Source organism: Mesoplodon mirus (genome assembly GCF_964341445.2).
Source record: "Mesoplodon mirus genome assembly, chromosome: 2".
NCBI lineage: Eukaryota > Metazoa > Chordata > Mammalia > Artiodactyla > Ziphiidae > Mesoplodon > Mesoplodon mirus.
In genome coordinates, this window is record NC_138977.1 from 223,269,934 (window position 1) to 223,557,142 (window position 287,209).

At 49.4% G+C, this 287,209-nt stretch overlaps 5 protein-coding genes, 2 long non-coding RNA genes and 3 pseudogenes across 15 annotated transcripts in view; 4 read left to right on the forward strand and 6 right to left on the reverse strand.

Annotated features, from left to right (window-relative positions):
* Positions 1 to 34,999: 34,999 nt before the first annotated feature.
* LOC309809416 lies at positions 35,000 to 38,231 on the reverse strand. The gene is made up of 4 exons (XR_014294852.1): positions 37,961 to 38,231; positions 37,220 to 37,270; positions 35,553 to 35,867; positions 35,000 to 35,202 (listed from the first exon to the last, which is right to left on the reverse strand). It is a non-coding gene; the product is annotated as an uncharacterized lncRNA (long non-coding RNA).
* An 8,897-nt stretch (positions 38,232 to 47,128) lies between these two features.
* On the reverse strand, positions 47,129 to 133,075 carry LOC309809411. Its single transcript, XR_014294851.1, has 7 exons — positions 132,771 to 133,075; positions 120,537 to 120,691; positions 114,068 to 114,191; positions 73,680 to 73,821; positions 66,783 to 66,892; positions 66,594 to 66,688; positions 47,129 to 48,333 (listed from the first exon to the last, which is right to left on the reverse strand). It is a non-coding gene; the product is annotated as an uncharacterized lncRNA (long non-coding RNA).
* LOC309798694 (NADH dehydrogenase [ubiquinone] 1 alpha subcomplex subunit 9, mitochondrial-like) lies at positions 58,619 to 59,630 on the forward strand (annotated as a pseudogene). Its single transcript has one exon. The product of its transcript is annotated as an NADH dehydrogenase [ubiquinone] 1 alpha subcomplex subunit 9, mitochondrial-like (transcript).
* Positions 70,039 to 70,423, forward strand: LOC309798695 (peroxiredoxin-1-like; annotated as a pseudogene). Its single transcript has one exon. The product of its transcript is annotated as a peroxiredoxin-1-like (transcript).
* Positions 133,076 to 140,231: 7,156 nt separating the features above from the next.
* OAT (ornithine aminotransferase) lies at positions 140,232 to 160,951 on the reverse strand. 2 transcript variants are annotated; one of them, XM_082636127.1, is made up of 10 exons: positions 160,861 to 160,951; positions 153,354 to 153,578; positions 149,855 to 150,079; positions 149,652 to 149,747; positions 146,806 to 146,933; positions 145,554 to 145,676; positions 144,772 to 144,900; positions 143,837 to 143,950; positions 142,903 to 143,047; positions 140,232 to 141,268 (listed from the first exon to the last, which is right to left on the reverse strand). In XM_082636127.1, the coding sequence occupies exons 2-10, from the start codon at positions 153,547 to 153,549 to the stop codon at positions 141,108 to 141,110; spliced, it is 1,317 nt and encodes a 438-aa protein (XP_082492253.1). In that variant the 5' UTR covers positions 153,550 to 153,578; positions 160,861 to 160,951; the 3' UTR covers positions 140,232 to 141,107. The 2 variants fall into 2 exon arrangements, with proteins under 2 accessions (XP_082492253.1, XP_082492254.1); XM_082636128.1 differs by having other exon boundaries at positions 160,827 to 160,916.
* A 1,816-nt stretch (positions 160,952 to 162,767) lies between these two features.
* LOC309816398 (2'-5'-oligoadenylate synthase-like protein) lies at positions 162,768 to 186,620 on the reverse strand (annotated as a pseudogene). Its single transcript has 5 exons — positions 186,501 to 186,620; positions 180,143 to 180,451; positions 175,014 to 175,296; positions 173,423 to 173,598; positions 162,768 to 162,890 (listed from the first exon to the last, which is right to left on the reverse strand). The product of its transcript is annotated as a 2'-5'-oligoadenylate synthase-like protein (transcript).
* A 5,203-nt stretch (positions 186,621 to 191,823) lies between these two features.
* On the forward strand, positions 191,824 to 194,002 carry LOC309816405 (NUT family member 2G-like; the record flags this gene model as incomplete). The annotated part of the gene is given in 3 exon segments (XM_082643855.1): positions 191,824 to 192,411; positions 192,415 to 193,535; positions 193,537 to 194,002. Coding segments are annotated over 3 exon segments (2,175 nt in total).
* A 24,801-nt stretch (positions 194,003 to 218,803) lies between these two features.
* LOC309816412 (NUT family member 2G-like) lies at positions 218,804 to 220,840 on the reverse strand (the record flags this gene model as incomplete). The annotated part of the gene is given in 3 exon segments (XM_082643876.1): positions 218,804 to 219,268; positions 219,450 to 220,391; positions 220,395 to 220,840. Coding segments are annotated over 3 exon segments (1,851 nt in total). The 5' UTR covers positions 220,839 to 220,840.
* Positions 220,841 to 237,983: 17,143 nt separating this feature from the next.
* On the reverse strand, positions 237,984 to 240,669 carry NKX1-2 (NK1 homeobox 2; the record flags this gene model as incomplete). The annotated part of the gene is made up of 2 exons (XM_082604485.1): positions 237,984 to 238,717; positions 240,459 to 240,669. 2 exons carry the CDS (start codon positions 240,667 to 240,669, stop codon positions 237,984 to 237,986), a joined length of 945 nt encoding a protein of 314 aa, XP_082460611.1.
* Positions 240,670 to 255,011: 14,342 nt separating this feature from the next.
* Positions 255,012 to 287,209, forward strand: part of LHPP (phospholysine phosphohistidine inorganic pyrophosphate phosphatase) — a 141,015-nt gene continuing 108,817 nt past the window's right edge. For 4 of the 5 annotated variants that reach the window (XR_014295122.1, XM_082633821.1, XM_082633823.1 and 1 more), the window contains exons 1-5: positions 255,113 to 255,275; positions 272,416 to 272,603; positions 276,010 to 276,163; positions 284,823 to 284,886; positions 285,857 to 285,949. Coding sequence is in view for 4 of the 5 variants with exons in the window: in XM_082633821.1 (XP_082489947.1) it covers positions 255,151 to 255,275; positions 272,416 to 272,603; positions 276,010 to 276,163; positions 284,823 to 284,886; positions 285,857 to 285,949 (624 nt within the window). In the remaining variant the exon portion in view is untranslated. Of the gene's footprint in view, positions 255,276 to 257,808; positions 258,514 to 272,415; positions 272,604 to 276,009; positions 276,164 to 284,822; positions 284,887 to 285,856; positions 285,950 to 287,209 lie in introns of those variants that run through there. The other variant, XM_082633822.1, reaches the window with a different exon arrangement.

The following is a 287,209-nucleotide window of genomic DNA, read 5'->3' on the forward strand; positions in this document are numbered from 1 at the left end:
GGGTTAGACTTCAACACATGAGCTTTCGGGGGGCGGGGGTAGCATATAACGTACACGTTCAGCCTATCCACCCCTCCAAGGCTGGGCAGGGTCCTGAGGCTCCAATCCCGGCTGCTAGACATCCTTTAGGCTTTTCACAGCACAGCTGTCATGAGTTGAATGGTGACCCCAAAAAGACAGTTCATATTCCAGAACCTCTGATGCGACCTTATTTGGAAAAAGGGTCATTGCAGATGTAATTTAAGGATCTCAAGGTGTGATTATCCTCAATTAGGGCAGGACCTAAATCCAATGACAAGAGTCCTTACAAGAGACAGAAAAGGAAACCCATAAGCAAGGCCTTGTGAAGACACAGGCAGAGATGGATGTGATGTGGCCACAAGCCAAGGAACGCCAACTGCCACCAGAAGCTGAAAGAGGGGAGGGAGGCTCTGCCCCTTAGGGTCTCCAGAGGGAGCCCAGTCCGGCTGACATGTAGATTTTGGACATCTGGCCTCCAGAACTGAGAGGGAATAAACTTCTGTTTTTGTGGGGGGTTTTAAGTTCGTGGTAATTTGTTGCAGCAGCCCTAGGACATTAATAGAACAGCCTATGTAGAAAAGGATGCTATTCCTGCAACTTGGATTCAGAGGCACTGGGTCAGCAGTAACCCAGTGATCCTGTGGTTTCGGGGACCATGTTGCTAGCAGGTTGTCTCACATTATTAATGGTTGGTTTTCCCCATTTAAAGTGATGGTTTGGAGGAAATGGCGACCGGGCCACACGCCCGACCCCAGTCAGAGGGAAGAGCTGGATCACAGGCTCTGAGGCTCTGCAGAACTTGGCCAGCAGTGTGTGTGAACGGGTGATGCAGGTGCAGAGACCGTGGGCCCCCTGGGATCCCCGGGACAGAGCTCCCCGACCAGGGCCCCCTCCAGCCGCCCACAGCCTCGGCCATTTCCTGGGGTGTACGAGACCTGCAAAGCTGGGAAGCTAGCAGGAACCTCTGCCCAGGCCGAGGGTGGGTTAGAGGCTGTCAAAAGTCTGAACGGAGGGTGGCCTGCAGAGATCTAGGGGCTAGGGCCTGATGGGCAGGGAGCAGTTGGAGGGCAGAGACAGAAGGCAGGAGGACCAGGGTTGTTCCGGACAGTAAGCGTGGTGGGCACAAGGCTGAGAGCAAGAATGACCAGGAAAGGAACCTTCTGGATGTGGGAAGAAGGAAAGCGCTCCCCAGCCTGGCACCTGGCAGAGACTTGGAAGTCAGCAGAAGGAACGGTCCCCAGTAACCTCACACGGATGGATGATTTCCACGTGTCATTGACTTTGCCCTCATGTGTCAACAACTGGAGCGATCTTAGGAGCCCCAGCTTCCTGAGAACTTGAAAACTTCTGAAATTGAGCCCTATGAAATTGCTTCATTCAGCTTCCCACACGCTTTGAAGGGATGACTGGAGGCTTGCTTTGCCTTGTTTTTTGTTTTGTTTTGTTTTGTTTTTTTACAGCTGGCCTAGCATTGTTCTCTTCCATTTTAAGAGAAGAGGAACAGAAATGTCTTGATGTGACATGTTTATGAATCTGGACTTGGTGTACCTTGGGGTAAGCCAAGGTGGTCCCCACACGGCAGCAATGTCACCAGGTTGCAATCAGTTCTGTGGAGAAGTGTCTCCAGCAGCTTTTGAGTTGCAAAGCGAGCCTGGACGCTGGTGTCTTGTCAGAGCCTTCCAACCTCTGTGACAGCTGAGCAAAGATTCTTACGGCTCCCCAGAGGCAAAGATGGAAACACAGCTCCAGGGATACTGGGAACCCACCAACCATGGGCTAACTTACTGGTATCATTGTTAACTTACTGGTATCATTGTCATGACTTCCCAGTTTCGGAATGATCACCATCTCAGGTCTCCAAAGTTTGGATGTGTTTATTCCCATTGGCTTTGCTCTTTGGTGCTCTCCCACTTACTCTATTGCATTTGGTCATCATGGCCTTCCTCTAAGGTAAGTCGTGGCATCGCTGTCATCCTCATCGTCCTCACTCTGCAGGCCTGGGAGCCTGAGGCTGGGAGAGGCTGTAACCTCCACCAGGACACACAGCAGGAGGTGGGGAGCCAGGACATGAATGCACTTTGGCCAGGTCCCAGCTCTGACTGGACATACCATATTTCAAGCCCAGGGCGAAAGTCGGTAGGTCGTGAAGCCCCCAGATGACCGTCATTCAAGTCCTGATGTGTGAGTTTCCTCTGGCTGAGTAGGTACTGTGTATCCAGCAGAGAAGAGTCCCTGATGGATGATGGAACTCACCTGCACAGAAACACAGGGTCAGATCTGTCGGTCTGTCTGGTTTTTTCTATCAGTAGTGAGTGACACTTGGAGAAAGGTTGGAATTCTGTCAACTTAAACCAACAGTGATTGTTCCAGGATGGTAGAGTTTGGGGTGACGTTTTGTTTTCTTTCTTGTGTTTTCTATATGATTTGAGCTCTTTAAAATTAGAATGTGTCCTTTACAAAAGCAACAAAATCTTTTTTTTAAATCACTTGGCACAGTTTTGAAAAATAGTTTTCCCAAGCCCCAGTCTGTGTGATTCTGATTCTTGGGGCCTGGGGTTGGGCCAGGGCCGGGACCCAGTTAACTCATGTGGGCCGCCACCTGAGGAACCCCTGGTGTTTCCCAAAACCTCCCTGCTGAAAGTCGCCTGGGTGCACAGACAAAGCCCCCAGGCCTCACCCCATCACCCTGGCGAGGCTCATCATCAGGGCAGGCTGGTCTAGACTCAGAATTCACCTCCCCCCGAGTCTTTGGGGAGCTGGTGTCCAGCTCTGCATCCTGGAGGAAGATGCAGCCATGAGTCACCCACCAGATTCAAACCAAACCTGAGCTGGAAATAAGGATTGGGTCAGCCTGGTGGCAGCTGCGGCCAGCAGAAGGCCTGCCATCCATCCCTCCTGGAAGCTCGACTTCCTGCTCCGTCGCCTGTGAGGGTTTGTCCCAACCATATCGTCTCAGGGGCCCTTTGGGGACATTTTCTCTGAAGAACAAATGATATGGGGACATATGTATACGTATAGCTGATTCACTTTGTTATACAGCAGAAACTAACACACCATTGTAAAGCAATTATACTCCAGTAAAGATATTAAAAAATAATCATAATAAAAATTTTAAAAAATAATAAAATAGGCTTCCCTGGTGGCGCAGTGGTTGAGAGTCCGCCTGCCGATGCAGGGGACACGGGTTCGTGCCCTGGTCCAGGAAGATCCCACATGCCACGGAGCGGCTGGGCCCATGAGCCATGGCTGCTGAGCCTGTGCGTCCGGAGCCTGTGCTCCGCAACGGGAGAGGCCACAACAGTGAGAGGCCCGCGTACCGTAAATTAATTAATTAATTAATTAATTAATTAATTAATGAAATTAAATAAAAATAATAAAATAAAATAAGAACAAATGAGAACACTTAGGAGACATAAGGACAGAAGGGGCTTAACCAGGGAAAAGATGCTGGGATCCTATTTACAATTAACCTTCTCCACATAATCCACAGTCACCAGGTACTGACTGAGACTACATTGTCATGATTTAAACGACACAGATGAGGCACGTGGCCAGCCGAGCTTCCCAGCACAAGAGCCAAGGCCAAGGTCGCTTCAGGCTGAGAAAATAAAACATGCAGGCCACAGCTCCCCTTAAAGAAGCAAAAGATGGTGAGGTGGTGGGGTGTCTGGGTCCCCTGCCATGGGAATTGGGGCTGCAGTTTCGGTGGAAGGAGCCGAAGTGAGGAAACCACTGTCAGTCAGGCCCTGATTCCTCACCTGGCTTGGCTGCTGGAAACTGGTTTACCCCAGAACTGCAGACACTGGTCAAAGCGGATGGTGGGGATGGCTAAAGAGCAATCCTGAAACGGCAGTGGCCACAACTCAACAGTGGAAACAAAACCCTCCCTTCTGAAGTGGAGGATTGAAGATCGCTGTGGACTGAACTGTGCTCCCCTAAATCCGGGTGTTGAAGCCCTAACTCCCAATATGGGATGGCAATTGGAATGGGGCCTCTGGAAGGTAATCAGGTTCAGGTGAGGTCATGAGGGTGGGCCCCCCACGGTGGGATTGGTGCCCTTATAAGAAGAGACATCAGGGATCTCTCTCTTCCTTGTGAGGGGAGAGCGAGAAGGTGGGGCTGTCTGAAACCTGGGGAGAGGGCCCTCACCAACATCCCAACCCCGCTGGCACCCTGATCTTGGACTTCCAGCCCTTAGAATGCTAAGAATGTCTATTGTTTAAGCTCCCCGGTCTGTGTTACTTTGTTATGGCGGCCAGAGCTAAGGCAAAGGGGACCAGAGAAATATTATTGGGATGTCTGACACTTCTCTTTTTAAAAAGCACTGTTGGGACTTCCCCGGCGGTCCAGTGGTTAAGACTCCACGCTTCCACTGTGGGGGGCACGGGTCCCATCCCTGCTCGGGGAACTAAGATCTCACATGCCAGGCAGTGCAGCAAAAAAATAAATAATAAATAAATTTTAAACATAGAAAGCACTGCTGTCCAGGAGGTCACCTTATGATCAGGCCTACAAGGAACCACATCAGGTAGAAAATCATCAGTGGCTGATCGCCCCTCCCCACTCCTGAGAGAACTTTCCAGAACCTCCATCTGTGTTGTGGGAGGCACCCCTTCTTCGTGTGTGAACACCCGCAGGTGTCTCTCCCACAAAGCCGGTCATAACAGGAGAATGTGAAGGGAAGGGGTAAGGATGGTTAGGGTGGGTGAGTTAATACGATATTTCATCCTTGGCATCCCCACCTGATTTCTCAGTAAAACCCAGACAGTTTTCACAGTTTTATGAACTACTGGGGGCTTCTCAGAACATGAGCCCATGGCAGGGTGTAGGGGACACTAATATTCAGCCAGAGCCTCTTCATTACCTGACTCCCTCTCCTAACTGCCTGGGCCTGTCCCACACCCCTAACAACGTGCCCCCTTCATCCCAGTAAACAGCTCTTCATGAGCCTCTGAAAGTCTTTCTGGGTTTGTTTTGGCTACCAAGCCTCCCCGCCGGCACTGAGGCCTCTCATTGGGTGACCCTGGAGCCCCTGGGTTCCAGCCAGGGCACAGGCCTGGGGTGCAGGACTTAGGGGCACCAGACACTTTGTAATCGAGAAAAGTATTTTAATGCAATATGCTAAAAAATCAAAATGAATGCCAAAAAATGATGAACAAAGTATCAAAAGTTTAAATAAAACCAGGATCCTCCAGGTACAACAAAAGGACATAAGTGGTCCACATCCCAGGCCTGGTGAGTGGGCTCAGGGTCAAGCTTCAGAGCCAGGCTCCGGGCCCAGCCAGTCAGTCCGTCCTTCTTCTCACGGAGCTCGTTCCCAGGAATCAGAGGCTCAGGGTCGCTGCAGGCCACAGCACCAGCCCCTTGAAGCGACCTGAAATGTCAACCCTGGGAGCATTGCAGGGAGCCCTGCTCTTAGCACTTAAAACATATACGGGGGCTTCCCTGGTGGCACAGTGGTTGAGAGTCCGCCTGCCGATGCAGGGGACACGGGTTCGTGCCCCGGTCCGGGAAGATCCCACATGCCGCGGAGCGGCTAGTCCCGTGAGCCATGGCCGCTGGGCCTGCGCGTCCGGAGCCTGTACTCCGTGACAAGAGAGGCCGCGATAGTGAGAGGCCCGCGCACCGCGATGAAGAGTGGCCCCCGCTCGCCGCAACTAGAGAAAGCCCTCGCACAGAAACGAAGACCCAGCACGCAAAAATAAATAAATAAATATTTTAAAAAAAATCTTATACGGTGCCGAGCCACTGTGTTTTTGGTTTTTGATTTCCAGCCCATTACCAATTGATACTTTGCACAATACAATAAAAAATAAATTTCTAGAAAAATGACATATAAAGTGTAAGCCAACTTCTTAATTATATTTTATTATATATTATATTATTGCATTCAGCGGATAATTCCTCATTCAAATGCCTGTCATGTTCCTAAATGCCTCCTCTCAATCTCTCAGCTTACCTGGTCATTAGCAGCCCATGCCCCAGCTGGTCCTCAGGCCATGTACTGACGACCACAGATCTGGTTCAGGCCCTGCCTGGCCCAGCTTCCCTTCCAGAAGGCAGGGGGTTCGAGGTTGGCGGGCGGAGGCGGGGGGGTGTCCTGGGGCTCAGTGGGGGCCAAACGTGTTCCCATCTCTATTCACATGCAAGTCAGAAATCACTGGGTTTTGGTCCCTCGAAAGGCCCATCAGCAGTTTGTCCCCAGTGATGGAAGCTGCATCCCGTGTGCCTCACAAGATCAAGGACATGGAGACTGAGGGCTACAGGGAGTCACCTCTTCCACCCCATCACCTGCACCATCACCTTCCTCTTTCCCAATCCAGATCCTATTGGCTAACTCCGGAAGCCCTTCCAGGCCAGAGCCCAGATCAGGGGACTCTCTGCCCGCAACCTCGGAGGCTTGGTGTCTCCGCCTTGTCACCCCGCAGTTGGAACAGCTGGGCAGCTTCCCCTGGGCTCAGCCTGCTGGGCCAGGGAGACCCTGAACCTCTCCTTACCTGAGCAGATGCAAGATGCTCAGCAGCAAAGGTGCCTGGGGCTCCTTTCTAGGAGATCAGAGGCCAAGAAGGGGTCAGAGATGAATGGGCATAAGAACACTACCACTGATAGAACAGCCGTCTTTCACTGAGGACTTTTGTCAACAGGCAATGAGCCAAATGCCTTTAACGATGATCCAATCTCATCCTTACGACTGTGAGATGGGCATTATTATCAGGCCCATTTTACAGATGAGGAAATAGAGATGTAGGTGACTTGCCCAAAGGCTCAGAGAATGAGTGACAGAGCTGGAATCCTCCCATGTGACCCCCATATGGGTCTCTTCTCAGGGCAAAGCCGAGTGGAGCCGGCCAGAGGACACCCAGGTGGGAAAGACAATGTGTGCCTCACCAGGGACACTCTTCTGGTGGCAGCCCCTGTGGTCAGCCCTGGCCTTCCGGTGGCTTCTCTGTCACCGAGGCACCAGCCACCTCAATCCTGCTCCCCTGGGCACCAAAGACGAAGACTTTCCCTTCAGTGGGACTCTCCCAGACATGAGGGAAAGCTGTGCAAGACAAGATGGGAAAGGCACCGTGGCCGAGCGCGAGCCTGGGACGCAGGCAGAGGAACTCGGACTCTGCCCTGTTTCCTGGGCAAGGGAGGGAGGTGTCATTAGGGCTGTGCCTGCCACAGCGGGGAGAGATGTAGCAGGAGATGGCACAGCGCGGGTCCAGTTGCGGAGACACAGCCTGAACGGGGGAGAGCAGGTGGGGATGGGAGGAGAGGATGGAGGCCCGGCCATCGCAGGGGAGGGGCAGGTCCTGAGGCTGAGGGACAGACAAGTGACCGTCCCCTCTCCGAGGGCCTCACACAGACCTCTCTCCCCCTTCAGCCCTTCCCAGGTTGGTTTCCTAAACACCGTGGATATGAACTCACTTTCCAAAACCACTCCACCCAGTTCAAATTGCCTGCTGAGGTGGCCACATTCCACCAGGGCATCCTCCGTCAGGGCGACCGGCTACCCACGCACAGAAGTAGCACGAAGGCCCGGCATCAATAACACGCTGGAGTCCAGAATCGGCCCCGAAGTGCGAGGGCTCAGGGGCGAGGACCGCAGCGAGGAACCCGCTCCAGGGGACCCAGCCAGGAGCAGGAGAGGGCCTGTCCTGTGAGCTGCAGGCGCTGGGGCAGGGCGGCAGCAATGGCCCAGCGTCCCCTCAGGGCACACACATGGCTTCGCTTGGTAAAACGTGGCTTATATCTTGAGAAAATTACCCAAGTCATCATCTAATACGCGGGCTGGGACAGTAAAAATTCGGTCTCCATTCTGGGACTCAGACTGCCAGACTCAAGCCCCTCCAGGTTTCAGAGCAAGTCTCTTAGGTAAGAATGTGCCAGGTGGAGCCTTACTGGGAAATGATCCGGGTGTCCAAAGGCCTCACACATTCTCAGCCATGTGTGGGAGAAACAGAAAAGCCACGGCCAGGACTCGGCAGAGGGGCCGGGCCCAGCACATTCATGCGGAGCGTTTCCAGATGCTTCATGTGATTCTCACTAAAGGTGGGCTGATTAGCCCATTTTATTTATTTATTTATTTATTTTAATAGAAAAGACTCTGATTTTTTTTCTTTTAATTTATTTATTTTTGGCTGCATTGTGTCTTCGTTGCTGCACGCAGGCTTTCTCTAGTTGCAGCAAGCGGGGGTTACTCTTCGTTGCAATGCGTGGGCTTCTCATTGCGGTGGCTTCTCTTGTTGCGGAGCACGGGCTCTAGGTGCACGGGTTTCAGTAGTTGTGGCACATGGACTCAGTAGTAGTGGCTCGTGGGCTCTAGAGCACAGGCTCAGTAGTTGTGGTACATGGGCTTAGTTGCTCCGCGGCATGTGGGATCTTCCCAGACCAGGGCTCAAACCCGTGTCCCCTGCATTGGCAGGTGGATTCTTAACCACTGCGTCACCAGGGAGGCCCTCGGCCCATTTTAAAGATTAGGAAACTGAGGTCCACAGAGATCAGCAATGGGTGACGCAGAGGTAAGAATCAGAGCCAAGACTGAGTTCCAGTTCTTTAAAGGCCTAGATAATTATTCTCTTCTTTGGAATTGTGTTGTCCACTGCAGACAAAGCACGTTGGCTTTCTCAGAGACCACCTTCTCCTGGGAAGTGTCTCCTTTCAGTTAAAATTGAAATATGAAAGCCTACACAAGCTCTCACATGGCCCAGGTAGAGGGGAGGTTGGTGTTCTGAGAAGCACCTCTCAGAATCCACAGCAGAGCAGACACCAGCCAAGTGTCTTCATTTGACTGGGCTCTTCCAAGAGGCTCCTCCTGTTGGCACCATGGAAGGCTTGGGACAGCCTGGCTGCTCCCTCCCCACTGGGACCAGCTCCAATGTCCCCTGTGTTTTCTCTGCTGATGAACCAACGGGAGGCCCTGCTCCACCCCCAGCCCGTTCAGGGCTAAACAGAAAGACAAGAGGGAACGAGCAAACGTCACCTCTGAGAGCAGGTGCCGACCTGAGGCCCTGGGGAATCTTGGGAGATGTCTACCCAGACCTGAAGAGGGAGGGGTCGCGCCTGGCACGTGGTAGACAAAAACGTGTTATTGATGAGAAAAATGCCAGACAGTGGGAAAGAAAGCCATTCTCAGGTTCCACATGAGGTGAGTGCCAAGAAGTTTGAAGGAGTGATTCTGAGTGCAGCAAACAACTAAGATTAATTCATAAGATAACTCCTAAAACAGAACTGTGCCTTCTAGGACAACAAGGACTTCATGGTAAACTCAGAGACGACCGGGACTTGGAGAGACCTGGATGACCACCTGACCGCCTTCCCCATCCCCAGCTTTTGTGGAGAGGCTGTTAGGAGCCTCTGATCACTCCACAGGTGGGTCCAAACTTCCAGATGAGGACGGGAAGGGCTGGCTAAGCCGCAGCTTTGGGTGGGAGAGTGCAGCCGAGATGGGGCTGCTTAAATGCTCCTGCAGAGGAAGGAAAGCAACAGCATGAATGAAATAAGACTGTCCCAGAAGGTAGCAGAGATATGCTTCAAGTGCACACCCAGCCTATTATAACCTTCTGATACCAGGTGCAGAGGCTACAGTGATAGTTTCAAAAACAATAATTTCCCAGACTGATCACTGTATTCACAAAACCCAGCCAGCTGTCCAGGGCACTGTTCCAATGGAGGAAGGAAAAGTCCTACAGGATGTAGGACAATTTTACCCTCCAAGAAACATGCAGGAAATGAAAGAGTCTGAACATTGGCTCTGGCCAAGGTGGGACGGGACCCTAGGGACCTGCAAATGAGAGCATGGCCTCGGGGGCAGAAGACCTGGGGCTGACGTGGGCTGCCAGTCACTAAGCCTCTATTTCTTCACCTACAGGACTGGGGCAACAGTGCTGCCTTAAACATCGCTTGACTGTGAAGATTAAATTAGATGAGGTATATAAAAGTGTGCTTTGCAAATTGTAAAGTACCTACGAATAAATATATAAGACCTTTAAATAAGAAATGTATCTCTACCCACTCTTAAGGCACCAACTCTCTCAGAGATAACAATGAAAACTGAAACAAAATACAACACACCAGAAGCAGGGCAAAAACACAGACTTTATGTCCTACCAGAATCCAAGGACCTGAATTTAGTTCACAGACTCAGCTTGCCACCTGTGTGACCTTGGGCAAGTCATTTCCCTCATTTATAAAACAAGGAAGTAGGAATTGGAAAACCTCCAGGGTCCCTTCTAAGCCAAAAGTTTTATGAATCTGTACTCTGTGCTACCCGCATAAGCTTCTGGGGAAAATGCCTTAAGTAGTATTTCCTATGAAATCACCATGAGCTAGCTAAAATTGCTTTACACATTTGCTTTGCAATTTCTTTTCTCTTTCTATCCCATCTCTATCTGCTGGAGTATTGTCTATCATACACCTAGAGGAGCAAAACGATATAATTAATAAGGTTAAATTAATAGATAGATGCTGACTTTTGTGCCTCACAGGAGAGAATATACCTTTTTCTCAAAGGTGTATTGATGGAGCATTTGCAAAAACTTATACTTACTTGTCCAAAAAGATAACTCCTCTAAATTACAAAGAGCAGAAATTGTACAAGCCGTTCTCCAAACCACAAAATCCAACAAAAGCTAGACTGGAATTCTGAAAGCCTAAAAACCAAAAGTAGGTAGATAGATAGATAGATAGATAGATAGACAGACAACCCATCTGAAAACTAAAATAGTCTTCCTTTTGGGTTCAGAAAATGAATTATAAATACAACAGAAAACTAGAACATGACTTGTCAAAACTTAGACCATCAAAGCTGTGTTTGGAGGTAAATTCATAATATAAAGATGCCTTCATTATTAAAATAAAACAACACAGTTTCCACTTCTGGGATGACTGAGAGAGGAACTCCATGGAACCAGCAAAGCTGGCAAAAACTATTAAAAAAAAAAAAAAAGAACAACCATTTAAAGTCTCTGGGAACTGTCCTAAGGGCATATGACAAACAAAGAAACATCTACTCAACAAAATCTACTAAAACTCAGTAAGAACAGCAAGAATCTGTGGCATTTCAGACACAACCTGCTCTCTCCCTCCACATGGGTGTGGCCAAGAAGTCAGAGCTCCCTCACCCTTCAAATCCTAACAAAGGCTGACATATCTCACCGGGAGGGACAGGCCACCAGCATTTCTCATTCCCCACAACTCCAAGTTGAGAAGGCTAAATTACTGGTGAGTGTGACTGAGAGGTCAGGACAGCCTCCCTCCTGGCCACTGTCATGGCACAGAGGCTCTACCCCAGGCCGGGCAGGCCCAGAGGACTGGGCTCCCAACCGCCTGACCACAGCTTGCTCATGGGGCACAGTTTCCAAGAAGAGGCAAGCGGAGGAGGCCAGAGGCACCCAGAACTAGAGCTCAGAGAGTTTGCACAGGGGAGATTCAATCCACGAGAAAAGAAAGCTCTCTGAGGTGCTCCCAAAGGAAACGACTTTATTTAAAACAGGATGTAAGGAAGTTCATGTCTAAGGGCATTCTTGAAAACAACAGCCTCTCTTAATTAAGAACAATAAGCTACCCAAGGTAGATAGTTCACCAGAGAGAACCAGGCAAAGAGACAGCCAGGAGCCCATGCTGCTCTCTCACCTTGTCCCAGCTTCCCCGTCCCCACCCTCCCTTTCCTCAATTCCATTCTCTATGTCTGCGTCTTTATTCCCGTCCTGCCCCTAGGTTCATCAGAACCTTTGTGTGTGTGTGTGTGTGTGTGTGTGTGTGTGTGTGTGTGTGTGTTAGCATACGGCATTTGTTTTTCTCTTTCTGACTTACTTCACTCTGTATGACAGACTCTAGGTCCATCCACCTCACTACAAATAACTCAATTTCGTTTCTTTTTACGACTGAGTAATATGCCATTGTATATATGTAAGGCTCTAAAATCGATTGTGGTGGTGAATGCACAATTCGGGGAATATACTAAAAACCATTGAGCTGTGCACTTTATTTTTTTATTTTTAAAAACATTTTATTGGCCTATAGTCGACTTACAATGTTGTGTTGGTTTCAGATGTGCAGCAAAGTGATTCAATTATACATATACATATATTCGTTCTTCTTCAGATTCTTTTCCCATATAGGCTAATACAGAACACTGAGTAGAGTTCCCTGTGTTAGAGCTGTGCACTTTAAATGGATGAACTATATGATAGGTGAATTGCATCTCAACAAAATTGTTAATAAAAAAGGAATACAAAAAGTGAATGACCTCCATATTCATCGCAGTATTATTTCAAAGAATCCAGTCTCAAGAAAGAAAATAATGCAATAAAAACAAAACTAAATAACTTGGACAACTGAAAAGATGATGGAATTAATTTTAAAAATTAATTTTTGGACATCTTGCCACTCCTGTTTCTCTTTAAAATAGTCCGGATTTCTACGAAATGGTTTCAAGTGCTCCCTGAAAAACCCTCATTTCTAAAGACCTTCTCTTATTTGACTCTTTGAATGGAAAAGAATTTCCACTGGATGCTCCTAGGAGAGCATCTGTTCCCTCAGAGCCCTGCTGTGTCTTCTTCCTCTGAGTAATTCCCTATCAAGTGCCCCACAGGTGGGGCTGCCCATCCTGGGTTTTGCAGTTCCACCATCAATATGGGCCACATCCAGATGTGATACAAGTGCAGCTTCCCAGACAGCCTGGGAGAAGCCAGTACTCAGCTCCAAAGGCTTCTGGTCAGATCCCAGCCCTGGGAAAGAACCCCATTTTCCCAAAGATCCTTTGGACTAGGTCACCACCCATCACAGTGTGATCAGAGGGATGTGAAACTACCTGCCTGAAGAAGAAATTCTCCCCTTCAGGAACCTCAGGCCCATTAGATTCTGTCACTTACTAGGCAGGTCATTTGGTCTCTCTGATCCTCAGTCTCCTCATCTGTGCAATGGGTGTACTATTGTAAGGATTAAGTAAAATACTGTATGTGAGAGTGCTTGGGACCTACTTCCTTTCTTCCTCAACTGTGGGCCAGGGGCTCACACCACTCTCCTGTCCATTCCTTCAGCTGCCTTTGCTCCTGTTGGGGAGGAAGAAAGTTTTCTCTACCCTTCTAGGTTCTTCTGGCAGGTCTAAAAAATGAGAAAGATTAATAGGAGAAAATCAAACAAAAGTTTAACAACATATATACATATATACATGGGAGAGACCCAGGAAAACTGAATAACTCACCAAAATGGCCAAAGTCCTCACTTTAAATGTCACCTTCAGCTAAAGACAACAGAGGATGTTGGGAGTAGTGGTTTGGGACTTCGAAAGGGAGAAAGGCAATTCCCCTGGAGATGGAAAAGCACATGTTTAGTAAATAAATATTTGCTGGGCCCTGCAGAGACAATGGGACACAGAGTAGACTCTGATCTCTAAGTGTTCCCCTACCACACCTAGTTTGTATTCTCTGCAGACGTCTGGTGATAGCTCTATTCCTGTAATAGGCCCTCTATCTAAATTTTTCAGGTGATTATGGGGGTAGTTCAAAATTTCTTCCTGAGTCTTTTGGGCCTTGATAATTTTCAGCTTGAAATAATCTACATGCCAGAGACATTTTGGGGTGACAAATTTTGTTCCCTACACTCCAAACAGACTCGATCCCATGCTTAGAGGTGGCCTGGGTTCCAAGGAACCCCAGGGTCTCCAATTAAAGACTTAAAGACTGCTTAGTCTGACAAACTTAAATTCAACCAAAGGTGAGGGACCCAGAAAGTAACAACCACATCCAATGAAATGGATAGGGACCCTCGGGCCCCTGCCTCTTTTGTCTGCTGTCTGGGTTATGGAACCAAACTTAGTAGCCACAGCAGGGCTGGTGAGAGGTGATGGATGCCAGGCGCTGGATACCCTTGACTAAATCCGATACCCACTGGTGTTTATAAACCCAGCTTCTGGAGAGCTTCTCTGAAAGCCAAAACTCTTGGTCGGGTTGGAGGAAACTAATCCAATGTCCAACCCAAGACACAGCAACTGTCCCATCATCACTCCCCACATGAACCTGCTTTATCCAGCAGGGCACTGGCACAGTGGACTGTTTAGCTACCACCGCCAGTTCTCTCTGGATTGAGCAACAGAGCATAGAGATCTTCCGAGAGCCCACCCAGAAACGTTGCCCTGGCAAAACCCCCGCTGCCTGGGGAGAATGTGGGGAGCGGGGAGGACTTGGGAGTCAAGGTGAAATCTTAGAGCAGGGGGACACTCAGGCCACATCTCCTGCTGCTGATGGCAGGTGGCCATGGTGCCCTCAGACCAGGCCACTGGACAAGGTCTAAGACAGCCGCTCTCCCAGGGAGGTCCAGGTCCCATTAGAAGTGCAGCAGTCCTGCAGTTAGCCTGATTTTTCTCTCTACACAGCTGTGAAAGGACAGTTTTCCAGGCCCACAGCAGAGCCTGGCACCTCTGCAGAGCCAGGGGCAGAGAAGGGGAATCTGGTGCAAGAGTATTGCTGGGGAAGGTGAGGTCCAACAGGATGGGAGATCTTCAGCCTTCTGATGCTTCTGATGCTCTGCTCTGGGGCCTGGTCACTGGGGGCTCCTCCCTCCTCTGACTCTGTCATGGATTGAATCATGTCCCCCCAGAAGATATGGTGAAGTCCCAACCCTTGGTACCTGTGAAGGTGACCTTATTTGGAAATAGGGTCTTTTATTTTTTTATTTTTTATTTTTTTGCGGTATGCGGGCCTCTCACTGTTGTGGCCTCTCCCGTTGCAGAGCACAGGCTCCAGACGTGCAAGCTCAGTGGCCATGGCTCACGGGCCCAGCTGCTCTGCGGCATGTGGGATCTTCCCGGACCGGGGCACGAACCCGTGTCCCCTGCATCGGCAGGCGGACTCTCAACCACTGTGCCACCAGGGAAGCCTGGAAATAGGGTCTTTGCATATGGTTCTAGTGAAGTTAAGATGAGCACCGGGGTAGGTCCTTCATCCAATATGATTGGTGTCCTTATGAGAGGAGCAGATTGAACACAGAGACACACAGGGAGAATGCCATGTGACGATGGAGACTGAAGCTGCAGGGAGAAGGCAAGGAAGGATCCTACCCAGAGTCTCGAGGGAGCAAAGCCCCACTGAATCCTGGCCTCTAGGACCCAACACAACTCTCTCACTGGGCTCCAGCATGAACCTCCAAATCAAGAGACTTCTAGTTATTTCTACTTTTTCAACAGCAGGAAGAAAACAACTTGGATCTGAAAAGCAGAGGGAGAATTAAGAAACTAAGAGACTGGATTTCTTAATTGTTGTCTTAAGCCACCCAGCACACAGGGCTTTGCTGCAGCTAACACGGGCCCCAAATTCTGAAGCCTAATCCCACCCGCCACCTCTATCCACATCCCATGGGGACACAGAGACGGGGGTGGGGGGGAGGCGCCTGAGAATCCGCGCTGGAGAAGGAAGTCAGCTGGGGGTGAGGGAGGTGGTCCAGGGGTACGCAGGACAGGAGAGGGTGGGCACGACGGAGAAAGACAAGGGGGTGCTGTCTTCTGGCAGAGTGGGGCCCCAGAGAGTGGAATCAGGTAAACAGAGGAAGCCTCAGATCCTTTCCAGCTGTGGACTCCGAAATGGCTGGGCCTGGGATCGAATCGTCTCCCCTCTGCTTTTTTGAAACCCTGGAGTTCCTGCCAACAGAACAAAAAGAAAGCCCCAAACACACCTATTTCCTATCTCAACATATATTTGATAACCCCAGCGTCCTGCCTTTCCCCAGACTCTAAATGACTGCCTCCCCCCAGCCCCCAGCCAAGCTCACTCCGGGTTCAACACGACTCTCTCACTGCATCCAGCCTGAACCTCCAAGCCAGGAGAATTCCAGTTACTTCTACTTTTCCAGCAATGGGAAGGAAAAAAACAACTTGGATCTGAAGAGCAGAGGGAGAATTAAGAAAGTGCCTCAGCTCCAGGCATCTTTTTTTTAACCGCTAACTGGGCAATGAATAATTTATAGCCAAGAATGTTTGTAGGGGGATAAAACTGTTGACAAGTCAAGAAAAACCTCTTAGCAGCCTAACGGAGCAATCCATCTTCAAGAAGCAAGTTTCAAATGCATAGTTTGTGAAGACGCTGGTTGAGGTTGTTTCCTTTCTCCTTTTCTTTTTTTCCTTTTTTTTTATCTATATGGAAATTGGTGGGTGCTGAAATATATTTCACTTCAGCATGAACTGGGGCTGAATGATATCTCAGGCAAGAATTAAATCATCGCTTCATACTGCAAGAAATAAACACCAAGCCAGGCAGGGACCCTCGGCGCCCGCAGGGAAGGAGAGCAGGGACTTCTGGGGAGCTGAACAGAGGCGTCGGTATTCCATGCAGGACAGCATGCAAAGCCCAGGCTCAGACTCACCGGAGCAAGGGGGTGATGGATCCGGGAGAATGTTCCTCGGGGAGGGCCCCAAGCTAAGTGGTGGTGATTACACAGCTGAGACCTCCTTGTCTTTGAAGAGCCGGCATCCTCCCCAAGTCCTCCTAGATCTGGGCATCAGGAGGGCACTGTGAGGACTTTGTGACATCGGTGGTTGGACCGAAGACAGTACGCCAAGAATCCTGACAGCTACAGGGTCAGTCTTGTATCAAGCACCTACCGTGTTCCAGGGCCAAGCTCCTTCTGGATATCCTGTTGCTCAGTCCTCATGCTGGCTCTCTGGTTGGTACTAACTGGGCAGTTGGATCACTGCATGCCCCGCCCCACCCTGCTCCAGCAGGGCAACTTGGGAGCCAGAGCTCCCAGAGGACTTGTAACATTGCCAAACATCACACAGGTACAGGATGATAGAACCTGGCCTTGAAACTATGTCTCACACACATGCTTATTCATCTCCTATGGTCTTACGGAGGTTGACTTGGTTTTCCAGAAATCGGCAGGTATTAGGATGCCCCCCCCATGTTCTCATCCCCTCAGTGCTCCCCCTACCTGCTTTGGGCCCCTGACTGACCAAGGTTCCAGTGGTTCCGTAGGCTGAGACCCAAGTCTAGACCACAGCCAAGCAGCTCCCCTGGGGACAGGACAGGTGAGGTTGGCACCATTCCTCGTAATTGTATTAATAATCTATTGCTGTGTAACAAATGACCCCACACCCAGCAGCTCTAAAACAACAAGCATTTTCTACCTCACGGTTTCTGTGCACTTGGATCCCAGGGGCAGCTTGTCTGAGTCCTCTTGTTCAGGGCCTCTCATAGGGCTGGAACCGAGGCATCTGCTGGGGCTGCAGTCATTTCAAGGTTCAACTCTCAGCTCACCGACATGGCTGCTGCCAAGGTTCCATTTATCACAAGGTGTTGGATTCATGGCCTCGGTTCCTCACTGGCTGTTGGCTGGAGACATCTCTCAGTTCTTGGCTATGTGGACCCCTCCACAGGGCAGCTCACAACATGGCAGTTGGCTTCCCTCAGAACCAGCAAGAGAGCAAGAGTCACTCATAACGGAAGCCAGAGACTTTTGTAACGTAATCTCCAAGTGACACCCCATCAGGTGTGCCTTATTCTTTCATTAGAAGCAAGTCACCATGTCCAGTCCACACTAAAGCAGAGGGCATTATTACATAATGGCATGAATGACCGGGAGGCTGGGATCATTGGCAGCCATCTTGGAAGCTGCCTACCACAATAACCAGCTGTATTTGTTATCTAGTGCTGCATAACAAATTAGCCCGAAGTTTCATGGCTTAAAACAGCAATAATCGTGGGCTTCCCTGGTGGCGCAGTGGTTGGGAGTCTGCCTGCTGATGTAGGGGACGCAGGTTCGTGCCCCGGTCCGGGAGGATCCCACATGCCGCGGAGCGGCTGGGCCCATGAGCCATGGCCGCTGAGCCTGCGCATCCGGAGTCTGTGCTCTGCAGCGGGAGAGACCACAACAGTGAGAGGTCCACGTACAGCAAAAAAAAACCAAAAACACAAAAAAAAACAGCAATAATTGTTTATCACCTCTCACAGGCTCTGTGGTCATTAACTGAGGAGCAGCTTGGCTGGACAGTCCTGTCTAGAGGTCTCTCATAGGACTGCAGTCAGATGTCAGCCAGGACTACAGTCTTCTAAAGGCATGGCTGGGGCTGGAAGGTCCACTTCCAAGTGGCCCACTCACATGGCTGGCAAGTTGATGCTGCCTGCTGGTGGGAGTCCTCAGTTCCTTAGCCCATGGGCCTCCCCACAGGGCTGCCTGAATGTCCTCACAGCATGGTGGCTGCCTTCCCAGGGCGTGCAATCCAAGAGATCAAGGCAGAAGCTACAGTGCTTTTATGACCCAGCCTCAGTGTTCAGCCACATACAATCACTTCAGCGGTGTTCTAGTGGTCACACAGGTCAGCCCTGTTCAATGACAAAGTGGACCACGCAAAGGCTTGAATACCTGGAGACAAGGATCACTGGCGGCCATCTCATAAGTCAACTACCACGTCAACAGGGCAAGCCCACCACAGGGTGGAATCATAGTGCTGCAGCCAGGCTGAAAAGGGTACTGAACCCAAAGCCCAGGCACATCATACTCTCTGTGGTTTTCCTGAATGTGACTGGCTCACCTGGGCCCACATCTTTGTGATCTTCCCTCTCCTTGTCATGCTTTCTCCCACAGTGAACTCCTACTTAACCTACAAAGCCCAATTCAAATGTTACCTCCTCCATGAAGTCTTCTCTATTCCTCACACTACTCCCCTGACCTACCCCACCCACAGCATGGCTGTCTCCCCCTCTGTGGGTCTCTATGCAGCTTTTTAAATGCCTTTATTGTCAGCCCATATCTCAGCATCTGTCTGCTTACCCCATGTTCCTGGGATTCCAGGGACCACATACCTTCACCTGTGGATCCTGAGCATCTGGCCAGCCCACCCATAGTGGGCATTCAGTCACTGTAAGATGGAGCCAATTAAATGACTTGCCACAGCTGCAGCTGGTCAGCTCCAGAGCTGTGCTGAGGCCAGAGGCAGGTCTCCTGCCTCCTCGGCCCTTTCCCACAGATAGTGATGGGGCACTTTAAACACAGGTCCTGGGGTGAGCACCTCCCTGGAGCCCTCCCTCAAGCCCTGCCCTCACCCAGGGCCCCTGGTGGGGACCACCCTGGGCTGCCATCCCAGCTCCAGGAAGTGGATACTCCACCCTGCTCTTCATCCAGAGCCAATACACGTCACCTGATCCCCACCTGCCTCACTCCCTGCTGTGGGGTCCATGGTAAACCTTGCCCCCAGTGCTCCACCAAAGCTTAGCACAGGCTCTGACCCAGTGGAAGGTCCTCACGGGGTTGGGGGCAGAGGGCAGGCGAGGAGCCCAAGACGGGGCTGAATGTGATCGATGAGCAGGTTTCAAACCAGAGGCCTTCCCGCTGCCCTGTGGGAAGAACTGCCTTCCTGCTTCCGGGAGGATCCGACCTATTAAATGCACAGATGCTCAGAGAGGTGCACTGCACCTAGAGACGCGTTGGTCACCTGAGCAGCTTTGTAACCAGGACAGGGCGGGAGGCTTGGTCCCCTCAGTCCTCCTTTCCTCCCCTTCCTCACCTGATGGAGAGGAAGACTTTCAGCTCAACAACGTAGCACGGTTAGCCTGGAGGACCCATCCATGTGGGCTCGTCTGGAGGGTGCTCCCCCCAAAAAACAAGGGTGTCCCAGCCTGGGACACAGAGTTGCCCAAGGGGGAGGCAAGACAGAGCCAGAACAGGGTGGGAGAGGAGCTGGGGGGCAGAAAGGAAAAGAGGGCTGGGCTGGACCAAAAGGATCCCCAAAGGCAGCCCCCTCTAGCGTCAGCAAGCAACCCTTGGGCTCAAGTGTTTTTCCATCCCTGGCCCCTTCACGGAGTCTTTCTGCCCCTGCTCCAGCTCTCCACAGGACACCTGGCAGGGTGATGTGATTTGGGGCCCCCAGAGATGTGGGATTCTGTAGATCTGGGGGAATGGCATTTTGTTTTCATATCTCACTACTCATTTTGATATACACCAGGTTTAAAAGCCCCTACTCTGAAGGCAAAGCCACTAACCCCCATTTTCTGATACAATCCCCATTTCATAGAACTTAGCAATGAAGGTAATTTATACAAAAATGGAAATCATTCTGTTTTTCTACCTATTAGGTCCTTGATGCAAATTAATTTACATATTTAAAAATCTGTTGACGAATCTGGTGATCCAGTTTGAGGTCTTGCAATGTTCCACCACTCTACGCCAAGGGGTTCTTGGTTGTTAAAAAAGAAGATGGAGAAGGTCAGCCTCAGAAGGATTTCCAGAATGAGCCCTTAGAATGGCTTCTTCCAAATGGATTTACACTGATCCTGATCATTCATTCCCTATCATTCCACTTCATGTATAATGGCTTCAGAGTCTACAGAACAAGCTAGAGAATTAGGCCTCAATATTTGATCTCCCTGGACTGAAGGACCACGTCTGCAGTCCGCGCTGGTCTTAGTCATGTTTCCAGATCTATTACAGTCCTCTCTTCTAGACCAGCCTCTCTGTGACAGCAATGGTGGGTCTAGGCTTCCTTATCATTATGCATCTCTCGTTTGGCCCAGTGCCTAGCACACAGGAGGCGCCCAAGAGTATGTCCCGTCGTGACCCCTGTCAGGGCTCCCTGGACGCCAGCTGCCCATCTACTGTGTGACAGGGCAATGCCTCACCCCTGACAATACGTGAAGCCCTCAGAGGAAGGGGCCAGTCACAGCCCTCCCCAGACAGTGAGCCCTGGAAGCTGGCTTGTGTCCCCTCTGTGCAGCAGCCCCTGCCCCTGAGGCCCACCTCAGGGGGCTTCAGAGGTGGCTCAGAGCACAAACACCCCACACCATCTTTCCCTCCAAATCCCCTCAGGTGACAGATACCGCCCAGATGGCAAACGCTGTGCACCCAAAGACGTCATGACCAGCTATGTATCGTTTCTCAAGGTGGCCCCTGGGAGGAGCGCTCCATCCCTGCCAAGGGCCTCTGGACCACAGCCCTCTCCGATGGGTCAGGGGCCATCAGATTCTGCAGGGGGCTCATCTTCACAGTCATGGCCTAGGGCTGTCCATGAAAGGTCCAGAAAGGAAAGGACAACCTTGGCGAGAGGGAAAGGCAGGGCAGATCCTCACTGAAGGCATGTCCTTGACCTTCATCTGACCTTCATCCAAGCAGCCGACCTCACCGCACAGTCCAAGAGAAACCAGGACCTCAGTCGGTCCTGCTGGCCTTGCAGACCTTGACCGCGGACCACCCAGCCACACATCTCCGTCCCATCCCAGGACGGGCCCAGCCTGTTTGCCTGCCTGTGTCTGTGCCAGAAGTCTCCAGGCCCCTCCAGCTGGACCCTTTGTTTCTTAAGATACACTCCATGTAAGAAGCTTCTACTTTACTGAAGAACACTTGCCATGGTCAGGGTGCCATTCACAGAGAACGCGTGGCACAGACCCAAGGATGGGCTCCGTCGTCTTACCTCCAGCAGCCACCGGGGGCTGCACATCTCCCCGGCCCCCCCAGCGCCTGCCCCGTTTAATGTTCTCCCGGGAGTTCATCAAACGAAAACCCTGGTTCTGAGGTGGAAAAGCCTCTTAGGAGGCTAATAGCGAGTGGATAGAGCAATAAATGTAATGATTTAATTCTTCAAGGATGGCTAAACAGGCTGCTGTTTACCAAAGTCTTAGTGGATAATTACTAATGGATAATTATGAAAAGCTGCCGGATTACAGCTGCCCCAGAAAGGGCCACAGCCCCAAGCCACTCAAGTCACTTTCTGGGAAGGACCCAGGCAAGAATCTCTTCTCGCTCCTTCCCTGGCTCTGCCATCACTGGAAAGCTCCCCTGGGTGATTATCTCCCCAGAAATACACACGATGCTTTTAACCCGGCTCCTCAAGCAGCCTGTTTTCCCTGTCCCACTCCGGTTAGAAGACAGAGGACAGCGGTACATTTGCTATAGGAGCACAGCTCTGGGACAAGCTTTGATGGAGGGTCTCAGGGGGTCCCCTGCGGCTCGAGCCCTCCCTGGCTGTCTGGGAAGGTGGAGGGCACACTGAGGTTGGCCCTTAGGGACCACTGGTCACCTGACCCAGAAGTTGGTCCCAGAGCCCAAGAAAAGAAAGGAAGAAAGTGTGTAACCCATATACAGAGTGGGCCTCCTGGGGCCTCCCCTGCTCTCACCCCCAGAGGTCACTACATCTCCCATCCTGTGCTCCTTCCCCAACTCCAAGCACACCTCCACCACCCCTCCAAATCCCCTCAGCCACAGGTGCCCCCAGCCCCAGCAGGACAACAGCCCACAAATTATGTCATGACCAGCGATGTTTCCTCAAGCTTGTCCCTGGGAGGAGCTCCCCAGCCTTACCAAGGGTGTTCGGACCAGAGGCCTCACCTGCCTGTCCCTCAGATCACAGGGCCCATCAGATTCTGCAACACGCTCATGTTCACGGTCATTCTTGGGGCTGTCCAGGGAAAGAAGATGTTCTCTATCGTCATGATCATTGGTCATGGTCACCTTCAAGGTCATGGTTTGGGGTTTTTCCTGCCCTGGGACTAGGTCCTACCTGCAAGTAAAGATATTCTCTGTGGTCATGACCATTGGTCATGGTCACCTTCAAGGTCATGGCTAGAGGCTGTTCTTGTCCTGGGTGAAGATGTTCTTTATGGTTATCCAGTCCAGGCCAACAGCTCCATTCTTGCATGTCCTGTAATACCCATTCAAGCGGTCCTTCAGCTGCAGGAACAGGGAGCTCCCTATACCCAAGTCCACCCATCCTGTGGCAGGCAGTCTCAGGAGGAGGTTTCCCCTACACCAGGCCAAAAGTGGACCCTTGACCTTCGGAGCTAATCCAACAGCCTTAGGGAGCTCAGAACAGTCTTTGCTTTTCCTCTAACAAGACTTCAAACGTCAGAGATGCTTCTTCTGTCCCACACAAAGTCTCCTTCATTCCAGGCAGAAGGTATGACACTTTGGCCATTTCTCCAATGCCAGGGGTCCAGGCGCCCTTGCCACCAGGGTCACGCTCCATGAACAGACACCATCTTGCTCTGTCCTTCTGTGGCGTGGTGCCCAAGATGAGCCGATGGGATCCAACTTGGCCCAGCCACGCACAGAGCTGCAGGAGCACCCCTCCCCTGCCCAGGCCCTGCCCAGCTGGTTCCTCCTCCCACGGGCTTCCGTCCTGCTGATGACAATGAGGATGCTGGCTCTCCCAGGGAGCGTTTCAGATGCCAGTGACTGAAGCCTACTCAAATCAGCTCACAAAAAGTGGACTTTAGCCAGAAGTCTGAAAATATGTCAAGGAACCGAGGGGCAGAAAGTGCAGGTATGGAAAATGGTGACCCGATGCTGGCTGGGACAACTCAGTGGCCTTCTCCAGCCCTGCCCCAGCCCAGCCCGGGGCTGCACGGCTTCTCCCCGCTCCTATCTGATCATCAGACTTCATTCTTCCCTCTCCTCCAGAACCCTTTTCTCTGCACCTGCTCAAACGCTCAAACATGGCCACTCTAGCTCCAGGGCCACCATCCAGCTGATGAATGTCTCCGATCCCAGTCCAAAATTCTGGGGGGGAACGAAGCTGATGAGCTCATCCTGCCAAAAGATTGGATCTCCTTGGATCAAGTCTCCTCTCTGGTCCAATCAGCTGTGGCCCAGGAGGGGTGAGTGCCAGTGTTCAAACATGGGGCTTACCCAGGGGGTGCCCTAGGGGAGGGTGTGGCTGAGCAGAGCTGCCCCTCCCCCAGGAATGTGCTATCTATGCTGCTGTACCAGTCCTTCCACGTCTCCAGCCCCCACCCTGTACTCACAACGGGACCTGATACAGGGCTCGTCCCCTTGTTCCTGAATCTTTTCCTTTTCTAAGATTGTCCCTCTCGTCAGCCAGTGGGGTCATTTTCTAATCCTAATTCTGGCTTCTAATATAGATGCTCTCCATCCTCATTCCGTTCAAAATCTGATGCCTGTGTCTCGTGGGTCCCCATCTAAGCTGCTAACCACCGGCCTAACCCAAGCTGGATGGGCATTGGTGGGGCAACCTTGGGTTCTGGCCTAGGACTGTGGTGGCTGGAATCCAACCAACTGGATTGTGGGCAAAGTTCCCGTCTCTCCTGTCCCCACCCTGGCCTCATCCTTCCTGCCATAACCCTGCCCTCTGATAATCACACTGCCCCACATCCCTGACTGAGTCCCAACCCCAGCACGTCAGGGGTCCCCGGGGGGCAGCTCCGATCCCAGCCCATAGCTGGAGGCCCCAGCTCCACCCATTCCGAAGACCTGGAGGCCTCAGAGCCTCTCTGTGGGATCTTACTGGATGGCAGATTGAACACACATTTCCACTTGAAGTATTTTGACACAGAACTCTGCTGAGCAGGCAGCCTGGGCTCCTCCATCCAGAAGGCAGCCCTGCGTGACAGGCTGAAAATGAGGACTTCTTCAACGTTAGGGACCCCTCATCAGGGGTGCTGAGCAGTCACAGGGAGATGCAGAGAATTCACCAGCTTTTGAGGACACACTTCTCTGCAACTCACCTCCCCAAAGGTGGGGAGCATCTCACAAATGCACATCCCGGATACTCCAAACAGGCAGAAAAATCTTCCCACTAACCTGGGAAGCCCCCAGATTTTAAGAGCCATCTCAGCAGGCTTGGTGGGGCTCGTTTTCAGGATGTCCATTAACATTTTCATGACCACGTGAAAAAAAAATTGCATTACTAATTCAGTTTCTACGGAAAAAAAATTCCAACTTGCTTTTCTAACTTATGGCTTTTCAGGAAGCCAGATAAGACTCCCTGAATCTGGAGGCAGTGGGTAAATCATTACTCAGACCATGCTTAGGAATGTTCTGGTGGTACAGCCGGCTTCCTGCTCCGGAAGAGGGACAGTGGGGATCCAGGCCCCTCTGACCACATTTTCCAACAGTGGCCCTTTTACAGCTCTTCCTTCCAAGGTAGTATGCTGTGATGATGGCCATTAGATGGCAGTAAATGGCCAGCAGGGGAAGTGGGAGGTGAGCAAGACCGCAGGACGGGAGGGTCAGGCTCACTCCGTTCTCCTCTCCCCCAGCCCGAAACTATCTACCTCACCACGCCCTGGAGACAGGTGGCACGTGGCAGGCACCCCTGGGTCCACCTCTGACCCTGCTGCGCCTTGGGGACAGGTGTCACTCCCACTGCCCTGGCCCCGACAGTGCCCGCCCCAAGCCTGCGTCGTGCATGGCCGAGCACACAGCCAGGAGGATGGGGTTACCCCCAGGGGCAAACCTCAGGCAGCAGGCGGGGAGCCAGCAGGGGGCTTGGCCCTGCATCATCTTTCCTGTGGACAGTCCGCCCCCAGCCTGCAGGTCCCCATGGAATCGGGCGTCATGGCCCCAGCCATGCCCTCCACGACCCAGGGTTAGCTTTTCCCCTTTTCTGTTCTACTCCCCACACACCCCTGCCCCATCCTGCTCCCGGGAATCAGCTCCCAGCAAGCTTATCGGCACCCAAATCCTCATCTCAGTCTCTCATGCCGGGAACACAAACTAAGACACGGTCCCTCTCCCCGCCCCCAGGGGTCCCACACGAGGTCTGGTGTGGAATCGACCCCTCACCCCCCGTAAATATCCGCAGGATGAACTAAGGAAGTACCTGTTTTGTGCTTGGCGACATGAAGTTCCCTCCAGGACAGTCACACCAGGAAACTGTTACATAAACTGGGTTTCCTGATGCCCTGGCCCCACCCTGCCCATCCTCAGCTGCATCCCAGCCAAGCACAGTCGCCCTCAACGGCCACCGTGGTGCTGTCCGCGGGCCCAGCGGGGAGGCTCAAGGCCAAAGCCGGCCCTTGTCTCTGGGCCCACAGAGGTCTCGTTAACAGGGCCGCCGCCCAGACAGGCATATTCCCGCCTCACCGGCCCACAAATGGCTCCATGGGGAATGTCGGGGCCATAATTGCTTTCTGCCCAGTGTCTGTGTCGGGTTCAATCACAACTCTCTCGGGGGGTGGCGAAGGACACGTTCACACAGGTCCACATCAGAGGCCTGGACACAGACAGGGGCAACCCCCAACCCCCAGTCACCCTCCCAAATGCCTTCCAGAAGAGTCCATTGAAATGAAAGAGCAGGCCCCTCTGGGGACCTGGCCAATTGGAACACAGGAAGCAGAAACACTGCACAGGAGAAGGGATCCTGCCAGGGGTCCTAAGCCCAGAGTCCGCCTGCTGGCTCTGCTGGACAAGTCCCTTCCTTCTCCAGGCCTCAGTCTCTCTGAGAAAGAAATGAGGGGCTTGACCTCACCTCCACCCAGAGGCCAGCCCAGCTCTGACCATTGTCCCCTGAACCGTGACCCCAGAGCACCAGGTCTGGGAGATGGAGGTGGATGCTCCATGGAAAACTTGTTCATTGGTCCAGTATCCTTGGGGGGCCCTGCACGCAGGAGCCCCCTCTTAGAGACTCTCATGGCACCACTAAAGGTCCTGAGAAGGCCTGCAGCACAGAGTCCATTAACATGTGGATCCCAGAGTTTTCCTAATTCATGTGACCACACAAAGGCTTTTCTCCAAAGACTCCTACTACTTCTAACACACATATTGAGAGCTGATGACCCAGGCATTTGGCACTGTTACCAAGGCTCTTCTGAGGATTCTGTCTCCTTAGGATGTAGGGTCAGATGAATCCGCTCTGATAACAAAGGCCCTGGCGTAGAAAGACAGGTGTCTCCAGATGCGTGTCCAGAACAATAGTCTAAGGAACAAAGAAAGGAAACACCTGAAACCTTGAAGGGCTTCTTGTTCCCGTTTGTGATTGAGGGTGTCCAGAGGCGGGAGCAATGGGCATCTCCACCTGGCTGGCCCTCAGCCAGCAGTTCCCTTCTCCCGCCAGCCTCCATGTGTCCAAAGGTGGAATCGGGGGCTTGGGAAGACTGCCCCAGGGGCCAGCCCAGCTCTGACAATTGCTTCCCCAACCATGACCTCTGGGGGAGAGAGACAGACGTGCTGAACCCACACATCCAGCGGGAATCTTAGCTTTCTGGCCCCAAACCTGCTCCTCCTTGGGGGCCCCATCTCGCCGCCATCTCCCCAGTTGCCACAGACAGCAATAAAATGTCACCCTCCTCCCCAACCCGCCCACCACATTGCCACGCCCAGTCTCCAACGCCTAGTAATGCCACCTGGTAAACAGCCCTCAAACCCTTCCTCTCGTCTCCATCCCCTCCGTCATTCAACAGCAAATATTTACAGAGCGCCCCCCATGTGTGAGGCCACCACCTTAATTCTGCCCCACATCCCCTGTACAGAGCGTCCCAAGAGCCTCCACAGGTCCTCCTTCCGTGCTGCCCCCAGAGCCTCTTTCCAAATGCAGACCTCAGCGGTCCCATGGCCCTCTGGGTCCCATCCAAACTCCTCAGCCTCACGTGGTCTGACCACGGCTGCCTGCCTTTCCTGCTTCTCCAACACTCACCTTTTCCTTGATGCTAATATGCTGAAGACCACGTCCATTGCAAGGCGCTCCGGTGAGGACTAGCCAAGGTAATGCTCGCAAAACACAGAACCGGTATCATAGGGTGAAAGGAAGCATGCAGGATATCACACTTCTGTTTGCAGAAAGAGAGTCTGGCACTCAATCCCCCTACCAGCAAGGTAACACCTCCCCAAGCTCATCCTTTCCAACGCAGACCCCGCCTACCTGATGGGAGAAATTAAGCCACTGAAGCTGTTCACTGAAGGAAGGTGGAAAGTTTGCACCCTGAATTCCACCACTGCCAGCTCTGTCCAGGTCTCTCCTCAAGCAAGGCCCAGGATGCCCTCCCTGGTGAGACACAGAGCCACCCCCAGGGCTGGGGTCTTCTCCACAGAGGACAATACTCCCCCGCGCCCACCCCACAGGGATGGGCTCCGGGACAGGCTGTCACTATGGCATGTCACAGTGTCAGCCTGGAGAGGTTCCCGGGCACTGAGGGTTGTAAACACCCCCTAATCACAGATCTCAGCAGGAACACCTGCTCCCAGGGGCACACTCCGCAGGCAGCCTCACCCAGGGCAGCCCCCCGCACCACGAGAGGCTGCTCCGATGCATCATGGATGGGGCTGCAGTGAGGCTGGGCAGGGCCTGAGCCCCTCTGACCTCCAGGGCCTTTCCAAGGCCAACCCTCGGTCACCCCTGAACAGTGCAGCGGAGTCTGATATTTCTAGGAAACAATGGTGCACACTTGTCCTCCTGGGACCCAGCCTGCTCTGAGCTGCGAGGGGAATGCCACAAACCCTGGATGGGCTCGGACTACATCTCCATGGTCGTGCAGACCTCCCACCTCTGACACCCCCAGTCTGCCTCCTCTTCCTTGCTGGGTGGCTCCCTTGTGGTCCACGAGATCCTCCTATATGTTTCTGGAACCACAGACTGTACCCACGGGTGACAGTGAACAAATACAGCTCCAACCCTTCCTGCCTTGTCCTTGAGCGGCTGGCTGCCTAACCTGCCCCTGCCAGGTCACTCTTTGGGGACTTGGGTCTCACAGGGAGAGGCCCGGGGGTCCTAGGTGGGTGTGAGAAGGGGCTGACACGGTGACTGAGCGGAGTGTCCCCCACGGCCTAGAGGAACAAGTGCATCTCACCCTGGGGAAGGAGTCCTCTAGGGATGGGTAGTTAAGACACATCTGAAAGGCGGCATAACTTAAAGCTGCAAGTAACAGAAAGTCTGACTCATAGTGGCTTAAAGAAACAGGGGTTTATCATCTCACATGAACAAGAAATCTGAAGAGAGGTAGCCCGACACCGGTTCAGTGACTTGGCCATCGTGATTGCTTAGCCTCTTGCTCACAGTTACACAATAGCTCTTGTGGGTCCAGGAACAATGGGCACAGCCACAGCAAGAGGGGGAGGGAGCAACACGCCAGCCCAGGCTGCGCGTCATGTCTAAGAAGTCTTTACCCAGACCAAGATTGCAAAAATTTCCTCTTGGGTTTCCATCTTGAGGTTTAAAAAATTGTAGCTTTTACACTTAGGATCACTTTTAATATTCTATATGGTATATGGAATGGATTGTGTTTCTTTTCTTTTCTTTTACATATGGATATTTGATTATACCATCAGCATTTGTTGAAAAGACTATCTTTTCTACACTGAGTTGCCTTTTCCCCTGTGTTGAAAATCAATTGACAATATAGGTATGGGCCTATTTCTGGATTCTCTATTCTTTTCCATTGAACTTTATGTCTGTTTTTATGCCAATATCACACTGTTCAGATTATTAGAGCTCTCTAATAAATCTTTAAATCTACTAGCCTAAGTTCTCCACATCTGTTCTTCTTTTTTTAAGTTGTTTTGGCTATTCTATATAAATTGCATTTCTATATAAATTCTAAATAAGAGTCAACTTATTCATTCCTATGGAACTCCTGCTGAGATTCTTATTGAGTTGACTCTATAGATCAATTTGGGAAGAACTGACATTTCAACAATATTGAGTTTTCCCATCTACAAACATGGTATTGCTTTCTATTTATTTGGGTCACTTAAAATTCCTCTGAACAGTGATTGACAGTTTTCAACGTACAGGTCTTTCACATCTTTTGTCAGATTTACCCCATGATAGGCAGAATAATGCCAGTGCCCCAAGATGCCTACATCCTAATCTTCAGAACCTGTGAATATGTTACATTACACGATAAAGGATTTTGCAGATGTGATTAAGTTAAGAATCTTGCAGCGAGGAGGTTATCCTGAATTACTTGTGTGGGCCCAATATCACATATAAGAGGGAGGCAGGAGAGTCAGGGTCAGAAAGATGAAGAAGATGTGACATTGGAAGCAAAGACAGAGATGTAGGGCCGTGGGCCACAAGGAAAGAAGGCAGCCTCTAAAAGCCAGAAAGGCAAAAGGAGCTTTCTTTCCTAGAGCATCCAGAAGGACCAGCCCTGATGACACCTTGATTCTAGCCTACTGAGACTCATTTGGGACTTCTGACCTGTAGAACTATACGATAATAAATCTGTGTTACTTTAAGCCACTAAGTTTGTAGTAATTTGTTACAGCAGCAATAGGAAACAAATATGGATTTTGGTGACAGAAGTGGATCACTGCTGTCAACAATACTTAAAATTTTTGGAAGTGGCTTTGGAATTGGGCAGTGGAAAAGCAGTGGAAGACTTTTGAGGAGCATTATAGAAAAAGCCTAGCAACATGGATGTTAAAGACCCTACTGGTGAGGACTCAGAAGGAGCTGAGGGGTATGGTAGAGAAACCCTATATTGTCTCAGAGAAGCCCTAAACATCACAAACCCCTAAACATCACAAACATGGATATCTGAAACATGGATGTTAAAAGTGCAGCTGATGGGGGTTCAGAAGAAAATGAGGGATATGCTAATGGAAGCTAGAGAAAGGGGATCGTTTCTGCCTATACAGTGGCAGAAAGCTTAGTTAAATTGTGTCCTGTGGTTATGCAGGAAGCAAAGCTTATAAACAAGAAATCTGGCTATTTATTTGAGTAGATTTCTAAGCAAAGTATTTGAAAGGGCAGCCTTGTTTCTCCTCGCTGCTGATATTAAAATGCAAGAGGAGAGAGTGATTGAGGGAAGAAATGTTAAGCAAAAGGGAGCCAAAACTTGAAGAGCTGGAAAATGATCAGTCTATTCAGATTGCAAAAGACACTAAAATTGGCAGGACTTCCCTGGTGGTCCAGTGGTTAAGAATCGGTCTTGCAAGGCTGGGGACACCGGTTCAATCCCTGGTCAGGGAACTAAGATCCCACATGCTGTGGGGCAACTAAGCCCACACACCACAACTACTGAGCCCTCGCACCACAACTAGAGAGCCCGCAAGCCACAACTAGAGAGCCCATGTGCCACAACTACAGAGCCTGTGTGCTCTGGAGCCCTCGTGCCACAACTACTGAGCCCACGCACCACAACTAATGAGCCTGCACACCACAACTAGAGAGAAGCCTGCACAAAATAAAATAAATATGTTTTTTTAAAAAAGACACTAAAATTGGGAAAGTTGCTGTAAGGAAAAAACATGCTCCAGAGAAAAAGGAGGGTATAACTGGACAACCTTTTGCTAGGGCCTTGAAAGGAGGAAAAAGTCACAGTATTCTGTCACACAGAGAGTTCTTTAAAGAGACTCTGTTTGTGACTCATGTATTCTCACAGTCATCTCAGCAGAAGCCAAAAATAGAGATGATATTATCTAGGAAAGACATGTGGAGGAGCCAGGTCTAGCGGAGTGAGTCCCTGTGATGTGCATAGGAGAACCACTAGGTTGTTAAGAATTTTATACCAACAGAAAGAGCCATCTTGGACTGAAAGGGACAGATAAAGGACAAAAGGAAAGAAGGATGTCAGGCTCCCCAAATTCTGCAGGCAGGAAGCAGACTGATAAAACTTCCCAGCTTCAAACACATGCTACCCTTCATGATAAAGGAAGGATAACTCTGAAGACAGAGCCTTGAGCCCAGACGTTGGAGCCACAAGACCAAAGGGCAGAACTGAGAGCTACAGAAAATTATTCCCAGGTCTTGAAACCTGATGAAGTTTGCCCGGTTGGCTTTTGACATTGCTTGGAACTAGCGATTTCTTCTTTTCCTTTTATTTTCTCCCTTTTGAACAGAAATGTCTTTAATTGGTATCCTATGCTTTTCTCCCTCCTCCCCATTGTATTTAGGGAGCAGTTACCATGTTTTCTTGTTTCACAGGTCCACAGATGGAGAGAGATATTTTTCCCCCAGGATGGATCACACCCAGAGTCTCACCCACACTTAATTTAGATGACTTAGATCATGAGATCTGGAACTTCTGAACTGATGAGATTTACATGAGATTTGGTGCTATATAGTGTTTGGAACTTTGGTGATGTTGAGATGGGGTAAACACATTTTGCGTGTGAGATGAGCGTGAATCTTTGGGGGTCAAAGAGCAGATGTGGTAGGCAAAATGCTGGCCCCCAAAGATGTCCATGTCCCAATCTCTGAAACCTGCAAATATGTCACCTTATATGGTAAATGGGATTTTGCAGATGTGATTAAGTAAAGGCTCTTGTGATAGGGAGATCATCCTGGGTTATCCACATGGGCTCAATGTAACCACAAGGATCCTTATAAAAGGGAAGCAGGAAGGTCAGAGCCAGAGATGGGGATGTGATGAAGGAGTCAGAGATCAATGTCATGGGAGGCCATGAGCCAAGGAATTGGGCAGCCTCTAAAAGCTGTAAAGGCAAGGAAATGGACTCTCCTCTGGAGCCTCCTGAAATAATGCAGCCCTGCTGATACCTTGGTTTTATCCCACTGAGACAAATTTTGAACTTCTAACCTCTGTAACTGGAAAACGAAAAACGTGTCTTGTTTGTTTTAAGGCACTACGTTTGTAGTAATTTATTACAACAGCAATAGGAAACTAATACAATCCCTAAACATTTCATATTTTATCCTATTGTAAATGGAAATTTTTATAGTTCAGTTTCCATTTGTTCATTTCTAGTATGTAGGAAAAATGATTTTTATATATTGTTCTTGCATCCTGTAACCTAACTAAACTCAACTACTAGTTCTAGTAACTCTTTTTTAGACTCCATAAGACTTTCTACAGACACAAGGATGTTGTTTAAGAATAAACACAGCTTAACTTTTTCCTTTCCAATCAGGATGCCATTTATTTTTTTCTTGCCTTATTGCACTGGCTAGAACTGACTACTTAACTGCCTACAATGTTGAATGGAAGTGGTGAGAGTGAACATCTTGACTTGTTCTTGAACTCAGGAAGGAAAATGTTCTGTCTTTACCACTGAGTATAATGCCACCTATAGGTTTTCCACAGATGACTTCATCAGGTGAGGAAATTCTTGTCCTAGGTTTCTGAGAGTTTTAATCAAGAACAGATATAGGGGCATTTCCCTGGTGGCACAGTGGTTAAGAATCCGCCTGCCAATGCAGGGGACATGGGTTCAAGCCCTGGTCCAGGAAGATCCACATGCCACGGAGCAACTAAGTCCATGCACCACAACTACTGAGCCTGCGCTCTAGAGCCCGTGAGCCACAACTACTGAGCCCACCTGCCACAACTACTGAAGCCCACACGCCTAGAGCCCGTACTCCGCAACAAGAGAAGCCACCGCAATGAAGAGTAGCCCCTGCTCTCTGCAACAAGAGAAGCCACTGCAATGAAGAGTAGCCCCTGCTCACCGCAACTAGAGAAAGCCTGCACGCAGCAAAGAAGACCCAACGCAGCCATAAATTAATTAATTTTTTTAAAAAAGAACAGATGCAGGATCTTGAATTCTGCTTTTTCTTAATCCATTGATATGATCATGTCTTATTTAACCTATTGGTAGAATGAATTACAATTATAGATTTTCAACTTTTAAAAACCTTGCATTCCTGGGATAAACCACTTTAGGTCATGATGTGTTATCTTTTTAATATATTGTTGAAATCAGTCTGATAGAATATTGTTCATTTTTGCATGTATGAGGAATATTGGTCTACAGTTTTTTCCCCCTCAGTTTTGCTCAAGTTCTGCATTGAGATTCCACATCTTGAGATTCCACAAGGTGATGGTAGGCAGCCTCCTAAGACATGACAGATTGAGCTTTTACAAGAGGTTCATAGCAGTCAGGACTCTTCATTCTGAAAAACTTGAAACTGGAAGAATTGTCACAAGGACTCGTCTTTTGATCCTTCAGTCCAAGTGGAGAAACCAGGAGACCCTTTCCACCAGGGCAGCATCAGGAGCGATTCTAACATTCTTGTAGGCTGGTGGATTTGGACACTTAGAATTTAGATTGAGATAAGTATATCTTGCTTCACAGTAGAAGGAAGTTATTTAAAATACCCTGTGACATCTCCATGTCACACCCTGTCAGTGGCTCTTTCATACAGCCAAACGCATAACAGTTTGAAAGGACGAAAATGTTCACTCATATCTTCCCCCATTCTTCACTCCCTGGCTTTACCTAGAGAGGAAGAGAAAACAAATGCCTGAGTAAGTACAGTTATAGTTACTATTTCCTAAAAAAAATTTACTCTCACTTTAGGGCTGTCTCAAACCTTTGCAAAAGAAAGATAATCTCCTTGGCACATAGTAGAAACTCAATAAATATTTGTCAAGTAAATTAGAGAATAGATACATGAGTAAGTGAACAAAAGAATCACCTTGAAGATGTCCCACTTGGGAGGAGCAGGTGTCAGTTCATGAACTTTCCAAGGGAGCCCTGAGCAGGCTCAGGGAATCTGCAACACCCACACCCGACGCCTGATAAAACAGAGTGCAAGTGGGGCTGTAGGCATACGTGCAGTTTTTTAATTCTCATTGCGGTCTCTGACCCAGAAAAGATTAAGAATCATTTCCTTGAGGCCTTTAAATATGCTGATGAATGAAACATAAGCAATATTAATTTGCTTCCCATGGCCAAGTTTCTGGCTTCTAAGGATGGTCGGACTCTCAGGACAGCCTTGGTGGCTGTACAAGAGATCTCCCAATCTCTGAGCCCCGCAGCAGAGCTTCATTTATCGCCACTCCAAGTGCACAGTTAACTTCCCAGGCAGCAGACCCTAATGAAGCAAACCAATTAGGGATCCATTAGAGCCTTGCAGAGGGCCATTAATCCTCCCCACAGCAGGCCAGTGAGAGCACGGGAGGTTTTCCCAAGGAAGGGACTGAGCCTGGAGACAGTCATTTGTTCCCTTCAGAGCAATCCAGCCCCCAGTGGGGTGGGGACAGGGGAGGCTGCATGTGTCCCTGTAGGATGTCACAGCAGAAGAAGGGGCATGAGGAAGGAAACGAGGCACACTGCTAGGCCTCCCATCGGCTCTGTTCATCTCCCGAGGGGACCCGAGCTTGTTTCTGGAGGTCCATGGAGTTTTCTTAGTTTCCATTAAATCCCTGAATTGTTGAGACTGCAAGAAATACACTGGGCTCTGAAAGGAGTTAAAAATGTGGACACGTGAATGCAAGAACCAAATTGTGTTCTCTTGCAATTAAAAATAAAAGATATGGACCATGGAGATGGGTAAATGGCTTACTGGGATGTGTTCAGGTGCCCTGGAAGTCCATTAGCATGAAAAGGCTCCCTCCTTGACCGCCTTACCTTTAACGACCCTCTCAGAATCTCTGCTGAGATATCAGGACACACACCCCGAGATAATTCCCTGGAAATAGTCTGCGTATCAGAGAGCTGTCCACACTCCCTGGACGGGCTTCTCTAGACACAGAGGCTGATCAGAAGGAGGGGTACAGTCAGTGTCCCCTGCTGAAAATTAATCTGTGAGCAACTCCCCTCTGCTGGGGTGGTGGGTGGAATTGGGGTAAACTTCTGGAAAGCACAAAGGAAATACACATCAAAAGGGATGTGCGGGCCTCCCTGGTGGCGCAGTGGTTGAGAGTCCGCCTGCCGATGCAGGGGATGCGGGTTCGTGCCCCGGTCTGGGAGGATCCCATGTGCCGCGGAGCGGCTGGGCCCGTGAGCCATGGCCGCTGAGCCTGTGCGTCCGGAGCCTGTGCTCCGCAACGGGAGAGGCCACAACAGTGAGAGGCCCGCGTACAGCAAAAAAAAAAAAAAAAAAAAAAAAAAAGGGACGTGCATACTGTTTGTACCAGTTATTTATTGCCACATAATAAATCATCTCCAACCTTAGTGGCTTAAAACAGCAAACATTAACTCACAGCTCCGGTGGGTCAAGAGTCCAGTCATGGCTTGGATGGGTGCTTCTGTCTCAAGGTCCCGCACAAGGCTGCAATCGAGGTGTCGGCCAAGGCCCCAGTCTCATCGGAAGGCTCAAGTGTGGGGGAATCCTCTTCTAAGCTCACTTACATTGTTGTTGGAAGGATTCATTTCCTCACCAGACATTGGGTCAAAGGTCTCAGCTCCTCACTTGCCATTGGCTAGAAGCCTCCTTCAGGTCCTTGCCGTGTGGGCCTCACCATGGTGCAGCTCACAACATGGCAGGCTGCTTTGCTCAACGCAAACAAGCAAGAAGCCTGCGCAAGATGGAAGTCAGTATTTTGGTACCCTAATCTTGAAAGTCACATCCTATCACTTTCACTGTATTCTGTTCATTAGAAGCAAGTCACTAGGTTTCAGCTCCCTCTCAAGGGGAGGAGGTTACACAGCACAGGGATATCTGGAGGTGGGAATTACTGAGGGCCAATTTACAGCCTGCCTACACACCCTTGAGCCCTATAACTCCACTTATTGGAAGTTACCCTAAAAGAAATAATCAGACAAGTACAAAGATGTACAGTCAACACCGCTGTTTAAAATAGTGTACAACTAGAATCCGTCTGGGCTGGCTGATTCTGTTACAACATGTTCAAATGACAGAATACTGTGCAGTCACTAAAACACAACACAGAAGGACATTTATGTACATGAAAAAACATTTGAGATATAATATAAAGTTTAAAACAGCAGAACACGGGACTTCCCTGGTGGTCCAGTGACTAAGACTCCACACTCACAATGCAGGGGGCCTGGGTCCGATCCCTGGTCAGGGAACTAGATCCTGCATGCTGCAACTAAGAGCCCACATGCCACAACTCAAAGATCCTGAACGTGGAGACGAAGATCCCGTGTGCCACAACTAAGACCCCGTGTAGCCAAATAAATACATAAGTGAATAAATATTTTTTAAAAAGCAGAACACAAAATCCTATGCAATATGATTCCCATATTCAAATATATAGAGGGAAAATAATAAAAGAAACCTCTACTTTTTAACACTTTGAAGTATCTCTGGGTAACAGGACTATGCATGATTTTCATCTCCTTCTTTATACTTCCTTGTGTTTTTATAATTTTCTACAATAAACAGGTATTACTTTTATCACAAGAAAAGAGAATGCTTTTTTTTTTTTTAAATAAATGGGGATGATAATCACACTGATCTGTATGGCTGTTGTGAGGCTGCAGTGAGATAAATGCATCTCAAGTACTTATCCCAGGGCCTTCAAATAAACTTGATGATATTGTAGCTGATAGTTTCTAAGCATTTTTTCTTTTTTTTAGATGCTGGGGATAGGAGTTTATTAATTAATTTATTTATTTTTGCTGTGTTGGGTCTTCGTTTCTGTGCAAGGGCTTTCTCTAGTTGTGGCAAGCGGGGTCCACTCTTCATCACGGTGCGCGGGCCTCTCACCATCGCGGCCTCTCCCGTTGCGGAGCACAGGCTCCAGACGCACAGGCTCAGTAGTTGTGGCTCACCGGCCCAGTTGCTCCGCGGCATGTGGGATCTTCCCAGACCAGGGCTTGAACCCGTGTCCCCTGCATTAGCAGGCAGACTCCCAACCACTGCGCCACCAGGGAAGCCCAAGAATGCTTTTTTAAGATTTACCTTCACTGGGTGGTAACAACGTCACACTTTCCACATTTGTTCTCTACAAACCTGAATGACAGGGGAAGAAAAGAAAGATGTAGCAGACGCAGCCCCAGTACTTGAACTGGGCCCTGAGGCTGAGGGAGAGGAGACCAGGCCTCGGGCCACTGACATCTATGCCATGCCACTGTGCACATCTGAAAAAGCACCCCTCTGGGAGCTTGGTGAGCCTGGGGGTAATTTAGAAAAAGGTGGCCCCCCTCTCTGAACAGACACAGCCCCGACCCAGGGTACACAGCGTGGCCAGCAGAGCGTGGGCTGGACTTCAGCCCCACTCGCCTCCCCAGCCTGGCACCCTTGTTCTTGTCCTGTGGCCTTGCCTACCTGAAGGTGAGAGGCAAGTGGGCAAAACCCCAGCTTCTGGGTGTCGCAGGCTGGCTCACTTCTCACAGTTCACCTCGCCCCACTCCTGCCCTCTGGGCAGCTGTTCGTAGGCCAGACGCCACCACTTCCTAGACCTGGCCACACCGGTTAAGTGGCTGCCCCGAGGCCAAAGGGCCAGGAAGGAGAGCAGGGAGCTCTCAGAGACTCGTCCCTCACCTCCAGCTCCATCGCCCTCTCCACTCCGAGCTGCACTCATCTTCTAGACAATCCTGACGCCCCAGGCCCTGTCTCAGGCCTCACGGGCTCAGCTGCATGCTTCTCCGCCGGGCTTCCCCGACTCCGCCCCTGGCCCAAGCTTCCTCTCCTGCTTCCCACCTCCTCCATCCAGTCGACAAATCACAAACGAGCCATCAGAGAGGGGGCCTCGCCGGTCCTGAGTATTTGCTCTGTGCCACTGCAGCTGGGGCTTCACGCGTGCTACGTCATCCTCAGCAGGCGTTGTCATCCCGACTTGCCATGAGAAACCTGAGCCTCGGGAAAGGCAGTGAACTGTCGCAGGCCACACAGCCAGGAAGGGAGGGACGGGGCTGCGACTCAGAGCTCATCTTACTAGTCCACGCACGATGCCTCTTTTTTTTTTTTTTTTTTTTTTTTTTTGCGGTACGCGGGCCTCTCACTGTTGTGGCCTCTCCCGTTGCGGAGCACAGGCTCCGGACGTGCAGGCCCAGCGGCCACGGCTCACAGGCCCAGCCGCTCCGCGGCATGTGGGATCTTCCCGCACCGGGGCACGAACCCGTGTCCCCTGCATCGGCAGGCGGACTCTTAACCACTGCGCCGCCAGGGAAGCCCGCGATGCCTCTTGATATTTGTTCCATAGGGAGAAGAGGGAGGAGAGAAACACGGCTATGTGTTAGAAACCCAAGCATTTCATCTGTTAATGACATGTAATAATTCAAAAGCAAGCCTGAGGGCAGAAAATCCCCACCGACCGTGTTTCCAGGGACTGGGAGAATCAAAAGGCTAACCTGACCAGCAGGGCACAGACCCCGTGTGGTCTCCAGGCCCGCTGACCTGCATTCTTAGGGATCAGAGACAGGAAAGGTCACCTCCACAAAGCGGGTGGCTCTCGGGACCCAGAGTATCCTGGGAATGGACACTCACCGGGCTTCTCCAGCCTTGACCTGGTCATGGGAAAAGCTTCCAAACCTCCTGGGGCACAGCCCCGGGTGGCTGAGGGGCCCACGGCCCGGCTGAAGCAGAGGCCCCATCCCACCGGCAGGCAGCCCGCAGGTGGGTGGGTGCTGCAGGGGTCCCGCTCAGAACAGAGAGCCCCCGTTTCAGGACAACGAAAAGAGTCTGACGGTCCAGCATGGAGGGAGGAGGGTCAGCCGCCACTTTGCACCAGCCTTAGAGATTATTACTTCCCAGATGGGGCCTCCATCCTGGCTTCCCAGCATGCACTGGGCTCAGGAAAAGCATCCCAGCTTATCGGGAGGATGAAGGCGGTGGGAGGGAAGGAGAAAGAAGCAGATTTTTCAGTACATGCCATGTGAGGTGTTTGGTTTACATTATCCCATTTACCTGCCCACAACTCTGGGAAGTGGGCATTCATTCATGTTCTTCCTATTTTCTAGAAGAGGAGGCTGTGAGTCTGAGACAGGAAGAAGCTTGCTGGCGGTCACACGGCCAGTGAGCGCTGCGTTTAGGCCCAGGCCTCTGAGGGGAGCTCCTCTGAGGGGAGCTCCGAGCCAGCACACCCTGGCTCAGAGCCTAAGGTGGCGATCAGCAAGGGAAAGGTCCTGTCATCACTGGCTTCGCTGCAGGGGAGCAGGGGACGTGCCAAGCTGCCTGGATCCCCCCTCATTCTGTCTCCACTTCACCCGAGTGGGAGCTGGATCCCAGAGCATCCAATTTCACACAGCCAGTTAGGACGTGGCCGTCTCTGTCCTCTAGGTAGGTGACTGAGGCAGGGGGCTGGGATGGTCTGGCTCCCCGGCCCCAGTCCCTGCTCAACCAGTAAATGGCAGTGGACTCAGGGCAGCCCCTCCCTCTCTCCGCTTCCATTTCCCCACCTGGAAAACGGTGCAGGCTAAAGGAGACGTTGCTGCAGCCTATAGCCTCGGCCTGCCATGATCCTCCTTCAGTCTAAAAGGTTGTTGGCTCTGAACCCGATTAGGATAAATCCATTTCAGACAATGTTCGTCCCCCGTGGGCTCTGTTCTCCCCCATACGCCTCCCATTTGCCTGTCGTCACCCGAAGGAACCGCTTACTGAATTACCAAGGAGAAGGCCAGCTGGTCAAGAGAGGGGAAATGGCAAAAACCAATCTTAACAAAAAGTATTTGAACTCCCAATAAAATGTCATCCCTTCCCATTGGCAGATTTTATCATTCTTTTATTTAAGCCCCGTGCAGCCAAGCATGTGGACAGCAGCTCGCTTGGCCCCAGATAGAGAATAACAGGGGCCCTGACCTGGGGAGCCCCCAGGAGGGTGGAGCGCCCTCCACAGGCCGTGATGGAGGGCACACTACAGAGCTGGTTCCTGCCAGCCCTCCAGGATGCCTGAACCCCCATCACTGGAAGGAGAAATTACATTTGACAATAGCAACAGCGACAGCGGCTCTCATTTCTTGAGCGCTCGTCACGTGCCAGGTGCAGAGCTCGGCCCTTACACACCTTGTCTCCCTTAGTACCCTGCGAGGTGGACACTCTGACTATCTCCATTGTATAGATGAACAAACCAAGGCCCAGCAAGGATAAGTAACTTGCCAAGACCTCATAGGCAGTCGAGAGCAGAGAGGGCTTTAAACCTGGTGTGTCTTGACTCTGGTGCGTGTGCTCCTAACCCATTGTCACTGGCCTTTCAGGGGAGGCGTGTGGTTAAGAGTCTCTGGGCTCAGGGGTCCTGTGAAAAATGAACCCGTGTATTCATTCAACAATCAGGAAGCTTTGATCACGGACTGGGTAGTAGGTGATACCAAGGAAAAGTTTAGGATGATGGTGACACAGTTATGTAAGGAGAGATCCAGGGTTTTAGAAATGTCCACTGGATTATGTAGTGATGTCGAGACACGGTGTCTGGCATTTGCTATGAAATCCTCCGGGAAACAAGGAAAACAAACTGGGCAAAAATCCTACTAATTGTTGAATCTGAGTAACGGCTGCATGGGGCTCATTGTATTATTATTTCTACTTCCAAGTATGTTTGAAAACATTCATAAGTATGTATTTTAAAATACATACAGGAGTTCCCTGATGGTCTAGTGGTTAGAATCCAGTGCTTTCACTGCCGTAGCCCAGGTTCAATCCCTGGTCAGGGAACTGAGATCCCGCAAGCTGCACAGTGTGGCCAAAAAAAACCACACAGAACATCATTCGTCATTAGGGATGTGCAAATCAAAACTACAATGAGAAACCAGCTCACGTTCATCAAGATGGCTACTATCCCCAAAAACCAAAGAAACAAACAAAAAGCAGAAACTAACAAGTGTTAAAGAGGATGTGGAAAAATCCATACCCTTGAACATTGTTGGTGGGAACGTAAAATGTTACAGCGGCTGTGAAAAACAGTGCAGCAGTTCCTCAAAAAATTTAAAACAGAATTACCACATGATCCAGCAAGCCCACTTCTGGATATGTATCCAAAAGATGTGAAAGCAAGTTCTCAAAGAGATATTTGTACACCCATGTTCATAGCAGCATTATTCACTGTAGCTAAAGGTGGAAGCAACACATATGTCCATCTATGAATGAATCGATAAACAAAATGTGATATATCTATACAGTGGGCTATCATTCAGCCTTTAAAAAGAAGGAAGTTCTGATACAGGCTACAATGTGGAAGAAGCTGGAGGACAGCATGCTAAATGAAATGAGCCAGTCAAGAAATGAAAAATATTGCTTGATTCCACTGATACAACGTATACCTAGAGGAGTCAAATTCACAGAGCTCCGGTTTGGGAGGAAGAAAAAGTTCTGGAGTTGAATAATGGTGATGGTTGCCCAGCAATGTGAATGTACTTGATAATACTGAATGGTACACTTAAATATGGTCCAGATGGTAACTTTTATGTTTTTGTGTAATTTACCACAATTTAAAAAAAGTTTTTAAAACACGCACATACACAAAATGAACCATTTTGCTATGTGCCCATGTGAACGTTCTCCAGAAGCTGTTTGAAGTAGAAAAACAGGCAAATGCAGTACCATGTAGTTAACTAGAGGCATAGGAAAAAATTCTGTAAAGACACGGAATTATCTTTCTGTGGTTTTCTCTGGGGAGTGAGACGGAGGCGGCTGGGAAGTAGGAAACCTGGACTTTCTATTTTGTAAGTTTTTATGCTATTTGAACTGTTGAAACAAAAACTATTCTATGCATTATTTTGGTAATAAGTTTGATTTTTTTTTTTTTTTTTTTTTTTTTTTTTAGTGCAACTACGGTCCCTGGGACAGGAAGTTATCATCAGCCCCAACACGTTAGCAATGACTGTGGGATAGATTTGGCCCTGACCTCTGGCCCTGGAGGAAAGACGGGGATGGCTCTCTCTGTGTTTCTGGGTGAAGGAGAGGGAGGGGGGGTTGTGAGGGGACTGGGTCTGAGCAGGGAGCCACATGAGGCCTCGTTGGATCCTGCGACTGTTTGTGCAAGGAAAGGGCTCTGGATCATGAAACAGGAGTGTTAACAGAGGGGAAGAGGAGCCCCTGGGGCAGCCCCACCTGAGCATTGGGGCAGGTGGGGTGAGACGCAGCCCTGAACCCAGCCCAAGGCCTGTGTGTCAGTCCAAGCCCTGCAGTCTCCAAACCCGGGACCCAGGAAGCCCTCAGGCATTTCATTTATAAAATATAAAGGGTCATATCTGCTCTCAGACCACCAGGATAATTTTTTAAAAGAGAATGGATAACAACAGTTAATATTTATCATGCTCAGAATATGCACCAAGCCCTATACTACGAGCTTTATTTGTATCAGTTCATTTAATCCTTATTAAACAGCCCTATGAGGAGAGAGTACCGTCATAATCCCTATTTCACAGATGAGAAAACTGAGGCACAAAGAGACTGAATGACTTGCCCAAAGTCATTACACAGCTAGTAAGTAGCAAAGTTGACTATGTGTCTGGAATCTGGCCTAACAACCATGTGCCAATGGTGCCTCTCAGTGGAGACTCTATGACTCAGGACTCCACTGGAAGGAAGTGACAGAAACCCAAACAAGCAAGCTCAAACATAAAAAAAATATATATAAAAAATATCTTGGATGGGCTTCCCTGGTGGCACAGTGGTTGAGAGTCCGCCTGCTGATGCAGGGGACACGGGTTCGTGCCTTGGTCCGGGAAGATCCCACGTGCTGCGGAGCGGCTGGGCCCGTGAGCCACAGCCACTTAGCCTGCACGTCCAGAGCCTGTGCTCCACAACGGGAGAGGCCACAACAGTGAGAGGCCCGCATACTGCAAATATACATATATCTTGGATAAAGAAAAGGAAAACTCTAAGGTCCTGCTTCAGGCACAGCTGGATCCAGGTGCTCAAGTGATGTGTGGAATTCGCCTCCCTCCATCTCCCACTCTGCTTTCACCCAGGCAGGCTCTATTCTCAAGTAGACTCCCACGTGGGTGGCAAAGAAGTTCCCATAACTTTAGGCTTTGGTTCCACCAGTCTGGCAACCCCCACAGAGCAAGGGATTCCTTCCAATTAAACTCCCAGGTTTGGGTCTCACTGGTTGGGCTCGGGCCACATCCTCATTCCTGAACCAAGCCCTGTGATTCGAGGAAGGCCTGGGTCTGAGTAGAAGAGGGGGGTTCCCCAAAGGAAAATTCAGGCCATTCCTGAAGAATGGATGATGGCCACTGGGCAGGTAGAAATGTCAGCAGTCCCTTCGATGTGGAAGTGCTTAGAATTCTGCCAGGCAGGGTCAGACATGGGAATTATTACTATAGGAGACCACTGTATGCATGGCATCTGCCACAAACCCAGGCTGAGACCCCTGAGTCCAAAGAGGGGTTGGCAGGACATTACTGTTGGTCTGGCATCACCACACACATTGGCTGGTCTCAGAAGGATCCAGAGAGCAGCACGGGTCTGCGGCCCTGGGGTCTGCATTCCCTCCCTGGTTCTGCAATCCCTGGCCGTGTGGCCTTGGGAAAGTGGTCTAAACTGTGTTCAGCCTCAGTTTCCTCATCTGAAAAATGGGAACTACAAAACGTCATGTACAGGATCGCAGTAAGGATTGCAAGAGAAAAGGATCTGGGTGCCTGGAACCATCCCAGCAAACCTCAGGGGCTCAATGAATGATTTTTTTTTAATATAGGAAATCATTTAATATAAATCTCAGTAATTACTGTAATACGTTGAATTTTTAAGTAAAATTTTATTCTGGAATACATTGAGATTTGCTGAAAGGCTGTTGGTCAATACCAAAAAACCAACACTGGTACATTATTATGAGCTAAACTACAGACTCTACTCATATTTCACCATTTCTTTGTTTTAGTTTAATTTTTTATTTTATATTAGGGTAGAGTTGATTTACAATTTTGTGTTAGTTTCAGGTGTACAGCAAACTGATTCAGTTATGCAGATACATATATCCATTCTTTTTCAGATTCTTTTCCCGTACGGGTTATTACAGAGTATTGAGTAGCGTTCCCTGTGCTGTACAGCAGGTCCTGTTGATCACCTCTTTTGTATATGGTAGTGTGTATATGTTAATCCCAAACTCCTAATTTATCCCTCCCCCCACATCCTTCCCCTCTGGTAATCATAAGTTTGTTTTTGAAGTCTGTGAGTCTGTTTCTGGTTTGTAAATAAGTTCCTTTGTTTCATGTTTTTTAGATTCTGCATATAAGTGATATCATATCAGTCAATGACTTTTAAGAGGTCGCCTGCCAGCTGCTGCCCCCGCCCCTGGAAGGCCCTTTGGGCATCTGAACTGAGGGCCAGAGGACTTCAGGAAAGCAATTCCTCTTTGCTTTAGCGGTTGGCAGACTTTAACGAAAGGAGATTAAATAAAAGCCAATACTGGGACTTTCTTACATCTTTTCCAAGGCACTTGACCCAGCAGTGGTGCAAACGCAAAGAGCCAGTCCTGCCAAGGCAATGGATGGATGGCAAAGATTAGCTCGAGGGTCCCAGAGGCCCGGGGCCTAGGACGCACCTCTGCTCTGGGGTCCCCCTGAGGCTGTTCTGAGAGGGGGTGAGGGAGACTCAGCGGCGACTGTAGAAGTACTGTGTCACCTGTAATGCCTCCAAAGAGGATGCCACAGGACCCGCAGCCCTTGGGGAGCAAACAGGCACGCGGTGCCTTCTGGGTGACTTGAAAAGGTTAAGAAAGCCTCCCTTTGTGCAAAATGTGAAATAATGTAAATGTCCCCTTTCAAAGGTTTAAAATGTGTCATGAATTCCGTAACTGCGAGTCTGCTGGCTAAATGCGTCATAAACTGGGCTTTCTGTACTGCCTGCATCCGCGCCAACAGAGCTTCTGCATAATAACGCCCTGCCCTCCATCCACGCTGCGGGAAATCGGTCTTGAATTATTCATGCTGTGGGTGTCACAGTAGCTTAAAGAGTGGACGGTCTTGCTGAAACATAATCACCCTGACTTGGGAACAAGCAGCTGTGCTCACGCCTGCTCTCGGCACGTGCCAGGCACCCCGTAAATCACTGTGGGGAGGGGCAGAGGAAGAGGATGGTTGAAATCAGGGATCCCAGGCCACCTCCAGCCCAATTCCTATCTGGAAATAAAGCTTTATTGGGTCACTGATTTAGGTACTGGCTACGGCTTCTTCCACGCGACAGCAGCTGAGTGGAGTCGCTGAGACAGAAAGGAACAGCCTGCAGAGCCTCAAATATTTACTACCTGGTCCTTTCCAGAAAAAATGGCTGACTCCCGGTTTAAATAAAGTCAAGCACGCTTATTTCTCGCAGGACTTCTCAGGGGCCTTTAAAGTGAACTGCCACACAAGGGATTTCCCAAACCTATTAGATGGAGAACCTTCTCTTCCCTGGGGCATCTCGCAGGCCTGGGGTCCACGAGCCACACTGGCCACACAGGCCCCACTGTGGCCTGAACACGGCATCCCGGGCCTGAGGTTACAGGAGCAGGAGGATGTCGTGATGAGTCCCCCCCGCCCCCAGCATCTGAGTGACCAAGAGGAGATTTCTTTTCTTTTTTTTTTTTTTTTTTTTGCGGTACGCGGGCCTCTCACTGCTGTGGCCTCTCCCGTTGCGGAGCACAGGCTCCGGATGCACAGGCTCAGCGGCCATGGCTCATGGGCCCAGCCGCTCTGCAGCATGTGGGATCTTCCCGGACCGGGGCACGAACCCGTGTCCCCTGCAACGGCAGGTGGACTCTCAACCACTGCGCCACCAGGGAAGCCCCCAAGAGGAGATTTCTGAGATTCCTGAACTTGCCTCTCAATCCCTCCTGCCTCCCCCGACCATGAACTCTAGGACACCTCTGTCTGTGCGCCCCCACATGTCAGCTCCACGCACTGTAGCCAGGAGGAAAGTGCAGCCCAAGGCAGGAGAGCGAAGGTCGCCCGCTTGGAATGCCCACAAGCAATGTCCTATGGGAGGAAGTCCAGCTCTCGGGTCAGCCATCCTGCCCAGCGGTGTTTGCAAAACTGGAACCATTCACGGAGAGCAGCCTGCAAACCTGAGTCACTGGTCCCTCAAATAAACAAGGCCGCAGACCCAGACACCAGCTCTCTCCCTGGAGCATTGCCTGCCCCCTCCAAGGGCCTCAGCCCTGCCTCTCCCAGCCCCAGGGCACTGAGCCGGCAAAGTCGGGCAAGTGGAAGCAGCCGCTCCTTCCTCCAGCCTCAGACCTCAGGCACGTCCGGCCATGCACGCCACACCCTGTGCAACCACTGTCCACATCCCCGATGTAGGCCCGGGCAGCGTGGCAGAAGTGCCCACACGCATCGGGCAAAGGATCAGGAAAACCCAACCTCTGCCCCGGGGGGCTCATCAGCCAAGGTGAAAGGAATCATGGAGGAACAGGCAAAGTGCTGTGAAAGAGGGGAAATCCAGGGAGGCTTCCTGGATGGTGATGGCTCCTAAGATGTGCCTGCATAGAGGGTACTGACCAGGGAGACTCCAAGGGCAGAAAGACATACCAGAGAGCAGGACAAACTGCCCAGGACAGGGAGCAGCGAGCACAGAGCATTCTGAGGAGCAGTTTGTTCCACGTCTGCTTGAGGGCAGCCTCATGCACTCTGAAAAACCCTCGGCTGGACAGCCTGGTTGGGGACGGGGGTGGCAAAGGTCCTGATGGCAGGAGGAGAACTGCTGGCAGCAGAGAGGGCTGTTAGGACCTCTGAGTTGCGCATCAGCATGATCAGAACTGGCTGCTCACGTGAAAGTTCACTATTCAACCCGCAGAGGGTGTCCATAACCCTAACGACAGTGAGGCGTCCGCTGCCGTTTGTGTGCCAGCGAGTGAGGCACACTGTGTGTGCTGCTTCCTTGTATCCTCATGATGCCTTCAGGGGGTGGGTGTGACCCTTATCCCTGCTTTCCTAAAGAAGAGGTTCAGGGGGGCTTCCCTGGTGGCGCAGTGGCTGAGAATCCGCCTGCCGATGCAGGGGACACGGGTTCGAGCCCTGGTCCGGGAGGATCCCACATGCCGCGGAGCAACCGGGCCCGTGAGCCACAACTACTGAGCCTGCGCGTCTGGAGCCTGTGCTCCGCAACAAGAGAGGCCGCGATAGTGAGAGGCCCGCGCACCGCGATGAGGAGTGGCTCCCGCTTGCCGCAACTGGAGAAAGCCCTCGCACGGAAACGGAGACGCAACACAGCCAAAATAAATAAATTAATTAATTAATAAAGTCCTACCCCCAACATCATCTTTAAAAAAAAAAAGAAGAGATCCAGGGAGGTTAACTTGCCCATGGCCACCCAGCCAGGAAGCGTCAGGGACAGATGTTTGAAGCCAGACTCTTGACCGCTCTTCTTAGCCTCTTCCTTGGGGGGAGAAAGAAGACCCAACATGCTGGGCTGTGAGCTGTGCTCCAGGGCTGCTGCTGAATCATTTCCTCCAGACGGTCCCACTGAACGCTGCATGCGAGCATCAGGAAGGAGGACCCAGCCAGCCCTGACTGTGGTGGTCTTCCTGGAGCTGCTCCTTGGCCAGGCTGGGGGCCTCCAGGAAGCCACTAATGTCAGCCAGTCTCAATCCCCATGGCCTGGCACAGAGCCCGGCACAGAGTAGGCATTCAGCAAATAATTGTTGAATGAACAAATGGTTGAACAGCTGTTTGTAAATGACTAAAACACACACCATGGCAACAAGCTTTCCTCTTTAATCCATGTTAAAAGAAAAAATGAAGCTCTCCAAATATTTGCATGATCATAATCCATCTTGAAGTTCAAATATGTTCCCCCAAATTACCCACCATGTCTGATTTCAAAGAACTTATATTCTTGTAGACTTCGGCTTCAAGATGGAGCATGTCAAATCCTGACAGTCAGGACAAGAGGAGATGTTCAAAAGGACAGCAGCCAGCCCCTGACAGCTCTCCGGGCCCCAGGGAAGACACGGGACGGGAGAAGCCGAGTCTCTCCTCCGGGCTGGCGGGGCTTACGCGGTGGCACCAGCTTCTTGGGTTTCCCCGTGAGCTGAACATTCTTTCCACTAACCCAGGAATCTGATGCAATAAATCTCAGGATTACTGATGGTTCCTCTACACCAGGTGTGGGCTTATTGGCCAAGGATTCAACATCTTATTCAAGGTGATCTAACTACGTTTCTGGAGAGAGAGAGAAACAGAGGAAGAAGAATGGAGGGCACACAGCCTGTCCCTGGAGGATAGGCTCATGGGAGATTTGGGTTTCAGAAAACAAAAGATCACGTGTTGCCAGAGACCTGCAGCTGCAGGACCCTCGATGGGACCATTCGGTCCAGCTGTGCTAGCATGGGTGGGGCAGGAAGGGGTTGGGAAACACAGATGAGCCAGTCGGGTGAGGCCCCTGCAGAGCAAGATGGCCTGGGTTCAGGTTCTAATTCTGCCACTTGCTGGCTCTGTGACCTTGAGAAAGTCACTTAACCTCATGTGTAAAGTGGGAATAACAATAAAACCCAACTTGCAATGTTGCTGTGAGGATTATAAGTAATTATACATAAATGGCCTTTTTTTTTTTTTTTTTTTTGCGTTACGCGGACCTCTCACTGCTGTGGCCTCTCACGTTGCGGAGCACAGGCTCCGGACGCGCAGGCTCAGTGGCCATGGCTCACGGGCCCAGCCGCTCCATGGCATGTGGGATCCTCCCGGACCGGGGCACGAACCCGCGTCCCCTGCATCGGCAGGCGGACTCCCAACCACTGCGCCACCAGGGAAGCCCTAAATGGCCATTTTTGTGCCTAGTTTATCATAAAGGCTACTGCCCCACCTCTCCTTCCATCATCTCTGCTGAAGTTTCCTCTTATTAAAGAAGAAAAAAATACATGTACATGTCCAATAATACCTGGGCCAGGGACTTCATGTAATGTCTCAGGCTGTCAAGGAGACTTAAGTGGAGCTGGCAGGAACTCCCCACGGAGGACACTCACCTCCACACTCCAGGGACGTGCTTTGCACTGGAGTTTATTCTAAGCCACGCAGATTCTACTCAGACCACCCATTTTGCCCCCCATTCTGTCAATAAATGTTGGGGGGTTCACACAATGGCCAGGCTCAGTGCTGGGACACAGGGACACTCTGACCTGCTCTCCACCCCCAGGGGCTCACAGCCACGTGGGTTCTGGACGATGGGACCATCCTGGGGCTGGAACGATGTCCAGGGTCTCAGAGGGCTTTAAGCCCATTCCTAGCAATGGCAACGCTTCCTCCACAAAGAGATTGCCATCCAGTCCTAATAAAACCCCTCCAAGCCCAGTATTTTAATAAGCAGATAAACAGGTGGTACCGTGTTTCTTTTAAAATACATATAAATAACGTTCCCTGAGCAAAGATGCTATGCATCCCCAATAATCCGGCATCATCCCTCCCCTCCCCCTGAGCCAGCTGGGGCTCTGGGTTCAATGCTCTGGGGGTGTATCTGACGCCATGCCAAGAGCATCTCAAAATATTGACACATTGCTCCCCATAACAGCCTGGGAGAGCGGGGGCCGTGAGCACCCTCCTTTTGCAGATGAGGAAACTGAGACATGGAAAAGTGAAGAGACTTGCCCAAGGCCAAGCCAGGCCCTACCCTGACTTCTCTCTCCAAAGGGGCCAGGTTACTGACGCTGGCAAAGAAGAGGTCCACCATGCCATGGCCAGAAGGGCCAAGTCCACATCCATCTGCAGAGTCCCACAGAAAAGGGCGCTGGCTCTCACACCTCCCCTCTGTGATCCTGAGTCTATCCTGCTTGACAGTGCAGGGTCCTTGCCCCTCAAGAGCTGACCGGGAAAATAGGGCCCGGTGTTCTGGACAGTGAGAGGGTCCGGGCTTGAAAGGGAACAAGGAACAGGCCTCCTCCTCTCAGGATACAGGAGTTAGCAAACACCAATCCGGGATGCCTAGTGAAATTTGCGTTTCAGATAACAAATTTTTAACATAAGTAGTCACATGCAGTATCGGGGATATACTAAGAAAGTATCCGTAGTTGATCTGAAATGCAAAGGTAACCACGTGTCCTCTATTTTTTCTGGCAGCCCTACCCCTTATCTCCCACTACTCCCAATAGCGCTGGTGCAAGCTCAGGATGGGGTTTGGGGCCCCAAATCACACCTCTTCCTACTCTAGGTTATGGTGACCGAATAGAGTCACATAGGGTGATCGGCAGGGATGAAAGTCGTGGCTTTATGAATATTATCATCAGATTGGAGAACGTGCCCTGGATTTGAAGCAGAGTGACCCGGGTCGATGGCAGCGCCCATCCCCGGCGGTGTGACCCAGCCATATCCCTTAATGTCCGAGCCTTGGTTTCCTTTCCTGCAACTTGGGGCTAATAATGGAACTGTCCTACCTGCTCCCAGAACCGCTGGGTGGATGGACCCTCCGTTACATGCACAAGTGCTCCAGTGAAGCTGAAGTCCTAGTGAGTCCTACCGGGTTATAATTTATTTGTGTCACTTTAATAACAATAAATGAACAGGTTGATTCATTTCCTGACTCCGCGGTGCTTCCCTAGCTTTCTCTACCAGCCTAGTTTTCTTCCTGTACACAGAGTTCATGGAAACACTATATTCTGGAGGTGGTTAAAAAGGAAGCGAAGCCATAGCAAATTCGATTTATGTTTCTAATTCCGTTTGAAACGACTTTGGCAATAAATAAACCACGCTCTCTGATTCTCTTAAATCAGCATATTTCGGCAGCAAAGTGACATGTTGGAATCAGCAGTGTGCTCCATCTCACTCTGTTGGCCCACGTGTGTCCACAGTGAAGGGACACTGAGGTCTGGCCCAGTGCCAGGCTGCCGGCCTCTGCAAGCATCAAGACACTGCCAACCGCTTTGGTCCCTGGCTCCGAGGGGCAGTAACTCTCCCCAGCACGAGGCCTGGTGACCTGCTGGGGTCGGCCTCTCTCGGCTCCTCTATGGTTGCAGGGTGCCCAAGGAGGTTTCACTGTGTTGAGTCTGTGAATTGATGCAGGGTGTTCAAGAGGGATGGGGGGGTTTGGGCGGAGATGCCAGCCGAGGCAGGATTCCAGGACTGGCATGTGAACCAAGGGCCCTGCCCTTTAGCCTGAAGCAATTACCCGGGGATTCTTGCCGGGTCAGGGATACTGTGAGTTCATGAGCACAGCTAAGCACTGGGCCCTGGAGTCATCCCGGATCAGCCCCCTACTAATCAGAGAGGCTGGGGAGCGCCTGAGCCCAGGATCCCCATTCACTCGCCTGGGTAATGGGGATGATTCTCTTGTCCGCCGCTAAGCTGCCATGAAAATGACCTCACAGCATCTGTCATCCATCACCGACTAAAGCACTTAGCACAGGGCCTGGCAGCTGTCAGCTCAACACAACAGATAGAGAGGGCTTCCTACCAGTGGGCAGACACCCTGGGAGCTCAGAGAAGCTATGCACATGTGCACACATACCGTGACGCCTAGACACACACACACACACACACACACACACACTGACACTCAGAGGGTTTGAGGTAAGGCCCTGGCACGTGGATGTTTAACAAGCAGCCCAGGTGACTCCAATCACAAGTGAGGCACCACACTAAGGGAAACCAGGGCTCCCCAGCCCTTGGCAGTGTCAGAAACACCTGGAGAGCTTGTTACACTGCAGCTGGGGCCCCAGGTCTGCATCTCTAACAAGGCCCCGGGCCTGCATCTCTAACAAGGCCCCCGGGTCTGCATCTCTAACAAGGCCCCGGGTCTGCATCTCTAACAAACAAGGCCCCAGGTCTGCATCTCTAACAAGGCCCCAGGTCTGCATCTCTAACAAGGCCCCAGGTCTGCATCTCTAACAAGGCCCCAGGCGATACTGAGGCTGCTGGGCAGGGATCCCCCCTTTAGTTGGGGAACTACTGCAACTGTGCAGGGACATGCAGAGCTCTTTGAAGAAAGGCCAGAGGCTGTGATGTTTTGGGGAGGGAGGCAGACATCGGCCACCAGGAGCTCCTCCACCTGCAGCCAGCGTCCACAGGTCCCTCCGATCCAGCAAGTACAAAACGATCCAGAAGCAGGCGGGCGTGCCTCACGCCTCCATCCTCCTCAGCCCTGCACCTGACTGCTCCCCAAGTGGGTCTATTCCAGCAACTATTGCTGTGTGGCCTAAAGCAATCATTTTATTGTATTCATGGATTGGATTCTACAGGCCGGGAGTTCAGGCAGGGCATCCGGACAGCTTGTCTCTGCTCCACAGTGTCTGGAGCCTTAGCTGGGAAGACTCAGGACTGGAGTCTGGAATCATCCTGCGGCATCTTCACTCACATATCTGGCAGTTGATGCTAATAGCAGCTGGGGCCTCAGCTGCGTCTGCTGGACAGAACCCAACATGTACACGTGGCCTCTTCACGTGGCCTGGGCTTCCTCCCAGCATGGCAGCCTCAGGGCAGTCAGATTTTTCTAGAGATGTCAGGGCTCCCCGGAGAACCTCGCTGTTACTTCCACCGCATTCTGGCACCTAGAAGATCAGCCCAATTCAAGGGCAGGGATATCAATGCCAGCTCTCCACGGGAAGAGTGCCATAGAACTCACAGACATGTTTCAAACCCACCCACCAAGTGTCTCCAGGGACTTCCCTGACGGTCCAGTGGTTAGGACTCTGCACTTCCACTGCAGGGGGCACAGTTTCGATCCCTGGTCGGGAAACAAAGATCCCGCAAGCAAGCCGTGCAGCACGGCCAAAAATAATAAAATAGAATAGAATAAAATAAAATGTGTCTCCGGAAGGCACTCTCTCCTTCACCCCCCAGCCTCCACCTTGGTCTAGGGTCTCCCTGTCTCCCATCAGGGCTTTTGAAACACCTTCGTTGTTGGTCTCCCCACCTCGAGCCTTGCCCTCCAGGCCAGCCATCACCAGCAGGGATGTCCATAACAAAAACAGATCCAGTTGCTTCCTACCTGGTCTCCTCTGGCAGAGCCAGTGGTCTGACTCGCAGCATTCCTTTCTCACAGCCGCATGGCCTCCCAGTCTCTGCTCTAGTCACGTTGCATTCCAAACCTTCCACTCTCCTTCCTGCTCTGCCACCTTCACACAAGCTGGCTTCTCTACAGGGAAATGCCCCTTCTTCCCCTATGCGGATCCTAGAAAACTCCTATTCATCCTTCAAAGCCCAGCTCCAAACTCACATCCTCTGTGATGCCGTCTCCAACCCATTTATGATTATAATTGGGTGCAGATCAAAGGTTCCCAGTCTTAGCTGCACACTGGAGTCACCCGGGGAGCTTTGACATATATTGATAGCTGGCTGCCACCGCCAGACATGCTGATTTAGTGGACTGGGTGCAGCCTGAGCATGGGGACTTTTAAAACTCCACAGAAGATTCTAGGGTGCAGCTAAGGTTAAGAACTGCTTGTATAGACCAATGGCTCACAATATGGCTGCACATGAAAATCATCTGGGGATTTTTAAAAGCATGCCTTTTCCCCAGGGCCCTACCTCAAAGCTATCAAATCAGAATCTATAGGGGTGGGGCCCAGACAACGCAATGGGTCCTTTATGAAACCTGCCCAGATGATTATGTAGCCAGGGTGGAGACACACGGGGGGCAGGTTCTAGCTCTCATTCAAAACATGACATCATGGGGCATGCTCAAAACCTCAATCTAATTTTCAATTTATAAGATGATCTTTATCCTAGAAGTGCACAAGGTCACAAGTCTGTTGAGTTTTTATAGAACACATCACGAGGCATTTTCCAATTTTAAAACCAATAAATGAATGCAAAATATGAATAATTTAAATATTAATTTCATGCACATAATAGAACCTCAATAAATATTCATTGAATGAAATAATCAGTCAATCAATCAATACAGTCCTAGTTTTAGACCTGTCCAAAACACTTCTACACCCCCCCTAGACTGTGAGCTCCCTGAGGGCAGGCCTGGGACCCCAGCCCTCAAGCAAGGACATTTGATGAATGAAGCAATGACTCTGCACACAAAGCAAAAGGGCCCTGAATGTTCATGGCTGTCTCTCTATTTTCTAGGTGTGCCATGAATTACTAGATGAACAGGGGAAATGCAAATATGTCATTTTTGTTGAAAGGATGACTATATTACAATTTAATTATGGAAAAAGTATTGGGTTATTGTGCTTTTTTAGAGGCCTGGGGAGAAGCCCAGACATGGCTTTTCAACTTGACAAGAAGCCAAAGGCTCAAAGCCCAGACATGCATGGAGTCAGGTCAGGTGCCCAGCACTGCTCTGTGCACTGTCCCCCACAGTGCGGTGGCTCAGCCTTTCCTAAGGAGCCCTCACTGGGGCCGTGGCCTCTGCCCGTGGCTGGTGGACGGTGGATGGTGGAACCATGGCCTGTGCAGCTCCCCTGTCCTGTGACCTCAGCTGATTTGACCCCTTAATGGTAAGAATATTCTTCCCCAAAGCCCCCCACCAGCTTGGAGCTGCAGCCCAGTGGTAAAGAGGAAGGGATCTCAATCAGACATCCAGGGTTCCAGTGCCTGGTCCACCACCTATTAGCTGTGTGACTAGGGCAAATCACTGAGCCTCTCTGAGCCCCAGTTTCCCTGCCTATACAACAACATCGATGTAGTACCCGCCCCAAAGGTCACTATGAGATGAAGATGGAGTGATGTCTACAGAGCCTGAACACCAGGCCTGGTGTGGAAAAGGGGATCGGGATTTGACAGGTGACAGCACAGAGGTTGAGCCTTCAGATTCCAGGCTGCCTCTTAGTCACTGTGCCACTTGGAGCAACTTGCTTACCTCTGGGCCCCCAGCCTCCCTGGCTGTGACGCTGGTACCCAGGCCTGCATTTCTACCCTCCAGCTAGAAAGTGGCCTCCAGCCACGCCTCACCTCAGCCTCCACACATCCGGGAGGCATTCTCCCCCCTGCCCTGTCCAGCCCTCCCCCCAGCGCACACACACACACACACACACACACACACACACACACACACGTCTCTGTTTCTATGTTGGCCCCTCTGACAACTTGATGCCTCCTTCTCCCTCCGGCCCACAAGCTTTGCCCATCCTTCGGTCCCAGGCCCTCTCAGGCCTCATGTCCTTCTCTCTCATGATGCCGTTGTCTGGGCTTCAGAATCACAAGCGTCCTAATTCCAGCTCAGGCTTTACACCCCCAGCTCTGAGCCCCAGCTCCCTGTCTGATGATGGTGCATCCTTCCTAATCAGAGGGTGGTAGGGTATGTGCGTAAGTGCTTGGCCTGTTGGGGCCCCAGCGGCCTGACTACTCTGAACCTATTCACACCGATGTAAAACCAACCAGTCAACAAGCTGGACCTCTCAGGAGCCCTCCCACACTGGGGAGAAGACTCTGGGGGAAATGTCAGGATTTACTAGGAATTCTGGAAAAAAAATAATAAAATGGAGAAAATGTATATATTATATGAGTATTAGAATAACATTCCCCAGTGCTAAAGAAATATATAAATCTTCAGGTTGATGGGGCCCACTGTCCAAGCAGAATGACTCTGCACTAGAGGCAAAGAAACCCTCACGACCTGCAGACATTCACCACCCCAGTTCTCCCTTCACAGAGAACACCCAGAGCACAGAAGGCAAGAACCAGGGTGAGCAAACAGATTCAGAGAACGGAAGGAACTTCTACAAGATGAATGTCCTTAGAGAAATTCAAGAAGATAATGTGGCCCTAAAAAGAGAACAGGTTGTGCTTAAAATGGAGCAATTAGAGATCAAGAAAGAGTTCCCAGACTTATGGTTACCAGGGGGGAAAGCTGGGGGAAGGGATAGTTAGGGAGTTTAGGATTGACATGTACACTCTGCTGTATTTAAAATGGATAACCAACAAGGACCTACTGTATAGCACAGGGGGAGGACCACAATATTACTCAATATTATATATATATATATACACACACACACACACACACTCAATATTATATAACAACCTAAATGGGAAAAGAATTTGAAAAAGAACAGATACATGTATATGTAGAACTGAATCACTCTGTTGTACACCTGAAACTAACACAACACTGTAAATCAACTATACTCCAATATAAAATAAAAAGTTAGAAAAAAAGTTCTTAGAAATGCCATTGCTAGAACAAAAAAACCTGAAGTTCAGGAAATCTCTCAGAATGTGTATCAAGAAGACAGGATAATATGAGAGAAAATATATGAGATGCATAAGATCAACCTAAAAAGATCAACCTATTAAGAATTCTAGGAAAAAAATAAAAGGAAGAAAATATATAAATTATACAAATGATAGAATAACATCCCCAAGCACTGAAGGAACATGCACATCCTCAGGTCAGTAGAACACACCAGGTACCAAGAAGAATGAATGAAAAAGACCCACTCCCGGACACATTCTCCTGAAAACTGGAACTCCAGGAGGAACAAGAAGATTCTAAAAGCTTCCAGACAAGAAAAACAGATTATCCACAAAGGAATTATAATCACCTTTGACATGTGACTTCTCATCAGCAACACTGGAAACTAGAAGACAAAGAGTGATACCCCAGAATGCTTATTAAAGAAATCAAATTCTAAACGTATAATGCTAACTTTTCTTTTAAAAACTAATAAGTGTAGGGCCAACATAAATCTTTTGAGACATAAAAATACTTAGAAAATTTCCATACCAAATATTCTTTTCTGAAAAACGTTCTCTCAGGATATTCTCCAGCAAGTAAAAAAGTAATCCACGGAATTTTTTAAAATGGGAATTCTAAAACAGAATAGACTTAGCTTTGCATTTGGGGCTCTTCAAAATTCCATTCACGCATGCCAAACTACATAGTAATCAAAAGTTTAGCTTACTGTATTTTATTCCAGCAAAATAGCTTTATCTATGGCAAACTCACTTCTCTACCCACCCATATACTGTCTAGATAATATTTCCCAGGTATAAAATCAGCCACCAATTCTTTGCTCAGTGAGAAAGGACTGGCTCTCTCCCTGGAATATAGACTTCCCTGCACCCCCAGGTCTTCAATAGCTTTTTAAAAATAGGTACTTTTTTATTCGGTCATTTCTTAGTATTTCCTCAAGAGAGATAGGCTATTACCATTTTCTACATCCTAATAAATGTGAGACTCAAATCTTATTCATTTTCAATTCCAAATTGTCACATTCATGTACAAAAAATGGCGCTATCATTGTTCACATGTTGACTTCATTAGGAAAACTATACAAATAGTTAAAATAATGCAAGTTTTATTTCAGTGTCATAAGATTCCTCAAATAGAAAAATCAATTAATTCCAATAATGTTTCCTTTTTTTTTTCATCCAAGTCATGGACTCAGAAGAAAGCTTTTGGAAGTTTTCTTTATTAATTGAGCATCATCTGAGACTATTATGAATACTACTGTGCAATTGACATTAAGCTAAATAGTACTTGCTTTTGCAATGATAATACAAATATAGTTTTTGGTGGAGCACAGTGTCATGGTAAAAAAAAAAAAATCCTTACTAAATTAAGAAACCTGGGCTTCCCTGGTGGCGCAGTAGTTGAGAGTCCACCTGCCGATGCAGGGGACACGGGTTCATGCCCCAGTCTGGGAAGATCCCACATGCCGCGGAGCGGCTGGGCCCGTGAGCCATGGCCGCTGAGCCTGCGCGTCCGGAGCCTGCGCTCTGCAACAGGAGAGGCCACAACAGTGAGAGGCCTTGCGTACGGAAAAAAAAAAAAAAAAAGAAAGAAACCTATGAAGCAGAAATTTACTTGTAATTGTTGATGGTACACATATAATTCATACTGGATCCAAAATAAGCTGGTATTCTACCAATATAAGTAAAAGCTGTAGTTGCCAACATTTTGTGACAACACTGATGAAGTTTAAAAAACAAAAAGAAAAAGAAAAAACATGCTTCAGCATGGCTTAATGTGCTTTGTCTCTGCTACCTGCCATCTATCAGATTTTAGAATAGTTGGAACTTTTGAAGTCAGTCTCAGTACCCTACAACAATATTGAACTTTTCTGTAAATGAATTCTGTAAATTTTGGATGCACGTTGTTCAAAAAAATTAGAAAACCTTGATTATTTAACACTTGGATTTTTAGTTTCTGAAGCTCTGAAAGAATTACATTAATTGAAAACAAAGCTTGCAAATAAAAAGACATTGGAATTTATCCCTAAAAAGTACAGGGGAAAGGGAACACATTAATTAATAAGAGCTCAATATTGAAATTCTATAAGGGTACTTCAGAATATCTTGACTTGTGAGAAGAATCTTTTGATGGAGCTTCTATTTTTAATTAGAAGAAATTACATTCTGTCCCAGAAGGGCAGGAGATTGAAAAAGCCTACCATCTTGCAGCATCTAAATTTAAGGAAGCATTCAAAAGAATCATAAAGACAATTTGATGAGTTTTGTCTTGTAAAAATATTTGCTGAAGAAAAGTATTCTGGAAAGAGGCAAAAAGACAGTCCCTGGGAGCCGAAGTCGGCCAAGTGCCGGCGGCAGGGGATTGTGGGAAAAGATGGCAGCCGCCATTTACCCCCGAGTTGTCCGGGCCCTGCCAATGTCACGTCGCATGGGGTCACAAGTGATCGTCCCCTACCGGGGTGAGCCATATGACACCATGCACCTTCTCCCAACGGGTGACCTGGGCCAGATTATCTTTCTGGAATGGAAAGGGAGAGAGACAAGGACTCCATCCTAAGAGCTGTGGAGCACAGCAGCATGGTCATCAATCTCACTGGGCGAGAATGGGAAACCAAAAACTTTGACTTTGAGGATGTTTTTGTAAAGATTCCCCAAGCAATCGCTCAAGAGTCCAAGCAAGTTAGAGTTGAAAATTTTATTCACGTTTCACATCTGAATGCCGATATTAAAAGCCCTTCTAAATATATGAGAAATAAGGCTGCTGGAGAGAAAGAAGTGAGAGACACATTTCCAGAAGCTACCATCATAAAGCCATCGGAAATCTTTGGAAGAGAGGATAGATTCCTCAATCATTTTGCAAGTATTCAGTGGTTTAGTGTTGTCCCTCTTATTTCCTTGGGCAAGAAGACAGTGAAACAACCAATATATATTGTGGATGTCACCAAAGGAATTGTTAATGCAGTTAAGGACCCAGATGCCAGAGGGAAAACTTTTGCCTTTGTTGGGCCCAGTTGGTAGGCCCTCTTTGACCTGGTGCAGTACGTCTTTGCCACGGCTCACAGACCCTTCCTGGCATACCCTTTGCCACATTTTGCATATCGATGGTTAGGTCGACTCTTTGAAATGAGTCCGTTTGAGCCCTGGACCACGAGGGATAAAGTGGAGCAAGTTCACATCACAGACATGACCCTCCCTCACCGGCCCGGCTTGGAAGACCTGGGTATTCAGGCCACGCCCCTGGAGCTCAAGGCCATCGAGGTGCTGCGGCGTCACCGCACGCACCGCTGGCCGTCTTCTGAGATTGAAGATGTGAAGCCAGCCAAGACAGTCACTATTTAGTGGTCCCTGAGCTGCCCTTGGTTTTTGGTGTCACTCAGGTCACTAGCGACCAGGCCACATTTGGCAGAGAATCCTGTACATAGTGCATAAGAGCCCCTATTAAAACATCTGAGATCAAAAAAAAAAAAAAAAAAAAGACAGTACCTGGTAAAGTATTTAGGCGGAAAGATTTTCACATTTTAATGCCAAAAAGTAGCATTGAGAACATCCTTCATTTTTCCCAAGCCCACTAGGTACCCTAACACCTATAGAGAGAATATTTTCCCAATTAAGAATATTATAGTCTACAATAAAGAGTAGATTAAAGGTGTCAATAATTTCAAATTTACTAACCACAAAATATTTCTTTGAAGAACATTTATGGGAAATTTTGTGAAAAAAAAATTAAAGTGATGAGGCCATATCAGGAAAAAAATTGAATACCATTGACATTATGTTAGAGACAGACATGCCTTAAGAAACTGATTAAAGTACACTATTCTGCTTTTTTTGTTATTTATATTCAGATAATCAATATAAAGAACTGTTTGGGGTTTTAATTTTATTTATTTAGTTATTTATTTTTGGCTGCGTTGGGTCTTTGTTGCTGCACGCGGGCTTTTCTCTAGTTGCGACGAGCGGGGGCTACTCTTCGTTGCGGTGCGCAGGCTTCTCATTGCGGTGGCTTCTCCTGTTGTGGAGCAAGGGCTCTAGGCGTGTGGGCTTCAGTAGTTGCAGCACGCAGGCTCAGTAGTTGTGGCTCGCGGGCTCTAGAGCACAGGCTCAGTAGTTGTGGCACACAGGCTTAGTTGCTCCGTGGCATGTGGGATCTTCCCAGACCAGGGCTCGAACCCGTGTCCCTTGCATTGGCAAGCAATTCTTAACCACTGCACCACCAGGGAAGCCCTAAAGACCTGTTTTTTAATTTTACTCTATTGTAAATAAATATGTTACTTTCGTTTTAGAAAAAACTTTATTATTGAAAATAGTTTTTAATAGAACTATTTATAGTACCAACATAATAAAAACAATCTGTCAGTCAAGAAATAAATATTTTCAAGACCTAAAAAATTTTATTTTATTTATTTATTTTTTTTGACTGCGTTGGGTCTTCATTGTGTGTGTGGGCTTTCTCTAGTTGCAGCGAGTGGAGGTCTACTCCTTGTTGCGGTGCGCAGGCTTCTCATTGCAGTGGTTTCTCTTATTGCTGAGCACGGGCTCTAGGCATGCAGGCTTCAGTAGCTGCAGCACGCGGGCTCAATAGTTGGGGCACACAGGCCCTAGAGCACACGGGCTTCAACAGTTGCGGCGTGTAGGCTCAGTAATTGCAGCGCACAGGCTCTAGGGCACGTGTGCTTCAGTAGTTGTGGCTCGCGGGCTCCGTAGTTGTGGCACATGGGCTTAGCTGCTCCACGGCATGTGGGATCTTCCCCGACCAGGGATCGAACCCGTGTCCCCTGCATTGGCAGGCAGATTCTTAACCCTTGTGTCACCAGGGAAGTCCCTTTAATTATTTTAGAATCTCCTTTTCCCCTCAAAAGCCTTGACTTGGTGTCATCCATAAAATATATGGTCACTCTAGCCAAGAAGGATGAGGAGGCATACTAGTTCTCTGTTGCTGTGTAACACATTACCCCAAAGCTTAACCGCATGAAACAGCCAAAGGTTATTGTCTCACAGTGGAGAGAGGACACTGTGTGGCTCAAGAATCTAGATGTGGTTCCACTGGACGCTCCTGGCTCAGGGTCCCTGGTGCCGCAGCAGTAAAGCTGTCAGCCAGGCCTACAGTTAGATCTCAAAGCTTGACCCAGGCTGGGAAATCCGCTGCCAAGCCCACTTGTGTGGCCGTCAGCAGGCTTCAGAAGATGTGCTTGCAGGCTTGCAGTGCAGTTGTGGGCCTGTATTAGTCAGCACGGGCTGCTATAACAAGTCCCACAGACTGGCAGCTTATAGAACGGTCCTGGAGGCAGGACGTCTGGGATTGAGGTGCCCGCAGGATTGTTTTTCCTCAGGCCTCTCTCCTTGACTTGTAGTCGGCCGTCTTCTCCCTGGGCCCTCACACAGTCCTCCCTCTGTGTTTTTAGGTCTGCATCCTAATCTCTTCTTATAAGGATACTGGATCAGTCATATTGGATCAGGGCCCACCCTAAAGGCTTCCTTTTAACCTAATCACCTCTTTAAAGACTCTATCTCCAAATACAGTCATGTTCTGAGGTCCTAAGGGTTAGGACGTCAACACATAAATTTTGAAGGAATAGAATTCAGCCCATGGCAGGGCCTCTCCACCTAAGGGTCCCCACAGCATGGAAGCTTGTGATTCAAGATTGAGAAGAAAGAGAGAGAAGAGAGACTTAAGACAGCAAGACAGGGCTTCCCTGGTGGCGCAGTGGTTGAGAGTCCGCCTGCCGATGCAGGGGACACGGGTTCGTGCCCTGGTCCGGGAGGATCCCACATGCCGTGGAGCGGCTGGGCCCTTGAGCCAAGGCCGCTGAGCCTGCGTGTCCGGAGCCTGTGCTCTGCAACGGGAGAGGCCACAACAGTGAGAGGCCTACATACCACCAAAAAAAAAAAAAAAAGACAGCAAGACAGAAGCTGCCGTCTTTTATAATTTCATCTCAGAAGTCACATCCCATCTTGTCTGCAATATTCTATTGTTAGAAGAGAATCAGTGAGTCCAGAGGGGGACGGGCTCACAAGGGCAGGGTCTCAGGAGGCAGCCGTCTTGGAGGCGGCCTTCCACAATCTGTAAGCTTCTCTCTCCCAATCCACTGAAGGGCCCTAGACTGAGAGCGGAAACACTGGCTTTGGAAAGGCAGTGTATCCTCCCTCATCTCTAGGGAGACAGTAAGAAGGCTAGAAACCACGTCAGCCTCTCTGGCTGCCCAGCATGACTACAAGATGGAGGCCTGCCGACAACAGGCGTGTCTGCACAGCCCTCTGGGTGGCTCCTCAGCAAATTCTGAGCTGGAAGCCGTGCGGGAGGCTGGTTCAGCTCCAGGCGGTGAGCTCAAGGCTGTTCTCCCTCGATGGCACGTAGTCTTGCGTGTGAAGTCATAACCCGGAGCCTCACCAAGGCCTCCAGCTGTGCAAACCACCTCCACGTGGGGGGTTCCCCCTCTCCGTGGGGTTTCCCCACGCATCTTTCTGTACTCTGGACCCTGACTCAGCCAATGGTCTTCATTTGTTCTCTAGATGAGTCCTCCCTCCACTAGCTCAGCCTCTGGTGTTTGCTTAACCATTTCAGGACACACACGTCACCCTCATCTCAGACGATGACGGACAACCTGCTTCTCCTTCGTGATGTTCACACAGCAGCCCAGGCTCACAGCAATCCCGCTGCCTCCCAGGTGGAACCGTTTCAAAGTCGCTGTAAAGCGACAGGGTAGGAAACACAGGGCCTGAGATGACTGAGGACTGTCCCCTCACAGACAGGTGGGCTGACAGGTAGGAAACCAAGAGTAAGGTGCTCCGGGCAAAGACGTCACGGATGGGGGTGTGGGAACCCCAAGCAACCCAGGGTGGCCGGGTTTAGGGCCGTAGAGGAGGGGAAGGTGGGGAGGGAGGTTGGGGGGTGCTTTGGATAACAAGGAACAGGGTGCTGAGCGCAGGTCTCCTAGTCTCTCCTGGCAAAGCTCCTGGGAGCAGGACTCAGCGTCCTCTTCATCTCTGCATGCCCCCCTCTCCCATCACACGCACACACACACACACACACAGACACCCTACATACACACACACCACACACATGTACACACACATGCCAAGCACAGTCACATAGACACAACCCCCACACACATGCATACATACACACTCATATACAGTTACAATCTCGAACACATACACACGTGTTCACACACATACACCATCGCTCACAAGCATGGACACACAATACACAAGTCACATATACTTGCACACACATCCACAATGCACACTCACACATCACTACTCATGCATCCACATGTGCTCTCTCTCTCTGACACACACACACACACACACACACACACCCCATGCAGCCCCACCAGCGCCCTCCCAGCCCTAGCATGTGGCTGGTGCTCAGTCAGCGTTGACTGCATTGATGAAACATTAAATCAGGGGAAATTGTGTTTGGGGATCCTTTTTTCCAATTAATCTTTCCAGTTGTTTAACATCAGCTCCTAAGGAATTCGCTGTGTGTGTTCAGAGCCCTAAACTCGTGCTTCTCAAAATTAGAGAAAGATCGGACTTCCCTGGTGGTGCAGTGGTTAAGAATCCACCTGCCAATGCAGGGGACACAGGTTCGAGCCCTGGTCTAGGAAGATCCCACATGCCGTGGAGCAACTAAACCCGTGCGCCACAACTACCGAGCCTGAGCTCTAGAGCCGGTGAGCCACAACTACTGAGGCTGTGTGCCGCAACTACTGAAGCCCACGTGCCTAGAAGCCCGTGCTCCGCAAAAAGAGAAGCCACCAACCGCAATGAGAAGCTCCCACATCACAACGAAGAGTAGCCCCCGCTCGCCGCAACTAGAGAAAGCCCGTGTGCAGCAACTAAGACCCAACGCAACCAAAAAATTAATTAATTTTTTAAAAAAATTAGAGAAAGATCATTTCTCTTTCCCGCAATTGCATCTGAACTGACCATGCTTTAGGAGATTTTTTTCATGAAATATAACTCTTTAAATCAGGCCATGTCTAAGTCTTATACTTTACTTAAGCACTTGGGTGAGGGGGAAATATAAAAGATTCTCTCCAAGCAAAGCACTTCTCCACGTTTGGGGGGGATCCTTTTAAGGAAAGGGGAAAGTATTGGGAAAACAGTCCATGGTTCAACATCCACCACTTTACAGACTGCAGCTTCCAACCACCACCCCAAACGGAGCCCTGGGAATGGCACACCCCAGGGGTGAAAGCATGGCTGAATTTGTTCAACTATGTTTTCTAAAGAATAACCCCCAAACATGCATTATTTTGTAATAAGTCGAAGGTTATTTTTTCAAGGAGGAAAGAGACAATCCTGTTGACACAATAGATGCAAAGAGCTTAGCACCATGCCTGGCAAGAAGAAAGGGCTCCGTAAATGGTTGTTGTTTTGTTTTGTTTTGTTTTCTGGGAGGGAGCCTGCTTTCTAAGTAATCGACATCCTTGATAATTTGATGCCCCTCCCTGGACCCCCTCAGAACACTGCTCTGAGACCAGCTCTGTAGGCAGAAGGCTCCAGTCTCAAGAGCGCCCAACGAACCCCACTGAAGAGGGAGGCTTTCCACTTACCCCATTCTTAAACCACCACTTCGGGACACTATGAATCCCCAGGAAAATGGGCCACTTCAGAAATACACAATTCTGGCTTAATATCCGCCTCAATTGCCTGGTGTGTCCCCATTACGACAAGATCCCTCCAAGCCTGCTATCTCCTATTAGAGTGTTACTCTTTATTTGATTTCCAAATTATTCTTCATGTGTCGCCTTTTACCTTGAGCCACTTTCTCCCCGCAGTGAAATCTTGGCACCCAAAGCAGTTCTCAGAACTAAATTAATTATAAAAGCCTATTAATATCATCTGTATAGCAATGAAATTAATTTATTCAATAGAGCCAAGAGGAAGTCATCACTTATGCCCGGTGACTGTAGCATTTTGTGTGACAGCATTTACAATTCGTACAAATTTTAATATTTCCTCCAGCCAGAGTTGCCATAAATATCATGTGCTGTGCAGCCTTGATTTATGAATTAAGTGGACCCTTTAGATGCCACTAGTGTTCAAATACTACACATTTTATTCTTATCAAGTGTGTGTTCTTTGTGGGGGGAGCGTTTTATCCTTCTATGAAAAATAAGGATCTCCATTGTCTTAGGGATGACCTCTCCCCTCAATAGCGTCTACCCTGGGACATATACATATTTCTTAGACATGCTTCTAACCATCCAGGTTAAATTTCCCAAGACATGTTATAAACTCAATACAATGGAACTTTAGCTGCACCCTCATGTCAAGATCTGAATATACCTAAGGGTTACTCAGTCTCAGAATGAGTAAGGATTCAAAGAAGCACAGTGTGGTCTTCACATGCGCTTCTCAAAGCCCTTTTGAGGAGATCCAGCTCGCTATCCAGAGCAATTCTTATCCAACTCCTCCTTCCACCGCATTCTTCTAAGTCACCCACAAGACCCACAGCCAGCCAGAAATCCTCTCTCACTGTTCCCTAAAAGTCCCCAAGAAAAGATAGTTGACATATATCTGACAAATAAATTGTATCCCAGCGATATAAGAAATGCCCACAGGGGGAATTCCCTGGCAGTCCAGTGGTTAGGACTCCGAGCTTTCACTGCCTAGGGCCTGGGTTCAATCCCTGGTCGGGGAACTAAGATCCCATAAGCCATGCAGTGTGGCCAAAAAAATAAAATAATAAAAATAAATAAATGCCCACAAAGGAGGAGGCCCAAATGGCCACTAGGCAGGCGAGAAGGGGCCCAGCTTTAGGAGTCCTCAGGGATGTGCACCTTAAAACCAGCGAAATTAAAACCAAACACACCCACTAGACTGACTACCGTGAAAAAGACAGAAAATGCCAAGTATTGGCGAGGATGCAGAGCAACTGGAACGTTCACACGCTGCTGGCTGGAGTGTAAATTGGTACCGTTTGGAACGCCTCTTGGCAGTATACACCAAGCTGAGCATATGCATTCCCTATGACCCAGAAATTCCACTCCTAGGTAAATACCCAAAGGAAATCAGTCCATATGTTCACCGAAAGTCAGGTACTAGAATATTCGTAGCAGCTCTATTCATAAGAGCCCCAAACGGAAAACTACAAAATGTCCATTAACGGGAGAATGGAATAAGGTTGCCCAATAAAATACAGGACACCCAGTAAAATTTGAACTTCAGATAAATGACAAATAATATCTTAGCAGAAGTATGTCCTACACAGTAATATTACCCAAAATGCTCTACTGCTGTACCTGGATGACGTCACAGACATAATGATGAACAAAAGCCTAAGAGAATCCAAACTGGGTATTTCTATTTATATGGTATCCAACAACAGGCAAACTCACCCCTGCTATTAGAAGTCAGGATCGTGGGGGGATCGGTAGCTCCTGGATGAGGACACAAGAGACATTTGGGGAGCCTGAATGTTCTGTTTCTTGATCTGAAACACAAGAAACAGATGTGTCCACTCTGTGATGATTCATCAAACTGTACACTGTGAGACATGTTCATATCACATTGTATAGTCAACATACTTTATAAGTACGTTTCTTATCCACTTCTTATTCAGGCAGAGATTATAAAAGTTTGTTGCAAGTATCCAGATCAAGATTTGTGTTTCAGAAATGATCGGTGTTCACAATACCTGCAGGGGAAAAAAAACCAAACTCAAATATGAGCACTCTTTACAATTAAAAGAATATTTTTATCATTTTAAAATTTGTTTTGGCTCTGTCACAAATTAAAGTGCTTGGAATGCTGTAAAAAAAAAAAAAAAAGCTCACAGCAAAAAGTATTTGTTGTTTATCCAAGGTTCAAATTTAACAGAGTATTCTGTCTTTTATCTGACAGCCTTATTCCATCCTCCTGCTAATGGACAGTGTGGTCATCAACACATATCATACATGTATTTTATATGTCAATAAAAGTTATTTTAAAAACTTCACAGAACACTGTGATCAGTATGGATCCTCCCATTTTTTTTCCCTAAGAATGGAGGAGGGAAATGTCAGTGGGCAAAGTTGGAATTTTTAGTGGGCTGGGAGGGGGTCAGAGTAGAAAACAGGACTGCAAATACTCACATGGTAATAATTTTTGTAACACAGAACATTAATCTTTTAAAGACCAGAGATACGACCCCTATTTCCACCCTGTTAGGATTTAAATTCAAGTTGCCTACTAGGTACCTTCAAACTTCATCTGTTTTTGTAGAAGGAGGACGGGTGGTGATCAGTCAAGCACATTATTTGTGTCCCTACCCACCTCCCCCAACAATAACAGACCGCTGGCCTCTAAACAGTCATTAAGGAAATGGTGAGGACCCCCAACAAGGTTGAGAGGGACACTGAGAAGCGCAACTCCTTGTTAGATGTACCCATTCAAGTGGAGACAAAACACAAAGCTGAGAGAGAGGAGTGAAAAGTCGACTGAGACACTAGATCCAGTCCCAAAAGACAGCCCAGGAAAGGCAGTGGAGGGCAGTGGTTAGACTCAGCTCCAACGTTCCTGACCACGGGCCCTTGAGCACATCACCAACCATCTGAGCCTTGGTTTTTTTCAACTGAAAAAGGGGGATAATGATAGTATCTACCTCACTGGGTTGTCTTAAGAATTGGGTGAGAGGATGGGTGGCAGATTATATTATCCTAAAGTGACCACAATGCGTTTCCTCCTCCATATGCTCCTCTAAAACTTGCCACTCCCCCATCAAGGTGGAGTCTAATTCCCTTCTCTTGAATCTGGGGGAAGCAGAGAGCTTGTGACTGGCCTGTGACCAATAGAAGGTAGCAGAAGTGATGCTGAGTAAATTCTGAGGCAAGGTCATACAGAGCAGTTCCCTTCCCCTTTGTTAGCTGGTATACTCCCCCTTGGAGCCCTGGGCCTCCATTAAAGCCCAGCTACCTGGAAGCCACCATGCTGTGGGGAAGCTCAGGCCATGTGGGGAGGCCACACGTGGCTGCTCCAATGGACAGCCCCTGCTGAGATGCCAGCTAACAGATGATATCAACTACCAGAAGTGAGTGAAGACACCTCCAGATGATTCCAGCCCCCATCTTTTAATACTCCAGATCATTAGCCCTTGAGTCTTCCCAGTTGAGGCCCCAGATATCAGAGAGCAGAGACCTGTCATTCCTGCCATGCCCTGTCCAAATCCCTAACTCACATCCATAAGCAAGATAAAATGATTGTTTTAAGCACTTAAGTTTGAGGCGGTTTGTCATAAGCAATAGCAACTAAAACATAATGTCTTGTATCGGTTAGCTCTTGCTGCATAACAAAACACTCCAAATTCAGTGGTTTAAAACAACACACATGGGGCTTCCCTGGTGGCACAGTGGTTAAGAATCCGCCTGCCAATGCAGGGGACACGGGTTCAAGCCCTGGTCCAGGAAGATCCCACATGCCGCGGAGCAACAAAGCCCGTGTGCCACAGCTACCAAGCCTGCACTCTAGAGCCCACGAGCCACAACTACTGAAGCCTGCATGCCTAGAGCCCGTGCTCTGCAACAAGTCACCGCAATGAGAAGCCCACACACCGCAACGAAGAGTAGCCCCCGCTCACCGCAACTAGAGAAAGCCCGCACGCAGCAATGAAGACCCAATGCAGCCAAAAATAAATAAAATAAATAAACTTTTTTTAAATTAAAAAATACACCCACATTTATTTAGCTCACAATTCTGTGGGTCAGTGGGCAGTTCTGGTGCTTTGGGCAGTATCAGCCAACCTCTCCTGGGCTCACTCATGTGTCTGTGCTCAGATTGTGGTCGGCTGGTGGCTGATGATCTAAAATGCCTCACCTACATGTCTGGCAGTTGGCTGAATGTCAACCAGGCAACAGATGTAACTGAGCCATAGGACTCTCATCATCCAGGAGGCTGGCCTATGCTTCTTCACAAGGAGGCAGGGTTCCAGGAGCAGCAAGAGAGGACCAGCCCACTGTGTAGGCTCCTCAAGTTTCTACCTGCAGCACGTTTGCAGATGTTACATTGGCCGAAGCAAGTTCATGGCCAAGTCTAGAGTAAGAATGAAAGGCTCCCCACTAAAATCTGGAACAAGACAAGGATGCCCACTCTCACCACTTCTCTTCAACACAGTACTGGAAGTCCTAGCCTCAGCAATCAGACAAGAAAAAGAAATAAAAGGTATCCAAACTGGAAGGGAAGAGGTAAAATTGTCACTATATGCAGATGACAGGATACTACGTATAGAAAACCCTAAGGACTCCACACAAAAGCTACTAGATCTAATAAGTGAATTCAGCAAAGTAGTAGGATACAAGATTAACATTCAGAAATCAGTTGCATCCTTTACACTAACAATGAAATATCAGAAAGGGAATGTAAAAACAATGCCTTTTAAAATCACACCAAAAAAAAAATTTTTTTTAAATACCTAGGAATAAACCTGACCAAGGAAGTGAAAGACTTATACACTGAGAATTATAAAATGTTAATAAAGGAAATAAAAGAGGATTCAAAGAAATGGAAAGATATCCCATGCTCTTGGACTGGAAGAATTAATATTGTTAAAATGGCAACACTACCCAATCAATCTACAGATTTAATGCAATCCCTATCAAATTACTCATGACATTTTTCACAGAACTAGAACAAATAATTCAAAAATTTACATGGAACCATAAAAGACCCAGAAGGGCTAGAGCAAGCCTGAGAAAAAACAAACAAAGCAGGAGGCATAAATCTCCCAGACTTCAGACAATACCACAAAGCTACAGAAATAAAAACAGTGGTGTGTCTCCTTCCTGACTGTCCTCTGTGGTTTGTCTGTGAGAAATGCTGATAGCAATATGTCTTCAGGAAATGCCAAAATTGGGCACCGTGCCCCCCAGTTCAAAGCAACTGCTGTAATGCCAGATGGTCAGTTCAAAGATATCAGCCTATCTGACTACAAAGGAAAATGTGTTGTGTTCTTCTTTTACCCTCTTGACTTCACCTTTGTGTGCCCCACAGAGATCACTGCTTTCAGTGATAGGGCGAAGAATTTAAGAAACTCAACTTCCAAGTGATTGGTGCTTCTGTGGATTCTCACTTCTGTCACCTGGCATGGATCAACACACCCAAGAAACAAGGAGGACTGGGACCCATGAAAATTCCCTTGATATCTGACCCCAAGCGCACCATTGCTCCAAACTATAGGGTCTTTTTTTTTAAATAAATTTATTTATTTATTTGTGTATGGCTGTGTTGAGTCTTCATTGCTGTGCGCGGGCTTTCTCTAGTTGCAGTGAGTGGGGGCTACTCTTCGTTGTGGTACACAGCTTCTCATTGTGGTGGCTTCTCTTGTTGCAGAGCACGGGCTCTAGGCGTGCAGGCTTCAGCAGTTGTGGCACATGGGCTCAGTAGTTGTGGCTTGTGGGCTCTAGAGCTCAGGCTCAGTAGTTGTGGCACACGGGCTTAGTTGCTCTGCGGCATGTGGGATCTTCCCGGGCCAGGGCTCGAACCCGTGTCCCTTGCTTTGGCAGGCAGATTCTTAACCACTGCACCACCAGGGAAGCCTAGACTATGGGGTCTTAAAGGCTGATGAAGGCATCTCATTTAGGGGCCTTTTTATTATTGATGATAAACGTGTCCTTCGACAGATCACCATAAATGACCTTCCTGTTGGCCGTTCTGTGGATGAGACCCTGAGACTAGTCCAGGCCTTCCAGTTTACTGACAAACGTGGGGAAGTGTGCCCAGCTGGCTGGAAGCCTGGCAGTGATACCATCAAGCCTCATGTCCAGAAGAGCCAAGACTATTTCTCTAAGCAGAAGTGAGCACTGGGCCATTTTAGGGCCAGGCTGCAGTAGGTGGCCATGAGAGCAAAACCTCTTTTGTACTATTGTCATGCTTAAGACACAAGACCTTGCACTCAGCCAAGATGTGGTGTGGGACTGGACAGGCCTTTCCTGCAGGGGTTGGGGAAGCCAGCCTTTCTTCCTCTGGAGGGAATGGCCTGAGCTGTATTATGGGGCAAGCAAACTGATGTGTATAGTAGTAGGGTATCACTTTTGGTCTTTTGTAGTTCTATTAAACTTGAGCTGAGACCTTAAAAAGAAAAATCAAAACATTGTGGTATTGGTACAAAAATAGGCATACGGATCAATGGAACAGAACAGAGAGCCCAGAAATAAACCCACACACCTACAGTCAATTAATCTTCAACAAAGGAGGCAAGAATATTAAATGGAAAAAAGTCTCTTTACAGGTGGTGCTGGGAAAGTTGGACAGCTGCACGTAAATCAATGAAGTTAGAACATACCCTCACACCATGCACAAAAATAAACTCAAAATGGCCTAAAGACTTAAACAGAAGACATAAAACTCCTAGAAGAGAGCATAGGCAAAACATTCTCTGACATAAATCGTACCAATGTTTTCTTCTGTCAGTCTCCCAAGGCAATAGAAATAAAAACAAAAATAAACAAATGGGACCTAATCAAACTTACAAGCTTTTTCACAGCAAAGGAAACCATTTTTAAAAAAACGAAAAGACAACCTACGGAATGGGAGAAAATATTTGCGAATGACGTGACAGACAAGGGCTTAATCTCCAAAATATACAAATAGCTCATACAACTCAACAACAAAAACACAAAAAACCCAGTCGAAAAATGGGCAGGAGACCTAAACAGACACTTCTCCAAAGAAGACATACAGATGCCAGTAGGCACAGGAAAAGATGCTCAGCATCACTAATCATGAGAGAAATGCAAATCAAAACTATGAGGTACCACGTCCCACCAGTCAGAACGGCCATCATTAAAAAGTCTACAAATAACAAATGCTGGAGAGGGTGTAGAGAAAAGGGAACACTGTTGGTGGGAATGTTAAGTTGGTACAGCCACTATGGAAAACAGTATGGAGGTTCCCCAGAAAACTAAAAATAGAACTACCATATGATCCAGCAATCTCACTCCTGGGAATATACCCAGACAAAATTGTAATTCCAAAAGATACATGCACCCTTATGTTCATAGCAGCACTGTTCACAATAGCCAAAACATAGAAACAACCTAAATGTCCATCGACAGATAAATGGATAAAGAAGATGTGATACATATACACAATGGAATACTACTCAGCCATAAAAAAGTATGAAATAATGCCACTTGCAGCAACATGGATGAAACTACAGATTATCATACTAAGTGAAGTAAGTCAGAAAGAGAAAGACAAATACCATGTGATATCACTTACATGTGGCATCTAAAATAGGACACAAATGAACTTATCTACAAAACAGAAACAGACTCATAGATGTAGAGAACAGACTTGTGGTTGCCAAGGGGGAGGGGAGGAGGGAGAGGGATGGACTGGGAGTTTGGGGTTGGTCGATGCAAACTAGTATATACAGGATGGATAAACAACACGGTCCTAATGTAGAGCACAGGGAACTATACTCAATATCCTGTGATAAACCATAATGGAAAAGAATACAAAAAAGAATGTCTGTATGTGTATAACTGAGTCACTTTGCTGTACAGCAGAGAGTGGCGCAACTTTGTAAATCAACTATACATCAATAAAAAAAACAAAAATAAAATAATGCAGTAACTTAAAAAAAAAAAAAGGTGGGGGGGGTCCCTGGTGGCAAACTGGTTGAGAGTCCGCCTGCCGATGCAGGGGACGCAGGTTCATGCCCCGGTCCGGGAAGATCCCACATGCTGCGGAGCAGCTGGGCCCGTGAGCCATGGCCGCTGAGCCTACGTGTCCGGAACCTGTGCTCCGCAATGGGAGAGGCCACAGCAGTAAGAGGCCCACGTACTGCAAAAAAAAAATGAGAGAGCTCCCAAAGTAACATGGCAAGGAGGTGTGAATCTGGGGAGGGAGAGAACCACGGCCATGTTTGCAGTCTGCCACGTTCTGACACAGAGACAGCCTCTAGCACGCGTTGGCTGTCCATGTGACATAAAAGACACAGAGTTTGTGCTGCTCTGCACTCCCCGGACGTAAGCTCAACGCACCTAGAACACAGGGTGTCTGAGAGCGGTGGCTGGGGATGAGGTGGGAGAGACAGGCAAGGAGCTAGGTTCAAAAGGCATTCACGGGCTTCCCTGGTGGCGCAGTGGTTGAGAGTCTGCCTGCCGATGCAGGGGACACGGGTTCGTGCCCCGGTCCGGGAAGATCCCACATGCCGCAGAGCAGCTGGGCCCGTGGGCCATGGCCGCTGAGCCTGCGCGTCCGGAGCCTGTGCTCCACAACGGGAGAGGCCACAGCAGTGAGAGGCCCGCGTACCACAAAAAAAAAAAAAAAAAAAAAAAAAAAAAGGCATTCACCCCTGACTCCTCAGGGACAGACACAGCGGCAGAAGGGCAAGAGTTTGGGAGTCAGACACGCCCAGGTTTAATTCCAGCTCTGCCACGAGCCCCTGGGAGGCCCCTTGCTAACCACTAAGGTCCCCATCTTTCATAAGGGATAAAAGCATCTACCTCTTAGTGCTGCAGGGAGGATGAGATGAGGCCAGGTGCCTGGCATGGAGCATCATGGTGCCGCCGGAAGAGTTGCAGCTTGGCTGTCATCAGGCCCCAGGAAGCTGGCTGAGGTCTCTTCGTGCCCACTGCGTGACAGCGGCTGGAAAGACAGAGCCAGCTGAAAAAGCTCCCCAGCCAAAGCCTTCTCAGAGGCTTGTTCCCCAAACTCCCCGTGATTATGCTACAAAAGACTGGTACAGCTGCTCACCAAGAAATAATTGGTGCCATGCTTGTCTGAGGGTCAACCTGTGCAAATCGCAATCATTCAGATTCCCGCACCTGCCAGCCCAGCAGGTCCATAAAGTTGTGCTTACGTATGCATTTCTCAAAGGCTCGTGCTGGGCGGTGCTGCTCGTGTGACTAGACGTTCCGCAGGGAGCCAGAGCCCGGGCGTAGGCCCAGCTTGCAGGTTAGACATCCAAGGAGGAATGATGCACTTTCCAGGGGCCGCAGCCCAGACTGGGCGCAGGAGGAAGATGGTCCTGCCGCAGAACGCTCCCAGAAGCCAGGCTGGGCATGCCAAGGGGTACACATCACACACAAAAAAGCACTCACCTATCAAACCCCTTACCCAATGGCATGCCACCGTGTCACTCACGCAAAGGTGCCATCTACCCTGGCATTGCTGCCCTAACCGTTGCCAGGCCAGTTGATTCACCCTCCCAGACAAAGAGAGTGGGAGAGGTGAAGGCATTCCTGGCAGAAAGAGTGCCATGTGAAGACACATGGAGTTGCACATGGGCCTGGGACACCATGAATAAAGTGGGAACGTTAAAATTCGTCTTGTAGACATTAAGGGGTCAAGGGAACTTTTTAAGCATCAGTGTGATGACCAGGCAGGCAGATGGGTTTCAGGACCATCCTCCTGGAGATGGTGGAGGAAGGAGAGGCTGGACACAGGTGACCAGTTCAGAGATTTCCATAGCCCAGGGGAGAGCTGCTGGGGGGAAGGAGAGGATGGAACAGACTCAGGGGGGGTTTCCGGGGTGGCATCAGCAGGCCACGTGACCGAGTGGACGTGGGCGTGGGGAGGATGGAGGGTTGGGTTGACTTCATGTTCGGGCAGATGGGGGCCGTTGCCCCAGCCAGAGGGCACAGGGGGAGGAAGGGGTCTGGGAAGAAGCCGGTCTCAGTCTGAAACGGTTCTTCCAGTCCGAGAGGCTTGTCCATCACCTCTCCTGTGCTTGCTGGGAGGGCAGGCAGACTCCACTTCCCATCTCCACAGCTGAGGCTGTGGGGAATGGCCGGTGTTCCCACGGGAATGCTGGAAAGGAAGTCCCCATGGTTACTGAAGAACAAGGAGGCCCTGGCAACAGGGTCAGGGGACCACGACGGAGCCCTGCGGGGGCACATCTGACGCTGAGGGTTCGCTGTGCCAGAGGAGCCCCTCCACCCACTAAAGATGCCTGTCTCCCCTGGCTTTTGACCCTCCAGGCCTAAGCCCCTGGCACAGCAGACACCTCCAAGTCCTGCCATGTCCCTCCCGCTGTGACCCAAGCCAGTCTCAGGCCCAGACCTCCAGGCCACACACACACTTCCACACCCCATCCCCACAGGTGAGCATGACACAGAGCTGTGAGAGAGGTTATTTTTGAAACCCATTTGCAAGGTAGATTTCTCATAAATGCCACAAAGCAAAGCAAATCCTATAGATTTATTTTCAAGGCAACGCAAGAACCATATAAGTTCTCTGAGTACATGTGTTCACGGCATCACTTTGCTTTACCTCACGGTCCTGCACATTCAGACTGCAGTCACCCCGACCCAAACCATCATCAGCTCCAGGAAGCATCCGCCGGGTACCCATGGGACAGGAGACATGGGGGTGGGGCTGTCACAGGCATTGTGGGGGCCCTCCGGTACCCCTGGCAGTGACAGGCTCCAGACCCTTCAAACAGAAGGTCAGAGTCTGGGGGGCTGATTCTCAGCACTTGGACTCAGACCACGGGAAAGGCCATTGTCCACCTTGGGGTCAACAAACTGGGACTATCTCACCCAACAGCCCGCTGTTCCTTCCCTGGGCTCCCCATCTCCACAAAAGGTGCCTCCCCCCACATCCAGGGCGCAGCCTGCCAGAAGGGAGGGAGGCTTCCCCGCACCACTGTTCCCCTCCACCACTGCCCCTCTTTGTCTCAGGTTCTGGGATTCCACCCTCCTGAACTTCTCCCCTCCATCCCCCACCTTCCTCCTCGTCTCTCACACCTAACATCTGCTCCAGGCATCCGTGCATGGTGACCGGAGGGGCCTGCCTGAAGCACAGTGTATCTGTCATGCTCTCCCTCATTAGCCTTCTGTGGCTCCCACTGCCTACAAAGCCAAGCCCACACTCTTCAGTCTTGACCGGCCTGGCCCCGCCACTCAGGCCCCCAGGTCCTCGGACACCTGGCATGGACTTCGGCTCTCAGGTCTTTGCTCAGAGTGGGGTCCCTTCCCAAATGGCCTGTCTTCTCCTTTACCACCTCTGAGATGTCCTCGTCCTGGACACGTCCTCCCTGAATTCGTCTCTGATCCCGAGGAGTCCTCCCTGCCTCTGGCTCCCCCATGTCCTTGCCTGTGCTCTGAAGGTGCTCACCCACCTTGTGTTACAGCCTTTATGTTTGCCACCTCCTCCTATCCTGTGAACTCCAGAGGGAAGGGAGGCCTTTGGTCTTTATCTCTGAAGCCCCCTTGATTAGTTGAGGCAATGCTAGCTGCTATCACAGATAAGCCCAGAATCTTGGTGACCTAACAGAGGAACAATTAACGTCTCACTCACTCACATCCAATGTCGATGTTCCTGGCCCGGTGGCCTTCCACAGGCTCCTTCAGGGACCTGGGCTCCATCCATCCTTAGAGTCCTCTCTCTAGAGATAGCACATCCAGTTTGAGGGGTTTGTTCTTACTGTGGTGAAAATACACAGAATAAAATGTACCCTCTTAAGCATTTTCAAGTGCACAGTCCAGTGCGGGCAACTGCATGCACACTGTTGCACCGTAGTTCTCTAGAACCTCTTCATCATTCAGCGCTAACAGCACCCATCAAATGACTCCCTTCCCCGCCCCCAGCACACCCACTTGTTAACCCCGTCAGCTACTGACATGTGTCACTTCCACTCACATTCTGTTAGCACGAGCTCACTACGTGGCCACACCCTGGGGGGCTGCAGCCAGGGGGTGGGGAGCAGCTTCCCACAAAGGGGCTGCCCTGCGGGAAGGGAGCCCAGCCTTGCACACAGGTGAGGCCGAGATGGGTGTGTGCTGTACTGAGCGTACACAGAGGGTGGAGGAAAGAGAGGCTTCGGGGAGGGAAGGAGGGCAATGGTTCCTGCTAACATCTCTGGGCACCTACTGCATGTAAAGTGCAGAGCTGGGTGTGGTCACACACATGAGAGCCACACGGTGCCAGGCAAAGAGCCAGACAGACTCGGTCCAGATTCCTGGTCTCTGGGCTCGGGGAGCTAATGAACTCGATGATGGCATGAGGTGAGATGTGATGGGCCTGGCACACAGGAGGCACTGTTATTGTTTACCTTACACAATCCTGCAATGGGGAAACCCAGTCTCAAGTCACCTGGGCCACGTGTCCAGTTAATAAGCGGAGGGGCCAGATCTGCACTCACAACAAGACTGCATCCAGCTCCCCAGGGCGACCCTGAGATGCCCTCTGACCTCCCAGCTCCGGCCTAAAGAAGATCAGAGAGCGGTGCCCCGCTCACACCTCATGACCTCCCTCCCCTGACCTCTTGCTGGTAAAGCCCTGTGGTATCTGCCAGATGATGCCAACTCCCTCTACATCCTTTTAAAGGAGCTCCGCCTAACAGTTCTCAATACAAATACTGCAGAGCCTGGGCTGAGATCTGCTCCTTGTGTCCTTGCCCAGCCTCCTTTCACCCAGCCCTGCCTGCCAAGCGAGTCCACGGCTGACTCCATCCAACATTTATTGCCAGTGGCCCCTCCATGTGTACAGTCTCCCAGCGCCCAACGTGCAGCGGCAGCCCTGTCACCTCCCCTGTCAAATCCTCCCTCCTCGGGCTGGTGCAGCAGACAGGCTCACGGAGGAGCATTCAGAGGCGCCACAGCAAAAGAAAGCAAATCTGAGCTCATGTTGCCAAAGGCCAGCCACACGCCTGGCCACGGAGGTGCCCTGGGGAGATGCATGGGCTGCACGGCTGACGGGAACAGGACCCTCTGAGCTGACCCAGCATGAAGCCCAGCATCAGCAGGCATCACCAAGTCCCCGTCCTTCCTGCTGGCAGCTCCCTAAATGCTGTAGATGGTCAAACAGACATTGACACCTCCTCCCCCTGCCTGGCATGCTGCAGGCCTTAAGCTTCAGAGAGATGCGGAAGAGGGCAAAAATGTAAAAACCGCTCCTTCCTGCTTGGAAAAGGACCTGCGTTCATGAGAACCTTCTTACCTCCCAGGCACAAGGCCGCTCATCACGGAGAAATGTTCATTTGTAGTCAGTTTCTGATACTCCCGGAGCTCGCTTTCAGGTGTTGGGGGGCCGCGTGCGTTCGAGAAGGCACCTGCCCACCACTCTGCTTCCCGGGCCACATCTGCACTGTTTGATCCTCAGCCAGCGAGGCTGCGAGGCTGGCAGGAGCCGTGGGCAGGACGCCTGCCACCCTCGTACCCCCTTCCGGGCCGTGCAGCTTGTGACTGTTTGATGCATCGCCCTCTTTCATCTACACCGAGGTGCTCAGCCGAGTGAGGGGCAGGTGGAATCACTGGCGCCCCAGCCGAGTGTCAGGAGGGAAATAAACCCCGTTGCTCTTCTTCTGCAGCCAAGTCGCTGGCAGGTGGGGCCAGCCACTGAGAGGCCCCTGCCCCAGCCGGCACCCACGTGCATGCCCGGCTGGAATCTCCCCTCTCCCTCTGCCATCCTGGAATTAAGGCAGGACAGCTGTCATGTCTGGGTTCTCAAATGTATAATCCCAGAAACCTGCCTTCATCCTTCCAGCTGCCTTCATCCTTCTAAACATGCCGTGTTTGTTCCAGGCTCTCCAAGACTGGGCCCTGTCCAGAGGCTGCTGATGCTCAGGCTGAGGCGGCCTCCAGGACACACCAGGGATTTCAGTCCCAGAGTCAGGGCCCCCTTGGTTCCGTGCTTCTGATGCCCCAAGCCCCACAGCAGAGCCTCCCCCAGGCCCGAGGCCATGGGCACCAGGAGAGAGACTGTCAGCAGCGAGGACCATGGAGAGAGGAGGGACAGAATTCCATCACCTAGGCTGGGGAGGAGGGCCAGGACCCAAAGCACAGCAAGACACCGGGCTCCTCGCTGCTCCCCGAGATCCTCGCCTACTCTCTCCTGCCTCTAGGCCTGGCAGAAGCCGCCCCCGCTACCTCAGACACCCCTCCCCTCCTGCTTCACATTGCTCTTTGCCATAGGCCTTTCAGGTCTCAGCCTGGGTATCACCTCTTCCAGGCAGCCCTCTCTGACCACCGCCAGACAGGGACAGGTGCCCCTCCCTTCTCTCTCTCAGCTCCTTGCATTTTGCGCCCCCCATGCTGCCCCTGTCACTCTGGGAGGGAAGAGCCTGTTGGTTTTTCTGTTTCCCTCTCCAGGCTACGAACTCCACAGGGCCAGTCAGGGATGTGGTTGGCCTGTCACAGCCCCTGACATGCCACCTTCATGGATATCTGCTGCCTGGGAGAAAAGATAAAAAGCATATAGTGAGTGAATGAATGTCGGGCTCTTCCATCCTTCCTAAGAACCGGTGTCACCCAAAACCCCAGATCATGTTGCTCCAGAGGTGAGCCCTAAACACCCGAGTGGCCCAAGCTTCTCTCCTGTCCCAGCTGCCCTGGCAGTGGGTGGGGCCCGGCCTCAGCCTGACTCCTGGGCTTCCAGACCTTCCAGACCAGTGCCCCACAGAACTGGAGCCTCCCATGACCGCGGGCCCCGCTGAAGCTGGCCCTTGCTCAGGCCCGGCCTCTCCTCCGACGGGAGTTGGCTATGTTCCTGGTGCCCGGATGCTGCCCCCCAGGCCTTATTCATTTATTCCTTCATTCACTCACTCACACATCATTTAAACCAGTTTGAGCTGGCTTTTTTGGTTCTTGAAATGAAAAGTCTTAACTGACTCTGCCTGAATCAGCCTTCAATGGAGTCAGCCTTCACTCTTCATGTGGACCCCCAGCTCTGGACATTGGTTTGGATCCCAAACAGAAGCCCTGGCAGGTACCAGGTCTCTGCTTGCAGATGAGGCTTAGATGATGCAGGGGTCACGCACTGGTGTGGAGTGGGTCTGCAGCCTGCAAGGCCTCGGCTGGACCAGGCACAGTCCTTCCCTTCCCATCACTCACGGCTGGACTCCCCTCTCAGAGTGCAGTTGAGGCCCTCTCCCCCCACCGTCATGAGTCCTCTCACCACTGACCCCTCCTCTCTACCACGGAGGGCTCGTTCCCACTCACGGATACAGGCTCATCACTTTTCCGCACTCACCACACCCGAAGACAGCGGCCCAGGCCGGCCAGCAAGGCTGACTCCATAGAGCCCAGGGCCCCTTGTGGGCTCTCTGACTTTGCCCAGATGGAATCCACAGATTCCAAAACTACTAAGTCAAGTCCGCTGAAAGACTATTGGAAATGGTTCAATTTGAGATGCAACAGTAGCCAACCTTCAGGGGTTACCATGGGCACTGCGTTCCTCTCTCCTTATACATCGAGCCAGGCTGAGCAGCTAGAGGAACACAGGCAGAGCCTTGCCAGTGAGGAAATGGCCCCTCACTCACGGTCAGGCACAGGAAGGCAGGATGCTGCTTCTGCCCAGGATTCAGGCTGGAAACCCTTGAGCAGGACTGCGTTGCAGTGTCAGATGTCCAGGCCCCCCGGAAGGGCACAGTGACAACCCTAGAAGGATGAGTTCCTGCAAACCAGTGAGCCTATGTGAGGAGTGGTGGGCAGGAGCGCCTCACCAGTTGGAGAGCCCAAAGGGACAGACTCTTCCCATCTGCGGCCATCCAGAGCAAGCTGTTAGAGTCTCGTGCGGCCAAGAATTTGCCAGAACACTTCACTCCGCGCTCCCAGTCTGGAATTCATGTTGGCAAACGTTGCCTGTGGTTAATTAAATGTACTGATAAGTTGTGACAGAAGGAGTGCCACTTTCCTCCCATGGTTTAGATATTCCCTCAGGAGCGGAGAGAGGGGAGTTCTGCCAACCCACAGCAACGTTCCATAAAACTAATCACTCTGATGACTCATAAAATAAGGATCTGACACAAGGGTTGAATATCTGAGCTCCTCAAGGACAGGGACCAAGTCCCACTCGTCTGGTGTTCCCAGTGCCTTCCAGTTCCAGGCTCACAGTCGGGCACACAGAACCCAAGTGAGTGTGGGATCCCTCTGCTATGCCCTGGATTGTTTGGAAGGAAGGATCATACCCACAGAAGGCTTCTTGTTAGACTATTCAGCACACACAGCCGCATATATATAACAGAGCATGGATAGAATCTGTGTGCTAGAAACTATAAAAGCTGATGTAAGAAGCCAAAGAAGCCCTAAATAAATCAAGAGACAGCATGGTCGTGAATTGGAAAACTCACAAAGATGTCAAAAATTCTCCCTACATAGACCTACAGATTTAACACAATTCCAATCAAAACCCCAGCATGATTTTTTGGTAGTTATAGACACACTGATTCTAAATTTTTAATAGAAAGGCCAAGAAACTAGCAAAGCCAATATTTTGAAAAAGAAAATAAAATCGGAGGAGTCACACTACCCTGACTTTTAGATTTTCTAAAAAGCTACATTAATCAAGACAGCATGATATTGGTGAAGGGATAGACACATATATCAATAGAACAGAATAGAGCATCTAGAAATAGACTCTCACGAGTATGGCCAATAGACTTTTGACATAGTGCAAAGGCAATTCAATGGATAAAGTATAGTCCTTTCAGCAAATGGTGTTGGAACAACTGGACATCATGGGCAAAAAATATTTTTTAAGTTGATCTAAACATACTCCTTATTAAAAACAAAACAAAACAAAATGGAGTATAAATGTAATGGAGATCTAAACGTAAAACACAAAACTTTTTAAAGAAAACATGGAAGAAAATCTTCATCACCTGAATTAGATAAGGAGTTTTTAGACATGACACAAAATGCAAAATACATAAAAGAAAATAATGACAACTTGGACTTCATCAAAATTAAAAACTTCTGCTCTTTAACATACACAGGTAAAAGAATAAAAAGACAAGCTGCAGACTAGGAGTAATATGCAAATCTCATATCCAATAAAGAACTTCTATCCAAAATATACCAAAAACTCAAAATCCAACAGTAAGAAAAACAAAATAAAAAATGGGCAAAACCTCGACCAGTCACTTCACCAAAGAAGATATACAGAAGGCAAATATTCAGATGAAAAGGTGTTTAGCATCATTAGCTGTTAAGGAGATGCAAATTAAAACCATGATGAGATACTACTACATACCTATCAAAATGGCAAAAATAAAAAATATTGACAATACCAAATGCCAGTGAGAGTACAGCAACAAGAAGTCTCGTATGTTTCTGATAGGAATACAAAATGGTACAGACACTTGAAAACAGTTTTGTTTAAAGTTAAACATACACTACCCATCCCAGCAATCTCACTCTTAGATATATATACCCTAGAAAAATGGAAACATGCGTTCACACAAAAACCTGTACATGAATGTTCATAGCGTCTTTATCTGTAACAGCCAAACACTGGAAACAACCCAAATGTTCTTCAACAGGTGAATAGATAAACTCTAGTGTATCCATATAATGGAATAGTACTCAATGATATTTTTTTAAATTACTGATACATGCAATAATTTGGACGAATTATAAAGGTATTACACTGTGAAAGAAGTCAATATTAAAAGGTTACATTCTCTATGATTCTACTTGTACGACATTCTCAAAAAGACAAAATTCTAACAAAGACTTTGTTACAAAATTAGTGACAGAGTACAGATAAGTGGTCTCCGGGGGGCTTAAGGTAGCAGTGGGGAATCATTACAAAGGGGTAGCATGAAGAAGTATTTTTGGGGTGATAGAACTGTTTTGTATTCTGATTGCAGTGAGGGTTACACAAATCTATATGTGCGTCAAATTCATATAAATATATCAAAAGTTTGTTTTATTGTGTACTAATTTTTAAATAAGATTCTAAAAAACTATTATAAATATACTCCAAATACTCAAAAGGAAAATAAGAACATGATAAAAAGAAAAATGGAAGATACAAAAAAGAAACAAACTTCCAGAGACAAAAAAAATGCAAGTGAAAAATAAATTGAACAAGAGTAACACAGATTAAACACTGCAGAAAAAATGGCCAGTAACCTTAAAGACATAACAACAGAAATTATCTAAAGCGAAGCACAGAGAGATAAAACATTGTAAAATAACATCGAGTGGCCCAACGTGTATGTAATTGGAGCCCCAGACAGAGGGAAGAAAAAATATTTCAAGAAATAATGGCTGAAAAATTTCCAAATTTGATGAAAAATAAACTCACAGATCCAAGCTCAATAAACAGAATAAATATAAAGAAAACCACAGCAAGACAAAAACATAATCAAACTGTTGAGAAGAGGTGAGTAAAGTGTTAAAAGCCATTAGAGAAGAAGACACATAATGTACAGAGGAACAAAAATTAAAATAACAGCAGACAATGGAATTATATATTTAAATACTGGGGTGGGGGGGAGGAGGGGGTGTTGTCAACCTAGAATTCTATGTCCAGTGAAATATCTTTCAAAAATGAAGGCAGGGGGGCTTCCCTGGTGGCGCAGTGGTTGAGAGTCCGCCTGCCAATGCAGGGGACACGGGTTCGTGCCCCGGTCCAGGAAGACCCCACATGCCACGGAGCGGCTAGGCCCGTAAGCCACGGCCACTGAGCCTGTGCGTCCAGAGCCTGTGCTCCGCAACGGGAGAGGCCACAACAGTGAGAGGCCCGCGTACCACAAAAAAGAAAAAAAAAAAAAAATGAAGGCAGGGACTTCCCTGGCAGTCCAGTGGTTAAGACTTGGACTTCCCTGGCAGGCCAGTGGTTAAGACTTCACCTTCCAGTGCAGGGGGTGTGGGTTTGATCCCTGGTCAGGAAGCTAAGATCCCACATGCCTCGTGGCCACAAAACCAAAAACATAAAAACAGAAGCAATATTGTAACAAGTTTAATAAAGACCTTAAAAATGGTCCACATCAAAAATCTTTAAAAAAAAAAAAGGGGCTTCCCTGGTGGCACAGTGGTTGAGAGTCCGCCTGCCGACGCAGAGTACATGGGTTTGTGCCCCGGTTCGGGAAGATCCCACATGCTGCGGAGCGGCTAGGCCCGTGAGCCATGGCCACTGAGCCTGCGCGTCTGGAGCCTGTTCTCCGCAACAGGAGAGGCCACAGCAGTGAGAGACCCACATACTGCCAAAAAAAAAAAAAAAATCTTAAAAAAAAAATGAAGGTAAAATAAACACATGCAAATTTCAGACATGCAAAACCTGAGGTAATTCATTATGCATTACCAGCAGATCTGCACAAGAAATGTTAAAGGAAATTCTTCATACAGAAACAAAAATGAGAGGGTAACATCAGTGAAAATGAGAGAATAAGGATGTCTGAAAGCCCCTCCTCCATAAAGGCAATGAGGACCCTGGCAGAAATTGTCAGAATTAAACTGTTTAGAACTCTGGAAATCAACCAAAGGCTACCAGCAATCTAGGGAGCATTTATCCCAAAAAATGGATGAACATTGGTAACGACAGTGTACATTGTCATATTTTAACTCATCCTATTCCCCTATTCCTCTCCCCAGCTCTTTTTCATGTCTAAGTATCTCATAGTAAAATAATAATTTAAAAAACAAATTATTTGCATATTCTTTGTTATTTCTCCAAGTCTAAACTCCCTGTTTAACTGACAGGAAGGCAGCTTTCTCCCAGATCCATACTTCCCACCATGTGTCCAGGGGTCTTTCTCAATTGGCCCTATCCAGGTACTCCTCCCTCCCCCGCTGTACCCCTCCCCCCACTCCCAGGCCACACTTTCCTTCCTGATGCTGCCCCCCATCCAGCAACTCAGACTTCCTGCAGCCTTTGTCCTAGTTGTCACAACCATCATGGTACTCCTCTGCCACGGTCCAGGGCGCCCCTCACCAAGTTCTCTGCCCTGCCTGGCCCTGACTGAGGACTTCCTGCTGTGGACACAATCACCAAGAGCCCCTTACAGACTAGTCGGACACCTGCCAGGAAGGACAGGCCAGCGTCTGTTGGAGGGCACTGCCCTCTGTCCCTCTGAGAGGTGAGGAAGACGATGTCTCAGATTCCACAGTCAAAGCAACTCTACCAGCCCCCAGCACCAGAGCAGAAACCATTCCCATTCTCTCCTGGAGGGTCACTATCTTAGTCATCTCAGGCTGCTGAACAAAATACCAGAGACTGGGTGGCTTAAACAACAGAAATTTATCCCTTACGGTACTGGAGGCTGGAAGTCCAGGATCCAGGTTCCAGTGTGGTCAGTGTCTGGTGAGAGCCCTCTTCCTGGCTTGCACATGGCCACCTTCACACTGTGTCCTCACATGACAGAGAGAGAGGTCATCTCTCTTGTGTCTTTTCTTACAAGGGCACTAATCCCATTCCTGAGGGCTCCACCCTCATGCCCTGCAAGATATCCAAAGATATCTCCAAATACCATCACACTGGGGGTTAGGGAAGCAACATATGAATTTGGGGGGAACACAATGCAGTCCAAAGCAGTCACTGTGACTGTGTCACCCCCGTCCAGGAGCCATTGTGCCTCTCCTTCCCCATACCAAGCAGCTCCAACCGTTGGGGATAGTTGAGTTCTTCCACCCAGCTGGGCTGGCTTGTGCAGACAACCTCCTTATTTTAACTCAGACAGGCCCACACACCCCTTCTTTGTTAAAGGGGTTCAGTGCCCCCCCCGAGTCTCATAGCATGTGAGGTGTGCAGAAAGTGGGAAGCTGGCAAAGCTGTGTGCCAATAGCTTCCCTACTGAGCAAGCCTGCTGGAGTCATGGGAGCAGGCTGAAGATGAGAGGCGATGACATCCCAGGGCAGTGAAAAGGCTCGATTGACACACGTGGGTTTGCTGGGCATCTGTCACCGCATTTGTTCATTTCTCCAGCACACAGATATTTTCATTTTTTTATTTTTTGGCCATGTGGCATGAGGGATCTTAGTTCCCCGACCAGGTATAGAACCTGCGCCCCTGCAGTGGCAGTGCGGAGTCTTGACCACTGGACCGCCAGGGAAGTCCCTCTCCAGCACTCAGTTCTTGAGCACTTACTCCGGTACTGGGCAGGCTTCTGTGGGCAACAAGAGAGACAGAAGGGCCCCTTCCTGCCTCCAAGACCTTCTGGTCCTCCATCGGATACCATCCTGTGTTTTGGCTACCCTGGCATGCACCAAGACTTGCCGGCACAAGGCTTGGGGTGGCTTCTCAGTGGAATGATGGGCCCAGGGTCCCCCTGCCTCACACACCACCTCTGCATGCCAAATGGCAATGATGTCATGACTCGTGGAAGCAATGACAGTGACAGCAACGTCCAGGGGCCCTCGGGGCCGGCACTGTGCACACACTTCACATGCAACTTCACCTCTAGCCTTGGGCCAACCCTATAAGGTACAGTTATCACTCCATTCTTCAGATCAGGAAACTGAGCCTCAGAGACGGGCTGTAACTTGTCCTATGGTGGCTAGGCTGAGACCTGACCTTGGCCTCTGAAGCTGTCCCAATCCCAGGGCCTGGGGACCGCATGAAACACACATGCTTTGCCCGTGTCATTTCCCATTTTCCCATCAGGAATCTTTGTTTCCCTGTGACCGCAGACCGGATAATTTTCATGGGAATTCAGGGTCAAAGGTGCGTCTGCAGAGCTGTGTTTGCATCTTGCCCTGTCCTTGTACAGCTTACAAACAAGACATTTTTGTGCTGTGACCTGCCACTTTCCCACGTCCTGACCAAGTGTGCTTTCCACATCAAGTTGTTTACTTTCAAAACATTTCTGTTTCTCTAGGCTCGCTAGTGTAAATGCCCTCCCAAGGCTGCCAGGTTTCCAGGGGGACGCAGGCTGCAGGCCACAGCTGCTCTCCTAAGCCTCCCACTCCTCGGGTCACACCTGGTGGAGGCTGAGGCCACAGCAGCCAGCCCAGAGCAGTGATGCCGTCAGGGCCGCCAGGATGCCCAAAACTCTCATGAGGGTGTCTATGAAGGTCCCATCATGACCATGCTGGATGTGGTCTGAGGCCACCCCAGAATGACCCCCTGACCCCTACCACCTTCCCCAGTGCGGATGGTCCAGTCCCCCACTGAGGCCACTGTGGCCAAGTGGCCCACAGTGAATGGATTCAGAGCAACAGGAAGGAAAACCCACACCTGCCCCCTGCAGGCTTTGAGACGGAGCCGAGTCCAGGGGAGGGGCTGTCCGGGTCTCCAAACTCCACGCCCAGATGACAAGCCCCCCCAGGAGGCAGCCTGGAAAGGCTGCAGGGAGCACATGCTAGGAGACCTCAGCAAGCCATGCGGTCTCTGAAGCTCCATGTCCTCACCTGAGAACTTAGGCCAGTACTAACCCGACACCGTTCACAGCACTGACGAAATGATCAATGCCTGTTAAATGCTAGCCCTGGTCACCACTAAGGTTAGAAACGTGCATGTTGTACAGGGCTCACCAACCCCTGCACCAACCGCTGCATTAATGTAGCTAAGTAGTATTTGAGGGCTTCCCTGGTGGCGCAGTGGTTGAGAATCTGCCTGCTAATGCAGGGGACACGGGTTCAAGCCCTGGTCTGGGAAGATCCCACATGCCGCGGAGCAACTAGGCCCGTGAGCCACAACTACTGAGCCTGCGCGTCTGGAGCCTGTGCTCCGCAACAAGAGAGGCCACGATAGTGAGAGGCCCACGCACTGCGAGGAAGAGTGGCCCCCGCTTGCCACACCTAGAGAAAGCCCTCGCACAGAAACGAAGACCCAACACAGCCATAAATAAATAAATTAATTAAATTAAAAACAAAAATAGTACTTGAGGTTCATTTAGAGTGTTCGAATCCAGCTGGAATGATGCAGGAATACCCCACGCTCTGTGTGGCAGGTGTGCCCAGAGACAGTGCTCACCAAGCCACGGGGGATGCCCACACCCCTCCCGATCTGGGCCTCCATGGCGCAGACACATCATTAAAGGGCATCAGTGTGAGCTTGGAGTGAGGACATGGTGCCCGGTGGCTGCCGGGATCAGAGCTTCCCCCGCCCTGAATGTTCTTTATCACATTTCACCTCCCAAGGGCACTGAGGGTGGGCACTACTGTAAAGTCCAACAGGCGGATGGGGAAACTGAGGCAGCCTCTATGGAATCCCTTGAGGTAGTCAGAGACCCCACAGGATGTGGCCCAAGGCAGGTGAGGAAGCTCACCCTGGACGTAGATGCCAAAATGCTCGCCAGCTTCAAAGCCTGGACTCAGAAGTCCGGAGCTCGGAGCAGAGGCCGCACCTGTGGGAGCGCTGGGGGTGCCTCGCCCAGGGCGCTGGGGTCGGCACCAAGGGGCTCCACAATCTCCTCCCCTACACCCTCCTTCCTCCACCGCAGCCCCCAGCCAGCCTCACCCCAACAGGTAAGTCAGAGAGCAAAGGCACAGGGATTTCATAAAGGCAACACGTCCGCATGCCAATGAGAGGTGGCCATCGTCGGCAGAACAGTCTGCTTCCTACATGGTCACCTGGAAAAATTAGGAGGAAGAAGCCAAGGCAGACCCAAACACTGCCCCCAACCAGGACCCTGGTGGTCCAAGGCATTAGGAGGGTGGCCCTGAGGACAAGGGAGGGCCAGGTGCCCACCGAGGTGAGCTGTCCTTGGGCAGGTTGGCAACGGATGGGGAACAAGACAAAAAGTGAGACTGGCCAGGAGCCAGGGTTTCCTTCTGGCTCGAGCCCACAGGCCTGCCCGACCTTGCGGGTCTGACTCAGGGGAGTCACAACCTCCAGAGTCACAGTGTCGCCGCATCACAGCATTACTAAGTCACAACCTTACCACTGGTGCCTCTTGAGAGTTTTCTGGATCCAGACAATGGCAGCTGAGAAAATATTTTCAGCAAAGCCATGCATGCCCAGTGACCCTCCAGAATCCCCACCGCCCACGTAAACATCTCCAGACCCGTGAGGCCGGCGTGTGCTTTAGCAGCTGCAGATCCCCTGCATGCTGTCAGCATGAAAGCTTTATGTGACTCCCCTGGGGCTTCAACTCTAAACAGTGCCCAGAAATTTTTATAGATCTATTTTTAGAGTCAACTCTGGAAGGAGTTCCTTCCAACAGCTTAGTAAGCACAGCCAGGTCCAGGAGCACAATGACCTAGAAAGCCTCCAGTCCCTCTGCCTTCCCCCACCGTCCCACTGGCCAGGACATGTGTTGCCCCACTCACGGACCTCTGCTCCCAGGGATCATTTCCTCTCAAGCAAGACAGCCAACAAGACCTGGCCTTTGCCCCCAAGGAGGCCTTTGGAGCCAACTCCTTTGCATAAACCCCGAATACTCTCACCCACCAGCAGGCTTCCAGCAGAAGCACAGGCCTGAGAGTGAGTGCTGTGTACTTTATAATGCCAACACCACCTACTCCATGGTCCTCAAGGCCCGAGGAAACAGGTTCTCTGTCTGAGTTTCCAGGTGCCCTGGGGGTCAGGGAGCACAGGAGGATGGCTCTTGGTGTCAGGCCTGTGTTACAATTTTGCCTCCTCATCTGCCTCTGTGACCATGGGCAAGTTACTTACCCTCTCTGAGCCTCAGCACCCTCCTCAGAATGGGAGGATAACACCCACCCCTCCAGCAAGCTCAGCCCAGCCTCCAGAAGCTTAGAGACATGGCTTGGCCACACCCTGTCCTGGGCCAGGCTCAGCAGGCCTACAGTAAAGGTTGGTTCCTCACTCCTCAGCACCTTGCCTCAGCACCAGAAAAATGGTGGAGAAAACGGTGCTCATCTTAACAGCCTCGGGAACCCCCGTTCGCTAACACTCATGCCCTGCGAGGCCAGAATCTGCCAGAATGGAGGCTCCGGACGGGGGAAATCAAAGTGCCTGGGAAAACTCTGTCCTCCGGGACCCCTCCCCAGATCATGTAGAACAAGCAGAGGCCCCGAGTGTGGACTTGGGTCTGTAGGAGCTGGGCCTCACGGGGCAGCAATCTTCCCGGAAAATCCACAAGGCCCCCGGGCCCCTCCCTGCTCTGAGTCCAGAGCACAGCAGCCCCTGGGACATTCAGGGGAAGATGAGTCCTGGGGTCAAAATGCTCGCTGCTGGGAGCCAAAGGAATGAGATGGACTTTTCTGGAAGAAAAGGACAATCCTAACGGCAGCATTTTCCCAGGACATCCAGGCAGCTTGCAGACCTGGGCCCAGGGCAGGGCCTCCCCAGGCTCTTGCCAGGCTCACTCACTCCACAAAGGTTGATTTTGTCCCAACACCGGGGACTCAGCTGTGAAAGACACCAATGAGACCCCTACCCTCTGGAGCTTAGAGACAGACGCAAGTCAAACAGACCACCAAATGAGATACTTACCAGCTGTGATAAGTGTCCCGAAGGAAACAGAGAGGATGTGCTGAGGAAGAAAATAACAGAACAGCCTCTCTCGCGGAAGACCTCCCTGAAAAGATGCGGAGCCAGGACCCGCCTGGCTGAGGGCAGGGCCAGAGCCGTTCCAACCACAGAAGCGTGGGTGTGCCAAGACTCAAGGTGGGATCACAGCTAAGACTGAGTGAGCTCTTACCTACACCAGGCACCGGTCCCAGGCTTCACAGGTGGTGTATTTCTCTCCAAAACCCTAAGCTACTACATTTACACTTCACAGATGGGGAAACTGAGGCACAGACCAGTTAAGAGACTTGCCCAAGATCATGCAACTGGAAGTGGTAGAACATGGATTTGAACCTGAGTGATCTGGCTCCACGGGCGGTGCCCATGTCTGGTCCCTGTCCAGGGGCACCCTCGGCCCAGGAATGGCTCTGCCGGCCCTTTAGCTCAGCACTGAGGCCCACCGGGCAGCTCAGAGCAGAGCCTGAGCTCTGGAGTCTGAAGACAGAGTTCAACTACTCCTGAAAATTGCTCCTGAGCTCAGGGCACCAAGTGGGGACAAGATCGGACCTTGTACATTGGCTGCAGAGCTGAGCGGCCGTGTGGCTGGGATGGGGCTGAATCTCTCTTGGGCAGGCAGGACGGTTCCCAACCGCTCAGGTTGACTCCCAGCTCAAACTCTTTCTGGGTGTGTGTCCCAGGGCAGGGTACTTAACCTCTCTTTGTCTCAGTTCCCTCATCTGTAAAATGGGGATGATCAATGAAGATCAATTGAGAAATAGCTATAGAATTGCTCTATAAAAGAATATTTTCCCCCAAATGTCACCAATGTGTGCTAAGAAATGTTTATGCATGCCCTTTGTCACTGGCAGGGAAAGGTAAACCATGGCCTTTTCTAGGGCCCAGAGGACATTCGTGCCACCTGGGTCCCCCTTGGGCACGCACTGCTACCTGTCAGTGGCTGGGACACACGTGGCACATTCATAACAGTCCACGCCAGAGACACGGAGAAGAGCTGGATGCTAGCCAGGCACGGGGCTTCGTGGGGTGACCTGAGGACCTGACCAAGACCTGCTTCTGCAGGGGAGCCGCCTCCCCACCCCAGAGCCAGGCTGCGTCTACCTCTGTCCCCCCAACACGCACACACAGGCGGGCGCACGCACGCACGCACGCGCACACAGCCTCAGGGGTTGGCTAGAGCAGCGCCAGGGCCACAAGGCAACCACCCAGAACCAGGCCTTGGTAGGCTGCCCTGGACTTCAAAGCTCCTGAGAGCCAGGGTGAGAAGGAGGTCCCAGTCCCAGATAATGACAGGGATCACCCGCGCGGAAACCACCAGCCTCAGCCAGGGAAGAGGCCGGGCCCAGGGCACAGCTGGCTCTGGGTTCCTGGGCCTGTCAGCCTGCAGCCAGCATGGTGCTAAAACAGCTGTCAGCAGCAGCGGCCAGGACGGGCTGCATCCTGACAGCTCCCTCCCCCCAGTTCCTCCTGCTCTGGAATTCCCTGCCTCCAGGTGGGCGAGGTCCTCACCCCCAGCCTGGCTTTGCCTGCCTCTGGGCCTTGAGGATGGCCCCTCTCCTACCCTCGTCCTGACCTTGAGCATCCCCCAGAGATGCCTAGACAGCCAATCCGGGCTCCCTACTGGTCATGCACTGCTCATAGGCGCTCAGGACAGAAGAAAGGGGAACGGAATGTCCCTGCCGCTGCTGCTTCAAGCCAAGAAAATACTTGCTTGTGTCTCTCTGGGCAGGTCCTGCAGAGCCCAGGAATGAGAAGCATGCTAGCTGGTCCCCAGCACCCCTGCAAAGCGATGGGAGGAAATTCAATCCACAGTTTGTGGGACGCTTACTGCCCCCGTTCTGGAAATTCCTCCTCCTGGGTTTGCAGGGCTTTGCGTCCCCCATCTCCCTCCGCTCCAGCTGCTCCTTCCCAGCCTCTTTTGCAGCCTCTCCAGCACCTGCCCCTTAAATGTTGCGGTTTCCTCATGGTCCATCCTCGACCCTCTACAGAGTGCGCCCTCTCCCTGGGCCGTCTTCAGCACCCAGCTTCAGGAACCCCTATCTGTGTCTCCAGCCCCCTCTGGGCTGCGGGCCCCATTCACCCCTCAGCTGCCGGCTCCACTCTGTACTTGCTCTGGCAATGGCTGGCAGGACCTCCTCTGAAAGACTCGGGAACCACGGACCTACAGACGCCCACTCCCAACGCCCACAGAGATTTCTCCGTCTGAGTCCTTGACCTCCACCCCCAAAAGCAGGCCAGAAAGGGAGGCCTGAGCCTCAAGGAAGGCTGAGAGCCCCACCCCCGAGGTCCTCACCCTCGCCAGGCCACCCACGGTCCCCCTGTTGGTGCCACGGTGGCTTTGGAACCTTCTATTGGTCCTCACCGGGAGCTGTCATCATGCGGCGGTAAATTCCCAGATCGACAGACTCTTGTCCAAGTACCCAACCACACACACCCAGGCCTGAGCCACAGACTGCATAAGCCACGAGGGATTTCTGACTCCCTGCTACCCATTGTGGCGAGGCCTGAAACTCTAGGTGAGGGTCCAGTCTGGGTCCCGCTGGTGCCCCCCCAGCCCCGGGGACAGATGGGACAATCTCCTCTATCCTAACATCTCTCCCTCTCCACCATCGTGGCTGCCAGATTCACCTTCTAAGGACCCCACACTGTAAGCACCAGATCATGGCTTCTACATTTACCTTCCTCAACTTCTTTCTGGAATCAACTGATGCCTAAACAACTAAATTTTAAAATGTATTAAGATTACATTTGTCATGTGAATAAGGTTACTCAGGCCGCTGACCCAGCCATTTACAGGCAAAGATTCTGTTTTCACACATCTATCTATCCACATATTTTTATGTAGGAATATTTGCAGCTGTCTAGGTAGCTTGCTGGATGGATGGATAGATGGGTCAATAGGTAGACAGATCGAACTTAACCCACGAGATGTGTTCTGAGAAAGTCATCAGTCAAATGTTTTTCAAAATTGAACCACATTTTAAATTCATCTAGAAAGAAAGACTCTTGTAAAGCAAGCACACACACTTTAATTTAATGGCTATTTACACTGAGGTTTTCTGATACTGGACACATCCAGGAATGGATTTCAGTTCCCCCGTCTCCACCCTGTGCGCCTTCATCTATCAGACTGGCCTTCTTTAACACTGTCCCCTTTGCTGCTCCAACTGAGGTTAAGACAAAATTCAAACACAATCTCTTTGGATGAAATTAGTTTTCCACCAGACTCACAGCTCCATCAGCTGCTTTGACCTCCCCTCCCCACCCCACCCTCTCAGGAACCTCACACCTTCCTCCACCCCAGGGACTAAAGGCACCGACCTGGCAGCTCAGAGCCTGTCTTCCCCAGGTGGGCAGAACCACCCCAAAGTTTATACTTTCCACGAGATGGTCATAAGGTCTAACTTTATAATGGTGACAACACCTTCCTGCATGCAGGTCTCCTATACAGCAAATACTGTCATATTTGTTACCTCAGGGACTCCTTGCACCTCCCTCCCAGAGATGAGTCTCCATTTTACAGGTGAGAAAACAGACTGAACAAGGGGAAGACATCTACCCTCCGTCAGGTGACAGGTAATCGTTGAACTGGGCTGCGGTCTGGATCTGGCCCTAAGGCCAATGCACGGTTGGACACCCATCCCCTCACATTTCCTGGACAGCCCAAATCTTCGTACTTTGTGGCTAGAGACAGTCCCTTAGCAGGGTCCAGCCCAAGTGGGTCTCCAGGTCAGGGAACAGGGACTTCAGTGCCCTTATCTGGCAGCCATATTCTCAGTGCCACCTCGACCAGGATGTGTCCAGGGGAGCTGGGGTCTCAGAGGATCCAGAGTGGACTGGAGCAGTGAGCTGCAATGGTCTCACAAACACACACACACGCACGCACGCGCACACGCACACACACGCACACACACTTCAAGGAGAGGCACAAACACGCCAACGAGGAAGAACCAGCTCTGCCATTTTCATGCTCTGTGACCTTGAGCAAATTACTCAACCTCTCTGGGTCTCAGTTTCTACATTTATAAAAACAGAGAAAAGAATACCAACTTCTTAAGGTTTTATGAGGATTAAATGAGAATTCATGAGAAAGAATTCTGCAAACGATTAAAGTTCATGTAAATAAAAGGGAGTTGTCATTATTACCATTATTACATATTTATTGTTTCAGAATTGTTAATATGATTGTCATTACCATTAGGACACCAGAGCATCTTCCTCAACCAGGTCAGGAAGACCAGGAGGTTGTTAAGATGCAGCTGAACAGCCGAGATGGATCGTAGGTAGGCGTGACCAGGAGCAGGTCACCGGACCTAAGAGAAGACCACACTGCCTTCCCGATTTGGCCTGAGGCCCGGGGCGCCTGTCCTGGGCAAGGGTCACTGACACCTGAGGCTCTCCTCCCTGGGACCCAGTCATGCCAGGGATGTTGCTTCTCCTCCCACAAGGCCGCCCTGGGGGCTAGAAGTCCATCCTGGTAGCAGTCTTAGTCCCAGGCCGGGTGTCCTCAGCTCCCCTGCCAACTCACTCCTTCTAGGCCCATGGCTGCCCACCCTCATCCAGTTCCCTTTCTGGGTCAGGCAGCTGCTGGACCTGGGGTCGGGGCTGCCAGGAGCTCAAGACTCCCAGCACCACACCCATCATTCAGACAGCTGCGGTTAGTCCTCTAAGCCCAAGCCCTGGGCTTTGGACAGTGCTGGCCAGCTGAGGCCACATCCAGTCTCAGCTGACCCTCAGAGGTAGGTAAAGCGTTGCCCCCCCAAAGCCCCACGCCCTCAGTGCAGCCTCCTGTAGGCTTCCCTGCGTGGGCACCCTCCGACCACGCAGGTGTGTTTAGAGGTACAAGAGAGAGGCCCTCCCAGCACCCTGGACCACAGGGTACACTTCCTCTGGGCTTCAAACCATATGCCAGCCCCTAAAGCTCCTTGGGACAGCCAGAGACCAGCTGAGGCAAAGGAGGCTCCAGGCCTCACCCAGGGTGAGACTAGGAGTCACGGATGTCCCCCCAGGGCAGGAGTCCCCATTTCCCCCACTGCGTCTCCAGCAAGTGGTCTCAGGTTCCCTGCAGGCTGGAGAAACCAGGTCAGCCGCAGGCCCACCCAACTCTCCCCACCGCTGCCAACACTCCAGCCCCAGGAAGGAAAATCCTTTTCCCTATGCTCCTGAGCTCTGCTGAGACAGGCCAATTATCAAAGAATTGCTGAGAACAGTGGAAGGAAACCTAATCCCAGGGCTTAGTAAGAGAGCAGGCCTCGAATTCTGTGAGTCTCCTCCCACCCAGCTCCTGGGGTCCCTGCCATTGTTCCAGGTCTTTCTTAACTCTTTCTTCCCTTTCTTTGCTAAACCAAGCAAAGATGCAAAGATTGGAGCCCTCCCTGAGCCAGTAGAGGGACTAACCTCCACAACATGGCAGTGCAGGCCACTGGGCATGCCTGGGGCCATGGCCACAAGCACTACAAGCCCAGAGAACCGTGGGAATTGGGAGTCCCTGGGGGCAGTGCTCGGTGACTGACAGGGGTGGGCACGTAAAGCCCCGGCAGCCTCGCTCTTCGGGTGGGATATCTCAGGCTGAGTCTCCCAGAGACTCCCCAGCAGCAACTTCCTTCCCAGCCCAAGTCTCCACTCCTGTTGGTTTGGTCTGGGATGGTCTCCCAGATATGCAACCTTCCTCCAGTCCTGGTCTCAGGATCTGCTTCTCAGAGGCAGGGGAGAAGGGAGAATGGGGGAGGACAAACCAGGACAGAGGGCGGAGGCTCAGAGGTTAGAAAAGGAAGGACTCACTCAACGAAGTGTTGTTCTGCAGGAGAGAGAGAAGGGTGGTGGGAAGGAATAAGGATCTCAGGGCACCTGCATGTCATTTAATTCTCACTCTGGTCCTTTGGGGTAGCTGTTATTATGCCCATTTCTCAGATGCAGAGACATGCCCCAACCAGGAATAGGTGGAGCTGGGATTCAAACCTGGGCTCCTGGGATTAAGGCCAGGTCCCTGGCCCTGGACCATGGTGTTTCCAGGAAGGGGATGCCGAGTTAGAAGAAATAGTGTGCCCCCAGAAGTGGAGCACGAAGGCAATACGGTCCCATCAGGTCCATGACATTGATGAGAAGGTGGTCAACGGGCAGGACGGTCAGTGTTCTTTCCTGGCCCCTCCCGGGGACAGGCCCCCATGTGGCTCGTCGGCCCAGGAACACAAACAGCCCAGCCCCTTCCCTACACCGAACAGCGCCTTATCTCAAAGTGCCCAGCGCTCAGCTTGCGCTTTAAAGCCCAGCTAATCAGAAGTGTATTTTATTTTCTCAGGGGAGGCAGCTATGGGATAAAAGTCGGAAGTGTAAACTCTGTGGTGGATGAATCATCGCATTGCTTTTTATTAACATTTTTACAGTGAAGTTTTTATGGCTTTCCAAAAACACACAGAGGAATAAGGCTCATTGCTCTCATCATTGGTGATGACTGGGGTAGAGTTCAAAAGGCTAAGGCATTGCTGAACCAACCTCCAGTGGGGCGGGGCTGGGGGGGGGAAGGCGGATGCTGATCACCAAGCACCACGTCCACTGCAGGGCCAGAGAAAGCATCTGTCCAAGAAAGGACCAGGGGAGGGAGAGAGGTCGGCACCTGGGACCTTCAAGTTCTTCCATGTGCAAGAATGAATGAACTGATTCCACAAAAACCTTCTGTTTGGCCAAGGAAATTAAAATAATTGAATTGAATCAAATTAAATTAAAAATAATTAAGTTATTTAATTTAAAATAATTAAATTAAAATAATGTGGCCCATTAATAAGGCAGAATACGATAGAGACATAAACTTAATGTTTGGGAGAATATTTAACAATAATGGGAAAGTATCCCCTTCTATTATTAAATGAAAAGCAAATGATAAAGCAGCGTGTAGATGGGACTTCCCTGGAAGTCCAGTGGTTAAGACTCCGCGCTTCCACTGCAGGGGGCATGGGTTCGATCTCTGGTTGGGGAACTAAGATCCCACATGCTTCATGGTGCGGCAAAAAAAAAAAAAAAAAAAAAGTGTGGAGTGTAGGATCCAAGCTTTATCTTCAAGATACAGCATGTACGTATATAAAATATTTGGAAATGCAATGTAAGGACATGCAAAATGGCAGGGTAATACACAGTTTGTAATTTCTTCTTTATCTTTCTCTGTATTTTCTAGTTTTCAATATGACTACGTGTTACTTCAGAAATCAGGGAGAGAAAAGGGTCTAGTAACAATAAGACCAAATATCATAAAGTAATTGACAGCTTGACTTCTTTGCGTGAAACGCAGACCAGATTTATGGGAGCCCATCTGGGCACAGGGGCTGGGGGGTGGCTCCTGAGATCCTCATGGACCCCGAGGAGGGAAAGGAAGAGGAGACCTCGGCGGACAGGGCATCATAATCACATCCTGCTTCTACCAGCCAGCCCTGCTTTACTGGGCTCAGCATGGATTTTACTCCGCTGATCAACGTGCCAAGAAATGGCACTTTGTATTTTTTAAAAGCAAATTAAACCTGACCTTATATTCCCGCCCTATGCTCCCACCCTTGGGGTGATGGCAAATTCACTCCGTCATTATATTAGGGCCCCTTCTCAGACTAGGTTGCTAGATTTAGCAAATAAAAATACAGGATGCCCAGATTAAATAAACAAACAAACAAAAAATTAGCATAAGTATATCCCATGAAATATTTGAGATATAATTATCTTAAAATATTATTCATTTTTTATCTGAAATGCAAATTTAACTGGGTGTCCTTTGTTTTTTCTGACAACCCTATCCTAAGGGCTCTGCGAAGGCCCAAGGAGGGTATGTACAGCAGAATAGGTGGGGAGGCCCCAGGCCTCTGAGTTGCGGGTTCACCAGGGGCAGGGAGCTTTCCTGTCCCCATACTAAATGGGGCAGGGCAGGGGGGGACATCTTTGCCAAGTCTAAGCACCTGGTGACCAGGGGTAGTAGTTGGTCACCCCCCGCAAAGACTTGCCACCTCTCAGGACACTACGGGCATGGGGCCTAGGTGCCCACTGCTGTCAGGACCCCATAAGCCACCCCTGTATGAGTCAGGGGTCTGGCAGGAGACCACTGGCCCATCCAAGTGACCATTTACAAAGCCATGGACCATGTGTAGAGAAACCAGTGCAGACCAAGGGCTACCGATGGTATGAGGGGAGGCAGTCCCTTCCAGAAGCTGGGCACAGAGACTCGGAAAGGGGCTGCTGAACAGACACTGAGACCCTCAGAGACCCCTGAGGGAGAGATCCGGGAATAACCACCCAGCCTCTCCTCCCTCCCACATCTCCTGCTGGTGCTCCCCACTGGCCAAACCAACTGGAAGCCAGTGAGCCTACTGAGGCAGTCCCCGAGGGTCCCCCTCCAGGGGCCCAGAGCGGATGGGAAGGGCACAGAGAGCAAATGGAGGGCACGCAGCACAGTGCCCCTCAGTGGAAAGGACTCTCCCAGCCCCTCCTCTCACGGTCGCCACACCCTTCATCCCGGGCCTCCCTCTGGGAGAACCCCTCCCAGTCCCTTCAATGAGCTAAACAAGAGGCCAGGGACAGGCATGGTCCTCAGGCAACAAGTGGCCCTGAAGCAAGAGGACACAGCAGCCTGAGGCCCTTTAGAACAGGGGAGGGAAAATCCAAGAGCACGAAACACTGATTAATATCTCATCTGTCTTGATCACACCTGCTTTGTGTTGGACTCCCATCTAAATCCAGCTTCAAAATGGTTTTGCAGCTGAAAGAATAAAGAAGCAAAAACCAGGGCTATAAGCAAACCAGACAAACAAATGCACCAACTCAGAACAAAAACTCCAACCCCAGAAACATACATGTAAACTAAAGCACACTGACAACGTGGCTTTAGTATGGACATTAATTAGCCAGGCTGAGACAGACCCCACTCCACAGAGGGTTACTCCCTGGTCTTCTGAACCAGGGGTTTATTTTCACAAGGCGATCAGCAAATTCCACTTTCCCTGGCCTCAATAATTGGTTCAGGAATGGGTAGCCAAGCCAATCAAAATCAACGAGGCCTCTTCTTCCATAAGAAAGCAATTAGAAGAGTCTCAACCTTTCCCTCTAGACACGAATAAGGAAGGATGTAGCCCCAGGAGCTTTGGCACCCATTCTGTGCCTAGGAGGAAAGAAGCTGCCTGAAAATATGCTAACATCGAGGAACCAGAGCCAAGAAAGGAAGAGAGAGAGGCTAGGTCTTGGTTACATCATTTGAAACCTGGATCAAACCATTCCTGACACAGTTGAGTTACAGGCAGCAATAAAATCCCATGTTTTTCTGAAGGCAGTCTGGGTTAGGCTTTCTGATACAAGCTGAATTCCTAAACAGCATGCAGCATATTAAGAACCAGGAGCACTGGGCTTCTCTGGTGGCGCAGTGGTTGAGAGTCCACCTGCCGATGCAGGGGACGCAGGTTCGTGCCCCGGTCCTGGAAGATCCCACATGCCGCGGAGCGGCTGGGCCCGTGAGCCATGGCCGCTGAGCCTGTGCGTCCGGAGGCTGTGCTCTGCAACGGGAGAGGCCACAGCAGTGAGAGGCCCGCGTACCGCCAAAAAAAAGAACCAGGAGCACCATTCCTGCTTCTTTCAGGGCCATGTAAGGAGAAAACAGCCAGCTTCCTCCATCCAGTTGGGAATCAAAGTGTCAGCCTCTGCTAAAGGGAAAGGAATAGACACCCGGGAACCTGGACTCATCACAGGCGCAGCAGGGGAGCCCGCTCCTTTGCCAAAGGTGTCAAGTCTGCTCAGCCCCTTTTGGGACAGCACAGTGGTTACCAGCAGGGACCCAGGGCCAACTGGATCTGCCTCCTGGGCTTGATGCCAGCTCTATCCCTAGCCAGCTGACCACCTCGGGCAACTTTCTTAACTGCTCTGGGCCTCAGCCTCTGCACCTGAGGATAAAGACAGTGCCAACAACATGGGCCGTCGTGAAGACTATGAGGTAATATCTGAAAAGTCCTTAGGACAGTGCTTGGCACAGAACTGGCCTCACTGAGAGATTATAGCTGCTACTGTTATTGTGGTTATTGATACATAAGCCCGCCCTGGATGAGTTTCACTCTGGGGGTTGGTCATCCTCCAGACTCCTCCTCACATGTGGAAGAATCCTGTGGCCTGTGCTGCACGCTCCCCCCTCCCTTCTCCCATCCCTGCAGACTTCACCCTGCCTGACCCTGAACCTGACCTGGTAGGCCACCCTGGGCCCCACTTGATGGTCCAGGCTCATGCAGACTCAGTGTCTGCAGCCCTTCCCCAAGCCCAGGCTGTGCAGATTTTCTGTTGCAAGTGACAGAAAATCCTCCACAAACTGGGTAATGTGGGAGGTGACTTCACTGTCAGGATTCAGGGCTTCTGAAAGACCATCAGCACACCCGCTCACACCTCCTCTCCCGGCCTTGCTTACCTCTACGTTGGTTATATCTTCTGGTACGTCATTTTCAAATTAAAGACAATTTTTTTTAAAGTCCAGAAGGTCTCTTTAATCACTATAAAAATTAGAGTTAACATGGATAGAGGAAATAATAATCATTCAGAATACTGAATAGCTGAAATTACTCCCCAACAAGTGAATAATAATGACACATGGAAAAATTCATGGATTGTGGCTAATGTCATTCTTAGAGGAAAATTCAAACCCTTTTTTTTCTATTTTTTGGCTGCACTGCGCAGCATGGGGGATCTCACTTCCCCAACCAGGGATCGAACCCACGCCCCCTGCAGTGGAAGTGCGGTGTCTTAACCACTGGACCACCAGGGAAGTCCTTTTTTTTTTTTTTTCCTATTTTTCAAAACATTTACTATATTAATTAGAAAATAAGAAAAAAGGAAAACAAATGAGTGTACCTCACAGGACTAGAAAAAGAACAACAGTCAATTCAAAGTAACAAGAAGGACCTAAGAAAATAAATAACAGGCAGAATTCAAAAATAATTCAAAAATCGAGAACAAAACAGAAATGATGAGCACAATCAAAATACCAATATATAAAATACAAAATGAAAACAGGGAACAACTCAGATATAACAAATATTGTATTTGATATTAAATATTTAAGGGATATTATTCACAACCACAAGCCAATACTTTAAAACAGATTAAATGGAAATATTTCTGGAAAAAAAAGTAAGTGCCAAAACGGGCTCAAGAGGAAATAGAAAAGTTGACTAGATCAATAGCCATGAAAGAAAGTAAAAACCCAAGAGAACCAACAGACAGACTATTAGAAAAAATGGGAGAGGGCCACAGAAAGAGAGACAGAGGTATCTGCGAGGAGGCATAATGGTAAACTGGGAAGCAGACTCTTGAGTTCAGAGCTGGCCTGTGGTTTTTGCATCTCATCAAGGAGCTCCTCCTCGTACAGCTGGCATTTTTCTGAAGTTGTTCACTGAGACTTCCCAGCATTCCTGCAGATATAATAGCCGTGTGGCTGACAGGGTTTTCATGCTCCGGCCAGGTGTCAGGCCTGTGCCTCTGAATTGAGAGAGCCAAGTCCAAGACATTGGTCCACCAGAGACCTCCCGGCTCCATGTAACATCAAATGGCGAAAGCTCTCCCAGAGATCTCCATCTCAACACTAAGACATTGAGCTCCACTCAATGACCAGCAAGCTACAGTGCTGGACACCCTATGCCAAACAACTAACAGGACAGGAACACAACCCCACCCATTAGCAGAGAGGCTGCCTAAAATCATAATAAGGTCACACACACCCCAAAACACAACTGGACGTGGTCTTGCCCACCAGAAACACAAGATCCAGCCTCATCCACCAGAACACAGGCACCAGTCCCCTCCACCAGGAAGCCTACACAACCCACTAAACCAACCTTAGCCACTGGAAGCAGACACCAAAAACAACGGGAAATATGAACCTGCAGCCTGCGAATAGGAGACCCCCAAAACAGTAAGTTAAACACAATAAGAAGACAGAGAAACACACAGCAGATGAAGGAGCAAGGTAAAAGCCCACCAGACCAAACAAATGAAGAGATAGTAAAGATGATCCAAAATCTTGTTAGTACAATGAAGAAAATACAAGAAACGTTTAACAAGGACCTAGAAGAACTAAAGAGCAAACAATGATGAACAACACAATAAATGAAATTAAAAATTCTCTAGAGGGAATCAATAGCAGAATACCAGAGGCAGAAGAATGGATAAGTGACCTGGAAGATAAAACAGTGGAAATAACTACCACAGAGCAGAATAAAGAGAAAAGAATGAAAAGAATTGAGGACAGTCTCAGACCTCTGGGACAATATTAAACACACCAACATTCGAATTCCCAGAAGAAGAGAAAAAGAAAGGGTCTGAGAAAATATTTGAAGAGATTATAGTTGACAACTTCCCTAACATGGGAAAGGAAATAGTCAATCAAGTCCAGGAAGTGCAGAGAGTCCCATACAGGATAAATCCAAGGAGAAACACGCCAAGACACATATTAATCAAACTGTCAAAACTTAAATGCAAAGAAAAAATATTAAAAGCAGCAAGGGAAAAGCAACAAATAACATACAAGGGAATCCCCATAAGGTTAACAGCTGGTCTTTCAGCACAAACTCTGCAAGCCAGAAGGGAGTGGCAGGACATATTTAAAGTGATGAAAAGGAAAAAGCTACACCCAAGATTACTCTACCCAGCAAGGATCTCATTCAGATTTGATGAAGAAATTAAAACCTTTACAGACAAGCAAAAGTTAAGACAATTCAGCACCACCAAACCAACTTTACAACAAATGCTAAAGGAACTTCTTTAGGCAGAAAACACAAGAGAAGAAAAAGATCTACAATAACAAACCCAAAACAACTAAGAAAATGGTAATTTGAACATACATATCGATAACTACCTTAAATATAAATGGATTAAATGTTCCAACCAAAAGACATAGACTGGCTGAATGGATACGAAAACAAGACCCGTATATATGCTGTACACAAGAGACCCACTTCAGATCTAGGGACACATACAGACTGAAAGTGAGGGGATGGAAAATGATATTCCATGCAAATGGAAATCAAAAGAAAGCTGGAGTAGCAATTCTCATATCAGACAAAATAGACTTTAAAATAAAGACTATAACAAGAGAAAAAGAAGGACACTACATAATGATCAAGGGATCAATCCAAGAAGAAGATATAACAATTGTAAATATTTATGCATCCAACATAGGAGCAACTTAATACATAAGGCAAATGCTAACAACCATAAAAGGGAAAATCAACAGTAACACAACCATAGTAGGGGACTTCAACACCCCACTTTCACCAATGGATAGATCATCCAGAATGAAAATAAATAAGGAAACACAAGCTTTAAATGACACATTAAACAAGATGGACTCAATTGATATTTATAGGACATTCCATCCAAAAACAACAGAATACACTTTCTTCTCAAGTCCTCATGGAACATTCTCCAGGATAGATCATATCTTGGGTCACAAATCAAGCCTTGGTAAATTTAAGAAAATTGAAATCATATCAAGTATCTTTTCCAACCACAACGCTATGAGACTAGATATCAATTACAGGAAAAAATATGTAAAAAATACACATACATGGAGGCTAAACAATACACTACTAAATAACCAAAAGATCAGTGAAGAAATCAAAGAGGAAATCGAAACATATTTAGAAACAAATGACAATGAAAACACGACGACCCAAAACCCATGGGATGCAGTAAAAGCAGTTCTAAGAAAGAAGTTTACAGCAATACAATCCTACCTCAAGAAACAAGAAACATCTCAAATAAACAACCTAACCTTACACCTAAAGCAATTAGACAAAGAAGAACAAAAAAACCCCAAAGTTAGCAGAAGGAAAGAAATCATAAAGATCAGATCAGAAATAAATGAAAAAGAAATGAAGGAAATGATAGCAAAGATCAATAAAACTTAAAGCTGGTTCTTTGAGAAGATAAACAAAATTGATCAACCATTAGCCAGACTCATCAAGAAAAAGAGGGAGAGGACTCAAATCAATAAAATTAGGAATGAAAAAGGAGAAGTTACAACAGACACCACAGAAATACAAAGCATCCTAAGAGACTACTAAAAGCAACTCTATGCCAATAAAATGGACAACCTGGAAGAAATGGACAAATTCTTAGAAAAGTACAACCTTCTGAGACTGAACCAGGAAGAAATAGAAAATATGAACAGACCAATCACAAGCACTGAAATTGAGACTGTGATTAAAAATCTTCCAACAAACAAAAGCCCAGGACCAGATAGCTTCACAGGCGAATTCTATCAAACATTTAGAGAAAAGCTAACACCTATCCTTCTCAATCTCTTCCAAAATATAGCAGAGGGAGGAACACTCCCCAACTCATTCTACAAGGCCACCATCACCCGGATACCAAAACCAGACAAAGATGTCACAAAGAAAGAAAACTACAGGACAATATCACTGATGAACATAGATGCAAAAATCCTCAACAAAATACTAGCAAACAGAATCCAACAGCACATTAAAAGGATCATACACCATGATCAAGTGGGGTTTATCCCAGAAATACAAGGATTCTTCAATATATGCAAATCAATCAATGTGATAAACCATATTAACAAACTGAAGGAGAAAAACTACATGATCATCTCAATAGATCCAGAAAAAGCTTTTCACAAAATTCAACACCCATTAATGACAAAAACCCTCCAGAAAGTAGACACAGAGGGAATTTACCTCAACATAATAAAGGCCATATATGACAAACCCACAGCCAACATCCTTCTCAATGGTGAAAAACTGAAACCATTTCATCTAAGATCAGGAAAAAGACAAGGTTGTCCACTCTCACCATTATTATTCAACATAGTTTTGGAAGTTTCAGCCACAGCAATCAGAGAAGAAAAAGAAATAAAAGGAATCCAAATCAGAAAAGAAGAAGTAAAGCTGTCACTGTATGCAGATACATAGTGAGAATCCTAAAGATGCTACCAGAAAACTACTAGAGCTAATCAATGAATTTGGTAAAGTAGCAGGGTTTAACAAAATTAATTAATTTTTGTTAAATTTTGTGCATTAACAAAATTAATGCTCAGAAATCTCTTGCATTCCTGTACACTAATGATGAAAAATCTGAAAGAGAAATTAAGAAAACACTCTCATTTTACCATTGCAACAAAAAGAATAAAATACCTAGGAATAAGCCTACCTAAGGAGACAAAAGACCTGTATGCAGGAAACTATAAGACACTGATGAAAGAAATTAAAGATGATACAAACAGATGGAGAGATATACCATGTTCTTGGGTTGGAAGAATCAACATTGTGAAAATGACTCTACTACCCAAAGCAATCTACAGATTCAATACAATCCCTATCAAACTACCAATGGCATTTTTCACAGAACTAGAACAAAAAATTTCACAATTTGTGTGGAAACACAAAAGACCCCGAATAGCCAAAGCAATCTTGAGAAAAAAAAACGGAGCTGGAGGAATCAGGCTCCCGGACTTCAGACTATACTACAAAGCTACATACAGTAATCAAGACAGTATGGTACTGGCACAAAAACAGAAAGATAGATCAATGGAACAGGATAGAAAGCCCAGAGATAAACCCACGCACATATGGTCACCTTATTTTTGATAAAGGAGGCAAGAATATACAATGGAGAAAAAGACAGCCTCTTCAATAAGTGGTGCTGGGAAAACTGGACAGCTACATGTAAAAGAATGAAATTAGAACACTCCCGAACACTATACACAAAAATAAACTCCAAATGGATTAAAGACCTAAATGTAAGGCTAGACACTATAAAACTCTTAGAGAAAAACATAGGCAGAATACTCTATGACATAAATCACAGCAAGATCCTTTCTGACCCACTTCCTAGAGAAATGGAAATAAAAACAAAAATAAACAAATGGGACCTAATGAAACAAAATCTTTTGCACAGCAAAGGAAACCATAAACAAGACGAAAAGACAACCTTCAGAATGGGAGAAAATATTTGCAAATGAAACAACTGACAAAGGATTAATCTCCAAAATTTACAAGCAGCTCATGCAGCTCAATATAAAAAAAAACAAACAACCCAATCCAAAAATGGGCAGAAGACCTAAACAGACATTCTCCAAAGAAGATATACAGATTGCCAACAAACACATGAAAGGATGCTCAACATCACTAATCATTAGAGAAACGCAAATCAAAACTACAATGAGGTATCACCTCACACCAGTCAGAATGGCCATCACCAAAAAATCTACAAACAATAAATGCTGGAGAGGGTGTGGAGAAAAGGGAACCCCCTCTTGCACTGTCGGTGGGAATGTAAATTTTTACAGCCACTATGGAGAACAGTATGGAGGCTCCTTAAAAAACTAAAAACAGAGCTACCATATGACCCAGTAATCCCATTACTGGGCATATATCCTGAGAAAACCACAATTCAAAACGAGTTATGTACCACAGTGTTCATTGCAGCTCTATTTACAATCGTCAGGACCTAGAAACAACCTCAGTGTCCATTGACAGACGAATGGATAAAGATGTGGCACGTATATACAACAGAATATTAGCCACAAAAAGAAACGAAATTGAGTTATTTGTAGTGAGGTGGATGGACATAGAGACTGTCATACAGAGTGAAGTAAGTCAGAAAGAGAAAAAGAAATACCATATGCTAACACATATATATGGAATCTAAAAAAAAAAAAATTGTTCTGAAGAACCTAGGGGCAGGACTGGAATAAAGACGTAGACATAGAGAATGGACTTGAGGACACAAGAAGGGGGAAGGCTAAGCTGAGACGAAGTGAGAGTGGCATGGACATATATACACTACCAAATGTAAAACAGATAGCTACTGGGAAGCAGCCGCATAGCACAGGGAAATCAGCTCGGTGCTTTGTGACCACCTAGAGGGGTGGGATAGGGAGGGTGGGAGGGAGACGCAGGAGGGAGGAGATATGGGGATATATGTATACGTATAGTTGATTCACTTCGTTATAAAGCAGAAACTAACACACCATTGTAAAGCAATTATACTCCAATAAAGATGTTTTTTAAAAAAAAAAAAAAGAAGAAATGGGAGAGGTCAGTACAGCTGCCAGATACATAATCAACATACAGAAAGCAACAGTGTTTCTCTGTTCCAGCCAAAACTAGCTGGAAAAATGTAGCCAAAATATATTAGCATTTATCATAGCAATAAAAAATAGAAAGCATCTATGAATTAGCCTATTAGAGAATGCACAAAATCTCTATGGAGAAAATTTTGAATCTAGTAAAGGCACAAAAGAATATGTGAGGAAATAGGGAACTGTGTCCCATTCACAGATGGCACAACTTCACATCACCAAGGTTGATTCTCCTCAAGCTCATCTGAAAATTAAAGATAATCCAATCAAAGTCTCAGCAACACATTTTCAGGAACTTTATGGGTTGACTCGAAAATTCATATGAAAAATAAAGATTCATGAATGGCTAAAGATCAAAGATGTGGTGTAGGCAAGGGAACAGATGAGACAATCAAAGAAACAGAAATTCCAGAATCATAACAGAATCATGTCAATGGCATCAAAACTCAGAGAGGAAAAGACGAATTATTTAGGAAATGATGCTGGAGATATTAACCTGCCATGTGAGGAAGATGTGGGCTCCTACCACATACAGACTGTACTCCACATGGAGAGCCCTGGGTCCAACATTCCTTCAGCACTTTGACTCACTGGCCACATTTATCACCTAAATATCATGTTGTCTATTTGACAGTGATTAGTATGGGAATCACAGTGCATCTTATAATTTCAACATACATTTGCGATTTTTAATTTTTTGGGGGGCCACGCAGCATGTGGGACCTTAGTTCCCCGACCAGAGATTGAACCCACGCCCCCTGCACTGAAAGCGCGGAGTTTTAACCCCTGGACCACCAGGGAAGTCGCCATTTGTGGTATTTTTTAACGTTTAATGCATATTAAGCTGTTATGCAATCCAAACTTTTCCTGCAAGGAACAGTGGTTGAACGAAGCAAGTTCTAAATGAAAAGCAGATTCTTGAAATCCTCACACTGAATTAAGGAAGCAAATAATCAGGCTGCTTCAAAGGGAAGATAAGCTAGTGGAGCATTCTGCTGCTCAAACTGCAGAGGTAGACAACCCAAGACGAACAAGTGCCGCTGGTGCCAACACATTAGAATCCAGGAAGGAAGAAACAAAGGACGTATAAGAAAAGCATTTGCCCTGGATCTTTACTTCCTCTAGAACTAGCGATAGTTTAGATTCTCAGTACAGGTTATGAAGAAAGAAAATAAACACTAAAGCTCTTTAGATGCAACCATCAATGGTATTTGGAACGTCTTCATATTGTACATAAAGACAAGACTGTAAAAATGAAAAATGTTGTATATATAATGTAATATCACATGATAATATAATACAATATAATATAATATGGACACACATACATATTCCAAATAGTTTACGGACTGAAATATTAGCTTTAAATTCTAAAGCTAATTTTTTAAAAGAGAGAAAAAGCTTCATGGTCTCAATGTCAGGAACAGTTTCTTAAACAAGATGCCAAAAGAATGAACTATGTGAAAAAACTGACAGATTCAACTTCATCACAATTAAAGATTTCTGTTCAATAAAGAATACCACCAACAAACTGAACATATGAGTGACAGACTGGGGGAACTTTTTCTTCAAAGTCTGAAACTGATAAAAATTATTATGTAAATTATACAAGTAACTCCTACAAATCAGCGAAGTGAGAGAGAGTCAGCCCCTCAGGAAAATGAGCGAAGTATAAGCTGGTTAACAGGGGGAAGACAGCGTCTGCTGAGGAAATGAGGAGACCTCTGCCAGAGACTCGTGAACAAGGAGTCATCACCTCCAGCCATCTGATTCTCCAAAAACAGAAGTTCAAGTGACAGCAAGGGCAGCTGTGAGCTTGCAGAAATGGGGCCCCGTCCAGTTGGGAGGCCAGGCTGCTGCAGGACTGTGGACAGCCAGGCAGTGTGTACCCACCCACCATGCAGCAGCCCAGGACAGGTGTGGGGCTCCTGCAGATGCATCCCAGAGACATGTCGCAGGGCCACCAGGAGACATGGAGAAAGGCTTTCAGCACAGCATTATTTTCATCACAAAGAGGGGTAGAGCCCATTGCTCAGGAATGGGAAAGGGGTGTGTGTGTGTGTGAGACAGAGACAGAGAGAGACAGAGACAGACAGACAGAGTTGGCTCAGGCTGCTATAACAGAACACCAAACACTGGGCAGCTCATAAAATAACAGGCATTTACCTCTCACAGTCCTGGAGGCTGGGAAGTCCAAGATCAAGGTGCCAGCAGATTCACTGTCGAGTGAAAGCCCAGTTCCTGCTCTTTTCTGGGTGTGACCTCACATGGCAGAAGGCATGATGGAGCTCTCTGGGGCCCCTTTTACAAGGGCACTAATCCCATTCATGAGGGCTCCACCCTCATGACCTAGTCACCTCCCAAAGACCCACCTCCACATACCATCATCTTGGGCGTTAGAATTTTAAGATGTGAGGGTTTTTCTTTGCCAGGGGTGGGGGGGCCCACAAACATTCAGCCTATAGCACAAGTGTACTCACATAATGAAAATTCCATACAGCCATCTAATGTACTGAACCAGACTTACGTATAGCAACAAGGACCGATCTCAAATACTTAATGTCTGGCAAAAAAATAAAGTAAGAAAGACAATGAGATTTACGGGCCAATAGTATTTATGGAGATTTTAAAACACATGCAGGGCTTCCCTGGTGGCGCAGTGGTTGAGAGTCCGCCTGCCGATGCAGGGGACGCGGGATCGTGCCCTGGTCCGGGAAGATCCCACGTGCCGTGGAGCGGCTGGGCCTGTGAGCCATGGCGGCTGAGCCTGTGCATCCGGAGCCTGTGTTCCGCAACGGGAAAGGCCACAACAGTGAGAGGCCCGCGTACCGCAAAAAAAAAAAAAAAAAGACATGCAAAATGGCACTCTATCTATTTCAAAGAGTCACTTATATTTAAATAAATGTATAATGTGTTGAAGGTGGATTGGGAGGATGTACATTAAATGCACTGAAGTGGGTAGTATTGGGAGGAGGGAAATAGGAGTGAGGAGGGAAGATGAAAGGGGGAAATAATAAAGGAAATGAAACCAAGCACAGCCTGGCACAGGCCACCGGCAAAGTGAGCCAAGACCTCAGCTGGGTTCTGGGACACATCAGTACTGGACATGTGTATGAGGACAGTGCTGGGGGCCTTTCTCCACCACAGGAATGGGGTCTGCAGAGGGACAGACGAAGTCTGGATCTTACTTGAAGTCAGGTACAAGTTGCAGGACCTTCCTAGACACCCCCTTCCATACTTCTCCCCTCCACCAGCCCCAGGCCAGCACCCTCAGCCTTTCCTCAACAATCCCAGCTCAGACCCCAGGGCCCCTGCTTCAGCCAAGAGCACCTGCATTCTCCAACCGCCTCTGAGGCCTCTGCCCTCTGGCCCAGCCACCCAACCCTCTACCCCTCAGCCAGAGATGCCAACCCAAGTGAGGTGACAGAGGCCGGAAGGTGAGCTAACTTCCAAGACCACGACGGTGGTCCCTGAACTGGGGGACAGGGGTTCTGGGCTCTGCTCATGTTGCCTCATAGCAAAGCCCCCAAAGAGTCCAGCGCACACTGAGGGTGGGTCCTGGACACCTCTGGGGCCACAGAGTCCAAGAAAGATGGCCCAGGTAACACCCTGGTGACAGCCAGTCTCAGCTGCTGTCTGAACACTGCTGAGTGTGATTTCTTGGTAATTAGATGTCAGCCTTGATAAATGTAGAGAATAGCAATGACTGTCCTCTATTTCACAGATTCCCAGGGGCGCTTGGACGGGGAGGGATGGACATAGACCCCCCGCAGCAGTAGCAGCAGCAACACAACGCCAGAACCTCGTGGAAGGGGACACTGTCAGGGGGTGGCACTGGTTTACCGTCCCTGCGATTATTAACTTTCTGAGGATGACAGTCTAAACAGTGAGGGTCTCCGGACAGGGGTGAAGAACCTCCCAGGGCACACCTGCTGAGGGAGCGCCCGTGAATCCATGGCAGAAAGATGGGAATGATGGATGGAAGGGAGGAAGGAGGAGCGATCACACAGGAGTACAAACAAACCCGGCCTCGAAGGCACACCCCCTGAGCAAGGCCCTCTGACAACACAGTATGTTTCATGCACGTGTCTGATTATGAAATAAACCCATTTCATCAAAATAGGGAGTGAGCTGAGCACAAGCCCTAGCCTGTCGGGGTAGGATGAGTGAGGTTGCTGACTAGGACCTCAGCTCAGAGGAGACAGGAGCAAGGGGAGTAACATCAGAAAGACCATCACCAGGAAAAAGTGAGAGAGTGGGAGGGAGGGCTGGGTGCCCGGAGCTGGTCGCTTGGCGTGGAGAGGCCAGCTCATGGGTGTCTGGTGGCCTCCCCATCACTTCCCTTTGCTGGCCCCTCCCCATCTCCCTGACCACTTAACGATCCAAGTGTCAGGGGACTGAGTCCTTGGTCCTCTTCTCTTCTCCCTCCACACTCAATCTTGTCAATTTCATCCAGTTTCAAGACTTTAATGACATCTGTATATCGAAAATTCCCAGCCTGGATCTCTTTCCTGAACTCATGTATCCAGCTGCCTACTCAACACATTGCTGCTTGGATGTCTAAGAGATATCTACGGCAGTTAGAGACTGATGCATAACAAGCAGCCCAAAAGAACAATGTCTTGTTTCCCATGATTCTTTTGGTCAGGAACTTGGGCAGGGCTCATCTGGGTGGTTCTTCCGTCCCACGTGATGTCAGCTGGAGTCACTTCCACGGCCACATTAATATGGGAACTCATTTGGGGCTGGGACGTGGAAGAAGGTCCTTGTCACAGGTCTGGAAGCTGGTGCCGCTCGTCGGCCAGCTGTCCACGGGCTTCTCCTCCAGGAGTCCCTCCCAGCCTCCTTACAGCACAGCAACTGGGTTCCCGGAGAGCAAAAGTGGAAGCTGCTGGGCCTCTTCAACGTGAGGCCAGGAACGGACACAGCATCATTTCCCCACACTCCACTGATCAAAGCAAGTTACAAAACCAGCCCTAATTCCAGGACAGGGAGCGGGGAGAGAAGTAACGGCCAAGTGGCATGGCGGCCAGACGGGAAAGTCTCTTTGGAGACTTTCTACCAGGACAAGCAAGACCCCCTGGATGACATCTCCTCCTTCACAAAACCTGATGGCTTCATCCTAGGAATACATCCAGAATCACCGCTTCCTCCAGCACCACTGCTCCCAGCCTCACCTGAGTCACCAGCATCTTTATCCTATTTCCTCGCCAGCCTCCTGAGTGGTCTCCCTGTTTCTACCCTTGGACTGTCTTCCCATCAGCAGCCAAGTTGGTCTTTCTGTACTTTAGGTCGGATAATGTCACTCTCCTGTCCAAACCTTCCTGTGCCTCCCTATTTCTCTCAGAGGGGAGCCAAAGCTCTCACAATGGGGCCCAGGGCCCTACACTCTCCGCAGGCCCCATACACACTCTGGCATCACTGCTCAAACTTGGTCTCTGACAACTGTGCCCCTCACTCACTCCCCTCCAGCCAGCCCGGCCTCTCGTCTGGAGAGCACCCTGCAGTCCACAAAGCATCCTCTTAGCCAGGAGCAGCTACATAATTTGCAGGGCTCAGTGCAAAATAAAAATACAGGCCCTTGTTCCAAATGACTAAGAATTTTAAGACAGCAACAGGAGAGCATTAAGCCAAGGGCAAGGAAAAGGGGTAAAAGGTATTAAACAGTGTAAATCAGAGCCCTTGGCCCTGGGAGCCCGAAAGTCCTGCCAGGACTCAGGGCAGAGCCCAGTAAGACTGGAGAGGGGCGGCGGCACAGAGGCCCTCATTAGGGGCTTTTACACAAAACCTGTGAGTCAGGCCACTGCAAGCCCCAGCCCCACGTCAGGACAGACTTAATAGCCTGGGCTGGAGTCGCCACCAACATAAAGTATCTTGTTCCCAGCAACTTTTACAAGGTATTTACGGCCCCAGGACAACATCAGGCTAATATTCGGCTTATGGGGCAGCTGCCCAGACAATGAGGGCAAAGAGGCGGGTCAGCACAGGGCCCGGGGATGACGGGCAACAGGGCCAGGGGAAATGAGGCCCATTCACCCCCTCTGCAGGACTGGGGCCCCCACTCTGTTATCTTGCAGCCTCCCTCCCACTGCTCAGCCCTGCGAGGGACCTTCACCTCTACACACTGTGGGTGAGGCACACAACATCATAACCAGATCCCTGGGGTCTGGGAAGCCCACCATCACCAGTGTTTAAATGTAGCCCCAGTAAACACAAAAACCACTGGGGGAAGGGCCTCTAAGTCACTGCCCCCCAACAGCATCAAGGTCCCTGGGAATATCTTGGGTTCCCACAGCCCACCCCATTGCTTCAATCAGCCAACATGCTTCACAGCAATTAATCTGATATTCTATTTTTGCTAATCAAAGACGGCCATAACCAGCCTGGATGGGAGGGGACTTTAGGAGAGAATGGATACATGGATATATATATGGCTGAGTCGCTTTGCTGTGCACCTGAAACTAGCACAACATTGTTAATCGGCTATACTTCAATATAAAATAAAAAGTTTAAAAAAGTAAATAAAAGACAGCCATAACAAGGGTCCAGTGTGCAGGAGCTAAGCCCTCACACTGATGTGATTCCAGCCAAAAGCAGAGGGAATCTGTACCTGGGTTCCTCTGTCTCAAGTAACTGTGGGATTTCCATGCTTTCCTTGTATGTAGCTACCATTTACTGAGAACTTACCGTGTGCAAGACTCGAGGGAAGGGCTTCACATGAATGGTCTCATTCAGGCCTCACAACATCTTGGGAAGTAAGCTTGTCATCCTCCATCCCATGTCACGGGTAAGGAATCAGGTTCAGAATAGCCTGAAAACATATACTGGTAAGTGACAGGCCTGGAATTCCAACCCGGATCTGCAGAGGGTAACACTGGAATCCTTCCACCTCCCTGTCCAGGTTCACCCCTCCTGAGAGGCAACCATGGTTCCAACACTGGGAAGGAGCAGCCAACTCCACCTGGCACAGCCAAAGAGAGCTTCCTGGAGGAGGTGGTATCCAGGGCTTAGAATGATGCGTAGGGTTTGGCTAACAGAGAGGAACAAAGAGAAGAGGGAGCATGTGTAGGGCCCCGAGCACAGCAGGCAGGAACCAGAGGCATCCTGGCACCGTGGTGCACGTCCTTGGAGGGTCTAAGCTTTGGGGTTCTGCCCTGTTGTTATTAGTACCAGCTACCACATAGCCAACACTTATTATGTGCTTTATAGAAAAATGACTACTTTCCCCAGAAGACTGAGACCCAGGGGCATTAAGAAACTCACGGACTGTGTGATCTCAGGTGAACCATGGAGCCAGGTCCACAGCGCAGGTTCCATGTGCAGACAGAATCCACACACTCAGCCTCCACGCAGAGAGCCTGTTTTGACAGGGGCTCACGGGAGCTGAGAGGAACAGTGTTGGCATTGCAATGGGGAGACCCTGGTTCCACTCTCAGCTCTGGCACTCACTTCTCAATCCTGGGCAATGACTTCACCTCTGGGCATCTCCATGAAAGGGGGCCCACAACCCCCTCTCCCTCTGCCTCCCAGGGCAGTGGAAGGGTTGGAGCAGCCAGGCCATGGAAATGACTTGCTGGCTATGATAGGCCAAACTACAGCCCCAAGGTTCTTCAATCCTATTCCCCAGAGTGGTGCATTTGTCCCTTTCCATGGTAAAAGGGACTTTACAGATGCAATTAATTAATAGTCTAGAGATGGGAGATTATCCTGGATTATCCGATGGGCTAAATGAAATCACAAAGGTCCGTATCAGAGGGAGGCAGGAGGGTCGGAGTCAGAGAAGGAATGACAGGAGCAGAGGTCAGAGTGACAGGCTTTGAAAACAGGGGAAAAAGAGCCACCATCCAAGGGATGCAGGCAGCCTCAAGAAGCTGGAAAGGGCAAGGTAATAGATGCCTCCCTAGAACCTCCAGTAAGGAATCAGCCTGCCGGCACCTAGTTTTTAACACACGGAGGTCCCCTTTGGTCTTCTGAACTACAAAATTGTAACTTAATAAATTTGTGTTAAGTCACTGAGTTTGTGGTAATTTGTTACAGCAGCAAGAAGAAACTGATACACTGGATCTCATACCCCACTCACTCGGGAGTGATTCCAGCTTGGACTCCACACCCAGAAAATTTTACACAAGTGTCTCCTTTGGTCAGAAAAAAATGATTCCAACTGCTGTTCCTTAAGTTAGAAAACAGGCTTCAGATAATTCTATTCTACTTCCCGTGGAGAGTTAAAATTTAAAAATTTTTAAAGGAGCTGAAAGATATGTAATTACACTAAACAGCACCAGTGTCTTCCCACTGCCCCCAAATGAAATACATTTTCTTCTCCAAGGGTGATTCTAAGGTGTTTTCTGACAAAACCAGACCTGTTTGGATGGTGTCTGCTGCCTGTCACCAAGTAAGCTCCTCTGCCTGTGGATACCACAGCCCATCAGAGCCAGGCTGAAATAACAGTGCTGAGAAAAGACAACACATCTCTGACCAAGCAGAGGCCCTGGCAGAGTTGGAGGGGTGGAGGCTTTAGGCAGGGAGATTTCCAAGAGCTATGAATATAACAAGTCAACTTTGTGGGCAGGGGGATATGGCCATAATTTATTAATAAGCCTAATGAAAATGCATGGGAGTGGTGGGAAGGCAGAGCCACAGAGACGCTGTCCCAACTCCCACACAATACAAAACAGAGTCAGTGGATGGTCCTGGACCAGGGTGGGCATCGGTCCTTCACTGTGGAGTCTGCCCTCCTCCACCCTGGCCCAAGCAGAGATGGATTGCATCAGCAGAGCCCAGACAGTTCTGACTGCATCCTGCTGCCCACCAACCCTGCCATGGAAGAGAGGCCAAAACAGGAGGACCAGAGACAGACCAGAGGACCAGAGCTTCTAGTCTCTGCCGGGAGCCAAGGAGAGTGGCTGCCCATCTCTGGGCCTCAGATTTCCCAGCCAGAGCCAGAGCTGGCTGGACTAGAGGACCCAGTCTGAGGGTCCTGGCTTCCTCATCCAGGTCCTCAAGCTCAAGTCTGGCTCCATCTTCAGCTTCACTCTCCCACTGCCTTCCCAGATGTGGCCCAGCTCCAGCCAGAGCATCTGCCAAATTCTAAAAGAAGAAGCTCCTTTCCCGTTGCTCCCCCATCTCCCAGAGGTCTCCTTGAACTTGACCTCATTTCTTGATATTAGGGCCAATGGATCATTTATTCTTAACTCTCTCCTTCCCTGAGCTTAGCTCCCCTTTCTCTTTTCTTTTCAGATCTCTACCCTCCATCTTGGTTTAGGATCTCTACCCTCCATCTTGGTTTAGGATCTCTACCCTCCATCTTGGTTTAGGACCCCAAAGACAGCCCAGAGAGAAGGCCTTGGATGCCGGAGGTTTATTTTGGAGGTGATCCCAGGAAGCACAGGGAAGATATGGGGAAAGCCAGAGTGCTATGGGTTGAATTATGTCCCCCAAAACAATATGTTCAAGTCCTAAGCCCTGGTATCTATAAATGTGACCTTATTTGGAAATGGGGTATTTGTAATGAAGGGAAAAGGTCTTTCCATGTAATTTAGTTGTAAGTTAAGAGAAGGACACACTGCAGTAAGATGCGCCCTTAATGCCGTATGACTGGAGTCCTTAGAAGGAGAAGAGATGCAGAGACAGACACACACAGAAAGAATACCGTGTGAAGGCACAGACACACAGAGGGAAGACAGCCACGTGAAGACAGAGGCAGAGAGTACAATGATGCAGCTACAAGCCAAGGAACACCAAGCATTACCAGCAGCCGCCAGAAACCAGAAGAGAAAGCTTGCCTGACACCTTGAACTTGGACTTCGGCCCACCAGAACTGTAAGAAAATAAGTTTCTGTTGTCCTAAGCCACCCAGTTTGTGATAGCTTGTTACAGTACCCATAGGAGACCAAATATATATATAGCATATATATGTAATACATACATATTTATATAACTCTTTTTGGCCACTCAGCATCTCTGTATGCCCCTTCCTGGCTTCATGTAGTTGGAGGGAGGCAGGGACCCCGTCCCATTATAGAGGCTGAAATGCCAGAGACCTGCCTTCCCAGCCTCCCTTGCAGCCAGGGGAACAGGCGTTTGATAAGGGTTCTGCCAGTTAGGTACACATGGGAGCCAGTGACAGAAAGAGTCTGAGGCTGTGTGGACGCCATGCTGGGGAGGTTGGGGGCAGCAGAGATACCCACACGTTCTAGAGGCTTCCAGGGTTCTGTTCAAGCAGCGATGGCCAGCTCATTCGCTCTGGGACCACCAGCATGCGTGGAGGTGTCAGTTCCCACTGGAGGTCTCACGTGTCTCCCTGGGGCAGCTCTGTCCAGTGATTTTGAACATTTTTTCTGGCTGCACAGCCTCCAAACCTAGTCGTCTGACCCGTACAGAGCTGCTGTGCGCCGCTCTATACCCTTCAATACATTTGTTTTGCCTTAATGAGCAGAATTAGCTTCAGCTGCTTGCAGCTGAGCTCCATGGTTGATGCAATTTCATGCACACAGTTCTTTTGACTTTTGCTTGCAGCCCTTCTGGCTCTAGGATTCTGGCGGGAGGCTTTGGGAGTGGGCAGGGACTGATCCCTGCAGGCTAAGTGCTGTCATAAGCATTCTATATGCTTTCTTGTTTATGACAACTCTGTTTCATGGACAAGTTTATTGCTCGGTTTTAGAAATGAGGTAACTGATGCTCAGAGAAGGTTTGCAACTTGCCAAAGGCAGCACAGCTCGAAAGGATGGAGGCAGGATGTGCTCGGGGTTTGTCTTACTCTAAATCCTCGGCTGTTCTGCCATGAAACCCCCTTGGGAGTGAGGGGTAACTTCTGGCTGGGAGTCCTACCTAAAAAGAATTTCCCCTGCTGGTGCCTGGATACTTCCTGTGTATCCAGTGAGATGTCACACCAGAAGCACATTCTAAATTATTTTGGGCCCTGCATCATGAGGGTTACATTTTAAGATCATCGGGTTGGCTGCATTGAGGACACTTTCTAAGCAAAGAAGAGTTGAACATACCTATGAGGAAAGGTCCTGTGTGAGAAAAGATGTCCCATGAATGGAGCATCTCCTAGTCTGGGGACTTGGAGAAGCAAATCACCCCCTTGCTCAACAAAGCAGCAGCCTGAGCACTGACAGACACTCGGATGGCACTGCTGGGTCCCTTCCTGGGGCAAGGTCAGGGTGACAAAGGGAAGACTGGTGCAAATAGGCTGAGTTCACCGAGCTCCTGTCAGGACTGAGATGGGTTTTCAGCAACTATGTCAGAAGCGGGTGGGGTTGGGGGGTGGGTGCAGGAAGCTCAGGCCAAGGCAGTGGCTCCAAGGACTCAGCACGGTTCTGGAACTTTCGTTTGGGAGCTGGACTTGCTACTCCTGTTCGTGGAGTGTCCAGCGTGAAACTCTTCAGTGAAAGGCCTGTGGGAACGTGGAGGCCTGTGCCCCGTGCTACAGCTGGTCTGGCAGAAGAGGGACCCTGAAGGGAGAAGGCCGGCATCCTGAGATGCTGAAGGCACTGGTGAAGAAGGGGGGCCTGGGTGGGTAGAGGTAGGGGGTACACTGGGGCCTGAAGAGTTGGGTGCTGTGGGGCTCAGCAGCCTGAAGACCTGTGTATTCCCCTAGGGGGCTGCCCATTTCCTGGGCCAGTGGAAGGCGGGCAGTTCTGAGATCGGAGAGCTCTGGGTAGAGCGGAGGCAGCTGGCCTCTGCTCACGCTCTGTCACCCACTAGCGGTGAGACCAGGAACAAGTCAGCTCCCACTGGCTGGTTCCCCCCCTCCTCTAACCTGGAAGACGGAGAAGACTGACCCCAGGCAACACCCTGAGTTTCTTTTTTTTTTTTTTTTTTTTTTTTTTGCAGTACGTGGGCCTCTCACTGCTGTGGCCTCTCCCGTTGTGGAGCAGTTTTCTGGACGCGCAGGCTCAGCGGCCATGGCTCACGGGCCCAGCCGCTCCACGGCATGTGGGATCCTCCCGGACCGGGGCATGAACCCATGTCCCCCGCATCGGCAGGCGGACTCTCAACCACTGCGCCACCAGGGAAGCCCAACCCTGAGTTTCTTAATTTGGGGCAAACATCCTATTATCTCCTGTGTTCACACTGTTATTAGTTCCTCGTCCTCCCTAGGGCTCACCTTCCTCAAACAGTCCAGTTTCTTCCTCCTGAAAGGGAAATTGAGAGGCCACTTCCTATAACAAGACGGATCGCATGTGATCCGAGCTCATGTGACCTAACAGGTAGAAAATGGAAAGTGAGACCCCAGCCTTTCTCCCCCTACCGGTTATCCCATGTGATGTTACAGACTTGTGAACCTGGGTATAAAGGTTTGTTTGTTTGTTTGTTTGTGGTACGTGGGCCTCTCACTGTTGTGGCCTCTCCCGCTGCGGAGCACAGGCTCCGGACGTGCAGGCTCGGCAGCCATGGCTCACGGGCCCAGCCGCTCCGCGGCAGGTGGGATCCTCCCAGATCGGGGCACGAACCCGTGTCCCCTGCATCGGCAGGCGGACTCCCAACCACTGCGCCACCAGGGAAGCGCTGTTTGTTTGTTTGTATTCCCTGTGCTCCAGCCCCCACCCACTCTTGAGGGTTTGGAGGTGGGTGTCTTTCCCAGCCCCCCAAACCCCTGCAGGCATTCTTCACAGAGGCTACACGTGAGTTTTCTCTCAAGCACAAAGCCCCTAGAGACCGACCCTGGGAGCCTGTGGCTCTGCCTGCCTCTCTGGGAAGACTGTGGCTCCGCCCCCCATGGCTGTGGCTCCACCCCCCGTGGCTGTGGCTCCGCCCCCTCTCTGGGAAGACTGTGTCTCTGTCCCTCTCTCTGGGGTGGCTCTGGCTCTCCTGGGACAGAGAAGGGGCTCCCTGCCAGGCTGTGTGCTTATCTCAGAGGGCCTGGCAGCTGGCACCAAGTAGCACCCCAATGCTGTGCCCTCTCTTGAGGTGAAGACCACACGTGGTGGGGGGCCCTCTAGTCTTTGGGACCTCCCCTCCCGACTGCCTTTCCTTTCTGAGCTCTTTTCTCCCTGTTCTTCCTCCTCAGCACCACCCTCCTCCCTTTTCCTGAGTCTGATGAGTGTTCATGGCGATTGGCCCAAGGCCCAGCTCTGGCTCTGGGAGCTGACAGTTCTGAGGAAATGGAGAAGGGGGGTGGGTAAGAAGATAGTGCTGAGGAGCACCCTACCTCTCCGGCTTCTTTCCTGAAGAGGCTGGAGACTCCCAGCCAGAGAAGGAGAACATCCTCGCCGGCAGACTGTGGGCCTCTCGTGGCCAGTGCTGAGTGGGCATCGGGCAGGCGTGATGTTGGCCTGGTAGTTTCCCAGGCCTCTGCTGCTACATCTTTAAAGTGAACACAAGAATTATATGATAAATACAAATATATGATGTATGATCATAAAATTACATGATTATCATATAAGTACATATGATATACGTATATATTATACATATATGGTAGGGATTTGTCGTTGCCCAGTTGTGGGAGCTGATGAAACCGTCTCTGGGAGGCTGTCCCTCCTACATCTGGTGCCACAGCCTGAAGTCGGCCATCAAGAAGGGAAGGTGGATGTGAGGTGGGGAAGGTCAAGGAAAACAGAATGAGCGGAGCCCACAGGATGGACTAGAACAAGCTTGGATGATGGGGGTGTCCTGCACTCTGGTGCCATTCATCACAGAGCTAAACACACCCCAGGCCCAGAAGCTGCAGAGGCTGAAGGAGGAGCGCTGGCAGCCCCTGCCAGCCAGGGGAGCCTAGAGGTGAGCAACGAAGTTTGCGAGCTGCCAGGGTGCCTTGTGCTCCAGTCTCCCAGATGGAAAGGAATACGGCTGCTACTTCATTCCCGCCTTCAAAATCTCATGCAAAGCCTCGCTTGCGGCCCACACTAACCTGGAACTATGTAGGGAAGGCAATTCTAGCTAACACATCCACCCCACACAGATGTCCACTACCCTTGGAGACCTCAGGTCTCCTGGGACACTGTGGCACTGCCCTAATGGACAAGAGTGACCAGAAGTGGGCCACAGGGACACTCTGCCCCAGGTGGAGGCTAGCTCTCCAGGCTACATACCCCCCTTCCTCAAGATAGGTTTTCTTTAGAGACATAATGAACCTACCCCAAGCCTAGAACCATATTAGGGCTACATTGAGACCCCCAACAGTTCTCCCCAACTTGTAATCTGGGATTGGGAACTTGGTGTCCAGCCTCCTCCCAGAGGTCCCTGTCTCCCTATATGCCTCCTCTCCAGGAGGCTCAAGATTCATGCCCCAATGAACATTTTGGTACATGACTCTTTTTTTTTTTTTTTTTTTGCGGTACGCGGGCCTCTCACTGTTGTGGCCTCTTCCGTTGCGGAGCACAGGCTCCGGACGCACAGGCTCAGCGGCCATGGCTCACGGACCCAGCCGCTCCGCGGCATGTGGGATCTTCCCAGACTGGGGCACGAACCCGTGTCCCCTGCATCGGCAGGCAGACTCTCAACCACTGCGCCACCAGGGAAGCCCCATGACTCTTTTTGAATTATGGTTTTCTCAGGGTATATGCCCAGTAATGGGATTGCTGGGTCGTATGGTAGTTCTATTTTTAGTTTTATAAGTAACCTCCATACTGTTCTCCATAGTGGCTGTATCAATCTACATTCCCACCAACAGTGCAAGAGGGTTCCCTTTTCTCCACACCCTCTCCAGCATTTATTGTTTCTAGATTTCTTGATGATGGCCATTCTGACTGGTGTGAGATGATATCTCATTGTAGTTTTGATTTGCATTTCTCTAATGTTCATTGCAGCTCTATTTACAATAGCCAGGACATGGAAGCAACTTAAGTGTCCATCATCCGATGAATGGATAAAGAAGACGTGGCACATATATACAATGGAATATTACTCAGCCATAAAAAGAAATGAAATTGAGATATGTGTAGTGAGGTGGATGGACCTAGAGTCTGTCATACAGAGTGAAGTAAGTCAGAAAGAGAAAAACAAATACCGTATGCTAACACATATATATGGAATCTAAGAAAAAAAAAAAAAGGTCATGAAGAACCTAGGGGTAAGACGGGAATAAAGACACAGACCTACTAGAGAATGGACTTGAGGATATGGAGAGCGGGAAGGGTAAGCTGTGGCAAAGTGAGAGAGCGGCATGGACATATATACACTACCAAACGTAAAATAGATAGCGAGTGGGAAGCAGCCGCATAGCACAGGGAGATCAGCTCGGTGCTTTGTGACCACCTAGAGGGGTGGGATAGGGAGGGTGGGAGGGAGGGAGACGCAAGAGGGAAGAGATATGGGCACATATGTATATGTAAAACTGATTCACTTTGTTATAAAGCAGAAACTAACACACCATTGTAAAGCAATTATACTCCAATAAAGATGTTAAAAAAAAAAAAAAGATTCATGTCCCAGCTGGGTGTCAGCCTGCTCTACATCTGCATAACTAATGGAGACCACGGATGGGACTCTTCAGGTAAACACAGAAAATGAACTTCTGCCTTCCCAGATGCTGTGTTACCTACAGTGTTGCAATTTTGGAAGGAAGAGTTATGTGAGTGTACAGACAGAAAACCTATAAGGAAAGGCGCTAACACATCATCAGGAGTTCTCTCTGAGAGGTGGGAGTATGGATGATTCTTTCGCCCTCCTGGGGTGTTTTTTCTTTTTTCCTATATTGTTTTTCAGTGAGCGTATATGACCTTTATAATAAAAAAGAACAAATATAACGTAGTCAGGTTTTCCCTCCCTCGTCCACTCAGAGGAGATCCACTTACTTAACAGGTGAAACCGCCAGGGAGAGCTCGGGGCAGAGCTGAGCCGCACGCATGCATGCCGCCTGCCTGGCATCACAGAAACATTCCATGGCCGAGCAAGGCCACTTAGCCTTTCAGACACCGAGGGCATAACTGAAGCATGAAACTAACCAGGTTTAGTCATCCACGTCTGGTCTCCTCGACAGTTTGCCAACTGTCAGCAGAAATCACAGGGTAGGAAGCTGGCGGCGGACCCGTATCCTAACGCAGGCGAGATGTGCCAAGGGGCAAGGAGAGAGGGACTTGCCCCCTTTAAGTATCAAACATCCCAGGTGCTGTGCATGTAATCAGCTCCCTGGCCACTCCAAGGGTGGTAGGAGTCCTAGCCCAACACAAAGACTGTCTCAAAGGAAAGAAAGCTGATGAGAAGGTCTTGCAGAAAGCTACGGGCTCTCCCAAGGAGCCAGATACTCAGTCAAAACCATCACTGGTTCGATGCAGCTTCTCTCCCTGTCCCTTCAATTCCAAATCACCACCTGGGAGAGTAGTGCTGGACCACCTCACTTCACGGATACGGAGCCACATGTGAACGTGCACCCGACGGTCGGGGACCAAACTTGGTTTCCTATAGCTCAGAGCACGTGCTCAACTCTAAGGGCCAGAGAAGCAGCAGGTACCCAGGAAGGCTGATGGTTTAGTATCTTCTGATTGGCATTCTTGATCTATGTGTTCATATCTATTTGTTGAGTGCAGGGAAAGAACCAACACTTCGTACACTGTGTGCAAAATACAGACGTCATTGCATGTGACTTTCCAACCCAGACACTGCCTTGGAGGCAGCTGAAAGGCTGCTCACTTCTAACTCCCAAACCCAAGTTTACATTTTGCCAGTTAGGTTTATTTTCTGGGGCACCGCTGTGCCCTCAAGATGCGTGGCCTGGGCAGTTGTCAGCTGGTGTGCCCTTTAATCAGCTCTGTCTGCTCTGTGGCCAAGAGGAAGCACTCACATCCCACCTGCAAGCCTATGGGCCTGACCCCCTTTCCTTCACCAAGCACAGTCCTGCCCAGGCTACAGGGCCCCATTTAAATGCCACCTTCTCCATGCACCTGCCCCGGTGCCCCAGCTGCTCCAGTCTCCTCTCCTGACATCACAGCTCCTCTATGTTCCTTCCCTCCATGTTCCTTCCCTCCATGTTCCTTCCCTCTATGCTCCTTCCACTATGTTCCCTCCCTCTATGCTCCTCTATGCCCCAGCTGCTCCAGTCTCCTCTGATGCCCCAGATCCTCTTCCGTCCTGACTTGCATGAGATTTTTTTTTTTTTTGGCCACGCCATGTAGCATGCGGGATCCTAGTTCCCCGACCAGGGATTGAACCTGCGCCCCCCTGCACTGGAAGCACGGAGTCCCAACCACTGGACCACCAGGGAAGTCCCCTGACTTGCGTGAATTTTATTGTTTTGGGCTCTCCCTCCCCATGACCGTGAGATGCCATCTGTCTTCTCTTAGTCCTTGCCCGCTAGCCCCTGGCACTGTTCCTGGCACTGTAAGCACCCTACAAACTCTGGTTGAAAGTGAAATTGTTGATCAATTTCTTAAATTAGTCCAACTCAAGCTTTTCTTGGCAGTTGTCCGTAAATTGATTCAAGGTGCCCGGCTGGGGCGGCGGCAGGTGTGCAGAGGAAATCAAGGGATCCAGCCTCTCCCCTTCCTCTAAAAACCTTCCAGGGCTTCCCTGGTGGCACAGTGGTTGAGAGTCCGCCTGCCGATGCAGGGGACGCGGGTTCGTGCCCCGGTCCGGGAAGATCCCACATGCCGCGGAGCGGCTGGGCCCTTGAGCCATGGCCGCTGAGCCTGCGCGTCCGGAGCCTGTGCTCCGCAACGGGAGAGGCCCCAACAGTGAGAGGCCCACATACCGCAAAAAATAAAATAAAATAAATAATAAAAACCTTCCAGACTCTGATTCTTCTGTTTTTCCTTCACACGTGTACATGCTCGGGGGAGCAGATTTCCGAGCCTGGATAAACATGCATTTGCTTGTGAACATCCACGTTGTAAGCACAATAAATCACTATAAACAAGAGACGCCCCTCGCGGTGGAGGGTGGGAACTGCTTTCTCAAGCACTATCGGAAAGTCAGCGACACCCATAACGCCACCTGTCAGAGCCCACAGGGAAATCAAAGCTCTTTCTACTGAGGATCCTGTTTAATTGATGCACTGCATTCATTAGGGATTACGGCTGTGATGAATGCAGATTGGAGAGACCTAAAAATACTGTGGGTCACACAGCCAGCGGTGTCAGAGCAGGACAGGCACCCAAGGGTGAAGATCAGCCCCACCTGAGATCAGAACTGCAGGCGGCAACACATGTCCCACCCTCCCAGCAACCCCCAAGCCTGTCACTCTGTGTCCTTCAAAGAACCCGAAGCCTAATCCGCTGTCTACCCCTGCTGGGCACCTCTAAGCAGAACAGATAAACGGTGCAAAGCTAAGGGGAGCGTCCTGGCCTCTGGGGGATGCTTTCCGTGGTACCCGGCTCAGCATCCCCTTCCGCGCTCACAGTAGGTACTCAATAAAGTCTCCCGAATTATGGATTCTAAACTCCCAGTGCTGGCAGTGGGTCAGCAACAGAACACATAATCAACTGCATGGTCTGATTCAGTCCCAGGAAAAGAAATGTGTCAGCAGCTGTCGGGCATGAAATCATTCATTATTCAATGGGTGGACGATGCTTCTCTGCATCTCATCACAGACCAAAACTTCTAGGTCTGATCATTGAAACTTTGTTCCAAGGGATCTCAACCCAGCTGCGGCATCAGAGGCACCTGGAAGTCGGTTACAAAGACACATGCGGTGGACCCACCCAGACTGGGTACGGGTGCTGTAAAGGCTCCTCCCATGTGTCTCGAGAAGCCTCCAAAGACAGAGGACCACTGGGCTCGCAGAAGAGCTGTAGGGTGGGGGTGAGGGGACGCTCCCCCAGCTGCCACTGGAATCTTCTGGAGTTGATGCTGGGCGTTTCATAGAATCTCTTTTCAGAATCTCAGTTTCCTCATCTGTAAAACAGATGTAATAAAACCCTGTGCCCCTCTAACCACATAGGCCCACCAAGGTACAGGGACCCACTCTGCTGACCTTATAAAGCAGCTATCTGGCTAGAATATTATTTATGTTAACAAGCATGGCTTTGCTCCATGACACTCAGATTCGAGAAACATCTCATTTGATAATTTTTCGACATAAAATTAAACCTAGATGGGGCCCGTGACAAACCCAGACCTGGCCACCTAGCCTGCCCAGCCCAGGGCAGACCTGGCTGAGTGCCACAGTCCCGACTCAGGTACGTCCCATGAACAGCTGAGTTAGCTGGACGCTGTAATCCCAGCCCACACCTCGCGCACACAGCAAGCCCCCTCTAGCCAGCCCATGGTATCGCTGGCCATCACCCTGCGACCCTGCAATCCTGATAAGGGACAGACACAGTTCAAGGTGTTTGGGCTTTGGAAAACCTACCTTACTTTTCCTCTCCCAAACCTCAGCCCCCAGCACCTGGTCTCTGGGCTAGATTGCTCCCCACTTGACAGTAAAACATTACCACTCAGCATTCAAACTCAGGAGGGCTGGGGTTTTTTCCAACACCTCACTCACCAGGGTTGAACAGACCCCCCAAATTAGTAGCACTGGGCCCTCCTTCTGCTCCCCAAAGACTCAGCTCTGCATGAACCCAGGGCCACAGCAGAGAGGCCCTGTCCTTGGTCCGCTGTGGACCACTCACCCCCACTGTACCTTTGCTACATTGACCATGAGCTTGGCCACGGGGTCTATAGCTGCTGCTCCTGGTATCCAGCCCCCTGCCCACTGCCAACATCCATGCAGCCACTCTCCCATCCAGGGGGGCATCAGGGCACCAGTGTCTGTCAGTCCCAGAAACCAAACCCCAGCGCTTCCCCCAGAGCACACAAGGCCTCCCTCCCCAATGCCCACAAAGCCTCCCCCTCTGTAGACCCAAAGAAAGGCTGAGGGGGCCCGTCTTTAGGGCGGCCCTGGAAATACAAAGAAACTGTTCATCTGCCTCCTGGCCCAAGGAAGCCAACTCGGAACACAGAGCCGAAAAGAGGGGCCGACAGAGCGGAAATCAACCTTTTCATTATTTACAGTCTCCCGTAGCAGTAAGATCAAGTCCAGCTTTATATCTCAGCAAAGCCTCTGGCCATATCAGCACCCATGTCAGCCAGATAAAGCACAGCTCACATTTTAAGCTTGGGCCGGCAGGAGTGGGGGTGGGGAGAGGATGCCTTGGGTTGATGCACCGCTTGAAAACTTCACTCTCGCTTTTTCTTGTGTGTTTACTTTGTCCAGACTTCCACTTCTATGATGAACACCCAGCCATGGGTCACACCCTTGTCTAAATCCCCGAGTACAGAGAGAACCTGTAATTTGCTTCTGGTCAGTAGAATAGCCACAGGTATGGGCTAGTCACTCAGCTGATTCACCTGATTACATCACGTTGTATGAGATGCCATATTAGCAGACTGGAGAGGGAGACCCTCCTCTGGCCTTGAGGAAGTGAGCTGCCAGACTGTGTGAGGGGCCGTGTGGGTGCTGCGTGGCAAGGTACTGCAGGCCTCCAGGAGCCAAGAGCAGCCCCCGGCCCACTGTCGGCAAGAAAGCAAGACCTCAGTCCTACAACCGGCAGGAGCTGAATTCTGCCAACAACGGCATTTTCTTGGAGGAGGCCCCCCCACTCCCAGGTCTTCAAAGGAACACAGCTCAGGTGACACCTGATCTACAGCCTGGGATACCCTGAGCAGAGGACCCAGCTAAGCCCTCCCAGACTCCAGACCCACAGAAATTGTGAGATAATCAATGCATGTGTTTTTTGTTTTGTTTTGTTTTGTTTTGTTTTGTTGCGGTATGCTGGCCTCTCACTGCTGTGGCCTCTCCCGTTGCGGAGCACAGGCTCCGGACACGCAGGCTCAGTGGCCATGGCTCACGGGTCCAGCCGCTGCGCGGCATGTGGGATCTTCCCGGACCGGGGCACGAACCCGTGTCCCCTGCATCGGCAGGCGGACTCTCAACCACTGCGCCAACAGGGAAGCCCAATGCATGTGTTTTAATCTGCTAATTTTGTGGTAATTTGTTACTTGGCAATAGAAAACAAATTCAATTCTTTCTTATTTCATCATGTTGAGTGGAATATGTCAGGTAGCACATGAGGGTCTGGGTGTAAAAGGGAGCAGACACAAACCAGGACCCTTTGCTGTGATTCCCAACTCCAGAAAGTTGAAAATTCAAAGATCTGGGTTCAAGTTCAGCTCCTGCTGCTAACCTGTTGTGTGTCCTTGAGCAAGTGTCAGCTGCCTGATGCTCTTTCGTGTCTTCTAGCTCTGAAATCCGGAGTCTCTAGTTTCAAGAGTAAGATCTTAGGGTTAAGGAGGTCACAGTTACTTCCAGATTCTCTCATCTTCAATTCCATCCGCCCACAGAGCCTTCATTCAAAACCAGAGCACAGGGACTTCCCTGGTGGTCCAGTGGGTAAGATTCCACGGTCCCAATGCAGGAGGCCGGGGTTCGATCCCTGATCAGGGAACTAGATCCTGCATGCCACAACTAAGAAGCCCACATGCCGCAACTAAAGATCCTGAGTGCCACAACTAAGACCCGGTGCAGCCAAAATAAATAAATAAATATTTTTAAAAAGAAAGAAAGAAACCAGAGCAGAGGGTGGGGGGACCAATGCAGAAGTCAGCTTCCCCAGAGACTCGGACACCTGGGGGGCTTTCCTGGGCTCCATCCAGCCTCCCAGCCCCCACTCAAGTTCCCTCTCCTGCCTCAAGCTGGAATGGAAAACCTATCAGGGCTCAAGAGATGGCCTAATAAACAGCAACCCGTTTTTCAATCCAAACTGTGAAATGCTCTGGGAACAATCTGCTAGCTAAGCAAACCTTTCCCATTTTTTCCTGTCTGAGCACATTGTCCTGAGCCTGGAGAGAGGACAATGGAAATCGCAGCTCTCCTTCCCTCCCATCAAGGAATAATTCACACAGGAATTCACTGAGCCCGCGGCTTCTGGGCAGGGGTCTGCCCAGGAGGATGAGAAGCCTATGGCAGGGACGTCCCCAAGACTCCCTGGCTGACCCCATCAGCAACACGGCAGGGAGGGGTGGAGGCCTGGGGTGCAGCTGTGCAGTCAGGGAGCACCAAAGACCAAGTGCTGCCAGGGCCACCCCAGCTATCTGAGCCAGGAGCCCCATTCACGGCCCATCCATCGCTGCCCCACACCCGGCCACTGAGCCACCCATGCCACGGACCCGAGTCCAGGGAGTCACCCAGGACTCCTCGGCCCTGTTTGATCCACTCACATTCTACCTCTGGTGGGACTACCATGCCCCTGCTCATACCCCACTCAGTCCCGCCCTTGGGATCCATTAACTGCACTCCTAACAAGCCCTGAACGAGTGCCCTTGGCATAGAGGGTGGGCACAAAGCCAGGTGACCCCGAATGACCCACCAGAGGCCCACCAAGAGTCATTCAGGCCATTTTTAAGCAAACAGGTTGGTGCTGTGACAGGAACAGCAGCATCTCCAGAAGGGTCGAGAGATGACTCTCGGCTGCCACCACTGCCACCTGGGACAACAGAAGTGGGCATGGGTGCGTGGGTGGGCATCCCCCAAGAGAGGTGGGCCCCTTTCCCAGGAAGCCCAGGACCCTCCCTGGGCCTGTCTTCATGCTGTCCATCAGCACTTGCGGGGGATTCTCCCTTACCTCCCCTATCCAGAGTCCTGGGTGGCCCTGAAGTGCGTCCCACGTGCAGTGAGGCCACATGGAGCGGTAACCAAGAGGTTATCGGGACTGTGGCTCCCGACCAGGCTGCACCCTGAAATCAACATCACGTGCCCAGGCTCCATCCACCCCCAGAAGGCGGAATCATAGGGAAAGGCCCAGCCCCAGCACAGTGTGACCTTGGGCAAGTCGTTATGCTCCTGGAACCTCAGTTTTCTCATCTGCGGAGTGGGGATAATACAGCACCATTCTGCTATGAGATGAAATGACAGAATCTGGTGCTTCCCAACCTCTCTCGACAGAGCACACGGAGAATGTGGAAATACTCACACAGCCCACTGAGTAAAGGAACAAGGTTGCTTGCAGGATTCCTCCTGACCCTGAGCCTCACCAGCCACCCCAGAGCTGAAAGAGCCCCCACCCCACAGACAGCAGGATGCTGAGAGGCAGCGTGCCGAAGGCCTGATCCCCGACAAGCACCAGACAGGGGTCTGCTGTGTGTAAGCCCCCCACCCAGTGCAGGATTTTCTTGTCTCACCAGGGCGGTCTGGGACAGGGCTGGCACATCACCATTTTTTAACCAGCGCCTTGCATGGTTCTGCAGCAGCGGGTGTCCAGGGCCAGGTTTGGACTTTCAGTTCTAGCTGATCAGAGCCAGCAGACTCTTCCCAATGGGGTCACTCACTCCCCCACCCATCCCACCCTTTCCTGCAGCCCACCCACTGCTAGGGTCCTCCCCACCTAATTAGCAGGCAAATCCCGTTCTGGGAGAACTGAATGGGTCCCTTCTGCTCCCCGGGCATCCCTCACAGTGTCCCTTTGTGGCCGGCCATCCTCCTGACCAGGCCAAACTGGGTCCTCAGTTGTTCACTCTCCATGCAATTTTGACTCCGCCTCCTGGCTCCCACCGTCAAAGCCGTGACGGGGCAGTGTGTGGCCTCCCGCGGGGCCGTGGTGTCCTCTGGGAAAGCAGCTGCCCACGGAGGACGCCTGGTGCCACATGCGGACCCTGGGTTGGCTGTCTGCAGGGCCGTCGGGAGCCACGACTCCACACTCTGGAGGCGAGAAGCGCAAACAGCCCAGGCCTGGGAGACGGAGTTCCCACCAGCGGGGCCGGGCACACCTCCTGCCGCCGAGCTCCCCGCGCCCCCCTCTGCAACCCAGGGATGCAGAGCCCCCCTCCTCGAGGCAGCCCAAAGAAGGCTCCACTGAGGCGTACATCCCTCCAGACGGGACACAGTCCCTCCCCACCTCAGCAGAGAGCCCTGGCTATAGTAAAGGGCAAGCTGGGGGAGCCCCTCCAGAGACGGCCAGGCTGCGGCGGGGTGGGGCCGGGCTAGGCCCCAAGCAGCAGGAACAGGCAGGGGCATGGGAGCCAGGGGAGGGAGCTACCACCCCCCAGCCCTGGCCTCTAGAACTGGCTGAACCCAGACCCACTCGAGCTCCGCTTACCAAACCAGCCCCAGTCTCTCAGGCTGGAGAACTCAGGGCCACTGTGGTCATGAGGGCGGGGTCTGGAGTTTCAGTTCCTTCCACAGCACGGATGGGGCTGTCTGGGCACCAGGCTCCATGGGAGTGAAGCCTCACCTCCCACCTGAAGACTCTACAAGCTGTCTGGCATCCCTCGGACTCGGCCTGTGAACTACCAACTTTGCAGGGTTGCTATGGGGATTAATGAACTAAAGCATGAACTGGTCCTCAACTGGGAAGGAAGGATATGATGGCTATCACTATTCACTCATCAAGTTAAGACCCATGGGAAGAGGCAGGCACCAGGCAAGCGAACCCAGGTCAGACCCCAGGCCTTGCGCAAGTGAACTCAGGGTTAGGACCCGACCCCCAGGGCTGTCCAAGTCCAGGGGTGTCCTCACCTCCTGGGAGCAATGACACCTCCTAAGTGAAACATCAACTCAGGGTCCTGCCCAATGTTCCCCACGGAAACCACTAAAATCCCTCACTCTCCACAGAGCCTTGCAGGTTAATGAGTCTGGGGTGGGTACCACCCACAGCCCACTACCCTGGCACCTCCCTTCCCAGTGCTGGGGGCCGATGGGGTCCACAACCAGACCCCAAGAGAAGTGTTCCCAGGGGGGTTCCTTGCGCTACCCAGACCTACAGCAACCACCTGTCAGAGCAGAGCCCTGCTCACCTGGACGTTTATGAGGTCTCAGGTAACGCCAGCACCCTCTGGAGTTTGCGAACTCCCAGAGGACAAGGTCAGGGGGCAGAGGAGGAGACAGGCAGGACCACGGACCCAACACTGACCCAACAGCACCCTGCTCCCGATTCCTAAATGAGGACACCGAGACTGCAGAGGTTGCAGAACTGGACGAAGGATGCAGGACCAAGGAGGGGCAGTCGGGGTGGGCCACTCCCTCCCACCTCCCTCCCACCTCCCACCTCCCACCCCCCACCTCCCGCCAAGGAAGACTTCAGTTGAGTCCAGCTCTGGGCCCAGGCACTGGCCTTGCCCCTGGCACTCACACAACCCAGGGCTGCCAGACCTCGCTGGCGGGCAGAACTGTCAGTATCTCAGTGCCCAGGTGCCAGTGTCATCCAGCCACAGTCAGATGAGCACCGGGCCCCACATCCTCACACTCGTTGCACAACTCCCCTCCCCCAACCAGGGCGACTACCACTAACCCCACCTCCTCTCCCCCCTCTCCCCCGCTTCCACTCCCCTCCCCGCCCTCCAGTCCAAAGCCCCTGTCCTTGCAGGACCTCAAGCTGCAAATCCCTCGGAGGCCACGGCAGCCGTCCAAGGAGCCTCCAGGAGGTCCCGGGAGGCCCTTCCCACGGGGTCAGAGCGCCCCCTGCCCCCTGCCGGGTGAACTCACAGGCGACCATCACTTGTCATGTTGGCCACGAGACTCTTTAAAACTCACCATCCCGGAGCGGTGGTTGATTCTCCCGCTGCCCTGCACAGTGAACTGAAAGGGGCTCCAGAGGGGGGCAGCGGACGGCGCCTGGGCTCTCAGAGGGTACAAGCGATACACAGACCCCCGTGTAGGCGACAGAGGTCGAACCGGGGCCCCACGCAGCAGCGCCCGTCTCTGCGGGGAATGGCCGTGGGACATCTGTGTCTACAGTTCCGATTTTCCTACCAGGAGCCCATTAAATAATGAAACAACTTTTGCAAAAGTACACTGCATTCGGCGCGCGGTTGCGAGGCTCGGGACCCCGCCGCGGCCCCTGGAACCCCTGCACCGCCCGCCCCCGCGACCGGCTCTGCAGCGAGAGAGCCCGGGACCGTCAGCCTCTCGGGGCGCAGGCCCCGCCCCGCCTCGGCCCCTGCGCACGCGCGGCGCCTCGCTCTCCGTTCGGACCCCAGGCCCAAAGCTTTGCGGACAGCGCCCCCTGCCGTCCAGAGGCTCCCTGCGCCTGCAAGCGGCTGCAGCCAAACCCGACTCCTAGTTACTCCTGGTTATGCTGAGTTGCCCTGGAGGAGCTCGATCTTGGAGGCGAGGGGCCGCCCTTTCCTCCACCCAGAGCCTGAAGCCCCTTGTCCGCGACCGAGGAACTGACTTTGGGGGAAGCTAAGTCACTAGAGGGTATAGGGAATGCACAAAACGCGGTGGCTGTCTTGGGCCGTCCCCGTTTGAAATCTAATTCCTGGGGTCAGAGACCCCGGCTCCACTGTGGGTTCACGAGGCGCGCTGAGGGACCACCTGACCGTGTGCTCAATGGCTGGGGGTCCAGGCCAGCCGGATCAGTCCCAGGGCCCACCTCCAGACACCAGCTCAGCCAGGACCACTCTTTAAGAAATATTGCCTTAATTTGAGCCCCTCATTTCATAAAGGACAGACAGGCAGTGACTTGCCTAAGATCACACAGCTCCTCAGAGGGAAGTGCAAAACGGAAGCTCTGGCAGCATGTCTACCACCCCACCTCCATCCCACAGTTAGAGAAACCAGGAGGCTGTCACCAGGTTCAGTCCCAGCTCTGCCACCACTGCTGTGTGCACTGTAGCAAGTCCCTTCCCCTCTCCAAGTCTCCCAGGTCTGTGTTCTAGCATGAAACGATGGGCAATGGCCGTCCCCTCCATGATTCTAGAATTCCTGGAGCAGAGGCAGACCCTCACCCAGGTTTGAGCTCCTAGGTCACCATGTGAGGTCCTGCAGCTTTGTGTGCTCTTTGCGTATGTATTTTTAAATTACTCCCAGGAGTAATTACTTCCAGATCATTAATAGGTACATGGCTCCGCCCTCGGGAACCACTAAATGTAAGTTCTTCGTGATAAAAAGGAAGGCAGAAGAAATTGAGGACTGGCAGAACTTAGTAGCTTCCTCCACTTTCTATCTCAGAGAGGAATATGCACCCCAATGGCTTGGGGGGAAGGCCACCAAGATCAGAAGGAACCCAGGCCCTCCACGGCCCATGTATGCAGGAGCCAGAGTCATAAACAGTCCAGTGGAACAGGATGCTTTGAGCCAGGTTCTGCCTTACTCCCATTTATCTTTAGCTACCATCTGCTCTGCACTTAAGTATTGTGATACAAATTATAAAAACTGTATTAGCTCAGATATTTCATTAATGACTTGAGAGACTGGACCAATGCATTGAGGGAGAAATCTCATTTCCAAGGCAATCAAAATAAAGGCTGGGGAGCTAATAAACTCCTCTAAGCTATTATACATGCAGGGAACAGTAGAGTAAGTCCTGAAGTAGATTTTAAAGAGTTTTTCCTAAAAGGACTAAGCTTCTTTTGTGTATCTATTATTCATCTGCACGGCTCCTGCTTGTATTTTTCAGAATCCATCCCCCAAGTTAGAAACTAATTGAAATGCTTTTACACACACCTAGGGCCCCTCAGCCATGCTCCTGAGCCAAGTGGAGGAGCTGTCCCCTGTGCCCCCAGCCGCTGGAGCACCTGGACTACCTCTTGCCTCCCTGCAGAAGCCTGGTCCAGCCCACCCAGGGCTCCAGGGCTCTACCGCTTACTATTCCAATGACCCAAGACAAGTTTGCTCTCTAAGCCTTTGTTTCCTCGTCTGTAAAATAATGGGGATGTTAGTACCTGTGATGAAACCTAACACATTTGGAATAGCACCTAGCACATACTGTTTAATGCTATTTCTTGGAACCACTGCCTCTCCTCTGGGGCTAGCCATGTAGTACATAATATTTTTCAAATAAATGTACTCGTAATAGGGAAGAACAAATCTGACCCCATGCTGGATCTGTTTCTTTAAACTTTGCATTCTGTTGCTTTTGCTACAAGTGAAGAATGTTGCCTATATCCTGAGATAGACAGGATAGCTCACTGTCAAGGCTCTGACCTTTAAAAGTATATAACGCTTTCATTCACATAGAGATAAAAAGTTGCAGAATGGAGAATAACATTTTTCTTGTTAGAGGTTTACAGGAACATCGTGACCTGACCTACGTGGACAGCTGCGAGAACAAAGGATTCCAAGAAGTTTGCAGCAACCAGCCATGCCCCCTCCCCTTCTAGTATAAAAGAAGCCTGAACTCTAGCTTCTTTTATACTAAAAGGGAAGGGGGTGTGGTGAGATGCTTCTTTGGAACACTAGTCCACAATCTTCTCTGTCTGCTGGCTTTCCAAATAAAGTTGCTATTCCTTGCCCCATCAATTCCTCTCTCCATTTATTGGCCTGTTGTGTAGCAAGCAACACGAGCTTGGACTCGGTAACATACTGACTAAAAAGCCCCATGAGGTCAAAGACCATGTCTGTCTCTTTCACCAGTAGATCCTAGTGCAAGCCCAGTGCATGGAATGGTAGGTTTAGTGAATGACACCCTGCTTTACAGTCAATATCCACTCATGCGTCCACATTCAATATCCACTTTGCAAAGGCTGCACACTAGACTCCCCTAGGGAGCATTTAATATACTGAGATTCTGATGGAATTTATTTGAGGTGAGGCCTGGACATTGATATTAATTTTTAAGCACTCCAGGTGACCCTGATAGGCAGCCAGTGTTGAGAAACAGATCTAAACCTACAAGTGGTTCCCACGTGGTGTGTCCCCTTCCTGTCAGGAGGAAGCCGGGATCTTTCAATTCCTAGTGCCTGAAACACACTGTCATTTCACCTTTGTAATTCCTCCTCATGTATTATCCTGGGTAAATCAGACATCTTGTCCCAACCTCAGTTGGGACACTGAAACACACTGTCATTTCACCTTTGTAATTCCTCCTCATGTATTATCCTGGGTAAATCAGACATCTTGTCCCAACCTCAGTTTTCTTAGGTGTGCAATGATTCATTTAGATGAGGTGTCCGAGATGGTCAGAATCCAAAGAACAAGTCATCATTGGAGTTTGTTATGGGCTGAATTATGTCGCCCTCCCACACTCTTACGGTGAAGAACTAACCCCCAGAACCTCAGGATGTGACTGCATCTGGAGATCAGGCCCTTAAATTGATAATGAAGCTAAAATGAGATCGTTAGGGTGGGCCCTAATCCAATATGACTCGTGTCCTTATAAGAGGTTAGGACACAGACACACAGATCATGTGAGAGGTCTCAGAAGAAACCAACTCTGCAGTCACCTTGATCTCAGAATTCTAGCCTCCAGAATTGTGAGAAAATAAACTTCTCTCATTAAAGACACCCAGTCTGTGGTGCTTTGTTATGGCAGCCCTAGCAAATTAACACAGGGTTTGTGTGTATATACAAAATAGCTCCTGGATTATCTTCCTTTGGGTGACTCTAACCCAGGGCCTGTACCTGGGCATCCCGTTCTCACTGTGGGTCCTCTACTTTGGGCCACTCTTCTCCTTCAGGGCCCAGCCAGTCCCCTCTCCCCTCCTCTGGCTGTCACTCTTCCAGAGGTCCTCCCCCGACCTGAATTTGTGTGCTGGGGCCTCCTGCTAATGATCATATGCCATAAGGTACATCTGTACCACAAAGGTGAGCATCTCATTCACTGATCTAGAGCTCTGCCAGGTGCTGTGCCAGGGCTTTGCCTACACCATCTTAGTCCTCAGACCTCTCCTGAAAGGTGGGTATTATCCCACCTCCTCAACTGAGGAGTGAGGCTCTAAGATGTGGCGATAGCTCTGACATTCCACACCAGGTCCAATTCCAAAGCCTCCTCCCTGCCTCCCCACCACCCAGGCTCCCCTGCTTCATCCCCGGGGGGACTCAGAAGAGTGAGGGCCTTCCTGCCTTGTTCGCTGTCCACACACCCACAGCCGCAAACATGGCTGGCAAACCAGTAAGCATGGGCTTCCCTGGTGGCGCAGTGGTTAAGAATCCGCCTGCCAACGTAGGCGACACGGGTTCGAGCCCTGGTCCAGGAAGATCCCACATGCCACGGAACAACTAAGCCCCGGCGCCACAACTACTGAGCCTGTGTTCTAGAGCCCGCGTGCCACAACTACTGAAGCCCGCGCACCTAGAGCCTGTGCTCCGCAACAAGAGAAGCCACCGCAATGAGAAGCCCGCACACCACAAGGAAGTGTAGCCCCCGCTCGCCGCAACTAGAGAAAGACCCCACTCAGCCACGAAGACCCAACACAGCCAAAAATAAATAAAATAAATAAATTTAAAAAAAAACAGTAAGCACACACTGGTTGAGCAGCTGTGCAGCTGGTGGGCTTTCCTCACTCATTTGGAATCATCCTACTTCCCCACTTCACTCCCTCCCCTCAGGGATCCCACTGCTGACCATTTAAAGCCCCAGCTGCTTGCCGAGGATTCCAGACTCGCCAACACCCTCGGCCACCTTATTGTACCCCAGGTTCTAACTATGCTTTCCTACAGGGCCTTCCTCAAACCATTAAGGCGCTCAAAGAATTTAGCAGGAAGCTTGTTAATTTGTTAAATTCACCTCGCCTTTAGGCCTTCTCTGATGGGTGAGAATTGCTGAATGCAAATTAAACTTACCCTGATAATGATCTTGTGCCTTAAGGCAGCATCAGCACCTGCACCTACTGGGAGCTTACAGGAGAGGCGGAATCTCCGGTCACCCACACACACAGAATCAGAATCTGCATTTAGGTGAGATTCTTAAGACAGGTTCTCAGCCTTGAGTGCACACCAGAATCACCTGGGGAGCTTAGTTACTGATGCCTGGTGACACCCCAGAGATTCCGGTCTGGAGTAAGGCCTGAGAAAGCCCTGGTGATTCTAATGTGCACAAGGTGATGTGATTGGGAGCAGCATCAACCATGATAACCCGTCCTGCAGTCCCAACCAGGGACGAGCACTGGCAGCCTCTGATGTTTCTGGGGGTTTTTTTGCGGTGCGCGGGCCTCTCACTGCTGGGGCCTCTCCTGTTGCGGAGCACAGGCTCCGGACACACAGGCTCCGCGGCCATGGCTCGCGGGCCCAGCCACTCCGCGCCATGTGGGATCTTCCCGGACCGGGGCACGAACCCGCGTCCCCTGCATCGGCAGGCGGACTCTCAACCACTGCACCACCAGGGAAGCCCAGCAGCCTCTGATGTTTGATGAGGGACCTCACATTCAGGGGCCGGGCAGGCCTAAGCCAGAACCTCCCACCCAGACCAATACGTGTTGCCAGTGGTATAAGCAGACCCTCCTGTAACCTGTGGCTCACAAATTTGGTCACTAACTCCCATGCTGCTACGAGGTGACTCGTTAGAACCTGGTGGAGGCAGGGTACAATGCGGCACTACTAATTCAGTTGTCCCCTTGGACACAGCGATCCACCTCTAGGAATCCACTCCACAGAGACACTCACACGTAAGATACGAAGTGGTCACGTCCAGCTATTTAAAGAGTGAAAAAGTGTTCATAACATACGGAAATCGCACCATCACGCTGTACACCTTAGACTTATACAGTGATGTATGTCTAATGTATTATTTCTTAATAAAACTGGAAAAAATGCTATTAAAATTCGTTCCACTTCTAAAAGAAGAAACAAGTGAAAAACTGGAGACAACTCAAATGTTTCCTGATATGAAATTATAATATACCCACTTAAGATAGAATACTATAGTCATTAGAATATGAATAAAATTCATATTTTATGGCAAGACAAGAAAAATTTAAACATAAATTCACTCTGGGGGCTTCCCTGGTGGCACAGTGGTTGAGAATCTGCCTGCTAATGCAGGGACACGGGTTCGAGCCCTGGTCTGGGAGGATCCCACATGCCGCGGAGCAACTAGGCCCGTGAGCCACAACTACTGAGCCTGCGCGTCTGGAGCCTGTGCTCCGCAACAAGAGAGGCCGCGATAGTGAGTGGCCCCCGCTTGCCACAACTAGAGAACGCCCTCGCACCGAACCGAAGACCCAACACAGCATAAATAAATAAATAAATAAACTCCTACCCCCAACATCTTCAAAAAAAAAAAAAAATTCTCTCTGCCCTTTGGCCTCCTCTCTCCCCTCTACTGTGCATTGTGTATCTGCATCCAGTAGCAACCAAACCTCCCCATCAGCAGAAATAACTGCTCAACCATAACGAGCAATATTTTCTAGCACCACCAAGACAACTCCTTAAAGATAACATTCGCTTTTTTTGTTGGGGGGGGGGGTTGCGGGGCGGGGAGTGGCACACCACTCAGCACGCAGTATCTTAGTTCCCGACCAGGGATGGAACCCACGCCCCATGCAGTGGAAGGGCAGTGTCTTAATCACTGGACCGCCAGGGAAGTCCTGCATTCCTTCTTAATCTTGTAAGGGGCCAAAATGACCCATGACCCACTACTTGGCCAGATTGTGTAAGCTGTCAATAATACATCATCTAGTGTACAGCCCTCTCAAAAAACTTATGTAAAACTGTTTTGACTTCTTTTTTTTTTTTTGGCTGTGTTTTGGTCTTCGTTGCTGCACGCCGGCTTTCTCTAGTTGCAGCGAGCAGGGGATACTCTTCGTTGCGGTGTGTGGGCTTCTCATTGAGGTGGCTTCTCTTGTTGCAGAGCACGGGCTCTAGGTGCTCAGGCTTCAGTAGTTGTGGCACAGGGGCTCAGCAGTTGTGGCTCGCGGGCTCTTGAGCGCAGGCTCAGTAGTCGTGGAGCACAGGCTTAGTTGCTCCGCGGCATGTGGGATCTTCCTGGACCAGTGCTCAAACCCGTGTCCCCTGCATTGGCAGGCGGATTCTTAACCACTGCGCCACCAGGGAAGTCCCTGTTTTGACTTCTAACAGGCGGCAAAACAGTTCTCAGAGCTTTCTGAGCTGTTTCCGCGTTATAATCCTCAATTTGGCTCGAATGAAATTTGCCGTTTCTTTCTTAGATAGACTGATTAATTTTTTCATCAAAAAGAGAATGACATAAACTTGTGACTACTGACATAGAAAAGCATCCAAAATACTCTGTTCAGGTAAAAACAAACAAACAAAGCAACAGAAACAATACCATGCATAACAAGGATACTTTAATAAAAATGGTAAATACTAGTATACACATGGGGAAAAAGCAGTTATTTTGAAAGCGGAAAAGGTAGTACTAAAAGAGACTTTTTATAAATTTGTTTTTCTAGAGATTACCAAAGAAACCAAAATGTTCTTAGAAAACACATGAAATAAATCAGGTAAGAACATTCTTAGAGGGCTTTAAAATGTGAGATAATTGATAACACTGCAGTAATCACACACTGGTCCCAACGTAGACATTTTAAATATGAGCTTTATTTTAAATTTAAAGAAACACTGAAAATAAACACTTTTTACAAATTATATCAAACACTTAAAACATAAACCATAATCTAGGAATGTTAAACAATAATTCTTAATTCAAAGTAATGACATCCATAGAATACATCTTGGTGCTAGCCAATATGGAGTTTGCTTAAATCTAGTATTTTATATAAGCTTAACCACTCATCCTTCCTAAGATTCAATGACTATGACTCAACTTTATGAGGTTAAGCTAATCTCCTATGCAATACTCTCCTATAACTTTTTCAAATACAATTTATACCAGCAAGGAAATTATTAAAACATATATAAATTATGCTGAGGGGCTTGATTAAAAGGCTGTCTATATAGAGAGATGCATCTCACCTTAGAAAGCGCACACACACACACACACACACACACACACACACACACACACACTTAATCGAAAATAAGATGCCAGGACATTCTCTTAGTTATGTTACACAGCAAACTGCATGTTTATAAATGTCATTCTATTATGTATGAACTGAAAAACATATATTTTTTAAGAAGCCCTTAACATGGGGGAGTGGAATATGCCTGCATTAAGTGCAGAAACTCAGAGCTTTATGAACTGCCTGTCTCCAGCTGGCTCCCAGGCACCACTGAAAACTGTCACCCTCAGAAAGACAAGATGGTCTTGTTAATGATTTCCACGGCCTCCAGAACCTCATCCTCTTTGATCACAAGTGGAGGTGCAAACCTGATGATATCACCGTGGGTTGGCTTGGCCAGAAGTCCATTATCTCGAAGTCGCAGGCACACCTTCCAGGCATCATAATCTAAAGAAAAACCGTCAGACTTGTATGCTGATCCAAGATAAACGTTTAAACATTCCCTTGCAGAGTGCACAGGCAAGGGCAGCCTGGCAAAACAGAATTTCCAGTACCTAACTCAAGAAACGTAGCTCTGAGTCGCAAGCTTGCTTTGTTTTTACTCTTAAAAATGAAGTTATTTTTCAGCAGTGGTTTGAATGGTATGATGAGACATGGTTTTTGTTAGTTTTTCATAAGTGAAAAAGACCTAGCAAAACACTTACATGCTAAGGCAGATGTAATGAATTACACAAGGAACCAATACAGAAAGAATTGGGGTATATGATACGGATAAGTCACTGGCATAGAATAAGCAACACTCAAAACGCAGTGAGCACTACACATCCCTAACCTGGATCTGCCTCCTGCGCTGGCAGAACTAGACTCGCATCATTTTGACTCTCACGACACTCAACCCTGGCTGCATCGGAATCACAGAAAGAGTCGCAGCCAATGTCTGGGCCCCACTCCAGACCCATCAAATCCATATCTCTGCAGCGAGGCTAGGCTTGGATTAATTTGTTAAAAAGCTCCCCAGGTGATTCTAAAATGCAGTCAAGGTTGAAATCACTGCTTTAAAAGGAAGGGTTAGGGCAAGAAAATCCAGCAAGGATCGCTTAAGGATTAGAAATGATGTGTTAGATACTAAACACGCTGTTAAGTGGCAGCTGGGGTTGTTTTCATTATCAACGTCATCATCATCATTCCTGTTATCACTACTGCTCCTACCACCTCTACTGATACGCAAAGTATGGAAGTGAGTGAGGAAAGGAGAGTGAAGAGGAAATGGGACTGCAAAGCGCTCTGCGCAGACTTCCTAACAGAAAATAAACTGAAATCTCCAAGTACTGCATAAATAACCTCAGGCAGAATAACAAATGACTTAAAGAAATGAAAATAGGTGAAATTAGTTATATGTGCCTTCATGTAGGAAAGAGCTATATATATATATATATATATATATATATATATATATTTTTTTTTTTTTTTTTTTTTTTTTTTGCGGTACGCTGGCCTCTCACTGTTGTGGCCTCTCCCGTTGCGGAGCACAGGCTCCGGATGCACAGGCTCAGTGGCCATGGCTCACGGGCCCAGCCACTCTGCGGCATGTGTGATCTTCCCAGACCGGGGCACGAACCCGTGTCCCCTGCATCGGCAGGCGGACCCCCAACCACTGCACCACCAGGGAAGCCGGGAAAGAGCTATATTTTTAAGACCATTAATATAAATCAGGTAATAACAGTATTAGGCAGAGCCTAAAAGACTTGGTCAATAGGAAGCCAGTCAACAGTTTCAAACAGAGGAAACCAACGACCAGATAAAATACCAAACGTGGGCTTCCCTGGTGGCGCAGTGGTTAAGAGTCCGCCTGTCGATGCAGGGGACACGGGTTCGTGCCCCAGTCCGGGAGGATCCCACATGCCGCGGAGCGGCTGGGCCCGTGAGCCATGATTGCTGAGCCTGCACAGGCTCCGCAACGGGAGAGACCACAGCAGTGGAAGGCCCGCGTACCGAAAAAAAAAAAAAGAAAACAAAATACCAAATGTGTTTTGAGCTCTTCCTATAACAGTAATATGTTGTAAAATATTTTGTCTCCGTACCTTTGGTTTCTCTAATAACAATAGCATTTAATAATCCTTTTCCTCTTACAGCCGTTACAATATCAGAAGGTAGCTTCATGAGTTCATTTCTCAAGATGATACCCATTTTCTCTGCATTTTCAGCAAGGTTTTCTTCTTCCAAAACCTATGTTTGAAGAGAAATTACACAAATATTAAGATTGCCTTTTCCTTTACATTGTTCTTTGGAGGGGAATGTGGACTATAAGCACAGGAAGAACGTGATCAGATAAAGACCAGAGTAACTTACTTAACTTTCATTTCTATTTTCCAAAGCCTATACCAGTTTGATTTCTAATCATCTAACATACGCTAGCTCAGACAGAGCCTTGCTTTAGTCATAAACCCAGAATCAATCTGATTCTGTGGCAAAATAAGGATTAAAATTTGTTTAATGCAACTGATATATTTTCTTCTTAGGTGAATAAATCAATGGACTAAATATACTTTAACTTTTTAACTGCAATAGAGTTCCCTTTGTTTTTTCCCTAAAAAGTCCATCCTCAGAGATAATAATTTTATGCCTTTTGTAGGTACTTGAGGAATAAGTCTAAAAGCATTCAAATCCACACTTTAACAACAACAAAAACAAAAAGCCACATGTGCTACGCCAGAGGCTTCACAGGCCACGCCCGGTCACTGAGTGAGAGTTCTATGTGGACAGGCCAGGGCCTATGGGCCAAAAGCCGCAGGAGACTGCAAACCTGGGAAGCCCCCGGAGGATTCCCGTCTACTAGGCCAAGGTTAAATTACTTTTTGAGAATGCCTTCCCCCTAAACCCTTTCCTCTGTACTTCATGTTCTGTAATACTCGGCAATCTTATTACATTTCTTATCACACCAGTGGGCTCAAACCTAAAAGGCACTTCAACACTACCTCCAGGACTAGCTACTGTACAGCTGCAATCCGTTTTTACCTCCAGGGCCGCGATGGCCACTCGGCAGCCTAGTGGATTGCCACCATACGTTGAACCATGTTCCCCTGGTTTAATGGTCAGCATTATTTCATCGTCACACAACACTGCGGATACCTGAAAGACAGAGACTTCAGTGCTGACCAAGTCTTTTCTCAGGCGAACTCTTCTTATTCTTACCAGGAACACCAATATTTATGAAGCTGGTACTAAATTTGACATAAACTTTCAACCAACAAGTGCTACACATCTGCCACCTTAACTAGCAGTGACAAACGGAGTGATGCCCTAACACGTTCCAAGCACATCAGGCACACTTCTATGGCACAGAATAGCATTTTGGAACCAAAAGAAGAAAGCTATTTCTGCAGTGATATAATTTAGAATTCTTTCCAGTCTCAAGGGGAAATGCTTTGTTTCACTGTTTAGAAAACAATGCTCTGCACTATATACTCAGAGCCCTTTAGTCCACACCAACTGTTGGCTCTGAACAGCAAACCCAAGAAAGGAATTACAGTTCAACATTAATTTTTTCCAATCTCTACATTAATCGGTCGGTCATGGTTTTAAACAGTTAGTAATACTATGTCTCTGAACTATGGGAAAAAAGCATAAAGGTCTACAGGAGTACTTTTGGGATAAAATGTCTCCCTCCAAAACAAATGCAGCAGAGCAAATCCCAAGGCACCCTCAATTCTTCAGTTAAAATAACTTAAGTGGGTCACCCCATGGAACTCTGAAATGTTTTTATTATACGTATTCCAGGTGACCCATATATATATATATATATATATATATATATATATATATATATATATATATCACTAAGTAAAACCAAACCATCAGAAGGGCACTATTGTCACAGTCGGCTAATGTAAAAATATCTTAAGGATTCATGAGAACAGGCAAGAGAAAGAGAGGTTGAACATTGGACTTACAGGGTATAAACCACCAGAAAGTGCCTTTCCTAGAAGGACCAGATCAGGTCTGACGTTTTCGTGGTCAATGGCCAGCCATCTACCAGTTCTGGCCAATCCTGTCTGTATTTCATCAGCAATAAACAGAACCTATTGGAAAACAACAAAACAGCATTAATTATCATTTTCACTTCCATAGGGAAATCGTGATCTTTATTTTACTCTTCCCTGCACAAATGTCATTCTGACATCCCCTCAGATCTGTGAAAACATTCTCATTACCCACACAACTTCAAGAGTGTCCTGGGAAAACCCTGTAGACACACAGTTACTTCCTGTGTCAGGCCACTCAGTCCCCAGAGGCCTATCCTGCACTGTTCTACAAAGTGGTAAGGCACTTAGGCAAAGGGTTTTGTGGGGGGGCTTCTGAACATAACTACTCTCTGGGAATAAATTCCCTTGTTTATTCCACAACATTTATTAGTAAAGAGGGAGAGAGAGCTTAAACTCTGGAGCAAAGGGATACGACAGAGGGTTTGAGAAGGATGAGAGCACAGGCTGCGGGAGCAGAGAGGAGGGAACCGCGGGCAGGGCCCAGACGTCTGCAGCTCTGCCAGGGCTCAGCCAGGATAAAGTCAGCTTCTTTGCAGCCTGCTGCTAGAAAGTTCTATCACCACTAGAAAGTTCTGCAGCTCTTAGAATGAAGTCTCCCTCTAGTGGAGAGGTGATGTAATCTTCGCATCTATCCTATCGGCCAAACCCTAAGAGAGGCAGGCAGGTGGGCAGGTGTGCAGGTGGCTGACCTGGTGCTGGGTGCAGAGCTCTCGCACGCCCACAAGGTAGCCTGGATCTGGAACAACAACGCCTGCTTCACCCTGAATTGGTTCCACCATGAACGCGGCAACGTTTGGGTCCTGAAGTGCACGCTACAAAAACAGAATGAAAATGGTTTTAGTAACTTCCTTTCAAACCTATTTGGAAATCTGAAATCACATAATGCGCATATTTTCCCATTAAGAATAAGTGTGCAAATTAAGTTTTCACACTAACTTATATTCTGACTTCAAAGTATAACTTTTCTGACTGACATTCAATTACCAAAAGCTCTAAATACCTCAGCTTTAAGCTACTCCATCCTTTATTTTCTAATATATACTTAAATGTACTGTAAATAAAAACTAATGAGGGACTTCCCTGGTGGCACAGTGGTTAAGAATCTGCCTGCCAATGCGGGGGATACGGGTTCGAGCCCTGGTCCGGGAAGATCCCACATGTCGCGGAGCAACTAAGCCTGTGTGCCACAACTACTGAGCCTGCGCGCCACAACTGCTGAAGCCTGTGCGCCTAGAGCCCGTGCTCAGCAACAAGAGAAGCCACCGCAATGAGAAGCCTGTGCACCGCAATGAAGAGTAGCCCCTGCTCGCAACAACTAGAGAAAGTCTGCGCGCAGCAACGAAGACCCAATGCAGCCAAAAATAAATAAATAAATAAATAAATAAATAAAGTTAAAAATAATAATAATAATGAAAGTGGCCTTTTAAAAAGCCATTAAGGGGAATTCCCTGGTGGTCCAGGGTTTAAGACTCTTTGCTTCCACTGCAGGGGGGCACAGGTTTGAACCCTGGTCAGGGAAATAAGACCCCACAAGCCCCGCAGCCAAAAAAAAAAAAAAAAAAATTAAATAGATACATTAAAAGTGTATCTTTTTACTTTACAATTCTTCCACTTCATAATTTTAAAAAGCTGGCTGAATGGCTGAAAACTGACTAATTTTGTCTATTAAAGTAATTAACATGTAATACCCAAGTTAATACTTATGCAGGAGATAAATCTAAAGTGGTTAGTTGGTTGTCAGGATTAGACCACAGAACCTGGTTTCCCCGTGTTGGAAACTTGGAAACTAACTGACCATTACAGAGAACAAGGGTGAATCTTGGCCTAACTTTAATACAACAGATTCTCAGTACAATCATGTATCTGTTTTTAATTCATACATTCAACAAATTTAAGTTCTATTTACTATGAACCAAAGCACCATGATGCTAAGTGAAGTACCTCAAGAGCAGGCAGATCATTATATGGAATGATTTCAAAACCTGGCATAAATGGTCCAAAACCATCGTAACTGGTTGGGTCTGTGGAACTGGAGATAGCAGACAATGTTCTACCCCAAAAGTTTCCAGCTAGAAAGAAGAAATAAACAGTCATTATTTCAATCAAACCCCCCAATGTAATAAGCACTGTTCCCCCCAAAATGCCCTAGGAAGCTTGATTTTCCAAAAAGCAAGGGTTTGCTTTAGAGAGCCTCCAGTGAGCTCATTTGTTTAAACAAAATCTGATAGTAAACACCCTGGTTCATATGACTGAGGTCTGGCCTTGCAATTATTATTTTAGGCACTTCTCTACTGAGCCTCCAAAGTATAATATATAGCCCCTAAGGATAGGTATTTGTCTTTTCTTTCAATAATCCCAAACCCTAACAAGTGAAGCATTCAATGCTTGTTTTTCTACAGACAGTTTTTCTAGACACATTTATTATAGTGATATGAGAAAGAGACTACCCTTCATAGAGAATTAGAAGTTTTCCTTTTAAAAATCCAACACTACAGGTTAACTATTCAATAGAATGAATTTTAAATTTCATTTGGATAGAATATCCTCAAGCAGTCCGAACACTTTCAATTTGCCTTCCTTGCTGTTATAAGTTGTTATGTGCTAAAAGACAGACATCTGCCTTTGTTCAGGAACAATTTTTACCCATTAATTTATTTCATTAGTAATTTGAGGACTGATTAATAATGTCAGGCACGGGGCTTCGCTGGTGGCGCAGTGGTTGGGAGTCCGCCTGCCAATGCAGGAGGCACGGGTTCGAGCCCTGGTCCGGGAGGGTCCCACATGCTGTGGAGCAACTGAGCCCATGCGCCACAACTGCTGAGCCTGCTCTCTGGAGCCCGTGTGCCACAACTACTGAAGCCCGCGCGTCCTATAGCCCATGCTCTGCAACGAGAGAGGCCACCACAATAAGAAGCCTGCGCACTGCAATGAAGAGTAGCCCCCGCTCACCACAACTAGAGGAAGCCCACGCGCAGCAACGAAGACCCAATGCAGCCAAAAATAAATAAAATTAATTAATTAATTAAAATAAAAATAATAATGTCAGACACTATTCTAGGTGTCAGGGATAGAATGATGACTGGCAAGCTCCCTGCCCTCAAGGAGCTTCTATGCTAATAGGGAAGAAACACCTCAACGTAAACTAGTGAAACAAATGCACAACATAATTTAAATGTGGTTAAACCCAAGGAAGAAAAGAAACAGTAGAATAAGAGAGGCTTGGAGGGTCTCCCACGTGTTGTGTTTTGTTTTTTAATATCTTCCCACCACTTCTGCCAGCAGCAACTCAATTAACCCAGTACTGAATTATTCTAAGTTGGCTTCAAAGCATCCATAAATACTACCCTTGCAAAGCCTCTCTCAGCTATGAATACTATGAATAATCCCCACTTGACTTGTCCACAAGCAACAGCATATTGATTCTGCCCAGACTTAAAGACAAAACGCACACTAGACCATAAGCCTACTTGCTCTCCTGCATCGGCCTCAGGAGTCTCACGCCCCGCAGCTTACCCTGCAGTATAAGGGACGTGCAGCTGGGGAGTCTTCTGTCTCCACCCACTGACTCACCAGCTTCTTTCAACACCTGGGTGAAACACCTTTGCACCCTGTGCTAATGTGAGAGAGACTGGACACAGTCTGTAAGAACGAAATCACCAGAAATGCCATTTTTGTTTGCAAGAGACAGCTTTGTTGTCCTACAACTAAGGCACAAGATTCCAAAATGGCAGACCACAGAGCTGTGCAGAGACTTCGGAAACAGGAATCTGTCACCCCCACCCCCAAACACCAACTACGGCTGGCCATTAGATGAACTCTGGATTCTGTTGTACCATGGGGTTTATAATTTAACTGCGTGTGTCCACAAGGCAAAATATTTAATGATTTCAACCATCACAAGAATGAATCTTGACCATGTGCAGTAACAAACTTACCCATACTTTATGTTTTAAAAAACTAAAATCAGAGCTTTAAAAAAAAGTCAGGGGCTTCCCTGGTGGCGCAGTGGTTGAGAGTCCGCCTGCCGATGCAGGGGACACGGGTTAGTGCCCCGGTCCGGGAAGATCCCACATGCAGCGGAGCGGCTGGGCCCGTGAGCCATGGCCGCTGAGCCTGCACGTCCGGAGCCTGTGCTCCGCAACGGGAGAGGCCGCAACAGTGAGAGGCCCGCGTACCGCAAAAAAAAAAAAAAAAAAAAAGTCAGAACCTATCCATTGACCATCATTTTCAAGATCCCCAAAGTCAGTCTATATGGATAATCTGGATTAACTGTTGGTCTCCCCAATCAGGATTCAAGTCATTCCTCTCAACCATTCACAGAAATATACCCAGGGTAACTCCAGCCCTCCTCTTCCAGCAGCTTCCAATGACATGATACAGTAATCCTCAAATACTAAGATTCAATCATCGGATCATACCTAGGACATGGCCCCACCTGAACACAACCCAACGTCAACAACCTCACAAAAGTGCTCCATCGGCAAGACCGTCTAATTAACCAGAAAACTGCTATGAAAAAAATCAGATAAGCAGATGGGAAACAAGTCATATAGTCACTCATTTTAGGGAGGAAGGAGTAGGAGTTATTTCAGAGAGAAAACTCCCACATACGAAGAAATACTTGGAAATAAACCCAAGGAAAGGAAATCCTTCCATTTTTATGAAACATTCAACAATTAACATACGATACCTGAGGCAGACACATCTGAAATATTTCATCAGTAAATTAAAATGGTAACTGATATTGTACGTGTCAGTCACAGCAGTTAACGGTGAATTTCACATACCTGCGAACACAATCTTTGCTTTGTATTTCGGGATCCCCTTCACGGTATATCCCCATCTACGAGCAAGTTTGCAAGCAGTCTCTCCAGCCTCCACTCCTACCAAAAGAGAATATCTCTCAGTTTTAAAAAATGTTTTAAACTATCGGAAAATTATAAGATTTCCTCGGCTATTTAACAAAAAAAAAAAAAAGGAAGTATTTTACCTGTATTCATAGGAAGAACTTTGTGGTAGTTGAAAAGTTTAGTAACATACTCCTCGTATTCACCGAGCACGTTGTTGTAGAAGGCCCTGGATGTTAAGGTCAATTTGTCCGCCTGACTTTTCAAAGCATTCACAATCTTTGGATGACAATGGCCTTGGTTGACAGCACTGTAGGCACTCAGAAAGTCAAAATATTTTCTGCCTTCTAAATCCCAAACATAAATACCTAAAATATATAAGGAAAATAACTCTAGAAAAATCACTACATTACAGAAAGTTCAAAGATTAAGACTGCTAGCCAGGGACTTCCCTGGAGGTCCAGTGGTTAAGACTCTGCGCTTCCACTGCAGGGGGCACAGGTTAGATTCCTGGTCGGGGAACAAAAAAAAAAAAAAGACTAAGACTGCTAGCCAGCCCTCTGAATACCTACATATGAACCTTTAGTTAACATAGAATTGTGGTTAAGGCATGTTTTAGCTCAAGCATAATAAACTTTGGTTTATAAGGAATTATATTTTATCTGTCCAGCTTCAAATCACACATTTAACAAAAACAGCATAACAAGGAACTTCCCTGGGGCTTCCCTGGTGGCGCAGTGGTTGAGAGTCCGCCTGCCGATGCAGGGGACACGGGTTCGTGCCCCGGTCCGGGAAGATCCCACATGCCGCGGAGCGGCTGGGCCCGTGAGCCATGGCCGCTGAGCCTGTGCGTCCGGAGCCTGTGCTCCGCAACGGGAGAGGCCACGACAGTGAGAGGCCCGCGTACTGGGGAAAAAAAAAAAAAAAAACAAGGAACTTCCCTGGTGGCACAGTGGTTAAGACTCCGAGCTCCCAAAGCAGGGGGTCGGGGCTCAATCCCTGGTCAGGGAACTTGATCCCACACGCATGCCACAATTAAGAGTTCCCATGCCACAACTAAGTAAGCCCGCGAGCTGCAACTAAGGAGCCTGCCTGCCGCATCAAAGACCCAGCGCAACCAAATAAATTAATTAAATAAATAAATATAAAAACAAAAAAACACCATTTAAAAAAAAAACCCGCATAACAAGAAGAGATTTTATAACTCTGGAGTGCAACCTTTTATTCCTGGAAAACTGAAGTTTGGAATTTAAAGCTGGAATTTAAAGGAAGAAGTTATGCATAACATAAAAATCAACTGGTTGACTGTAAAAACCAACAGAATGGGAAAAAATATTTCCAAATCATGTATCTACCTAATAAGGATCTAGTATGCAGAACTCCTAGAACTCAACAAAAAGACATACAACCCAATTAAAAAATGGGCAAAGAACTTGAATGGACATTTCTCCAAAGAAGATATACAAATGACCAACAAGCACATGAAAAGATGCTGAATATCATTAGTCATTAGAGAAATGCAAACCAAAACCACAATGATAGCATTTTATGCCCACTAGGATGGTTATTTTCTTAAAAAGGAAAACAAGAATTGACAGGGATGTGGAGAAATTGAAACTCTCCTCTATCACTAGTTGCAATGTAAATGGTGCAAGAACTGCTGAAAACTGTTCGGTGGTTCCTCAACAAGTTAAACATAAACTACCATATGACCCAGCAATCCCACTCCTAGGAAGAAGGGGAGGAAAAAAGAAGCGGAAGACAGGTGTTCAAACAGAAACGTGCACACCAATGCTCACAGCAGCAGTACTCGAAATAGCCAACAGGTGGAAATAACCCAAACATTCATCAACTGATGAATGGACAAACATGCGGTGTATCCATAAAATGAACATAATTCAACCATAAATAGCAATGAAGTACTGACGCATGCTACAACGTGGATAAACCTTGAAAACATTGTGCGAAGTGAAAGAAGCCAGACACAAGAGGTCACATATTGTCTGATTCCATTCATATGAAATATCCAGAAGAGGCAAATCTATAGAAACAGAGAACAGATTAGTAGCTGCCAGGTTCTAGGGGAAGGAAGGAATGAAGAGTGACTGTTTAATGTGTATGGGGTTTCCTTTGGGGATAATAAAAAATCTTGTAAATGTACTTAATGCCACTGAACTGCGTGGTTAAAATGGTAAATTTTATGTCATGTACATTTTACAACAATTTTTTAAGTTGATCATAGATATTAAAATGTATTAGGGGCTTAACACCTAATTTTTACCATGTACTTAACATACTGTGGTAGGTGCTTTTGTCCCTTATCTCATCAAAAACCCCCTATGAGTGTTACCATCCCTATACTGCAGAGTAGATGCTTAGATTATAACTAGCCCCAGCTGGCACACACGCAACCAGGACTCGAACCCAGGCAGTCAGATTCTAGAGTGCACTCTGCTACTGAAGGAGAGAATACTTTTGCAAACCAAACTGCTTCCAATTTTGTAATACATAAACCTAGATTTTCATTTGTTCAGAAGGAGCTTTATCTACACTACAGTACTGGTCCCAAATAAAAAATACAGGCAAATGATTAAAATCTTTAATACGGTTATGCATTATCTTCTGGCCAAAAGCTAAGTAATAAACTTTGGCTTTATTTGGTTATGGTTGTTATTTCAAAATGTGGATTAAATCACCATTTGGCAACAATCAGTAATCATTTATTCAGGTTAAGAATCATTAATGGATGCTCAAAGTGGGAGCAAAAATTTGATGAGTAACAGGATATTTGCAGTCTCAAATCATGTCTCCACAAGACATTTAAAAGGAAAAAACAGAACTTTGCACTGGAGAAGCCTGGCAGACACTACCTTACCAGTCAACCCCAAATTGAGGTTTATACTAAAAATTACTGGCCTGTACTCTTCAAAAATATCAAGGTCAAGAAGACAAAGACTGAGGAATTGTGCTGGATTAGACTAAACAGACCTGAAAACTGAATGCAACCCATGATCTGAGATTTTCTTTTGCTACTCAGGACAACAGGTAAAATCTGGATCAGGGCTGTAGATTCCAGAATAGTGCTGTGTCAATGTTAATTTCCTGATTTTGATCGTTACACTTTGTTACCTAAGAGAAAGTCCTTGTATTTCAGGAAAGGCACACTAAGTATTTAGGGGTAAGGAGGCATCATGTCTGCAACTTCCTCTCAAACAAGTTCAAGAAAAAAAATGTATTGCGTATGTGTGTCTGGAGAGAAAATGAAGATTAAGCAAATGTGGTAAAATGGTTAGCCCTTGGGAGATCTGGGCGAAGAGTAAAAGAAAAATTTAGATTCTACTGTTGCAGCTTTTAAGTTTAAAATTATGCCAAAATAAAAGTTAAAGGAAAAAATGACAGCAATATGACAGTACTTTATTGATGTATCGTACACTCCCTCCTGGCAAAGGTCCATCATGACTTTGCAGTCCCCACAGTACCTAACACAGCAAGCAACACACACTCAAAAATGCTGAATTAATCGTACCTGCAATATAGAAATTAAATGCATCTAGAAAAATGTATAGTGAGAAAATATAAAAGCAACTTTTACAAAAATGTAAAGCAAGTAAAAGGGGCGGGGGTGGGAAGGGTTGGACATACCTTTCCCTCTCTCCAGGGCCACAGGTAAAGGGTGGTAGTTGTGGGCACCATATTTAGATTCCCGTTCAAAGATGTAGTCAGAGGATGGAGGGCCTTGGACTGTTTTTTTAGTTGCAACAGATGTAGCAGAAGCCACTGAAGAATGAACTCCACGGAGGACAGCAACAGTCTGCAAACGTGCTAGTTTGGAAAACATGATGTCCTTCAAGTAGGAATATCACCAGCCTGTCCAAAGAAAAGAGAAGGCATAGAGATAAGAACCTTCCCAGCGCAGATAGATGTCAACTCATGAACTATGTGTTGAACATTTACCAAAGAATCAGAAAAATACGGAGAGAACTAAGGTGATAACTGTACATGGAAAGGAACCTTTAAAAATTGTATTTAGGGCTTCCCTGGTGGCGCAGTGGTTGGGAGTCCGCCTGCCGATGCAGGGTACGCGGGTTCGTGCCCCGGTCCTGGAAGATCCCACATATGCCGCGGAGCGGCTGGGCCCGTGAGCCATGGCCGCTGAGCCTGCGCGTCCGGAGCCTGTGCTCCGCAACGGGAGAGGCCGCAACAGTGAGAGGCCCACGTACCACACACACACACAAAAAAAAACTGTATTTAAATTTTTAATTAAAAAACTAAAATAAAATGAAAAAACAAAAAAGAGAACTAAGACAACCTCTGCCTTTGGGGAGCTTGAAGGCCAACAAAGGGAACAAGTATATGAACATTGACATTAAACCCCAACAAGTGGGATGTGCACCAAGTGCTCCGGGCTAGAAGTCTAAGAGAACAAGCAAGAACGCTAAAAAGCAGGAGGGCTTTTACTTCTCACGAACACCCTTCTGTACCACCCGACGGTCTCTGGGGCAGTCGGGCAAGGCTGGACGGCGCAGGGCCTCAAGAGCTGAACAACCATTCAAAAGGTATTTATGCGGGGGTGTAAGACTCTCAGCTGGATCGCAGATCAGAGCCCAGAGGCAGAGACCAAATCAGAGAAGCCGGCTGCCCCGGGGGTAGTCATGGGGGAGGCGACAGCGGGACAGAACTACTTTGCGTATCTACTTGGCCCCCGTGCAAAGAGTGAGGAAATTAGGGAAGGATTTGGTGGACCATCCTATAAAGCAAAAATAACAGGGGTGGGGAGGAAAAAGTGATTTCTTGGGGGATGGGAAAGGCTTTTTAAGTTTAAAGACAGAAACTACAAAAGGTAATAAAAATCAGTTATTTAGCCACAATTATCTAAAACTTCTATAGGTCAAAATTATCATAAACAAAGGTGAAAGGTAAAAAGACGGGGGAAAATGTTTTTTTCATTTATAACAAACAGCCTTTGAAGAGCTTTTACAGTAAGTGAAACAGACCAAAAACAAAACAAAACAAAACATATGAGATGCAAAGGTACAACTCCCAAGAGAAACCGCCTACTCCGCTAGGATGGCTGTTGCTATAAAATTAATCCCCAGAAGAAACTGCACCACAAAAGCAACTATTTAAATGAGAAAAAGGCGATTAGGAGCTAGAGAACATCAAACTGTTGGTACAATGAGCTAAAAAGTTTAGTAATAAATCCTAAATATCACTGAGCAAACTGGCATTTATTCAAATCTATTTATATATTATTTCAGCTTCACAGCTTCTCTCATCCCACCAGCACCGGGCCTAGAACCAGCCCTCACCACAGTGCTTCACACGGCTGCATAACCATTAATAGTCGTGATAAGCCATGAAGTACAGGCTGAGCCACAGAAGAAACTAAGAATAACAGGGAAATTGGGGGAAATACAGAGCAGTCATGTCGGGGGAGGGGGGAATGTTTTGTAAAGATACATTCAAGATGAGTGGAAAGCTGCCAAACACTAGGCATACTTAATATGTCTGTACTTATTTTTTTAAAAGACTAGTTAACTCATGTTTCAACGGAACTCTATTAATGACACGTCAGACCACGCAATATCTCCCAGCACTCAGTCTGAGCTGCCCAATTAGCAAAACCTAATACTTGGAGTTTGCCTGGCTTCCCTTTCAACTTGGCACTACCCAGTAAAACCAGTATGTTCTGGAATCCGCTACACAAAATCCAGCACTCTGGTTTGCCAAGACTCACCAGCTAACCCTGCTTCACACAGTTCAGATTAGAATACAGATTTTTAGCTCGAGATCCAGCGACGGTCTTCAGACGGTCCAATAACTACTGAAATAAAATGCAGAATTATATGCATAAGTGCATTTTTTGAAGGAGATGGTACCTAGTTTCCACCAGATTTTACTTCAAAGAATTATGTATTAACAACAAAAGGTTACGTAAGAATCATTACACTGGAGATAGCCGCTAGCAAAAATGCAAAAATTCTAGTTACACTACACAGAACTTCTCCAAAATACTGTCTAAAACATTGATTTTAACTCTATTTCTTGAGACTCAGTTAGAATTAATGCTCTGTTTGACCAACTAAAAAGTCAAAACAACACATTAATTTTTGCCTTGATCAAATCAGCAATAATACACAGAGCTACTTAGATATACTTTAAACTGAAACACTTTCTGAAAAGAACTGTAACCATAATAAAAGCCTTAGTTAGATATGTTTGTGCTCTAAGACCACTAATTTCACTCTCAAGATTCTATCCTAAAGAAACACTCAGGAACGTAGCAAAACATTCATAAATAAAAGATGTTCAACTATATGAGAATGGCTCAACATAATCACATACATAATATATTGTCATTTAAAATCATTAGTTTTTAATGACATGGAGAGATGTTTTAGGATATGTTTAAGTGAAGAAAATAAAATCATGTTCAACTCTACAAAAAATACTATACACAAGGAAGTTCACTGTGGTTATCTTTCTACTGTTCTATATTTTCCATGTTTCCTAATGATCAAGAATTACATTTATAATCACATTGTAAATCAACTATATTCAATAAAAAAATCATATTTATTATCAGAAAAAGTTATTGAAAATGAAACTGAATGTCTGCCTAGGTTGTCACATTAGACAAAGAGAAAGCTTAGCAACAAAGAAAACCAAAGTAGGAGAAAAAGAAAGAGTTCTGAGAAGCTTTGAGAAAACAGATTGTGATGGTGGCCAAAACAGCTCAGCTGGGAGTAGTTAAAAGAAAGGCATAAGTCACTACCTCTGGAAGTGCTGCCTGGATGGATTACAGCAATTAGATCTTAAAAGTCGTCTCTTTCTAGGGGGCAGGGTCAAATTCTAAAATAAAAACTATTCTCTATGATTTTGCTATCAGGCTCTACAGCTCTGTGACCTCATTAGAACCTGGCAGAGAGGCACTAAAAAAATTTTTAATTAAAAAAGAGAGAGGTATTAAAAAAAATACTAAAAACTCTCTCAACAGCATCTTCTAATTAACAGGTTGACACAATATTGTGAGTGAAAGGAATCTTTGAAATTATCTAAATTCAACATTTTCATTTTACACATTTGCTCAGCTCATTCGCAAAAGAAATGGGACAAGATACCCATTTATATGCTGAGTTCAGGCAGTCTTATTAAAATATAACTACAGTGTGGACTTCCTGGGTGGCGCAATGGTTGAGAATCCACCTGCCAATGCAGGGGACACAGGTTCGAGCCCTGGTCCAGGAGGATCCCACATGCCGCAGAGCCACTGGGCCCGTGCGCCACAACTACTGAGCCTGCGCTCTAGAGCCCGCGAGCCACAACTGCTGAGCCCACGTGCCACAGCTACTGAAGCCCGCATGCCTGGAGCCCGTGCTCTGCAACAAAAGAAGCCACTGTAAAGAGAAGAATGCGTTCGGCATAGAAGAGTAGCCCCCGCTCATCGCAACTAGAGAAAGCCCGTGCACAGCAACAAAGACGCAACGCGGCCAGAAATAAAATAAATAAAAATAAATAAATTTAAAGAAAAAAATATATATATATAACTACAACTTACTAACAAAAGAGTAACATCCAAAACATTACTAATACTTGTGCTTAATTAAGGTTTTTAAGGTGAACTCTGAATATTTAATTCGAGGGGTCCTGTGGTCCGATGCATCAGATGCACTAGGGCCCTGTAGGCACATTTCTATTCAAAAACCTTCTGGGTTCAAGTTACTGTGCCTGGCACAACACAAGAAATACCAGAACAGAATTAAGGAGGCATTAAACCAGCCAACATCAACAACTTCCCCTTCCAGAAAGGCCCGGAAAACCAGGAGAGGAGAGCGTAAGCTCCTCAGCGTTTGGAGACTAGGATGTAAATTCTAGCTGAGGCTACTAAGAGTAACTATTTGGATGATTTTGTCAATTTTTTTTTTAGCTTCAATGTCCCCATTTGCAAAATGAAGTTGAAGCCATTCAAGGCCATTACTGAGGATTAAATGAGATCATTTTTTAAAGCACCAAACTTAGCACAAAATAGCCACTCAGTTAGTTCCCTCTTAAATTCATAAGGGAATTAGCCAATTTCTGCAATATTAAAAAAAAAAAAAACAGTGCCAGGGTTTCTTTTTCAAACTGCAGCTTTTGTTCTTCTAAAAATTTTTTTCTATTGAAAAAAAAATTAGAAACACAAGAAAATGACCTGCAGTTTCATATTTAGGAGGTAACCATTAACTTTTAACTTTTTTCTATGCATAAATACTATACACATTAGCTTTTCACCCTTCCCTAGGGAATTTACCACATTAGACCTTCTGAAGGCTCCCAGGACCCTTGCACAGATTTTTGTCACAGGTCCTAACACTTCAGGGCACTTGTTTTCACACCTGTCCCCTTACTAGAATCCTACTAGGCTCCTTAAAAGGACAGTAACTATGTCTTAAAATTCACTTTGCATCCCCAGAACCTAGCCCAGGTTTGGGGATTCCTTGTCTGTCAAATAAACGAGGTCATTCCTAAACAGACTTAGGACTTGTGAGGCAGTCAAGGTAGTGACAAATAACAAGGCCATCCAGAGAGACGATTAAATCACCCACTCCTAACAGACAGAGCTGAGTCTAACTCTAACAGGAGGCTAGCATGACGTCAACAAGAATGACCTTTCCATCAAGAGTTCACTTCATTAGATCATTTCACTCCAGGCTGTGCATTTAACTTAGGCCCACACTCAGGTCCTGGAGAAGAGAACAAATTGTTATTGACAGCAAACATTTTAACACTGAATGTTTTCAGTGATACAGTTAACAAGGTCCTTCTTCAAGCTACTATTGGCCAATCTAATCCATCCTATCTATACTAGAACATACCTAAAATAGAATTCCATAAAACGCTGCATTTTGAAGAGTTCATTTAGCATATACTTATGAAATACTATTTTTTAAATCACTCTGAAAGAAAAACCGTCATTAAATTCATCAAAAAGCCACTTAAAATATTCCACTTGAGGAATAAATTTGGTTTTACTACATTTGTCAAATATTTACCTTTCTTGAGGCAACCATTCAAAAGTACAGTCTTTCTTGGAAAGTTCGGCCAACAAAAGTTTTTTGGCCTTTTTTTTTTTTTTTTTTTACATAATCTGGCTCAAAGTCAGCTCAAGTGCGCCACTGGCAAACACCTTAGGCATTACTACTGAAAAAGGATTGGCTCCATTGGATCATTCCCTCCACACACCTCCAAAATCCACTCATCACTATTTTTAAATGTAGATTTCACCCATCCCCAGGAACTCAGGAAAGGGCATAAAATATGCCCACAAGTAACTGTAATAAAGGCAGAGAGTGGGGGTGGTAATACAAATATAGCCTCTTTGAGGAAAAAAGTCTTTTCAAGAATTTTTACCATTCAAAGTTATACTGGGTTTGTGACTTCCCTGGTGGCACAGTGGTTAAGAATCCGCCTGCCGATGCAGGGGACAGGGGTTCGCTCCCTGGTCCGTGAAGATCCCACATGCCGTGGGGCAACTAAGCCCGTGCGCCACAACTACTGAGCCTGTGCTCTAGAGCCTGCATGCCACAACTACTGAGCCCGTGTGCCACAACTACTGAAGCCCGCGCACCTAGAGCCCGTGCTCCGCAACAAGAGAAGCCACCTCAATAAGAACCCAAAGCACCACAATGAAGAGTAGCCCCTGCTCGCCGCAACTAGAGAAAGCCGGCGTGCAGCAACAGAGACCCAATGCAGCCAAAAATAAATAAATAACTTTTTTTTTTTAAGTTATACTGGGTTTTGGGGGGAGCAGATTCAAAACTTATCTCGAACACCATGGAAAAACTGCAAACCCAAAACAATAAGCTTTATTATTTAAATCTTGTCCTTATTAAAAGATTTGCTTTCCTACTTGGATCTTTTTCATAGTCAGGAACTAGATTCTCTGAAGACGGTACCAGGATATTTTAATGAAAGAAGTCTATTGTTTCTTTCAGATGAGTAAGAGGAAGAATTTGGATTACATACCTAAAGAACAGCTCCAAATTCAAATTGAGAGAACTAGTTTACCTACAGAAACTCCTACTCTTAGAAATCCGAAGATTTAGAATTGAGAACCTGGAGTTTAGTAATTTATTAAAGCCACTTCATTCCAAAGTCACTCCTCCGTCTTTTCCGCCTTAATTGATCACCTTATCAAAGAGGTAAAACTGAACACCAAGAAGGTAAGAGATACAGTGACAAAGGGAGGAGGCTGTGGGTCACCGAGCACAAGTGTCCCAATGAAATCAACCAGAATTTATCCATGCTCAGCACTGTTGGCAAAGAAACTCGAGGGAGGAAGTCTTCGCACTGAAAGCCCTGTTGACCCCAATACCCTGACACCATATAATTAAACCTGCACGTTACTGTAAGGTAAGGCTCTACGTCTGACTTTTTTATTTGGACAAAGGCTGGAAGGGAAAAGAAGATAGGTTGGGGGAGGGGAGAGATGAGCAGGTAGGCTGCAGGGCCAAGGAGCTGCCCGGAAGGACTCGGATCCGGTCTCGATAGTCAGCGCCGCCCCCGGAGGCAAAAATTCACCGTTTACTGAGCAGTCCCGCGCGTCCAGAATGCGCTCTCCTGGCCGACGTCAGGAACCCAGTGTGCTCGCGGGGCCCAAAGCCCCGGTCCCACGCGCCGGCGCCCTAAAGGCTTCCTCCCCGGAAACCCGGAGGCGCCGGAGAAGCTCAGGGTCGAGGCGTAGAGACCCCGGGGGCCCTGGGGCCGCGGCACGGGTTCGTGGACTGCGGGCCGGGAGGGCAGAGCGCCCACCCCCATGGGCCGCGCGCCGAGGGGCCGGCCCGGCTCCGCCCGCTCGGGCAGGCGGAGGTGCCACATCCACAGCCTCTCTCTTTCTGCCTCCCTCGCCCGCTGCTCCCTGCCGGGATGCGCCGCGCCCCTGCACGCCCGGATTGCGTGCGGGCCGGCTGCTCTCCGACCCCCGGTATCCCGGTGCCCACCGCCGGCAGCGCAGGCGGAGCCTGCCTGCCGGTCAAGGCCCAGCGCGCCCCCTCAGCCGGCTTCCCCCGAACCCGGGACCGGAGCCGCCCACGCCAGCCCTCCAACCAGCCGCGGCCCGGGGCGCCGGAGACCCACCCGAGCCCCGGCCCCGCGGCGCGTGCACGGATACCTGGCGGCACCTCGGAGACAAGCCCCGGAAAACGCAGGGCCAACTGAACAACTGCGGCAACGGCAACGCGTCACAGACCTTAAGATGAAGCTTCTGCCCCGCCCCCGGGACGCCCTCGCTTCCCATTGGCTGGCGGCAGAGGGCTGAGCACCAATCTCCGTGGGCCCGCCCTCCGCCCCGCCGCTGCGCTTCACAGACTCCGACTGTAACGCAGGTTCGAGCCCCTCCCGCGCCTTCAGGGCCGAGCTGTTCCGGGCCGCCATCGGTTCACTGCGTTCGGGCGCCTGCCTAGCCAGTGCTTTTCCCTCGGTCGCTCACTGCCCTCCCTTTGTTGGCGGGAAAACAAGGTCCGAAGGGATGAAACGTTGGTTGGGCCCCCGCCTCACGGGGCTGGACGGCAGGCTGGACTTCCAGCCCTGCGTTCCCCGGCCGCGCTCCCAGGCCTTTGCCTCGCGGAGCCTTACGTGTGCGCGGCGCCAGCCCTTCCCGGCCCCAGGCAAAGTCGCGCCCACCATGTCCTTGAACCCTGGTGTGCTGTAGTGCTGTTGCGCTTCTGAACCCATCTGCATATGTCATCACTGCAGTGGAAAACACACTGTCCACCTCCTCGTGGTTTCAGATACTGAAATGATGGCAACACACTCTGTAAGTTTGTCTGCGGCGCCCTCCACAACCCGTTAGAAACGCAGAACTGAGAATGGATAGGCCAGGATAACCTCATTTTAGAATCATGAGGGAGGGCGTCTCTGGTGGCGCGGTGGTTAAGAATTCGCCTGCCAATGCAAGGGACATGGGTTCAAACCCTGGTCGGGAAAGATCCCACTTACCTCGGAACAACTAAGCCCACATGCCACGACTACTGAGGCTGTGCTCCACAGCAAGAGAAGCTACAGCAATGAGAAGTCTGAGGGCACCGCAACAAAGAGGAACCCCTGCTTGCCTGAAGACCCAATGCAGCCAAAAATAAATAAATTTATTTTTTTAAAAAAAGAATCATAAGGAACCTGGACACCGTGAAGTCTACACCATTTAAAAAAATTTTTTTTGACTTTATTAAAAAAATTATTTATTTTTTTTTTTATCTTTATTTTTGGCTGCGTTGGGTCTTCGCTGCTGCTCGTGGGCTTTCTCTAGTTGCAGCGAGTGCACAGGCTTCTCATTGCGGTGGCTTCTCTTGTTGTGGAGCACGGGCTCTAAGTGCGTGGGCTTCAGTAGTTGTGGCACACGGGCTCAGTGGTTGTGGCTTGTGGGCTCTAGAGTGCAGGCTCAGTAGTTCTGGCGCATGGGCTGAGTTGCTCCGCGGCATGTGGGATCTTCCCGGACCAGGGAGCGAACCCGTGTCCCCTCCATTGGCAGATGGATTCTTAACCACTGCGCCACCAGGGAAGCCCCAGTCTACAGCATTTTTGTTAAATATTGGAAACAGAGCTGGGAGTGAGAAAATGACTTACCCAGGATTATCCCACAGGTGAGGGACAGCCCAGTCCTGTGTGCCACCCCCCTTCTCTGAGGGTGATCACAGACAGCTGCGGGGACAGGACTGCACATCAGCACCGTGTTCCATTAGACCGCCCTGATCAGTCAGGGTCCCAACTGGAAACAGGCGGCACACTCCAAAATGGAAAATTGAGGTGTATTTGTTACAGGAATTATTTAAGTGTAAACCACAAGAGGTAGAGAAGTAACCTGGGGCTAGTGCACCAGGGAAGACCATTGTCAACCCTAGGCTTAAAGGGAGCTGTTTCCAGAACCCAAAGACAAAGAGAAAGGAGAGGCCACCTGCCTGGGCAATGGTCATCAGTGACCTCCAGGAACGGGAGCTGGGGTGAGGAAGATCCTGACCTCCCATCTCTTGCCAGGGTTCTCTATGGACTGAGCCCATTAGGAAGCCAGAGACCTAAGGAGCCCTATGAGGGCAGTCCCTGCAGGGCAGCCTCCTGGGACTCAGGCAGGGTAGGGAAGGGTGGGGAGTAGATGGGGTAGGAGGACAAATGGAACTCATTCAACACAGAGAACCAGCTAAGATAAGCCTTAGCCAAGCAGAAAGGAAAGTCAGAGCTATATGGTAAGGGCTGGAAAATGTGTGGGCACAAGGCCAAGCTGTAAACATCAGAGCCCATGTCTACAGATGTCTAGAGCAACACACCAAAAGGGATTCAGTCCTCTGTGGGCCCACCTGCCTTAGACCAAGGTCAGTTATTCTGATTGTTATGGCCATGCCCTCTCTAGAGCTCATTGAGAGGAGGACTTTGCCTTTTAGTTTTTTGATGTGCCTCCATAACCCTGAATACAATGTGATTAATTTCTTGGAAGTTAGGTACTTGTGCTCACAGGATCAGAGAGGAATTGTTTCTCCATGGTCCTGCCTTACAAATCTGGGCAGGTGTGTCAAGCCAAGCCCAGCTCCTGGAACACTTACAGAGAGCCCAGGAATCCCCAGTTTGGCCTTGGCAAGTAGGAACAGGTGCTTCTGAATTCATGAAGGGGACATGACACCCAAGATCTGAGTAACATCAAAATGTGTTGCAATGCCGTTTGGACTTACAGATAAGGTGCTCTTTAACTAAAACCTTTTCATAGGCCAGAAACTGCTGAGAATGTCTGGGTTTTATCTCTTCTCTCTTATCAGAAAAACGGAGGTAGAGAGAGCATGAAATACTTCACGGTTTTTCTAGCTGGTTGAAAAATAACTAACAGTTGTTTTTCAGCTTAATGTGCCCTTGGAGACCTAGACTTGAAAGCAGCTTGTTTGCAGACAAGAAACAGAGCTGCCCTGATTGTATGCATTTTATTTATAGTCTAGAAGCACGTGAGGACAGAGCATACATTACAAAGATTTTTGAGCCTCTAAAACTACTTATAGATTCAAGTTATTAACTATATGGGAACAATAGAACTGGATGATATAAAGACTGACCCCATCACAGATATCCAACACCTAAATTAATTTATTTAGTTCATTCAACAAATGTTGAGTGCCTACGTGCCTGAGCCTGCAAGGGGTTTCACAACAGGCAAGGGTATGTGGGTCTCTTTAGTCGGAGGGAGAAGTTCAGGAAATGCTCCTTCAACAGCTGTGAACTGAAGTCTTTCAACTTTGACCATCTGAAAAACTGCAACTACACAAAAAAGGAAAGAATTCATTTTCTTTTACAGGCAACTCTCTATTTTTTTTTTTTTTTTTTTTTTTTTTTTTTTTTGCGGTACGCGGGCCTCTCACTGTTGTGGCCTCTCCTGTTGCAGAGCACAGGCTCCGGACGCGCAGGCCCAGCGGCCATGGATCATGGGCCCAGCTGCTCCGCGGCATGTGGGATCGTCCTGGACCGGGGCATGAACCCGCGTCCCCTGCATTGGCAGGCGGACTCTCAACCACTGCGCCACCAGGGAAGCCCCAGGCAACTCTCAATTGTTCAGTGACCAGAAAAGCAATTTATGGATTATGCCAGCCTCTTGCTTTCCATCACTTCCTCTATTGCCCAATTTGTTTTTATTTGTCATTAGCATAGCCTACGTGTAGGTGGACTTGAAATGATTAAAAAGGAAAATCCACACTGACCATCAAGGAGAAAGTCTTGTAATGAGACTCAGAAGATGTTTGGTGATTTTTACCCAGCAGAAGAAACATTTTTCCCCAGATTATATTCACCCTAAAAGATGTCTTCCAATAGAAGACTTGGCAATATACATAGCTCATGCCTCCTGCTGTTGCTGCACTGAGCCAAGGCAGGCATTTAAATCTGGAGGAGAGGGACTTCCCTGGCAGTCCAGTGGTTAAGACTTCCCCTTCCAATGCAGAGGGTGCGGGTTCGATTCCTGGTCAGGGAGCTAAGATCCCACATTCCTCACAGCCAAAAAACCAAAACATAAAACAGAAGCAGGGGCTTCCCCTTCCCTGGTGGCGCAGTGGTTGAGAGTCCGCCTGCCGATGCAGGGGACACGGGTTCATGCCCCGGTCAGGGAGGATCCCACACGCTGCGGAGTGGCTAGGCCCGTGAGCCATGGCCGCTGAGCCTGTGCATCCGGAGTCTGTGCTCCGCAACAGGAGAGGCCACAACAGTGAGAGGCCCGCGTACCACACACACACCAAAAACAACAACAACAACAACAAAAAAAAACAGAAGCAATATTGTAACAAATTCAATAAAGACTTTCAAAATGGCCCACAACCTGGGCTTCCCTGGTGGCGCAGTGGTTGAGAGTCCGCCTGCTGATGCAGGGGACACGGGTTCGTGCCCCGGTCCGGGAAGATCCCACATGCCGCGGAGCGGCTGGGCCCGTGAGCCATGGCCGCTGAGCCTGCGCGTCCGGAGCCTGTGCTCCGCAACGGGAGAGGCCACAACAGTGAGAGGCCCGGGTACCGCAAAAAAAAAAAGGTCCACAACCAAAAAAAAATCTTAAAAAAAAAAAATCTGGAGGAGAGTAAACCTCCTTACCCTCAGGCATCTGACAGGAGCAAGGTAAGCAAAATAGTGAGGAAAGTTAAAGAAGGCTATACCTGGCAAATGTTCTGAACTTAAATCTGAACTGGGGACAATAGGCAGAGATTCAGAAATTGTGCAGTTAACATACTGGTTCTGCTACGAGGATATGCCTGCTAGGGGCGCTTATTTTCTCTCGTCCATAGCTGAATGCAGTTTGTATCTATCCCCACATGATACCTTCCCTGACTCCCCAGGTCAAAAGAGTCCCCCCTCACCCACAGCACTGCCTGTCCACCTGTCACAGAGCTGCCTGCAGTCATTGTTTGACTACTGTATATTTCTAGCTCTGTCTATATCTTATCTTCCCACCCAGACTATAAATTCTTTTTTTTTTTTGGCCATGCCACGTGGCATGCAGGATCTTAGTTCCCCAACCAGGGATCCAACCCATGGCCCCTGCAATGGAAGCGTGGAGTCTAACCACTGGACCACTGGGAAAGTCCCCAGACTATAAATTCTTGAAGGTAGAGCATGTCTTGCAGGACTTTTAGAGCCTTCCAGAACCCATCTCCATGTTGCTTTTAGTAGGAATTATTATTCTACACTTGCCCCAACTAATCTTTATTCTCCTGGGCAGGAATTAGAGGCAGAGTAGAGGCAGGCCTACGATCCTGAGATTCTAAAAGCCTAGATGGCAAAGCCCTTCCCACTCTTAGAATAATAACAGCCATTCAAAACCCCAGAATCTTGGATTGAAAGGATACTTCAAACCATTATTGTCCATTAACGCCTTGCTACTTGTCCAAGCGCTGAAGGATTGTCACCTGGGCCTGGTAAGTTTATAAAGTTATGTGCTAGAGAAAAGGGGATGGACCAAGTCTTAGCACGAGGCATGAGATCGGGAGCAGAGCTGAGTCCAGAAGCGGAGGCTCTGAGAGGATCTTTGGGGTTAGTGACTGCAGGTGGAGGATACTGCATGCCTGGGAGCCTGAGCAGGGAAAGAGAACAGAAAATACCAGAAGAGGGATTTGGGTGAACCAGGCCAACTCGGTGAAGACTATTTAAATCAACTCAGTAGCAAATATTTTAAAAGAGACTTAATTCACGGAGCTAAAAAGTCAGCTAATTATCAATACTGAGACATAAAAAATAAGTTATTTTGAAGATACAAATTAGAGATATAAGTACAAAATAGAGCTGAAGAGTTTTCTTTTAATAAATTTATTTATTTATTTTTGGCTGCGTTGGGTCTTTGTTGCTGCACGCGGGCTTTCTCTAGTTGCGGCAAGCAGGGGCTACTCTTCATTGTGGTGCGTGGGCTTCTCATTGCGGTGGCTTCTCTTGTTGCGGAGCACGGGCTCTAGGAGTGCAGGCTTCAGTAGTTGTGGCTCACGGGATCTAGCGCAGGCTCAGTAGTTGTGGTGCACGGGCTTAGCTGCTCCGCGGCATGTGGGATCTTCCTGGACCAGGGCTCGAACCCGTGTTCACTGCATTGGCAGGCAGATTCTTAACCACTGCACCACCAGGGAAGCCCAGAACTGAAGAGTCTTAAAGATCTAATCTAGCACTTTTAAGGACAGAGAAATCCAAGATTCCAAGGTAAAGGGCCCCAGCCAGTTGCGACATAGGTGATGGGACAGCCAAGAAGCCAACTGTTCACTCCATCATGTGTTGTGTTTGACACTTAATCAGAAGTAAGAATTTTAACTAAGAATAAAAAAAGTTAAAGTAAAAATTTTTGACAAAAAATTAAGTAGTGAATTAGCAGCAGCATTTATTTGGAAAATACATTGCTCATTAATTAAAAAATAAAATAATAGAAACCTCAAGTATTAGTTAAACATTTACATCCTTATCTATTCAGCTACTAAGAAGTTCAGTGTATTTTGCAATTTTTCTTTTTTATTGATTCCATGGAGGCCAACTAAGTGTGAGCTTTGATAACTTTTATTACTTTTCTTTTGAGAACTTTAATTTTGACTCTTTTAGTTGGACTATAGAAAACAACAACAATGGGACTTCCCTGGTGGTCCAGTGGTTAAGACTTCATGCTCCCAATGCAAGGGGCCTGGGTTCAATCCCTGGTCCGGGAACTAGATCCCTCATGCCACAAGAATATTTTTTATTTTATTTATTTATTTATTTATTTTATTTTATTTTATTTATTTTTTTATACAGCAGGTCCTTATTAGTCATCAATTTTATACACATCAGTGTATACATGTCAATCCCAATCTCCCAATTCATCACACCACCACCACCCCCACCACTTTTCCCCCTTGGTGTCCATACGTTTGTTCTCTACCTCTGTGTCTCTATTTCTGCCCTGCAAACCAGTTCATCTGTACCATTTTTCTAGGTTCCACATATATGCGTTAATATACAATATGCGTTATGCGTTAATATACAATATTTGTTTTTCTCTTTCTGACTTACTTCACTCTGTATGACAGTCTCTAGATCCATCCACATCTCTACAAATGACCCAATTTTGTTCCTTTTTATGGCTGAGTAATATTCCACTGTATATATATGTACTACATCTATTGTTTTAAAAAAAGAAAGAGGGCTTCCGTAGTGGCACAGTGGTTGAGAGTCCGCCTGCCGATGCAGGGGACACGGGTTCGTGCCCCGGTCTGGGGAGATCCCACATGCCGCGGAGCGGCTGGGCCCAGTGAGCCATGGCCACTGAGCCTGCGCGTCTGGAGCCTGTGCTCTGCAATGGGAGAGGCCACAACAGTGAGAGGCCCGCGTACCGAAAAAAAAAAAAAAAGAAGGAAAACAATAGCAATGACCCCCACCGCTGCAGAAAACCTGATGTATTAATTGAAAATAATTAAAACTTTTCTCCTAACATTGTTGATGTAAATAAATGTAATTTTAAGATTTTTTAAATTTCAAAGTTAAATGTTATTAAATAAATATATGAGAATATATTATAAAATCATTTCATCTTTGTTGAAGACACTTTGTTTTGCTCTGAATTCTGCCAAGAGTTGTTCACATATTGGAAAGTCAAGTCACAGACAGCAATGCCAGTCTGGTACTTGAGTTACCAGTATGCTTTGTGTTTGTGGCTGTCACATCCTTAATAGTGGTATACGGTCCTTCCCTTTTCTTTTGACCTGGATTCTCCTCCAAAAGGACTGTAGTGATAAAGATGAATTAAGTTTTTAAATTAGGGATGAGAGATTATGTTTTGCCCCGACACCTCAAGTTTGACTTAGTTCATTGACTGAACAAATTACTTTTGTTTTCTGATATCTGTATTAATTTAAATATAGATTAAAGCACCAGAAGATGTCTACGACCTTGGTCTCCCCATTTTTGATTTAATTTGAACTATTTAGGTAGTGCCTCCTAATTCACAAAACACTGTGCAGAGTTCTGCACAGATTCTCTGCAGAGAATCAAGGGATTCAATAAAATGTAGCTCCTGACTTCAGGGGCTGTGAGTCTGGCTGTGATCAATGTTCTAATGAACTTGTTAGAGCACCTAGCATCCAGACCATATAGTGGCTAAGATGCAGGCGTTGGAATCGGACAACCCAGAAGTCAATCCTAACTCCACTGATCCTTACCTGGGTAACCTGAGACAACTGTGGCTCACTAACTCGTCTTGTAAAATGGGTTACCTAGAGGATCACTGATAGATGTGGCACTCTAAAACATCCAGCCACTTCTAAGCCACATGGCAGCTCAGTGTCTCGTAGCATTATTATTTTTATTTGCAATGAGGAGTAAAGGTTCTTTTCCAAGTCATCGTGATCATCATCTGGCCTTGAATCTTCCCTCTTCTACAGATTCCTATTGAAATCTAAGTAAATCATATATTACACTTAAAGGCTAGAAAAGTGTTGATCGAAAATGCAAGAATAGTTTATCACTGGGATCTACTGAAGTAAATTTTACTTAGAAAAGGCAACTTTTTTTTACTGCTACCTGTTCCCATTCTGGCCCTATGCCTCGCCCTGGAGTTTGGGATGCTCTGTTGGGCTGGATTATATGTGATGAACTTCACTCTGAACTGGCCTTCTTCTGGTTGATAAACAAGCTTTGGTAACACCTTCCCACATGTGTTAATTTTCTAAAAGAAAGCTTGAGATAAATCCAGGATCGTATGTAGCCCAGTACCCCACTGGGCAGATGGTCGAAAGAGGGTTGCCATTCTCCCTTTAATATCCAAAGATTGATACTAGAAGGAACTTTGGAAACATCTGAATTACAAGTATCTGTAGAACTACTTTCCTCTCTGACATTTTCTCCCCCAAGCAACTTCTGTTTGTTTTGTAAATAGTTAATACATTTACTTCATTTACAAATCAAAACAAATTAAAAAGTACACACTGAGAAGACTTCTTCCTACCCCAAGCCCATCTAGCTTTTGTCACCACCAAGGGCAGCCCTCCACATTAGCATCTTGTTTATCTTTCCAATGATTCTTCATGCAATAGAAGTAAATATAAAAACATGGGACTTCCCTGGTGGTCCAGTGGTTAAGAATCCGCCTTCCAATGCAGGGGACACGGGTTCGATCTAAGAGCCCACATGCCGAGGGGGAACTAAGACCCGCAACTAAGGCCCGACACAGCCAAATAAATATTTTAAAAAATAACAATAATAAAAAATTTAAAAACTAAAACCATGTCATTATTTCCTCTACTTTATAACACCTGGGACAGCAGGTCGTATGTACTCTTTGTACCTTGCCTCTTCATATGCCCTGGAGCTCTCTGTGTCAATGTGGAGAGGTCACCCTCATTCTTTTGTTTATACCTGCATTAATAGCCCCATATTACTGGACCCTTGGATTATTTCCAATCTTTTGCTATTGCAAACAATGTCACAACAGAGAACCTTATCTCTGACATTTCGTGACTTTATCTGTAAGATAAAGTCCTAGGCGTGAGATTGCTGGGTCAGAGAACTGGCCTACATTTCCAGTTTCAAGGCTAAGACTTCTAAATCCAGGGCTCGGAGGAGAGTCAATAAAGCAGGCTACTCAGTTTGTGCCTGTGGACTGGCACCGGTCCCTGCAATGAAATGGTGCAGAAATTGCGAGAAGTGAGAAAACTTAGAGCAATGTTCCACTGCTGTGTCATCCAAGTACATAATCATTTTTCTAAGTAGTTGATTTTTACTGATTTTATCTGTCTGTGATGACAGGAAAGAAAAAATGACTCCTGTGACTGCAAAATCACCCATAGCTTCTTTATTATGAGATTTCCTTTCAAATCATTTTAAATTCAGTAAAGTTTATTATCCAAACTTCTGAAAAAGTTGAAAAATAGGACTACCCGTAAACATGAAAGAGTAAAACAAAATTAGACTAAACAAGAAGTGAAAACATAGCTCAATATTTAACAGCAGTTCTGGGGCTTCCCTGGTGGCGCAGTGGTTGAGAGTCCGCCTGCCGATGCAAGGGACTATGGGTTCGTGCCCCAGTCGGGGAAGATCCCACATGCCGCGGAGTGGCTAGGCCTGTGAGCCATGGCCGCTGAGCCTGCGCGTCCAGAGCCTGTGCTCCGCAACGGGAGAGGCCACAACAGTGAGAAGCCCGCATACCACACACACAAAAAAAAGCTCAGCCAAAACACTGGGGAAAGCCCCATCTTTTTCCCAAAATGGCACTGAATTAAATACTTCAAAAGATAGAACATAAACATCAGTTTGTTGGTAAATTAAAGCACAAAAGAAATCAAGGACAGCTCTTCACATGTGGAAATGATGCTCAAAAGTCCCTCTTGGGGGCTTCCCTGGTGGCGCAGTGGTTGAGAGTCCGCCTGGTGATGCAGGGGACATGGGTTCGTGCCCCGGTCTGGGAAGATCCCACATGCCACAGAGCGGCTGGGCCCGTGAGCCATGGCCACTGAGCCTGAGCATCCGGAGCCTGTGCTCCGCAACGGGAGAGGCCATAACAGTGAGAGGCCCACGTACGGGAAAAAAAAAAAAAAAAAAAAATGTCCCTCTTGGAAACTGATACTGTTGCAAGGCTTATGAAAGCCCAGAATTATAGATAGTCAAAATAACACTTTTTGGTTTGTCATGAGCATGCACAAACTTGGGCATCTCTAAGATCAGTGATATTCTTACAGTTAAGATTTGGTGGATAGAACCCAGAGAAGCTCACTTACATGTTCCTTGGTCCCTGACCCCAGTAGATGAGTTGGTAAGGATCATAAAATAATTTTGAACCATGAAAGTGAACGACAACTCCTGTGATGTTACGTTTCCAGACAAAAATGAACTATCAACTTTTTTAGCATCACGGGATTCTAGTTTTGTTTAACATACAATACGATCTCTTTGTGTCCTTAAGTATTGATCAACAAACACATCTTGTAGCACTTAGCTAAATAAAAGTTCTCAAATAAAAGAAAACATCAAATCAGTAATACTGAATCAGGGACTTCCCTGGTGGCACAGTGGTTAAGAATCCGCCTGCAGGGGACACGGGTTTGAGCCCTGGTCTGGGAAGATCCCACATGCCGCGGAGCAACTAAGCCCGTGCGCCACAACTACTGAAGTCCGCGTGCCTAGAGCCCGTGCTCTACAACAAGAGAAGCCACTGCAATGAGAAGCCCGTGCACCGCAATGAAGAGTAGCCCCCGCTCACTGCAACTGGAGAAAGCCTGGGCACAGCAACGAAGACCCAACACAGACAAAAATTAATTAATTAATTAATAATAATACTGAATCAAAAAACTGTTTCCAAAAACCATATGCAGACAAATTCTTGTCTTAGAGGCAGAGACTTTTGGGGTTTTTTTGTTTGCTTGTTTGTTTGTTTTTGGCCACACAGGGATCTTGGTTCCCTGACCAGGAATCAAACCTGTGCCTCCTGCAGTGGAAACATGGAGTCCTAACCACTGGACCGCCAGGGAAGTCCCTTAGTGGCAGAGACTTGAACAAAGAAAGGGCTATAGAAGTAAAGCTGATACGTTGTTCTGTGGACATTACAATAAATGTGCAAGTCATATACAGGAAGAAAACACTTTGTACACTTAGACAGACAGACAAACAAAGCAAACAGATCATTTTGTTGAGTTCTAGCTCTCCAAATCCACAAAACCTTGGATCAATTCCTCTTAAGTGACTGACTGACCAAAAAAACCAATTTCATTCTTGGCTTCGGTGATGCTAACATCTGAAGATACATCACAACCTTGGTAGAAGTGATAATCATGTAAGAAAATGACTGCTTTTCCACCATAAACATACTAACTATAAACTAACTTTGGTAATATTCTGATTTTTATCTTTAAATACTTTTTTTTTCTTTTTGGACTGGACCAGTCTTTCTAAAATCTGACAATTACCATTTTTTAAAAAATAAGAAAGCATCTTTTTTCTTTCTTTCTCATTTTTTGTTTGTTTCTGAGTCGTCCTTTCATAAGTTCAGATGACATGTTCATCTGGGTAGTTTGAAATATACCTGGTGCCATGCAGACATCATACGTGAAATTTAAAAGAGTAGCTGCTGTGGATGTACTCACTCCGTAATGATCTTGATACTCAGGGACTCAATCATTTGGAGGGGGAATTGGTGCCGTGCAGAACTAAACAAATTTTTCCTCTTGTTAGTCCTTAATCAGCTGAGATTAATGTCCAGAGAGCCCAGAGAAGCTGACCTTAGCCAGCACTGGACTGTAGCTGGACCATTACAAGCACTCGTTCTTTGAAATACAGTACGTTCCTTATTTCTCTCCTTCCTCCTCTGTTTCTTCCTCCTCCCTCTCCTCTCCTTCCTCCTTCTTCATCTGCATCTTCTGCCAGGTTTACATTGTAAACGGTGAGCCTTGGGCTTCCCTGGTGGCGCAGTGGTTGAGAGTCCGCCTGCCGATGCAGGGGACACGGGTTCGTGCCCCGGTCCGGGAAGATCCCACATGCCGCGGAGCGGCTGGGCCTGTGAGCCATGGCCGCTGAGCCTGCGCGTCAGGAGCCTGTGCTCTACAACGGGAGAGCTCACAGCAGTGAGAGGCCCACGTACCGCAAAAAAAAAAAAAGGTGAGCCTTCTCTCGCACCCCACCTCCATTGCCTCTTGGTGCAGTTTCCCGAGATGACAGATATGGTTCCTGCCTTTTTCTTCCCCTCCCTCCTCCATCTTCCACTCCTGCCCCCAGCCTGGCAGCCTCCTCACCTCCAGGTACCAGTGTTTTACCAGCCGCAGCAGGCTCTTCAGCTTGGTGGGCCGGTGTTTCACGAAGTTACTCTGCAGCTCGCTGAAGGATGGGGAGAAATGTCCAGGGGAACCACAGGCCTTAATCAGACTCACATAGACCTCTGGGGAGGGATGAGAGTTGGAAACAGAAGGCCCTGAGGAGAGAGGAGGCAAAGGGAAGAGAGTGAGGGCTCAGGAAGCCCCAGGTTGCTGACTAGTCCATGGGGGAGAGACTGGTAATTATTGGAGTATCTCTCCAGGAAGACCTGGGACCACATAGCTTAAGAGACTAACAGTTTGCCTTCTTGATTGTCCTTCTGGAGAATCAAAAGTGAGTTTTCCAGAAACAGACTCAAAGGCATAGAGAACAGACTTGAGGTTACCAAAGGGGGAGGGTGGGTGGGGGAGGGATGGATTGGGAGTATGGGATTAGCAGATGCAAACTATTATACATAGGATGGAGAAACAACAAGGTCCTACTGTACAGCACAGGGAACTGGATTCAATATGCTGTGATAATACATAATGGTGTATATATGGATAACTGACTCACTTTGCTGTACAGCAGAAATTAACACAACATTGTAAATCAACTAGACTTCAATAAAATACATTTTTTTTAAAGTGGGTTTTCTATTCCTCAGGCTACTCAAGGACTATTGTCCTCTCTTGATGTGCCCGTCACCCTCAGCTTCCCTTAATGTCTGTTTTGGATCTCTCAGCGATTTATATGAAGCGTCCGTCACTATAGGGAAGGACCAGTTCCATATAAGAAAGCTGGGTTCAGAGAGCACGTTTGCTGAAGGGTGGGGCATACATCACTACCACTAATGCCTCCTGCTGTCTCTTTCTGGCTCAGATGGGATCCCAATTCTGACACTTTCTCCATGGAGCAGCTCCCAGCAGCCACTCTAGTTAAGAGGAGCCGGTGCACCAGGTGAAAGCTGGATCCTCTGGGCTTGTAGCTGACACCGTTTCTAGTGCCATCGGTGCTCCCGGGAAGCAGCCCTCAGCCGATGGCTGACGGGAAGCTGGTGGATGAAACACTCGACAACCCACTTGGGAGACCTGCTCTGCACTTTTCCCAGAGCTCTGTAGGGCACAAGCCCAGCTGCTCAGCACGGTGACTAGTTCAACCTGCACCTCGTCGTGTTCCCCGCTTCTGTCTCACTCCCCTGCTTCCCCACCAGCCTCTCCTGGGACTGCTTATCCTCACATCCCTGTCTCAGGCTCTGCTTCCAGGAAAGCACAGACAATGACAGGCCCCGCGCCCATGGTAAAAGTTCCAGAAGCGCCCGGGGTTGCTCTTACTCCTTCTCCTCCATGGCTCTCACTTCCTCTCCGATCATATATTTATCTGTGTGATTCTTTGATAAATCTGTTTCCTAAGTTGAGCCACAGGACAGCCAGAGTTGAATCAGTCCCAGGCACCGTGGTCACCCAGAACCCAGCACAGGACATGGGTTGAATGGGTGAATACAGGTGTCTGCACGTGGCCACGAAGGAGAGGTGAGGAAGCTGTGGGTCCCCCGGGAGGGCGGTCGTGTGAGTCTGGTGGGCTTCCCCTTACTCAGGACGCCGTAGGCTGGCACGATGGTGACAGTGATGGGCTCCGCAGTCTCCCAGGACTGGATGGTGAAGGCGACAGCAGAGGGGACTCCCTGGACCAGCCTCAGGTCCTGGAGCTGGAGGCTCAGGAGGTCCTGGCAATACCTGAGCTTTTCACATAGCAGGCTCAGAACGTCATGGTGGTGCCTGGCCTCCTCCTGGAAGCTGTGGAAACCGCTCAGGAGCATCACCAGCTCCACCTCTGAGCTGTCCCTGAGCACTGTGCCGTTCCCGAAGGAGCCCACCTGCAGAGCACAGAGTCCCGTCACCCCGAGGCCACTGCCTGGACCAGGCAATCCCTGAGGCTCTTTCCATGGATGATCGCCACCGCCCTGAGGGATGGGCAGGGAGTATTTCCTTTTTTTAAAATAATTTGTTTATTTATTTATTTATTTTTGGCTGCATTGGGTCTTTGCTGCGTGCGGGCTTTCTCTAGTTGTGGCGAGCGGGGGCTACTCTTCATTGCGGTGCGCGGGCTTCTCATTGCAGTGGCTTCTCTTGTCGCGGAGCACGGGCTCTAGGTGCGCTGGTTTCAGTAGTTGTGGCTCGGGGCCTCTAGAGCGCAGGCTCAGTAGCTGTGGCGCACGGGCTTAGTTGCTCCGCAGCATGTGGGATCTTCCCTGACCAGAGATCGAACCCGTGTCCCCTACATTGGCAGGCGGATTCTTAATCACTGTGCCACCAGGGAAGTCCGGGTGGGGAGCATTAACATCCCTTCTTTACAGGGGAGAAAGAGGGGATGTCGAGAGGCAAGCCTCTTGTCCAGGGTCACACAGTGGGCGCTTCCAACCAGGCAGCCAGACTCCACGGCCCACGCTTCTTATTTACTCCACTGCCTCGCTTCCGAGACTCGGCCTTATCTGCAGAGTGATCCCCACTCCAAGGGAGCAGTCATCCTCCACAGGGTGGTGGCTGGAGGATTCTGGGGGGGGCGGATGTTTGAATAATTTCATGACATTAAAAAGGGGGGCACAGGGACTTCCCTGGTGGTCCAGTGGGTAATACTCCGCCCCCCCAATGCAGGGTGCCCAGGTTTGATCCCTGGTTGGGGAACTAGATCCTGCATGCATGCCGCAGCTAAGAAGTCTGCATGCCGCAGCTAAGATCCCGCCTGCGGCAACTCAGACCTGGCACAGCCTAAATAAATAAATAAATGAAGAAATAAATATCTAAAAAGTAAAATAAAATAAAAGTAAAAAGGGGGGCACAGGATTGCCTGGTGGATGAGAACCAAGGGCTGGGGAACGGGGCCGCCTGACCTTGACCTCACCTCGTGCCCCTGTTTCTCAGTTGCATGATCCTCCTGAACACTGTCCCTCATCTGGAACCTCAGAGTAATGACGGCACATGAGTCACTGGGTGATTGGGAGGATTCGATAAGACAATGTGTGCCAAGGGCTTGCCGTGGTCCCTGGCACACAGGAAGTCAGCAATATATCTCTCTTCCTTCTGCTCTACTTGACTTAGATCACCTCTTCTGCTGCCTGGAGTTCAGCTTCCCCATCTGCATTGAAGGAGCCTGAGCTGGATGATTTTGAAAGGGTCTTTTTGATGTTCTGAGATCCTAAACTTGCTCTCCAGCGCCGTGGCCTCTGGTATACTAAGTCCCCCAACTCTCTGGCCTTCTCTCTTTCTCACTCCAGGTTGGGAGGTGGAATTGCCAGGGATGCATCAGACCTCAGGTCGGCTACCTCCGCTGGTGGGTGGAGTCAAGGAACGTTGATGATGACCCAGCTGCCGCCAGTTGAGCCCTTGCTGTGCCTGGCACCACTGAAAGCCCTTTATACACACAATGTCTTTTAATCCTCACCCCCATTAATTGAGGTGGGGGGACTAGTATAATTATCCCCATTGTACAGATGAGAAAAGGAAGGCGGTTGGGGGTTAATCAACTTGCCATGGACTCACAGCCAGGAGTGATAGTCACAGTCAGAGAGAGGGTCGGAACACCAGGTGTGGTGGTTCTACCTCTTTCTTCCCTGTGACCCAAGTCTATGTGACAGGCCCTGCTTCTGTGCAGGATTCCTCCATCTTCTCTTTCCTCTTCCTTTGCCATTTTCTTTCTCCACCTGCATTCGGACTCAGCGTTTCTGCCCCATGTGAGAGGGTTGGGAATGGCACCCTGGGTGCAGATGAAGAGCACATCCCGCTGAAGGCTGTGCCTGAGCTGCCGTTCCCACCTTTTCCACTGGTAAGATATAGGCAGAGAGGGAAGAGCGTTCTAGAACAGGCTTCATGACTTGCTTCAGTCCAAACCTACTCAAACCCAAGGACAAGCATTCACTCATGTGGACCAGCACAGCTCACCAGATTTTCAGTGGTGGTGGGGGGGTTTAAAGCCCAAATAAAGTGTTAATTTCTCGTTGGCCAGGGGGCACAAGCCGCCCACACACGGTGGGCAGGTAGCTCCCTCAGCATCCAAACTCCCTCTGTGGGGAAATGAAACCCATGGGGTCATTTGGAGGAAAGGTGCAGTTTCAGTACACCCACACAAAGGGTGTAGAGTCATTATTACTTTCAAAAACAGGTAACTAATGAGAACCTACTGTATAGCACAGGGAACTCTGCTCAATGCTCTGTGGTAACCTGAATGAGAAATCTAAAAAGGAGGGGATATATGTATACGTATAACTGATTCACTTTGCTGTACAGCAGAGACTAACACAACATTGTAAAGCAGCTATACTCCAACAAAAATTTTTAAAAAAATTTTTTTTAAAGATTTATTACTTACAGATCCCAGAAGCAAGGGGATGCCATGAGCCGGGGGAAGGGCAATTCTCCGCCCCAGGTCACAAACCAGCAGGAGATAGAGCAAGGTAGCAAGCACCTAGTACTTACTTACAAGGTGATTGGGGCAGAGGTTACTGACTTTTCACAGGTTTAACTCTAAGTGGTTATTTTTTTTTAATTAAAAAAAATTTTTTTTTAACCCTCTTAGCTCTAAATTTATTTATTTATTTATTTATTTATTTATTTATTTTTGCGGTCCGCGGGCCTCTCACTGTTGTGGCCTCTCCCATTGCAGAGCACAGGCTCCGGACGCGCAGGCTCAGCGGCCATGGCTCACGGGCCCAGCCGCTCCGCAGCATGTGGGATCTTCCCGGACCGGGGCACGAACCCATGTCCCTGCATCGGCAGGCGGACTCTCAACCACTGCGCCACCAGGGAAGCCCTTAGCTCTAAATTTTTAAAAATTTGTATTTATTTATGTATTTTGGCCCCACGGTGTGGCATGCAGAACTTCCCTGACCAGGGATCGAACCCATGCCCGCTGAAGTGGAAGCTCTGAGTCTTAACCACTGGACCACCAGGGAAGCCCACTAAGTGGTTATTTTAAAAGGTTCCACCAGGAGAGGCAAGCAGGAACCTGTGGGGATACCCGAAGCCGATCTAAGAGTCCAGACTCTGAACGTTTGGTGTTAGCAGGGTCACCGTGCTGTCAAATGCCGAGGCAGCCACTCAGAAAAACAAAACTGTTTTCCTCAGAAGTTGTTTTTCTCATCACACCTTTCTAGTTTTGACCCTCTTGCATTATTATCCTAGCTAGGACAGGAGGTGACATGAGGCAGCTGCAGGAAGGGCTTGGGGGAAAGAAGCTCAGCCTGGAGTGGAGTAAGGTAGATCCTGGTTGAAATCCCAGCTTCACCACTAGCTGTGTGACCTTGGGCAAGTGACCTCACCTCTCTGAGCTTCCATTAAAAAAATTTTCCTTTATCAAAAATTTTAAACAGAAAAATTGGGCTTCCCTGGTGGTGCAGTGGTTGGGAGTCTGCCTGCTAATGCAGGGGACACGGGTTCGAGCCCTGGTCTGGGAGGATCCCACATGCCGTGGAGCAACTATGCCCGTGAGCCACGACTACTGAGCCTGCGCGTCTGGAGCCTGTGCTCCGCAGCAGGAGGCCGCGATAGTGAGAGGCCCGCGCACCGCGATGAAGAGTGGCCCCCGCTTGCCACAACTAGAGAAAGCCCTCGCACAGAAATGAAGATGCAACACAGCAAAAATAAACAAATTAATTAATAAAAACTCCTACCCCCAACATCTTCTTTAAAAAAAAAAAAATTTAAACAGAAAAATAGAAAGAGAATACAATGAACACTTATTCATCCACCCAGTCAGGTTCAACAAGTCTAAACTCTTTGCCACATATGGTTCAACTAAGCCACTTTAAAGTAAATTACAGACGCTAAGCACTATTGTCCCTAAATACTTTAGCATTTGTGTCCAACAAAGGAGAACATTTTCCCCCATAACCACAAAACTATTATGTCTCAAAAAAACAATTCCCTGGGACTTCCCTGGTGGTCTAGTGGTAAAGAATCCACCTTCCAATGCAGGGGACTCGGGTTTGATCCCTGGTGGGGGAACTAAGATCTCACATGCCGCAGGGCAACTAAGCCCACGTGCCACAACTACTGAGCTCCCACACTTCAACTAGAGAGCCTGCGTGCTGCCAACTACAGAGCCCACACACCCTGAAGCCCACGCACCACAACTAGAGAGAGAAAACCCACATGTCACAATGAGAGAGAAGCCCGAGCCCGCATGCTGCAACAAAAGATCCCACATTGCCACAACTAAGACCTGACGCAGCCAAGAAAATAAATAAATAAAATAAATAAATATTTTTTAAAAAACCAATTCCCTTATATATATTATTTAATATTCTGGCCATATTGACATTTCCCCAATTGTTCCCAAATTATATTTTATAGATGGTCCATTCACACCAAAATCTAATCAGAGACCTTGCATTGCATTTGGTCGTTATGGATCTTAAATCACTGTTTCCATTCTGCTCATCTGTAAAATGGGAAAAGAATAGTACATACCTCACAGGGTACACAAATTAGACATAATACATGTTAAGGGGTTAGGCTAGTGCATCCAGAAAAGTGCACTATTATTATTAGCTTCCTTACTGGACTTGCTCTGCTCAAGGCAGCAGTGCACTGGGATGGAGTGTCTCGAGATGTCAGTAGCAGGGGCTAAGGATAACGAGGCAAGAGGTCCCAGCATCCTCAGAGATGTAGACCCACAAGCTGCATTTTGCCCAGCCCTGGCCTGGGGATGGAGGGAACCAGTCTCACCTTGACCACCTTCAGCACCCAGAACTCCTGGTCCAGCCCATGCTCCCCCTGGAAGCTCTGCTCGCTCAGGAGCTGTTCCACAGTCTACACTGTCTCCAGCACCTCTTTTTTCCACTCCTGGCTGGGATGCAGACAGTGAGCCACGAAGGAGTTCAGTCTGGAAGCTGGGGTGACAAACAGCTCCGGGGGCACTGCCACCTCTGTCTTGAGAGTACCACTGGTGGCGAGATATATACCCACACACCTCCCCAGCTCCTGGCGCACACACTCTCCTTTAAGGGGACTCGTCCTCAGCTGACCTCCAGCACCCTGTGGAATAAAGGACCAGAGTGGAGAGGAAACAAGGGGTGTCTGGCTGACCAGGGGGTCCTCTTCCTGGAGGCCGTTCACTGCGGCTGGGGCACCAAGGGACACTGGGTGAAACCACCTTAACAGGCAGGGCTTTTAGTCACTCTTTCTGCTGTAGGTTTCGTTTCTCAACTCTTAGTTTCCCCTTTTACAACTTGGAAACTGAGATTGGCTTGAGGATGGCCCTGGGAAAGGTAACTCCCCCAGGAGATGGGAGTTGGATGGTATCCACAACCTTGTCACCCGAAACAGGCTCATTAAGAGCAGGGACTCGCTGGAGGTTGGGCTGAACTGTGGGAATTCTAGGGTCCCGCAGAACAAACTCTGGAATTCCAGTCTGCCCTTTGCCAGACTCTTAACCTCTCTGATCCTCACATAAATAATCCTTAAAATGGATTTAAGAATAATACCTACCCCATAGGTTGTGTGGATTAAGCGTGAGAACATTTAGCAGAGAAAACATTAAGTAAATGCAAGTATTATTATTCGTTCACTGTACATCTAGTGAATGCTGGCTGGGTGCCAGACATTGTGCTAAGAAGAAAACATAAGACGTGGTTGTTGCCCCAGGGGCTCCCAGAGCAGTGGGGGAGACAGAGGAGACACAGAGAGTCCTGTGTACTAGGAGAAAAGAGGGCACAGAAACCTGGTGGAAATTCAGGCAGGAGAGTTTTTTCCGGGTCACCTGTGGTGTCAGTGGACACCTGCTTGAGATGATTCTTAAAAGACTGGGAATGCGGCCAGGAGACACAGGACACAAGACAGGATAAGGCTGAGAAGTGTGAATCATCCTGGTATGTGCCAGGACTCGGCTGTCACATCCACGTTGGCATGGGGGCAGGGAGGGGAGAGGTGAGAGCTGTGCCTGGACAAGTGGGCAGGGATTGAAACTCGGAAAGCCATTCATTCAACAAACATTTGTTTAGTGCCTGCTCTGTGCCAGGCAGGCGTCCTGGGGATACAGCAGTGAATAGGCAAAATTCTTGGACTGCAGAGGGCTTACACTCTAGTGGTGGAGACAGATAATAAACAGGATAAATAAGTAACATTATAGTAATTAAGACGGTGATAAGTGCTCATCAGGAAAATAAAGCAGGGAAAGAGGTTAAAAGGTACTGACTACGTGTGGGGAGTGAGAAGTGGCAATGTTTAGGGGTTCAATCTCAAAGAAGGTGGTTAGGGAAGGTCTGAAAAGGAGACATTTGAGCAAAGACATGAAGGAGGCGAAGAGTGAGCTGTATGTATGTCAGAGGGAAGAATGAGAGAAGGTGGGACGTCCCTGGTGGTCCAGTGCGTAAGACTCCAATCTCCCAATGCAGGGGGCCCAGGTTCCATCCCTGGTCAGGGAACTAGATCCCACATGCATGCCGCAACTAAGAGTCTGTATGCGGCAACTAAGAAGTCCACACGCTGCAACGAAAGATCCCATGTGCCACAACTAAGATCCGGCTCAGCCAAAAAGAAAAAAATAAATAAATATATTTTTTTAAAAAAATGGGGGCCTCCCTGGTGGCGCAGTGGTTGAGAGTCCGCCTGCCAATGCAGGGGATGCGGGTTCGTGCCCCGGTCTGGGAGGATCCCATGTGCCGCGGAGCGGCTGGGCCCGTGGGCCGTGGCCGCTGGGCCTGTGCGTCCGGAGCCTGTGCTCCGCAACGGGAGAGGCCGCAACAGTGAGAGGCCCGCGTACAGCAAAAAAAAAAAAAAAAAAAAAAAAAAAATGGGAGAAGGAACAGCAAGTGCAAAGGCCCTGTGGTGGCAGTATGCCTGGTGGGATTGAGGAATAGCAGTGTGACTGGAATGGAATGATCAAGGGGGGAGAGTGGGAGGGGATGAGGTTTGAGTACAAGGGTGGGGGGTAAATTGTGTAGGATTTTGAAGACTATTAAGACTTTGGCTTTTACTCTGATTGAAATGGGGAGCCACTGGGGAGTTCCAAGCAGAAGAGGGACATGGTTGTACTTTCATTTTAACAGTATCACACTGACTGTTGGTGGGAAGATTAGATTAAAAGCAGGGGGTGGGGAGTGGAGGTGAGAGCAGAAGCAGGAATTCAGTTAAGAAGCTACTACAACAGTCCAGACAAGAGATGTGGCGCCTTGGGTCAGAATGGTAGCAGTGAAAGGTAGGGAGAAGTGTATGATTCAATTTTCTTATTATGGAAAATTTCAAACATGAACAAAAGTAGAAAATATAATGAACCTCCATGTACCATCCCCCATCTTCAACAATCATCAACCTGTAGACAGTTTTTAAAATGTTTTTTCAGGTCCTCTGCCCATTTTTATTTTTATTGGCCACCCGGCATGCGGGATCTTAGTTCCCCAACTTGGGATCGAACCTGTGCCCCCTGCAGTAGAAGCGCAGAGTCATAATGACTGGACTGCCAGGGAGTCCCAGCCTACAGACAATCTTGTTTCAATGATATCTCCATCCACATCTCCCCTCCTGTATTATTTGGAAGTGAATCCCAGACATCATATCATTTCACTGGCTATATTTTGAGTATAAAAAGGTCTTGCTAATGGATAGAGTGTGATGTGAGAGAAAGATTAGAGTCAAGGACCACTCTAAGGCTTTTGGCCTTAGCAACTGGAAGGATGGAATTGTCCTTAACTAAGAAGGGAAAGACTGGGCAAGGGCACAGTGTAGGCATGAAGATCGGGAGCTCGGTTTTGGAGGTGAACTTGAGTGTCTAGTGAGATCCAAGTGCGGTAGGGAGTTGCATATTTGAGTGGATTTCAGGGAGGAAATCTGGGGTTGAGATACAAATTACCAGCATAGACATATTTAAAGCCATAAGGCTGGATGAGATCACCAAGTGAGTGAGTATAGAGGAAGTCAAGAAAAGGACCAATGACTGGGCCCGGAAACACTTAATATTATTAAGTGATTGGGGAGAGGCAAGCATCTGGCAAACAAGAATGTGAGGGAGTAGCCAGGGAGGTGGAAGAAAAATCAGGAGTGTGTTTTAATAGCCAAGTGGAAACATTGTTCTAGGAAAGAGAAAGTGATCCACTGGGTCAAATATCAGGTGAATCTGTGCTGACTTTGTCCTGAGGGCAGTGGCAAATCAGAGGAGCGACCAGAGGTGAAATTACCGTTCTGGAAAGATTGGTCTGGCTGCTTCTGTGGGGAGGATGGATTGCAGGGGGCAGGGGTAGATATAGGGAGACGTGTCAGGACACTGTACAGTGGTCCAGGTGAGAGGAAAGGTGACCTGGACTGGGCTGGAGAAGGGATTGGATTCTAGGTCTACCTTGGAGAAAGGGTGAACAGGACTTGGTGACTACAGGTAGGAGGTGAGGGGAAAGAAAGGATGGCTATCAGCTCTGTGGCTTGGGTACCTGGGTAACAGATGGAGGGTACCATTAACAAAGGGAGGAAGATACAAGGAAGAATGGGAAGTGGGGAGGTCTAGAAGGGTAGCTGTTTAAGCCAGAGAGCTTAAAAAAGTTGTCCACATTGCCTAATGCTTCCGATAAGTTCAGGAATATAGGTCTGAGAAGCACCCAAGAGGCTACTGGTGATCATTGTTGGTGAAATGTAAGGGAGAGCTGGGAGCAGAAGCCAGATCTTAGGGGCGGGGTTGAAGAGTAAGTTGGGTGAGGAGGGTGGAGACCAGGAGTGTAGATAACACTTTCAAGAACTTTGTCATGAAAGGGCGGAGAAAGACCAGGTGTTAGATGGACGAAGTGGTGGGATGGAGGGTGTTTGTTGTCTTAAATACCATTTGGGGGAAAAAAAAACCCTCAATCATGACACGTTTCAATTTAAACTTTCCAATTGGCTAACCCCAAATGGAAAGAATCACATTTTTAATTACATAAATTCTAAAAGTCTCCATATTTTCAGAGTTTGGTAGTGCTTGGTCCTTAAACAGTCCTATATTATAACTGTTTAAAGATCAGTGGCAATTTCGCAAACCAAAGTCGACTATAAAGGGCGATTCCAAACATTTGCCCTATGTTTATAATGACAGATAATGAGCTTCAAGGCAATATACAAGTTATTGAAACAATAAACATTCAGACCTTACGTCTTAGTTTAAAACATTTTTTTCAAGTATAATTGATTTACAGCACTATATCGGTTTCAGGTGTACAACATAGTGATTCAATATTTTTACATGTTATACTCCATTTAAAATTATTATAGGGATTTCCCTGGTGATCCAGTGGTAAAGAATCTGCTTCCAATTCACGGGACACAGGTTCGATCTCTGGTCGGGGAGCTAAGATCTCACAGGCCACAGGGCAACTAAGCCCGCGCGCCACAACTACTGAGCCCATGAGCCCTGGAGCCTGCAGGCCACAACTAGAGAGAAGCGTGCACACCACAATGAAGAGCCCATGCGCTGCAATGAAAGATCCCTCATGCTTCAATGAAGATCCTGCATCTTGCAACTAAGACCCAACACAGCCAAAAATAAGTAAAATAAATAAATAAATAGTAAATAAATCTTTGAAAAAAATAGTTATTATAAAATAGGCTCTATTCCCTGTGCTGTATAGTATATCCTTATAGCTTATCTATTTTATACACAGTAGTTTGTACCTCTTAATCCCCTCCTCCTATTTTGGCCCTCCCCCCTTCCTTCTCCCCACTGGTAGCCACCACTTTGCTCAATAGACTTTACATATTAGTTTTGATTCATTTTCATGAAATATCTGGGAGTTCAGCAGCTTTCAAGATTTAAAGAGGGGGAATTCCCTGGTGGTCCAGTGGTTGGGACTCTGGGCTTTCACTACCAGGGACTGGGGTTCAATCCATGGTCTGGTATTTAGGATCCTGCAAGCCTCGCAGCGTGGCCAAAAAAAGAACAAAAAAAGATTTAAAAAGGGAACATGCAGTCGATTGTGTATTGGCTTTATGGTTTGTAGAAATGCCATCCAGTTGGGCACACTTCTATGGGGGTGGGGGAAGAGCTAGTGGTTAGAAGGGTGTGGGCTAGGTTTTAGGAAGGAGGAAGGCACATAAGGATGGGTTTTCTCTTAGGTTGTGTTCCTCTAAATGCAGAGCCTGAGACAAGGATTTGCATGAGACTTGTTTTGGGAAATGATCCCAAGGGACAGGTGTGGGGGATTGAGAAGGAGGAAAAACCAGTCCAAGAAATATCATGAAATTGATCACTACTGTGGGCAGCTGAGCTTTGATCCCACTGGGGACTGTCTAAGGAGCAATGGGTAAAGAGCAAATGCCTCAAAAAATTTTGAGGAACGTGCATCAAAATTATCCACCTGAGAGGTGGAGGAGGGGAGTAAGCACTCGCTGGTTCCTGTCTTTCAATGGGCCCAGGCTTACCCCCTGGGGTATTAACTCCCTGGAACTTCCATATTTGCTCAGAATTACTTGGAAGGCTTGTTAAGACACAGATTGCTGAGTCCCACTACCAGAGAACCTAACTCAGGTAATTCTGGGGTAGTTGCTGAGAATTTTTTTTTCAAAGAGTTTCCCAGATGATGCTGATTCTGCTGGTCTGGGGTCCATACTTTTGAGAATCAGTAACTTAGAGGTTTGAGCTTTGAAAGATGACAAAATGGGGGAGAAAGACAGTTGACTCAAAGTCATGGAGTTGTGAGCCAGCATTCAGTGTTCTGGAATTGCAACTGTTTGGCCACGTCTGGTGTTTTTTTGAGAGTGACGGGGAGAGACTGAGAGGTCAGCAAGAGCTCAACGGTCAAGAGCCCTGAATGCCAAGCAAAGGAACTTGAACTTGATTCTGTAGGTAATAGGAGCCATTGGAGGATTTTAAGCAGGAGAGGATTCTGTTTCTATTTATGCTTCAGAAAGAGCACAGAAGTCTTGGTAGAAAGGGGTGAGCTAGGGGGAGAGGACCATAGAAGTCTACAAAATGAACAGCCTGATCTTGGGCACTCATGGGGATGTGGGGCCTCTCTTAACGAGCATGATGGTGTCACAATCCTTGATGTGCAGGTCTGAGAAGCTATTGATTCCACAGTTTCTGGCCCCGGAACCTGAGTATCTGATCCTCCATGTAAAGTCCTCCAGCCTCTTCAATCTTCTCTTTCAAGTCATGGATGGAGTCATCAGGGTCAATGGCATAAAGCTTGCTCTGGCCACTGGAGTCCTTCATGAAGATCTGGGTCTCAGGAGGGAAGGTCTCCAGCATCTGGAGGCTCCTGAAAGGAGAGACAGTGATGTTCACTGGGGCCACATGTCCTCTTGTTTTCATAGTTTTGCCTTTCCCAGAATGTCATATGGTTGGAATCATCCAGTGTGTAATCTTTTCAGACTGGTTTCTTTCAACTAGCAATATGCATTTAAGCTTCTTCCATGGCTTTTCATACATCACCACACGTAGTTACAAATTATTTTTTTCTTGTGATGACAGCTTTTAAGATCTACTCTATTAGTAACTTTCAAATATACAACAACATTGTTAGCTATAGTCACTTCACAACACATTACATCCCCAGGATTTATTTATCTTATAACTTGAAGTTTGTACCTTTTTTTTTTTTTTTCTTTTTGCGGTATGCGGGCCTCTCACTGCTGCGGCCTCTCCCGTTGCGGAGCACAGGCTCCGGATGCGCAGGCCCAGCGGCCATGGCCCACGGGCCCAGCCGCTCCGCGGCACATGGGATCCTCCCAGACCGGGGCACAAACCCGTATCCCCTGCATCGGCAGGCGGACTCTCAACCACTGCGCCACCAGGGAGGCCCCTGAAGTTTGTACCTTTTGACCACGTTCAGCTATTTCACCCACCTCCCACCTCTGGCAACCACCAGTCTGTTCTATGTATCTGCGAGGTTTTTTTTTTTCTTTTTTTTTTTTAAGATTCTACATATATGTGATCTCATAAGTATTTGTGTTTCGCCGTCTGACTTATTGCACTTAGCACAATGCCCTCAAGGTCTATATGTGTTGTCACAAATGGCAGATTTCCTTCTTTTTATGAGGCTGAATGAAATTCCATTATATATATCTCTCTCACATTTTCTTTATCCATTCACCTGTTGATGGACACTTAGCTGTTTCCTAGTCTTGCATGCTTATTTTATTTCTTTATCCACACTGCATGGCATGCGAGACCTTAGTTCCCTGACCCTGATCAAACCCGTGCCCCCTGCAGTGGAAGCGTGGAGTCTTAACCACTGGACCACCAGGGAAGTCCCCTGCTTTGCCTATTTTAGAATCAGATTATTTGGGGGGTTTTTTGCTATGGAGTCGTGTGAATTCCTTATAGATTCTGGATATTAACCTCTTATCATACATGTGGTTTGCAAATATTTTTTCCCATTCCTAGGTTGCCTTTTCATTTTGTTGATTGTTTCTTTTGCTCTCCAGGAGCTTTTTAGTTTGATGTAGTCCCATTGGTTGCTTTTTGTTTTTGTTGCTTGTGGTTTTGTTGTCATACCCAAAAAATCATCACCAAGACCAATGTTAAGGAGCTTTCTCTTTATATTCTCTTCTAGGAGTTTTACAGTTTCAGGTCTTACATTTAAGTCTTTAATCCATTTCAAGTTAATTTTTACAAATGGTGTAAGATAGGGGTCCAGTTTCTTTGTTTTGAATGTGGGTATCCAGTTTTACCAACACCATTTACTGAAGAGACTTATCTTTTCCCTGTTGAGTATTCTTGGATCACTGTCAGTTAGTTGCCTGTATGTGTGTGGATATATTTCTTGGCTCCTGATTCTGTTGCATTGGTGTATGTGTCTGTTTTCATGCCAGTACCATACTATTTTGATTACTATAGCTTTGTAGTATAATTTGAAATCAGGAAAAGTGTTGCCTCCAGCTTTGTTCTTCTTTCTCAGGATTGCTGTGGCTTTTGAAGTCTATTGCATTTCCATACGAATTTTAGGATTGTTTTTGCTATTTATGTAAAAAATGTCATTGGAATTTTGATAGGGATTGCACTGTATCTGTAGATTGCTTTAGGTTGTATGGACATATACTCTCTGAGTGAGATGTGTATGTAGATGATTTGCCTAAGACTTATTAAAGCAAAACAAAAAAAGTCAAAGAAACTGCCACATTAGAAAAGACTAAACGTGTAGAGTATGGGTGGCTGGTGTGTGCTTGGGATGATCCAGCCCCCTCCAGGCCAGAGAGGTGAGTGAGAAGCAGCAATTACAACAGACAAGGATGATCCTCCCTGTTTACCCCTCCCCCTGGGCCTATTTTATTCCGGGCTGCATCATTTAAACTCAAAACACACTTTTAATATAGCCATCTTGTTGTGCTACTCTTCACAACCCATGAGCAGGGTCACAGGAAACAGTAAACAGGTCTGGCTTTCCATGTCACCACTCATACAAGCCAGTGCTTTTCCACACTTCATCTACAGATCACAGACACGTGAGGATTATGCAAAAGAACAAGAACAAAGCTTTATTATAAGTTATGAAGACAACACAACAGTTCTGGAAGGAAAACAGGGAGAGGGGAGGAGTCAGCTACAGGCAACAGGGGACATCCCCTTGTTCCAGGACTGAGGGGACAAGGCTAGGGCCTCTGTCTACTGTGCTGAGGACTCTGACTGCTGGGATGGGACAACAGCCTCAAACCACCCACCTTTGCGGGTAAGACTGCAGGCCGGGGGTGGGAAAGGAATGCTATATCTCTGGGTGCCCCAGTTTGCTCCAGGATTACAGAGGTTAGGGCTAACATGTCCACTTCATATTGAAACAGGGTCCACACAAGGCCCAGCCTGGGAGGAGGTGGACACTGATGGCCTCTCCCCAAAATTATTGGCTCAGGCCAACTTTCTCCTATTAACCCCCAAAGTAATGAATCCCGATCTGGATGAGAATGACTTGGTCGATGGCCCAGTGGTTTTATGTCCAGCCAAGCACTGGGCAGGTGATGAGGGGGCCTTAACAACAAGGCTGCACCCTCAGACCCCAGGAGACTCAAAAGCGCTAGACGGTCCAGGCACGCATCCTCACCTGTGCGCCCCAGGGCCTGACATGAACTCTGCGCATGCTCCACCCCGCCCTAACCTATTGTGCCCCGCAAACGCACGCCCATTGTTCGCTCACAGGTTGCAGAGCTAAGTCTCAGCAACAGGCCAAACAGCGCACACTCCGCTTCTGGCCGAGTTGGCAGCTGAAGGAGAGTGCTCAGAGCCCAGGTCTCTATCCAAGGACTGACCTCACCCAAGTTCTCTATGGGCAGTTACTTAGGTAGGCCCTGCCCCTCACCCCCGCCCCAGCCACTGGGGGACCAGCACCTGTCAGGAGGGCTCGGCTGCCCCCAGCCCGCTCCCCACGCCCACCAACTTCCCGTGGCCAGCCTGGGTCACCCAGCTGTCTATGGCCAGCTATCCACTCGCAGGTCAGCCCACAAGTGTCCAGTGACTCTGTATCTGCGCTTTGCCACAGAGTCTCTGAGACCCCATTCCACCATCCCGCAGACTCTGCACTCCTTTCTGGGGGTGCATAAGGGCCATCTGCAGGCGAGGCCATCGGAAGAAGGCGGTGATGGGTGCTCGCACCTCCACGATGTCCCGCAGCTCAGTGACCGCAGTGGACACAGTCACTGTCAGTGTGGCGCGGGGGCAGCCAGTGCCGCCCACGACACCCAGCTGTGTCCCGAACTGCAGCACAGAGCAGACGGCGTTGAGGGCCCTGGGAGAGAGCGGGAAAGGGACGGCCTATGACCAGAGAGGCGGCCCTGATGGCACCGGGGGCGCACGATCTGCATTTAGGCCCCTGGGGGTCTCTTGATTCATGCCCAGGCCTGGACCCCTGCAGAGAAACCTCCACGCCAAGAGGGCAGAAAACATTTCCAACAGGAAACTCCACACCTCTTGTATGAGCTCCTGCCCTAAAAGAAAAGCCATCACGAGCTCATATAGCTCCACCCGAGGTTTCCCTCCCGTGAACAGTAGGAGGGGTCCCGCCATAACGCAAGGGCTGCCCCAGAAGTCCTCAAAGAAAGGGAGCGAGGAGGGCCCTCCGTCGCCCTCTGCAGCTCCAGAGAAAAAGGCAGCCTGACAGCGATGCAGAGACAACAAGAGGGCAGAAACGGCCCTGGAGGGACTGCTCCCCCACATCTGACAGTCCCAGGCCCCCAAAACGCAGGTTTCCTCTGCTGCCGCACAGGCGAGGGGAGCCTCTGAGGCTGCCCTCACCCCCTCAGCTGGGTTTCCGGGTCACCGCCGAAGACCTAGACTCAGAGAAGGAAGCAGCGCTCCGGCGCATCAACAGTGCGCTGCGGGGTGAGACCTAGGCCGTCAGGGGCCTGGGCGCCAGGCAGACTTCCTGTCCCTTCCCGCTGCCTGCCCCAGGGGCTGCATCTCCGCAGAAAATGTTTCCTAGTTATTTCTATTTTAATACGATCACGGTACATTAAAATGTGTTAGTGCTTGCCTGTGAACACTAAGGTCACTTGATTTGTAATTTTCTATATTGTTGTATATTTTTGTGACTAAAGGCATTACTTGGGGGAATTAAAAGAATATCTTGAAGCGATTTTGGCTGTTGATCTGCCACTAATTCCTATTTAACCTTAATTCAGGGGTCGGATTCTTTGACCCAAGGAAACAGAATAGTATAAAAAGAAAGAATGTGAGTGTCAGATGGTGGCAGTGATTAAGTATAGCAAGAGATGCCTTTGCAAAAGTTACTGTTGGTCCCAGAAGACTCTCACTTAGCCGTGTGACCCTGGGCAAGTCACTTCACCTAAATCTCTGAATTATAGGGCTGTGGTGATGATTTAAAAGTGACTGGGGGGCTTCCCTGGTGGCGCAGTGGTTGAGAGTCCGCCTGCCGATGCAGGGGACACGGGTTCGTGCCCCGGTCTGGGAAGATCCCACATGCCACGGAGCGGCTGGGCCCGTGAGCCATGGACACTGAGCCTGTGCATCTGGAGCCTGTGCTCCGCAACGGGAGAGGCCACAACAGTGAGAGGCCCGTGTACCGCAAAAAAAACTAGGTTGATGGATAAAGACGTGAAAGGAAGGGACTGTCATGTTCAACCTCGGTGCCGTGAATCAAAAAAACAGTTTATAAACTGCCTAAAGAGGCACATGCCAATTGTGTTGCCACTGTGGGAGGTGGAAGGAACTTCTGGTTCTTGCCTACCTGCCAGAGCCCTCGTGGAATGTCCCCCCACCCCATGCCACCCCGACCCACGTGCCCTCTGCCCCTCCCCCATAGCAGAACGTTTCAGCCTGCATTTTCCTGTTTACTTTCAAACGTGTCCCTCCTTTACTTGGATCCCAAGTGTTTGCTGAAGCAGGTCGCCCTCTGGCTCATGGTCTTGACTTTTCTCATTGAGGCTACCAGGCAGCAGTAGTCCATGCCCAAGCCTGCAGGATGGCTTCAATAGGAGCATCTGCAGTGCTGGGAACGGATGTCACCATGAACCCCAGTGCCTCCTTGTCTACTTTCACGGCAGTGCCCTTTCCTCCACCCATTCCTGGCACCCAGCACTGGCCACCCTGGAAGCAGCACCTGCCACCTGTCATCACCCCCGCATTCCCTCTGCTGCCAGCTTTCCCCAGGATGCCTTTGGTGGCTAATGGTGGCTGTGGCCCCAGTGTCCCTGGGGCTTGCAACCTCACTGTCCAAGTCAGGTCACAAGGGAGGCCAGTGCAGGCCCCCCAGACTCAGACCTTTATCGTTCCTCAGGGCCCCCTCAACTGGAGCGCTCCAGGGGCCCTCAGCGGGAGTGCTGCATGTCCTGCACCCGTATTCTTAGCAACCCCTGCGATGGAGACCATTGTGACTGCTCCAGCTGTTGGAGTTACTCAGGCTGGCAAGGGAGGCTGGACCCCAAGCTTTCCTCCTCAAGCTCCACCACCAGCTGCCCAGATGGCCCCTAACATTCGCCCAGTGAACTCTGGGCCATGGCCACGTGGCACTTCCAGGGAGGGCAGCCTGGACACCAACCAGCCCTACGTCTCGCAGGATGACTGCTCTAACCACCAGAGCGTGGACAGTAACTTTTGACGTTGGCAGCGGCTCAGGCCACTGGCCCGGAGACACCTTCCCCAGAGTCCTGAAGCAGAAGCTCTTTCCTGCTTTCTCATCTCAGTGCTTCGACCCCTGGCCCGCCTGAAGCCCACCATGAAGCTGGAAGACGGACCGTGCAGGGCCGTGCAGGAATGGCAGCACAAAAGCAACGTTGACCAGAAGATCTACTACAAGATGGCGGAAAAGTTCATGGAATTTGAGGCCAAGGAGGAGATGCCGATTCAGAAGTTGCAGTGGATGCACTGTGCGCAGGGCCTGCCTCCTCCAGCCCCACCGAAGCTGGATCCTCGGGGGCCCCCAGCCCCGAAAGTGGGCCTTCAGCCAGCCACCCAGGTTCCCACTGGAGTTGAAGGCAAAGCCTGTACTCCCAGGATGTCCAGCCCCAGGGCCCAGCACTCTGGTCCGAAGCCACACAGATCCCAGCGGCCCCTGGAGCCCAAGGCACCCGAGGAGATTCCCCCTGAGGCTGTGAGGGAATATATTGACATCATGGAGGCGCTGGTGGGGCCCGTCCACTCAGCCACAGGCGACTCAGATGCAGAATGGGGAAAGGACAGAAATGAGCTGAAGCAGGAAGAGGACGGCACATACTCGGACCCAGGCTTCTTGAGCTACATTGACAAGCTGTGTTCCCAGGAGGACTTTGTCACCGAGGTGGAGGCAATCATTCACCCTCGATTCCTTGCAGATTTGCTTTCCCCAGACCCACAGCTGGAACTCTTGGCCCCAGAGAAGGAGCTGGAGCAGGAGGAAGGGCTCACCCCCGAAGAACTGGTGCAGAAACGACTCCTGGCCTTGAAAGAGGACGAGGGTGTGCGGGCAGCCCCGAGTCACAGTGCACCCGGAATGCATTCAAGTCCTTCTGAGTCCGACGCCGGCCAAGGTGCCCAGAGGCACGACCAAGACCCCCATCTAGGGGTCAGTGTTGAAGCCTGCACACCAGAGATTGATTCTGAGGCTCTTCATAGGCTCAGCCAAACAGACACTGACCTGTGCAGGCCCAAAGTCTTTGTTCCCTCTCGAGGACATCAGGAGGTCTCTCCATTCAGGGCCGGACGGCCCTCCCCTCCCCAGGGTCAAAGGCGCACTGGCCCTCTAGGGACCCAGGGATGCATCTGTTCTCAGTGAGGCCTCTCCTGTTCGGGAGGCCCGAGGGCCCAGGGATGGGTCCAGTGAGGACGAGGAGGAGCTCTCCAGTCTGGCCATCCTCTCTGGCTCTCTGCAGAGCCTTATGCCTTTCTGGCTGTCCCAGAGACCTGTGCGTGCCTCAGGCCTGGCCTCCCCTGGAGGTTGGGGGGCCCAGAGTGCTCCCCAGGCACCCTCTCCTCAGAGAAGAGGCCTCAGCCCAGCTCCACCAGCCGCTCTCAAGTCGAGGAAGTGGGCTCTGTGTGGACGCCCAGCTGCTGCTGAGAAGCTGCCCATCCCCGGGGCTGGCCTCGGCGTCTCTGGGAGGCCAGCCTTGGCTCTGGGGCTGGCTCGCCCCTCACAGCCCAGAAAGAGAAAGCGTGACCTGTTTGTCACAGAGAAGCGTAGGTGGAGGAAGAAGAAGCCCTGCAGCCAGTAGGGAACAGCTGGGCTGGCCCTCCAGGGCGAGGCCCCAGGGCAGCCCCCAGGGGAGCCTAGGGCTCCTCCTCCTCCCAGTGCTGATCCTGGATGATGTGGGGGGAAAGGAGGGAGGGCAGGACCACCAGGGTGGGGAGGGGCAGCGGGATTGTGGGGGGTTAGGGAGGTGGGGGAGGTGGGTGTGGCCAGGTGTGGGTGGGAGCAGGACCTTGGGAGTGATGTATGTAAATTGTGAATAAAGATAGTTTTGGTGGGAAAAAAAAAAAGTTAAACACAGAGGTACAATATGGCCCAGGAACTCCACTCCCAGGTATATGTCCAGGAGAAATAAAAAAGATATGTTCACACAAAAACTTGTACATGAGTGTTATATTGTCGTATCATTATTCATAATAGGCAAAAAGTGGAAACAACCCAACTATTCGCAAAACTGATGGATGGAAAAATAAAATGTGTTATATCCATACAACGAATATTATTCAGCCATAAAAAGGGTGAAGGACAGATACATGCTACAACCTGGATGCACCTTGAACACATTTTGCTTACTGCAAAAGTCAGACATACAAGTCCACACATTGTGTGCTTCTATTCCTATGAAATGTCCAGCATAGGAAAATCAATAGAGACAGAAAGACCCAGGGCTGGGGTGAAAGGGGAGGAGAGAATGAGAATGACTGATACTAGGTATGAGGTTTCTCTTGGGGATGATGAAAATGTACTGGAATTAGAGATGTTGATTGCAAAACCTGAGTATACTAAAAGCCGCCGAATCACACAGTTCAAAAAAATATGTGAGTTGATGGAATATGAATTATATCTCAATAAAAAGCTAATATGGCTTAACATTTTTATGGTCATTACTCTTGATCAGTTTCATGATGGAATTCCCACAGTGACTTCAATGGAGTGGCTTGTATGGGATGATATTTGAGGCTCAACCCTTGGGGACTAGATGTTCATTTTGAGCTGTTGAATGACGGTGAGGGCCAGCCAGTATATTTTCTTCACTGAGGATCAATCCCCATATGTATTCTTGGTTTGAATCCTTGTCTTTTTCTCTTCATATTCCTGAAAGGAGTTCCTAGGAAATACATTCACAATAGCGAGAGGTGTTGACATCTTCCTGGCAAAAGTCTTAACTAATTCACAGGTCAAACTTCAGATCTCCTTATTACTAGCTGCCCGGGGAGCCCCCTGAATCAAAGTAAGGCTTACGAAGATGGACCTTGCATTTTAGCGTGCACTTAAAATACCCAACAGGCTGATCGCATGGGGAAAATAACTTTATTTACATGAGACAAGTACAAAGTCAGCACAACACAGTGAGGGAGAGGATGGGCGCTGGTGCCTGATGGCCTGAAATCAAATCCTATTTGAAAGCCACGTGTACCTGGGAAGGTTAGTTACTTAGCCCTTCTCTTTCTCAGTTCCCTGGAGAGTGGTATGGAAATATTAATAGGACCTGCTTATTTGTATTATGTTCTAAGGCTAAAATTAGTAAATACAAAGCCTGAAGATAAATGATGGGTACGTCATAAGTGCTACCTACAGAAATGTTCATGTATTAAATGCCTGGAAGAATAAGCAGGTTGTCTCCAGAAAGCGCACCTAGGAGGCTACAAACAGGAGGATAGAGCCTACTTTTTCACATGGATGACATGAGTAAGAAGTTTTAGAGCTCATGGAAAGAATATTATTTCTTGTGATGCACTGTGGGGTGGGCAGAGTAGGGGCTGTGACCCATATTTTATGGTTCAGGGCACTGAAATTTACAGAGGTTGAGTAACTTGCCCAGAGCCACCACACGGATGAGTGATGGGTCTGAGGCAGGGGAGGGAGTTGATTCCCTGGGGATAGAGATTCCTGAACATATGGACATGAGATCATGCCCTGGATACACAAACCAAGAGCTCTCCTCACTTCCTTTCCCACATCCTCCTGCCCCAAGGATGCTGCAGGGAGACAGCTGGTACTCGGAAGAGGTGCCTGGCCCAAGAGAATGGCTCAAATCTGGACCCACCTCCTGGCTCTACGTTTCAATCCCTGACCCCAAATACAATGCCTTTCCCCCAAATGAAGACCCCCTGATGGACCGGGGCATCCAAATATGTGTGCATCTCCCCTCCCTTCCCCCTCAGCACTTGATTCTAGCAGCTGATTGGCAGTGAGACTTCCTGGTGGTCAGGTGACCACCCTGAATGACCAGTAGTCTACTTGACTCCCTAACTGACTCAGAACCCAGGACATTCCAAACCAACTGCCCACATGACAGTTGCACAGAGAATGAGCATCATCTTCAACTGACCAAACCTGGATGATGAGCAGTTAATATTCATTAGCTGGGAACTGGGTCTACTGGGCTGGTGTTTTGGTGGCTTAACAGATGACGTTTACAGGCCCCCAGGGTCTCACTGACTAGAAACTGACCAGTCGTCTGAGCAGCTTGGACTAAGGCCTGGCTAAGAGCGAGCGGTGGCTGCACGGGCTCTGAGTGGGCACCTTCCCTGCTCTTCCTTCCTCATCAAAATCCAGCCCCTACAAACTCCTCCTCCATCCCTAGACCCTGCAGTGGCACAGGAGAGAGGCCCATGTCCTCCTAGAGGGACCCTGCCATAGCCACAGCCTAGAGACCCCATCCCAGGACTGTCTCTGAGGATGACCCAGGCCCTCCTAATCTCTGTCACCAAATAAATGTTCATTCCACTAACCCGATGGCATTGCCCCTTCTCTCCACGTTCCCAGGCAGCGCCCAAACACCCAGTGATCCTGTCCACATCAACCACTGGAAATACTGCCACGAAATCCCAGTTTCCTTCCTTTCTGAAAACCTCTAGATGTAGACTGCTAATATTTGCGTTTGGATTTTGACATCGACATTCAGAAGTGTTTAGCCTGTAATTTCTCCTGTCCTGTAATATCTGCTGCTGGTATGACATCACTGTTCTCCTGGTCCGATGAAAGCAGTGTGGGTGTGTTCCCTCTGTATCTGTTCTCTGGAAGAGTGTGTAGGAGACGGGCATCATTTCTGTCTTAAATGTTTCGTAGAAATCAGAGGAAGCCACCTGGGCCTGAAGTTTGTTGTTTGGGGACATTTTTTTTGCATCTCTTTCTAATTGAAGTTTACTTGGTGTATTGTACAGGGCACAGACCTTAAGCGTAGAGCTCTGTGGTTTCTTGTAAATATAAACACATCTGTTACCAACACCCAGTTCAATATACAGGATGTCCCCGGCACCCTGGCAGCACCCTGTAGAAGGGGAGAAGAATAAGTGCTAACTTATTCGGTTCTAAGAATGAAATCAGTTACTCCATGTATATTCCAAGTGCAGTGATTTACACACAAATAACTCAAAATTAGTGTGGCAGCACAATCAGAAAGTAGTGGAGGGCGCTGGAGGGCTGGGAGAATCCAGTCCCTTTGGGATTTCCGCTGTGGAGATCTGGGGCCAGAGTAAGGAAGCTGAGAGGAGCTTCTCAGAAGCATCTGGGCTTTTACAGAGGAAAAACTACTGCTCCCCAGAGTGGAGCGCCCATTGTAATTCACTGAGCCCTCCATTTGCGGAGGGTGCTTTTCTATACTTGTGTATTATTCTACATAGAAATGTTTTAAAAATAAACCAAGGAGGAGATCAATTTTGCTTGATGTAAGAGCCTCCAGTGTTAAAAATAAGACATATACCTAAATCTAATGCTAAATCTGTACAGCTCAGACAGGAAGTAACCGGCACTCACTAGCTGACTCAGGAGCGGGGGAGGAGCAGAGAGGCAGCCCTCCTTCCTTGGCCTCGTGTCTCATTTAAGCTGCCAGACGCTGCACAAGCTCCATCCCCTCTGAGTCTCAGGCTGAGGCCTCCAGGTCAGGGTCTTCACAGGTGTCAGACCAGAACCTGCCACACAAAGGCAGGGACTGGAGTCAGTGTGGAGGTGGGCTCCCTGGGGTCGGTGTGTGGGACCCAGGGGGCTACTCAGACCCTGGAAGTGACTTTGGGCCCTGACATCGCCAGGGCACTGGGGCCTGTTTGCTGCTCTTTGCCAAGTGTGTTCTGGTAGCAGGGAGACATGTCCTACAGGGGCGATTTAACCTGGGCATTTGGCCAGGCGGCGTTCAAGTGACTGGTCTCCTGAACAGTGAAAGTGATGCAGAGGAAAGGGGAGGCTCTGGAGCTCCAGGGTGAAGAGTGTGGGTCCCTCCCACCTGGGCGCTCTGAACAGTGGGAGGTCTGATGACACAGGTGGGAGTAGTGACCCTGTCCCTCCAGCCCTACTCAACCCGACCCATAAGGAGACCTGCACAGTGGAAATGAACAATTAATTGTTAAGGCACATTTTACCCCCAATAAGTTTTTTTCCTAACATCCCCACCAAGCCTTGCTTGCTTCTTTCACTTTAGAAAAAGATTATTCAGTGGTAATAAAAAATAAGGTTTATGGCCTAAGTACTCCAATGTGAAATGGTTATAGAAAAAGCTGCTATGTAAAATATAACGAGGGCTTCCCTGGTGGTGCAGTGGTTAAGAATCTGCCTGCCCATGCAGGGGACAGGGGTTCAAGACCTGGTCTGGGAAGATCCCACATGCTGCGGAGCAACTATGCCCATGTTCCACAACTACTGAGCCTGCGCTCTAGGGCCTGTGAGCCACAACTACCAAGCCCACATGCCACAACTACCGAAGCCTGTGCTCCTAGAGTCCAAGCTCCGCAAAAAGAGAAGCCAGCGCAATGAGAAGCCCATGCACCGCAATGAAGAGTAGCCCCCGCTCGCCACAATTAGAGAAAACCCGCGCTCAGCAACGAAGACCCAATGCAGCCAATAAATAAATAAATAGATAAATTTATTTTAAAAAACAATAAAATAAAATATAATGAAATAGGGACTTCCCAGGTGGGCCAGTGGCTAAGACTCCATGCTCCCAATGCAGGGAGCACAGGTTCGATCCCTGGTCAGGGAACTAGATCCCACATGCCCCAACTAAGAGCTTGCATGCCGCAACTAGGAGTCCGCATGCACAACTAAAGGTCCCAAGTGCTGCAATTAAAGATCCCACATGCCACAACCAAGACCTGATGCAGCCAAATAAATAAATAAATATTTTTAAAATAAATAAATAAATAATGAAATATAATCAAATATATAATTGTTTTTACAAATTTGGAAATTAAAGAAACATAAGCAATTTATAATTCTGCCCCCTTACCCTATGCCAAATGCGCATGGCATTGAGTTTCCTTCCATTTTTGTGTGTGTGTTTTGTTCTTACATACATAGGACAAATCTACAGAACCTCAGCCTGAGAAACGTTGCCATGAGATGACTCAGGCCCTCCGCAGGGCTCTGTAGAGGCTGAGGGGCCCCCAGGGGTTGGCTCCCTCCCAGCTGGGTGTGGATCCTGCGGAGTCCCCTACTTGATCCTGAGACTACTACGGGCAGACAGGGCTCTATGCTGGCCCAGGTGAGCTGTCCTGATTGCATGAGAAGGAGTCCCAGGTGCCTCTGTCCTTCTCACCCTTTTCCTAGGAGGCCTGAGGGAGGGGGAGGGTCAGGACCACGCCATGCTATCTCATCATATCCAATGTTAGTGGACCTAGCATTCAGCCGCTGAGTGGGGGATGCCGCCTGTTGATGTTAAGGGGGTTGGCAGAGCAGAGCTGGGTCCCGCACTACCAAGATATTCAATGAATCCTGGAAGACTCTTACAGACGTGTATGACGTAAACAACGCAGCCTGGAGTCAGGCACAGGTGGCCTTACAGTAACCTACAGCCCTCTCCTCCAGATGGAGGAGCCATTGGAGGGTTTGGCCCAGCAACCTTAAAAGGTTATGTGGAGTGGGTTATCGCTTCCAGGAGAGACGTTCTCAGGGCACCCTTCATTTGTCTGCATAGATTTCTACCATCCTCTTGTCTCCTTGCATGCAATACTGGCCACCCCAGTGTGCTCCTCAGTTTTGCTGCTTCTACCAAAGTGCCAGAAAGAAAGTTAGGAAGCAATGGAACCCATGTGCCCTTATGTGCCTCCCCTCCGCAGTTTACTTGTTTCATACTCCCATGTCCTCTTATTCTTCCACTTGATCTCCTTCCTTCATTCTAATAGAGTAGGAGAGAATTTCTTGACAGCTGGAGCGAAAACAATGGCACACGTCAGAGGCACCCAGGGCAGAGCCAGACTTCACAGGTGGGGCTGGGGTGGCTCCAGCAGGGTGGGCCCAGTCCTCTGACTCCGACCTGCCTCCTGCCCCAGGGAGGGGGGCACTCAGGGCTGCTCAACACGATTCAGTGATACAGACAGCGTGGTGGGCGTGCACTCTGGAGCCAGGGCAATGCTAGGAAAGTGGAGGAGGACGGCTGCAGAGGGTTTGTAAGATTTTATAGAAGATCCCAGGACCTCAAGTGCCTGGATGAGAACAGGTCCTTCTGGATGAGAATCATTAAAAAGAGGGAAGGAGGGGACCGGGAAGAGCTACACAGAGCAGCTTATGGATTAGAAAAGAGAGAAAATGTAAAGGAGATGAAAGAGTAAGTAAGTTACATGCAGATCGCTGCCCTCCCGTTCAGAGTCTTCACTGTCGGCAAACGAGTATTTTAGTGCCCAAGGACAGCAATGATACTGGGGGTGCGGGCATGTGAAAGGAGAGCTGAGAATCAGAGTCAAGGTCAGAACTCGGGACCCCTTCTGTCCCCATCTCTCCCAGGGCCTTGATGGCTTCACCTCTGCAATGAGGGAGAGGGTCTAGGATCTCTAGGGCCCCTTTTCTGCTGGAGTCCAGCTCCAGCAAGTCCAGGGATACCCGAGGGATGGATAGCGTCGGCGAAGGAAATAATTCTATTACACTTCTTAAAGTATCAGCATTGTATGTTTCTCTTTCTCATTCTTTATTCTTCATTCTTCCTCTATTGTTTACAATCACAGGTTTATATATTGTAGTTGATTACATTACCAGGTACGTGGCCAAACAATCTTAGCACAATCAAACCTCAAAATGTTCTATAAAGATTTTTTAAAACAAATATCCCCTAGTTTCTAGATGTCCTATTAAAAATATTTCCCCAAGTTCCCATTAATCACAGGTAGTTTCTTAGTAACCAAGCCAAGCAGTTATATGATTATTTCAATTGTAAAAGTTGGAGCTACTTGTTCCTATTTTTCTTCTTGCATGAGCAACCTTTTACAATGGTTCCATGAAAATATTTACAATGTACCTGCATGCTCCTTCTCGTTGTTTCCTTCAACTGAGACAGTGTTTTCTCCCTATCCTGGCAATCAATTCTGCTCTAGTCATTTGTTTTTCTATAATTAATCTTCCTTTATAATAGAACCATAAATTTCCTATGTCGTCATCAGGAACTCCGGCCCATGGCCATAACTCCATACTAGAGGGTGTTTTTCATAAAAACATCCCCTTAGTTCCAGGCTCTTAATTCTTTACCCATTTCCCCGGGGCTTTAGTGGGTACTTCCCACTCTGTGGTAGTTTCAGGAGGGGGAGTCCTAGAGGAATTTTTCTTTCACGTGGAGCAACATCCCCCCCAAATTGCCCCGTATGTAAATTTATTATCATAAAACATAACAACGGAGCTGTAGTCCACCTTCCTGGCACAGCACTGCCTTGCAGTTTCGCCTTCCGTTGCTCATGACTTTGTCATGGTGCAATGGCTCCAGGATGGCTTCCGACACTTTTCCAGCCCTCGAATTCTGTAACTATGACCAGGAAGCCATGCCTGTGTCCTTCTGTGCCTCCAACAGCCAGTCACATCTCCACGGCTTTCTGTGCACAACACTGCCCTCCTCCCAGCTCCCTCCTCTTCCTTAATTCTTCCTTTCCTTGTCGGCTTAAAGTCCCTTCTCCTTGACAACCTCCACCAACCATATTGTTCTCCAACCTATGGGAACATTGCAGGAACAATTGTGGGTATCCTGCCACTCTCCCTAATCAATCAATGGATCGATGAACCAATCCAACCAAATGCAGGAAGCACCTGTCACAGACCTAGGGTTTTTTTTTTTTTTTTTTTTTCTTTTTTTTTGCGGTATGCGGGCCTCTCACTGTTGCGGCCTCCCCCGCTGCGGAGCACAGGCTCCGGATGCGCAGGCTCAGCGGCCGTGGCTCACGGGCCCAGCCGCTCCGCGGCATGTGGGATCTTCCCGGACCGGGGCACGAACCCGTATCCCCTGCATCGGCAGGCGGACTCTCAACCACTGCGCCACCAGGGAGGCCCAGACCTAGGGTTTTGATGGGCCTCCTGGGAGAGGATGGCAGCCAATTCCACATACAACTTATCTGTCCTGTGCCTGAGGCGATGACCTCAGTTACTTGCTAGATACTTAGTCCTCACAACAACCCTGTACGTTTTCTAGCTCCTTAGAGGGGAGGAACACAAGCTTGGAGGTCAAGTAACTTGTCCAAATTCTCTTGCTCTGCAAGTGATGCAACAAGGGTTCTCCAGCAGGAGGATATATGCCCACATGAGTAAACAGTACCCGCTAGATTTTCCCGGAGTCCTGGAAGGACTGGGGAGGAGGGGACCTGGGCCGGCCTGGGGGAAGGGCACAGGGTGGGCATGGCTGGGGTACGGGGGAGCAGGGGCAGCGCTGCCTGGCTGCAGCAGTGGGTTCTGAGAGGAGAAGCGACCCCCTGACCCTGCCTCCCAGACGCCCTGTCCTGGGGCAGGTCAGTCCCAGAGGACCAGGTCAGCAGGGTTATGAGGACACGTGTGTGGGGCCAGCCCGGCAACCCCTCACAGCACCCTCGAGAATTCCTGCCAGCCATGGAGGGGCTCGAGGGGCAGCTGAACATGGGTCTCATTCCTGGTCCCAGGATTTGGGTTGTGGGTGAGCAGTGGAGGCGAGAAATGTGCTCCAGGGTGTGCTCCCCCCTCACCTCTCCAGGAGGACCCAGGAACCCGTGCAGGAAGCTGGGAGGACGTCATCTCTAACCTCCCCACCCCTGGGAGCGCCCTTAAAGCAGGAGTAAACCTGAGGACAGGACATGAAGGTGCCACCACAAGACCTGACTGTGCAGAGGGAGCGCGTCTGCTTCTCACCCAGCACCGGGATCGCACACGGAGAACTGTGTCTCCAGGTTCAAGTGTTCGTGAGGGAGCCGTGTCCCACCAGATGGCCTCATCCCAGCTCAACCCCCAAACCCCAACCCAATAACGCTTGTGCTTTATTCCCAAGAGATGCCAACCAAACGTAAGCAAAGGTTCTGGTGTTTGGCGGTGGCAAAGGCAGCAAGCACTGGTCTCCTGGAAATGATCATCTTCACTAACAAAGCAAGGAAAGGGGATTACACACCCAGCACCCGCAAAGCCCACAGACGTAATACACCTCTTCCTATTAGGTCGTTAAAATACAGAAAACATGGGGCTTCCCTGGTGACGCAGTGGTTAAGAATCCACCTGCCAATGCAGGGGACACGGGTTCGAGCCCTGGTCCAGGAGGATCCCACATGCCGCGGAGCAACTAAGCCCGTGCGCCACAACTACTGAGCCTGCGCTCTAGAGCCTGCGAGCCACAACTACTGAAGCCGGTGCACCCAGAGCCCATGTTCTGCAAGAAGAGAAGCCACTGCAATGAGAAGCCCGCGCACGCAACAAAGAGTAGCCCCCGTTCGCCGAAACTAGAGAAAGCCCGCACACAGTAATGAAGACCCAAAAATAAAATGCAGCCAAAAATTAATAAATTAATTAATTTTTAAAAATACAGAAAACACAAAACAAGCCTCCACGTTTCCTCTTCCTTCTGACTTTACACCTTTCTTCCTCAGCCTACTAAAGCAGTTGAGCCTTGCTCCCTACCTGGAGAGTCTTCAGCCTCACTGCTTGAGTCACATATGCTCTCCTCAAGCCATTCTTTAGAAACACAAACGTGAACAATAAGGTTGTTAGACAGAGTGGCTCACTCCTTCCTTCTACTCCAGTGGAGGCCATGCCGGCTCACTCGGCATCACCCGGCTCCTTCCTCTGGGTTCTCAGCCTTCCCTGGGCTCCCTGGAGCCAGAGCCCTTCACCAAGATCATAGCTGCAAACCTCCTCATGAGAGAGAGGGTCCCTCTTCAACTTCTCACCACCCCAATTTCCCACCGGATAAGTACCACTCTCAGCTGCAAACTGATCAACCTGAAATTCCACCTGTGATTGAAACACTTTGAATTAGATGAGTTCAACCAATAGACCTGTGCTCAGATCAGGTCAGCTGCACAAGACAGTGTCCTGTGAGGATGGACGTGTTCTCTCTGCCTTGGTGAATATAGTGGCCGCTAGCACATAACTCTATAAGGCACGTGAAAGGTGGCTGCTGTGATGGATGGACTGAATGTTCATTTTATTTATAATTAATTAATTAGTTAGTTATAAACAGGCAAATCTGGCAAGGGAACACCACACTGGATGTCACAGCTATAGAATCCAAAGATGAGGAAGACGTAGTCTCCTCCGCTCCAACTTGTTCCTTTTCCTTGTAAGTATAGTTTGCTGGTCTTATCTGACCATGCATTTGTAGGTTCTTCCTGGACTCACACACACGTGCCAGGCATTAAGTGAGGCCCTGGGGACACAGACAGTAAGGTCAACACCCAGGTCCTAGAGGACTCCCAGCAGGGGGCCCACCTGTCAGCAGAGATGCAGAGCAAGGCCGGGCACACCTGTCCTAGATGTAATCAGAACAGCAGGGTCAGGGGTGAGGGAGGGAGGCTTCAGGAGCCCACCCGTCTCATTCCTGATCTGGATTAGAACCTGGGCAGGCCCCTGGCTTGGTGTGGACCCAGCAGGCCTGGACAAGCTGAGGAGGGACCCTCTCTACCCCTGAACTGGATCCCAGTCTGGGGTGGGGGGATGTGCATTAGACATTTATGGGGCCTAAGACGGGTTGTCCAAGGCTGACCCCTGGGGTGAGAATTGATGAGGAAGATACAGGCAGCACCCTTGCAGTGGTCACCTATGTCCAAGGTTCCTGTCCCCACAAGTGGGTGGACACAGAGTTTGGGCCTGAGGATTCCAAGACGATTTCGAAGAAACTCTCAGAGTGGTGCCTCTCAGTCCTAGAGAAGAGTAGCAAGGACCACCTCGACTCTGGGAACATCCGTCATGTCTTTGCTGAGCTTGCCGGGTGCTACTGCCTGTGCCCCTCCCCACCTCCACTGCACCTGGAGTGTTCTACAGCTGCCTGGCCACATGCTGTGAGCTCTCTTCAGTTTAAACGCTTTTCTGGGCTGGAAAATCCTTGGTTAATATTGTCTAGAAAAGGAGTAGTAGTCATGCAACCTCTAGCAGCTGATGAAAAGTAAAAACTGGTCCCTGTCCCAGCATGAGGGAGAAGAGGTCTCAGAGCCTCCTGTCTCTGGCCGGACCCCGTCGTCCATTCCTGCTGACCCAGGTCAGACCTGACTCTTCTTCTCTGTCTCTCAGCAACTGCCGTGATGCCAAGTGCCGGGTATGTTCCAGTCGATGGAGAAGACAACAGAATAGGAAGGCAGCTCCTCTCTGCAGACAATAAGGTGGACGTCCCTGTTATCCTCACTGCAGCCACTGCACCTCATCCTCCATCATCCCCACATGGAAGGAGCACAGAGGTAGAGATGGCCATGGCTGGACACAGGTGCTGATGCTCTACTGATTTTTCCCATCTGAAGACTTTGGAATCTATCACCCCTCTTCCTTCCCATGGCCTGGGTGCTCTTGGGTCTTTCTTGTGTCCCTCCATATCTTTTCCCTCTCAAGGTCCTGCCCAAGGTTCTGGGCCCTGATGTCTCCTATGGAACCCACTGGGCAGCTGCTCACTGTAACCTTTAATCACACACAGCCAGGGTCCCCTCAAGCACCCCCTGGGAATCTGTGATCTAGAGATGAAGGATTTCTAGGATAATCTTGTTATGAGAAACTTGCTTCTGGGGGGAATAATTGATCTTTTTAATCAAGTAGTCTCTCTTTTTTTTTTTTTTTTTTTTTTTTTTTTGCGTTATGCGGGCCTCTCCTGTTGAGGAGCACAGGCTCCAGACGTGCAGGCTCAGCAGCCATGGCTCACGGGCCCAGCTGCTCCGTGGCATGTGGGATCCTCCCGGACCGGGGCACGAACCCGCGTCCCCTGCATCGGCAGGCGGACTCTCAACCACTGCGCCACCAGGGAAGCCCTAGTCTCCTCTTTTTATTTTGTGGGGGAAAATATCAACACTCCTGTAGGACAATCAAATTCTATTAAAATGCCATGCATTTCACACAGGAGCCATGAAACAAAAGGATCCTCAAGTCAGACTCTGGCTCATTTTATATTTGCTTTGACTTCAAACAACTCCCTTGACTTGTTACTTGCTAAGGCTTCAGAAGAAACCCAGACCCTATTTCCTCTGGCAGGTGTGACAGGGACATGAGTGGCGATGCTCCTGTCCCACTGCTGAGTTCCCCTCTCCCCACCTTGCAAGGCATAACCTCCCCTTCATCCTCCCAGGAAGGGAGCCCAGTGCCTACCCTGACGCTCAGTCCCTGAAGGAGATCTCTGTACAGTGTTTCATGCCCAGCACACAGAAACCAGGGCTGGCATAAGTGATGGGAGACTGATTTTCCACATCAGAATGGCATTTCCTATTCTTGGCAACATTTTCTGAAGCAAAATACTAGACCTTAGTTGGTGAAAGTTGGAGTGAAGCTCCTTCATTTATCCCTGGAGGATCCTCCTTTCTCAGATTCCTCCAGAACTGGGTGCGACATGTGGGTTCACCTGGGGCTCCTGCAAAAGGAAGGAATGCTGCCCCCGCGCCCAGCTGAGATGGGGGAGGATTAATTCTGAAGCCTCCTGTAATAACAAAAAGAAGCTTTGGGAATGTGGAGAGGGACAGGAAGGAGGTATCCTTGAGAAAGTCCCCCTTTAATGTTAAAGTCTCTGAAGGAGCAAGGGCTGGGATTACTGCAATCTCAGGCCTGCTGAGCATCCCACACAAGGATTAAGAACAAGGATTAAAGTCATATTGACATGCCAAACTCACAGGAGAAGTTTAGAGTCTGTCCCGAGAAGCAGAGGCACCAGAGAAAGGCCACAGGATTTGGAACTGAGGGGTTAATCGACAGGGCCTGGTTCCCTATTTGCTGGTTGTACAACTTTTCAGAATACCCCCAGGTTCTCAAGCCTCCCATTTCTCATAAGTCAAATAAATAGTTAGAGATTCTTTTCTTGTATTTGATCAACCAAAATGAGAGGAACGTAAAGGCCAACTCAGACTGGAGATTTATTATTAAACAAATACTTAATGTCTCAGTAATAGTGATTCTGAAGCCACAGTTTTGTCCATTTAGAACTCTGTGAATGTTTTCCTGGAGGGCAACAGTATTTTGTCCCAGTTCTTTGAGGTGTGCTTAGCATACAGTATACTGTACATACTGAAGGTTTGCAGTTTGATAAATTTGGACATACATCCTAGAGTATAATAAAGATGGTGTCTGGTCTCTGTCCCTGGCTCCTGGTACAAAGCTTCAAAAATCCTTGGAATTTCCTGCATGCTAAAATAGCCTTTGTTAGGCCAAAGAGGTGACTCATCTTGGATCCCTGGATGGCTTTAGGATGGGAGTGAAAGGTCAACTGCAGGGTTAGATGGTTGTAACTTCAAGCCAAAGTGACCTCCAGGGAGAGGGGAGGGGGCTAGAGATTGACTTCAGTCATTCGGCCAATGATTTGATTAATCGTGCCTACCTAGAGGTCACATCCTAGAATTAAAGCTTTCCTTGTTTGACCCATTCCAGAAACTTTGATGCCAAGCCCATACTCTTTAGGCGAGATATGTATGTAGGTGATTTGCCTAGGACTCTAAAAGTAAAAAAGTAGAAAATAAAAAAGAGATTTGCTGCATTAGAAAAGACTAGTGTGTGGAGTGTGGGCTCCTGTTGTACACTCGGGATGACCTAGCCCCCTCCAAGTCAGAGGTGAGTGAGAAGTAGCAATTCCAACAGACAAGGATGATCCTCCCTATTTATCCCTACCTTGGGCTCATTTTATCCTGGGCTGCATCACTTAAACTCAAAACACACTTTTAATATTCAGGGGTCAGTCGTTGTAGCCATCACATTGTGCTATTCTCCACACCCTATGAGTGGGTCCACAGGAAACTGTAAACAGGTCTGGTTTTCCATGTCACCGCTCACACAAGCCGGTGCTTTTCCACACTTGATCTACAGATCACAGACACGTGAGGATTATGCAAAAGAACAAGAACAAAGCTTTATTATAAGTTATGAAGACAACACCAGGGTTCTGGAAGGAAAACAGGGAGGAGGAGGAGTCAGCTACAGGCAACAGGGGGCATCCCCTTGTTCCAGGACTGAAGGGGACAAGCCTAGGGCCTCTTGTTTACTGTCCTGAGGACTCTGACCGCAGGGATGGGACAACAGCCTTAAATCATCCACCTTTGGGGGGAAGACTGCAGGCCGGGGGTGGGAAAGGAATGCTGTATCGCTGGGTGCCCAGTTTGCTCCAGGATTACAGAGGTTAGGGCTAAGACGTCCGTTTCACATCAAAACAGGGTCCACACGAGGCCCAGCCTGGGAGGACCCTCCCCGAACTTATTGGCTCAGGTCAACTTTCTCCTCTTACACCCCAAGGTAATAATGAATCTCGGCCTGGAGGAGAATGACTTGGTCTATGGCCCAGTGGTTTTATGTCCAGCCAAGCGCCTTGCCCTAACAGCAAGGCGGCACCTTGCTGTGCCCACTGCGGAGGTGAGGCTGCTAGGAGTAGAGGCCGGAACCAACACGCCCCTAAAGGCAGCCTTGGCTGGGCATGGGCTGGGCCCTCCGCTGGAAGTAGGGGGACCCTTCCTGGGTGTGCCCCCAGGGATGTCACTTAAGATGGGGGCAGTAGTGTCTTCAAACCGAAGCTTATTCTTATTGCTGGGTCCCGTGGTCACCGTGGGGGTAGCTCTGGTGAGGAGAGGGCCCCGGAGTTCAGGCCCACGCTTCCCCCATTGCTGTGTGTGGTGCTCGGGGAGGGGGGCCCTGGTTCCTGCCATAATTCTGAGAGCTGAAAAGATGCAGCTCAGATCTTGGGCAGCCGCTGTGCTCCCAAAACCCAGCTGGGTGCTGGCATGGGTGCCCACGGTGGAATCTGTGGATCAACCACCCCCAGAAGATGCTTGTGCGCGGCTGCGCTTAGCTGGGGGTGCTGGAGCACAGGCGAAGTCTGGAGCTTGCCGTTTCAAATACAGGGTTCCTCGCTGCCGCCAATCAGGCCCCCCAGAGATGGAGCAGGGAAGGGAAGCCCCAGCAGCGGCAGGAGCGGGCCAGTCAGGAGCCAGGCTTCCGAGGATGCGCCGGAGCGCTGCTTCCTTCTCTGAGTCTAGGTCTTCAGCGGTGACCCGGAAACCCAGCTTGAGGGGGTGAGGGCAGCCTCAGAGGCTCCCCTCGTCTGTGCGGCAGCAGAGGAAACCTGCGTTTCCGGGGCCTGGGACTGTCAGATGTGGGGGAACAGTTCCTCCAGGCCGGTTTCTGCCCTCTTGTTGTCTCTGCATCCTTCTCAGGCTGGCTTTTCCTCTGGGAAACCACCGGAACTGCAGAGGGCGACGGAGGGCCCTCCTCGCTCCCTTTCTTCGCAGACTTCTGGGGCAGCCCTTGCGGTATGGCGGAACCCCTCCTACTGTTCACGGGAGGGAATCCTCAGGTGAAGCTATACGAGCTCCTGATGGCGTTTCTTTTAGGGCAGGAGCTCATACAGGAGGTGTGGAGTGTCCTGTTGGAACTGTCTTCTGCCCTCTTGGCGTGCAGATTTCTCTGCAGAGGTCCAGGCCTGGGCACGAATAAAGAGACCCGCAGGGGCCTAAATGCAGATCGTGCGCCCCCGGTGCCATCGGGGCCGCTTCTCTGGTCGTTGGCCATCCCTTTCCCGCTCTCTCCCAGGGCCCTCAACGCCGTCTGCTCTGTGCTGCAGTTCGGGACACAGCTGGTTGTCGTGGGCGGCACTGGCTGCCTCCGCGCCACACTGACAGTGACTGTGTCTGCGGACACTGAGCTGCGGGACATCATGGAGGTGAGAGCACCCATCACCGCCTTCTTCCGATGGCCTCGCCTGCAGATGGTCCTTATGGACCCCCAGAAAGGAGCGCAGGGCCTGCGGGATGGTAGAATGGGGTCTCAGAGACTCTGTGGCAAAGTGCAGATACAGAGTCACTGGACACTTGTGGGCTGGCCGGCGAGTGGATAGCCAGCCATAGACAGCTGGGTGACCCGGGCCGGCCACGGGAAGTCTGTGGGCGTGGGGAGCGAGCTGGGGGCAGCCGAGCCCTCCTGGCAGGTGCTGGTCCCCCAGTGCCCGGGGTGGGGGTGAGGGGCAGGACCTACCTAAGTAACTGACCGTAGAGAACTTGGGTGAGGTCGGTCCTTGGATAGAGGCTGAGCGCCGAGCACTCTCCTTCCACTGCCAACTCGGCCAAAAGCGGAGTGCGCACTGTTTGGCCTGTTGCTGGTATTTATAGCCCTGCAACCTATGAGCGAACAATGCGCTTGCGTTTGCGGGACGCAATAAAGAGGTTAGCGAGGGGTGGCGCATGCGCAGAGTACACGTCAGGCCCTGGGGCGCACAGGTGGGGATACGCGCCTCGACCGTCTAGCGCTTCTGAATCTCCTGGGGTCTGAGGGTTGGAGGTGTTTGCCTTGAGGGTGATGAGCTTCCTGGCAGGACAGCTGGCCCTTCTCCCCTGGCCTGGCCCCAGTGCTGTCGGGGGAACTAACCGTACTGGACGGGGTCCCTGCCCAGCAAAGCGGAGCAAGGTTGCTGGCTGTGCAGCTCCCACGAGAGGCGGCAGCTTTGGCAGCAGCGCCTCTGCGTCCTCCTGCCCTTTCCCCTGGCGGCACTGGAGGGGAGAGCCCCTAAGAAGGGAAGTGCCCACACCACCCGATCCTGCTGGGGTGACACCTGAAGGGGTGGCCAGGGCTGGCTGAGAGGGCCATACTTACCATATGACCCAAAAGCCCACTCCTAGGCAATTAACCAAGAGAAAAACTTTTCACAAAACACGTATGTGAATGTTTTAGCTATCTTGTCCACAATTCCTAAATATAGGACTCTTGAGGTTATCCAATTTTCTTGAGTTTGTCATTTTTTAATTGTTCTTGGAATAACACTATGTATACGTATTGTTTCACAGTCTAGAGTTAATATGTTACCAATTCAATAAAATTCAGAAGCCTTACATCCATATAGACTCTTTTACCTTCCACTCTTTGTTATAGCTGTCATATGTGTCACCTTTATATGACTTGAACGCCACTGTGGTATCCTTTTTTCATACATATACAGGGAATTCCCTGGCGGACCAGTGGTTAGGACTCAGCACTTTCACTGCCGGGGCCCCGGGTTCAGTCCCTGGTAGGGGAACTATGATCCCGCAAGCCACACAGGCACGGCCAAAAAACAAAAACAAAAACAAAAACCTCGTACATATATAAAATAACGTAAGAGGATAAGTTTTCCAGATACGTGCCTTTGTTGTTGCCCTTCCTTTGTTCCTGAAGTTGCAAGCTTACTTCTTTCTTGTGTCATTTCACTTCAGCCTGAAGAAGTTCCTTTCATGTAATATTTTTACAGCAAATTGTCTGGTAATGAATTCTCTTAGTTTTCTCTCATCTCCATCAGCCTTCGTTTTGGCTTTTGTTTGGCTTTCAGTCTTTAAGGATATCCCTGCTTTAAGGATATAATATCCTGGTTTGGTCTTTTCCTTTAATACTTTAAAGATGTTATTCCATTCTTTTCTGGTCTCTATGTTTTCTGATGAGAAATCACAGTCCTTCAAGTTGACATTCTGTGATGTATAACAGGTCGTTTTCCTTGACTGCTTTCAAGATTATTCTTCACCTTGGTTTTTTTTATCAGATTGTGTGTCAGGGTGAGGCTTTCTGAGCTTAGATCTGTGTCTCTAAATCAGTGATGTTTTCAACTATTCTTTTCCTCATATATTTTCTTCTGCACCTTTCCTTCAGACCCTCCAACGGCACAAAAGGTAGAACTTGCAATATTGTTTCACATGTCTCTGAGACTTAATTTTTGTTCAGTCATTTTTCCTCTTTGTTTTTCAGATTGTGCCATTTCTATGGATCCGTAAGTTTTCTGAATCTTTCCTGTGTTTTCTCTGTTCTGTTATTCAGCCCATCCAGAGTGAATGTTTGCTTTTGGATATTGCATGTTAAGTTCTAAACTTTCCATTTGCTTCTTTTTCATAGTTTTTACTTCTCTGTGAAGAACGTCTTTCCATTAATTTCAAGAGGATTTACCTTTACCTCATTGAGCATGGTTGTAATGGATGCTTTGTCTGCTAATTTCTCCATGTGGATTATTTCAGGGCTGGGTCTGTTGATTGCCTTTTTCTCTTGAGAATCGGTCACATTTTCCTAGTTCTTTGTATGCTCTGTGGTGTGGTTTTGGGTGGTACCCTGGAACGTTTGCTTATTATGTTTCGAGACTCTGGTTCCTATTAAAATCCTCTGGAGATTGTTACTTTTTCTTTTTCTGTTATTTTTGTTAAGCAATTCATGAACCTGTGGTCCAACAGGTATTGTGCCTTGTCTTCTGAGTTGTTCCAGTCTTGGTGCAGTTTTCAGGACACTGCTGTGCTGTTTGTGTCCACGTGGTGCACGTACCGCTCGGGGGTTAATGTGGGAATTGAGTGGCCGTTTATACTGTCGTTCACTTCTGCAAGCCTCTACTCTGCCTCGTTGGGTCCGTCTGTGCATGAGGCTCAGTGGGATCCCAGGACTCATGTTGGCTCATACACAGACCTAAATAGTCTCCTCCTCTAGCTCTCTCCTCTTTGGGCTTCTACCCACATTCTCAGGCTTCAGGGGACCCTCCTACATGTTCCTCAAAGTGTTTCAGCCTCCATGCTCTCATGCAGTTCCCTATGGCCAGGTTGACCTTTCAGGTGAAATAGCAAGAGAAAAGATAGGAAAATAACGGGCATTCCCCCACACTCTTCCGACAATAGGAGCCTCTTAACCCGTTCCTTTGTCCAGAGACACAGGCCATTTCTCAGTGAAGGCCTCTGCCGTCACTGAGGTTGCAGGGGAGATGTGGTAACTGGGGAGAGAAAGACCAATGGGGTGACCCCCTCACTCCTCAACATGCAAGCACCACACTTTCTCACTTATCTGGCTAGAAATTAAAGGTTGATCCCATGGTTTTAACTTTCAGCTGCTGCTGGACTTTGCGTGCCTTGCGTAAGCTGGGAGACAGAGGCAGGAAAAAAACCACCATAATCACCCTGTTATGGGCTGTTATTCAACTTTGGACTTCCAGGCCCCACCTGCCTGTTAGTGTTCACTTCTTAGAGTTTCAAGTGCATGCTTTTTGTCCTCTATCTTGCTCCATGCGGCTCTTGAGCCCTTGTAATATGACCACATTTCTCGTGACACATGTAAAAATTCTAACATTTTGCAGATACTGAATTAAAAAGCTATTATTTACATTGACTTTGCCATTTTCACTTTCCTGGTGTGTTCATTAGAAACTTCACAATTACATATGTGCCTGGCATTCTGTACTTTTTGGTGAGCAGTGATCCAGAGGATGGGAATGTATGCCTCCTTCGGCTCCTTAAACTCAACCCCACTCTGGGGCAACGTCCCAGCCAGGCAGAAGCTGCAGGTGGAGCTGGAGACCTTGAAAAGTTGGGCTATGCTTCCAGCTCAGCCCAAAGCCCAAGGATGATTCTGGACTTTCATTCTGACTCGTGCATTTCAGATCTTTCTGAGTTTGGACCTGGCATATATGTCCCTCCCAGCCCGCCCTGGCTGCCCCTTCAGTTGTCACCCGAGAAGGATCTGGGTGGCTTGGGCACTTCTGGGTTTTTTGTTTTTTGTTTTTTTTTGGACGTCTGCTCTTAGCGGCTCTCCACTCCAATGTTACCAGGCGGGAGGGCAGGCAGACGAACAGGCGCTGATGCCAAAGCTGCCACCTCGGGCAGTGGCTGTTGAGCCAGGTACCCTGCTCTCCAGCTTTCCCACTCTGGTGGCCGGGGACGCATCCTGGACAGTTAGAGCCAGCCGGGGGAGATGGGGCAGCTGCCCTGGCAAGAAGCTCATCACCCTCAAGGCAAACACCTCCAACCCTCAGACCCCGGGAGTGGCTTCTCTTTTTGCGGAACTCGGGCTCTAGGCGCACAGGCTTCCGTAGTTGTCGCACGTGGGCTTGGTAGTTGTGGCTCGCAGGCTCTAAAGCGCAGGCTCAGTAGTTGTGGCACATGGGCATAGTTGCTCCGCAGCATGTGGGATCTTCCCAGACCGGGGCTCGAACCCTTGTCCCCTGCATTGGCAGGCAGATTCCTAACCACTGCACCACGAGGGAAGCCCTCCTTATATTTTACATAGCAGCGTTTTCTATAACCATTTCACATTGGAGTACTTAGGCCATAAACCTTATTTTTTATTACCACTGAATAATCTTTTTCTAAAGTGAAAGAAGCAAGCAAGGCTTGGTGGGGATGTTAGGAAAAAAACTTATTGGGGGTAAAATGTGCCTTAACAATTAATTGTTCATTTCCACTGTGCAGGTCTCCTTATGGGTCGGGTTGAGTAGGGCTGGAGGGACAGGGTCACTACTCCCACCTGTGTCATCAGACCTCCCACTGTTCAGAGCGCCCAGGTGGGAGGGACCCACACTCTTCACCCTGGAGCTCCAGAGCCTCCCCTTTCCTCTGCATCACTTTCACTGTTCAGGAGACCAGTCACTTGAACGCCGCCTGGCCAAATGCCCAGGTTAAATCGCCCCTGTAGGACATGTCTCCCTGCTACCAGAACACACTTGGCAAAGAGCAGCAAACAGGCCCCAGTGCCCTGGCGATGTCAGGGCCCAAAGTCACTTCCAGGGTCTGAGTAGCCCCCTGGGTCCCACACACCGACCCCAGGGAGCCCACCTCCACACTGACTCCAGTCCCTGCCTTTGTGTGGCAGGTTCTGGTCTGACACCTGTGAAGACCCTGACCTGGAGGCCTCAGCCTGAGACTCAGAGGGGATGGAGCTTGTGCAGCGTCTGGCAGCTTAAATGAGACACGAGGCCAAGGAAGGAGGGCTGCCTCTCTGCTCCTCCCCCGCTCCTGAGTCAGCTAGTGAGTGCCGGTTACTTCCTGTCTGAGCTGTACAGATTTAGCATTAGATTTAGGTATATGTCTTATTTTTAACACTGGAGGCTCTTACATCAAGCAAAATTGATCTCCTCCTTGGTTTATTTTTAAAACATTTCTATGTAGAATAATACACAAGTATAGAAAAGCACCCTCCGCAAATGGAGGGCTCAGTGAATTACAATGGGCGCTCCACTCTGGGGAGCAGTAGTTTTTCCTCTGTAAAAGCCCAGATGCTTCTGAGAAGCTCCTCTCAGCTTCCTTACTCTGGCCCCAGATCTCCACAGCGGAAATCCCAAAGGGACTGGATTCTCCCAGCCCTCCAGCGCCCTCCACTACTTTCTGATTGTGCTGCCACACTAATTTTGAGTTATTTGTGTGTAAATCACTGCACTTGGAATATACATGGAGTAACTGATTTCATTCTTAGAACCGAATAAGTTAGCACTTATTCTTCTCCCCTTCTACAGGGTGCTGCCAGGGTGCCGGGGACATCCTGTATATTGAACTGGGTGTTGGTAACAGATGTGTTTATATTTACAAGAAACCACAGAGCTCTACGCTTAAGGTCTGTGCCCTGTACAATACACCAAGTAAACTTCAATTAGAAAGAGATGCAAAAAAAATGTCCCCAAACAACAAACTTCAGGCCCAGGTGGCTTCCTCTGATTTCTACGAAACATTTAAGACAGAAATGATGCCCGTCTCCTACACACTCTTCCAGAGAACAGATACAGAGGGAACACACCCACACTGCTTTCATCGGACCAGGAGAACAGTGATGTCATACCAGCAGCAGATATTACAGGACAGGAGAAATTACAGGCTAAACACTTCTGAATGTCGATGTCAAAATCCAAACGCAAATATTAGCAGTCTACATCTAGAGGTTTTCAGAAAGGAAGGAAACTGGGATTTCGTGGCGGTATTTCCAGTGGTTGATGTGGACAGGATCACTGGGTGTTTGGGCGCTGCCTGGGAACGTGGAGAGAAGGGGCAATGCCATCGGGTTAGTGGAATGAACATTTATTTGGTGACAGAGATTAGGAGGGCCTGGGTCATCCTCAGAGACAGTCCTGGGATGGGGTCTCTAGGCTGTGGCTATGGCGGGGTCCCTCTAGGAGGACATGGGCCTCTCTCCTGTGCCACTGCAGGGTCTAGGGATGGAGGAGGAGTTTGTAGGGGCTGGATTTTGATGAGGAAGGAAGAGCAGGGAAGGTGCCCACTCAGAGCCCGTGCAGCCACCGCTCGCTCTTAGCCAGGCCTTAGTCCAAGCTGCTCAGACGACTGGTCAGTTTCTAGTCAGTGAGACCCTGGGGGCCTGTAAACGTCATCTGTTAAGCCACCAAAACACCAGCCCAGTAGACCCAGTTCCCAGCTAATGAATATTAACTGCTCATCATCCAGGTTTGGTCAGTTGAAGATGATGCTCATTCTCTGTGCAACTGTCATGTGGGCAGTTGGTTTGGAATGTCCTGGGTTCTGAGTCAGTTAGGGAGTCAAGTAGACTACTGGTCATTCAGGGTGGTCACCTGACCACCAGGAAGTCTCACTGCCAATCAGCTGCTAGAATCAAGTGCTGAGGGGGAAGGGAGGGGAGATGCACACATATTTGGATGCCCCGGTCCATCAGGGGGTCTTCATTTGGGGGAAAGGCATTGTATTTGGGGTCAGGGATTGAAACGTAGAGCCAGGAGGTGGGTCCAGATTTGAGCCATTCTCTTGGGCCAGGCACCTCTTCCGAGTACCAGCTGTCTCCCTGCAGCATCCTTGGGGCAGGAGGATGTGGGAAAGGAAGTGAGGAGAGCTCTTGGTTTGTGTATCCAGGGCATGATCTCATGTCCATATGTTCAGGAATCTCTATCCCCAGGGAATCAACTCCCTCCCCTGCCTCAGACCCATCACTCATCCGTGTTGTGGCTCTGGGCAAGTTACTCAATCCCTGTAAATTTCAGTGCCCTGAACCATAAAATATGGGTCACAGCCCCTACTCTGCTCACCCCACAGTGCATCACAAGAAATAATATTCTTTCCATGAGCTCTAAAACTTCTTACTCATGTCATCCATGTGAAAAAGTAGGCTCTATCCTCCTGTTTGTAGCCTCCTAGGTGCCCTTTCTGGAGACAACCTGCTTATCCTTCCAGGCATTTAATACGTGAACATTGCTGTAGGTAGCACTTATGAAGTACCCATCATTTTTCTTCAGGCTTTGTATTTACTAATTTTTAGCCTCAGAACATAATACAAATAAGCAGGTCCTATTAATATTTCCATATCACTGGCCAGGGAAGTGAGGAACAGAAGGGCTAAGTAACTAACCTTTCCAGGTACACGTGGCTTTCAAATAGGATTTGATTTCAGGCCATCAGGCACCAGCGCCCATCCTCTCCCTCACTGTGTTGTGCTGACTTTGTACTTGTCTCATGTAAATAAAGTTATTTTCCCCATGCGATCAGCCTGTTGGGTATTTTAAGTGCACGCTAAAATGCAAGGTCCATCTTCGTAAGCCTTACTTTGATTCAGGGGGCTCCCCGGGCAGCTAGTAATAAGGAGATCTGAAGTTTGACCTGTGAATTAGTTAAGACTTTTGCCAGGAAGATGTCAACACCTCTCGCTATTGTGAATGTATTTCCTAGGAACTCCTTTCAGGAATATGAAGAGAAAAAGACAAGGATTCAAACCAAGAATACATATGGGGATTGATCCTCAGTGAAGAAAATATACTGGCTGGCCCTCACCGTCATTCAACAGCTCAAAATGAACATCTAGTCCCCAAGGGTTGAGCCTCAAATATCATCCCATACAAGCCACTCCATTGAAGTCACTGTGGGAATTCCATCATGAAACTGATCAAGAGTAATGACTATAAAAATGTTAAGTCATATTAGCTTTTTATTGAGATATAATTCATATTCCATCAATTCACATTTTTTTTGAACTGTGTGATTCGGCGGCTTTTAGTATACTCAGGTTTTGCAATCAACATCTCTAATTCCAGTACATTTTCATCATCCCCAAGAGAAACCTCATACCTAGTATCAGTCATTCTCATTCTCTCCTCCCCTTTCACCCCAGCCCTGGGTCTTTCTGTCTCTATTGATTTTCCTATGCTGGACATTTCATAGGAATAGAACCACACAATGTGCAGACTTGTATGTCTGACTTTTGCAGTAAGCAAAATGTGTTCAAGGTGCATCCAGGTTGTAGCATGTATCTGTCCTTCACCCTTTTTATGGCTGAATAATATTCGTTGTATGGATATAACACATTTTATTTTTCCATCCATCAGTTTTGCGAATAGTTGGGTTGTTTCCACTTTTTGCCTATTATGAATAATGATACGACAATATAACACTCATGTACAAGTTTTTGTGTGAACATATCTTTTTTATTTCTCCTGGACATATACCTGGGAGTGGAGTTCCTGGGCCATATTGTACCTCTGTGTTTAACTTTTTTTTTTTCCCACCAAAACTATCTTTATTCACAATTTACATACATCACTCCCAAGGTCCTGCTCCCACCCACACCTGGCCACACCCACCTCCCCCACCTCCCTAACCCCCCACAATCCCGCTGCCCCTCCCCACACTGGTGGTCCTGCCCTCCCTCCCTTCCTCCCATATCATCCAGGATCAGCACTGGGAGGAGGGGGAACCCTAGGCTCCCCTGGGGGCTGTCTTGGGGCCTCGCCGTGGAGGGCCGGCCCAGCTGTTCCCTACTGGCTGTAGGGCTTCTTCTTCCTCCACCCACGCTTCTCTGTGACAAACGGGTCACGCTTTCTCTTTCTGGGTTGTGAGGGGCGAGCCAGCCCCAGAGCCAAGGCTGGCCTCCCAGAGATGCCGAGGCCAGCCCCGGGGATGGGCAGCTTCTCAGCAGCGGCTGGGCGTCCACACAGAGCCCACTTCCTCGACTTGAGAGCGGCTGGTGGAGCTGGGCTGAGGCCTCTTCTCTGAGGAGAGGGTGCCTGGGGAGCACTCTGGGCCCCCCAACCTCCAGGGGAGGCCAGGCCTGAGGCACGCACAGGTCTCTGGGACAGCCAGAAAGGCATAAGGCTCTGCAGAGAGCCAGAGAGGATGGCCAGACTGGAGAGCTCCTCCTCGTCCTCACTGGACCCATCCCTGGGCCCTCGGGCCTCCCAAACAGGAGAGGCCTCACTGAGAACAGATGCATCCCTGGGTCCCTAGAGGGCCAGTGCGCCTTTGACCCTGGGGAGGGGAGGGCCGTCCGGCCCTGAATGGAGAGACCTCCTGATGTCCTCGAGAGGGAACAAAGACTTTGGGCCTGCACAGGTCAGTGTCTGTTTGGCTGAGCCTATGAAGAGCCTCAGAATCAATCTCTGGTGTGCAGGCTTCAACACTGACCCCTAGATGGGGGTCTTGGTCGTGCCTCTGGGCACCTTGGCCGGCGTCGGACTCAGAAGGACTTGAATGCATTCCGGGTGCACTGTGACTCGGGGCTGCCCGCACACCCTCGTCCTCTTTCAAGGCCAGGAGTCGTTTCTGCACCAGTTCTTCGGGGGTGAGCCCTTCCTCCTGCTCCAGCTCCTTCTCTGGGGCCAAGAGTTCCAGCTGTGGGTCTGGGGAAAGCAAATCTGCAAGGAATCGAGGGTGAATGATTGCCTCCACCTCGGTGACAAAGTCCTCCTGGGAACACAGCTTGTCAATGTAGCTCAAGAAGCCTGGGTCCGAGTATGTGCCGTCCTCTTCCTGCTTCAGCTCATTTCTGTCCTTTCCCCATTCTGCATCTGAGTCGCCTGTGGCTGAGTGGACGGGCCCCACCAGCGCCTCCATGATGTCAATATATTCCCTCACAGCCTCAGGGGGAATCTCCTCGGGTGCCTTGGGCTCCAGGGGCCGCTGGGATCTGTGTGGCTTCGGACCAGAGTGCTGGGCCCTGGGGCTGGACATCCTGGGAGCACAGGCTTTGCCTTCAACTCCAGTGGGAACCTGGGTGGCTGGCTGAAGGCCCACTTTCGGGGCCGGGGGACCCCGAGGATCCAGCTTCGGTGGGGCTGGAGGAGGCAGGCCCTGCGCACAGTGCATCCACTGCAACTTCTGAATCGGCATCTCCTCCTTGGCCTCAAATTCCATGAACTTTTCCGCCATCTTGTAGTAGATCTTCTGGTCAATGTTGCTTTTGTGCTGCCATTCCTGCACGGCCCTGCACGGTCCGTCCTCCAGCTTCATGGTGGGCTTCAGGCGGGCCAGGGGTCGAAGCACTGAGATGAGAAAGCAGGAAAGAGCTTCTGCTTCAGGACTCTGGGGAAGGTGTCTCCGGGCCAGTGGCCTGAGCTGCTGCCAACGTCAAAAGTTACTGTCCACGCTCTGGTGGTTAGAGCAGTCATCCTGCGAGACGTAGGGCTGGTTGGTGTCCAGGCTGCCCTCCCTGGAAGTGCCACGTGGCCATGGCCCAGAGTTCACTGGGCGAATGTTAGGGGCCATCTGGGCAGCTGGTGGTGGAGCTTGAGGAGGAAAGCTTGGGGTCCAGCCTCCCTTGCCAGCCTGAGTAACTCCAACAGCTGGAGCAGTCACAATGGTCTCCATCGCAGGGGTTGCTAAGAATACGGGTGCAGGACATGCAGCACTCCCGCTGAGGGCCCCTGGAGCGCTCCAGTTGAGGGGGCCCTGAGGAACGATAAAGGTCTGAGTCTGGGGGGCCTGCACTGGCCTCCCTTGTGACCTGACTTGGACAGTGAGGTTGCAAGCCCCAGGGGCACTGGGGCCACAGCCACCATTAGCCACCAAAGGCATCCTGGGGAAAGCTGGCAGCAGAGGGAATGCTGGGGTGATGACAGGTGGCAGGTGCTGCTTGGCAGATCGAAAGCCAAAATCGCTTCAAGATATTCTTTTAATTCCCCCAAGTAATGCCTTTAGTCACAAAAATATACAACAATATAGAAAATTACAAATCAAGTGACCTTAGTGTTCACAGGCAAGCACTAACACATTTTAATGTACCGTGATCGTATTAAAATAGAAATAACTAGGAAACATTTTCTGCGGAGATGCAGCCCCTGGGGCAGGCAGCGGGAAGGGACAGGAAGTCTGCCTGGCGCCCAGGCCCCCGACGGCCTAGGTCTCACCCCGCAGCGCACTGTTGATGCGCCGGAGCGCTGCTTCCTTCTCTGAGTCTAGGTCTTCGGCGGTGACCCGGAAACCCAGCTGAGGGGGTGAGGGCAGCCTCAGAGGCTCCCCTCGCCTGTGCGGCAGCAGAGGAAACCTGCGTTTTGGGGGCCTGGGACTGTCAGATGTGGGGGAGCAGTCCCTCCAGGGCCGTTTCTGCCCTCTTGTTGTCTCTGCATCGCTGTCAGGCTGCCTTTTTCTCTGGAGCTGCAGAGGGCGACGGAGGGCCCTCCTCGCTCCCTTTCTTTGTGGACTTCTGGGGCAGCCCCTGCGTTATGGCGGGACCCCTCCTACTGTTCACGGGAGGGAAACCTCGGGTGGAGCTATATGAGCTCGTGATGGTGTTTCTTTTTGGGCAGGAGCTCATACAAGAGGTGTGGAGTGTCCTGTTGGAACTGTCTTCTGCCCTCTTGGCGTGGAGGTTTCTCTGCAGGGGTCCAGGCCTGGGCACGAATAAAGAGACCCGCAGGGGCCTAAATGCAGATCGTGCGCCCCCGGTGCCATCGGGGCCGCTTCTCTGGTCGTTGGCCATCCGTTTCCCACTCTCTCCCAGGGCCCTCAACGCCGTCTGCTCTGTGCTGCAGTTCGGGACACAGCTGGGTGTCGTGGGCGGCACTGGCTGCCCCCGCGCCACACTGACAGTGACTGTGTCCACTGAGGACACAGAGCTCGGGACGTCGTGGAGGTGTGAGCACCCATCACCGCCTTCTTCCGATGGCCTCGCCTGCAGATGGTCCTTATGGACCCCCAGAAAGGAGCACAGGGCCTGTGGGATGGTGGAATGGGGTCTCAGAGACTCTGTGGCAAAGCGCCGATGCAGAGTCACTGGACACTTGTGGGCTGGCTGGTGAGTGGATAGCCGGCCATAGACAGCTGGGTGACCCGGGCTGGCCACGGGAAGTCGGGGGGCGTGGGGAGCGCGCTGGGAGCAGCCGAGCCCTCCTGGCAGGTGCTGGTCCCCCAGTGCCCGGGGCGGGGATGAGGGGCAGGACCTACCTAAGTAACTGCCCGTAGAGAACTTGGGTGAGGTCAGTCCTTGGATAGAGATCTGGGCTCCGAGCACTCTCCTTCCACTGCAAACTCGGCCAAAAGCGGAGTGCGCGCTGTTTGGCCTGTTGTTGGGACTTAGCTCTGCAACCTGTGAGCGAACAATGGGCGTGCGTTTGCAGAGCACAATAGGTTAGGGAGGGGTGGAGCATTGGCAGAGTTCACGTCAGGCCCTGGGGCGCACAGGTGAGGATGCGTGCCTGGACCGTCTAGCACTTCTGAATCTCCCGGGGTCTGAGGGTTGGAGGTGTTTGCCTTGAGGGTGATGAGCTTCTTGCCAGGGCAGCTACCCCTTCTACCCCAGGCGGCTCTAACTGTCCAGGATGGGTCCCCGGCCACCAGAGTGGGAAAGCTGGAGAGCAGGGTACCTGGCTCAACAGCCGCCGCCCGAGGTGGCAGCTTTGGCATCTGCGCCTGTGCGTCCGCCGGCCCTCCCGCCTGGTAATATTGGAGGGGAGAGCTGCTAAGAGCAGACGTGCAAAAAAAAACAAAAAACAAATAACCTAGAAGTGCCCAAGTCACCCAGATCCTGCTGGGGTGACAACTGAATGGACAGCCAGGGCAGGCTGGGAGGGACATATATGCCAGGTCCAAACCCAGAAAGATCTGAAGTGCACGAGTCAGAATGAAAGTCCAGAATCATCCTTGGGCTTTGGGCTGAGCTGGAAGCATAGCCCAACTTTTCAAGGTCTCCAGCTCCACCTGCAGCTTCTGCCTGGCTGGGACGTTGCCCCAGAGTGGGGTTGAGTTTAAGGAGCCGAAGGAGGCATACATTCCCATCCTCTGGATCACTGCTCACCAAAAAGTACAGAATGCCAGGCACATATGTAATTGTGAATTTTCTAATGAACACACCAGGAAAGTGAAAATGGCAAAGTCAATGTAAATAATAGCTTTTTAATTCAGTATCTGCAAAATGTTAGAATTTTTACATGTGTCACGAGAAATGTGGTCATATTACAAGGGCTCAAGAGCCGCATGGAGCAAGATAGAGGACAAAAACATGCACTTGAAACTCTAAGAAGTGAACACTAACAGGCAGGTGGGGCCTGGAAGTCCAAAGTTGAATAACAGCCCATAACAGGGTGATTATGGTGGTTTTTTTCCTGCCTCTGTCTCCCAGCTTACGCAAGGCACGCAAAGTCCAGCAGCAGCTGAAAGTTAAAACCATGGGATCAACCTTTAATTTCTAGCCAGATAAGTGAGAAAGTGTGGTGCTTGCATGTTGAGGAGTGAGGGGGTCACCCCATTGGTCTTTCTCTCCCCAGTTACCACATCTCCCCTGCAACCTCAGTGACGGCAGAGGCCTTCACTGAGAAATGGCCTGTGTCTCTGGACAAAGGAACGGGTTAAGAGGCTCCTATTGTCGGAAGAGTGTGGGGGAATGCCCGTTATTTTCCTATCTTTTCTCTTGCTATTTCACCTGAAAGGTCAACCTGGCCATAGGGAACTGCATGAGAGCATGGAGGCTGAAACACTTTGAGGAACATGTAGGAGGGTCCCCTGAAGCCTGAGAATGTGGGTAGAAGCCCAAAGAGGAGAGAGCTAGAGGAGGAGACTATTTAGGTCTGTGTATGAGCCAACATGAGTCCTGGGATCCCACTGAGCCTCATGCACAGACGGACCCAACGAGGCAGAGTAGAGGCTTGCAGAAGTGAACGACAGTATAAACGGCCACTCAATTCCCACATTAACCCCCGAGCGGTACGTGCACCACGTGGACACAAACAGCACAGCAGTGTCCTGAAAACTGCACCAAGACTGGAACAACTCAGAAGACAAGGCACAATACCTGTTGGACCACAGGTTCATGAATTGCTTAACAAAAATAACAGAAAAAGAAAAAGTAACAATCTCCAGAGGATTTTAATAGGAACCAGAGTCTCGAAACATAATAAGCAAACGTTCCAGGGTACCACCCAAAACCACACCACAGAGCATACAAAGAACTAGGAAAATGTGACCGATTCTCAAGAGAAAAAGGCAATCAACAGACCCAGCCCTGAAATAATCCACATGGAGAAATTAGCAGACAAAGCATCCATTACAACCATGCTCAATGAGGTAAAGGTAAATCCTCTTGAAATTAATGGAAAGACGTTCTTCACAGAGAAGTAAAAACTATGAAAAAGAAGCAAATGGAAAGTTTAGAACTTAACATGCAATATCCAAAAGCAAACATTCACTCTGGATGGGCTGAATAACAGAACAGAGAAAACACAGGAAAGATTCAGAAAACTTACGGATCCATAGAAATGGCACAATCTGAAAAACAAAGAGGAAAAATGACTGAACAAAAATTAAGTCTCAGAGACATGTGAAACAATATTGCAAGTTCTACCTTTTGTGCCGTTGGAGGGTCTGAAGGAAAGGTGCAGAAGAAAATATATGAGGAAAAGAATAGTTGAAAACATCACTGATTTAGAGACACAGATCTAAGCTCAGAAAGCCTCACCCTGACACACAATCTGATAAAAAAAACCAAGGTGAAGAATAATCTTGAAAGCAGTCAAGGAAAACGACCTGTTATACATCACAGAATGTCAACTTGAAGGACTGTGACTTCTCATCAGAAAACATAGAGACCACAAAAGAATGGAATAACATCTTTAAAGTATTAAAGGAAAAGACCAAACCAGGATATTATATCCTTAAAGCAGGGATATCCTTAAAGACTGAAAGCCAAACAAAAGCCAAAACGAAGGCTGATGGAGATGAGAGAAAACTAAGAGAATTCATCACCAGACAATTTGCTATAAAAATATTACATGAAAGGAACTTCTTCAGGCTGAAGTGAAATGACACAAGAAAGAAGTAAGCTTGCAACTTCAGGAACAAAGGAAGGGCAACAACAAAGGCACGTATCTGGAAAACTTATCCTCTTACATTATTTTATATATGTATGAGGTTTTTGTTTTTGTTTTTGTTTTTTGGCCGTGCCTGTGTGGCTTGCGGGATCATAGTTCCCCTACCAGGGACTGAACCCGGGGCCCCGGCAGTGAAAGTGCCGAGTCCTAACCACTGGTCCGCCAGGGAATTCCCTGTATATGTATGAAAAAAGGATACCACAGTCTCAGAGGGTGGCGTTCAAGTCATATAAAGGTGACCCATATGACAGCTATAACAAAGAGTGGAAGGTAAAAGAATCTATATGGATGTAAGGCTTCTGAATTTTATTGAATTGGTAAAATATTAACTCTAGACTGTGAAACAATACGTATACATAGTGTTATTCCAAGAACAATTAAAAAATGACAAACTCAAGAAAATTGGATAACCTCAAGAGTCCTATATTTAGGAATTGTGGACAAGATAGCTAAAACATTCACATACGTGTTTTGTGAAAAGTTTTTCTCTTGGTTAATTGCCTAGGAGTGGGCTTTTGGGTCATATGGTAAGTATGGCCCTCTCAGCCAGCCCTGACCACCACTTCAGGTGTCACTCAGCAGGATCTGAGTGTGGTGTGGGCACTTCCGTTCTTAGCCAAGGGGGAACTAAGACTCACAACTAAGGCCCGACACAGCCAAATAAATATTTAAAAAAATAAAAATAATAAAAAAATTAAAAAAATAAAACCATGTCATTATTTCCTCTACTTTATAACACCTGGGACAGCAGGTCGTATGTACTCTTTGTACCTTTGCCTCTTAATATGCCCTGGAGCTCTCTGTGTCAATGTGGAGAGGTCACCCTCATTCTTTTGTTTATACCTGCATTAATAGCCCCATATTACTGGACCCTTGGATTATTTCCAATCTTTTGCTATTGCAAACAGTGTCACAACAGAGAACCTTATCTCTGACATTTCGTGACTTTATTTGTAAGATAAAGTCCTAGGCGTGAGATTGCTGGGTCAGAGAACTGGCCTACATTTCCAGTTTCAAGGCTAAGACTTCTAAATCCAGGGCTCGGAGGAGAGTCAATAAAGCAGGCTACTCAGTTTGTGCCTGTGGACTGGCACCGGTCCCTGCAATGAAATGGTGCAGAAATTGCGAGAAGTGAGAAAACTTAGAGCAATGTTCCATTGCTGTGTCATCCAAGTACATAATCATTTTTCTAAGTAGTTGATTTTTACTGATTTTATCTGTCTGTGATGACAGGAAAGAAAAAATGACTTCTGTGACTCTGCAAAATCACCAATAGCTTCTTTATTATGAGATTTCCTTTCAAATCATTTTAAATTCAGTAAAGTTTATTATCCAAACTTCTGAAAAAGTTGAAAAATAGGACTACCCCTAAACATAAAAGAGTAAAACAAAATTAGACTACACAAGAAGTGAAAACATAGCTCAATCATTTAACAGCAGTTCTGGGGCTTCCCTGGTGGCGCAGTGGTTGAGAGTCTGCCTGCCAATGCAGGGGACACAGGTTCGTGCCCCAGTCCGGGAAGATCCCACATGCCGCGTAGCGGCTGGGCCCGTGAGCCATGGCCGCTGAGCCTGTGCGTCTGGAGCCTGTGCTCTGCAACGGGAGAGGCCAGAACAGTGAGAGGCCTACATACAGCAAAAAAAAAACCCAAAAAACAAAAACAAACAAACAAACAAAACCCAGCAGTTCTACCCAAAAACTGGGTTCCCCTCTTAGGGGGTGTTGAGCCAAAAGACCTACCGAAGCCGAAGATCGGGAGAAGGAAGGATTTATTATTTGCAGCAAGTGAGAACAGTGGCATCTTTCCCAAATCAGTGTTTTCCTGAACAGCAAAATTGGGGGGGTTTAAGCTAAGGGTACATGCATATTCATAAAGGGGCCTGAACAGTATGTGCATATTCATGAAGGGGCTGAGTAGAGGAGGATTCAGCTTACAATTGGGGCAAAGGTCTACAGTCTAAACTTTAGTCCTGAGGGTCAGAAAAGATCAATATCATCATTCCCTAGCTTCCGACCAGTCTGGGGTCTTAGCAAGTAGTTAACCATCCTCCACCTGGGTGGGGGCCTTGGTTCCCATAGAACAACTCAAGGATATGTATTAGATTGTTATGTATATCCCTTGAGGAGGAACTAGGGCTCTGTTTTATTACTGCACTATTGTTTCTTTTTTGTTTGTTTGTTTGCGGTATGCGGGCCTTTCACTGTTGTGGCCTCTCCAGTTGCAGAGCACAGGCTCCAGACGTGCAGGCTCAGCAGCCATGGCTCACGGACCCAGCCGCTCCGCGGCATGTGGGATCTTCCCGGACCGGGGCACAAACCCGCGTTCCCTACATCGGCAGGTGGACTCTCAACCATTGCGCCACCAAGGAAGCCCCTGCCCTATTGTTTCTTGACTGCTTTTCTCCTGTTCTTGCTTTCCTTTGTTCCCTTAACATCATTAATTACTAAGACCTGTTCAAGGAGAAGCATTGTGGCCAGGCTTAGGTGACAAAACGGTTTAGGTCAGAATGGCTTCTCTTATGTCAAAAAGCTGTATCTGGTTCTTTTCCTATGGGGACCCCCTACCCTATCTGCCTACAGAATTGGTGGAATACCAACATATTCCGTTGTGAGAGATATAAGACCTACAAAATATATGGAAGAACTGCCAGAGACAGGCTGGCGGGTGCAAGGGGGAGGGTCTCCCAGATGAAACAAGTAGATAATGATACAATATAAAATGTAGTAGGTGCCAAGTGACACGGTGAGGCCTCACCTTTTTTTTTTTTTTTAATTTATTTGTTTTTGGCTGTATTGGGTCTTTGTTGCTGTACAAGGGCTTCTCATTGCGGTGGCTTCTCCTGCCGCAGAGCATGGGCTCCAGGCGCAGAGGCTTCAGTAGCTGTGGCACGCGGGCTCAGCTACTCTGCGGCATGTGGGATCCTCCCAGACCAGGGCTCAAACCCGTATCCCCTGCATTGGCAGGTGGACTCCCAGCCACTGCGCCACCAGGGAAGTCCCGTGGCCTCACCTTTTTACAAAAGGATCTGGCCACCCAGGCAGAAAAGCAGTGTATCAGGAATCATCCTGTCTGCCAGGACACCAGTCTCCAAAAAGTGGGAAGGAGGTGTAAGATGAAATAGAGATATGCAGGAAGAAAATGTTACAAATTCTATTTAATTTTATTATCTCATCCTTTTATTTTTTTAAAAAATATTTATTTATTTATTTGGTTGCGCTGGGTCTTAGTTGTGGCAGGCGAGCGCCTTAGTTGCAGCTCCAGGACTCCTTAGTTGTGGCATGTGAACTCTTAGTTGCAGCATGCATGTGGGTTCTAAATCGAACCCGGGCCCCCTGCTTTGGGAGTACGGAGTCTTAACCACTGCGCCACTGTGTCCCATCTTATCCTTTTAAATACGCATTATCCTATCCTTTTAAATCCTTTTATTTTGCAACGTAAATAATCAGTTAGCAGGGGAGAACGCATATACAACTTAAACAAATACGTATATTGGGCATGCAGACTCACTAATTTTTATTCTGAAAGGTATGAGATCAAAAGAGCTGAAAGACTATTGCACTAAAAATGTAGAACTGGAGGGAGGGGATCTGATGTGTTGTACCATTCCACCCCCAGGGACACTGCCTGACATAGAGAAAGCAAAGAGGAATTATGTAAGCTCTGATACAGCCTTGGAAATAAGTACCTGCCTCAAGGGCCCAAGACACTTCTACAGGTGTGGTTGCTAAATATTTAAGCTTCCGGAGAGAGAGAGAACAAAACATCCTATATCTGTCCTACCATGAAGTTGTTATTCAAACATAGCATTTATGCCTTCTAGAGTTGAAAGAAAAATTAGAAATCAGCTGGCAGATCGAATTACATGGGTTTATACTCCATAAACACGTGGGATCTTGCTACCAGGAAGGCACAGATTTCTCTAAACCACTGAAGGTCATTTTACTTCAACTGATTTTAGAAAACCATGTTGGAAGCTAACAACTTCATAGGGTGAAAAAGCAGTTATGATTTATCTCAGGAAAACAAATAACGCTGGTCCTTTGAACTTATCTTGGTAATACCATTAACTTCTTTGTTAGTTGTGTTTTGCCACACTCTGGGAGTTAGAAATGCCTGAGGAGATCTTTCTGAGACACAAACCAGATCTGTACAGCATAAGCATGGCAAAGGTGAAATTAGTAGCATGTTTCCAGCCTGAATTCCAAATGACATCAATGCCAGGAAGAGTGTTTCTTTGTACAGAATAGCTGACAAGGAGGTCATGGCATTTTCCACATTCTGTTGCACCAACTGTACACCAGTCTGTGACTTTCACTCACCTATTCCTCTCTCTCATGCCCAGCTAGAGTCTTTCAGTTTCATACCCAGAGTTTACAGTAGTGCCTGGCACACAGCTGGTACCCAATATGTATTTGTGCAAAGGAAGGGAGAAGGGAATCTTTGGACAATATATTTACTATAATGTACAAAATAAATAAGGAGTAAAGGATATAAGTGTTTTTAATATATAAAGTATTCTTGAAACTCAACAACAAAAAGACAAAGATCCCAATTAAATAACAAAGGATTTGAATGGACATTTCTCCAAAGAACATATACAAATGGCAGCATGCACGTGAAAAGATGCTCAATATCATCAGTTATTAGGGAAATACAAATCAATACCACAGTGAGATATTACTTCACATCTACTAGGATGGTTTTAGCTTTAATAATAATAATAATAAGTGTTGGTAAGGATGTGGAGAAACCGGAACCCTCGTACATTGCTGGTGGGAATGTAAAACGGTACAGTTGAAATCAGTTTGGCGGCTTCTCAACAAATTAAACATGGAATTACCATATGGCCCAGCAATTCCATTCCTAGTTATGTGTCCAAAAGAATTGAAGACAGGCATTTAAACAAAAACAGGTACATGAATGTTGTTCATAGCAGCACTATTCACAATAGCCAAAAGGTGGAAACAACCCAAATGTCCATCGACTGATGAATGCATAAACAAAATGTGGTCTATCCATACAATGGACTATTATTCAGCCATTAAAAGCAATGAAATACTAACACATGCCAAAACATGGATGAACCTTGAAAACATCATGCTAAGAGAAAGAAGCCAGACACAAAAGGTCACATGTCATATGATCCCATTTATATAAAATATCCAGAATAAGCAAATCCATAGAGAAAGCAGGTTAGTGGCTGCCAGGGGCTGGGGGTGCGGGGTGGGGAGCATGGGTAGTAACTACTTAATGGGTACAGGGTTTCTGCTTGAGGTGATGAAAAAGTTCTGGAACTAGATAGAGGTCATGGTTGCACAACATTATGAATCTACTTAATGCCTCTAAATCAAACACTTATAAAGATTAAAATGGTAAATTTTATGTTATGTATATTTTAACACAATATTTTTTTAATTTAATATTTTGGAAGATTTAAAAGTGAAGGAAGCTAACTTCAAATTAGTGATCTGCTTGAATTTTAATGTCTTTAAAAAGATTCCATCAAAATCTCGCTTGGAGATAAGAGGAGCTTTTTAGGATCAAAGTAGAGTTGCTTAGCTTTATTCTCTCTGTAGAGATGTAGAGGAATTAAGTATCCTGGATTCCTGGGAACTTAAATTGATTTAGTCAGCCATGATGATGTACCAAAAAGAACTCCCTATGCAGAACTAGGACCCCTTAAAACATGCATTAGTGGATAAATAGAACTTTCAAGAAGGGATTAAACTTTCCTTTTAACAGGTTTTTTTTTTTTGAAAACAGTTATTTTAAAAACTTCCTGTGGGGCTTCCCTGGTGGCGCAGTGGTTGAGAGTCCGCCTGCCGATGCAGGGGACACAGGTTTGTGCCCTGGTCCGGGAAGATCCCACATACTGCGGAGCGGCTGGGCCCGTGAGCCATGGCCGCTGAGCCTGCGCGTCCGGAGCCTGTGCTCCGCAACGGGAGAGGCCACAACAGTGAGAGGCCCACATACCGCAAAAAAAAAAAAAAAAAAAAAAAAAAAAACTTCCTGCGTATTTGTGGTCATTTTAGACCTCATGAGTATGGACTTCTGAAAGTGTTGTCTAAATTTCCCCCAGATGCAGCCCCTTCTACCTTACGATCTGCGAGTTATTTAGAAGCAAAGAGAACATCGGCCCCTGTTGTAAATGTATTAGGTACACATGAAAGAGAATAGGTCACAAGGAGGGAATCGATTCTTTAAAATAAGTAATTTTACAAGATTGCCCACTCAGCTCTTTTCTGTGGACTGTCGTCTCTTGCCCCCAGTGTTCTTGGCCAGGGGAAACCCTGCAGAGGAGGACCCAGTGCGATCAGCCGCTGCCTGGGAGAGTGGTTTATTTAAAATGCAGTCCCCACTTTGGGGCCCAGCTCCAAACCCAGTGGTTACTTAAATATACCAATTTTTTAAAATAAATTTATTTATTTACTGTTGGCTGTGTTGGGTCTTCATTGCTGCACGTGGGCTTTCTCTAGTAGTGGCAAGCGGGGACTACTCTTTGTTGCAGTCCGTGGGCTTCTCATTGCGGTGGCTTCTCTTGTTGCGGAGCATGGGCTCTAGGTGCGCAGGCTTCAGTAGTTGTGGCATGTGGGCTCAGTAGTTGTGGCTCACAGGCTCTAGAGCGCAGGCTCAGTAGTTGTGGCGCATGGGCTTTGTTGCTCTGCGGCATGTGGGATCTTCCTGGACCAGGGCTCAAACCCGTGTCCCCTGTAATGGCAGGAGGATTCTTAACCACTGTGCCACCAGGGAAGCCACACCTGGGACTCATTCATTTCAGGTGGGAATGTAAATTGCAACAACCGCTGGCAAACTGATGGGCAGTATCTGCTAACGCTAGACCTATGCATACCCAGTAACCTCACTCCTAGATGTATTCCTAATGGAAATATGAAGATGTTATTTACCAAAAGACATGTATAAGACTGTTTAATCAAAATGGCCCCAAAGTATCTGATTATCCATCAACAGTAGAATGGATAGGGACTTCCAGTGGTTAAGACTCTGCGCTCCCAAAGCAGGGGACATGGGTTCTATCCCTGGTCGGGGAACTAAGATCCCATATTCTGCGTGACGCGGCCAAAAAAGCAGACAAACAAAAAAACAAAAACAAAATCAAAGTAAGAATGAATAAATTGTAGCAAGTGTATACAGTAATAGGTCATCAGAAATAGGAATAAATAATTTACAACACTATACAACATGGATGGAACTCACAAATGATGTTGGACCAAGAAAGCCAGACACAGAGGTACATTCCGTTGGAAATAGGAAAAAACAGGCACAGCTAATCCATGCTCTTAGAAGTAGGACAACAGTCACCCTTGGGGAGGGAGGTATGGGAAGGTGACACAGGGGACCTGGGGTGCTCACAATGTTCTGCCCTTGATCTGGGTGCTGATTACAAAGCTGTTCTGTTTGTGAAGATGCACCAAGCTGTACCCATCTGATATATTCCGTTTTCTGTGTTTATTCTACTGCAATAAAATTTTGTAAAGGAGGGGGTTGGCCTAGGTTCAGCATCTTTAATGTCCTTTCCAGCTTCAGCTGGGATAATAACTACCTCATTGTGTCAGGCACTGAACTAAGTGCCTTCCACATAGACTCTTGTGCAGTCCTCCGAGCCAGGCACCATGGTGAGGAAACTGAGGCCCAGAGACATAGGGAGCTTGCCAAGTTCATCTGTCGACTGAGGGGTGGAGATGGCTTTGAACCCAACCACTCAGAGGCCAGGGGCCTTCACCTCGTCCTTGAAAACCACAGCCCAAGGGAAATAGGAGGACTTAGGTGCAGCCAGAGCAACCCTACTGGGTGTCTCCCCCTTTGTCTCCACAACCCGGCTCCTCCTGAGTTTTCCTTCCGCTGGAGGGAGAAGGGGGCCTTTCTCTTTCCCTGTTTCTCTTTCTCTGAATCTGTGTCTTCCCACCTCCCCTTAGACTCTTAGATGCTTCCCCTCAATTGACCATATGGAATTATGTTTTTAAATATTATTAATTATGTATTGAAGAAATTCTATGCTAGCCTACTCATAATTTTAAAAAGCTAGTTAAATAGGTTCTTAAGAGCCATTCCTGGGCTTCCCTGGTGGCGCAGTGATTGGGAGTCTGCCTGCCGATACAGGGGACCCTGGTTCGTGCCCCGGTCCGGGAAGATCCCACATGCCGCGGAGCGGCTGGGCCCATGAGCCATGGCCGCTGAGCCTGCACGTCCGGAGCCTGTGCTCCGCAATGGGAGAGGCCACAACTGTGAGAGGCCCGCGTACGGCAAAAAAAAAAAAAAAAAAAAAAAAAAAAAAGAGTCATTCCTAAAAAAACAAATACACTAAGCTGATCTGTGCCCATAAAATGGTTGGGGGTCTCATGGGGGGGTCTCTCAATGTAAAAATGCTCTCTAATCACTCTTTTTTTTTTTTTTTGCCATATGCGGGCCTCTCACTGTTGTGGCCTCTCCCGTTGAGGAGCGCAGGCTCCGGACGCGCAGGCTCAGAGGCCATGGCTCATGGGCCCAGCTGCTCCGCTCCGCGGCATGTGGGATCTTCCCGGACCGGGGCACGAACCCGCATCCCCTGCATCGGCAGGCGGACTCTCAACCACTGCACCACCAGGGAAGCCCTAATCACTCCTTTAAATAAGACTCCCTGGCTACATGTTTTCAAGTGGGAATCTGAAATGGTAATTTTTTTTTAAGTATCGTTGATTTACAATGTTGTGTTAATTTCTAGTATATGACAAAGTGATTCAGAGACAGAGATATATATATATATACATATATTATGCTTTTTCATATTCTTTTCCTTAATGGTTTCTCACAGGATATTGAATATATTTCCCTGTGATATACAGTAGGACCTTGTTGTTTATGGTTTCTTATACATAGTAGTTTTTATATGTTAATCTCAAATTCCTAGTTTATCCCTCCCCCACCCCTGTGGGTCTGTTTCTGGCTTGTAAATAAGTTGATTTTAAAATGGTCATTTTTAACATCAGAAATTTATGACCAGTGGATGGCCCAAGTCTGAAAAGTTATCGACCAGACTCTTTATGGGGTATTCAGAACTTGTAAAGTAAGGCTAGGAAGTTAATGTCCTGGAAACCTGGTGTTGATTTAATTTGTAGCCACTAATTAAAATTCTGTAAAGATGCTTTGCTTTCACTATGGAAATGGCTTTAAATGTGTGTTTGTGTATACTGCCTACAAATGGAGCCACTATGTGCGTATCTAGCAGGGGTCTGAAAAAGATGACTTAAGGAAGTCGTGTTAGGGGGACTTCCCTGACGGTCCAGTGGTTAAGACTTTGCCTTCCAGTGCAGGGGGTGCAGGTTCAATCCCTGGTTGGGGAGCTAAGCTCCCATATGCCTCATAGCCAAAAAGCCAAAACATAAAATAGAAGCAATACTGTAACAAATTCAATAAAGACTTTAAAAATGGTCCACATCAAAAAAATCTTAAAAAAAAAAAAAGATTCTAAAGCCACAAAGCAACTGTTGGTGTTCAGTGACCATCTGCACCGGCTGTCTTTGGGGCTTTGAAATTGATTTTCTTTTCTTTTTAAAAAAAAATTATTTATTTAATTAATTTATTTATTTTTGGGGGGTTGTGTTGGGTCTTCATTGTTGCGCATGGGCTTTCTCTAGCTGCGTCCAGGGGGGGCTACTCTTCACTGCGGTGCACCGGCTTCTCATTGCGGTGGCTTCTCTTGTTGAGGAGCACAGGCTCTAGGCGCGCCGGCTTCAGTAGGTGTGGCACGAGGGCTCAGTAGTTGTGGCTCGTGGGCTCAAGAGTGCAGGCTTAGTAGTTGTGGCGCATGGGCTTAGTTGCTCCGCAGCATGTGGGATCTTCCTGGACCAGGGATTGAACCCATGTCCCCTGAATTGGCAGGAGGATTCTTAACTACTGTGCCACCAGGGAAGCCCCTGAAATTGATTTTCAAACAAAAAAAAGTCGTGTTAGAGCAAAGATACCCTCTATTGATGAATGCTAGTTGGTGGGGGGGTGGGAATGGGAATACATATATACAACCTCTGATAATTATAAAATTATTTAAAAGCTTTGCTAATAAAGAACAAGAAATAATTAAACAAGAAATTATTACAAACAAAATTTATTAGACAAACACATCAATAGATTGAGTCTAAGAATTTGGTTGGAAAGCCACTGGGCCTTTTAAAGCAGCAGAAGTCCAAAGTCACACGCTTCGAGCATTACTCTGTTAAAATCTGAAGAAACAAGAAAGGTCAGGAAGTATAGCACTCCATGCTAGTCCATAGACAGATAAGCCTCCCACCTCCCTCCCCAGTCCTCTCTCCAAATGGAGTCTCCTGTGATTCTGGTACCTGAGAGGAATAGAATGTTTCCCGAGTCTTACAGAAATTCAGCTTCTTTGTTACAGGACTTGCCTCTGTGTATTTGAATTGCCTACTGGGATACATGGAATGTTGCTTTTGAGAAACTGAGAAATAGTTACTGAAGGAATATTTATCGATATGTAAAGTGAATAAAATAATATTCTCAACTATAGTAACTGCATTTTGAATCTCATCTGGCATCAGTTGTCTTTTAGAAAGTCATAATGCATTGTTTGGGGACACTTTTCTTCTTCAGAATAAAAGGAAAAGAGTCTAATTAACAAATTATAATTAAATAATACATATTCTCAAATCTTATGAGAGTCCCATGAATGTGAAATCTTCATTTAATTTGGAAGAAAGGGATATTTTCTCATTCCCGATAATAACTGAAGTAGATATTTCAAGGTTATAATAATATCATGTGTTCAGAATACCAAACAGCACGCTCTTACTTTACAAGAAGCCACTGATCATTAAATTTAATTATTAATGACACAGGCTACCAAGAAATAGCAAGGAATATGGTATCCATATAGATATCACCGGGCCTAAAGTCCTTGAATAAAGGTGAGAGTGAAACATATGTGACCTAGTTGGGGAGGTCTGGTTTTCTGAGATACGGGCTACAAATCATATCACATAAAAAACTAAAGGAAGGGTATTCCAAACAAAGCTGGCAAGAGAATTTTACAGAACTAATTCTTAAGGGAGATAACAAAAGCATCAGTTAGAATGCTCATCCATATATTAAGTTACTGCAGTTGAGTCCATCGTAAATATGCTTTTTGCTTCCACGGTAGCTTTTTACACCCCCAAAATTATTTCTTTTACAGCCCCTAACGACCTTTTGCTTGTTCACCATGCCATCTTGGAGAGTCTGTGTGGAACAGAGTATCTTTCAATTCAGAATCTTAGATGAAGCTCTAAAAATGTTGAGTTTGTGCTTTAAAAAAATAGTCCAGGGCTTCCCTGGTGGCGCAGTGGTTGAGGGTCCGCCTGCCGATGCAGGGGACACGGGTTCGTGCCCCAGTCTGGGAAGATCCCACATGCCGCGGAGCGGCTGGGCCCGTGAGCCATGGCCGCTGAGCCTGCGCGTCCGGAGCCTGTGCTCCGCAGCGGGAGAGGCCACAACAGTGAGAGGCCCGTGTACCACAAAAAAAAAAAAAAAAAAAAAAAAAAATAGTCCAATTCATGACTGCAGCCCGTGCTGGAGGCGCAAACTCTCCCCCGGGTTCGATCACTACTGGAAGCCTAGGATTTGCTGGGACAGACATATTAGCCAAGACTGAAGTTTCACAGTATCAAATACTGAATACCCAAATGGGCACTCATGCATAGACCTCAAGATTTTAGTTGAGCCATTTGTCTCTTTGTTATTTTTATGCCTTTGGAGCCATAGCCGTGGTTTATCAAAGCTGTTCTCAAAACTTGTAGTGGGGCCTTCCCTGGTGGCGCAGTGGTTGAGAGTCCGCCTGCCGATGCAGGGGACACGGGTTCGTGCCCCGGTCCGGGAAGATCCCACATGCCGCGGAGCGGCTGGGCCCATGAGCCATGGCTGCTGAGCTTACGCGTCCGGAGCCTGTGCTCCGCAACGGGAGCAGCCGCAACAGTGAAAGGCCCGCGTACAGCAAAAAAAAAAAAAAAAAAGAAAACAACTTGCAGTGGTGTGGAAGTGCGTCTACTTCAGCAGGCAAGTCTAGCAATAAAGCTGTTGCATTTCCCAAAAGAACTTCCGGTCTCCTCCGAAAAATCAGGTACACATTTTCTCAGGAATAGCCTGTGGAGAGACTGTTTGGAACGAGAGTTGCGCTCAAGTCCTAACCTTAAACGAAGACCTAAAAATGTAGTCTGTTATGCATTTAAAAAATAGGCCATTTCACGGCGGCAGTGTGCGCTCACAGACTCAGCTTTCTCCAATTTTGTTCAGTATTTGGAAGGAATCGCTGGGTTTGGGCCAGTAATAGAGTATGAAATGGGAAACAGTCAGCTGTGAAAAGGGAAAGCTCCTTACCCTCTGAGTGAGCCACAGCCTTTGAAGATTCCATCCTAGGTGTGAGCAGCTGGAGGGCGGGTCTTGTCTCCCTCTGGAGACATCCCATCCCCGCCACTGGGTTAGCCCCGCGCCGCGGAACACCCAGACCCTCAGAAAGAACCCTTGAACTGAATTAAGCCTGACCGAAAGTGAAGAACAAGGTCCAGAAACGGGAAGGTTTAAGGACAGCCTCCGTCTCCGGACACTTTTAAAGATGGCAGATCCTTGACCCTCTTTAGTGGACCGCGTGAATTCACGGGTTCAGCGAGGCGGGGAGGCGCGCGGCGGCAGTCGGCGGGCGGCCCCTCCCTGCCCTCTGGCGGCGCCTCCCCGCAGCGGGAAGGGAAGGGGCGCGCAGACACCCGCGCACCAGGAGGGGGCAGTCCCTACGCGTTGGCGCCCCTCCGTGGGGTGGGGACCACAAGTCCACGCCAATCACTCGTGAATCCGGACGAAGTGGGGCCCGAGGGCCTCCGGGTTCATAGATGTGGGGCGTAGAAAGGGGTCAGGTAGGAGGGCCCGAGGAAAGGCGCAAAGGAGCCCCTGGCGGCGGCGGCCGTCAGCGGGAAGGACGCGGCGGCCGGGAAGAGGACGTTGGCCGCCGAGTAGGAAGGGAAAGTCTGGAAAGGATGCGCGCCCGGGCCCAGCTGACCCGGGCTGGCCCCCGCCCCGCCGCCGCCGCCGCCGCCGCCGCCGCCGCCAGCCCCTGCCGAAGTCCCAGGCTGGGGCGCGCCACCTCCCGCCTGCGCCGCGCCTTCAGCGCCGGGGTTCTGCTTCTTCCACTTGGTCCTGCGGTTCTGGAACCAAATTTTGACCTGCGTCTCAGTGAGGCTAAGCGATAGCGCGAGGTTCAGGCGCTCGCACACAGACAGGTAGCGCGTGGCCCGGAACTTGTTCTCCAAGGCCACCAGCTGCTCGTAGGTGAAGGCGGTGCGCGCGCGCCGCGGCTTGGAGCAGCTGGGCTCTGAGCGCCGGCGCCGGGGCCGCGGGGAGCCCGGCGAGCCCGGGGAGCCCGCGAGGCTGCCCGCGCTGCTCTCCCCCGCCGCCGATGCCGCGGCCCGGGCCTCGGGGGAGCGCGTCAGGGCCTCCTGCAGGCGCGCAGTCCGCTCCCGCAGCTGCCGCCGCCCTGCGTCCTCCAAGTCCTCCTCCTCCGCCTCCTCCGCCTCCGAGCCCTCCAGGGGGGACGCCAAGCCGGCGCCTCGGCCCGCAGCATCTAGGGGAGAAGGGGACGGTGATCAGAAGCCCGGAACTACACGGCCGGTCCTGGTCCCCAGACCTGGTCCTCGTCCTCCCCAGAGCAGGCAGCTCTCTCCGCCCAACCCAGAGCCCAGCCCTGACCCTCTCCGGAATTGCGCTCCCTGCCCTCACCCCCACGACCGCTCTTAGTTGCAAGCCCTTTTCAGGAGGTGGGAGTTAGGGTTGCAGTGCCCGCTTTCTCTTCACCCACCTACTACTTAGTAGGCGTCCGAGAAGTGTAATTCGAATGAATGAGTGGCACTCCACATTAAGAAAAAATAACAACCTTATTGGACAACCTTATCGTTGTACATTAAGACATCTATATGTCAAGCGCGTTTGGGGCTGTCTCCCCAGTCCCTAGAAGCCTATTTTGGCCTGGAACTGCCAGCAATTAAAAAAGAGGTTATTAAGCGCCCCCTCCTCCCTTTTAAAGTGAAATTCCCTCTTTCCCATCTTCTCTCTCCTGCCGTGTTAATAGAGTTTCAGATTTGTGCGGGGCCGGATCGATAGATGTCATCTATTAAAGGTAAGTTTTAATCGAACAATATTAGGATCAGACAGGGAAAGGGGGTTTGAAGTCGGTACCTGCAAGCTGCGGGCAGGAGATATGCAGGCGCCAGTAATAGAATATCGATCATGGGGGTGGGGAAAGGGGAGCGCGGCCCCTGCGAGGGGCGATCCGAACAATTACCAGGCAGACCGCCCAGGCCCAAGCGCCGCCGCCAGAGGCGCCCAGAGCCCCAGACAATCACCGCTAAACTTGGCGAAGGGAAACGGGGGAGCTGCCGAAACTTCAAGCCTCTCCCTGACCTGAGCCCCCGATCTTTGGCGTCCTTCCAGGGAACCTCGTGCCCACGCCTCACCCAGCTTGGGTCCTGCTGTTTTTTTGTCTTTCCTTTCAGACACAAACTTTCCTGGACCCCATCATCAGGTGTCCTCCAGAGTTAGGAGTTGTTTTGTTTGTTTGTTTGTTTTTGCCGCAAACGGCTTGTGGGATCCTATCGAACCCATGTCCCCTGCAGTGGAAGGTGGAGTCCTAATCACTGGACCGCCAAGCAATTCCCAGAGTTAGGTGTTAAATCAAAAGGGTTTCGAGGACAAACGACCAACAGCCTCCCGTCACCCCACCCCACTCCGGCCCCAGCCCAGTCAACGATTGGTCTGGGGAGAGTGAGCGTGCGTGGCAGCGGAGTCTCTGCATCTGTCTCTGGATGGTTGGAAGTGGGCCCTGAGTGCGAAAACCGGACCTCACTGCCTACTAAGACTTCGGACACATGATTCAGCCTCAGCTTCCTCATCCAGAAAATGGAGAGATGATGCTGTCTACCTCGCAGGTTTCGAAGTTTTTGCTGACTTTTATCCCAGTCTCTAGCCCAGGTCCTGGCACATAAGGGACAATTAAATGCCCAATAAATGAATGAGCCTGGACGAGGTGGGCGCTGGGTAAGAGTTTCCTCTGCGAGTAAATCAGAGCTGGGGTCCTTGCTTGCTTGGCGGGTGAGCAGGGACAGGCTTCGGTGACAAATCCCTGACCCAGGATGCTGGAGGCCCCCTTTCTGCGTCAATTTAATTACATGCCTGGTCCTGTGTGCCTCTCCCCTTGGGGAAGACGCCGCTAAGGGCTACTCACCCGATCCACGGCCCTCCCTCCCACCTTCCCATCGCATCATGTAAGCTGGGGCTTTCCGGGGCCGGAGGCCGCCTCGCATCCTTACCAGGCGTCTCTCGCTGCGGGGCCGGGTCCCGGCTGGAGTCCTTCCTTGCTTCGGCCTCTGCCAAACTTTTCTTGGCTTCCCGGGGAGCAGGGCGCACGGCTGGGAGCGCAGCGCGGGTGAATTTCTGAGGGTCCAGGATGTCCAGAACCGAGAAGGAGATTTTGTGGTGGGAGGGAGCCGCCTTGGCCCCGCCGTCCTGCCATGCCAGCATGCCCGCCGCCCGCGGGCCGGAGGCCGGCGGCGCGGAGTCCGGGATGGCCGCGCTCGGGCTTGCCTTCGGCTGTGGCTCGGCCGCAGTTCTCAGCCGATAGGAGGGTCGGGACGGCCAAGTGAAGCTGGGGAGGGGGGCGTGGAGGGGGGGGCGTGGAGAAGCCGCGGGGGGCTGAGCGCGGATTGGCACTTGGGCTGCCCAGGCCCCCTCCAAGTGCAGGGCGCGCTCGCAGCAGCCCCAAGACTAAGGCTCGGGGACCTCTAGCCTCGGCGAGGGGGCGCCTTGGTGAGTCTGATGCGCGCTCCCGCCGGGACAGCGCCGCCGGCTCAGCGCTCCTCCGCCCAACCTGCGGGAACTCGGGGTGCGCGAGGGAGGGAAGTCCGGACGCTTTCTTCCCGGAGATCCTCCCAATACACCCACCCAGACTTGGGCTGTGATTTGCACCTTTCCCCCAGTGCACCCGCCTTTGAATTGGAGATGCAATTGAGGCCAGCACTGATTACTTCAAGGCAACGCTCAGCACATCTCCTGCTTCGCCAGTGAATTACGGCAATGGCCTCAGACCTGATCACCTCGGATTTAAAAGCCCTCATGTTCTCACAGTTTACAGTTAACAAAGCCCTTAGACTTGCGCGATCACGTTTGATCCTCTGAGCATCCCTGTAGGTGGGCGTGGCCTGGCAAGACTATTATCTCAGCTTTAAGATGAGGAAATTAAGGTTCAAAAATGAGAAGTGACGTTGCCCAGGGTCACTGTTAGTTGGTGACAGAGTCCGGATTCGAACCCAGGGCTTCTTTCCCGGACCATTATTCTTTTCAGTACGTCCTGCTCGCTAGGAAATAACGAAAGAAAGTCCCGCACTGTGTCAGAGGCTTTCCCTTCCACTCTGGAGGTCAGAGGGCAGCAGGGGTTTTGGAGAGATGTCTGAGCCCCCACGAAGATGACTTGACGCTTTGGAAAACTTGCGGGTTGCGGTCTCAGAGCCAGGTGAGATGCTCTGGTGGGGGCAGGTGAGCCAGGTGATGGTGGCTGCCCTGGCCTGCAGAGACGCCAAGCGCAATGCCTGATGCCCTTCAGGGCTTCTTCAGAGTCACAGATTTGATCATGTGCACAGATATTGGGTCTCTGGGAATCAGGCTGCATCTTTGACCCTCATACTCCCCTCCCCCTAGCCCCAAGAAGAAAAAGGTTAAAAGATGTTTGCCTGGTTTGGATTTAAGGTCAAAGAACAGAGACAATTGTAAAAGCTTCCATTTGCCCCACCAAGTCCCGTGGGATGGTGCACATCAGTCCTCGGGGAAGCTTCCACCAGCCAGGCCCTTCTTAACATTCTTTTTTTCCCTTTTGTTGTTTGGGGAGAAGTCTGAGCGCTAAGCATTTATCTCAGCGGCAGATTCTGAGGCTTCTCCTACCCCTCTGCCCAGAACTACCTCTAAGGCTGTTGTCCCTTTCTTCCCTGCCCCATGGGGTTTCCAAACAATGACTTGGCAATTAAAATTGTCCGGTCAGGTAGGAGTAGGAAGGAGAGGAGAAACCTTCTCACTGAAGTGCGTGGGGGAGGAGGGAGGGGCGTGTGCTGTTAATCCTCTCCGTTATTGTAGAGAAGGTCTTACAGACCAGCTTCTAGGAGCTTTTCTCATTCAAACCTCGTGGCCCCTCCCAGAGGCGGCCACTGTATTCCCTGGGGACTTTAAAGCCCTGCCGAAATTCAAGCCAGCTTCAGTCCTAAAGCAGAGATGGATTGTGCTTTTAAAAGGAAATCAGAACAGGAAGTGCCCTGGCCAAGCCCCATGGACCACCTCCCATCAGAGGGAATGTGGGCCTTGGGAAAACCAAAGCAGGTGGCCATGGCACTAAAGTGTGGTACCCAGGACCCTGGATTACCAATCACAGAACCTTCCAGATCACAGATAGGGTACTTTGTTTTTTATTTTGACAACTCTTTCTCACCCAGTTCTCACTTGATTTAAAAAAAAAAAAAAAAAAAACCTTTTTAAACAACAAGATCCTACTGTATAGCACAGGGGACTGTGTTCAATATCCTGTGATAAACCATAATGGAAAAGAATACAAAAAATAATGTATATATGTATAACTGAGTCACTTTGTTGTACAGCAGAAATTAATACGACATTGTAAATCAAGTATACTTCAATAAAATAAAATTTTTTAAAAAAATCTTTCTTTTCTTTCTCCCTCCCCACTGATCCCAGTCCCCTTTTACATTTTTCCACCCACATTCATATTTTTTTCAGATTTAGGTTCTTCAATGTAGCTAGAAATAGATCTCTTTAAGGGAGCTCCAGAATGGACGTTTCTGGCTTCTCATGGTCCCTCTTCTTATCTGTTCTGTAAGAAATATTGAAACCACTTTCACAGGAAGGTGGGCTGGCATTCCAGAGGGCACCGAATGCCCCCAACCAGAGTGACATGTAAGGCACAGAAGCCAGGGCAGGCCAAACCTGGGTCATTTTCATTTCACTTTATCAATTGTCTCCAAAAATTTTGTTCAAATAATATGAATCATTTTTCCTTTGAGGTCCACAGGTGTTAAATACAGAAAAGGAGCAGAAAGAGTAGAAGCAACAAATTGGAAAGTCAAGAACACATAAAGGCCATGTGCTTTAAGACTGTGAATCTTTCAGAACTCCTACTAGTTGTCTTTCTTTTTTCCTTGTTCTTTATTTCTGATATGTGTGTTCAGTGCAGCACAAGGTTATGTGAACCCTTGCACTCAGGACTTGGCATCTGGAGACAGATGCCACAAGAAACACCGCGGTGTCTCCCATCAACACTGCAGGAATAGAAAATGCTCCCTCTTATTCACCCAACTTAAAGAGAAGCACCCCACCCAAAGAACAGGTTAAATTCTTCAATTTGGTGAGGGGAGGGCGTGCCTTGGGGAATTGTGTTTCTGGCCACCTGCTTCGTAAATGACTAGAAGGCAGTGAGACTTCATATGGGAACAATTTGGAGATGTGTTGACTTGCTAACGTCCTCGTGCGTGTATTTATACACAAGGTGTTCCTATATAATAAGGATATCCAGAGTCAGCAAGCCCCTTTCCCCCTGTGCATGGAGTTGATTTGTGTTTTCAGCGTGGGCATTAAAATTCCGCCTGAGTGCTGTCTTTAAATTGCTTTGATGCTAGGTGGGTTCCATCCCTGACCTGTCCTGATGGCAAGTGATGGCTGTAACAAGCTCGGGATCAATATTCATAGCGGGTGTCCTGGGCTGATAACACTATCCAAGACAATGCTCACTATCTGTGCAGACAGCTGAGATATTGCGCCATTAGGGATGTCGTGTTAAATAACCTGATCCATTTCTGGGGCTATTTAATGAATTTCACAGTTTAGATAGTATCTTTAAGGAGAAGGCAAAGTCTATTCTGGAGGCACTGATGCAAATCAATGGTGCCAAGCTTCCCGAGCTATTCCACAAACAAAGTGGCCTATAATTCCAGCACAGCCTTGAGAAGCTGCTGCCCGAGCCGTGAACAGTGTTAGCAATGGAGAGAATTTGCAGTATACGCAGGGGGAGCTGTGTTAAAGCGCCTTAGATAAAATCTTATGCTCCTGAAATAAAATACAACTTAAATTCTCTAGGTAAAACCCCGCAGTTTGGGCCAGCCCACGGGGTAGGACATTAATGCCAAGAGACAGCTTCATAAGGCACATCTTGGTGACAAAGGGGGAGTAGTGAACCGCGTACTTCTTTAACTGAAGTCTGGCTGCAGAATGGGAGGGGCGAGGCACTGGATGTTAAAAAGAAACTACTGGCAGCAGCAGAATCAGTTGTTAAATGTTTACTTGACTCTGTACCTCTTTGCTGGAGAGTTCATTTACAGTTAAAAGCTAGTTTACCATTTCCCCCCAGGGCTTTGAACTCTGGCTGCCAAGCAGAGCAAGTATTCCTCTGAAAAACCTACTTCGGAGACTTTGATTTGTGAAAGCTCAAAGTGTAGCCTTCCCACCTGTCCCCAGTCTGCAACCCAAATAAAAATGTTTACTTAATATATCTTGCTTTAAGAAATCAGTATTTCTTTTTGGAAATCAACAGGTTAAAAAAACAATTTCTTTATTTCAGAAATTTGGAGGAAGCATCAAAGAAGGTGAGAAAACAATGGGAGGGGGTATTGTCCTGATAGCGACAATTAGTATTCACAATAATTGCTCTTCTTTCTTGGGCACTTGCTCTGGACCAGGCACTTGGCTAAGCTTTTGCTTATTTGGGGTTATTTCATTTAACCCTCCCCATGCACGACCCCATGAAGCAGGCACTATTATATCCCCAATTTACAGTCGAGAAAACCAAGCTTAAGAGCACGTTTGCCCACGACCCCAGAGCTAGGAAGTGGTGAAGTTGAGATTTGAACAAGGGAAGTGAGATTTCAGAGCCTGGTTCAGTAAAGTTCTTCTCTTCAAGGAAGTCACATTCCTGCTCCAGGGTGAAGTCCAATTGTAGACATTTATCCAACGGCTTTCCTTCAAAGTTACACACAGAAATGGGATATGGAAAAGGACCTCTGAGAAAATGACTAGAGCTCAGGCACTGCCTGGGAGGAGACCATGGTGCAGGTTTTGGGATGCAGTTTTGGAAGCTGTTACATTCAGTGTTTTCTAACGTTTTAAGATATTCCCAGGAGAAACCCAAGAGAAGGGAATTGCCAGGCAAACCAAATTGCTCTGGGCATCTGGAAAAGTAGAGACATGTCATTGGGAGAAAGAGAATGGGGGAAAAATGCCAAGTGACGAGCTGAGGACATATGAGGAGAGACTTGGGGAAGGACAGAGACAGAAGGAACAGAGACACAATGCAGGCTCTTTCTGACCACGAGCATCACACGCCATGTTCATACCGTACAAAGAGAGGCACAGGCAGAACACAGACAAGGGAGAAAGGTAGAGCTTGGCAAGTATATGAAGCACTTGCTTCCCGGGTGAATGGAGACCTGTAGGATCTATCATTCTTGGGGGATTTCCTGCAAGGCAGGGGACAAAGTCTTCTGTTCCCCACCTCTGTGCCCAAATGTCACGCCTTCAATCTTTTTTTTTTAATTGAAGTATAGTTGATTTACAGTGCTGTGTGTCTGGTATACAGCAAAGTGATTCAGATATATATGTATTCAGATATATATATATATATATTTGTATTCCTTTCCATTATGGTTTATTACAGGATATTGAACATAATTCTCTGTACTATACAGTAGGACCTTGTTGTTTATTTATTTTATATATAGTAGTTTGTATCTGCTCATGCCAAATTCCTAGTTTATCCCTCCCCCACCTCCTTTCCCCTCTGGTAACCATAAGTTTGTGTTCTATGTCTGTGGGTCTGTTTCTGTTCTGTAAATAAGTTCATTTGTATCCTATTTTATTTTATATTTTATTTTATTTTTATTTTTTAAAAGTTTTGGCCACACCAAGTGGCGTGCGGGATCTTAGTTCCCTGACCAGGGATTGAACCCACTCCTCCTGCAGTGGAAGTGCGGAGTCTTAACCACTGGACCGCCAGGGAAGACCTGTATCATATTTTAGATGCCACATGCAAGTGATATCATATGATGTTTGTCTGTTTCCGTCTGACTGACTTAGTGTGATCATCTCCAGGTCCATCCATGTTGCTGCAAATGGCATCATTTCATCCTTTGTTATTGATGCCTTTAATCTTCCTTTCCTGGCCTCCCTGCCTGCAGCCTTGCTGCCCCAGCAGGCTGTTCACCTCACATGGCTATGCTAACTCCAGCCCTCGGAGGGCCAGCCCTCGGCCTCCATGAGCAAGCCAGCTGGCCGGGGACCTTGACCGGCTGGAGTACCTGTGACTCACATTGAAGGGCTGCTGCTGCTCCAGCTGGTGGGTGGTGCCCTTGCAGGAAGGCTGATCAGTGCTGCCAGATCTCCACATTGCCTCAAAGAAACTGGAAATCTGAACTTTTTTTTTTTTTTTTTTTTTTTTTTTTTTTTGCAGTATGCGGGCCTCTCACTGTTGTGGCCTCTCCCGTTGCGGAGCACAGGCTCCGGACGCGCAGGCTCAGCGGCCATGGCTCACGGGCCCAGCCGCTCCACGGCCTGTGGGATCCTCCCGGACCGGGGCACGAACCCGTGTCCCCTGCGTCGGCAGGCAGAGTCTCAACCACTGCGCCACCAGGGAAGCCCGGAAATCTGAACTCTTATGTGACATCTCCAATGCTGGTAATCAATTCACAGTGTTGAAAATCAGGCCATCAGAAACAGGTCTGTGGGTCACAAGTTTGCCACTCCAGCCATGCATATGTCAAGTGACCCCACCTTCACTGTTTGGGTGTTTCCATGGCTACTGTGGTTCGTGGGGTGAAGACTAAAGACCTCTGCACTGAATGCCAGGCTCTTCACTATCTGTTCCAGCTGCTTGTGCAGCCTTGGTCCCTGGACAGGCTAGGTTCTGGGTAAGATGTGTGTGGGTCCCCTGCCCATGCATGCTACCTTCTCAGAGACCCTGGCCAGCCCTTGGATCCTGGTGAGTGGGCAGTGGGCTTCCATCCAGCCCGGGTGGACATCTCTTGCTTTTGGGGATCGGCATCCTCATCCCCTTTTCTGGTACTGGTAATTTGACTTTGCTCAGATACCCCCCTTACATGTGGTAGTGGTGGGATCGCCAATCAAGGGCCCCAAGGTGGGAGTGGCCTCCTGCAGGACCAATCATGCTCTCTCCCGCAGGAATCTGAAGCAGAGTGACTGACACAGGCTTGCTTCATCCTAGCAGCAAAGACCTGAAAGAAACCGTTTGCTATTTCCCACTCCTGGAGTTGATGGTTCTGGTACTTTCTGAGGTCTGGTTGTTGAGCATTTCCTTTGCTTCTGTAAATTGCCTTAAAGCCTTCCCAAATCTCCCCTTGCTGCCCCTGCCCCCATTTTGGAATTCAGTTAGCTGGGGTCAAAGAACCCTGCCTGGCATACAGACTGCCTGGTCCTCAGACTGTACTGAAGCCAGGGCCACACAGCATTTGTCTTTGTGCCCATTAGCACCTGGCACTTAGCAGGTTGAAGAGCTGAAAGGAATCAACTGTGGCCTAACAGCATAAACCCAACGTTCCTCAGTCTGATTAAGATAGATTGGAAACCCCACACCTTAAGAGGGGGTGCAGACTGAGCTGAAAATAAGAATGAGATCCAGAAATGTTTAGCTATGGATGTAGTTTTATAGTGGATCCAACTTCCTCAGGGGAAATCCCATGAGTTTGTTGAGCACCTTATGCTTTTATGCTGGGCAACCGTGCTCTTTGCAAAAGAAAACTGCAGGGACAGAAGAGATGTGAGGAAAGAGGTGATTTATTCCCCTTTCATCTAGCTACAGGTCGGCAATGGCCACATTCCTGAACCAAAGGCCACAGCTCTCCTGCAGCTACAGGTCTTATACGGTTGTAGTAAGAACTCAGGCCTAGGGGTGGTGAAGGTTCTACTGTTGCTATAGCCTCCGAGGACAAGAGCTTTGCTGCTCCCCCTTACCACTGCCCACACCTTATTAACGAACAAGCATCTCATGGGAGTGTACTGAGGGTCTAATGCCAGATCCTAAGAACTCAGAGACTGATTTAAAGCCACGAGCTCCCCACCCTTTGTACAAACTCGGAACAGGCTCCATGGCCAAAGAAAGGCTGAAGAAACATGGAAATCCTGGGAAAATGTCGCTCACTTTATCATCTCCCACAAACCTTTGCCCAAGTGGCTCAGAAGCACTTGAGCAGATAGCCTGAGCCTCCCCTCACTGTCTGCTCGGAGACCCTGCCGAGCAGCCACCGGAAGTAGGGGAGAAGCAAGCCAGGAGCATCACTTACAACTTCGACAATCAGCCCCTCTGTTAACAACGTGCACGGATGAGGGCAATATCCTGGATGTGCTGTCTTTCTGCAAAGTGATTTTTTTTTTTTGACTGCGTTGGGTCTTGGTTGCTGCACGCGGGGTATCTCTAGATGCCGCTAACGGGGGCTACTCTTCGTTGTGGTGCACCGGCTTCTCATTGCGGTGGCTTTTTTTTTGCAGAGCACGGGCTCTAGGTGTGCAGGCTTCAGCAGTTGCAGAGCACGGGCCTTAGAGCATGTGGACTCCAGTAGTTGTGGAGCGTGGGCTCCAGGGCTCAGGCTCAGCAGTTGTGGCTCAAGGGCTTAGCTGCTCTGCAGCATGTGGGATCCTCCTGGACCACGGATCGAATCCATGTCCGCTGCATTGGCAGGTGGATTCTCAACCACTGCACCACCAGAAAGTCCGAGTGATATTATTTTAGGGAAAAAAAAATCACAGAGTCATAGATCACCAGAGCTGCCAGAGGTCATTCTGGAGTCTAGAATCTAGAACCTGGTTACTTAAAGGAAGGTCTGTGGCCCAGCAGCTTGTTAGAAATGCAGAGTCTCAGGTTTCACCCGAGACCCACTGAATCAGAATATGCAATGTAATAATGTCCCCCAGGTAATTCACATGCACCTTAAAATTTGCAAAACACTGATCTAGATCTGAAGAGCAACAGCATCAGCATTGCTTGGGATCCTGCTGGAAATGCAGGTTCTCAGGCCCATCCCAGTCCTCCTGAATCCAAACCTGTATTTTAATAAGCCCTCCAGGTGATTCTAATGCGCACTAAAGCTGGAGAGACACTTCTGGATCAATGGATCTCTACTTTTTTTTTTCACTAAGGCCCACCGTGATAAGACAGAACTCCTTGGCTCACGTAGGCCTCCCTTGGTCTGGTTTCACTTTCCAGGGAAAACAGACTTTGGTCAGAATGAAGGGTCTCCGCGGGTAGTAGACACCTGCTAATCTTGCCTGCACGGTGTCTCTTCCTGCTTTCTTTCTCTTAGTCTGTTTGGGCTGCTAAAACAAAATACCACAGGCTCAGTGGCTTATACACAACAGAAATTTATTGCTCACAGTTCTGGAGGCTGGGAGTCCAAGATCAGGGTGCCAGCATGTTCGGGTTCTGGAGGGAACCCTCTTCCAGGTTGCAGACAGCCGACTTCTTACTGTGTCCTCACATGGTGGAAGGAATGAGCTAGCTCTCTGGGGTCTCTCTTTTTATTATTTATTTATTTATTTATGGCTTCGTTGCTGCGCGCGGGCTTTCTCTAGTTGCGGCGAGCAGGGGCTACCCTTCATTGCGGTGCGTGGGCTTCTCACTACAGTGGCTTCTCCTGTTGCAGAGCACGGGCTCTAGGCACGCAGGCTTCAGTAGTTGTGGAACGTGGGCTCAGTAGTTGTGGCATGCAGGCTTAGTTGCCCCGTGGCATGTGGGATCTTTCCGGACCAGGGCTCGAACCCATGTTCACTGCATTGGCAGGTGGATTCTTTTTTTTTTTCTTTGGCTGCATTAGGTCTTCGTTGCTGTGTGTGGGCTTTCTCTAGTTGCGCTGAGCGGGGGCTACTCTTTGTTGCAGTGCGCCGGCTTCTCATTGCGGTGGGTTCTCTTGTTGCAGAGCACAGGCTCTAGGCACGCGGGCTTCAGTAGTTGTGGCATGCAGGCTCAGTAGTTGTGGCGCACGGGCTTAGTTGCTCCGCGGCATGTGGGATCTTCCCGGACCAGGGCTCAAACCCATGTCCCCTGCATTGGCAGGTGGATTCCTAACCACTGCACCACCAGGGAAGTCCCGGGGGTCTCTTTTATGAGGGCACTAGTCCCAGTCATGAGGGCTCCAACCTCATGACCTAATCACCTCCCAAAGGCCCCACCTCTTAATACCATCACCTTAGGGATTAGGATTTCAACACATGATTCTGTGAGAACATAAACTTTCAGACCATAACACTCTTGTTACAACGCCCTGCCTTTTGCTGGGGACATTCCTCCCCCATTCTATGTGGCCGTGGTGAGGCTGTACTGAAGTGCCCCTCCTCGGCACCTAAGTCAGGCTGCATCATCACAGTACCTCTTCCCCCTGAACACAGACATGAGGGCCAGTCAGACTTCTTTCTGCAACTATCAGGCCAAATTGAGGAAAATGTTCTTTACCATGTGGTTTACCCAGGGCTCTGTGGCCTGGAACTGCCACAGCCCTCCCTCCCCACTGCCTAGAGAGAGCCTGGCCACACGGGGAGAAGGAAGTGAGCCCAGAGAAGAGAGCAGAGCCAGGAAATGGAGAGTCAGAGGACCCAGAACTCCACCAGTCGAGCCTCAGAACCAGCTACATCGGAAGCCATCATTGCTAGACTGGTTACAAGAGCCAATACATTCCTTTTAAATTTAAGCCATTTGCTGCTGGGTTTCTGTCACTGGCAACCAAAGAGTCCTAGCTAATACAAGCAAGTCTGGAAGGATTTTACACACATCTACTACAGCAAAAGAGGATTGGAAGGATTCATATTTAAGCTGAAATTCAGACATGATTTGTAGACTTGTCATTGGAAATGTAAGAGGCCAAGCTCTTACATCCCTGAACACTGGAGTGTTAATGTGCCGCTTGACTAGCTCTGGCCCCAAAGATATAAACAAGAATCTGTTGGGTCTGGATTCTGGGGCAGCTTTTGTCTTTCCTGGTATAAAGGGCAAGACTCAGTTGTCAGAGGCCCTTTTCCCTTTTCCTTTCCTTTCTTTCTTGAAATGCAGACATGATGCCTGGGGGTACAGCAGACATCTTGACAGCATGAAGGTGAAAGCCTAAGGATGGTGAAGCAGAAATTTGGAAGTAGACTGTTTCCTGACGTTCCTGGGAACTGCTGTACCTGCCCAGGCCTGACTTCCTCTTGGCTTCTTGATATTTGAGAAAGAGTAAGTCTATCTGGTTGAGCAACTATAGGTGGATTTCTGTTACGTGCAGCCAAAACAACTCTAACTTATACAATGCTCTTCTGTTACATCCAAAGAAAGGTCATGGACTTTTGGGTTAGGTCTGAGCCCACACTTAGAGAGATCTGTTGCCTTGGACCAACATGTCATTCTTCAGGTGAGAGACTCGGGTCCCTGTGTTCATTTCCTATTATTGCTGTAACACATTACCACAAACTTAGTGGCTTAAAAAACACAAATTTGTCCTCTCACAGTTCTAGAGGCAAGAAGTCCTAAAATCAAGGTGTTCTCAGGGCTGTATTCCTCTGGAGGCTGTAGGGGAGAATCCATTTCTTCGCCTTTTCCAGCTCCTAGAGGCTGCCTGCATTTCGTGGCTCATGGCTCCTTCATATTCAAGCCCAGCAGCGTAGCATTTTCAAATCTCTCTCTCACCTCGGCATGACGTGTTGTCATGTCTCCTCTGACTCTTCTCCTGCCTCCCTCTTTCCTTTATAAGGACTCTTGTGATTAGATCGAGCCCATGTGGATCAGTCTGGATAATGTCACATTTCCAGATCTTTAGCTTAATCACATCTGCAAAGTCCCCTTTGCCATGTGAGGTAACACACTCACAGGTCCTAGGAAGTAGGACGTGGGCACCTTCAAGGAGCCATTATTCTGTCTCCGTAATCTTAGATATAGAAACTGATTTGCCCAAGGTCATGCCCAGCTAATGGGAGAGGGAGAACTACACATGGACTCACCACCACAGGCAGAAGTGCCCTTTCTCCTCTTCCTCTTTGGCATGAAGCTAAAGCCCAGCCATGATTCAAGGTCCATTTCAGGCTGCCCCTCTGCTCAGAAACCACAGCTGCCCTCCACAGCCCACAGAGTCCATCGTCTTGGCTGTGTCTGTCACTCACTGGCACTCTGCACACGTTTGATCAGTAATCTTAAAAGTGTACGTCTTGTCCTCTGCCCAGTCTTGACTCAAAGGCAAAGATCACACTTTAGACCTTTTTGGACCCTGGGATCCACGGAGCCCACAGAGTTGAAGTTCTATACATGGGTGATGTATGGCTCATGATGATCCTGGTAGATTATCCAGACTGACTCACTCAGTTCCTGTACCACAGAATCTGGAATGCAAACACTGCATTTCCCAGACTCCCTTGCAGGTTGCACTAGGTTCCACCAAGCCAGTCATGATGAAAGTGAGATGGTGACCATAGGTGGAGAGAGAGAATTCTCTGAAGGTATGGTGGGTGGATTTGGTTCTTTCGGGGCAGTACTATGAGGTCCCTGTCATCTTAAGTGCCAAGTGATGGGGCAGTATTCTCAGTGGAACAATGAAATTGGGCATTTCTCAGAGCTGCACGGCTCTTTGCTGTGCAGTACTTGAGCTTGGTTACCCAGTCCCCCTGGAAATCTGTAAGCTCCTTGATGCCTTGTATAAACATACCCCTCTAGCTGGAGAAGTTTCTATTGTCTGCAGCTAAGAACCATGATTTTTAAAAAAAATTTATTTTATTTATTTATGTTTGGCTGCATTGGGTCTTTTTTGCTGTGTGTGGGCTTTCTCTAGTTGCGGTATGTTTGGCTGCATTGGGTCTTTTTTGCTGTGTGTGGGCTTTCTCTAGTTGCGGTGAGCAGGGGCTACTCTTCATTGTGGTGCTCTGGCTTCTCATTGCGGTGGCTTCTCTTGTTGCGGAGCTCAGGCTCTAGGCGCACGGGCTTCAGTAGTTGTGGCACACGGGCTCAGTAGTTGTGGCTCACAGGCTGTAGAGCGCAGGCTCAGTAGCTGTGGTGCACGGGCTTAGTTGCTCCACAGCATGTGGGATCTTCCTAGACCAGGGCTTGAACCCGTGACCCCTGCATTGGCAGGCAGATTCTTAACCACTGCGCCACCAGGGAAGCCCAAGAACCATGACTAATATGAGGTCTCGGGTTTCCCTAGTGGCACAGTGGTTGAGAGTCCGCCTGCCAATGCAGGGGACGCGGGTTTGTGCCCCGGTCCGGGAGGATCCCACATGCCGTGGAGCGGCTAGGCCCGTGAGCCATGGCCGCTGAGCCTGCGCATCCGGAGCCTGTGCTCCACAACAGGAGAGGCCACAACAGTGAGAGGCCCGCGTACCGCCAAAAAAAAAAAAAAAAATGAGGTCTCACATTCATTTCTCCCCCAACCAGATTGTAAATCCACAAAGGGCAGGAACTATATTTTATATTTCTCCTGTAAAATCAGCAGAGTACACAGTTTTCCTAGTAAACTTATCAACATGACAGGCACGATTCATTGAACTGGGTTAAAGTTCTAATATTCTGATGAATTCTTCATTCCATCTGTGAATCAAGAGCCTGAAATAAAATGGCCACCCTAATATGGTCTTCTTTTGAAACCTTAAAGTTAAGTCAGGCTAAGAGAAGTCAATTTAAAAAAAAATAAATTTATTTATTTTGGGCTGCATTGGGTCTTTGTTGCTGTGCGCAGGCTTTCTCTAGTTGCAGCGAGCGGGGCTACTCTTCATTGCAGTGTGCGGGCATCTCATTGTGGTGGCTTCTCTTGTTGCGGAGCGTGGGCTCTAGGTGCGCAGGCTTCGGTAGTTGTGGCACACGGGCTCAGTAGTTGTGGCTCGTGGGCTCTAGAACGCAGCCTCAGTAGTTGTGGCGCACGGGCTTAGTTGCTCCGCGTCATGTGGGATCTTCTGGGACCAGGGCTCGAACCCGTGTCCCTTGCTTTGGCAGGCGGATTCTTAACCGCTGTGCCACCAGGGAAGTCCTAGAAGTCAAATTTTTTGAAGTTTCAGTTTAAACACTTGAAAGGGTCAGAAGGGCAGTTAAGGAAACTCTTCCCCTTTTCTATCAACTTTTATTTATTACAAAAACAATGTAACATTAAATAGAATGTAAAAATTCATCCAAAATCTCACTGGACTAACACACTGCAATATTCCCATTTTCTTCTCAGCCATTCCTGTGCCTTATTTTTGTAGGCAGTTGTCTACATACAATTTTGCATTCTGCTTTTTTTTTTTTTTTTTGGCTGCACCTCTCCGCGTGTGGGATCTTAGTTCCTCAACGAGGGATGGAACCCATGCCCCCTGCATTGGAAGCCGAGTCTTAACCACTGGACAGCTAGGGAAGTCCCTCTGCTTTTTCACACAATGTTATATCATGAGCGTTTTTCATGTTGTAACCTAGTCTTCCTTTTTTCATGGCATAATATTTCTGTCAGTAGCCATCTTATCACTTCTTGAACAATTCCGGTCCCTGAACATTTATTTTTCTTCCAGCTTGTTTTGGCATCATAGCTTACACTTCAGACATGTCTTTAGAGATTCGTTACCTTATCATTGCTTCTCAGGCGCGCAGCATTGTCCAGTCTGTGGGCCCAACTATCTCCATTGCTTTTAGGAGTGTCATCGGGCCACAGGAAAACACCAATGAAGGTCTTGCCTGTTCTCTTTAATTTTTGTTACTTTTCCGGTTGCCTCCTCGTCCCAATCTGCCTTGCTCTAATTTTTAGGGAGGTTGACCCTTTATCCACTGATCTCCAGGTGAAAAGGCTCCCAATGTGGGGGCGCGTGACTCGGGAGTGGGGAAGGAAGCAGCGCCCGTCTTGCCGGGTTTGCGCCCGGCCACGCCCCACCGGACCAGCTCTGCCCCGCCCCGTCCGCGGGACTACACTTCCCAGGCACCCCTACGCGGCGAGCACGGCCGCAGCTTCCAGCAGCCGCAGGAGAGACGCAATGGCTTCGTGGGGCGAGCGGCTGGCCGGCGTGCGCGGGGTGCTGCTCGACATCTCAGGCGTGCTGTACGACGGCGGTGAGGGCGGCGGCGCGCCGATCCCAGGCTCTGTGGAGGCGCTGGCGAGGTGAGTGGGCCGCGCAGGCCGCCTGGAGCGCCCGGCGCTGTGCTCAGCCGGGTCCTGTGGGCCGCTGCCGGGGGGCGGGGCGGGGCTGCTGCTCTGGCCCCGCCCCGCCCGGCGAGCGGAGGGCTGGTCCCGGGAGCATCGCGCTGCAGCCCCCGGGTGTGCCAGGCATCCGGCGTCCCTGGGTGAGCACCGGGCCTCGGCTGGTTAGAGTTGCGCCCCTGTCCGACAGGGCAGCCCTGCTCCTTACCTTTGAGCGCTTGGAATGTGGCAAGTCTGAATTTAGATGTGGCGTGAGTGTACAACCCACACCGGATTTCGAAGACTTAGTGAGAAAAAATGTATAAAGTTCATTGTATTGTTTTATATTGGTTACATATTGAAGTGATAGTAATTTGAATATGTTAGCTTAAATAAAATATATTAAATTAATTCCACCTTCTTCTTTTAACGTTTGTTAATGTGGTTACCAGAAAACTTTAAATTACATACGTGGCTGGCATTGTAATTCAGTTGGACTGCCTTGACTGTCTGCTTAGACGGTAGGAGGGCGTCTTGCCACCAAGTCTTGTGCACAGAGGACACTGCCAGGACCATTGTTGGCACCACTGGGCCCTGGGCTTTGTAATTGCCACTGGCATCGCAGAACCAGAGGGTAAGAGGGGGCATGGGGGTGAAGTGGAGGAGGAAGTGCCTTCCATCTGAAGGGGACAGTGGCTGCAAAGCCTGAGGCGGAGGAGAGCTCGGAGGAGAGCTCGGCAGATCGCTCGCACTCGGAACTGAAGAGCGAGTCGGGACTAGCGAGGGTGAGCATGGCTACAGCAGGCAGGGACTTGAGGGTCACAGAGAGCTGTCTGGATTCCATGCTGGGTGCAGTGAGAAGTCACTGAAGATTTTAGGCAGGAGTGTCGTGTGATCTGATTTATGTTTTCAAGACATTTAAATGTAGAAAGTGAAACCATATAAGTAAATGAAAACAGGAGAGATTCCCTCTGAAATCTTGGAGTAGGAGAATACCTTTGTAGCTAGGCCTCAAAATCTAGAAATCGACAACAACAACAAATCAACAGCCCAATAGAAAGATGCACAAAGGATATAAGCAACTCATAGGAAAGGAAAACAAATAGAAACACAAAGGAAAAGCATAGGAAAGATGCTCAGCCTTACGCGAATAAGAGAAGTGCAAAGTAAAACTATCCCGAGATGCCTATTTTCATCAATTTGAGAAAATTGGCCCAAATCCACAACTTTGGGAACGCCTTCTCTTGGTGAGAGTCTGTGGAAGCAGACCCTGTCTTATATTGCTTGTGGAAGATGCATTTGGCATTATCTATCAGCGTACCGCCTCATACATGAGAAATGACATAGGTGGGAGGTCATTCATGGCAGCGCCTTGAGATATAGCAAAAGACTGGAAACAGCTCAACTATCCAGCGCTAGGGGAGTATTACAGTCTATCCTTCTACACAGTGGAATTCCATGCTGCCTAAAAAAGAACGAGCATGCCTGCCATGTAGACGTGCTGTCAGTGAAGACAGGATGTACACTGTGCCATCTTTTGGGTGGAAAAGGCAGAAATGCAAGCATGTATTCCTGCTGGTGTGTTTGTATAAGGAAACTGGGGGGAAGAGCTTCAACCTGTGAAGAGCTGGAAGGCAAGTGATTGGGGAGAACTAGGTGGTTGGGGGTAGGGATGGGAGCAAGGCTCTTCCCTCGGTAACTTTGTATATAAACTTTTTTTTTTTGCGGTACGCGGGCCTCTCACTGTTGTGGCCTCTCCCATTGCGGAGCACAGGCTCCGCAGCGCAGGCTCAGCGGCCATGGCCCACGGGCCCAGCCGCTCCACTGCATGTGGGATCTTCCCAGACCAGGGCACGAACCCGCGTCCCTTGCATCGGCAGGCGGACTCTCAACCACTGCGCCACCAGGGAAGCCCTATAAACATTTTTTAAAGTTTTGAACCATGTGGATATATTTCCCATTCAAGATATCAAATTACAAATACTTTGTCAATTTTGTCTCAAAAAGTGCTGGAAAAAAATACTGCACCAGAAAAAAAAATATTTTAAGAAGATCTCTGGCTGCAAAGTGGAGAGTGAGCTGGCAGTGGGGCAGACGGCTGGGCTCCAGAGGAAACGGGAACAGCCAGTTGGGAGACCCTTGTGTGGTCCAGGGAGACATGATAGGATGTGGACTAGGGGGCGGCAATGGAGATGAAGAGAAGGGGGTGAATTAGATGTTTTGGGAGTAGGACCAATGGGACCTGCCTATGTATTGGATATTGCGGGGAACAGGGAGAAGATGAAATAAAGAATGGCTCCGGTGTTGGACTGGAGCACCTGAGGGGATGGAGAGGGGCGCAGAAGGGTGCAGGCAGGTGCCACGATGGCCCTTGATGCAGTGCTTGGCACACAATACACGCCATGAGTATGACAGTTAAACGTCACATCCCATGTTTGTTTGTTTGTTTGTTTGTTTTTGTGAAAAAGACAAACTTTATGGAGCCCCCAGCACTCATTCTCTTTCTCCTGCACAGTCTTGGTTCCCCGGAGACACCCAGTCCGGCGGGCAGCAGTGAGACCCACTTTCTGGCCAGCAGAGGCATCTCTGAGGATGGTAGAGGGTTTGCCGATGTGGTGGTGGTTGCCACCTCCGAAGGGATGCTCAGCAGGGTTCATGGCCACACCCCGCACGCATGGCCAGCAATTCCTCTTTGCCTTATACTTGTGGTAGGCACGGCTGGCCTTCAGAATGGGCTTGTCAACGCGGCCACCTCTAGCCACCACACCGACCACAGCTCTGTTGGTGGAGGAGATGACCTTCTTGGAGCCCAAGGGCAGCTGCACTCTGGTCTTCTTTGTCTCAGGGTTGTGGGAGATGACAGTCACATAGTTCCCAGAGGCTCTGGCCAGCTTGCCCCAGTCACCAGGCTTCTCCTCCAGACAGCACACGATGGTGCCCCCAGGTACGGTACCCCCGGGAGCACATTGCCGATGCTGAGCTGGGCCTGCTCGCCGCAGTACACGAACTGGCCGGTGTGGATGCCCTCGGTGGTGATGAACATCTCTGTCCGCTTCTTAAAACGGTATGGATCCCAGAAGACCACCTTGGCAAGGGGCATGCTGCAGCCCGGGTCGTGGATGATGTCCTTCACGGTACCCTTGACGTAGCCGTGTTGCTTGGCAAAGTCCACGGTGTGCAGAGACGTGGCGTCCTTTCGGTGCTTCACGTGCACGTGGAACGTGGAGCCGTCGCCCTTCCTCTGCCCACAGATCCCGCGGCCCATGGCAGCAGTGTGCTGAGGAGCGCGGCCGAAAGAGCACGTCCCATGTTAATATAGGAATTCCTGTTGTACGTGCTTTTAATTTTTTAAAAATCAGGGCCACTTAAAAAAAAAACAACTTTATATTGAAGTAAAGTACACATCTGTTCTTCTATTGAGGGGGTGTAGTTTCCCGTTTACAGTTATTTTGAATAGTGCTGCCATGAACATTCTAGAACATGTCTGGTGAATGCATGGGTGCATTTCTGCTGGGTACAGACCTAGGAGTGGAATTGCTGGTCATAAGATAGGCATATGTTCATTGCTAGAAGATGCTGTCAAATCGTTTCCCAAAGTGGTATATGTGAGAGTCCCCGTGGCTCTGTGTCCTCACCAACACGTGGGTTTGTCAGTCCTTTGCATTTTATTTATTTATTTAAACTAATTTACATTTTCATTCATTCTTAAAATTTTTTTAAAGTTAATTAATTAACTTTATTTTTGGCTGCTTTGGGTCTTCATTGCATGCAGGCTTGCTCTAGTTGCGGCGAGCGGGGGCTACTCTTCCTTGTGGTGCGTGGGCTTCTCATTGCCTTGGCTTCTCTTGTTGCGGAGCACGGGCTCTAGGCACGCGGGCTTCAATAGTTGTGGCACGTGGGCTCAGTAGTTGTGGCTCGCGGGCTCTAGAGTGCAGGCTCAGTAATTGTGGCGCACGGGCTCAGTAGTTGTGGCTCGCGGGCTCTAGAGTGCAGGCTCAGTAATTGTGGCGCACGGGCTCAGTAGTTGTGGCTCGCGGGCTGTAGAGTGCAGGCTCAGCAGTTGTGGTGCACGGGCTTAGTTGCTCCGCGGCACGGCACGTGGGATCTTCCCGGACCAGGGCTCGAACCCTAACCTATACCCTATACCCTATATTCGTACCCTAACCTATACCCTAAACCTTACCCGTTCGCTCAACCCTAACCCTAACCCTAACACTAAACCTTACCCTAACCCTGCATTAGCAGGCAAATTCTCAACCACTGCACCACCAGGGAAGTCCCGGAGTCCTTTGCATTTTAGCAGGGTCATTTTTGCCTCAAAACCTGAGAAATAAAGTAGGTCAAGCATATGGACAGAGCCTCGGTCCCTCCCTGTCTACCTTCTGCTGAGGAGCACAGAGTGGATTCAGCAGTGGCTTTGGAATAGGTAGGGCTGATTGTGAGCCTTTGTTTCCGGTCAGTAATGTGGGTCTGGTGTGCACTCCTCCCGGGCCAGTGAGGCTCCAGGCGTCTCCCAGCAGCAGCAAAGGTGGCAGCTCTCAGAGAGTGCTTCCTCTATGCTGGGCGTCCCCGTTTATGTCATGTAGTCCCCCTAACAGCGTGGGGGTGGGAGGAGGTTATCTCCCTCAATCAGCTGAAGCCACTGCGGCTCAGGGCTTGCTAGGGTCTCAGCTGGGATGGCCCAGGGACCATGGGAACCCAGGTCTGCGTGACTCCTAACCGCTGTGCTGGACCCATACTTAGAGTCCTTTGAGGGAGAAGCAGGCATTGGAAGAGGTCAGGGGCTTCTCTCTAGCAGTCTCCCCTGGGTGATGCTCCCCCTGATACACTGTCCAACAAACACCTGCACACATTCCAGGCTGTGACTCGAAGGAGGGTGATCCCTGGTCCTTTAACCTCTGTGGGTTTGGCGCTGGCATCTTCCAACAGATCCCCGGGAGTTGTTTGTCCTGATTTGCTTTAATTCAACTGATTTATCTAGCTGGAGTGTCTTTGGTAGCAACTACACTGTATAAATCTAGCAGCGGTATAATAACCGGATATACTAACAGTCCTAAAATACATCCCAGACAGTTTTGTAGCTGAGAGAGGGGAGAAGTGCCTTCCCCATAGTGTGTGGGACTGTTTCCGGTGAGGGGACGTAGTTCTCATTATATCAGGGGAGTTGATCGTCCTGGAGGATGAGGCCTGGCCCCTCTGAACCCTCCCCGGGACTCCATGCTACAGGACCGCGTCCCTGTGCCTTTTCCTGCTCCACCAGGGCCTTCCCGAGTGACCCTTGTGGCCCCTTCTCTCCCTCTGCCCACTTCACCCCCTTGCTCCCAGTTATACAGACTTCCGGGGGGTTTTCACTGACTAGCCCCTTAACAGCCCAACACCCGCAGAGCCTGGGCCCTTCATGCTGCGGCACCTTCTGGCTCTCACCCACGTTCCTTTTCTCTCTTCAGCTCTTGTGCTGGCTCTTTAAAGACTAGGCCCCTCCACCTAGGCCCGGCCTCCAGTGGCCAGCTGATCACACTCAGGCCCAAGGAAGCCGCCCATGCCCTCCTGTGGGGCCCCCGGAGCCCAGCATCCAGACCCTCCTGGCAGTGAGTGTATGTGGGCAACTTCCCCCAGTAAAATCTGCCTGCTTTTGGAGTTTCCCTGGGGATGTCAGACTTGGGGACACGGCTCTTTCCCGGGCCAGGCCCTGCTGGCCAAGGTGAATAACGCCAGGCTTCCACCACTTTTTGTAGTTTTTGCAGCCACAGCCTGTACTCTGTGGCCTCCTTGATATGCAAGGCTGGCTTTGAAGTCACAAGGGAGCTCAGAGGAAGTTCCCAGGGTGAGAGCAGTGCTGCAGAGGGGCAGCGTGATGGGGGTCCCGGGGCCCTGGGGGACGTTTGCCTCCATGGCATCTCCCCAGTGCCATGGGTTCCCAAACAGCACCTTCTGTTCTGGGAACCCCGGTGGGGTTCACCACTTCTCTTCCTAGACTTTCTGTGGTGACAGGTGTCCTCAAGTTTTTGGAAAGTTTCCCACCTGTTTGGGGACACAGAGCACGTGGGGAGTATTAGCTCTGCTTTTTAAAACAATACAGACCACCATAATAGCAGTCACTGATGATCAAGCTACCTTCACAACCAGCGCTTTTCAAAGCCGGGACAGAGACTCAGAGAAATTTGGGAAGTGGCCAAAGTGGAGAAAGTGGCTGGGCCAGGGTTCCCTCCCTTCCTGCCCCCTGTCCCCCGCCCTGCCCCGGTCCACCTGACTCCAAGCCCCAGTTTTCCCCGCAATACCACACTGCTTCTCATTAAAGATGCACTTGTTCATTCATTCACTCACCCAACAAATATTTATCGAGTGTTTCTTTTATACTAAAAACACCGCTGTAGGCATTGGGACAAGGGGCAGTGAGTGCGGCAGATGGAAGTCCCTGCTCTCGGGAAGCTGACCGTCCAGTATGGGGAGAGCAGTGTCAACAGCACCCGGAAAGGCTAGTGTCAGGTGGAGAGAGACTGAGCCGCCAGGGAGATGGGGAGCCGGTGATGTGTGAGCTGGGCTCTGCAGCTGTCATCTGGGCCAGGAATGTCCCAGATTGGAGAACAGGAGGTCCAGGCTTCCTGGAGCCGCTGGGCACGGTGCTGGCCAGGTGGAGCCCTCTTACTGTGCTAGGACTTGGGGGTGGGCGTGGTCATGGGACATCTGTAACCGGCCCGGGTCCCCCCATCAGGCCCTTTATTGGAGTCCATTCTTGGGCAGTTGGGCTCCCCGAGGGGAGCCATTCAGAGGCAGGGCTGGGCACAGCGGGGGCTGCAGGGGCCGGCCCCCGCGCTGGTCAGCACAAAGGGGGTCCCCAGAGACATCTGCATGTGAAAGGCGGGTGGGCATTTACTGCATCCTGTCTCGGGCCACTAAAGCACATCTGCTGGGCCCAGCCCGGCCCAGCCTTTTTGCGGCCGGCGGAAGGAAGCAGGCTCGGCCTCGGCCCAGGGCAGCCTCATAAAGCAATTCCCACCCAGGACGACCAGACCCGCGACCCATCCCTCCAGTGGGCACCAGGAGCCCTGGGACCCTGTTGTTACTTGGGCCCCTCCCAGCAGGTCTTAGAGCCAGAGGAACAGGGCCAGGGAACTTGTCTGAAGTGCGGCCTAGGACCAAGGCCCTCCTTGATGCTCGGCCACCCTGGCTCCACCGGGCCCCAGGGACACAGCCGCCCAGGAGTGACTGTGAGATAGCTGGGAGCCTCTCCCTGCGTTGCCTCGTCCCATCCCCCATGTGGCCCAGCACCTGCCAGAGGAGGCCCTTAAGGCTATCAGAGGGGGCGGGCCGTTTGTTTGAGTTCATTTAGGCCAACAACAGCTTTCCTGACTCACCCTGGACCTTGGACAAGGTGTGTTTGCTGAGAATGCCCTGTCACTTGTGCTGCCGTTTCCTCTCTGCGGGTGAACTAGGCTGACTTCAGAGTTGGGGGCCAGGTGAGAGAACGATGCTCTCTTCCCAGGCTGAATACTGGTTTCATAACATCCACAGTTTAGGCTTCCCAAGGCAGAGGTGGCTTCCTTCTTGTAAACCATCCCACTAGCGCGGGAACGTACTAAGTAAAAAGTCCAAATCCTCATCCCCAGCCCCACCCTAGTCATTTCCCCCAGGGGGACCCTGTAGCTTCTTCCACGCCTTTTCCTCTGTGTTTCCCCCAAAGCGCAGGAGATTCTAAGAAGCCTCCCCTCCCCTTGCTGGCTCTCGTCCAGTTCCATGGTCCCCCATCACACCCCCCACGACCCCCCACTCCTTGGGCAGCACTGCTGCTCAAGAAACATGTTCTGTTGGTTCACAGGTCACTGGAGGCTGGAGTTCCCCGCAGATCCCGAGCCAGTGGTCTCAAACTTACTTATGTTGCCTCAGAGCATTTACCTCCTAAATGAAATCTGAGGTAGAATCCCCCCAGTTTTAAAAACAGATAAAAGAGCAATGTTTGAATGGTGTGTATTTTCTCTGTTCAAATCTGCAATACCGATTATGAGGTCAGTCAGTGAAAATGATGAAAGTGTCTTTTTTTTTTTTTGGCCACGCCCCACGGCAGGCGGGTTCTCCACCAGGAATCAAACCCGCGCCCCCTGCAGTGGAAGGCGGAGTCTTAACCACTGCGGCTGCTTTCCACTAGCTATTTTACGTTTGGCAGTGTATATATGTCTATGCCACTCTCTCACTTTGTCCCAGCTTACCCTTCCCCCTCCCCGTATAGCACAGGGAGATCAGCTCGGTGCTTTGTGACCACCTAGAGGGGTGGGATAGGGAGGGTGGAAGGGAGGGAGACGCAAGAGGGAAGAGATATGGGAACATATCTATATGTATAGCTGATTCACTTTGTTATAAAGCAGAAACTAACACACCATTGTAAAGCAATTGTACTCCAAAAAAGATGTTAAAAAAAATAACAGTACTAAAGTCTGGGGCAGTGGACAGCTCAACAGTACATATGTGTATAATTTTATATTTGTGGCTAGAAACAACCTGCGTGTCTATCAGGAGGGGACAAGGGAATAAATTATGGTTTATCCAGTCTGCAGAATATTCCTCAGCAGTTAAAAAAAGTGAGGTAGCTCTGTTTGGTGTTGACATTAGTTTATATGAGGTGAATGTTGCATATAGTCAGTGAAAAAGTTACAGAGTAATGTGTGTGAAATACCATTTTTGTTCTTAGAGTTAAAGGAGACACAACCGCCCTCAGGTAGAGTAAAACAGAACTGTGACCCTGACTTGCGTGGAGGGAAACCGAGGGGCATTGTTGTGAAGCCACCCACGGCTCCACTGTCATGACAAGGGCTGTTTCTGGGTTTCTGATCTCAGCCTCGGTGGGCAGGGGTCACCCTATGGAAATCAAGGGCAGCCAGGCTGGGGGCTCTGGAGCAGAGTGAACGGTTTATCCCAAAGATACTGCCTCTGGTAGGAAGGCCCTGGCTGATCAGCAGGTGAGCATGGCATGCGTCACTCATGGAGCCCACAGGTGGAGTCCTGATCCCCCAGCCCCCCAACGATATACAGAGAAGCCGTATTGGCAAAGCCCTGCCCGGGCCCTGCCTGTGGCGGTGTGCAGGGTGATTTCCCACCACCCTGGGGCTGGCAGGATGCAGCCTTGTTTATAGAGGAGGAATCTTGCTCAAAGCCACCTCAGGAGGAAGGAGAGTGGGGGCCAGACCCTTACCAGGGCAGGTGCTGCCCCTAAAAGAAGGTAGGTGTCAGCTCTTGTGGGCGAGGACCTGGGTTTCGAGTCCCAGCTCTGCCCTGTGGTTGTCGTGTGGTCTTGGGCAAGTTCCTTAGCCTTTTTGTGCCTCAGTTTCCTCTCGTGGGGAGCTGTTGTAACTACTGTTGGGGCCTCCTCTGCCCTGGGTGCTCCGGGATGTCTGCCAGGATGAGCCAGCGCAGGTTTACCCCAGGTTCCCTTTGCTGGGTTGAACTTTGCCCTCTTTCTTTTTTTTTTTTTATTTTTATTTATTTAATTTTTTTTTTGATGTACGCGGGCCTCTCACTGTTGTGGCCTCTCCCGTTGCAGAGCACAGGCTCCGGACGCACAGGCTCAGTGGTCACGGCTCACGGGCCCAGCCGCTCCGCGGCATGTGGGATCTTCCCGGACCGGGGCATGAACCCAGGTCCCCTGCATCGGCAGGCGGACTCTCAACCACTGCGCCACCAGGGAAGCCCTGCCCTCTTTCTTAATGGTGGCCCCGGGCGAAGCTCTCTGGTCTTCGTCCAGCAGGCCTCCTTCACCAGCTGGCTCCTCCGGATGTCCCAGCTCCCTGGGCATCTGTCTTCTTGTCCAACTACCTGCCTCGAGGGCCCAGATGTCCCCAGCACCCAGCCCCGGGCCTGCCAGAGGTGTGGTTGTCATGGTCACCACCATCATCTTCACTGTCATTCACTGAGTATTTGCAGCATGCCGGGTGCTTCAAGACAGTCCTGTCAAGTAGCTACTACAGATGTGGAAACTGAGGTTGGAGAGGGTTAGGTGACAAGCCTTGGTCACACAGGGACGAGCTGGCAGAGGTGCTGAGGGTGTGTCTGCTTCCCAAGCCGGGCTCCCACCTTACCCAGAATGCCTGGCTCTGTCCCCTGCAGCGCCCAGCACTTGACCAGCCTGTGACCACGTCCGGGGAGGACTAGCTGGTGGCTAACCTTCCAAGGCTGGGGAGTGGACCCGAGAACCCATGGCTCCCAGAAACGTGCCCTTAGGTTCCTCGTATCCCTCTGGGTCTCAGTCTCCCCCTCTGCGAAAAGAGCCACTAGGTTGGATAATCTCCAAGGTCTCCTCTGGTTTCTAGATTCCCATGCACTTCATTCTAAATTGAATTTATTAGTAACTAGTAAAGTGATGTTGTGAGCTCAGCGTGTCCCTTTGATCCGAGCTCAGAGGCCCAGGCAGATCAGAGAGAACATACTGGATGGCGGGTGAGGCAGCCACGGGCGTGGAAGGTGTGCCGCGTGTTTCGTAAGGGCCCTGGCTTCAGGCCTGCCTGACGTCTGTCTGACCTCGTTGCTGTCCCCCTGAGTTCGCTGGCTGGCTAGCCCGGACTGAGAGGCTCAGCCAGGGCCACCTCCATGCGTCACCACTGCTCTTGTTCTCTTCTCTCCATCCAGACTTTGGACTCTGTTTCTTGCCTGGACTCTGACGCCACAGTCTGCCCAGCAGAGTGTCCGGTGGAGAGTGGGGAGGGACCTCCAGGGACCTAGCGGCTGGCTGTCAGCCTGGCCAAAATGTCTCCTCTGGTGGGTCGGTGGAAAGACGGAGGGGATGCAGCAGACCCAGCCAGAGCTGCTGGCCAAGGCCTTACCGGCGTCCCTCAGCATGTGCGGCCCCGTGGTGATGCCAGCACAGGACAGGGCTCATGGCGCGTCCTCTGTGCCCCACCCTGGAGAGCCAGAAGGCTAGGCGCTCCTGTTACCCCATTTCGTGGTTGGGACTCAAGACTCCCAGGAGTCTGGCCCATGGATGCCTGGCCAAGGGCACGTGCAAGGTGCAGGTGCCGGACCGCAACTGGGGAGCCATGGGGCAAAAGCCCTTCTGTTGCTGCTCCAGCCAGAAGGCATCTCCCTGCCCCTAAGCTGAGGCCCTACATCAGGGCACATGGGGAGCTGGACCTGGTCCCTCTCAGAATCCACGTGGGCGCCCCTTGGTGTGTGTGTGACTATATTTTTCTTTCTTTCTTTCCTCCTTCCCTCCCTCCCTCCATCCCTTCCTTTATGAGTGTATTTTTCTACCGCAGAACTGCCCCTGCTCTGTTCATGGGCTCCTTTGTGACCTTCTATTTTTTAAAAAGTGGGTTCTTAGAACAAATAGGCACTTTGCGAGTTTCAGTTTTCCAAATGTGTGTTTTCAATCTCTGTGGCTTTCTAAAAGGAAAGCAGCCACAGATCTCAAAATCAGTGGCCGGCGCTGCCGTGGAGCCCTGCTAGGGAACGAGACCTTGATGCTGATAGACGGGGAGGCTGAGGCTGATGTTCTCTGAGGGTCTCGGCTGGGCGCTGCCGCCTGATTTTTGGTTCATAATGACCTCCCGAGGTGGTGTAGGTGTTCTTTCCTCCTCTGGGAAGCTGAAGCATATCTGCAGCTGTGGCCATTTCAGTAGTAACAGGGGCCTCTTCCGCATCAGGTAGCGTCTTGGGTTGTAGCCCCAGGGGCAGAGCGGGCGTGGGTCAGGGAGGCAGCAATGAGGGGAGACGCCCCTCTCCTCCCCTACACCTCCCTTCCCTCCTGGCATGAGCTTCTTCTGTCTCAGGAGAGGATTCCAGGCTACTTGACCTAGAGGTGGCTCTGGTGGGAGACCAGAATTTCGGCTCAGGGTGGGCCTGTGGACCTCACACGGCTCTTTTGAAGACCAGCCCAGGGATGAGCAAAATCAGAAACAATAAACCCTGCCTCCTCTGCGGTGGGGGAGAAGTCACCCGTCCCCTCTGGGTGCTGACCTCATTTGTCACTTCACGTTTCACCTGCCAGCTTGCAGCCTCACCTTCCCACCCAGGAGCCCACCCAGCCTGAGGGTTCCTCCCCGTCGCCGTCCTGTTGGGTTCCCTCCCCCGGGGGTGGGGGTGGGATTTGGAGTCGCCATCAGCCTGGCCTCCCAGACCCTCCACACATGCCCCCTGTGTAGGACCCAGCCCGTGCCCCTCGGAGCCCCACGTGGGCGCAGGTGGTGAGCGCAGGGGAGGGGACGTTGTGGCAGCCGCCATGGGCCCCACTGCTTTGTCACAGGGTGGCTGGGGCGAGGTGGGTGAGTGCCCTGCCTGCTCTGGGCAGTTGGGGCAGGTAGAGCGGGGAGGAAAGTAGGTTGGGGGAGCCTGCCCGCCGGCCACTGGCCGGTGTTCTCGGCTCACGTTCAGTGAGCACTTACTGTGGGCCAGGCCCGAGCAAGCACACTGCAGGTCTCACTGGAGCCTCACAAGGTGAGGCTGTTATCGTCCCCATTTTCCAGATGAGGAAACTGAGCCACAGAGAGAAGAAACAGCTTGTGGAGGTCCCACAGCCATTAAGTGGCAGAACCGGGACCAGCCCACAGTCATCAGGCTCTGAAGCACTTCCTGGTCGCCTCTCGGCCACCTGGCCTCCACTCAGTGTTAGTGCATCTGTCTTAGGCATTTGTTCCTCAGCCTGCGGAAGGCGTGACTCGATCCTCACCCTTGTGCCTGGGCCCATCCTCCGGCTCCACTGTGCTTTCTCTTCTGGAATCTTTAACACCCTTGCACCAGGAAGGGTCCGAGACGGGCACTGGCGCAGTGCCGTCCACAGGCGGGGTCGGCCGTGAGCGTGGGGTTTCTTCCTGAAGCTCTCTGGGAAGCAGAGTGACTTGGTTCCATTACCAGGTGGGCCCATCAAATCCGGAATTTGGATCAGTTAAGTGCTTCTCATAGAAAAGTACTGCTGTGCTTCAAGGGCTGTGAAAGCCAAGTGGGAAGAGGATGGGCTCTGCCCGGGCAGGGGCCGGGGTCTGGGGGGCTTCCTGGAGGAGGAGACATATGAACCAGGCTTTGACGGGTGGGTAGGATTTGGCCATAGGGGAGGGTGAAGGCAAAGACTCAGGGTGATGAGAGGGTCTTCAGGGTCAGATGAAGGTGACAGATGGCTGGGGTGGGGTGGGGTGGGGACCAAGCTAGGAGGGGCCTTATTCAGTGCAGCCTCCTTGCCCCCTACCCAGCCCCTCTTCAGCGAGCCCAGAGGGCATCAGGCTGTGGAGCAATGCCAGGGTCAGTCAGGATGTCCAATAATCGTCCTAGCCCTCTACCTGCTACGAGCGGTAATGAGAAGGTTTCCATTATTTTCGGGTGAGCGCCCCCGGCAGATGCCGACAGCCAGCAGATGTGTGAGGTCCGAGGTGATTTGCAAGGGACCAGTTCATGTGATGCTCGGTAATTGCATCAGGCGACGTTGTCACTCAGAGCTTGTCCTGGCCTCCGGGATGAGGTAAAGGTCAGTTCAAAGAGCCGTTGCGGCCACGGGAAGTAGGGGCAAGTACCCACCCTCTCAGGGGGTCTGGGGACGGTGCAATGGACTGAGGCCGTGGTCTCAGAGGGGTCGTCTGGCCGGAGCCCGGCTCTGGGCTGCCAGGACCCTGCGGTAGGCCCCCTGTGCCCAGGGTTCTTGGGTGTCAGGAGATGGGGTGACATGGCCTGTCCTGGATCTGGGCCCAGTCCGATGTTGAAATCCTTTGGATTCACTCCCCTTGGGAGGCCCTTTGCAGACTGTGCTGTGGCCCTGAAGCCACGCCTGGCTCCGGCTTTCCTGACATTGGATTCGTGTGTTCCAGGCCTCCCGAGGCTGAATCTGACCTCTGGCAGCAGACCTTTCCAAGAGATGCCGAGGCTTTGGTTCCTTGGCTGTCTTAGTCTGCCGTAACAGAATACCGCAGCCTGGGGGCCTAAGCACGGAGGTTTAGCTTCCCACAGTTCTGAAGCCTAGGCATCCAAGACCGAGGGGCCGGCAGGGTGGGTCTCTGGTGAGAGTCCTCTTCCTGGCTTGCTCGGTGGCCGCCTTCTGCCATGTCCTGACACGGCCTCTTCTCTGTGCTCGCAGGGGGATCTCTGGTGTCTCTTGCTATAAGGACACTAATCCTGTCACGTCAGGGCCCCACCCTTCTGCCCTCACTTAACAACCTTTGTTACCTCCTGAGGGAGTCGACCTACGATTTTGTGGGAGGGACACAAGTCAGCCCACAGCCCTGGCCATTCAGGGCCTCCCCTTCAGTGCTGACCCACCTTCTCACACTCTGTCCCCTGTGCACACACAGGTGTGCCCCATGCACACCCTTCCCCACCCTATGAAGGTGTCAGTTTCCTGCCCAGCAGAGCTGGGCCTGCCCCGGCGGGTGCCTCCCTTACTGGGGAAGCACCAGCATCTTCCTGCCCTGGGCCAGAGCCTGGGCCGCCACCTTGTAGCCAGCCGCAGGCCCGTGGGCCCTGCTGCTTACAAGCCGAGCAACCTTCTCAGGTCTCTGCCCCCCGGAGCCTCTGTTCTGTCGTCTCTGGAACGGGGACCGTGGCTCTTGCCTCCTCAGCTTGTTTTCTCAACATGTGCTTAGGGCCCCCTGTGCTCCAGGCACTGGGCCCTGGGGGGTGCATGTAGGGGGCTCTGCCCTTAGGGGGTGAGGATGAAATCAGATCATGGATACTGAGCCCCAAGGCAAGGTCCAGTGTACTGTTGTATTCATACTTTACGATTTTAATAATAATAATGAACACTTCTGTTATTTTTAGTAATTAAGAAAAATGAAGAGAGGACCTGGGACTCGTGCCAGAAAGTCAAAAGGGGGTGCGGTCAGGGGCACGAATGGAGAGAACCACAGGGAGGGGCCTTCCCCCAGCATGTCCCACCACTTTCCAGGGACTGATTCAATCCTAAAACGAGTACTTTGATTTTAAAGCATGTGTTTTGGATGAACTTATGTTGTATTTCAAAGGAGAACAGTGGCTGAAGTGTCCTGAAGTGAGTTCTGTTATTTACTCATTTTTTTATGGGCATCGAAGTTTTGTTTGGAATAGCAGATGTGAGGCACTGTCATCTCACTGTCACACCGATTGCTCACTGTTCTGAGAAGGTCACATCATAATCCATTAGCAATAATTAGTCCCCCAGCACCCCCTGCCTTCTTCTCTCAACTGCTCCATTAACTTGAGTGCGATCGCACATCCCGGGCACCAGTCAGTGAAGATCTGTCCGTAATGTACAAGGTGATGCTATTAGTTACAATGTATTAACTGCCTAATTTAAAAATACAAAAGCTGTCTTTATGAAGGGCAATTAACCACTAAACGTAATTGATAATTCATAACCCCCTGATTAGGAAAGACAAATACTAAGAAAGAATTGATTACGACATTGTCAGCCTCTCTGTCTACGTTCGCCCTGTTGTCAGTAGATCTGCCAATTTTTTTTCCAAATCACACCTGTCCGTTCCAGTGCTCAGAGGGTCTGAAAGCTCACTGTAACGTGGGAATGTGTGTCTTCACCACTGAATCCTGTCTGTTTCCATCAGGGCACCCTTGGGGGAAGCAGTAGGCGTGGTCCTAAGGAAGGGTCCCTCTCACCAGCTGTCATCTGGACTTCCCATCACTCAGTCATTCAGCAAACGCTTATCGGGGGCCTGCCGTGTGCCAAGCCCTGTGTGAAGCGCTGGGGGTGCTGAGGAGCACCCAGCAGGCCCCATTCCTGACCGCATGGAGCACATGGGTCCAGGAGAGAGACGGTGAACAGATACAGAAATGAGACGATTGGAGATACTGATTAGTGTTAGAAAGAGAAACCTGGATAGAGACAGGGTAGGGGCAGCGTCCCACAGGATGTTTGGAGAAGGGGGCATACAGACCCTCCATCTTTTCCCTAGGGTTTCTCGGGCCTCTTGACTTGCAGCCTGGTGTCTTCCACGGCCCCCCACCACGCTCTCTGCAGACGCCAAATATGAAGGCTCCCTCGCTGTGGCCTGGGGTTCATCCAGGGAGGGCTGTGCGCTCTGGGCCAGGCCAGAGGTGTGGCCGGCCCACCTCTTCTCACTCCCCCCGGCCCACTGGCCCCCTTGCTCGGCCTCCACGCCGGCCTCCTCTCCTGCCCGGCCACGCCTGCAGCGCTGACGCTTACCAGGTCCCCACTTCCTTCTGCCGGCCGCTCTGCCTTTGCCTCTTTGCTTCCCTTCGTGTCTCAGCTCCGGAGCTCTCTCCTCCCCAGGGAGGCCTCCCCGACCTTCCCACGCTCCCTGGCCACCCCGTCTCTTCACCTGTTTGGTCCTTCCCCGCACCTCTCTGTTCTCAATCCCCGATTCCCCTTCCTTTGTGTGTTCTTCCGTTCCACCTGCCGACTGAGGGCTCTGGGGGTCAGAGACCCTGCCTGGGGACACCGTGGCCTTTCTGTGCACCCACCCCAGCCAGGCATTTAGTAGGTGCTCAATAGCTGTCTGTAGAGGGTTGAATGTTATTTCACTGGGGTCTCTTTAGGCATCAGCCTTGTGGCTTTGCATTCGGTGAGCCTGCCCAGGTGCAGCTGGGATGCAGAGCCTCCTGTGAGCTTGGACGGGAAGGATGTCAGTGCCGCTGACACGCTGCAGGCATCCCAGGCTCACCTCACGTTCACTCGCCCGTGTGCCTGGTGACTCTGGCTGGCAAACCTTTCTTCAGTGACAGCGATGAGGAGACATACCTCAGCTTGGCCCCTTGACCTTTGTATTTGGGAAAGTGTGCGTACAGAGTCAGCTCAGATGCTAAGTGGAAATGCTCGTTATGACGGGAGGTCCAGAGGGGCGGCCAGGACGCTCGGAGGTGAGCCCCGCGAGGCTGAGCGGCATGGCGCGGTGGAGGAGGTGTCGAGTGTGGGAGAGCCGGCGTGTGCGCAGGCAGTGTGTCCCAGGGGAGGGTGGGGACGTGTCCCAGGCAGAAGGGGAGGTGCGGGCGGAAGCCAGGTGGGAACCTTGGGGAGCCTCAGCTGTGTCAAGCGCAGTGAGGGTGAGCATGGTCTGCTCCAGCTCCAAAACCCCCGGGCTCAGTCGAGGCCCAGCTCAGGGGCCCGTGGCGACCTGGCCTGTGCCCTCGGAGAAGCGCCTGTCCAGCCCCCTCCTCAGGAGGCCACACCGCCTGCTGACAGCCCCCCCACCTGTCTCCCCACTTGCAGACTGAAGCGGTCCCAGCTGAAGGTGAGGTTCTGCACCAACGAGTCTCAGAAGTCCCGGGGGGACCTGGTGGGGATGCTTCGGCGTCTGGGCTTCGACATCTCAGAGGGCGAGGTGACCGCCCCGGCCCCTGCCACCTGCCTGATCCTGAAGGAGCGAGGCCTGCGGCCACACCTGCTCATCCACGACGGTAGGCCTGCCGGGCCCTGGGACCTGGTTGGGGTGAAGGCGCCTCCTTTCCAGGTGGGGGCTGAGGAGGGGCTCCTTCTCACCTGGGCCAAACCACTGGGCAGGACACAGAGGTAGCACGTGGCTTCTGTTGACACCTGTGGGCTTCCTGCTGGGGATCCGGCCCCATCCATCCTGGCCTCGTACCGGAGGGTGTTTGGAGGCAAGTTCCAGGTGGCTCCTCAGAGGAAAACCCTGAATTTGCTTTCTGCGATCTAGGATGAAGCAAGGTGGCAAGGAATTGTCAAGGGGGCAAGATTTTAGCTTCTGGGGGGTGTGTGTGTGTGTGTGTGTGTGAGAGAGAGAGAGAGAGAGACAGAGAGAGACAGAGAGAGACAGAGAGAGACGGGGAGGGGGGGATGAAAAGCTAGACTGAGGTCCATAGGTTTCTGAACTACATTTGTGAAAACCAGCCCTGCTGTCTGGCAAACGGCACAGGTTTACTTCCTGATATTAGTCTGAATGAAGGAAAAGAGCCCCTTTGACCCTCAGCGGGGAGTTTTGCTGGAACAGAGAGGAAGGAACAGTAGTACCTGGTACCTTCTGAATATTTAAAAAGAAGAGGGACTTCCCTGGCAGTCCAGTGGTTAAGACTCTGCGCTCCCAATGCATGGAGCACGGGTTCAATCCCTGGTCGGGGAACTAAGATCCCACAGGCTGCACGGTGCGGCCAAAAAGATAAAAAGAAGAGACGGAGCAGCGCTTCAGAATTCAGGACACTTTTCTTTAGCTGCACTGAGCCTTCTTCCCTCCTCTGCACTTGGTGTTTTGATTTACAAACCTCTGGCAGAGACCAGAATGCTCTTCCACCTCCGGACAGGGGTGGGCCTCCAAGAGATGGAGGGAGCTCCCTGGAGGTCCGGGTGTCCAGTCCATGACTCAGGCGCCAGTCGAGGGCGACATGCCCAGCCTTTAGAAATCATGTTTCTCCAAATGCTTCCTCTGTGATCTAGGATCCCTGCCAGTGTCTTTAGAACAGGTCCTTAAAGAAACAGAAAAACTTAAGAAAGAAAATCCTCCCCTCCCCAGGGCAAAGGGAGGGGTGGGGTGGAACTACCAAAGGTGAGAGGGAAACTCAGAGTTTGCCTTGAAGGCATCGTTCATCCGTGAGTCCAACAGGCAGGTGTGAGAGCTTGAGAGGCCGAAGGGGAAGCCAGGTACCCTTCCTCACCTGTAATCCTGCGTCTCTGTTTTCCATAGGTGTACCTGACTTTTCAGACTTTGAATCTTTTTCAAGTTTTATTGTCGATAAATCTTCCCCCCAACATTTTATTACGAGAATTTTCAAACATCCAGCAAAAGCTGGAAGAATTTTACTTGGAATACCTTCACCTTGATTTTACCAGTGACATTTTGCTATATTTTCTTCATTAGATATCTACCCATCCCTCCATCCATCTATCCATCTTTATCTTTTTGATGCATCTCAAAGTAACTTGCAGGCATGGGTACACTTCCCCTAAACACTTCACATCATTAACTAGAGTTCAATCTGTTTAGTTTTTTCTTTTCATGTGAAATCTACATGCATTGAAATACAAAAATCTCAAGTGTACTTTTGCTGAGTTTTGACAAATGCACACATCTGTGTAACTCAAACCCCTATCAAGACCTAGAACATTATCGGGACTTCCCTGGTGGTCCAGTGGGTAAGAAGACTCCACGCTCCCAATGCAGGGGGCCCGGGTTTGACCCCTGGTCGGGGAACTAGATCCCACGTGCATGCCGCAACTAAGAGTCTGCATGCCGCAACTGAGACCCAATGCAGCTAAAAAAAATATATATATATATATACATATATATATTTTTTAAGACCTAGAACATTACCATCACCCCAAAAGTTCCCTCATGTCCTTCCCTATTCGTCCCCATCCCCAACCCCTTTAGAGGCACCCACTGTTTGGATTTTTTTCCATTATAAATCAGTTTACTGTGTCTAGAATTTCATATAAATAGAATCACACAGCATCTAGTTTTTGGGGTTCCCAAGACCACCCTCAGGCTTGATGATTTGCTAGAAGGACTCACAGGGCTCAGAAAAGCCGTCCTACTCACAGTTATGGTTTATTACAGTGAAAGAATACAGATTAAACTCAGCGAAGGGAAGAGGTGCGTGGGCAGAGACCAGGAGGATCCAGGCGCGAACTTCCGGGGCATTGTGCTGGGATGCACTTCATTCTCCCAGCAGCGCGGTGTGTGACAGTACGCCTGCGATGTGGTCACCCAGAGAAGCTCACTGCAGCCTTGTGCCCAGGGTTTTTATTAAGGGTCAGTCAGGTAGGCATGCAGCGCCCGTGTGACTGACCTTGGCTACTCTGTCTCCAGGCCCCCAGGTGTCAAACTGACGCAGCAGGCGTGGCTGGCCCAGGGCCCCAGGCACACAAAAGCACTCTTTCCAGGCAGGATATTCCAAGGGCTCAGAGGTGATCTCGCGGGAGGTGGTGGTGGGCCTGATCTGAAGACAGCCTTTTTCTGGATGTGCAAGGTTTGAGCAGCCCAGGCCTACTGAGTTAACCGTTCCTCGTGTGCAGGGCTTCCTTCACCCAACATACCGTTTGGTTGCATGTGTCAGTAGGTCTTTTCCTCTTGATTGCGGAGCGACATTCTATTGAGTGAACGTCCCATGGTTTGTTTATCCCTTTCCCTGTTGACAGATACCTGAGTTTGGGGTTTTTTTTAATTAATTAATTAATTAATTAATTTTTGGCTGTGTTGGGTCTTTGTTGCTGCGCACGGGCTTTCTCTAGTTGCGGCGAGCGGGGACTACTCTTCGTTGTGGTGCGCGGGCTTCTTGCCATGGCTTCTCTTGTTGCAGAGCACGGGCTCTAGGCGCATGGGCTTCAGTAGTTGTGGAACGCAGGCTCAGTAGTTGTGGCTCGAGGGCTCTAGAGTGCAGGCTCGGTAGTTGCGGCGCACGGGCTTAGTTGCTCCGCGGCATGTGGGATCTTCCCCGACCAGGGATCGAACCCGTGTCCCCTGCATTGGCAGGTGGATTCTTAACCACTGCACCACCAGGTAAGTCCCCTGCCTATGGTTTTGAACTAAGGGAACTTCTGGGGTAATGCTAGTGTTGGAGTGGGGATCCCAGGGGTGGGCCCATCATCTTTCAGGATCCTAACACACTCTGTGTGGAGCCAGAATTCCTTCATCTGTAAAGTGGGAATAGCACCCCTTCCTTGCCCACCTCTCATGGCACCTTGAGGATCAGAAAGAGCATCTGAGAAAGGGCCAGGCAGGCGAGGCAGACACAGGTGTTCCTGGGAGGAGGTGGGAGGTGGGCCATGTCAGCCGGAGCTTTATCCTTCTCTCTCTCTCTCTCTCTCTCTCTCTCTCTCTCTCTCTCTCTCTCTCTCCCTCTGTCTCACCAGGAGTCCGCTCGGAATTTGATCAGATCGACACGTCCAACCCAAACTGCGTCGTGATTGCAGATGCAGGAGACGGCTTTTCTTATCAAAACATGAATAAAGCTTTCCAGGTGCTCATGGAGCTGGAGAATCCTGTGCTCTTCTCACTGGGAAAAGGGTAAGTCAGCTGCAGAGAGAGTCGTTTATGGCCACTTTGGGTCATGCTCTGTGTGACTCTGACTTAACAGAATCAGCAGAGAAGATGGGAACAGTGGGTGTGGGGTGGACGCAGGGTGACTCCATCTTCCTTCTCTCCCCTTTTCTTACTTTTTTTCCTTATTTCTTCATTCCTATCTTTTGATAATTTTTGAGGAAATTCCCTGTCTTTAGGAGCTGGTTGGTCAAGCTTCCCTGCAGGCCCGAGGCTGGAAGAGGCCAGGGGCAGGGGAGGGTCACTGCAGAGGAGACCTCTGGAGATCTCAGGGGCCTGTGTTGACTGTCCTGAGTTTAGGTGCATTTTCACAGGATACAGCACAAGACTTGGATGGATTGGGCCAAGGGGGCACCTAAGTAGTAGAAAATAGGCTCGAGGGCCTGTGGGATACCCTTGCCCGGGCCCCATATCTCTGGCCGCACAGCACAGTCTGTGTAAAGTTGTGATCTTGTGACCCACATTTTTGTCCGAGTCTTCAGCCTGAGCCTCACTGTCTCTTTTAAAAAACCATGTTGGGGGGCCTCCCTGGTGGCGCAGTGGTTGAGAGTCCGCCTGCCGATGCAGGGGACACGGGTTCGTGCCCCGGTCCGGGAGGATCCCACATGCCACGGAGCGGCTGGGCCCGTGAGCCGTGGCCGCTGGGCCTGCGCGTCCGGAGCCTGTGCTCCGCAACGGGAGAGGCCACAGCAGTGAGAGGCCCGCATACCGCAAAAAGAAAAAAAAAAAAGAAAAAAAATAAAAAAATAAAAAACCATGTTGGTTCTTTTTCTTACCATCTTTTACCACCAAGACAGCACATGTTCACTGAAGAAAAATTAGAGAACACAGATGAGCAAAAAGAAGAAAACAAAAAGGATTTTCAGTCCCACCGCATGAGACAACAACTGTCAACGTATTGATATACGTCCTTCCAAGTGGTTTCCTGTGCAGAGAGATCGTTACACACACGTGTATTCACAACATCGGTGTCAAACTTGACCTACTTCTGTCACGCATTTTTAGTTGTTCACCAAACATTTTGTGAACCACTTTGCATACAATAAGTAGATGTCTCTGTGGTGAGGTTATTCCTATCAGTTTTTTTTACGGTTATTTTTAAAAAATAACTATCCTATAGTTATTGTAACCAACACCTGCTGATGGACATTTGTGGTGTTTCTAGTTTTCTACCAAAGTAAGGCTGTGATCGGTATCTTTGTGCATCTCAGATGATGTGTATCTTTGAGGCTCTTGGTGTATGTTGTCAAGCTGCTCTCCAGAAAGCTGTGCAGATTTAATCTGTCCTCAGTGGAAGCAACACTAGGAGTTTAGAACCACGAGGATGCTGTGGAGCTCTATCCCAGCTTCTCGTGCGGGGCAGGAATTCTGTGGCCATCTCTGGGGGAGCCTTTCTCAGCTTAGGTGCTTCTGGTGATTGGGAACTTCCTACCTCTGCCTGCTGAGCAGGGCAGCTATTCCAGGTGACACCAGGGGGGCTTTTTATCTGGCCGCCAGCCATTGCTAAGCACTTTGTGTAGTTCCATGTTTAATTCTGACCGCAACCCTGTGAGCCGTAGTCAGTGTCATTGCCATTTTACAGATGGGCATATTGAGGCATAGGGAGGTGAAGTAAGCCATGGTCCCCCATCTGTAAGTGCCAGCATGGCCAGGAATGCCCCCCAGAGCCCGTGCTGTGTCACCTCTGGGCTACATTCAAGAGCAGACATTTGGTCCACACGGGATCTTAAAGTTTTTTGAGGATGTTTTAAAAATTGGGAGACTTTACGTAAAATAACCAGATTTCTGGATCCCTCTGAGAAATCAGAAGATCTGGCAGTACCGGCCCCACATTCCCGAGGGCACCACAGCTTGGCTGGAGCCACTGGTCCATTGGTTCTGGTGCTCCACAGACCCGACCATGTCCTACGGCCCCTTCTCCAAGTTTCAGAGTTGGTTGCCATTCATCTTGTACCAGTTGTTGTTTTTCTCCTAGTAGAGAAATATCTTTTCATGGCTATGTCTCTTTCAAAATAGGCAAATGAAAGATTTAAAGAAAGAGAAGAGAGGATATATTTTTCGGAGCTACAAATATTCTAGTGTGTTTATGATGAAAATAAAATGCGTCCTGTATTAGTCAGTGTTCTCCAGAGAAACAAAACCAACAGGATGTGGAGATGTATATACAGGCAGTCCCTGACTTAGCGATAGTTCGGATTATGATTTTTCAACTTTGTGATGGTGTGAAGGCTATGCACGTTCAGTAAAAATCAGACTTCGAATTTTGATCTTTTCCCGTATGCAATATGATACTCTCTTATGATGCTGGGAAGTAGCAGCAAGTGGCAGCTCCCAGGCAGCCACTCGACCACGAGGGTAAACAGCTGATACACTTTACGACCATTCTGCACCCAGATCGCCATTCTGTGTTTCTCTTTCAGTACAGCATTCAATAAAATACATGAGATATTCAATGCTTTATTATAAAATAGACTTTGCGTTAGATGATTCTGCCCAGCTGTAGGCTAATATAGTGTTCTGAGCACATTTAAGGTAGGCTGGGCTAAGCTATGATATTGGTAGGTTGGGCTTTTTTTTTTTTTTTTTTTTTTTTTTGGTGGTACGCGGGCCTCTCACTGCTGTGGCCTCTCCCGTTGCGGAGCACAGGCTCCGGACGCGCAGGCTCAGTGGCCATGGCTCACGGGCCCAGCCGCTCTGCGGCATGTGGTATCTTCCCGGACCGGGGCACGAACCCATGTCCCCTGCATCAGCAGGCGGACTCCCAATCACTGCACCACCAGGGAAGCCCAGATTGGGCTTATTAAATGCATTTTTGACTTATGATATTTTAACTTGTGTTGGATTTATGAGGACGTAACCCCATGGTAAGTTGAGGAAGATGTGTATATAAAGAGAAGTTGATTGTGGAGTCTAGGTATGTCCAAAATCTGCAGCATAGGCCGGCAGTCTGGAGATTCAGGGAAGAGTTGCAGTCTGAATGCCAAAGCTGTCTGCTGGCAGGTTCCTTCTTGCTCAGAGAGGTCAGACTTTGTTCTGGTTGTGCCTTCAACTGACTGAACGAAGCCCACCACATTATGGAGGGCAATCTGCTTTACTCAGGTCCACTGATTTAAATGTTAATCTCATCCAAGAGACATCTTCACAGCAGCATCCAGAATACTGTTAGACCAAATATCTGGGGAGCTTGGCCCAGCCAAGTTGACATAAAATTAACTGTCACAGTCCCTTCCAAACCTTACCTTCTTCAGTTTAGGTCATTGCAAACCACAGAACCTGGCCTGCTTAATTCTTTTACACTCCTTAGTCCTGTAGGCATCCCTGAAGTTACCAACCCCTCACTAGAGAACAACACAATTAAGAAGCTCTGTTTTAGTGACTTCCCTGGTGGTCCAGTGGTTAAGACTCCATGCTCCCAACACAGCGGGCACAGGTTTGGTCTCTGGTCAGGGAACTAAGATCCTGCATGCCGCACGGCGGGGCCAAAAAAAAAAAAAAAAAAAAAAAGAAACTCTGTTACAACTCATTTATGTTAAAGTTTTTTTCTTTAAAATTGTCTCTAATTATTAAAAGTTACTATTCCAGATAAGGGGTAGTAGTCAAAATAGGTATGTTGTTGAAAATGAAAAAGAAAAATGAGATCAGTTTCTTTTAGCTTTGTAATTCTGTCACACATTCAACAGTAGGCAAGTGTTTGTTTTCCAGATAAGCAGTTAGTGGGGTCTCTAGCTGCTGGGGATTCTGGCTTAGGCTATGGGTTGGGTACTCAAAAATCAGAGAAAGGGACCGACAGCTTCTGGGCCTAGGTCATAGCTTCCTGGGACAGCCCAAGGACCCATGAAGAGATGCTGTCGTATCCACGTGGGGGTCACTGGTGGTGAGGGGCTGTCCTCCACTGGAGTGGGGCTGTGCGGAGTCCCCAAGGAGGCAGAGTGTCCTCCTCCTAGAAACGGTGTGATTTACATTTGGCATCTGTTTGGACCGAGAGTGGGAATTGCCTTTGTAATTTCTTCTGTCATGCTGCCCTCAGAAAATTAAGCTGTTTACGCGACAGACTATGGAAGGTTAATGGCTCTTGTGGGAAAGGTCAAGTGGTCATTTTGAAGGCAGTTTGTGCTGAATAATAGGAAGGGCAAAAGAAATAAAGCATAAAATCTATCTGACTGCTTCTCTCCGGCTTTTTCCTGTCTTTCCAGAATCCACAGTTTCTTCTTTGTGGCCAGAACACTCAGGTTCTCACCAGACCTGCTGTTGCTTTTATTATGCCATTAACAAAAGATAAATATATCAAATCTCTTGTGTTTCGGGAATAACCTGCGCCTTTATAATAAAAAAAAAGTTAACTTAGGTGCTAGTATTTACTGTATCTCTAAAAATGTTTTCAGCTAACAGATGGCCTTCAAGGTGCCTTTTTGTTTTCCTGGATGAATAAGAAATAAAGACAAATTCTGGGCACTATAAAAGCAAGGCCAGGGCTTCCCTGCTGGCGCAGTGGTTAAGAATCCGCCTGCCAGTGTCGGAGACACGGGTTCGAGCCCTGGTCTGGGAAGATCCCACATGCCGCGGAGCAACTAAGCCCGTGTGCCACAACTACCGAGCCTGAGCTCTGGAGCCCACGCGCCACAACTACTGAGCCTGCGCGCCTAGAGCCCGTGCTCCGCAAGGAGAGAAGCCACCGCAATGAGAAGCCCGTGCACCGCAACGAAGAGTCGCCCCCGCTCGCCGCAACTAGAGAAAGCCTGTGTGCAGCAACGAAGACCCAACACAGCCCCCAAAAACCAAAAAAACAAAAAAACCCCCACAAAACAAGGCCAGATTTAGTTTAAAAAGAAATACTAAGTCCTCTAATTTTGATTTATGGAAGTCAGTTTTTTCTTTAGGTTCTAAAAGTCAGTGTAGCAAAGACAGGGTTTTAATTGCATATTTTCTGCTGCATGTTCAGTTTGTTCTTCCTACCAGGACTAAATTTAAATTTAAGAAAGCGCAGGTAGGTATCTGTCACTCTGGAAAAAAGATTTTGGGGGAGGCTGAGGCGGGCAGAAGGGGTGCCGCGTGGGTGTCCTCGGGAGGCCTTACCGAGGGGAGGGGAGGGGCCCCCAGCTCCTGCCGCCTCCACGCCGCTCTGTGCTGAGGCTGTGCTGGGCCAGAGGCCCCTGGAGCCCTCAGCTCCAAACAGAGCTGTGTCTGTCGCGACAGAGTGGCCTTGTGTTATAATTGTTTCCTTGGCGCCTGGCTAAGCCTCTCCTGTGCTGGCCACATTCCTCCCTCGGCTCCATTCTCCGGGCCTGGCTCGCTTCAACATGCCCGTCCTCGGGGAGGCCCTCCCCAGCCCCCTCCCTCCCAGTCTGGCCCCTCCCGCAGCGGGCATCTCATGGGGGACGAGGCGGTGGCTCCCTGAGAGCCTGACAGACCCCCGGGCGCCTAGAGCAGCGTCCAGCCCTTGGGGCCCTCAGCAGGGTGCCGAGTCCGGTTGGCTCCGGGCCTGGGCTCTTGCATTCCTCCCCCTTGACCTTCAGGTCTCAGCTTTGATGTGTCCTTCTCTGGGCCGTCTCCCCGCTTCCCTGTCCCCAGCCTGTCCAGCCCTCCTCAAGCAGAGTGCACAGAGCATGGGGTTCCACCTGTTGTCACCCATGTCCTGCCCTTTTATATTAGTCTGTGGACTTGTCTGCTTCCCCCCGAGACCGAGAGCCCCTGGAGAGCAGCCTGGGTCTGAGAGCGTCCCCTGCAAAGGGTGTGGGGCAGCTGCGTCCTAAATGTTTTGGGGGACTGAGCTAGCGGATGCCACTGCCCCTGGCAAGCCCAGGCCCCAGCACCCGGCATCTCCCTCTGCCTCTTGGGCAAATTTTGCTTTACTTGGCCATTCCTTCAAACCCTGGACCTGGGAAACCCTGGAGCCATGACCTGAGGAAAGCGTCATACCAAAGTAGTTGATTGTGGAAAAAGAAAAGGAAGCACTATCTTTTTTTTTTTTTGTGGTACGCGGGCCTCTCACTGTTGTGGCCTCTCCCGTTGCGGAGCACAGGCTCCGGACGCGCAGGCTCAGCGGCCATGGCTCACGGGCCCAGCCGCTCCGCGGCATGTGGGATCTTCCCAGACACGGGCACGAACCCGTGTCCCCTGCATCGGCAGGCGGACTCTCAACCACTGCGCCACCTGGGAAGCCCAAGGAAGCACTATTTTGAGGCTGTATAAATGCAAAATAGATGTCTAGATTCCAGATTTAAGATAAATGAGATTAGGAACCTCTAAGCCTGTGATTTAGGGTCACCCTTTAAAAACGGGAGCATTGGCAGGTCCTAGCTCGGTAAGCAGCGGCGGTTCTCTCTTGGCTACCAGGTACCTTCCTGCATGTGTGCGGTATCCCAGCCAAGCCACATCCTCGTGGCACGGCCCCAAGAGCACAGAGCCTCGGACCCTGGCTGAGAGGCCCGGGCTCACTTGGAGACCGAGTCCTGTCGTGATGGGAGATGCCCCCATGGCGTCAACAATCGGGCTCCAGGCTCTAATCCACCGACAGGAGTGAGTAGCAGGGGACCAGCCCTTGCCAAGGTCAAGGGTTTGGCTACAGCCCTGCAGCCCAGCCTGCGTCCAGACGGAAGCTTCCAAGGTGGGCGGTGGAGGATGCAGAGTGGGAGAGCACTAGTTCCACCTGAGCACCGGGTGAACGCTGCGGGCAGCAAGGCTCCTGCAGCCTTGGAGGCCTCAGGTGAGGCACAGAGGGACAGGCAGAGTCCCTGGGAGCCGCAGAGCTGGAGGGAAGGCACAGCCCTGGGGCAGCTCCCGAGCTGTGCTACCATTTCCAGTAGGCACACAGCAGGCTTCAGCCCCCACAGACTGGAAAGACCTGTGTTCATCCTTTCTTCTCCAGCTCATATGTCTTTTAAAAAATATATATTTATTATTCATTTATTTATTATTTTTGGCTGCGTTGGGTCTTCGTTGCTGCGTCCCGGCTTTCTCTAGTTGCGGCGAGCAGGGGCTACTTTTCGTTGCGGTGCGCGAGCTCCTCATTGCGGTGGCTCCTCTCGTTGTGGAGCATGGGTTCTAGGTGTGTGGGCTTCAGTAGTTGTGGCACGTGGGCTTAGTTGCTCCGTGGCACGTGGGATCTTCCCGGACCAGGGATGGAACCCGCGTCCGCTGCATTGGCAGGTGGATTCTTAATCACTGTGCCACCAGGGAAGTCCCCCCAGCTCATATCTTATTACCCATCTCAGTCTGGGTGAGCAGTTCTTTATAACAATATTCTCTAGCATTTTTGGAGCAGTTTCTGCGTGCCAGGCATCATATTAGGAGCTTCGCGTGCATTATTTTGCTCAAGCCTCACAGCAACCAATAAGGGTAGGCACTGGAGTTTCTTTTTGCCCGTTTTACAGATTAGGAAACTGAGGCCCAGAGGGCTTAAGCAACCCGAAGTCCCACAGTTAAAAAGAAGTGGAAAGAGGATTTGAAACCCTGAGGTCAGCATGCTTCACTAGCTTTCTCTTTGCTTTTCCACATACATGTTGTTTATTTGTATCATTTTTTTAGATTCCACATATAAGTGGTATCATATGATATTTGTCTTTCTCTGTCTGACTTCCTTCACTTGGTATGATAATCTCTAGGTCCATCCATGTTGCTGCAGATGGCATTGTTTCATTCTTTTTTTATGGCTGAGTAGTACTCCATTTTGTGTTTGTGTGTGTACACATATATATGTGTGTGTATATATATATCACATCTTTTTTATCCATTCATGTCTGTGGACATTTAGGTCACACACATGTTATTTAACGTCTCCCAAATTTGAAGGTTGAGGGGAGAGAGAAGGGTAACTGATGTGACGGGTCTGAAAACACGGTGACAGTCCTGGGTTTCCGTTAACCCTGTCTTCAGAGCAGCACAGAGTCAACTACCTTCTCACTTTATAATCGAATGGCTTTGCTCAGAGAGAACTGGGCTTGGTCACCGTGTGTCCCAAGGGGTCTGCGTGTGGCCTTGGGTGGCCAGGCAGTGGCAGCTGGGCCTCAGCGCAGCGCTCACAGGAGGGAAGATGTGAAACCGTCTTGGGAGGCCCTGCTGTGAGCCAAGCCGTCTTGGCCCCAGTGAGACAGGGAACAAATAGTTGTCTTCTCCTAAAAGCATCTGGCGCCTGTGAGACCTGGCACCTCTCCTGACCTCCAGCTACTAGGAGATGCGGCAGGGTGCTGTGGAACTAATGGAATTTTCTTCTCCAGGCAGCAATTAGGGGTTAATTATTAGCAATTAGGGGTTCACCACATGCTCTGTGGACCAGCTGTCCTTTCGAGAACACAGGTCACTTGTGTTTCTCAGTGTTAGCAACTGGATCCAGCTGCCCCTGGGGTCCCCCGTTAATCCCTGTGGCGGGGTCCCCACGAGGCTGGCAGCAGGGGGCCATTCTGACTGAGAGTTGCTGACTCACCGTCTCTCCCCCTCTCGCCAGGCACGGTGGCCACCGCTGGGCTCTGTCGTGCTGACCTCCATCGGTCATTCTCAGCGTGGCGTCTGGACTGACCCTGGCCGGTGACTCAGCTCTCTTGAGCCGGCAGAACCGGGACAGGGCAGTTTCTCTTGGCGCTTCCCAGGCCCCTGGGCTCAGCTCCCCTCGTCCCCGTCTGCTCTTTTCTAGACGCTACTACAAGGAGACCTCTGGCCTGATGCTGGACGTTGGTCCCTACACGAAGGCGCTTGAGGTACCTGCGCTGGGCCTGCCCGGGCCCTCTTCGCGTCTCAGGGCCCTCTGGGGTGTTCCTGGCCTTTCTGGAGAAGAGGGTGTGCTCGGTGTTCTGAGTGCCTTCTGTGTTTTCCAACTCGGCGCCACCCCCCCCCAACTTTGAGGCTCCAGGCCCGGCTCTCCCCCTCCTCTGGAGCTTTGGCCTCTCGTCTGCCCTGGTCATCACAATGCTCCCCAGTCGCTCCCTCTCTTCCCCACAGCCCGTCCCACCTGCCGCTGACCCCGCTGGCCCTCCCAGCATGCTCTGCAGCTCTCCTCTCGGATTCTTGGCTTCTGGATGTGTGTGAACCCGCCTCATTCCTGACCCTCATCTGCAGCACCCTGAGCTGGATGTGTCCTGATTAGACTCCTTCCCAGTTCCCTCCTCCAGTTTCCAAGTCTGGGCTCAGATGGGGCTCCCACTCTGACTCACACCTAGCCAGCTGCCCCAGCCTGGGCTCCTGGCCCAGGTCAGCCCAGGTCACGTCCCGTACTCACCGCTACATTGGTCCCTGCCTACTTGCACTCAGGTGGGAGGGACGGACAGGCTGGCGGATGGGGCCCTGGACCTTTTCCCCTGGAGGGCCTATGACAGAGCTGGGGGTGGTCGGGGGAGAAGGGAAGGGAGGAGAAGCAAGAATGCAGGTGAGAGCACTGTCGGGGTGGCCTGCTGCGGACCACCTCCTGCTGAGGTCCGGCACTGGGGCAGGTGGCAGGGCGCCTGGTGGTGGGTGCCCCCGGCATCCCGGGCAGCCCGATGTGGAGTTGTGACACTTGCCTACGAGGTGTGCCTCTCGGCCCATGTGTCTTGCCGCTTGGAGGCCCCTGGCCTGCAGGTGCACATTTGGGGCATCTCTCCTTGATTTCCCAGAGGGAGGATTTCACTGCAGAGCGGGTGTTCACCTGTACTTGCTCCCAAACTCATACCATATCCTTCTTTCTTTCCCCAGTATGCCTGTGGTATCGAAGCCGAAGTGGTGGGGAAACCTTCCCCTGAGTTTTTCAAGTCTGCTCTGCGGGAGATGAGGGTGGAAGCCCACCAGGTAGGCCAGCTGGTCCTGAAGTACGTGTGTGGAGGCAGCTATTGAGGGAGGCCCAGAGCGCTCCCCGGGGCGGCCTCGGGGCCGGAGATGGGTTTGAGGGCTCAGGCAGCCTGCGAGAAGGTTCCCTCTCGCCCCCCATGCGAGCTGATCTGACTGGAAGGAGGGAAAAAGACAGCAGAGGAGGCCCACTGAATGCTTTCCACCTGGTTAATTAGTATAAGAGTGAGAAAAAGAAATGCCTGTGGCTCTTTTCAAGCGACTTTTGTTTCTTCTCTGGAAGGATAAGGATTGACAAGTCCTATCAATACATTAAAAATATTTCATGGCAAGACAATACACAGCAAGATGAAAATAACATGTTGGAGTAAAATCATGCATCTGGCCACCTTTACATTATAACTGTTTTTGAGACAGGTTGCCTTCCAAACATACATCTTAAAAGGAAAAAAGGCAGTTAATGGTTTTAGTGTCCCCAGTGCCCACCCTCCCACCTCCCCTTCCCAGGTAGAGTGAGTGGGTCCCCTCCGGCCGGTGGGTTCCTGATAGCATTGTTGAAGAAACAGTGGGCATGTGTCTGCCGGCGTCAGGGCTGTCCTGCTGTCTGTTTTGGACACGGCACCAGGGGACAGTGTCAGCATCCTGTGGTGAGGCTGGTGCCTCCAGGATCACCGTGCTGCTCCCTTATTCTTGGACCGGTATTTCCCATGTGTGTTCCAGTCTAGAGCGCTGGTCTCTCACGGTGCTTAGAGAAAGACAGCACAAAGCCATGGAAGTCTGGAACCTCTGCGCCCAAACCTCCCCTGAGATTCACAGATGCCAGAAAATATAGTTCTTGGGGGTCTCCAGGAAACACCTAGAAAATGCCCTGTGAGGCTGGTAGAGAGGAGAGGCTTGTGTTTGGAATGAGTGAAGACTACAGGAATAAATAACATGGTTTTCATGACTTCATTTCACAGTGACAGTTTTTAAAAATTTGTTTTATTGTGACAAATTTCAAATATATACAAAAGCAGAGACAACGAAACAGTGATTCTCCTCATATATCCATCACCCAGATTCAACAATTAAAAGATTTTGTCACATTCCCTTCTTCTATCCCATTTCTTTCTCTTTAAAAATTTACTTTTTTTTTCTGTTGTATTTTAAAGCAAATCCCATTCTTAATGTTATCCTGTACTTTCAAATTATCGTGTGCCTTTCAAAAAAAGATGGTTGCTTTTGACCATCATTAATGCTTTTTTTTTTTTTTGGTTCACTGGC

Excerpts from the sequence above, each read along its gene's own strand:
- OAT (XM_082636127.1), bottom strand. The coding sequence starts at position 153,549 with ATGTTTTCCAAACTAGCACGTTTGCAGACTGTTGCTGTCCTCCGTGGA. Across the intron at positions 149,748-149,854 it reads AGTTCTTCCTATGAATACAG|GAGTGGAGGCTGGAGAGACT; the intron begins GTAAAATACTTC and ends CTCTTTTGGTAG. Across the intron at positions 141,269-142,902 it reads TGTTATTAGAGAAACCAAAG|ATTATGATGCCTGGAAGGTG; the intron begins GTACGGAGACAA and ends GTTTTTCTTTAG.